The following is a 288,358-nucleotide window of genomic DNA, read 5'->3' as shown; positions in this document are numbered from 1 at the left end:
TTTTGCAGAATATTTTATAATAAAAAAATTATCTTCTAAGCATTCATTTTTTTATATTTTTGTGGTGATAACTTTCAACATTGTTTATTTAGCATTATTTACTCGTGAGGACAAAAATCACTACTAGCTTCCAAGATTTTGGCTTGAACCGCATCTGGCTGAGATGCAGATTCAGTTTCTTAACTGAAGTTGACCCTCCAGAACGAGGCATAAATATCTCAATTTCTGTTTGCAAGTTTTTTCAACAACTTGGCGTGAAACGTAAAATAAGACAGTCAATGAATAAACGATTATTTCTTGGATATTGCATGACTGGATGTTCTCTGCTATTTCATCTGCTGTTGAGTGTGTGAACAAATTTCATTCCGTGGTCAGTCCGCACCCTTTCTTGAGAATAAAATGTCCTATTATAGACTTGATATTTTGATTTTGTGTGAGGCTTCTATATAGACAACCCACAGCTCGATGATGGTCCATGTCTCTTCATGGGATTTGGCTGAGCGTTAGCGAACACTGCTAAATTGGCCCAATGGGCAACTATGATGGCAACGAAAAATCATAGAATAAACAAACATGAAAACAAACTAAGTATGGTCATTTGAAATTTTAACGTACGACATAGTAACACATGTAATCATCCGCAAGTTATCACGAGAAAGATTTTCATTTGTAGACTTTGAATCTTTCAGGCAACTTTATTTCTACATAGACAAGAATGAGTTCGAAAATGGTGCATGTCCATCCGTGGGATTTTGCTGAGCACCACTGAATCTTATCACTCAGTAGGGTGGTTAAATCACTCTTCTGTCTACCTAGGGACTGTAAAAATGATTTTATGTCTGTCCTCAGGTCATCTCGATAATGAAATGTGCTTTAGACTTAAACTTTAGTATGCCACTTCGGTGAAGCGTGTTACGCGATATGTAGTCTGGCGTACTCCTACCTTGTCATTGAAGGGTGGACAGGATTACTGGATCACTTTTACCACATTATAAACTACATTCTTGACTTTTCAAAATGAGATCAATTCCATTGACCGAATTGATACACAAACACAGTGGTACGATGTGAGTGGATGAAGTGGTCAGTCGCCGAGCTTTCACACTCTCGCCCGGTTACTACCGAGTACTCGTAACTATTGTTTCCTAGCCTAGATCGCTGGATTAGTCCAATTTATGGGCAAAGATGAAGCCGTAGTTTTACAGCCTCAGGTCGGATATACGAGCTAACTGAAAGATGCCGAGATTGTGGTAATAGTTCTTCTGCTGACCGGATTATTGTCACGGCCTGTATCTGAGAGTTCCGGGTTACATTTCTCCCTTCGACGTTTGGAAAGAAACTATTCATTTATTAAGTGGCGTAATTGGCATATCTTTCGAAATTACATTTGGATATTTCTCTCTGGCAAATACCTAAAACATGAGAACAGATCTATTGGATTTTTGGGAAATTTCAGATTCAAATAAAACTCGGTATGGGTTTAATACTTAAAAACGATTTTCTGTATCATTCAATAAAATATTTTTAAATAACGGCCATTTACACTTGTACAAGATGTTTGAGTCGGATGTGGTATAATACACATAAAAATGAACAGTTTTGAGAAATATTCAACAACGTATTGATAATAAAAGTAAACACAAACACCCGTGAGTGCTGGTTCAAGTATAATTTAATGAACTTGAACACATTAAACATGACACGTAAAAAGATAAGCAAGGCCTAAGGATATTTACATCTTGTTTGTACAAGAAAGCGGCCACTTCAGACTGGATATAATTCGTGCGTATGTGTTCAATTTGTCTTACATAAAAATGCACATGTCTAAAAGTTCCCTCATCATTAAAAAAAAAAACACTTATATTTTTTTCCGAATGCCACATAAATATCACTTTCACTTTTGCTCTTCCCAATCCTTGTATTTCTACTCACTCCATTTTATAGCCCATTACTCTGTATTATCACCTGCTCATGTTTCTATCCTCTCTATTATTCAGGATTCAAGGTTAAAGATCTTTATTGGCCATTAAATAACATTCTCAGTTACGACAGGATTCGTCATGAAAAAACATTTGACATAAAAACTAATTTATGGATATGCCAAATTAGTTATAGATTTATACAACAGTTGTAAATTAACCAGATGTTATTTTGTAACAGATCAAACATGGGCACTTCATATCCTCGTCAACAGAGTAAAGAGCTTTTGTCTTAATTCAAGCTCAACTCCTTAGTTTAAACTTATTAATTAGAAGTTCTCTTCGGTTAGTTATTTCCTTTTAGTAATATCCCTTTTTAATGCCCCTTTTTATCACTTTCTTCACTTATCACTCCTTTTTTATTTCCATGGCACATATGTGACAAACGTCTCCCTACAAAGCATACTGATCCTCAGAAAGGCCGGATTGGCCGAAGATCATATCAACTAAAATTGTAATTAACCTTTGCGCATTATTGACTATAGTATCTTCTACCACAAGCAACCGAATTATTATTTATCCTTCGTCCCTAGTATTGGCTAAACCCTTAATTCATATTTATGGCACAAGTAGTGAGATTTATGATCACTGAAGTCTAGACAGCTAGGACGAAAAGTTTGCAATTTCTTATATATTTTTACATACGAAAAAAGTCATATTTTGACGCCATAGGTACAAAACACAACAAGCGCAAGTCGCGAGAATGTCTCCCAAAGATGTACTTACTCAACTTTTTTTGGCTAAACATTCCTCATAACTTCAGGCAATGGTGCTGGTATTTCTGCAGAATTTCGTTTGTCTCATATATATTTTACCGTAATCTTTCAAATTAATGCCATTTGTCATTAAAGCTTAGAGGCTCGCTCTCAAGGAAATATTAAAGATTCGATGGTTGGCCCCTGAGGAACTCCATACACCCATTCTCTTCTAGCACTTGCACGTTGTTATACTTATGTTCGACGTGAACCTGACCTCTTCAGCACTGTCGGGTGTTGTGGGAGTGACGCCGGCGCTGAGACTGGGAGGGGCCGCCCACAGCGACGCTGGCTGATCCCCATCCGTCACCCGCAGTCGCCGAGCCATGCCGCACCGCGCCGGGGCCGTGGCCGGGGAAACAAGAGCTGCACTGTCGCAACATATGGCGCCATCTTGTACCACAACAGGAAGTACTGTTTACATTTACATATAATTGTCTCGTGATCATTTTACTTACGACTCAATCAAGCTGGCGCATTCCTCAGGGCCTCTCTATATTCCTAATTGGGATAGGGTAAGGCCAAGCTTAGATAAGCCAACTGCTATTGCCAGCTTTAATTAGGCTTTTATATAAGGAATTCCAATAACGAGAAAATAGATTGGTGAAGAAATAAGAATAACTTAATGTTGGGAAACCACGTTGGCTTGTAATGATTGTTTTTCTTAACACAAACATTCCCACCATAAGATATATCTTTAATGCTGCTTGAAGATGTATACTGCTTACGGAGCTAAACTAATAAAATCAACGGAAAAATCGGGAACTGAATATGAAGGAAAATTTTGTGAAATGAAAGAAAATTTTCACCGTGTAAGTATACTGGAGTTAGGTAGAATTACTAAAACAGGCAATAATTAAATGAACGGTTTCTGAAAATTTCAATTTTAAAAGAATTTACTGGACGTTAGTGAAATAAGTTGATTGACATTTTGATATGGATAATGTTTTGGGACATCTCTCACCGAACACTGAAAGGGAAAACTGTAGTACGACCGGGAAGGAAAGAGAAAGTTATGCCCACATTTAAATCCGAGCACGAACCACCACATAACTCCACTGCCCTGTTTCAGATGGCCGATACATTAAATTTATAACAACCTGTATAATTTGTTTTTTATCAATGAATAAATCTGGCCACCCCCGTACTACGGTGGACGTCGCGCCGTTTGCGCAATGGCGGGCAATTACTAGCGGCTTGTACGGATCGCGATTTATGAGGACTCGATTAAAGTTCAATTCGGCACACTCGATAAAATCGGGCGAGCCGTTAGGCCCGTGACTGGACGATTAGCGCCGATCTGCGGATTATGCCATCTGACTGTGATGAGACGAGGGCGAACAATCGCAGCCAGGATTGTGGTCGACAGTTCCGGTCAGCAGCGTTCAGCGGCCAGCTGTTGGTGGAGGATAAGTACAAGAATAACGAGTACAAAGAAATACTGAAATATCTCGTTTAAAATAAAACCATTATTTGAATAATATGGACAAGTGAAACCAATACAAGAAATAAGCTGATATGAATTTGGTTAGTTGATTTGAGAGTAAATGACTAAGCAATGCATGTGTTGAGTGACCAGCTGTTTTAATCTAAACTAAGTACTCCCATAAGATTAACATTGAAACTTTGGCGGGTCAGAGCCCTATTAGTTGGATACATTTCAAATCAACAAAGCCACAACACATAGACCGTAAAAGCTATGTATTCATGCCAAATATGTATATAAGATAATAGTCTATACTTAAGATCGCCGTATATAAATTAGGGAGGTCTTTTAGTACTCATTTACAAGCTGAAGTACTGGAATAGGTATCATTATTTTTGAAGATATCATTCAGCTAATCTATAATTAATATTACATACAACACAACAATTTAACTTTTTATAGGCCTATACAACAATAACAATAAAACACAATAAATCTTTTTATTGTAATATTGTGCTTAAACTCCCAGTAATGAAACCCTTCCCCTTTAAAAGTCATGTCCACCCCATTGTACATGGTATTCGCATTTCTGTTGAATTGCATGTCTTGAAGACTGCTTCATAACTTTGATCCAATATATGAGTTCATTTCCTTTTAGACAGTTCTGTTTTGGACAGAAAGTCACAACTCTGTTATTCGTATAATGTAACTATATCACAATGTCAGTTGATTTCTTGCTCATGAGCATGACGATTTTTATAGTACATTTCAAAATTAAAAAACTTCCTTCTATAAACGTTGGCTGGAGCCAATCATCTCTTAATTTTAAGCCTTCCTATGTCGAGATTTCCTATGTCTGAATCAGTAGAACATGCTGTAGATTGCTTGCATTTGATTTCCCCTAGACTAAGATCTCAAGCGAATTAGCGTTTCAAACGAAGCTATATGTTTTTTAAAAATATACATAAAAAACCGAAAAATGAGGATAAAAAAAGAAAGTATATGGATTGCAATTGCAATATTTATTAATTGCTTTACCGTTGCCAATATGAAATTTCATAAGATTTCCATTCTTGCTCTTTTACATAATACTGGATGGTTTGAACTACAGTTTTAGAATTTTTCGTACGGCATTGATGCTAATTTTAAATCCAGGATTTCATCTTATTCGGTCCTTGAAAGTGGTTGTCATGAGTATTTTTTCTATTTTCACTAGAAAATTTGTGATAAAATAAAATAAGTTCCTTCTTTGGGTTATTCCCTTATATTATGTAATGTACAATATTACGATATAAGATTAAGAAAGATTACGAATGGAGTATCACACTGCTGTATAAAAAAGTGTTGGTATTTTTAAGAGATGTTCTTCAGGAAGGCTCTCTGAGGGAATGCTCTGTTTTTTCTTATTTAAATTATTTATATATATAATATTATCAGATTTGTATTGTTTTCTGGGCATTTAAAACATATCTAGTGTATTTTTATTCCCTGTCATAAAATATATTACCTTTCTTTGTATATTAAATTAAATATTAAATTTTCTTACATGGTGAAATCCTTTTTAATTCGTTATTTATATTTCCATAATCAGCGTATAAAGTATATAATTTCCTGGTCCTGTATGTTGAACTATCTCAAAAATGCGTTTTACTTGTTTTAGATTTATTTGTTTTTACAGTTTATTATTTACTGCATTTATTTTTAAGCCAATAAACAATGTTTTGTTCATACAGAAAGCATTTTATGTATATAAGCCTCGCTCATATGTAATTTGGATTGTAATTTTAGGTTTTGGGAGCTATCCATGATCGAACTCAATGATTGTTGGGCTCGTCATCTTCGGTTGCTACAACTTTTAAATTGACTCCTCCTTCATGGATATATACGTAAAGTTTCATCAAGAAACCTGTCAGCAAAAAAGCACGCGTGGAAGAAAATGCTGACGCTAATTACTAAGACGGTTGACGTCACAGCGATGTAGACAACCCCCGGGATCGGCGACGATGTTCCCAGCACTGCGCTCTTGCGACATTTCAGCGAAACTAACCTCGGTCTGTCACGTCGCCCCGTGACAGTAAGTGTAGGCCGACACCGCCCCAGGCGGCGGACGAGCGTAGTTAGTCAAGAGAGGTTATTGAAAACTGCTAGAGATAGTAAACCAGAGTAACTATTGAGGGCTATAGGCGAGTCGTGCTGAGTGGTCGGCACGTAAACAAGGCTCGCTGACCGCTCGCTTCGCTCTCCGCAATCTTCGTCATACTCAAGGAACCGGGATGATGAGTTGGAGGAAGTTTTGAGCAAGGTGTTATTTTTCTTGAGCCGCCTCCAGAGCCACACTAAATACTATTTTTCTTTGTTCAGTCCGGACAGTATCTCCAGAATCTACGACTTTCTCTTCTCTCCTCTTTTCTCCTCACCTAGAGAGAGCGTAGCCGGATCCATATTGTTTTTGATACGTCGTAATCAATACAAATTATTATTTCCTCAGCGTAAAATCAATAGTCATCCCAGATATAAGGCTGTTTATATTCCTAGCAACAGCCGATTAAATCCTAAATGAATTACGCTTTGAAAGTTTTTAATCGCGCCTCTAATTTTTAGCTGGTGGAACAAGGACGTTTCAAATTACATGTATTATTTCATGCCATGAAAATATAAAAATTTCGATAGGTCTACTTTCTGCAGAGTTGAAAATTATACAATTATACCATCTTGTACTTTGAATTAATTAGAAACTCATCTTCACAATTTTTTCCCTAAAGTGAAACTAATCAGATGAATTTAAAATGCGTTGAATGTTGCTAACTGGAATCTTTTGTTTGTTTGATTGATGATTTAATTGTTTCTTCGATGTTTACATTACACTCGAAAAGCAATACTAGCGTAATTTGGTTAGCTCAACTTTTTATTTGCACTGTTATATCCTATTTCTGTTCGCTTTATAAAACAAGTGAGTTTTTTATGTGCTCTCAATAGGAAAATCATGATTTTAATCATCATTTTTTCTTATTTTTCAAATGTCCGAACCGTATGGAATCGATGTCACGATTCGTGACACCATAATTTTATTACTTTCAATATCATGTCTAAAGATGGTGTACTGTTAAATTAACCACTTATTTACTTACTTTGGCAATCAGTATGATTTGGTAATTTTTCAATTACCTTATGCTCTATAGAGTAATTCTACATCCTATATCATCAGCTGTAAAAATAGACATTCGAATTTTACACATGGACAGCGAACTTCAGATAAGATCAGACCAGAACTCATTAGCCCTGCAGATCTCAATCTGGACCGATAAGGGACAATCATTATCAAGTATGTCGACGATCGGCGATATGCAAACTACGGTGTCGATTTGTCAGGAGTGTTCCGATAACGATCTATCGATGGATAATTGAATCATCGAGCAAGTGCTCCAGATCACAGTCGTCCGGATAACAGGTGGTGTGGGCCTTCCCGCCATCCGCCACTGGATTACCATTCCCATTACATATCTGAAATGAAATCGACACCTTGTTTTAATTTGGGCCACTTCTAATGGGGCGGGATGAGCAAACATCGATGTTATCGAACGGATAAATCAAAGCGGGCCGGTCGCTCGACAATCGAATTTATTGCTGATTACCGGGCCGGTTTAATTTAAATTAATCGGGCCTTACACCGGTCGACCCGGCGCTCTAATGGATTTACGCGCCTGAGGCTGATGCTCTGGAGTGTATTATCAGGCTTGATCCGATCATTCTGTTAACACGATGTGATCTGTCAGGCCGCTGCTATACATTCTTGGCATATCGGATCTCTTGATCTCCTCTGAACATTCGGGAGACGGTCAATGTACCTAAGGGGTTGTTTCGGTTATCAATAAATAAATATAGCTTAACAAATAGCTTAATTAAACCAAATTGTATATTTTCTTTCTATTTAAGTTTTAACTCTACTTCTCATTTAGAAGAGAGCTCGATAAAAAATTTGCCTTGTGAGTTAATAAAGGAAATAGAGAATAACATTTTATTTTTTAAATGTCAAAGAAAAAAAATTTAAAAATTAAAATCACTTATCTACATAGTTTAGTTTAACATAAAAGTGCCTTCTGGATTGAATTTTAATTTTTATACTTTATATTGAAACCATATAGAAATGTGAACATTGTTAATCTATTTCACAATTCAATGGTATTTTCCATTTTAAAGACGAATGAAGAGCTCCTAAGAAAATGGAAGAATTTGTAACCTACGTTCAACTGGTATATACAGAGTGTGAAAAATATATTTATTAATCTCATTTTTCAAATTGCTAAAATTCTTCAAAATAGTCTCCTCCTGCATCATTATATCTGCAGAGACGATTCTGTCATGCCTGGAAAGCACCTTGGAACTCCTCGACTAGAGTGCCTCCCACGAACCTTCTCAGTGCTTCCCCTCCAACTCTCTCTTCAACCAGGGAAACAAGCAAAATTCACACGGACTGATTGTATTCATAAGGAAATAATTATATATATTAAAATTATATTATATGCGCTAAGAAATGTTTTATAAGTTTAAAAATTAGAGGTTAATATGAATTTAAATTATAATATTTCACCAAGCTTAACAAAATACTATAAATTTTTAAATTAATTACTTCTTATTCATGTTACGCACCAAAATATGCACTCTAATTTTAAAACTGAATCATATACTTTCTAAAATACATAGTTATACTAATAGGAGAGTCCTCAATTAGAAAACATCCATAATTTCCAAATTTCCTTATCCAGAATGAATTTTACGACCACTTCCAGAGCGTCCTAGCGTTAGGTTACCGACAAAATGGGGAGTATTTCCTCTCCTTGATCATGTAAGAGACCCGTGACTCAGCAATAAATTGTATTGTTGTAATCCGTAGTGAAATGTAGAATAGAATAGAATATGATTTATTTTTTGAAAATATTATAATAACACATTATATACATTGGTATACACAATGTAATACATCAATAAAGTAACCTAAACAACCAAATGTATACACAATGTACAAACCTAATGAGCAAACTTAAATAAAAATGTAACATTCTTGTAAATAAAATTAAACCAAAAACACTCGTAAATTAAAAGAAATATTTTCAAAAATAACTAGGGCCTCTAGAGGCAAGTGCCTGTGGAGAGGTTCCTTTTATAACAAAAATCTTTTTTAGCTCAAAGAAAATTTCAACAAAACTATGATTTTTTTTTATAAGCTCCTAAAAAAATGTGAGGAAACAATACTTTTATCGCTGGCCGATGAACGATTAAACAGTAAATAACCAGTACGGATTATTTTCCATTGCATCTACAAAAGTCCAGGCAGTACCTGTAAGAGGATCCTATCTAGCAGAATACTGAGTCGTACAGAACAAAGTTGATTCATAGAAGTTTGCAAAACACAAAATTTTATGTTTTAAATATTATAAATTAAAACGGAACTTCACATGAGAGAGAAACCTATACATCTAACTCTCAAAAGAAAACTTTGATTAGAATTAAAAATACCACAAAAATTTCAAAATCATTTAAAAATATGTTGATTGGGATGTCAGAATAGTCTCTTAAAATGCTAAGAAATATCAATAATGCATTGATCCCTTCAATTCCTCTTCCATACTCGTTGAAAAATATCATTAGATAAGTAGGTACATTTTATTCCTGAGACTTTGGTGTTAAAATGGCCAGATATCAGATATCACAATTTAGGCATAAGTGTATGGACCCAACGTATACACGTATAAGTAAGTACCACGTATATCAACAAGAATGAATTACACTGATTTGTTTGTTTTCTTATTACTTAATTTACTTGTTAATTGCTGTTGTTTCTGTTTGAGTCAAAGCACAGACAATGGAACGTATCCATTGTCTGTGGTCAAAGTCAAAGAGATAAATGATAAATTCTGTTGCAAAATTTCACTGTATCTTTACCGATTTAAATTTACGGTGAGATTTGTTCAAGGCATTGCCTCGAATTCATAAAAGATTGAACACTTTTTGAGTGTTTAAAAGGTTACAGTTTATAATTTTGAATAGCTTTATAAGTATTATAAATCCACAAGTATATTAATTCGTATCACCCTTTTTATTAATAGAGAAGCCACGACATTGTTTATTTGCGTACGACTTTTCTAATCAGAACAAATTCGCGAGCAAGAGCACCTTCGATTGTTTTGTTAGGCATTTTCAATACCAGATTGTGGCAGTTTTTGCATTGCACAAATCGCAGGCGTTCACACAATTACCAGTTGCTAGGTAGCGAGTGTTGTTGATTTTGTTCTACCTTTGATGACTTTCAATCTAACCTAACTTGTTATTGTTTTACTAAGTTCCATTTTCAGGAGTGCAAGACAGTTTATTTTGGACTATTATATAGTTTGTAAATAGTTTTCATTTTTTGGTAACTGGCCAATGTCGAAAACGAACAATGCAGTAGTGCAAAGCTACAACGTTTTGATTTGGATTTAATCGTATCGACCAAAACGATGGGCTGCACCAAATCAACAGAGGCAAGTTATTCTTTTACCTTTTAAAATGTGTAAAATATTTTTAAGTTAATTTGCCTATAGATTGACACATTGTCAAGTACAAGGAATATAATCACATAAATAGAGGAATAGTAATATTCCTTTATTTATACCATTATCGTAAGAACAGTAAATAATGAGACGAAAACGTATACAATAAAAATCTATAAATAAATGTGATAAAGGATAGGTAGGATGAGCACTGTACCTTTTCGATTTGGAATGTTTAATATATTTTTCAGCTTATTTCGTACAGACGTCACAGTGCATCTACATTCGTTCTGTACAAAATCTACTATCTACATGACTTAAATGTATGAGCGTTAAAAAGCCAAAAAACAACTGTATAAAAAAAGTATATGTTCCAATTCAGCCTAAACAATATTATTAGTTTATTTTACTCGCCAAATTATTTTATTTCTGGACCACTAGCGCCTGAAAACGGAACATATTTAATTATTCCATTTGAACAGTAGTATTAACATTGTCCGTTACCTTTATATAATAATGGAACTGCTAATCGTGACAATGAAAAGAAAAATGCACCAACTATTATAGATTTTTAGTGTAATCTGTCATTGAATGTACGGGAACGGTACTTTGGTATTATCCGAAGGCCACTACTTTTGAAGAGTATTTCTTACCAGGGATCTACAAAAACTACTTTATTGGAAAGGAGAGGCTTTATTTAATTTACTGTAAAAATTACTTGTCATGACAATCGGTTCTTATTTTCTGCCTCACAAGATTAAGCGATGTCGTTGATGAGTTCACTCTGTCCCTATCTAAAATTGATTACTAGGCTATATGTGTTTAGATTAGGTTATCATAAATATGTTACTAGTAGTACCAAAGTTAAAGATACCTTTACGATCGCTCACGTGATCTGACCTTGAATTTTAGTACTATTTTGAATGACATTCTTCTTTTTTCGCCAAAAGGGCGGGGTGACCACAAAACCCCGCACTGATGGCGAGGGTCATTTTCGATCGGCGCTTCCCCTTTTTTAAAGGAGACGTCGGAAAATTTGGACGATCTGGAACGTAACCTGAGATCGAGAAAGAACCGGTCAGAAAGTCCCTGGTCATCAATGCGGGCTTCCCTTCGGAGCCTTCCAGCACTTCTGGCGAAAAAAAGAGAAACATTTCTCGAGATAAATTAACGTTCAGATCACATGATCGCTCGTTAAATTTTTGTATTTATATAGCCTCCTCGCCGACATTGCTTCCTTTTGTGAGGCAGAAAACAAGAACCTATCGTCATAATGACATGTAATTTTCACAGTTAAGTCAAGTAAGGTTCTTTCTAATCCTAGTTCTCTAAGGTCCCTGGAAAGAAATACTCTTCCTAAAATAGTGGCCTCCGGATTATGCTAAAGTACCAGAGGAATCAACCTCATGTCCGAGATGGTACTTTATGGAATGGAACATTCCTCTTTTCAAAAGATTTGTTCTACAAAATAATATTTTGAAAGTTATACTGCCCTAGCAAAACTTAAATTACTGACAAATGATACTTATCAATTGCATTTAAATTGTTGTCATATTTCTTCTAGTTGTTGGTTCAATAAAAGTTTTGTAGGTCAAAGTGTGAACTAAAAGCAGGCCAGTTTGTATTGTTTTTTCTTCCTGCAAGGTTAAATAAATAGTTTGTTTGCCACAAAAAGGTAATGGTAGCGACATATATAGAATGTTACCAATAAGGATTTCCTAATGTTTTATTCTAAAAGCTATTCTAAAATCTTGTAAACTGATTTTCTTGCAATACACTTTCGCTTCTCTTTATGTTGTATTATGTAAAAGTTGCACGTCTTTACAAACCTTAAGGGGCAATATTTCGGTCAGCTTGACGCTATCGCAATGATATTTATACACTAAAAGAGATTCCACCACGTATTAATCAAAAGGGTTGTCGTACAAATATAGAAAGCAATAATCATTTTTTAGTCTCTTAGTTTTTTACTTTCTTGTTATATCATTATTATTGCTTCATCGACAAATTGAAAAGATACGTGCAAAATTATTTAAGCTGATGTTCAATAGTTCCCTAACTAGAGGACACCCCACCGTAGGAAGTGAAGAATTATTTACAGCAAAATTGACTCATGTTCTTATATTCACACGCTAATTTTATTTTTATGACTTGAACCGTTCACAGGCAGTCCACATACGTCACAAAAACTATTTGTAAAGGCCTGTTTTAAACCACTATTAATACTGAGGCAATTACATATCAAAACTGGTAACATATGTTATCAAACACATGCCCAATAACGCCCTCCTCCACCCTACTATGACCGATAACGCCGAGAGGAGTACAGTTACAGACGGTACAGTTAAGATAAGGTATCAGCTTACATACTGATAGGCCTACTCCTACTGCGCATGCGTCAGTTCTGATACTCAGTCAGCTGTCTATCAGTTGTCGTCATGACGCTAGCAAAGAGGTTTCTGTTGTTGCTACTTCTGCCGGCTTACGGAACTTGCGTAAGTGGCCCCAACTGATTAGTGCAGCTCTTAAGCATTTAACTCATGGCACAATTTAATCTGTTATGTTCCTACAAATGACATTTTAATATTTTCTATTCGATGTTAGTATTATGAAGGTTACCAATTAGGTTAGACTATAATCAGTACCGTGATGAAATGAATGATTTAGAATATTTACTAAAAGCTCAAGAGATATTTGCTTCCGGTCCGAATGGTGGTTCTAGGATAGGATTTAATTAATAAACTAATTATAGACAAACTAAAGGGATCTACTTCGAACTACAGAAATATTGAGTTAATTATAATGTGATATACTTTGTAATGTAACTAGACTTGTTTTTCACAACTAGATTTAATCAAATACTCCAAACAATCTAGAAAGGCCATGATGAACTGTATTTAATAGGCTGTCTGTATTTACAACTAAGTGAAACTAGTGCATTCTACCCCCATCAAAACACCGCCAAGCCTTTTTGGGTCAAACCTTATCGCTTCAAATCTCCCAAGTATGACTTGATTATCACTATAGCAAGATAATCAGAGTGTCGTTTTCAACGTAGATCAGATAATAGTAATGGAAACTAGTATTTTGGATAGTTTAGTCGATTACGTATGACTGATTACGTCGACAACGTATTCAAACTCAATCACATAATACATGGATACTAAAAGAGAAAGCCGGAAATTTGTGTCAATACAAGGCGGAAACTAAAATCAAGTGAACATGATTTAACATTTTTTAAAGTTTCTGAGATTGAATACTGTTGTACTTACATGTGAACAAACAAACATACATGTATTTTTTACTTTTATACTTATTTGTTGACAATTAATTTTGCTAATCCTTTTACAGAGGCCATATTTTATTATCAATAAAATAAATCCAGTTGACTGTTTACATCCCTTAGTAATGCTTATTACAATACACATCATCTACAAAATTTAAAATTGTATGCTTTTAAAATCTCAATTTTATAGTTAGCTGTGATTCAAATTTATCCAAACCCCAATATTGAGCCCAATTAACCAACAGAACTCAGGCACATTTAATAAATAGAAGTAAAACATGTTGTTCTTTTAATAAAAAATTAAATAGTAATATATACACTTATAACCAAGCAAAATCGTTACTTCTTTTTATGTCAATAACATTAAAAGTAGTTACACGTAATGCTTTTGATGGTTATTAATTAATTAGCAATTGCCAATACAGAAATATTGTCCATTTACTACAATAATACCAGAAAATAAAATCCATATGTCTATTTATACTGCAACTGGCTTTAGGTTGAACTTTTTTATTTTCACACAACATTAAGATGTTGACTGTTTTAACATAGTCTTCGAAAAATATAAACTCGGTTTTATTATTTGTGCAATAAGGAATTGTAGGCATTATAAGCAGAACTTAGAAACATCTTATAATCAGGCCAAAAGAAAAACTGTTGAAGAATATAAAACCTTTTCAATATGTCTCAAGAAAAAGATAACTGGAAGGAATGATGTGTTTTTTATTTGCTGAAAAGGTTCTATTCATTAAAAAATGTCAATAAAAAATTAAATTTTCTTAAATTATATTTAATTTAAAAATGTAATTTCTTTAAGTCATATATTATTAAAAAACACATCACACCCAGGAGTTAAACTTCTTGAACACACTGTCAAGAATAATTATAATTTTTATTTTCAGCATTTTTATTTGGTGTTGTTACATATTTGCATATATTTCCTTTTAAACACCTGTAATTAATTTGATTTGGAGATCAAACAAAATTGTTCTCGTTTTTTGGGTCAGAAACCATATCAGAGCTAAGCCTTGGTTATTTCAAATACACATTAAAAATTACTTCACAATCAAATTATTCTCAGACTAGTGAATTTCCCTTCCAGAAATGTAGGGTGCCTAACTAAGATTGTTATCTAACTATTTACTTATAGGAAGTTACCTGTTAAATAATTGTTTATCTTGCTCAGCAAGTGGAAAGTCTACACTTCGTTTATATGTAGTTTTATAAATTTATTTGTATGTATTAGTATAAGTTATATATATGAGTATATATATATATATATATATATATATATATATATACAGGGTGACAATTAAGTCTGGAACCTCTTTTTTAATTTTTGAACCACAATAGAAAGAAATACCAAAGTTCACACGTGCTTACTGGTGATAGTAACGCACACATCTACCCAATTACCGACCAGATAATCCCTTTGGGGGACGGTCCACAAGGAGTCAGACAAAATTCTTAAATAGCAGCAATTTTTAAGTACCTGTGATCAAAGTAAGTGTTCAAAATGTTCCCCTCCCATCGTCTGGCAATGTCCTAGGCGGTTGTAAAAGCCATCCACTGCATTTTGAAGGTAGTCACGAGGAATATCTTGAGGTTCTTGGACTATGAGATTTCTTAGGTGCGCCAAATCTCGAGGCTTAGTACGATAAACTTTATCTTTGAGGTATCCCCAAAGAAAAAAATCCATCGGAGATAAATCAGGGGAACGAGCAGGCCACTCTACTGCACCACGTCTTCCAATCCATCTGTGAAGGAATATTGTATCCAAGTATTCTCTAACAAGGAGAGCAAAGTGTGGTGGCGCGCCATCTTGTTGGAAATAAATTCTTTGAAATTGTCGACCAAGAGCAGCTTGTAGTGCAGGAATTATCTCATTTTGGAGCATTGCTAGATACGAGTCACCATTTAAATTACCATTGATAAATAATGGGCCCATAATTTGATTTCCTATAATACCTGCCCAAACGTTAAGTTTCTGTGGATGCTGTGTATGACTCAATCTGCCACTTTCACATTCTAACAGTAGTTGTGTTATTGGTAATAATTATTGATTCCTGGCTTCGATTACTACATTGTCAGATGATGGGAGGGGAACATTTTGAACACTTACTTTGATCACAGGTACTTAAAAATTGGTGTTTACTTGTAATACTTAATAATTTACATTGTTCAATTGTTTTAAAATTCAAATAGCTATAACTACTGAATGAATCCACCTTTTGAAGTCCGGTTTGCGTCATTGTACTCTGCTAAGTAAGACCTTTAATTTGATACCAAACTTGACCTATGCTGCTATTTAAGAATTTTGTCTGACTCCTTGTGGACCGTCCCCCAAAGGGATTATCCGGTCGGTAATTGGGCAGATGTGTGCGTTACTATCACCAGTAAGCACGTGTGAACTTTGGTATTTCTTTCTATTGTGGTTCAAAAATTAAAAAAGAGGTTCCAGACTTAATTATATATATATATATACATTAAATTGTATAAGTGGCAATAGCCTTATTTAATTTCAATAAACATTGAATCACAAAAAGTACTTGCTCCGCCGGGAGTAACTTCATATATATATGAAGTTTACACTTTCCACTGTCTGGGCAAGATAACCCATTTCTTACTAATTCACTAGTAACTTCCTATGAGACCAATGTAAGCATATCACTAATATAAACCATTTCTTTACTACAATTATTCCTCAAAGCCATTCATGTAATATTTTTATTTATTTTTTCAACATTGTAAAACTCTATTCTCATAATTTCTTTTCATTGTAAAACAAAGCCTTCTCAATAACCGGCTTTGGTCAAACAACATTGAGTTTCACCCAATAAGTGCAATGTAAAAAACCTCAAGCCGTGTTTAATTTATTTCATAGACATATGGGAGGCATCTCATTTTTAAGGTTAGGTTAATTCACACCTAATCGCTTTTTAATTTTTCATGTCAAGTAGATGATTTATGAATATTTAAACAATCAATGACAAAAAGTAAGTTTTTTAGGGGAATCAATTAAAGCATTGAAAAACTAAAAATCATTTTGTGTATTAGTCATCTCTTTAAAATAAAACCTCTTCCATCATTCTATGACAAAAAATAAAAACATAAAAGTGCTTTATGTCTTACATTGTTGTTATGAGGATGAAATCAAGAGAGAAGCCAATACAGCTCTTAATATGATCATTTGTAATTATAGGTTTACTTTCTAGTGATCATGTACAATCGATCATTTAGTTGTTTAAAGACTATGTTAATCTGTTAAACACTAATGAACGACTCGCTATCAACAAACTACTCTCTTTTAATATCAATCAACTTCAGACAATAAGTTTGTTGACAAATGTTGTTGTACCTTTAAACAAATATCAACTAAGTCATAATAAATTAGTTGAATATTGTCTCTGTTTAGTTAAAGCTCTCACTGTCCTTGTTTTCCAGTCGGAACAATACAAGGTAACAGACCAAGTGTTCTTTGACATCACAATTGGTGGCCAGGATGCTGGACGTATTGTCATCGGGCTCTTTGGGGACATTGTGCCCAAAACAGTGAAGAACTTCAAAATATTGGCAGCAGACGGAGTAAAGGCGAGGAAATATGGCAACAATACCCCCTTCCACAGAGTCATACGCAATTTTATGATTCAAGGTTAGATATCTCTTATGTTCCCTAATTAAATTAAATGTCTCATTTTGAATCTCATAACTTATTGTCATCTTTATGTATTGGGTTATGTATTACAAAAGCTGACTAGGATTAAAATCAGATTTCTTGCCCCCTAATACTAACTTATTCAAGATTTTATAGAAACTAAATTAAAATATCTAAATTTTGTTTGTGAAATCCTAATCAATTCAATTCAAACAAATCTTTATTTCGCCAAAGATATATTCAGTTTTACAGAAATATACAAAATTTTTACAAATTATATCAAAATTGTAACATAATATCAAAACAAAAACTACAAAAACTAAATAAAGTGGGACCCCATAGGCATTACCTGTGTTGGGGTTTCCTTCAAAAATGTATGTAAAATTTTTCTTGATTTAATTTTACATAAATGTTTTTACAACTAGGTAGCTTAAATATTAATTTAAGGCACTTTTCAATATTTTCTTTTGTAGTAAAAAACTGGCAATGAGTTCTTGTATAATTATTTTAATTAAACAGTTTTAAAAGTTCGTCATAGTTTTTAATAACATTTTTATAATGTTATTTTATACACTTTACTTTAGACAATATTCAGTTATACAGTATCAATTCTTTGTTGAATAAAGTTGTATTTCATTTCTTGTCTCATTATTAGCCAGTTATGGGTTTGATTCCAAATTATTCTTTTTTTAATATACGATAAAATCAGCTTGGATTCAGTTAAAGCAGGCAAACTTCTAGCAAATCAATAAAATATTTAATATGAGTCATCACTGACTGCTTCTGACTCATTCTTAAGAGTCAGAAAAAGTGAATGTTTTTGGACACTCGATGGATAACTTTTGTAATTTAATGTTCTGTAAATCTAGATAAAGTGCAATAGTTAAAAACCAATATGTAATGTTGATTAAGTAATGCTGAATTTCCATAAATAAAACCTTTATTAGGTTAGCTACAAGTAAACATTATAAATATACCGACAGAGCTCCCCCATTCCATAAAATATTGAATCTATATGGATATATGAGTGGACTAATAACAATGAATGTCAGCAGTGAAACAGTTTTATATGAACTTGACAAAATATTCCATACTAGACTTCCATGACCCTTGTTCTTATCTCTATGATAATGTACAACAGAATGTAAATAAAATATATATATATATATATATATATTTTATTTACATTCTGTTGTACATTATCATAGAGATAAGAACAAGGGTCATGGAAGTCTAGTATGGAATATTTTGTCAAGTTCATATAAAACTGTTTCACTGCTGACATTCATTGTTATTAGTCCACTCATAAAATTCTTTTAGTTGGTAAAACGGATGCTCCAGTAACCAGTTCTTCAGTCTTCGTACAAACTGCTGTTTTTCAGTCTTTCTTAGCTTAGATATTCTTAGCCTCCTAAAGATTAATGATTCAATACTTCCAAACATCCATTTAATCATAAAACTTGTTTGGCGCAATTGTACTGAGCTGAGTAACTCTATCAAAGTATGGATAGATAAGTGGTAATAGCAATTTTCAAAGGACTCCATCAACTACAAAGCACAGTATGACAGCCAGGACTCCATCAACTACAAAGCACAGTATGACAGCCAGGACTCCATCAACTACAAAGCACAGTATGACAGCCAGGTGAAAACTTTTATGTTGCACATAGTGAAAACTGATAATCAGTGCAACAGAAGTAAAAAAATAGTTTTAAAATCCCATTTTTTAGAACAGTACTCAGGAAACAAATTTTATTTGTATTAAGTTTATCGGCCATTATTATTTTCAGTTATAAAAATAGTTATTAATTTACTATACAAATTTATAAAAAAATATTGCAAAAGTAAAAAGTATGTATACAAAATCCCAAAACATATTAATTTTTAATTCAAATTTGTTATATAAGAACTTCAGGTTCTCAATAAGATGGTTTAGAAAAAATATTTCAAACTTAAAAATATGAGTATTGCCATAAAGTTTTTAATAGTCATCATAAAAGTATTAAAGTAGAATTTGATTCAGTAAAAGTTCAAGTTTGGACAAACATTTCGACCTTTCAATCAAATTAGATTATATGTTTTAATATTGTTTTCTTGTGGATTCTGTGCTGCCTTGAGTTTATAGTCCTCATGATAGATTTTAAAAGACCTGTAAAATATTTGCCATTGCAGGAGGAGACGTTGAGTCAGGAAATGGTCTCGGCACACTCAGCATATATGGCAAACATTTCAAGGATGAGAACTTCATCGTAAAACACACAGCCCCAGGATTTGTGAGCATGGCCAATTCTGGTAAGTGCACTGGAAACAAGTTCTAGCCAATACCCTTTCCATCCTCCTTCACTGATCTGAAGAATAACTAACAATGCACTAAATATATTACCAATAGAGTTACATTTCCGTGAGGTTCAAAGTTTATTGTTGTTTACTTTGTTTTTGTCAAAACTGTTATCATTATAATATTTCCTAATTTTGTTGCAACAAAGGATGCTGTTAATTATTTCATAAATAAACTGATCTACTCCAAAAGTATTTTGAAGAAAAACAAGAAATCAGTATGTATAAAAAAGTATAAGTATAATGATAGTACCTTCGAGCAGTCTAAAACGTCATATTTTAGATCTGAGTTAGAGACAGTGAAGGTTCAAATCCTGCCTGTGGCCATAGAACTTTTTATCTGTACTGGCCTTGTATCTTGTTGACTCTCTTCCTTATTCTGTTTGATAAGATTCTCCCACAGGCCAGTAACCCATAAAGACAGGCAAAATAAGGGTTAAAATGGCGTAGCCTGGCTTTAAAAAAACTATATGGATTAATTTAAAATAAGTTTACACTTAATGTATTAAGCATTATTTTTTAACAGTAGACAACTAATATAAATAAGTAATAATAAAATCTTTCTAGAGTTATAAATAGTGTTAGATTGGATTACTTTGGGGTAAATGGTACCCATTAGTTTTCAGACAAATTCAAAATTAAAAGGAATTTTTATCCTGATTTGATTCAAGCCATTTTTAATCAATAAGTGGGTAATAAAGTGGTGGACACATTGCTCACTGTGTGACATGCATTGAAATAGACACGTAATTACACGTAAAGTGGCAATTTCCACACTTAAGAGTTTTTTTGTGTGCTGTTAAAAATAAAGATTTTTTGAATAGTAAAATTAAATCTGCTTACTATTACAATATTATAGATTTTCATTAATATATTCAACACAACCATTGAAACAAATAACACTATTGAATTAAATAATTAACTTACCGTGTTATTTTCAGTTACGATAATTAACGTAACAACACGTGCAGGTGAGGACTCCCTCACTCCTTAATTATTGCTCAGTGTTAGAATCCTGCTCCAAAAACCAGTAAAACAATATAAGAATTCCCTAGCAAAAAAGTTACACTAAACAAGCACAGACAGAGAGAAACTCTAAACAATTGAATCACAATATATTGGCTCACAAGTGTTCACAAATGCACAAGGTCAACTGAAAATGCAACAGAGGTGCCTGGGAGGGATAGAGTGGATATGTCCAAGATTTTCATAACTACCAATTCTGGAACAGTACAAAAACACTTTTAAAGCTGAGAACCTGCGCCTCGCATGTCTCACAGTGTTAATAAAGTACATTTATTTCCATAATTAAATTAAATTACACTTCAATACCAATGTGATCATTTAAAAATACTGGGTGAGAATTTCTGAAGAGATGTAGTTATGCTATCCAGCATTCATGTAATTCGTTACATGGCATTTAGCCATTCTACTAAACATGCAATGAATAAAGAGTAGAAATAAAACAATCAATCAAGATTGCTATAATGGTTTAAACACAACACCATAACTAATGGGTATTGCTTTGTTTGTCTTTTTGTTTTATTATTGTTGGTTGACCGATGACAAGAACAAAAATGCAATTTTCAGACCATTGCTATACTTTTTAAATTCTAGGTATAGAAGAAAACATAATTTTAAACATCTATACTTTGAAGAATAATTGCATATAATATTTAAAACAACATTTTATTTTTTAATTCTAAATTTTAGAAGAAATGGGTGTTGAAAGCAATATTTAAAATGACATTTATTTATTTGTTTTTACTGTTTAGGGCCAAATACAAATGGATGCCAGTTTTTCATAATCACACAACCAACTCCATGGCTAGATGGTAAACATGTTGTCTTTGGAAGGGTAAGTATGTTTTCATTTTAAATTATTAGAAGCAAAAATAGAGATTTGTTGTACAAGATAACATAACACATGTAGATATTTGCTTAATAGTTTAAAACTGTAGTGCTTCAAGATAAACTTGTTATATTTCAAAGGTACAGTGTTCATTAAAATTTCCTAAATAGATACCAAAAATAATAGAATTTAAATCAACACATGGTGTTTTCTAAATTAAACATGTGATTTTGAAAAATTAAGTTGTGCTGGGGATATTTAAGACAAGAACATTTAAACATCCATAATTGATGGAATCAAGCTTTAACAAGTTGTCAGAGAGTTGGTGTGTAATAATAATATAACAAGAGTTCACACACCAATACGCAGTAGGAATGGTCAGCTAGGTTACATATATAATGCAGAACAGGCAGTAGATATTTTCCCTGCAGACACTTTGTGGGTTTCGTGCTGCTGCCTGCCTCCTATTGATTGACAGTTATAGTTATATAAGACCTGATGTTGACTTGATGCAAACATTCCTCAGCTTGCATCATATTTACTTCATAATCATCATATTTATAAAAGTTTCCAATAATAAAAAATTTGTCATGTAAAATATTGTATTATTCCATTACCATACCTTAAATTAAACTGGTAAATAATCAAACTTTGAAAAAAAGGTCTTCTATCAAAGTAGATTTAAAAGTATAACATCATTTTAACATTGTTTTAAATAAATATATTTGTTTTTAACTTTTTCTCTAACTTGCGTGAATTGAAACTGAAACTTTTTATATTTTGAAAGATAAAGTTGTATCGAATTTGTATAAAAGTATTTACATGGCAGTCACAAATTCTGTGACTGTCTTCTTACCAACTACACAATTTGAAAGATAACCCCACTTCCTCATGTGATTAAAAAATCAGGACAACCTTTTTCTAAATCACTGTACCCAAAGATTGTTAAAAAGTTGGTATCAATTTACAATAACGTGACCATGGAAAGGTATGTTCATTTTTTTTCCTGAAAACAATACGGTAGTGAAGAAAAAAATTCGTCGGCAACGAAAATCAAAGGAGTTATGATTTTTTGAAATCCTCTGAAAACTCTGTTTTTGACAGTACCTCTGGCAATACTATCCATATTTGACAGTTTGGTATTACTCCGCGGCTCTCTCAAATAAAGAAGGGACGCTATTTTGAACTATTTTGTTCCTCCGTGTCTATTCTTAACCTCCTAGTTCAGTAGTGGTAATGGCACACCTTTGTGTTGGATGTTCATTAAGGTAAGTGATAAGTTACTGAAATGATGCTGACTAGTACGTTCATCCTGTCAACGATGCCTGCCCGCTGCGCAGTGCTGCGCACTGCTTGCTCTTTTAGAAAAAAAATTAACTTGAGCTTGCAAAAGTCGAATCCCAGGTCACGTGATGCCCCTGCTCCTTAACGCAATAATGCCCGAAAGGCATCAATATAATACAATAATATACTTTCCCCCCAGTTTATATGCACCTGTGATAATAATACTTGGCTATAAATGCCCAACCCATGAAAAAAAGTCCATTTTCCATGGTCACGCTATTGTAAATAAATACCAAAAAGTTAACTATGTCAGAGTATTAATAGAGTTTAATAATCATATTGACTTCTTAATATATACTTATTCATGTATGCATTTTTATAAGTCACTAGCTTGAAAGATTTTGTCTAACAGCTCATTAACTTTCCTTGGCTATCTTTCACATTTGATGGTTAATGGCCAGTCAAATCAACATATCAATACAAAATTTTTATTCCAATATAATCATAGATCATTGACAAAGTCTCGTTACAGCTTTTATTGTTATTAAGTCTTGAAAATATAAACACAAGCTCTGATACATACAGAACACCGGCAATGATATTGGAAATTTCAAATAAAATGTTTTTCAATATGAAGGACTTGTCCATTGCATACAATGGGTTATCTAATAGCGATAAGTGTATTTATTTTAAAATATATTTTTATTGTACCTTCAGCACTAAAGGTAACAAGTGGTTGTATATTCTCAGAGCAATAACATAACGCCCATCTAGAAACTTACTTAACCTAAGTGGATAGATGCTGCATTCTTATTCTTGGTGTTGTGGTTTAATACCATTTGGCTTCACTAATTAATGATTTAGGAGGGTATATTTCCTACTACCATTAATAATGCTCCCACAAATGGGCTACTTCTGAAGTTTACTTTTTCAAAACAAAACCATAACCTACATACATCTTCATAAATGTGATTGTGGAATATTTTTAATGAATTAGTACTGATTGTAAAATCAATTTTTTTAACAAACAATATTTCAAAAGACACATTTGTTTCTGAAACGGTGAGAGATTCTCAAATCTGCCCTACACGGTGTACAAAATACCTAGGATAGTTATAACTGCCTTAAAGATATACATAAGATTTTTGTTACAAGCAGGCCTGTACTCAAACTGGTTTTTTTGTCAATTTTCCCGGGGCACACCGCACCATACTTCTGTTTTAATTTCTTAAAATAGAAATACTTAATTTAATTTACAGTTTATCTTTAAGGGACCGTGCTGCAAATAAACCTACAAATTCGCAATTTTGTTTAATTTTATAACAGCCGACTTAATTGGGAATAAACTTGCCATATCTGTTATCCACCATCTTATTTCCTATACATGTTCAAGGTGGTTTTGTTTACATGCCTGTGTTTTAACCAGAGAAAGATTGAAGGTAGTTTCACTGCAAGAGACAATGGAAAGAAGAAGAATACAGTGGATGGGGCATGTGAAGAGGATGGGAGATAATAGAATGCCTAGAATAGCACTGGAGAAGGAGGAAAGAGGAAGAAGACCAAGAGGAAGATGGGAGGACCAAGTGTGGAAAGACATAGAGAGAAGGGGACTACAGAAAATGCAGGTGGAGGAAGAGGAGACCTGGAATGACAGACAAAAGTGGAGGAGGCTGTGTACGACGACCCGTGATAATGGAAACGTCGGATGATGATGATGATGATGATGATGTTTTAACACCACAGCTTGTTTCTGAGCAACTGGCTGTGTGTATTAATTAATGTACCGATAAAGAACCTATTACGGTATATGGATTTGTGTATGAAGAGTTTAGAGTACCTGAGAATCTATGTAGAATACAATTAAATTCAAATACTCATCAGCTCTTCACATGTAACACAGCATGAAGTAACATAGAGTTGTCATACTTATTTATGCCCATTGAAAATCACTGACTACAGGATGAGAAGTTTTAATCATTTCAGCAAAGAAAGTAGTCCTATTAACTTTCAACTTCTCCATAAATTTCTCTAGTGTTCAATAAAGAATCCATATGATAGAGGGATACAATTAATAAGTGTTCAGATCAGTTTTATATCTTAGCAAATTAAGTATAGGACATTAATTTTACAACACGAATCTCACTGTGACAAATATAATTTTACACTTTCACTGCATCACACGTTACTTGTTAAGACGGTGTTAGTTACCGGTTACTCATACTGTATATCAATTCATATGTCAAGTGAAGAAATTATCATTCTTATTATGGTACTTTTCAAGTATTTCCTGAATTCGTTGTTTGATTTAAATTACAGTTTTGTTTCTAGAAAGCTGATGTGTCTAAAAGTTTGAAAAACATCTATTTTATCAAGAGTGAAAATGTTACTCTTGTTGCACTAGGGGAATGATTTTTTAAGCAGAACAAGTAACTGAGTATCCTTGCAGCTGTATTAGCAATAAGAATGTATGTAACATTTGTTACCGCAATCTAACCTATAGAGTGCTCCAAATCTGCCAGTTGCTGAAATGTGTTACACAAAAAGTTTGATGTGCAGCAAATAACTTGTTATTGTCTAGGATCCAAGAGCCAATTTGCTCTATATAAGCACACAAAGTGGTTCTTTTGTAATCGATAGAGGAGTTTTCCTAAGCAAGAAGTTGATTTTAAGTGCACTAATTTGAGTAAAGGTCAAAATGCGAGGATATCAAAATGGTTAATGACATTGAATCAATTTTTTTTCACAAATTACAATTCATTTTATCTTGATACACTTAAACCATCAGACTCATTAATAGTTAAATGACCGTCAGACAACTAGATAGAGACAATCAAAGTCACCACTTTAAGGGTTAGCTTTATATAGTTAGCTAATGCTGATTTGACATTTATATATTTGTGTCTGATGGTTGTTTTTTAGTGTGTAAAACTAAAAAAATATTATATGAGAAAAAAACTATCATTTCATGTTTTTAGCCATTTTGATACCTTCACATCATGTCCTTCACCAAAACTAGGGCGTCTGGCGGATCAATTTCTTTCTTAGGAGAAGTTTGTCTATAGATTTCAAGTACACCCAGGATGTGCTTTACAATGCTAATCGGCTCTCGACTCCTGGACTATTAATCATGTCACTTACATTATACATGTAAACAAATAATCAATTACTTATTATGTCCCAAATGATGTTCTCAATTTCCAGTAATACAATCAATGTGTTCAAGTCTATCATTTAAAAAATATCCTCCCAATATGTGTCAATAACACAAAGAGCATTTTGAATTAGACTACAATTATCAAAAGCGTTCTTATTGGCTGAGTGTTAGCAAAGCCTACTACTCGTCGGGCCGGAAAAATATCCTTTTTGTCTGTATGTCCGCACGATATCTGAAAAACAAACTGATCTATAGATTTAAATTTTGCATTAAGCTTTATCACTTAGTAGGGTGACACAATTTCTCTTTTGACTGCCAGGGTCCAGGGGCAAGAGGATGTAAAAATGTCTTTTCTGTAAGATGTCCATCTGTCTATCTGTCCTAGGAAGTCTTGAGAATGAAATGAACTTGTGGTATGACATTTTCATGCAACCTCTACCTTGTAGTATATTAAGGTAGTACATTACCTTCCACAGGAAGAAAAATATTGGAAAGCATTTAAAATCTTTGCTGATTGCCTGAAAAAAGTAAACTACAGTGTATAGAGGTCAGATATAGCACTCTTCCATTCTTTGATGTACCAATAGTTTCACATCTCTTCTTGTGGAAAAATCGAGGAAGTTCATGGTGTGTTTAAACTTGTAATAGTCAGTTCTTACTATATGGATTTGTCTCCTCTACCATAAGTTGTCACATTATCAATTATTACACTGTACCAAATCATGTGGAACAGTGAATTAGTGAAGAGGAATTTTAGGTTTAGGGCGGATTCACCATAAAATTTGGTTTGGGGTACTACTACTGGATATCTGAGGAGTATGGAACACCCACACAGAAGGGGGGAGCCCTCCCTTAGAACATTAAAAATGAAATACACATCTTAAAACACGTTTCTATGCACTTTGAAGTCTAAAAATTACTTTTTTACAAAACGAATACTAAAAAATATATACTTGGAAAATATCTGTGAAGAGATCTTGGCCCCTGTGATTTTTTACTAAATCCACCACTGATTTTATAGCAGTATTTAAGGGAAATATTCTGTTGTCTGCCATAACAAGTTTTAAATTTACTTATTCAATATATGAGTTTATATCTTAAATAGGAATTCATGTATTTCACTATACATATACTCGAAATAAGTTTCTTTCGCTTGATGTGCATGTGAGGCCCCAAGTAATAATCATATATCTTCAACATTAATTTTCACAATAAGCACATCAAATCATCAGTTCTAGTTGTTGAGCGTTTCAACAAGTACTAACGCTGTATCATTGATCACACAGTTGTAGTACACTTTGATGATCTGATCAACCATTGATAATTAAAGTACTCAAGTCTATTGTACTCTGTAAAAAAGCATAACTTTGTTGCATCCATTTATGTGGATGGCATTTTAATTATCAAAGTATGGTAATCAAGCTCAAGCAGGTTCTCAACCAATCCAGTATACCTGGCTTGCCATCATCAAATATTTGCATTGTAGACCATTTGGTGAGTAAAATTGTCCCTATCTGTTTCAGGTTATTGAAGGAATGGATATTGTCCATAAAATTGAAGGTCAGAAAACATACGAAGATGATCGCCCGATCGCGAATGTAAATATTGCCGCAAGTGGTTTGTTGCCTCTCAAGGAGCCATTTTATGTCAACGATGACGCAAATGAGTAAACAGATGATACTTGTTTCTGTGAAAACTGTTGATTAAATGTTGGGGAGTAGTTTAAATACCTGTTTGTAGTTAGTATTGAAATTAATTTTTGATCATTTAACAATAGTTTGAAACCAATATACATTTTAAGAAATTTAAATCATATCCTTATTTTCTTTTTAGTTATAATTCTTTGTGTTTGTTAATGATTTTGTAAAAGTAGGTTTATAAGTAGTTGTAGTACTTAAACTTTATGTAGAGTTATTTTCATACAGACATTCCATGAATGAATTTGTCGTTCAGCAATGTGTAAAAACTGTACAGGAGATTAGTTGAAGTTAGGTGATTAATATGAATTTAATTCATTCTAAAGTATAATTGTAAATAATGTATCTAGTAATAATAATGATCTTGTATTTATAAAGTGTTTAAATAAAATCACTTTTTATTGAAAAACGACTGTATTGGAATTATTAGTATAACATATGCTGTCTGTGGTGTATCCACTATTAAAGTTTGGGGGTCCATACATGTCAATTTATTTTTCAGAGGAAGGAATAGATTTACTTTTTTTTATATCATGTATAGGATGTTTGGAAAATGTAGACCAGTGATTTGATGTATGACATTCAACCCTTCTTGAGATAAAGCTCAAAGAGTGGAGGACCACTTACCTGTATATACGATAACACAAGGTCAGCTAGTATAAAACAATACATAAATGACTTATATATACTTAATTATTCACTTAAAATACTATTGTTATTATTAAATTTTTATTGTTTATTATCTGATATACTATACCTATAGATAGATATTAATCGTAAATTAAATATTCTCTAAATAATTTTTATTTTATTTTTACTAATCATACAATATTAAAGAAATACTTTGTTTATATTACTATGGATATTATATCTCTTGAATACAAATCTCTTGGATGTTTTTTGTTTATTGTATTCTACTAGCTGACCTCTCATTATCGTATATACAGGTAAACGGTTCCCCACTCTTTGCGCTCTATCTCCTAGATTTGAGGGTTGAATATACACAAAATTACTTGAGACAAAAGAAGAGAATTGTCCGTTCTACAATTTTTTTATCACCTTAAATTTCATACAAATGCAAGGGAAACGAAATATTTTTAAAAAAAATGGTTTTCGTGACCTTTGACTTTAAATATCTTAAGCTGCGCACATGTGATTATATGAGACTTTTGAGGTAAGTTTTATAACACCAAAATAAAGACGATTGCAAATTTTTAGCTTATTATCTTTCATTCTCAGGTTTTCCCCTTTTTTGCCTTATTTGACTGAGTTATTTACTTTTTTTTCTTTTCAATACAAAAATGTTTTAGTTCAGAGCTGTTGAAGTGAAAGGAGCTTTAGCTCTGTCTTCAAAGAAAAATTACAAACTTTTAATTCTTTATTTTTGTTTGTAGAATAATGAATGCGAGATATCTTATTTCAAAGTTATTATTAATGCATATCCAAACGCTTTTTAGTTTTTCTGGTAAAGTTTACATTTTTTTAATATTTCAACAACTTGTTTGTACTGAAACAATACACTACAATATTAAACAAAGTTTAAGGATATCATACGGTACTTAAAAAACTTAAATTGTGGGTCAGCTGACATTTCAGAACCCTGTTATAAGGCAACTAAAAACAATTATTACACAACGAATTGTAGTATAGTTCGTTGTTACTACATGGACCTACTTAATTATAAAAACCAGCTGTTATTTGTGCAGTATGATAGACAAACACTGTTAACCCTTTAAGGAGTGTGTGTAAACACTACATAATGAGTAAGGACGTCATATGACGTATATTCTTATAGTGGCCCAAAGAAGTACGGACGTCATATGACGTTTAGCCTCTGTACTTTTGCACTATCATAAATGCATTGCTATTACTGATTGCCTTTAGGTAGATTAGTCTGAAAAGTGATTCCATCTATCGGCAACATACTTAACTTCCATGTTTATCCAAATGGCAGACAATACTGATTGAGTCTGCCGTAGTGAGGAAATAAGACATTTGATTTTGAAAAAGTACTAAAATATTGACTTGTAGAACACGTAGTCCTTTTTTATTAAGCTTTCAAATGTAAATTAACATTTTTAAGAGATTTTAAAGAATTAAATTGTTTACTCCTTTTGGTATTTTTTTTATTTCATCCATTACTCATTTTAGACTATCAAAGGAAGACGTCATATGACGTCCATACTCCTTAAAGGGTTAAAGGCTGTCTGTACTTTAGGGGGTAATTTTACACCAGTTAAAATAATGTTAAATTATAAATATTTTTACTCCCTTAGTTTTTGTCATTTTAAAAACATGTCTAATGTGCATCCTAATGCTTTTTCATGTAAAGTGTATATTTCTTTAGCCTTTTCAAATAAAGTATTAAAAAATTTGATTTTTTTAATATAAAAAAATATTTCAAAATCTAAAATTTTTTATGTATATTAATTATATCTTAAAATAAGACATCTCTCGTAATTCTACAATCAAAAATAAGGGGGTAAAACTTATTGAGGTTTAACATTGTTCTTATGGGATTGTTTATTACAGCCGGCTCTTAATATCTTACTGTTGCTTTAGTAAAATGTAGTTTCGAACAAGTTTTTGTGTGTATTCCTGTATTTAGAACCTGTATATTCCTGTATCTAATAACATATGACCAGTATCTTATACAAGATATTTTCAAAATACTAAAGAAATATTTAAGGATTATGACATTTTCCAAAAGAAGAACTACATAAAAAGGAATATTTAAAATATTAAATCTGTTAACACGTCCATCAGTTTATGTGCTGAGATGTTTATTGTTTGTAAGGCAGAATGAGTTCTTTGCAAACCGCTATAACCATAATTATAATACAAGAAATAGAGATATGTTGCTCTTTCCAATTGTGATTTTGTTTGTTTGAGCGTCCATCACAATATCTCAGGAGAAAATTATACAATAAATTGTCTACTACATTTAAATCAATCTAAAAAGATATTGAATTTAAAATCTAAGTTTCAGATATGTTAATAAAAAATAATATTGTTCTATTGAAGAATATCTATATCATACAATAATTTAATAACATTATGAATATAAATGTATAAATTTTATTTGTATGACGATGTTTCATAATTTAATAACAATATACATATTTAATTCATACATTTATACACTTATATTACGTACTATTTTATACATTGACAATGTCACCTGTTCTTCCAGCAGTGCTGGATTAAAAGAATGTGTACTATGTAAATTGTGACACTAAATAAATTGAATTTGTATTGAGTTTTAATCTGTAAATTTAAAAAAATTACAAAGTAGTATAATACAAGTTAAGTTAGGATATTCCACCCAACCAATTTGTTTTATTTTTTTTTTTGTATTTTTTGCTGTAGGTTTTAGACAATAGACAAATATCTTTATTAACATGTTCATGGAGAATAGTTTTGGCCTCACATATAACATTTAGTTGAGAAAAAGAAAAATTACATTTATGTTCAGATAAGTCATTAGATATTTAAAATCACATCTCGACAGTATTTTGCATTTAACCTACATTTTCATAAACATTTGACATGAACTTAAATTTTCATAATTACCTATTTTTTATATAAGTAGGAACAATATTCCATTATTCCACTTTATGCTTGTACTATATACGTACAACTTTTATATGTCCATTCATTTAAAGCTAGACTTTCTGTTAACTTCACAACTACTTAGACTTGTAAGTTAACTAATTAAATACTAGTGCGTACTACTCGTACATCAAGATACACTTCAAATGTTTACTTATTAAAATGGGAGTTAAGGAAAAATTACTAATCTCTGAAATGAACAAAAACAAAATAGTACATTTTTAATGCTAAGATCAAAATATTGTTCTGTTTTGTTAATTCTCTGAACCCTTGTTTAACAGAGGGTTAAAACTCACTCTCTCTTCCCTATTTGGCTTACACCCCTAAAGTTAATTCACTAAATCCACCTATGGCCGAAATTACAGTAACTAACAGCTCTGTAGCCTCATTGATAATGAAAATGTTTTATTACATAAAAAAAACTTAAATAAGCACTGTAAAAGCTCAATTTTTACACAAATTTCTCAATATAAAGTGACAGGCAGGAGGAAACTGCTGAACACCTACTCTTTGACTGTGCTGCAACAGCAAGGAAGCGATACGCCAACATTGGTAGTCTAGACAAGGGTGGTGAATTTCCCCAGGTTTGGTTGTTTTCGGCAGTTTTTAGAACTGCTGAAATTTAAAACTGTGAGTTCATAGTATACTTCCGGGGACACATAATACTGGACTGTGAGAGACTGGGAGCAATGAGAAGGGCTCTTTTCGGTGATAAACAACCAGGCGACAACCAGATGCTAGTATCGGGGAAAAGCTTCTTAGCCTAATTAAGGGCACAAAGATAGGCTTACCTCTCTAACATCAAAGGGGCACACAATAAGCTCAGGTTGACGTGTGAGGATCTGTGAATCCACCCCAATACCCCAACGCAAAAAAAAAAAAATCCGGGGTGTACAAAATGCCCTTGAGGATTAAGTGAATAACAATAGACCACCCCTTAAAAGAATAAGAATTAATATAAAATTGTTGTATTTGTATAACCATTCTTATGTTATCTTTTACAGCATGACAGCATGGGCCAAAGCCTCCATATTCCCTCTCACCATGTCATTCACCATTCTCGCCATATTCCACTGGTTCTTCAAGAAACTTGATGTTGCGACTCAAGGCACTTAGCTTAGTGTACACAACATTTATCAAAAACACAATTGTTATACCATAAACTATTTGTTAGTTTATGATCAAAATTCAATTGCGCTATTCCTCATTTTGAAACATCCACGCAAAATGCTTTCCATTACTATTTTGGTAAATTTATACTAAAACTAGAATTTGAATCGTTTTTAAAATTCTGTCAGAATTAGAGCTTATACAGTAGACAAAGAAACTTTTTTTTAGTAATCACCATATCATCCAGTTAAATAAGGTTTGAGGAATACAGAGAAAAATGGTTACTAATAGATCATTCAAAATTTTCTTCCTAAAGACCATACGCCTATGTAGGATAATTATTGTTTTATATATATATTTATCAGAGACTACATCCCTAGAAGTGACTTAGCACCAGCTGTAGTGGCGGCCATCTTGATTTTAAACCCACAAGAACAATGAAGCTACAAACACTTTTACAATCTGATGTTGTCAGTCATAGAATTATGAGAGATATCTAATTTTAAAAATATGATTAACACATCTAAACACTTATCAATATTTTTATATTGATAAAAATTAGTTCAGAACAAGTCTCAAACTTATTTCATTGCTTAAATATTCTAAAAGTTAGAACTTTAATTTAATTGCTCTCAAATATAATTTTAATTCACCTCAAAAATCTGTTTTTATTAATCTATTTTCAAATTTGTATCTAAACTACTGTGTAATCAAATCCAGCATGCAGACACATTATCTTAGCCATCACTTTTATTTTCAGTCAAATTCTTTTAAATTTTCCTGAACCTTCACACAATGTTTATTATCATTCATAAATTATGTCATAACTGTCTTCAAGTAAGTCATTGCCTTGATTATGAAACCTTAATAAGGGCCCTTGTCAGATATGCCCTGTTCCTCTATGATTTAGCAAAACGATTTTAAAACAAATTTCAGTTCTTAAACAACAATCATAATGACATGAGTTAGGTAGATTCTAAAAAAATACTAAGACTGTGTTTATTTATGAACGTGTTTGTGTTTATCAATACATTTGTCTCTTCTGTAATCTATTTTAAAATTTGTAATACCCAACGTTTTGAGTGGATTATCACAAAAATCCTTTCTTTCACACTGATGGCTGTACTACTCATTTATATTTTATTCTTTCTTATACAATACATTATTTGCATTCTCATTTGTGAGCTCTACTTCAAATTTCATTGTGAACGAATGTTTTGTGCAAAAGAATGTTGCCATTTATTTTGTATGTTATTTTAATAAAATGGAATGAAACGACAACTGTTTATAATTTATTCTTGAAATTCCTGTACGTGATTTGTGTTACTAGGTTATTTGAGGGAAAATTAAATGAAAATACTTATTTTTTACAACCTATGCTACCTTGTAGAACAAACTCCATAATTTTGGAATATATTTCTTTTAGTGATAGTTTGTATAGTACTAGTTACGCAAGAAATAACTCATCCAATGCTATAAATTACGGCACGGAAAAAGTGACCACCAAGAGGCTTTCTGTAGCATGTTGATATCTCACGCCCTCTATAAGTGATGAGTTGATGTCTCTGTTCAGGTTCAGCTCGGTAGAACCACAACTGTGGTCCACTTTCCAAGTACAGTGCTGTGGACAGGGGGAGAGGAATGATTCCGACGCTACTGCTCTCACTCAGCACGATAGTTAACAGAGAGGCAGGTTGTTTTTATTGAAAGAAGACCAAACATGTACATGTGATGGCCGTGGTACAGTCCTAGCACACCTCGTCCATATGAATGATTTATTTTTTGCATAACTAATAAAATCCAAGGTTATATTCAGGTAACTCTCATCAGTACATCAGCCTGTCTCACACAACATATTGCGACTAAATTCGTACACTGAATTTGAAACGACTGGGTCCTAAATATTAAACGAGGTCGTGAAACGTTGATTGGAAGGTAGGGCCTACGATATTAACACCAAAACAATGTGCCGGTTCGTCGAGGGAGCGAGCAGCCAGCTTTGATCATAAGACTCCGACCACAGAAACTCTATGATGTCCTCGCCCTACGGAAGCTAGAAGAGAAGAGGGCAAGAAACCTAATTCCAGATATCTAGAAAACCTGAAAAACTAGAACCAATCAAACTGGCAGAATTCCACAGAAACATCTAGAAAGAGATAAACCATCTGGAAAAACAGACGACTCGACCAGCTGTAGGGAAACAGCTCCCGGCCCGTCCAACGGCCAACAAAATAAAGTGGCAAACGCCACAATATTACTGACTTTATACATTTTATTTACTTTTTTTTCAGACATTAGATATTTATTTTCTCATCGTAGGCAATTCAATTCTCTGTTTAGATTCACAACTAGGCAAACTGTTATGTACCCTTGGAGTTATCAGTTAAAATTGTATCAGTATTTTACTGTTTAAAGTGCAACAAAATTAGGATTTAATCTTCTTGCACATCTCATCTCCTTTGGTGAGGATGAACTAATTTTAGATTGATTGTTATAAATTTGCCTATTGCATCCTTTCTGACTCCTATGGAAACAGTTTCTATGAGTACTAATGAGATAGATCTAATTTATATGCAATATTCCATTGTGTATAGTTAATATCTTATATTCAATATGAATCCAAAATATCCTGTGTCAGAGTTTGGCAGAGAAGATGACATTACCAGTAGAGTACAAATACAGCAACTGAATCAACCTGACAATGATCATCTTACGCCTAAAAAATATTTTGAGTTCATGATGCTTCAGTTTTGTAATAATGGGAACTTCTGATGAAAAAAAACAAGCTTTAGAAAATACAAGATTTACTTAACTCAAAAGAAATGTCTAGTTGTTGGCCTGATTCACTCTGCAGGATGTTAGTTGTAGTGAACTCTCAGTGCCAAAGGAAAGACAAATACCTGGAGAAGTAGTTTTTCTGCCTCCTTTGATTGCTAAATGCTAGCCTATATGACCTTCATTCTTCCAGCATTGCACTAGATTTAACACTGGTCCTGCCCCTCAGGCCCCCAATAGCCTTCCAAGCCAATTGTATACAGCCACAATTTTGCGCCATCCACAAAAGTAATCTCATTGGTATAACACATAGTTATTGTGTCTGTATGGTAGGTGGGAAAAGACTGAGTCAGGGGTATTTGTATATCAGAGTAACAGAAAATTCCTGTGATCAGGGAGTCCTGCTCCAGCCACTATGGTGTTACATATTTGCTCCTACCATGGCAAATAAATATAATTCAAAAGATATAACTAACACATTGATTGTGTGTGCCCTAATACATACTGGACAGTTGACACTACTCAGCATAGAGCCATAGTGCATAGTGGCCATAGCCAATTCTTTGATAGCCAAAACTTTTTAAGTAATATTTTGACAGTAACAAAACTATTTACTGTCTCTATTTATTAAAAAGGAATATGCAAAAAAATACCACTGGTAAAATAACTGTTTTACAGACAGTTAAAAAAGTCATAACATTGGTAATTTAGCACAACTTTGTTTTTTACACTTAATTGTTCAGTAATAAACATACAGTACTTCATTGGAAATAATATTAGTATGCATAACATTTTATATATATACAGGGTGTATATTATGTCTGGAAACACCCAAATATATCCTTTAATAATTTAAATATAAAATTTGAAACCTCTTACAATCGTGATAGAGATTGGGCATCTACTTTTTGGAACAATGTTTTGTTATGTCACACCAACGGGGGGACGTCCTGCCGAGGGTATCGGGAATATTCTTAATGGAAGCCTATACCTTGTGATACATAATTTTAAAGGTAATAGCTTACTGAATTGAATGCCACAAACCGCATCTCAAAGGAATTATTCTATCAGAAAAATAGAGCATTTTTAGTATTGAAAAATTTACTGATGTTCAACAATGTAATTTTTAACATGGTTCTTGCCACAAAATGTGTTACACTAATTTTTTAGCATTTTTTAAATGTTCAATTAAAATAAAATAAACAATTTATTTTTAAAGCTGGTTTCATTAGTACAAATTTACCAGTTTTTATTACAATGAATAAAACTTATGAGTTCACTTTCTCTGATTACTTATGAATCTGTACTTGGTGTTTTCCAGTCAGCAGGAAGGTTTAAAGAGACAAAGGTCACTAGCCTATTGAGAAACATTATTGTGTATTAATCATCTGGTCTACAGGTTTCAGTTTGTTGAGCATGGAGCTTTCACTAGACAGGTCTAAGCTTGGGAATTACAAATGGACAAAGGTCATATCATTCCTGTCGAGTTAATCAGTGTCCTCTGAAGCATTGCTGTCAACAAGTTATCTAATTTACAGTAGTTTCAGTTTTTATTTGGCATTTTAATGGAATTGTCTGAAAGAGAACGAATTACTCTGTTGATGATGCGAGGATATGGCGATCGTCAAAGATCTCTTATCGGGAAGTTTGTAATTTGTTTAATGACACTTTCCCAGAAAGGAATCCCATAAGTGTTTCAACAATATCAAAAACTATTGAGCGTTTTGAAATGACAGGGAGTGTACGGAATCGGCCCAAAGTCGGGTAGGATACAATCTGCAACAGATGAAGAACATGCACTAGATGTTTTGCAAACATTTATTGAAGACCCACATACATCGCTCAGAAAAGCTGCACAGCAACATGATATGCCACCCTATGTCTGTGAGTAAGATTTTGAAAATTAAATAAATACAAACCATTTAAAGTTCATTTAGTCCAACAGTTAAGTGAGGATGATTACGACAGAAGAGTTGAGTTTTGTGAAACTTGTGATGCGCAAATGTGATGACAATAGAGATTTTCTGACCAACATACTATTTTCTGATGAAGGCAACTTTTTTCCTAAATGGCAATGTTAACAGGCACAATTGCCGTTACTGGGCTAGTGAAAACCCACATTGGATTACTGAGTCCCATTCACAGCAACCACAAAAACTGAACGTATGGTGTGGAATTTTAGGTAACAAAATTGTTGGACCCTTTTTTCATCAATGGAAATTTAAATGCCGAACTTTACTACAATATGCTCCAAAATGAAATAATCCCAGCTATTCAAATTGCATCAGGAGAATACTTTGATAATGTATGGTTTTTTCAGCAGGATTGGTGCTCCACCCCATTATGGGAGACAGGTAAGAGAGTATTTGGATTTAAGGTTTATCCTCATAAATGGATTGGCCGAAGAGGAGAAATCGAATGTCCTCCAAGATCTCCGGATTTGTCACCAATAGATTATTTCCTATGGGGTCATTTAAAATCCAATGTTTATAGAAGAAAGCCTCATAATTTGGAAGACCTAAGAAACAGGATTATAGAGGAGATTGCTTTGATAACTGAAGAAATGTTAGGCAACTCTGTCGAATCATTTTTACACAAGATTGGCTCATTGTCAAAACCGTAGAAGGAACACAGTTCGAACAATTGCTTTGACACCAAATGCAGGTAAAACGTTTTGTTGTAAGACTTTTCTAACAGCATATATACATTATTTTTTTATTTGTAATAAGAAATCAATAACATAAGTATTTCCATAATTGTACTGTAATAAAAACTGGCAAATTTGTGCTAATAGAACCAGCTTAAAATGAAATTTTTGTTTTTATTTAATTGAACATTTAAAAAAATGCTAAAAAATTAGTGTAACACATTTGTGGCAAGAACCATGTAAAATTACATTGTTGAACATCAGTAAATTTTCAATACTAAAAAAATGCTCTATTTTCTGATAGAATAATTCCTTTGAGAATGCGGTTTTGTGGCATTCAATTCAGTAAGCTATTACCTTTAAAATTATGTATCACAAGGTATAGGCTTCCATTAAGAATATTCACGATACCCTCGGGCAGGACGTCCCCCGTTGGTGTGACATAACAAAACATTGTTCCAAAAAGTAGATGGCCCAATCTCTATCACGATTGTAAGAGGTTTCAAATTTATATTTAAATTATTAAAGGATAGAGGTCCCGGAACGCTGTTCCGCCACGTTCCGTCTCAAATCGACGCCCTATATACAGGGTGGTATATTATGTCTGGAAACACATAATATACACCCTGTATATAGGGCTCGATTTGAGACGGAACGCGGCGGAACGGCGTTCCGGGACCTCTATCCTTCAAAAAATAATAATAATAATAATCTGTACCAAAAAGCCACTGAAACCAAAACTAAATTTTTGGTTGGTGAGTTAATTACCAAATTTATTATGAACATCAAATTCTTAAAATATATGATTACTATAGTTTACCTCGCAATCAATAATAAAACATTCAAATGTATCACGAAGCTATCTCGAAGTGCCTACAGTTTTTAAAATGCGCCAGAAGCCTCTTAACCTTTCCTCCTCCACATGCGTCCTCCCCTCCGTCAGTGGCATGTAGACTCGCCCGATTACTAACTTCCCCCCCCCACATGTTCCCTCTCCTCCATCAGCGACGTATAGACCCGCCCGTTTGGCTGTGTCGACGTGTCGTATTACGCATTCGCTCAGTTGCTCAGTAGTAGTGGTTTCAAATGCGTATGCGCCTCTCCATCGAAAACGTGGTTTTCTTGCATTTATTATGTTACTTCATTGAGGTTACATATTTTTCTGTGTTTGTATTTGTTAGTGAAGTGTTTATTGTGAAGTAAAATGAACAAAAAATTAACAGATTACTTTTCGTCTTCGGGTAACAGTAAAAGACTTAAACGAACTGTTGCATGTCCAGACAACCATGAACAACAGATTTCATCGACGTCACAACCATCTTCTAGCAGTGAAAAGGTAACCAGATTTGAAATTAATGTGAAACCACCTAAAGAAAAAGAACAGCAGATTGAATGCAACAATGACTTGCCAGATTGTTGGAATAACTCGCAAAAAACAGAATTTTGCAAAAGGTATGACTGGTTGTTTATTAAAAATGGAATGTTAGGATGTAGGACTTGTAAGGAAGTTGGGATCTTATCTGTAAAGAAAAAAACAGGCATAAAAATTTCAAAAGAATGGGCAAATGGTGAGATAGTCAGTTATGGAGACAAAAGAGAAAAAACAAACTTCATTAAGGAAAAAAATTCATGACCACAAAGAGAGTGCTGGCCATAAAGCAGCAGATGAAATTTTATCCGAAGCTAAAGATGGAGCATTGGAGAAAAATATCTTGAAACAGCGTTCCCAGGAAAAAGAAGTGACTGAAAAAATATTTCGAACGGCATACAAGGTTGTTAAAGAAAATCAATCCTTTAATTATTTTGAAACAGAAATAGATTTGCAAGAACTTAACGGGATTAACATGGGTCGCATTTTACATTCTGACAAAGCTTGTGCTAACATTGCTTTGCACATCAGTAAGGAAATGAAAAAAAAATTTGTAAGTGAAATTATTGAGAATGAGACAAAAATTGGTCTGATAATTGATGAATCCACTTCCTTAAGTAATAAGTCAAGTTTTATTGTATACGTCCGGTGTTCTTTGAAAAAAAAACTGGTATGTGTGGTTCCACTAACGTATTTCTGGATCTGGTAAAACTTGATGGCGTTACCGCTAAAGAAGTATTTGACTCTTTAATGAACTGCCTTCATTCCAATGGGTTATCTGAGCAGTTTTTAAGCGATAACTTGACAAGCTTAACTTGTGATGGTGCTGCTACCATGCTCGGAGAACACAAAGGAATTGGGGCATTATTTTGTCAGAAATTCCCTTCTATTATTGTCTGGCACTGTGCAAACCACAGACTTGAGCTGTCAGTTTCAGACGTTATGAAATCTATTTCAGGAGTAAGCAGATTCAAATCCTTTATTGATAAACTCTATGTTATCTATCACGCCTCACCAAAGAACAGTAGGGAACTCCAGAACTGTGCGAATCTATTAGAGGCAGAAATTTTAAAAATTGGAAGAGTTTTGAGCACCCGTTGGGTCGCATCTAGTTTCAGATCTGTCTCAGCTGTATTGGAGTCCTACGAGGCTTTAGTACAACACTTCAAAGAAGCTTCAAATGATACAACTAGAGACAACAAAGAAAGAAGTACTTTTCCTGGCCTCCTCAACAAAATCACAGATACAAATTTCATATTACACCTGGGTTTGATGGCTGACGCTTTACAAGAGCTTTCAGAACTAAGTGAAGCTTTACAGCATTGCAACGCAGATTTGAGCTATGCAAATAGAAAATTGCAAATCGTAGTTGCTTTATTCGAATAAAGGAAAACAACTCCTGGTCTATACTCTAAAATGGCCCAAGAAGCAGTTGACAACTTGTCTTTTTTCAGTGTTCCTCTCCAAACAAAAGCTGGTCGAGTAAACGACCAACCGATGAACCGGGAAATATTTTACAGAGTACTGACAAACGTCTATTGAAGCGAGACTGTTAAATGAAAAAGACACTAAGTTAGCAGAAACTTTCAAAGTTATGGACACTAGAAACTGGCCTGAAGACATCCCAATAACGTTCGGAGAAAACGAAATGAGGGAACTTGCTTCCAGGTTTAAGCTTAATGAAAGGCAGTTAATAACGGGTTTCAGAGAATATATCTACTCCAGAACGTTACCAGACAGCCTCTGTCGGCTCGAGCAATCGATCAACTCGGTTGCCATTTCATCAAGTGAATGTGAAAGAGGGTTTTCTCAAATGAATTTAATAATAACACCTCTGAGATCGTCACTCAAAATTACAACGGTGTCTGGCCTGTTGTTTGTAAAAATAAATGGACCTCCTCTCCGGCTGTTTCAACCAGAAAAGTACGTTGACACTTGGCTTGTTTCTGGACACCACTCAGCGCTAGCTGTCAAAAGTAAGGAGAGATCAAGAGAAAAGAAATACAATGAAAACAAGTTAAAGTTTTGGACTGTATTTTAAAAAGAATTCGAATACAAAAAGTAACGCTGTATTGCTCTACTGCTATTTATGTTAATAAAAGAAGTTTGAGTTATATAAAATCTTCTTGTTTCCTTTCAAGAACCTAATTCTTTACACAGGCAAACACTGTTTTGTGGTGATGGAATGATATATAATAGAAGGGGGTGGGGGATAAGTCTCGGCAGGTTGTAGTTCCGGTACCTCAATTTCTAGAAATCGAGCACTGTATATATACATATATACAGTATATATAAAATTTTTATGTAAACAAGAAAAGAAATAGTTAAAAAAATATAGCTTCAGGATTTTTAGAATGGAAACAAAAATAATTTAACTGTTTAAAATCAATTAATGTGGTTTTCAATTTTATTTTGAACAATACTTTAAATTTGTATCGAGTTAAACTCTAAAACCTTCTGGAGTTTCTTAAAATTACGGAATCCAAACTCAAAGTTTTAAATTCATATGAGAGTTTGTATAAAGTGAAGACCCCCATTACCGACAGTTCAATGGGCTGACGTATCGGCTAGTGATCTTTTCTGCAAAAACCATTGAGGCCGACAGATTGGCCCTCAGTCCTCAAAGTGCTAATTACATGTATGATAGCTAGAAAGTTAGTATGGTAGTTAACATGTTGTTTGTAGATGCCCTACTGGGTCCTGAACGATTAACAGTGCTCAGTATAGAGCTGCAGTGAAAGTGTTAACCCTCTAACATCTAAGTGTTAACCCATATAAACGGCCACTCATGTACTGGCACTGCCGTATATACGGCAGTAAGCAGATTTTTCGGAAATCGTTTATTATTTGCGTATTTTTATAAATTTTTTTTATAAGAAAATATTAATGAATATAATTTATTACTATTATTTTGAATATTCTGAAAACAATGATATATAATAAGTTGTATGGTGAATTTTAAGATGTATATAACAGTTTTATGTAATCTTAGAAACAGCTAAAAAAGGGTGCCAGTATAAGAGCAGACACCACCAGCTTGAGGTGCTTATATGCATCCAAATGTGTTTAGTTTCCTTTTAAAGTGAATATTCTTTAATACTTAAATAATGAAGAACAAAAAGGTTAAGGACTTTTTCTGAATAACCAAAAAGAAATATTGATAAAACTAAAAAACCTTTGGATGCTTGTTTGGATTCACTGTTTATTTTACTTTCGTTTGTACTGTTTTCTTTTATATTTTTATATTTTATACAATTTTTTGCACCTGAAGACGGTTTTCACCGAAATATAGTGCCAATGTTTTAAAAACACTTTGTTTTAATTGTAAAGTAATTTACTACAAATAATATATATATATATATATATATATATATATATATATATATATATATATATATATCACCTGTAAACTAAAGATAAGAAATTTAAAATGTTTGAGGTTTAACATTATTCTTATAGGGCTAAAATAAAAAAAAGCCACCAGTACAGCCATCTCTTAGTCCCTCAGTATTAAGCCTGAGGGACATGATATTGTACATATATTGTAAAGTGACAGATGATAAAGGGAGAAGAGGAGTAGATCATCCCCATCTAAATTTTTTCTTTGACCATACTGACCAATCACAATAAATATTAACATGAACCCTTAGAATAAAACAAATGTACAAAAATTGCAAAAATATACAGTAAGAAGCTCCATAACAACAACGCAATGTAAAGAAACAACTAATAATTTATTTCAATAATTTATTTTTCATAACAAAACTCACATATATCTGATAGAACTGACTCTAAATAAATTAAAACAACTGACAATATGTTTCACAAGTTCTGTATAATTATTTAGTAGGAACTAACTCACTGTTTTGCAGGTTAATGACTTGCTATTAAGAGTAAATCTTAAATAATTCTCCGTTAAACTGGAGAAAGCTCTGATGGTATTTATCAATAAACGAGTAGATTCCTTGGTATAATAGCGCGCTCACAAAAAACAAGCAAGCAGTTAACTACTTTTTTCATTTTTAATTTAGAATTAAAAGCTTTTAGTGATTGGATGTAAACAAACCTCTTTGCCAGATCCTACATAATAATTTTTAAAGCATTATAAACTAGAAACACTTGTCTCAAAGTGTTTTCAGACAAAATCTTGATATCAATTTATATTATATCTTAAAGTACTAATCATCCATCAATATATTTAATTTAGTTTTAACAGTCAAAAATATCTTACATTTTATATTGAAAAATTCATGCATATTAAGAATGTTCCAGAATTTTGCAGATAGAATATTTTAAACACATTTAACAAGTTAAGATTTAATTTTTAATGTATTCTTAAAGTACACTTTTAAATTAAACTTTCAGTTACATAAAAAGCAACACAAAACAGGCAAACATTAAAATCCTTACGATCATCTACAAAAACATCTTGGTCGAAAATAGTAATTCCCACTTTCTAATACTATGTGAAATTGCAAGAGTCAATGAGGATAAAATAGTTATTGGAATGTGATTTTTACACTAAAATCTGCCTAAACTTAGACATTTACGTTCCAAAATTTATTGGAGTGCTTACATGTGACACATTTAAAGTATCTATTTATTTAGTAAATTATTTAAAGATATTTATCACTCTTTGTTCACACTAAAGCGCAGTGTACAGAGAAAATAAACTTGTTCTGATATGGCACACAACATCTACATTTATAAATTACAACATTGAAATAATTTTCTCTGAAACTGTTTTATATGACAACTGTTTTCATAATCTTGAACGTTTAACTTTTTCTATTAATTAAAATTTAAAATAATATTCAGTTTTACATATTTATGTGTTTGTTCATACATTTACTTTCTTTGATAGTATAATGGTTCTCACATCTTTGGTTTAGGCAAGATTCCCAATGTCATACCCACGTCTATAGCTGATTCCCAATACAACTTGGGCTCACACCGCTTCAAAAATATACGTTTTATCCACTCTATTTACATATATTTAAGGCAATCCCCTCATCTCTAGAGACGAGCTGAATGTAACCATTACATTCGAGATCCTTACAAAGGAGAACAGAAGAGATAACAGCACTGGTTCCAACCAATGCTTCCGTGATACAAAAGTGCTGGCTCTAAGCTAGGGGCCTAACTAAGCATTAGGTGGCTGTCAAATCAGAAATGCTGGGGGGTCAATAAATACACATAATTTATTCTAACAATATAACAGTGAGATAGGATGATAGAAGATTAAAATCGCCGGAAAAGAAACATCAATATCAATACTGAGAGATGACTTAGGTGTATCACAATTAAGAATTTCTTGATAATATCGAGGTTGAATATGCGTGGGGGAAAGATCTGCTAAAACTCTGGAATCCCACTGGAATTGTTCGTAAAACTATGTATGTCGTCTAGTGTCTTCTTTGCGTTTGTTGAAAATTCGTCCATCGATTTCCGTGCTTGTGAGAGTGATTTCTTGAGTTCATCTGTGCCCTTGGCTGCAGTAATTTTGATATCAGCGACTTCTTTTTCGATAATGTCAATAACCCACTCGATTGCTTGCCTGCCCTGCAAAACAGATTTTTGTTACATGAATATCATTTGTATTATATACTTTCCATATCAATTGTATTATATAATTTCTAAATCCTTTAAACCATAACAAATGTATAATTTATTTTTATTCTAAACTTATATAATAACAGTAAAAAGACAAATAATGAAGCAAAGTTAGAACACTGTCAATTTATATTAGCCTACAAATTTATATTTTATACTTCTCCCATAAACTAAAAAAAGATATGAAAATGTCAGCTAGGAAATTTTTTAGAGTTATCCTTAGTATTTGAAAACTTGTTAGTTGAGCTTTAGCAAAGCTTATCACCAAGAGGCTGGAAAAATTTCATTTTTTTTACCTGTCTACTTGATATCTCGAAAACGAAATGATCTATAGATTTGTAATTTGAATGGAGCTTCATTTCTATATAAGCTACACTAATGAGATTTGGCTGAGCAATAGCGAATATTTTAACACTGATCTTATGGGTAACCATGATGGCAACGGGAAAATAGAAGGATAAATACATTTGTAAACAAACTGAGTACAATCACACTCTGATATATGTGGCAGTTTTTTTCACAGAGTTAAACAAAAAATAACAGAGGGAAAGTCAATGTTAAAAGTCGGTGAAAACATTTGATTGCAGCGCACTCTTGCGTTGCATTACCTGGCCTAGCTTAACAGACCTTTTTTTACATGAACACTGCTATAAAACCTAACTTAATCCATTGACTGCCACTGCAGAGACTTATCAGAAACAAAAATGTGAATGTATCATGTGGCAAGGTACTTCGAGAAAAGTTTCAACAGTAAACTTAAATTTTTGATGAACCTTCTTTGCTACATATAAAAAGTATGTGTTATATGATGGAGCATGCCTAACCATATAATTTGGCTAACATAATTTTTCTGTCAATTCTTTTTATTTATGACTGTATGTATGTCTGTCTATCTACACAGACATCTCAAAAAATTAATAGTTATATAATTAAAGTTATAGATCTAAAAGTTTGGATGTAACCTCAGCGAAGCCTGTTACGTGACAGTGGTGTGGCGTAACTCCAACCTTGTTAATATTAAAGTGAACATTTAAATTGCAAATTACACAGATTTCATAGAAATAGTTGTTCATGGGCAACTTTAGCCATAGATAGCTATAGATGAACCGCTAATAAAGAAACCTGCGCAGAAGCAAATATTTGAGCAGCACAGCGCAGGAGGGGCCCCCCTCCGGCGGGGGGGAGTGGCGAGTGGGCGGAGCATCTTCTTGTCAGCTGTTTAAAACTTGTCTTGCTCGCGCCATATTGTTTTATACTGCAGTTACTTACTTGGACCGTTCAATTCGAACGAGTCAGTCAGGTGAACGAGTGATCCGGGATCGGAGTGTTTCAAAAGACCCGTTTACTTTGAAAGTTTTGTTCAATTTGGCCTGGCAACTGAATAAATGTGATACTTTTTTTCCAAATCAGGTGAAATGAAAATGGTTTATTTTCTTAAAAATAGAACAATAAAACACATATACCACGTTTTGCAACAAACGTAAGCAAATATATACAATGTCTGAAATCATGTATCAGAGTGTAACAATACGGTACTTATAAGTAGTTAATTATTTCTTATTATAATAAAACATTGCATTAATTCTATTTAATTCAATTAAAATTTGAAATAAGAAAAGTAGTATAACCAGGATGAGCCTAGGGGACCTGTGCGTGGGCTCTGGTCGTGAATATTGGAACTCAAAACTAATAATAGAACAAATTATTAAATTTTATAAGTAAAAATAGTAGTTTAGTAATTTTTGATATTATTAATGGTTTTAGAATTTATTTTTTAATCCGGCTGGATGGCAATGACAACAGTGACCACGCAGGCAATTGATGAGTCACATTGATAATGATACGTAACCGAGTATAAATCTAGTTTTGGCTGCACTGTCGTATGAAGTATTAATTATGGTAATTATAGTGAAGGACAGACCGAATAACAATAAATAGCGAGGAAGGGTTAGAAGTTCAGCGATAACAAGGGACTATAAGTCTATATACTTCTTCGCCATCTAACAACAGTAACCCATCCTTCACACGTTTTTAATCCAGTAAAGATTAGGTAATTGCAACACAGAAGCGAAGTTGTAAACTCAAACACATGTTACGGTACAAAACTTGAGAAAATATAATACAAATTTTTTACACTGAATGTTTTTTTTTAATATAGAAAACTGTAATGACGACTTGTTGCGAGTACCGTGCGTTATGAGTATAAGTTCTCAACGCTTAAAATAGTATGAAAATTAATGTATAAGTAAATAAGAATGGTTTTGATTAACAAATTTCTTATAGTCATTAGTTCTTCCTCGAAGAAAATTAATTCTAAAGAATATGTTGTACTCTTAAAAGAACATTATTTTTAGTACCGTTTTTTGTTCAAAAAATTAATGGCTCAAGAATAGTTTTGAAAGCAGCACCATGGACTAAATAATACCAAATGAAAGTTGGGGTTTGAACGAAAGCAAAAATAGACCACTTTAATTTCCTTATCTGTGAGTACTTCTCGTAATTGTCTGAAGGCAAAAATGTACTTGCGGATTTTATTTGTCAAAAAAATGAATGTGTTGTGAATTTTTTTTAAAATATACTTGCAGGTATTGAATCGTGCCCAAGAGCGAAATTTCTTTCTCAAACTGGATACGTAACGTAATAAACCTCTTGTAACAGTGCGTAAGTTAAAGGTCGAATGAAGCCTATAAGATCTGTCTTCGAAAAAAATTGTTATATTTGAGCCATTAGAGTTCGCCAAGTTCTGACCCACATTAGTAAAGAATTTATTAAATTCGATAGCTACTTTCAAGCTTAATTTTGTCATTGAATAATTTGGTATTTGGCAAATATTTATTTAGGGAAGAAACTTTGTTAACCCCTCTACCACTCAATTTAATTAAAAACCCCCCAAAACCATATTTAAATCCCCATTAGCTTGGTCGAATTTATCACAAAAATAATATTTTTTTAGTTGCTTTAAATTTCTGCTTAAAATGTTCCTGCAAATTGACATAGCGGGTTTTAAGCTCCACATTAAATGGTTGCTTTTTCACTAATTTACGTAATTTATCTCTTTTTCTTATAGCATGGACTAAATCTGAAGTAATCCATGGTTTTAGCTTTTTTTTGACCTCGTTTTAAATTTATTCGATTGTCTATTGAAATTGTCATAATATTCTGAAGTTGTAATGTAAAAACATTAACATTAGTGCTGTTAAAAAATTGATTGCCAATTAGCATTTAAAAGGTTATCATGTGGTAACACATGGTCGATATAGGTGGGATGTTCAGGGTCGATCTGAGAGAGGAGGCGTTTCTGTGCAGTAGTATGCATAATATTATTTTAATGAATCGTTAAAACTTGTAGTCAGCCTGGGTATTATGAAAAGTGGTAGGAACTTAATCGGTTAAATGTATAAAATCGTGTCATTTATAAAAATAAATTATTTTCAAACGAGCAATATGTCTGTTGGATGTTTAGTAATTTATTGAAACATTTGTAGAGAAATAATCTTATTATAAATCAAAGGCATATCAATCAACCATGTCCCATTGTTCATAAGTATTAACATTTAAAATATTTAGTAATGTATATAGTAACATACATTTTTTTTTTTTCAATCAGTTTTAATAATATATATATTTACATTTACTAGATTCCTGAAACAATATATTTATTGTTATATATCTATCCATTCACTGTAAAATATGTTGTTCCTTCCTCTATCCGAACACATTTTTGCAAGCAGATCCTTTCGTTCACTTGGTCATTACATCCAGTCGTTCATTCGTTCATTTTGTTCAGTCAACACGATGACCGGTTAAAACACGCTCTAGCGGGGGAAGGCTTAGTAATTCTGTACTGACCGGTTCAACTGAACGGGTCGCAGCAGTGAACGATACCGACTGAGCCGGATTAGTCAGCTGATTTTATTAGATTGAAATAGAGTGAGCGCCGAGCAGTGGTGGGGATGCTTGGAGGGGCGGCGGAGGGATATTTACCCCACCCTGCGTGAACTCAAATCAACCAAGATTTTTTTTGTTAGCGGTTTACCTATAATCAGACAGCTTTTTGTCAAATAATATTTACATGTAGACAGTAAAAATAACAAATAAACAAAAAATACAATTTTATATGTCCAGTATATTTCTCATTGGGTATTCTAGCTAAGTGGCCATCTTCCAAACAACAGACGTCAGGTATTTAAGCAACACTAATATAGAAAGAATAAAATTATTTCTCCATTTCAATACCTTATGTGAAAATATTCATGATTTGTTCATTAAGGTGGCTTCACATTTGTTACTGAGATAAAAGTTAAATAGTAACTTTGTCTTTGCTTTACACTACTGATAAAGCACTGCATACTTAATATTTTCTAAAATTTTAATGTAAACATATGTTTCATCCTTCTTGACCAACTCCAGTGTCAACAACATGTTTAGTGTTAGTTAAGTTTGGAATTATTATTATAAATTATATTATTTTTCCAAATTATAACGTATTCCGGGAAACTTTTCCGATCTTACTCTTTATATAACTCTTCCTTGGAGTACAAGAAATATTAATAAAAAAAGTATTAGCTTAACTGGCCCAGCTGGTCTCAAGATTAGTACTTAGCAATATATTTAGAGATTTATTTTTATTTTTAAGGCCATTTTTAATTCACCAGTATCAAAAGTAGGATTTCTGGCTAACCAAAAAATCTAACTCGGATCCAAAAGGGTTAACACTTTTTATTGATATTTGCACTAATTTCTCTGAAACAATTTGACTTTTTGTAATAGAAGTAAATTAAATACCAGTATAAATTCTTGTTGATGGGAAAATAATAAAAAAAAAACAGAAACACTGAGTACATATACACTAATGCAGTTGAGAAGTTAACAAAGCTCATTGTCTGTGTGTCTGTGGCCTGACCTTGTTGGCGTTTAGCATGATGGTGTTAGTGAGGATGTCTTCCATGTAGCTGTTGAGTGGAATGCCTTGCACTGTAACCACAGCTTCCTGTTTGAGCAAAGTCTTGTCTCTGTCCTCAGGGTGCGGCTGATAACTCAGAGTCTCGTCTACAGCGATGAATCTGCCGAATGTCAGCTGCAATCACCAAACGTGATACAATCAGCACAGTAAGGATGATAATGTATTAGTTGTCCTGCACGTAATCAGGGCAACCAAATAAGTGCAGTGTAACAAAATTACAATGCATTGAACTTGTACAATATACCATAAAAACTTATTTTCGCAGTCACAGCAAATTTCTATACATGGCCAAAAACACAAGGTTTTACGAGAAAATGTATAAACAATTATTAATGAAGGTATCTGAAAACTTTTTCTCTTGTTTAACCCTTTCCGGACCAGGCGGCAATATATTGCCGCCATAGATCGCGTCTGAAATGTGCCAGGCGGCAATATATTGCCGTCGGTGACATACGCGAAAAGCGCCATGCGGCAATGTATTGCCGCCTTGATATTCGTCGTTTTCTTAAATAAATACGACGTCAAATGATTAAAGTTTTATGTTTTTTTTATTCCCTGGTATATTTGTAGATAATTAATATGAATATAATTTTTATTTTGGAGGTCTATGCGTTTTTATTTCGTAATTGTCACGTGACATTATCAGCTGACTCGATCTATTGTTGTTAATTCTTTATGCTTTAGTGTAATTGTATTATTGTATGCTGGATTCTTCTTCATTATTTTATTTTGTGGTTGTAAATATTAGTAGTGTTAGTAGTTACCTGCTTAGCTATTGTGTGTAGTAGTTACAATGACTGACAATTTGCGATCTCACGGGAGTGAAATTGTAAGTAGCATATTTGTAAATAGAAAAAGTGTAAATAAATTTCAAATAAAATTGTGTAAATATTTCTTGGTAAATAGTGTTTTTAACTGTATTGAAACTGTTTATGGATCCTACAATCATCTGTTTACCGGTACATCCATAATGTGAATATTTATTTTAAGTTCTTGCAGTGTAAGAGTCAGTTGCTTTATCATTTATAAAATGTTGCGAAGTACAATGATGCGTATTTATACAAAATGTGTCATAATAAATTTATTTATGAGAGAAATAACACAAAATTTTGTATGGTTGTTCCTTTCTAAATGTACAATATAATAACATAGCTTCCCACTGTAAAATTATTTTTTCTTTTTTAGTTATTTACAAAAAAAAAAAAAAAAATTTTTTTATGTAAATAACTACATTAAAGTAAATACATACATTAGAAAACATCATTTTTTCTAAATTTTAAATTACTTAAAACTACATCTATATATTTTTTTGTTGATAGTATATATCTATACGAGTAATTTGGTGCAACTTTTAGGTCATTCTCTAATTATTATGAAAAGTTATAAATTTTAATCTAAGAGACTGCAAAATCGCCAATTTTAGCCTGGCACTTTTGACTAGTCACAAGGGGATATGATATGTGAAAAAATTTTGCAACACCTCACATTTGGTCCTGGCCCTGAAAGGGTTAAAACATTAATAAATTATGCATTGCAAAATGTATAGAATCTAATAAAAAATCTTTTTACTATAAGACTTTTCATAATAAACAGCATTTTTTTTTTTTTTAATGAATTTGATCTGAATTCAGAATTTTTAAAAGTAGACTATGGAAGTTTTAAATTTTATTTCATTTCATCATTTTTATTTGCCAAAAAAATGTACAAAATTATTGACAAAGTCATAAATACAGCTCATTAATACAGCCACGTCAAAATCTTAAAACTAACAATAATTAAGCTTATACAGCACAACAGTGATTGTAACAGAATACAAAAACACAATAATCATTAAAAATCCATATTTTTAATTTTTTTAATTCATCTAATGCTTTCATGTTGTTAGAGCATTAAAAGATCCACCAAAAATCATATTCAATTCTCTATTCGAATAGGATTTTTAGTAATATATTATATCAACTTTACTTATTAAAATAAATAAATAGTGATTGGTTATTGTGATCTCCACAAGATTGTTACATGCAATTATAATAAGAATTAGAAGCAAATTCTAATTTGTTAGGAACATCCATTAATAAATGTATAATTTATTATATGAAAAACAAAAATTGTAGTTTCTACTGAAAAAACTATGAGTACAAGTAGTTTAGTTTCATTGTAAATGATTTCTTGTTGTAGAGCAGAATATTACAATAAAAATTAACACACTAAACATTATATGTACATATTTTATATATCAAATGAATTTTTAAAATATAATGTTGGAAAAAGTTTGAGAGACAATCTCAATAGCGTTTCACATTTTCTACTGACAGTTTAAGAGCAAACTATGAGGCTAATTCGAACCTTTGTAAAGCCATTTCCAACATCGCAGATATTAAAATTATCTAAAAAATATTATTGCAAAAGTCTTCATACGCAACTCCAGTACTACTCGCAAAAAAAGCGAGTCATGTATCACAATCTCCGGCACTCCAGGGCATTTTCACTGAGTTGCATTACAATACCCGCTGGCACTCAAAGAACTTAACAGATAACCTCTAAAACAAAGTAAACTCAACAATGTGACAGAAGACACTGTTTACACACACACAGTTGTGTGTGCACCAACCAGACACAAGTTGATCATTGCCAACTGTTGTTACAACTCATGTTCTGTGCTATCTCGACTATAGATAAGCAAATGTTAGAGGAACATAGAAAACAAATCTAAATATTGGAATCAGTCTTGAATTATTAAGATGCAAGTGTATAACTAAAAGACAGACTAAAATGGAATACATACATTTCTGGTCTTGAGTTCCATATGTCTGCTTGAGGGATTCACAAGTGACTGTTCACTGGCATAGCAAATGTTTGACGGGCCCACCAACTGAAACAATCAATATTTTAGCTATGCATAAAAATAAACAACAATCCTTTAGAGAGTTTTACATTTCTATTACTATGTAATGACAACAAAATAAGGCATGTCTAAATAAACTACTGTTGTGGCCCACACCTGGACAAGTGGTGGAAGTGTGACTAATGTACCCTTACGCCCGGCTTGCCAGCTGTGTTACAACCCTATGTTCGGTGCACACACTCATTTTAGTCTCATCATATTAAGTTTCCTCTAATCAAGTATTGGTATTGTAACATTGTAGTAATCATTAATTGATAGTAGTACTCATAACGTTAATCACCAATTGACCTTCATTGTAACCTAGTAAACGCATATTTGTTCAGCTCATCATAAACTCAGTTCACACACTGACGCAGTGTGTTATCATTTATAGCTTCATAATTTGCTTAATAGCGGTAACACATTCAGCACTGTCCTCAGCGAGTGCGGTTGTACAACAACTACCAACCATCACATTCACTTTTACAGCATATAAAAGTAGAATTCCCAGATTATTTATACCCATTATTGTAATGGCCATTTTTTTATTCTTCCTAGGAAGTCACAAGAGAAAGAACAATCATAGCGATGGGATAGAATAAAGTGTAGTGAATGCAAGACCACTGCACAATAATAATTATTGCCACTCTTGTAAGCAATATATCTGCAATATACTAATATGCATTCAATATATTATTTTTTGAGAATTATCAGTTAATATTTAGAATTTATAAATCCTTCAATAGTACAACCTCTACATTAATAGCTAAGAATGGGAAATATTTTTTCATCACACTGTACTCAAAATAAGAACAGTAGTAGTTAGTACAGAAAGTGGAATTTTACCAGTCTAGGTAAAAAAACTACTGTATATTTATGTATAATACAATATAAATAAACCTTTTAACACTTTTTTGTAAACTTTTATTTTTGTTACAATGTACATTTCGAAATCTGTGATTTCATCTTCAGGTACTAAGGTTAAGTTATGAAAATAATAATTAAAACCAATTTGTCATGTGTTTTTTCACTACCTTGGTGGCTAAATTTGTTGTATTTAATTTTATGTGTGATCAATGTATATTGTTTAAAAGTCTATCGAATAATACATTTTTTGTTAGAAAATCTTTGTCATTTAATAATATATTATGATTAATTTTGGCACTTTTGTAGATTTCAAAATGTTCTAAAGTAGATAATAAGCGACTTTTCTTGCTTGTGTGTAAAATTTCAAGATTGTTTTCGATGTTAGTGTATGTATGGCCGGTGTTTTTTAAATGGTCTGCATATTTTCATTAAATCTAATTTTGAAGGATCGGCCGGTTAGGATCCCACTATATTGGACAAACCGGCCGATCCTTCAAAATTAGATTTGAACACATAAAAGCATTGAAAACATCGTCAAATTCAAAATATGCAGACCATTTAAAAAACACCGGCTATACATACACTAACATCGAAAACAATCTTGAAATTTTACACACAAGCAAAAAAAGTCGCTTATTATCTACTTTAGAACATTTTGAAATCTACAAAAGTGCCAAAATTAATCATAATATATTATTAAATGACAAAGATTTTCTAACAAAAAATGTATTATTCGATAGACTTTTAAACAATATACATTGATCACACATAAAATTAAATACAACAAATTTAGCCACCAAGGTAGTGAAAAAACACATGACAAATTGGTTTTAATTATTTATTTTCATAACTTAACCTTAGTACCTGAAGATGAAATCACAGATTTCGAAATGTACATAGTAACAAAAATAAAAGTTTACAAAAAAGTGTTAAAAGGTTTATTTATATTGTATTATACATATTTATAAAACACTTTTCAAGGCTAAATCTCTAATACTGTATATTTTTCTCATACGGCTAGTGTGCATTCTAAAACCAACTGCATTAGTAGCCTGTTGTTTATGTCAATAGAGCAGCCCACACCAAAATAGTCTGATGACATTTGAGGCAGTGTTGCCATATCGCTGCTGACCAACAGCTGTTAACTTGGCTACGATCACAAGCTGTCTGCTTGAATTACATGTTGCTTGTAGAGCAGATGAATGAAATAAAATGTATGTATATTTGTCTAGGTATTAGCTGATAATGTTTGTTTATTGCAACAGATACTGAGACAGATCAGTAATTTCCCATACATGTAATACTGGCAACAGTGTAGGGAGCCGGGTGCAAAAGGGGGGGACTCAGACGCACCATCCACCATCAAACTATTTTCCCGCAGGCTGCTCTAGTAGTAATGTACTTGAAATCAATGAAGTCAGCTGTTCTTATTGATTCAGTTAGCAGTACATATTGTAAATATTATTGTTCTCATTATTTTGTGATACATATTACTGTGCAATTCTGATCAAATGTCTGACTAAATGTTACATTTCAATTATAAAATAGATTTTAAGTAAATTAACAAAAGTTTATCAAAAGTTTATAATCAACTATTTTCAGGCCTAAAGTGTTATATTCAGTAATTGATCATAATTCCATGTGAGACTGTTTAACTTGCACGGAAAACACAATTACATACCAAAAATACTGGTGGCAAACTAAAATTATTCTATGAAACTGTTTAAAATTTTAAAAATGTAAATATCACTTCACTTATAGTTACTTATAGTCAGTGCTTTTTAAATATATAAAGTACCGGTAATGTATTAATTTATTTATTGAAACATTTAAAAGTTTTTAAGGTAAAAAATAAACAGAATTTTGTTTAATGATCACTATAGCTTAAATATGAAACATCTGCACAACAATTATTTACAATAAGAAAATATTTCAAACCTTTTAAAATGATAAGTAATTCTAAATTAAATTCTGATAATAAATAACACATAACTTCTAAAAAAACATAACAATTATCATTATGTAACAGTAATTTTAAACTGATGTTTTGTTTTGTCATTAATAAAAGAATTTTTTGTTACTGAGGATTGTTGCTTAATATCTATAAAACTTGTAACTCCAACTGCTTCCATTATATTTTACAGTTCTATAGAGTGTGATGGTCATATTGATTTTAATTTCATAAATATAATACTGTATGTAAATTATTTTATTTTGTATTTTAAGCAAACTTTCTCATTTTAAGTTGTAATTTACAGGCATCCAACTGATACAAACACCTTAATGAATTTATCTAATACATTCAATTATGTGCAGATTATATTGAGTGCAGTCTAAAAACAACAGATATATGTTAACTGTATCTTTAAAATTTTTTTAAGGATTTAATTTTTTTATAGGACAAAATTTAAGGCCTGTACAGTGACTCTTGAACAATGGCTGAAAACAAATAAAAAAAACTGTGTACTAGAAAAATATAAGTGTCTGCCTCATTAAAGATTCAACGACATTCTCCGGTTTCTTCTAAAAAATTACATCATGATGAAATCAATATCCAGCTAAATGGCTTCACCAACGTTTGCCAATGTTATCTAAGCTCTGAAGCCAAGGCAAGCTGGATGTGGACGTCAGAACTGGCAATGGTGCCAATTCACACTTCTATTAACATTGCGCATGTCACTGAACTTGGACCACTTCCTCTGTGTGTCTAAGCTTTACAATTCACTTTGTTCTAGTATAAACACTCTTATCATTTCAAACACAAACCACTTGGACTCAGAACAAGCCATCCCTTACTTAAACAGTGCAATCCATTCTACACACAATCTCAAACTAAATCATTGTTATATATTAAACCACAAATCAGTCTTTCTTTGCCTGTGTTTATAATATCCAATGATACAAAAATAGCAATATAAAACAAACCTATATTATTACATTAATAAATAAATAAGAATTTTATTGTCCTTAAGCTTTACGTTTAAGCAATACACAAAGTCAAATCCACTATACTAAATTGTTATGTAGTGTTCCTCTGTTCCTCACATTGTTCTAAGAAATGCCATAAATTGTACCAGGGTTTGTTTCATAATAAATCTGCAAATTTGAATTACATATATAATGGCAACGATTTATACATCACTTAACCAATACAATCAAATCCTGTACTTGTGTGTTTATTTAATAAAACAAGAATAAACATTACTAAATCATAACATTGTAAGTGAGTAACCTGGTATCTGCCCCCAAAATTTTTGATACACTAAAAGTAGGTCTCAGTAACCTACCAAGATTTCCAAATTTTTATTTCAATGCGTAAAACCATCTAGAAATGACAGTAATGGCCACTGAATTTTAGATGACCCTGTATAATGTTACTACAAAATGTTAGTAATAAAAGATCTAGTTTGTAAGAAAAATGCAAGGTACATATATATATATATATATATATATATATATATATATATATATATATATATTTCTTGTGCACATGTGTATGTCACTGAACTCCTCCTAAACGACTGGATCGATTTTGACAACATTTTTTGTGTGTGTTGAAGGGGATTCAAGAATGATTTAGATTTACAACTGTGTATAATTTAAATTGTTTCGATTTTGACAACATTTTTTGTGTGTGTTGAAGGGGATTCAAGAATGATTTAGATTTACAACTGTGTATAATTTAAATTGTTTATTTATAAATTTTCGTTGATTTTGGAATGTTTTACCTTCGATCCAGCAGACTACGCTACGACACGTAATACAACTTGAACTAATACTAAACAGCTGTTAATTCTTTCAGCTGAAGTTCATCAAAGAGGCAGAAACATTTGCTTACACTTAAAATTTAGAAAATTATTATTGTAAAGTAATGAGTAGTGTAACGCAGATTGCATAATTTAAAATTTAGATTGCACTAATGATCAACAAACTATCTAATTCAATGAAAATACTATTAAACGCTATTATAAAAACCACCTCATTGTACAAAGCTGTGAATATTTGCACATAAGGTAAAAGAATTTTGTTAGATCAAAGGTAAATGAAAAGAGCCGAAAGAAGACGCTTTATGATCGAAATTGGTTTTCGCTGATACATTTTCTTGATCGGAGTACAAGGCAAACTCCACAATAATACTGGAAATATCTTAGACAGAAAATTAATTGTGAATTTGATACTTAACCTAATTAGTTTATTGAGATTAATCCATATAAATTAATTGTACTAAATAACTTATCAACACCTAGAAAAAGAATACGTGAATACAGTGGATTGTTTTTCAACAGGAAATTGCGTACGAAGCTGCAGGCAACTGCTAGTTTATATATATATATATATATATATATATGTATAAAGTTAATAAAACCTACTTTTTGGCATAAGAAAAACTGTCAGGTCTTTTAGAGTATAATCAAACTTACAATGATAACCTATATCATCCTTATGATTTTTAGACAACATACTCATAAATGATACCTCATTTGCTGGCCTAGGATGGATAAAAAAATCTCTTTTCTGTCCGCATAATATCTATTTTAAGGTATAGACTTTAAACTTTGCATGAAGCACCATTTCCATACAGGCAATATTGAGTTCGATGTTGGCATATGTCGCACAGTGGGATTTGTCTGAATGTTAGAGCAAAATCCAACCTTCCGTAGAATATTTCAAGAATGGATTGAGCTATACAGAATACAGAAAGCTTTATTCATAAACATCAAGTTTAGAACAGGTGTAAAATACAAAATAATATAAATGAAAATCAATACAATGTAATGGAAATAAATAATTGTCTTTAGTTCCTTGTAAGTTTTTAATAGTTGTTGCGGCTATTTGCATGTTCCAGGAATTCACTGATTGTGTAAAATTCTTCTTCTGTCTGTCCTTTGCAGAATATCTCAGGAATGAAGCTACAGACAAGTGTGTTTGCTGTTCATCCATGTGATTCGGCTGAGCAAAGATAGAAGGGACCATCACTGAGCATGATATCTCAAGAACAAATTGAGTTATAGACTTGGATTTTGCACAAAGCTTTATTTTTCCATATAAAAGATCAAGTTGTATGTTCTCAATGGGCCTTGACTGAGCATTATCAAAGCCTAACTTTTTGCAAAATACATCACGAATAAATTAAGCTATAGACTTGAAATTTTACATATTTCACATATTTTACTTATTAGCCATGGGACTAGCAAGATTCTTGTTATGTATGTCTATCTGTCTGTCTGTTTTTTTTGGCAGGATATCTTGAGAATGAATTGAGTTATGAACTTAAAATTCTGCATGAAGCATCTGTGAAGCCTGACTGAGGAAAAAGGTACTAGGTAAATGTATTGCAACTAGTACAGAAGCATAAAATTGAATAAAAATGTATTATTAAAGTGCCTGGAAGGTGAAAATAAATAGCTCTTTATGTTTAATCTATCAGAAATTCACAATTATGTTCTTTTTTCACTATTTAAAAAAAAAAAAAACATCTATTTTACAATCATTTATGTTAAAATTCATTTCTGAAACTTGATTTCAATGACATTGCTGACAGTGTAGTCTAAAATTGAGACAAAAATGTTGGCAGTGGGTTATGGGGCACTGCCAATACTCGTGTATGACAGGACTCTGAACCAAGAACTACCTGAGAATAGAATTAACTGCCTTGTAGTGGCCTTGACTCCCCCCACTGACCTTGCCTTCCTGTTTGGTGACTACTTCCTGTATGTACCTTTCCTGCTGCTTTCACTCTTAAACCACACACTGGGACAGCCTTACATTGTATCATTTTTCTCAAGACCAGATTGTTATTTTATTTGTAAAAACATTTTCACAACTGTTTACCCATTATTTTCACTGTTTTACACATACAGCGTGTGTATTTCTCTCAAATGTGTTTGTTGCGATCCAAACGTCATATATTAAAGTCTATTACATATTTCATTTTGCTTGAATCTCAACAGTGGAAATGTGAGAACATTTCTCTTATCAAATTGTATTATGTCCCTATCACTATACTACAAGGTCGTTGTTATTGAATGTTGTGTCTGCGTGATGATTCTCATTAGTGTACTTTGTATTGAACTATTTACTGCTCTTTTTATTAAATCACTGATTCGCAAATAATAATATTAAACTGAGGTTATATTAGTTTTAATTCACTTTAATAGATAACAAAAAAGGTTAGCATTAAATAATAGTGAACACGGCAATATTAATGGGGGCATAAAAACACTTTCAAATAAAAGTGTTTCTTTTTTCTAAACTTTATAAAAATCATTTTACAATTCCAGTAGCTATCAGAGTTTCTGTTTTCTAAATGCCTTTGCCTTAGTTCGCTAAAGTTTTCTCTTCTGAGAGATGTAAATAAAAAAATTACAATAAGATAAAAAATACTCATGAGATATATATATATATATATATATATATATATATATATATATATATATATATACAAATCAAACACTCTTATATATTGCTATATTAAGAAATTCAAAATCATATGTTAAAAAATTAAATTCTACAACTCAACAACAGTTGCCGATATTGTTAACACCAAAAACTATTGACACATTCAATGAAATTTGTACTAAGAATTCAAGGACAACACCAGAATAAATACCATAATTTACACGTTTTTTATATTACTTAAAAGTATTGCCTTGAACTGAAACTGGTGGAATGTGTCTTATATTAACCCAGACTCCACCAGATTTAAAAACAACAATATTGATTCTATCTCAAATGATATTCAATAGATAAGTGATTTAAAATTTTTAAAAAGCCATTCCAAATTTAAATAAATTAAATAACGCTTAAAATAACAGAAACAAATTTAAAATAGCAAGGATCCTATTTATAATTACTTATAATTTGCATAAATCACTATTATCTAAAGCCAGTAAGAAGGAGTACTTTACTACCAGATACCTGAGAGTGTAAAAGATAACAAAATTGAGTCATGCAGTCTTGGCCTTGAGTTACTTAACAAGGCACTAATCTGAGTTAGATAATTGTACACTTCACAACAGAGTGAACAGAGTGTGTTGTTGAACTTTGGCAATATCGCACCATCACTTGGTGACCAAATATCAGAACTGATCTGACCTCGGGCCGTAAAGTGGACCAAGTGCTAGCATAGATCCACCAAATAAAAACATTATTATTTATAAACTGTCTAAAAAATGTTAAGTAAGAGTAAAATGTTATTTTATTTATCTTTGGAAAAAAGATTTGAAATCAGTTATAATACGATTGTTTGGAAAATTATCTCAGCAAAATATGTTAAATAATACAATTTAGGACTAATATTTCATTAAATGTTACTATGTATTCTTATTCTAAGGTTCATTAGCATTTTATGAGACTGTTTAAATTCAAGAAAATATGTTTACCTTCACTATAAAAAATTTTTAACTAGAAAGTCTTGCAACTTACAATTTAATTATATTTTCTATTTTTTGGGGAGAGCCTATGAAGCCTCCAATAGTAACTTTACTCCACGGGATCTTGTTTTTATGCCCAAAAGTGAAATCCTAGATCTACCAATGCTCATTGCCAATCTAGTTGTTGCTTTACAATAATGCGCTCTATTTTGAAGCTGTTGTTTGTTGTACAAACTAATATGATACTTTAAACAATAATTACTATTATTAGATTTATATTTAAAACCATTAATGCTAAAACAAATAAATCATGAAAATTTGATCTGACTACTTCAAAAACTAAGTTGATTCTTTTGTGGAATAACAAAACAAACTAATAAACATAAATACCGATAATTATAAGCTAATAATACAGAAAATATATGTACTTATAATAAAACTAAAAAGATTGTTGAAATTTTGCAGTTGGATAAACCTTTACCCAAACATTACTGCATTGACCTTGAGACAAAGTGGACCAGCAGACCTCTCTTAGGGACAAGGGCACAAAATGGCCTTGAGGCTAAATCAAGCTTACTTGACATTAATAGAATAATAAATACAAAGTGATATTGAATTGAGAGCTTCATAGCACAATACTTTTTCACACACCACCTTCACTTGATTTGAGAACTTGCTAAAATTGTTGGCAGAGCAAGCACACAAATTTAATTTGTTTATGATACCAATACTTTTCAGATCATGTTATTACATATGCTAGTGTAAGTAGAGAGAAACTGCCCTCAAGAACTAAAATTACATGTTTTGGTGCCATAAGAGAAAAAAATCATTTTTTCAAAAAATGGAGAGTTACTTTTGAATGTAACCAATATGAAAGAAATGCCTATCAGCAATCACATAAGAAATTAGGAGAAAAATCATTAATCATTTACAAGGCCTAATACCATTTTTAAACTTTATTTTGAATATCCATTTTAATAACATAAGGTAACAAATATACTGCATGTTACATTAAAAAAACCATTAAATTGCCTTCTAAAAATATATGTCTATTTGTTTAGTAAACAGTATTACAAAATATAAATCATATAAGAAACATTTTTGGTGACCACTATAACATTTTTAACAACATTTATAACAAAATACTGTAACTTAAAATAAAATAACACAATCACTAAAAAAAATAATAAGAAGCTCAAGTAAACAAATAAAAGCTTGTAACACTCAAGCTGAAAGTAGCTTCTGATCAATGAATTTTATTTGTTATATCTAGGTATTTAAAAATGACAAACAAATGTTTCTCCATAACACCACGGTGCTCAGAGTTGAAACAAATCAAAATTAAATAAAATTAAAGATATTTACTACAGATGAGTTAAAAATCTTAAGAAAATGAACTAATCCTATAATATGTTAATTCAAGCACAAATACACAGTTCTATATAATGAAGTTGTATTAATTAAAGCTGCCAAATGGTTAATCAAAGAACAACACACACTCTTGTTACTCACGTTACAGAAGACCAGGAGTGAGTGATGAGAAAATTTTACTGATATTGAACCCAAAAAAATCTCCACCAATAAAAAAAAATCGTTTTGGGTTTACATAAAACTTGAAATAATAATCCATTTTACATAAATCCTTGATCATACTGATCCCGTAAACATTATTTTATTCTCTGTAAATGTACATTATATTATCAAACCAAAAATCTGACAAATCTTCAAAATTAGTGATATTAGAACAAAACTCTCTTTGATTTTACTTTACAGTACTTTTTTTTAACTTTCACTCTTTCCACACTACTACTAAATTTTAAAACTTTAAATTTCTGATTTTCTAAAAAGGCAGTGAACAACATCTTTTTAATTTGAGTCTAAATGTGCACTTTTGCAAAGGACCCAATTTTATTCCTTGGTTTACTTTTATTCACATACTCGTACCTTCAATTAACATAGCAACAGGCACTCAGTTAAATAAATTTTTTCTGGGATTTAATATGGTATGTATATGTACATAGAAACAATATAAAAAATGTTAACGCAATGTTCTCTCTATTTTGCAATTCTTTGATTCCTTTCAGATTTATTATACGTTTTTTATTGTTCTATCCAATATAATTAATTAAATACAATTTAAAATTGTGTATTATTATTAGTACTTAATAACAAACAAATAATACATACTGAAAAAATTATATTATTTTAAACTCAATTTTCAGCTAAATTAAAAAAGGAAAAAAAGACTTTGATATCAATTAGATTGCACATTTGTGTTGCTATTTTTAAAACTGGATGTCACGTACTAAAAGATCATGATGCTGTGGTTACTAACTGACTGCTATGATTATACTAGAACTATTTTTTATAACATTTATGATTAAAGGATGATAAGCTCTTATTTGAATATAAAAAATGAAACTGACACCATATAAAGAAACTTACGCTTTAAATATTTCTAGTGAAAGAGGTGAATTATTTACAAAATGAATATGGATTGCACTTTTATATGGTCTAGACTTCTAGAAGGACCTGTATTTTTTATGTAACTGAATAATATTGTCACAAAAACAAAGGAACAAACATTTCAATTTTGAAACTTAAATCACAAACATGTAACGAAGCTACGGTTGGAAGAGTTGATTCAATGTGAATGTTGAGTTTAAATCCAGCTCACCTTTCTCTTAGTGCAGCACCTGACATTTGATGCTGTCACAGACCTGACTCCTGGAAATTGGAGTCATATTTAGCTGAAGAGATCGAAAAAAAAAAAAATAGTGACCAAGAAGCTCAAAATCGTGAACCTGATGAGAAAATGAGAATACCTCTTCACCTAGATTACACTATATTTTGTAGTCTTGGTGTCTCTGATGTAGAAACGATACAAAGAGATTGTTTTGAGTTTTTTTATCACTGACTTTTATTGGATCTCCAGAGACTCCAGATTCCAGGAGTTAAGTCTTTGACAACATTAGATTTCAGGCACTGCACTAAGAGGAAAATGAACTGGAGCTAAACTTAACATTTACACAAACAAGTGTTGTTCTAATGCCACTAACTAATTATAAAACTTTAATAATTTCGTAATTATAAATTTCAGTCTAATTACTATACAGTCAATAAATCTTGACTAGCCGTGAGTCTCAGAAAACTTCCAAATTTATAGAAAACGTTTCAAGGAGGCCAATAAAATAACAGACAGTGCATTTCAGTTCAATGCAATATGATGATATTCCTATTACTGGTGGGTCCTACCAGCAGAAATTATTTAACGAGATTTAACAATTTTAACTAATGAGTATTTGTTTCTTTAACCCATTTAAAATTTGGTGGAATTTCAAAAACCTATTTATGCTTTTAGTGACAGTTCTTGTTCACTCACCAAACTCTGGCAAACAAAATAACAACATAAAATTAGTTACATAAATAATTAATTCTATTACAATACCTTACAAAAATGTGGTTACTTCTACAACAGGAAGTCATAATTAATTATGAAACTCTTAAATTAGACTAAATCAACAAATGCTTTTTCTGATTATAAATCGATTGTGTAACACTTTATGTTTTGACTAACATTTAAGTTTTGGTTTAACTTCTTTTTGACTGAAAATGGCTCTCCATTACTGAGGCCGAAATATTTCAAGAATGTAATTGTATAAGCAATGTTTCGATGTGGTGTAAACCGGAAAAATTAGATGTTTGTCATGAGACCAGCCGCATATGCCTAAGAAGTAAAATTTTATGCTTTTATAGTATTAGATAATATTTATAATTTTATCAAAAATAAACACAAGGCTTAAATTGTTTGCTTTTAAAAAGTCTATAGAATGTTTTGTCTTTTGGTGTAAATGGAACATGCTTCAAAAACATGTTAAATGATATCTTAATAACACATAATTTTTCATATTTTAATAAACAAAATTCAGAAAAGTACTCTTATACTATTTTCAATGCCTATGTACATACAATAAATCATTACAGTATTCTGAATCATTCAAAATTAATAATTGTATGGTTTTGGGTGGACATAATATAAAAGAATATTTACAATACTGCTCAAGAATTCACCCAGTTATTTACAGGGTAACCTCAGCCAATATTTTCAATGTTCAATAATGATTCAGACACAAAATTAGGTAGTTTTTCAATAAATGTTACATGCACTATTTACAAAAGTTATTTTCTAAAAGCCTAATATCAGTTGTAAAACAAAACCACAGTTATGTAAGATTTTTAAATCATTGCATACTCCATTACAGAACATTTCGAAATTTCAGAATACTTACTATTTAAGAATATATATATAAAATACTTTTTACATTATCTCATACTTTATGGGCTGTGTAGAAATCTCATATAAATTAACTAAATTTATGCATAAAACGCCAAAATTAATCTCTAGTGAAGTCAATAGTCAGAATGTATACGAACTGGATTCTTCTAGGATGGTTCTGAGGTATCCTCCAAAACAGGATTATAACGTATACTATAATTTTAATGGTACATATATATATATATATATATATATATATATAAATATGTGCTGAAAAGTGACATATTGTAAGTAAAAGTGACAATTGTAACATATTTTTAGAAAAAGTGCTTCTTTGGATAAAAAAGTATAACCTTGGATAAAAATCTGGATTTGCTCTTTAAATGAAGTAACAGTAAAAATACTATGAAACCGTAAAACTTTGCCTTTTTGGACCACTGTATACAAGAGCTGAAATAATTTTGTTTCAAATTGATCAGTGAATAGAGAGAACTTACAGTGAGTTAAAGCTCAACCTACTTTTACGTTTCAAAAATCTTTCAAATATTATTTCCCTCCCTTAAGTTCCATTTTAAGATATTTTTGGGTGTTAAAAATTATTTTCCTGAAATCTTTGGGATCGAAATACGGGGGTTTCATTAAAACGAAGAAGGTAGGTTTCTCGGTTCAACCGTTCATCTCGGATGGGTGGTCTACCTCATCATGTACAGGGTCCGGCAAAAAAACCTCCCTGATTTCAATAGGCATTTACAAAAAGAATAAGAAACATACAGAACAATTACTTATATTTGTGAATAGCCTATATGATGCCATTTTACATCACTTAGTACACTTTACTTGGTTTTGAAAATTATGTCCGATAAATGATGTCCCCCATTGTTAAGACATTCACAAAGTCTTTCCCTGAAGTTTTCCATAGTTCTTCGTGTAACTTCCCTTGGAATGGCTGCCACTTCCTGCCTAATGGCATCTTTTAGTTCTTGCAGAGTTCTGGGACGATGTTTGTACACTTCAGCCTTTAAGTAGCCCCACAGAAAGAAATCACAAGGTGATAAGTCGGGTGACCTTGGGGGCAAGGAAATGTCTCCTCTTAAAGAAACAAGATGTCCAGGGAACAACTCTCTTAACATTTCCATGGACCGCCAAGCAGTGTGATCTGTGGCTCCATCCTGTTGGAACCAAACTTCTTCTTCCTCATGGTCTAAAACAAACTGGTTAATCTTGGGTCGGAAAAATGTCTCTATCATGTGACGATAGCGATTGGCATTCACCGTTACTGTTTGTCCATCTTCTTCAAAAAAGTACAGTCCCCACACACCAAATTTCACAACGGCGCACCAAACTGTGACTTTTGGGCTGTGTAGTGGTTGTTGGTGGAGTTCCTTAGGATTTTCTGCAGCCCAGTAGCGGAAATTCTGTTTGTTAACAGTTCCACACAAGAGGAAGTGGGCTTCATCAGAAGAAATGAAGACAGCATCTGGGGGAATGTTTTGCAAAATGTCATCACATGCAGCCCTGCGAGTTTCATAATCTTCTTCAGACAACTTTTGGGCAACCATTATTTTGTAGGGATGCAGAGGAAGTTCCTTATGCAGAATTCTCCTTACACTCCTTTCTATAATAACCGCCGAACGCTTTGGAGACTGTTGGATTGATGTTCTCACTCGCGCCACATTCTCCGGTGTTATTGCAGTATGAGGTCGGCCAGTTGGTTTTTCTTTTTAGTGCTGGCCCTGTTTTTCTAAAGTTTGACACCCACAGTCTAATCGTTTTCGCATCAGGAACACTATCATGTCGGCCAAGTTCGAATCGAATCTGAAACGCTCGATGAGTAGAAATCACAGAACAGCCATTTTTAATAAACTTCTCGACAACAAATGCTCGATGCTCACCGGGGTTTTTTGCCGAACCCTGTATATATTTGTGTGAATAAGAAGTGTCAGTTGAAGTTTAAGTGTCAGTTAAAAATATTACGTTTAGAATAACTCAATAATTACTTAATATTACTCAATCTTTAGAAAAGTCAATAGGCAGAATGCCTACAAAAGATTTAGAACAATTATTTATCCATAATTGATAACCAAATTTTAAGTGACATAAACAAAATTATGTAGAAGGCATGTAATTATTAACAATGTAAATTATGTTTATACATCTATACAAGCTATCACATTTTAAAATCTTGTTTTCATTATTTTAGTAGAGAATCAAACAGAGATATCAAACAATTATAATCAATGAGGCTTTGTCACATGATTACTGCTAGAGACTTAACTGGTCCGACTTGAAACTTGGTACGTGAGTTCCTCTGGGACCAAAAAGAAACAATAGTCAGTTGAAGTTGATTTTGAAGCAAAGGCAAGTCCACCTATCTGTCGGTCTGTCTGTGCGATAACTCTTTTTAATATAAAAGTTCTAGAAACTTGGTTCATAAATTCCTGTAGGTCCAAGGAATAGCTCTACTGATTTTGGGGTTAAAAAATTATTGTGTAGTAATGAGTATGACTGGTGTATAAAAAGGAGGATAAAAAGGTTCTCAATTTGTTCTTCTTTTTACATTTTAAAAACAATTTCATTGCAAAAACTAAAACCTTATTTTATATTTGAAACTTATCATACATAATTTACCCAATCCTTGTTGAAACTAAATGTATTTAAAATTCTGAACCTTTCCTCAAATTATTATCTAAAAAAATGTATTACACTTGTAGGACATTTTTTTAAAGGAATGCTATTATTGTATTTTATTACAACAAAAAAGTAATGAAAGAAATGTATATTGTAGTGACAAAGTAACCATATAATAACAACAATTCTATGCCAACAATAATGTATAATAAGGTAATAATAATAATAAAAATCAAAGTACTTTCAACTTACTCTCTGAGCCCAGCCTGGAATACCCCACTTGGAGCTTACGAGTCTGTGAGTGTATAGGACCCCGTTGGCCACATGTCGGTCCACTACATCAGTCCCCAACACGGCCGGGTTCATGGGATTTGGGTACTTGCGCCAAGCTGCTTGCGCAACCGTCTCCCAGGGGTGGCTGTGACAACATATTCTATCAACACTGGGATCCTTTAAACTACAAAAATTTAATAAAAATAACATTCAAATGATTCATTTCAAATGACTTTTTATTCTCTAGCATCATAGTACATCATGATTTCATGAAAGATAATTTTTCTTTAACTTATAATACTTAAATAAATTGATGTGCTTTAAATAAACATCAACAATAAATATAATAAATAAAACAAGAATAAAATATATGATGTGTTTAGTCAAAAAGTGATAAATTATAAAAATTTATGACATTTAATATGTTGTAAATAACAAAATTTTTGCTATTGACATTGTAAAGGATGATAGAATGTCCTATTATTCTCTTAAACCTTCCATTGTTAATAACAAACTTTAAAGAAACTGTTATTATATTTTATTAAATAATAAAATATTAGAATAAATGAAAATGCCCTTTACTTGAACCAATACATTTAATTTAACAAGTATTGTAACCTATACATAACATAAATCTATATTGTAAATACAAATTTAAGTTAAACCCTCTAGAATTCAACTTTTAGATCTAATGATGTCAAGAAGAAGGGGCAACCTAGGTAGAAACATATTATAGTGGAGTCCCGCTAATCCGAACACGTGTAATCCGAACGTCGGTTAATCCGAACAGGTCCAGGAGGAATTATTTATAACGATAATGAACAGTTATAGGAACTAATTACATAAAAAATGAAAATGGGTGCATCATTTCGTACATAAACAAAGAAAACTTTAATTAAATAGACATACTGTACAGTATTTTATTAAGACAAATTGTGTACGGTACAGTACATAAATAATGAAGTTAAATACAGTATCAAATTGAAACTTATAGGTTAAGTATGAGTTAAATTACTGTATTAAGAAGTGAAATCAAACGAAAATTGGACGTACAATACTGATATTATTATTGAGTACAATATTAATTGTTAAAAGACATAAATTCAGTTATTGTCTTCTGTCGCATTGAAGAGAGTCTATTGGATGACGCGTAGTTTCGTACAACTATTGAACGCGTAGACCCGTACAATATCCAGTACGCTCACATTGTTTAACAATAGAACTCTCACACTAAATACGGTAAATGTGCTTAGTATTCGCAAACACTTTTATTTGTCAAGAAATACAATGCAACAGTCAGAAAACATGTTTTAATAAACAATGTTGATAATTCTATAACAAAATAGACCCATCTCAAGTTTAAAACCGTATTTTTCTGTAATTCTGGCTAATCCGAACAATCACATAATCCGAATAGGGCTCGGTCCCAATTAGGTCGGATTAACGGGACTCTACTGTACATTGGTTCTATTAAGGCACATTACATTAATGAGATATTATATTTTGGAGAATAACTGACAATCTCTACAAGGGTGTATCCATATATAGTTTATTTTGGTTCATAATAGTGGTGAAAAAATTATAAAAAAGTGTATTTGTCTTAATCCTATGAGATGTCAAGTTTGGAAACTATTCCATAGCCTAGTGCAGAGTTGAGGTACTGTGAATAAAAATGATTAGTATAGCTAACATTAAAACTCAAAATTGATCCCCACTGAATATGATCCATTATTTGGTTAGGGCATCAGTTGGATATAACATACTACCTACATTTATTAAGCCAAGCAAACCACATATTCCAATGAAAATACAGTTAAAACCCCCTTATTATCCGACCCTCTGATATTCTACATTTACCATATCCAGACAGAATTTCTCCAGAAACACTCATACTCAAATGTTAATTAAGTAATAGAAACATTTTGATTTGACAGTGCCAAACAATGCTTTTAGCATCATAAAATATTGTGTAAGAACTAGAAATATATGTGCAGTTGTAGGCAGTAGAGGAGTGTGAGAGGTTACTGACCTTGAACGTAAATTGTCTATTAAATTACATACGCAGTTCATAATTAAATATCATCAGCAGCTATCCTGTTGATCCTTCCAGCCTATTTTGTGCTTGAAATAGAAGCAACATGATATATGACGCTGTCATGCATTATCATTAATCATTTGAGTGCCAAAGCTATTTTGCTATGTTATCCCCTTAAATTTCCATCCTGATTTTTGTATATTTGCAAGCTTTTTAGAAAATAATTGTTGTTCAATAACCACTTTACAGATTTTCATATTTTTGTATTTGTTTTTTACAATAGAATATAAAAATAAAATATAATATATTTTAATAAATGTTAGCTCAAAATGTTTTGATACATTTTTATACATTTAAGTTCCAATAAAAATTGTCCAATTGCATTATTTTTTAAGATTTATTTTAGCTATATCACATAAAAGGCCATGAAATTATAAAGACCATAAAATTCTTGTATATTATATGTTACCGAATAAAAACACATTACTGCAATCACCGACTTACTACTAAGAAATGTAAAGCTAATACTCTCATCTAAAGCCTGTAAGAGACGGTTCTAATTGTCTGCACAGTTTTCTTCAATTATTGTTATAAATAAAAGATAACAGATACAATTAATTGTGATAGAGCACAGAATAACAATATTTTATACAATAAACTCAACAATAGATCATCAAATTAGTATGCATTTGACAGCATACAGTAAAAAATCAAACAAACAAAAGCTCATTGCTACGGAAACAACCAAATATCAATATTGGTATTATTACACTAATAAATAAAATTGTAGACTGCTTATTTGTTTTCATATCAAAACGCAATTATCAAAAGAAGTAAACAGTGTTACTAGCCAAATGCGTAATCCACATCTACATCTGATGAATTCATTGGCCAACAACATTATGGTTAATTAATATTATTCCAAAGACTGACTAGGAAGAAGGCAAAAAACATGGCCAATAATCAATACATCAAAACATATTGAATGCAGCTAGCTATATGGTTACTCGGATATTTCAACTGTGCACTCTATTAAATATTGCCTAAATACATATCATTGTGCCAATCGGTGCCATTAATTTACGAGATTTCTACTTCGTTTGATATGAAATGAAAATTCCTTTATTTAAACAGGCAAAGTTAGGGCCTCATGGCCCTTTCTTACACTTAACCTGTCTGATCAATAATTATTAACAAATATTAACCAAATTAATATTAACTAATCTACCTTACTAAATACATTAAATTAAACATTAATCTAAACACTAAAAAATTATAAATATGATACTTCTAAATAAAAATAAATAAAAATATAATTATACAATCATAACACAAAATAATATTACAACTTCCATTTTTAATAAGAACCAAAAACTATAATTAATACCTAATAACAATAATTTATAAATATATAATAAGAATATTTTTGAAATAAATAATATATATGCAGTTTTGACTCACTCACACTCCTCACACACAATGCCAGCACCACACCCACAGACCCCTAGGACGGACCCGCCCCGACTAACCGTTCATGGTACAAACGTCTCAGTGCCGCCACAAACCGCTGTGGCGGCTGATGTCACTGATATGCTGATGTCGCAGCACTCAAAGGGTTAACCATTTAATAAATGTATTGTTTTAAATTTACTCGCTGATACCCAGATTGTTTCCCAGTCGGATCTCCAGATATCAAAGGTTGTACTGCATTAACATACTGCTTCCACTATTATAATGCGTTTTCATACAGTGCATTTTAACACTTCAATTATTACAAGTTGCTATATAATAACTTTAATCAATTCTTCTTCTGTAGTCTTTCTGTTAACCTTCCTCTATGTCTTCCAGATAACTATTCAAAAAAAACATCTTCAACTGTTCATAGATGTTAAGGTCCATCAAAAAAACTCATAAAATTACAGGGCAGTTTTATACTCTTCCCAACCACCATCTCATGGAGCAGACATCTCTTGTTCATATGCTTTGCATGAATGAATTCCATGTAGTGGTTCATCTTCCAAGCAACACTCAAGACAGGCGCTCATATTTTTATTTCCAAACCTTAGCAAATAAAACCCAAATGCTCCATGACCATTAAATAGCTGTGTAAGATAATGATCAGTTTTACATGATTACGACTCGTCTGTCTTCAACTTTATAAACAAACCTTTATGTACACCTTCCAACCTCTACCAGTACCCATTCCTGTTGCTATTTTCCCATAACCCCTCTTCTCACCTCCTGCTTTGATCCTAAACTTTCTCCTTTTTATATTTTCCACTAGTTAATTCTTTCATTTACTTTAAGTTCCAGTTGAGAATTACTTGTCAGAGTACATATTGCTAACGTGGATGTTGTTCTATAAATCCCAGTCATTGCAACTGAATAGGTCTCTGCGCAAATCTAATTTTCTGTTGTAATCTGATTAATTTTATGCTCCCATATACTGACATACATAAGAGGTCATAACCAAGCTAACAATGGAATAGACATACTATTTAGGAAGATGACTTTCAGTAATCAGAAATTTGTGTTTTCATAATAAATATGTTACATGGACCAGTTTCAGACAAACGGCATCAATGTGCTGATTCCAAAGCAGCTTAGTGTTAATTGTGACATCTAATAGCTTCATTGTTTCTGCTCCTGGAGTGATGGTGTGACTGAGAGTGCAGATGGTGTGACTGAGAGTACAGGTGATGTCCTGAGCCTTATCTGAGTTAAGTTTTAGTCCATTTGCCGACAACCACTCACCAGTTCTTGCAAAGATGTCATTGACTCCTTTAAGCACCTCCACTGGTGTTTTACCACTTGGAAAGATAGGTGTCATCAGCAAATAATACAACACTTAGCATATGATTTAAACTTATTAGTTATAGTAATTTTAATGTAAACAATAAACAGCAAGAAGTAACTAATATTTGAGACTTTAAAAATGGCGATAAATATGAAGAAAATATGTGAGATATTTCTAATAAGTGACGAGATTCGTTTAAGTGGCTTCAACGTGTGAGTTTGGCTCCTTGTAACCCAAGGGGAGAATTCTTTCCTCCATTTCACAAAAGCGGATACTCATTGATATCAATCTGGGCAATTTATAAATATTGTAAGGTTTCTTTGATATCTAAGTCTAGACCATAGTTGGTTTTGTTGTTCTGTAGTGTTATTATTAAATTTACGTTTTTTCAATTATAATGTATGAGATTCTTCTTGTTATGGTATTTTATTATAACTCTTATTGTGTATGAATTTTACAAATGGTAGTTGGATAATATATTAAATTGTTCAATAATGGCAATCAAATAACGAGTGTATGTAGGCCACTTATTAAAGTCTCACCCTGCAGCCTCTGTTTTTCAACAACTATTCAATAACAACATCAAGAGAAGTAAAATTAGGTGTCACTATAAACAAAACATCCATACGAACTAAAAACATTTAAATTCTTGTTGTTTTTTTAATTAAACAGCTATTCATATTACTTTTGTAGGAGAGAAAAAAGGAATCCTTACCAGATAAATTTACTTCCATCATAGTATTTGACTAGCCACTCAGCTAAATTAAATAATATCATTGGTTGGTTTTGTTGTTGTTTTCTTCATATTATTAAGTAAAGGTGTTAAAAAATATAATGTTAATAAAATAAGTTATTATTTTCAACAGCAATTTCCAATAACTTAATTGTATTTGACAAATTAGTAGAATGTAAAAACATATGAAATTAAGAACATCTGATTTTATATAATAAAATAAAATCGGTTATTATGTTTTGTATTAATAATTTTATTTTGCTAGTTCGATAAGGAACTACAGCCCTCAATCTCAAAACAAATTTATACTGTTCCTGAAAATGTAAACTGTCATAAACAACAGTGAATTTCAGAGTGATATTTATTTAATGTTGTTAATGCATCCAGAACCAAACTATACATATTATCACTGTACTAAAATAACAGTTTTGTATAATTATTAGGGTAGACTTTAATAAGCGGCCTACACTCATTCAATTGCTATTATCAAATTGTTCGATTGTTTTTATCCCAAGGATAATTCGATATTACAATTTATTCAAATTAGCTATCATATGATTTCAGCTTATTAGTTATTTTAATAACGTAAACAAACAACAAGAGGTAACTAATATTTTGAGACTGAAAATGGCAATGAATATGAGGAAAATATTATGTAAGTTATTTCTCACAAGTGACGAGATTTGTTTAAGTAGCTTCAACGTGTGTGTTTGGCTCCTGGTAACACATGGGGAGAATTCTTTCCTCCATTTCACCAAAGGGGTTACTTACAGCTATATCAAGTCTATTTATTTAGTCATGTAGTACCAACTATTCAGCATCCTACGAGTTCAGATACATGTCAATTGAGATTAAGAGTTTGTATGTGCAATTTTATACATTGATGAATGATAATTTTTTGTTTTGCAAATTGTTTTTCGACAAATAAGGCATAATCTGACTACCTAATGCCTATTCTAGATACCTGTGTGGGTTAAGTTAAAAGCTTTTGAGTTAACAAGTCCAGAACTATCTAACTGTACCTGTGTAGGAACAAACTAAAATTTCTGAATTAAGGAGTCCAGAATTATCTAATTGTACCTGTATAGGGTTAAGTAAAATCTCTGAATTAACAAGTTCAAAATTAGTCTATTTTCTTATTTTTTTAAATTCTAAACTATGCTATATCGGTATACATACATTTATAGTATTAAACCTGGATATGTACTAAATTTATTTATTTTGGGAAGAATAAATTTGTGTATTATTTATTTTTTGGAAATGCTGAGTAAATCCCTAATATTTCATAATAATCGTAGAGTCTAGAAACACTCAACATACACTTCGTTTTAACTAATACTATGATAACTATTATAATATTCTTACTTGAAAGTATGTTCTGAAGTCCAGATTTTCATGTTTGATGCACTAACAAAATTGCCTAAAGTTCACAACTACAATAATAATTTATAAATTAAGACGACATGAATAACCTTCCGTCTGACGTACAAGGCAGACGATAATACAAAGAAAGATTATACTAACTTCCCAGAAGAAGAATAAATTAAACTATTTTTTTCAGAGCTGCCAATGGCATAGAAATAAATCCTTACTGACTATTTAGTACGGATAAACTCATACTATAAAAACGATAAACAATAATATTATAATCTATAATACAAATATTATAATAGCATAGTATTGTATAATTTATTAAAAACTAAGTGAAAATAAAGAATTAACTAAAGGACCAGTAGTTTCTAAACAATATTCTTCAACACTTTAACATTTTATTCTAATATAACATTTTTTATCTACTGCAAATTGCAGAATTTGACTAATCGGCTATAATCAAACCAGAAAAAATGTAATAGTACATCTTTAGGTGCAACATAAATTAAGTGTAAATTCTTGCAATCTGCAATTCTGCAGTAGTTAAAAAAATATAGAGCCGTCCGGATAATTTTGATACCTTATATTATCATGACTAATTAGTACTAGTTATTTTAAATTCCCTATGGCGTTTATCATGTATATTTTTAATTTTAATTAGTTGAGCGTTTAACGAAGCCTCTACGGTCAATTGTTGATCTAAATCCAATTTTATCTGTTTCTACACACGATAACTTTACTGTCGAACTAATTAACATAGAAGGTTGAAATTTGGTGAAAATTTTACCTGTACTACCTTTACATCGGTATTGAAAATAACACAAATCGATCCTTCGGAAGTCTCATTTTTTGCCTGTGCAAAAGCTACTGCGATCGCATCGGTCTTATAGTTAACCGTTTTGGTAACGAGAAAAAACTGAATAAACAAATTAGTAAACAGTGTTTACTATAAAGGTTAATCATGTGGCATTTTCCAGTAACTTATTAACACAGTGATAAAGTTACTTTGTTGGACTGGTTGTTTTATTACAAAGTTTAAATTTATTTACCTGCAATTTAATCTTCATATCTAGCTAAAAGGTAAAGGATTTTTTTATGTGTTCTGTTAAATTGGATTACTGACGAAAATGGGATGGATGGAGCATGGATCTCATATATGGAAGTTCAAAAAGTTCTGATGTATCACTTTCTTGTCTGTAGTTAAGTACAATGTCGATTTTTAAAATAACTTACAAAGGAAGATGGTGTTTGAAATTTATAACATGGATCGGAGCTAGAAAACAGGGTTATTTACTACTTAGCTAGTTAACACTCGTGTATGTAATCATACAAGTGTTTGCTATATCTAGATAGTAACATTGAACCAGAGGGAATACTTTCTGCCATCTTAAAGTCAACATATTTTCATCACTATAATGAAATTCTTAATTTGCATGATTTGTGAACACAAGTGAACTATGGTTGTGTCTATTTGTACAGAATGTTTATTAGCAATTTTTAATGGTAAAATCTATGTGCCCTTAAGACTTATTAGCATGAAATAAATAGTTACTTCAAAATTTATTTGACTGAATGTTTAGCAGAATCATGCTCACATGTCAAGGACGTAAACATATTCTATCTGTTATGTATCCGTCTGGATACACGATAAATTTCAAATGAGTAAACTTATTAGGTTGAAATTTGGCGTGAAACTTTATCTATACTAACTCTATCTCAACATTTAAAAATGTAAACATCGGTTTATTGAGTCACTTTTCGGGCCAGGATGTTTTTCGTTGTGGGACAAGGTCGAAGCCTCCTACTTAGACTCAAAATCTGATCTCTTAACCTTGTTATATCTTTACAAATAAATTGTTTGAATTGATAAATGTAAGGGTATTACTAATCAATTAAAATATTAACTATACAATTCTTATCTTACAATCTAAAAATGAGTGTGATCAATTATGTTATACATAAATGTACTTTATATAACGATGCATAAATAAGTATACACAAGTAGTAAAGCGGGGTAATTCTGTCAAAGGTAAATATAACCAACCAATGTAACACATGGTTTTGGTCGACCTGCTATTGCTTCAAGGCTTCTGCTAATCTGTTCTGTTGTTCCATGCCGTTGTGCCGACGAGTGATAGTGTCAGTCAGTGTCAAAAGATCAAAGTTCCAGTGATAAACATTATTCAAGCATGTTCAAACTTATTTATTTTCAGGAGGACAAAGTATTTTAGTATCGTGTCTTTTCAAATTGATAAAGGTAACAAAATGTGTTTTTGATTTTTGATTAAAGCTTTTACGTTCGTTTCAGTGTTTATGATTGGTTAAATCTAGAAAAACTTTAAAATGGCAACAAATGAAAGTGAAAGTTACAATCATATTAGAAGACGAGCAAAAAGCGTGACACGTGCTGAAGATATAAAAACTTTTGAGGCAAAAAAACGAAAATCACAACCAGACAAACCGTAAGTTAATATTTATAATTGGTATAGAAATAATGACACATTTAGTTTAATTAAATTAACCCTTTTACATCCAGTCATTTTATTGCATTATTCAAAAACTGTCAAGGTACTTTTTAAATAGCATAAGCTTTTATTTTAATAAATCATGAGCAGAAATTTTAAAGATCTTGAGTTGGTTTTTTAATTTCTTATTTCAGGCTCTGGGGTTATTGGAGCATTGGAAGTGGACTAACTCCTATTGCCTGGGGGTCATCAAATTGGATTTTTAATGAGAAAAAAAAAAAAAAAACATGTTTGAGTATAGAATTTTAATCAGTTTTTGCCAGTATATGAAAAAGAAATTTAAATAATATTTATACATTTTTCTTTGTATAGCCTGTATAGCTAAAATTATAAAAATATCTTATTTAATAAATCGTTACCTCTGATATTTACACTTATTTTTTAAATATAGGAAACTAACAAATTAGAGGCCTGAGCAAACGTTGGCAAGTACTCAATGTAACACACTTTTTATAAAATTACCAATTTTGGAACCACAGTTATTAAAAAAATATTTTTGCCTAATACTTTCATAAAGGAAAAACAATTTCTGTTTTTAGTACTATATATACAATATATATATATCAAATCAGTCAACTATTGAGTTGTCGCTTGTCACTAGCTAACTTGGTCAGTACCTAAAGATAAAAATAAAAAACACTTTTTACACAAAGTACACATCTGTGGCTAAAATCGTTATCATAAACACAAATACCATTATAAGTCAGTTTGTTCAAAAAGGTATTTTCAATAACAGATAACTTATTTTGAATTATTTTACTCGTATGTAAAACTAAACATTCATTCAAAAGAATAAATAACTCTTAGTAAACACAGCATAACCATTAAAGAACGAATGTAAATAAACATCAGCTGTCTGCTTATTTTTCAACTTCAGCCATAATCAACTAAAGAGTCCAGTGGCTTAGCAAATCTAAATTCATTCTAATGAATTTTTGAAGGTTTTGTACTGCCAGTACAGTAAAGAAATCCGAGCTTCCACACTATACAGACATTGGTGGTTTGTATAGTACGGATATTGGTGTTAAAAGGTGTAAAAATATTGTTTTGAAATTTGAATGTACTTAAGGCAAGATATTTCGAGAAGGATTTCATTTATAGACTTTAAATTTTGCTTAGAACTACATTTCTACATAGACAAGAGCGAGTTCTATGATGGTGCATGTACAAGCATGGAATTTGGCTGAGTGTCATTGAAGCATATTGTTCAACAGTCTGGTACAATATTTCAGGGTACATGGAAATATCTTTTCTGTATGATTGTCTATCTGTCCACTAGACATCTCGAGATTGAAATGAGGACTGCAGTATAATAAGTGGCCTCCATCAGTAATCAAATCGCAACAAATCATTAATATTTATCTAAACTCTACCAAAACCAAAATGTTGAACCGAATTACGATATAGATATTTAAAATTACAATCTAGTTTAGCTGTTCTTTATTTATAAAAGTAATAATTTAATGATGAACAAAAGCCTATCTAGGCTAGTTGAATTTATAAAATAAAATTAACAAAACAGTGTATTTAAATTATTTTGAAGGATAAATGTGCCTGACAGCTTGTTACGCAAATAACACATATTGTCATCATACTTAACGATCATACAAATGATTTTACTTTGTTTGAATTAGTTTGGAACAATGTTGTTACTCAAGACCCAGCAATAATTAATCGTAAATAACTATAATTGTAATGTTTTTTTTTTATTTGTTAGTTTAGGTGTTTCTAATTGATAATTTAGTGTACCCTGATTCGATTGTGGTGGTGGCCGCTTGCTCTACTACAGCTGAAATGGCTATAAACCTTATTTTACATGCAACCCCAGTGAAGGAGGCCTGTTACACAAAACATGGTGTGGTATAATCGGACCTTGTTGATACTACTGGTTAGAGTTTGATAAACAGCATCTAAATGTGTTTATTAATACTATGCAATATATGGCTATTATTATTATACACATTGGCATTTATTTACAACAGTATAACCATTATACGATCAAGAAATAATTCAGTAATCACAGTTTTTGTGTACATGGCTCGTACATAATATTTTATGTTGGTTTTTCAAATATAAAGTGCTCAAATATAATAGCAAATAGACTAGAGTAGCAATAATAATTAAATAAATGTGAGGCAAGGCCTTAAAAACACAAGAAATTCCATCTAAAGGGATAAAATGTGTGATATGGTTCAAATTTATTGATAAATTAATAATTGGTAAGCCCTCAGATAGGGTGGTTGGCTAATGAATAGCTCTTCATTAGGGTGGTAAACTCTTGGGTATGCAAGACAGTCAGCTAGTTGGGTTAGGTAAGCTTTTGCTTCAAGAAAAAAAGAACCCTTTTACTGTTATTCTCATATATTTTCAATAGATTTTTGGTTGAAATCTCAATATTTTTGAAGATTTATTCCTTCATGCAGAAATCATTCTTATTGTGTCTTTCCTAACTTTTCTTTAGTGTTGCTGTCACTTGAAACTTTTTAAGTGATTTCCACTAAAAAAGTTAACAAATTAAGTAAAGTGACTAGTAAACTATGACGTTTATGTGAGATAAACATAGTGTAAATGTTAATTTATAAGAACAACATGAAAGTAGACTAAGGCTATTAGTCGTTTTATAGCACGTAGCTTTTACTTTTACTCACCTCACTTGATGAAATTCTTCCCTGTTTGATCACCTAAATGGGGCATTTTTGTTCCCCTACCCAAGTAAAGCCACTTTTAGATCTTCATGACATTGTCAGTTCTATAATGAAACCTTTATGTAGTAAACGGCTAGGTGCGAGTTTACACTATTTTCTCCTGTGGCAAAAAATGGTCTCAAATCTTTTGAATGGCTTTTCAAAATGCATATTTTGTATAATGAAATAAATATCCAAATATATTATGTTCTATACTGAATGATGGTTGTCTTTGAAACTGTTTATAGTGACTCTGCCGTGAGTTTTAATCAGCCTTCTGTGATGTAAATGCCATAAGAGCCAATGAAGCTCAGGAGATTATTAATGACAGTCCTACAATAAAAGTTATTTTTAATATATTAACATCTATCTCATTACAGTATTTATAAATCCATTTTCAAAGTGTATATTTCAAAAATGAAATAAACGTTTCTATAAATGTTATTAAAACATGCTGAATAAGTGTTTCACTATATACTGTTCTGTGGTTTCATTTTAGTATTCAAAAATAAGAAGAAAAACTTAAATGTAATGAACACTATAGAGTGCTTTTGCGGATTTTGGCATTATGACTTTACAAATCGTATTTATATATCTCAAACTGTATTACATTTTAAGATGAAACAACGATCAAACAGAGAAATCAACACAGCACATCACTATAATATAAGGCTGGTTATAATATCTGATTATAATAGACAGGGTACTTAGTGAATTTTATGAAAAGGCAGACTTATGTTGGACAGTATTTTTTTATTCAAGTTACCAAGCAGCTACTATGAAATATGAAAGTAATTTAAACATTTTAAAGAAAATATTAAAAGATTATTTTGTTACAAGTCACCCTTTTTATATTATTGAGGAATTTATTTCAGTACATTAATTATGGAACAGTTGTCACAACAATTTATTTAGTTTTGGTTGTAAAAAATTGTGAAACTAAGCTATGTTATAGTTATAGTTTTGGTTTTTAAAACACTATTCCTGTACTGATGTAAAATATATAATGGAATAAAGATCAATTGAATTAATCCTATAGTGTTATATGGAGAATACAGCAACAAAAAAATAAAGTTGTTAGGACCATGATTACTATGGTACAAAATACTTGATTTCAATAGTAAGTTAAATTGCTCTCTTAAAATATTGTTCCTTACTCTTTTTTAACTCCTTTCACATTTTATAATTTAAAAGGTAACAATGTAATAGAATATGGTCAGAAAACTTATAGCTCCAAATTGGTTTAGAATATGTCGTCAGGAAGATTTTAGAGCTATTATATTATAGTCTCTCAAATAACAAAGTCTACAATTAATTGTAGTTATAGTTGTTTGATTAGAAGTGTATTTAAAACACTTAACGAAAATTAATTATAGGGAAATAGTCTTAAGATAAGGGAAAATATCAGTCCTACTTCATTCAAAACATATGCCAAAATAATATTCTTGAATAATATTGTCTATTGAATATCTTGATTACATTTAATATTAACCAACAATTATGGATTCATAATTATTTTGTAAAAAATGTCTACTATTATAAAAGGAAATGACTAAAGAAGGCTGTGGCTTATTACCAACTGCCTCTTTTAAAATCAATGTTTGTTGACCATAAACTTGAGGTGAGGATGTGATAAGATAGAATTATCAGAGGTCAATAAAAGATTACCACAATTACTACTGATGCTGGGTTATGTATAATTTCTCACCTTACAATTGTTTTCATTATTTTCCTAATTTTACAAATATAATAAATATTTGTTAATTACATTACATTAATTAATATAGTAGAATTATGTTTTATAACATTAATGTTAAAATAATATATCTAATGTAATTATAATTAATTATCTAAGGTGAGTGTACATGGAAAAATTGAATTTGTTTATAGTATATTCAGACAAGACACTGCTATTTTAATTTTAAATATAGAAAAACTAAATATGGACATGAATTAGATGATTCATAGTCTGTTTCAACTGAACCAATGATGATTTTTCATCTGGTGACCTCATGAACACTTCAGTATTATCTTGACAGGAAAATCAAATGTCCATGTTTTACAACAGCCACTTCATGCTGAACTTTGAGATAAGATTATTGTATCAATACGTCTATGGTGAAATAATAATTGTAAAAAATTAAAGGTTATACTTTTAGGAAAAACTTTGTTTGAAAATTGTTTCTGTAACGTATGTTTAGTTTATAAACTTACACAAACTACTTCAGTAGCTCGTTAAAATTTCATATAGAAGCTCCCAAGGTTATTGCTCTAGTTCAAGTTTTACAGCAACAAAATCTTTTATAGAATAAATAGTTTTTCTTGCTACTTTAGTAACAAAATACACATTTCTCACTTAGAGATTATCATCAGTGGTAGTATAGACTATTCCTAAAGATTTTATGTAAGGGCCAAATGTAAAACAATGTGTTGAAGTAACATAATTGGTGTGAACGAAGTCTTGTGGGGGAACTAATCTACGACAAGTGGACTGATTGCTTTATAAATGACTATTGACAGAACTGATTGGGGTGGTCAGTGTCAGTATGTTGGCTTCTACTGCAAAGCAAATCAGAGAGGAAGAGGTCCAAATCAGTTGTAACACTATTGTAATTTGTTGACGATATTTCACTTAAACCTCATCATATTTTCACAAATGCACACCTGTTAGTGTATGTTTTGCAGGCTTTCTTTGTAAAATGTATTTAACATTTAGTTAATTATTTACATTAATTAAATTTTTTTTTAAGTATAATATCAGACTGATAGTCTAGAAACCGATAACCAGTTTGCACTGTTATAAACACACAACCTGGTACTTTTCCTGAGAAAGAAAACAGTTGTCAGCTGCACTAGTTTTTTTGGGAGTTGAAATAAGAGGGTATCAAAGGGTTTAAAATATTGAATGATCATTTTTTTTCTCAGGGCATATTTTGATAGCGTGATATACATACTTAAAATCATCAGACACCTAAAGAATAGTTTATATATCGTCAGACAACTAAGTAAAGGGACTAATGGTTGCAGCTTTAACCCTCTCCCGGGCAAACGCCTCGAAACGCCTCGGCAGGGCGCCTGGCACTAAAGTCCAATCGCCTCCAACTGCTTTATCAACGCCCTCTGCTTTGTGCTGCTATCATACGATTGTTTGGGGGAAGTAATACTGGAAATATCTATTGGCAGTGTCATTGTTGCCTTGTTTATTCATAGCTTTATGACTAGGGACGCTATCTAGGATTAATAATTTGAAACGATTCATTGATTACTTCATTGACGGTGATCTAGTTGTTTAGTAGTACATATTCTTTCTGACTTGTGCTGCTATCTTACGTAATTTGATGAACTATTTGGGACTTTTTATAACCACTTATTTACTGAAATCATTTAGTTAGTTGTTTTCGCAGTCTTTACACTTGGTTCTGTACTTCATAGATGGCAGGTTCACTGTGTTTGCATGATAGCACCATTTTTGTTTGATTTTAATTTACCTCATAAGGTTAATATTTTTTTTTAATAAATACAACGTTATTATAGAGGATTTAATCATCTTTGTAACGATGTACAATACATAATAGTTTTATTAAAGTAAAATGTTCTTAACTTCGTTAAAATGAGAATAAGTGTCCCCTCGCGGCAGAGCGGCCGATTTAATTCAGCCCAGTAGCGCCAAAAGCGCGTCACGGTAATTCAACCGGGAGAGGATTAACGGCCTGTATTTATCCCAGGAAATATAAAACATAAAAATTGTAATAACTTTTTAAAATGTTACTTGATGTTATAAAGTTACAGGAATAATTATCCATTTAGTAGCTAAAATATTACATTAATTTAAAATTCTGAATAATAGTCTCAAATTTTTTAATGAACAAAGAAATATACGAGGGGTATTAGAAAAATAACGTTCCCTATGCCGCCGAGACAGAATGCGATATGTTGGGACAAATCTGGCAACACTGTCCTACTCATCAGCTGTCCCTCTCAATATCCATACCTTTCGCGCCTCGCTAACGTCCAACAGTGCCGGCCTAGCTGCTTTCGAAGATGGAGCTCCCTATCGTTGTTACCGCCAGATGCGAAATTCGTGCTGTGATACGTTTTTTAAATGCAAAACAGATTTCACCTGTTGAAATTCATCGTCAGTTAATCGAAGTTTATGGGGAAAACTGCATATCTGTTCAACACGTTCGGAAATGGTGTAGAGAATTCAGTGAAGGCCGCATGGAAATTCACGATGAAAACCGAAGTGGACGGCCTTCAGTTTCAGATGGAGTTGTTGAAAAAGTTCAGACAATATTGCTTGAAGATCGGAGAATCACCATTCACAGGAACCACAGTAAACAATATTGCGACACATTATAAAACTGAGACGCGCGATCCAGAACCGCCGGAGAGGAAAATTGTCCAGGGGTGTGAGGCTTCTTCATGACAACGCTCGACCTCATGTCTCACGTCAAACTCAAGAACTGCTGACAAATATTGGCTGGACTGTTGTGCCCCATCCCCCCTACAGCCCAGACCTAGCCCCAAGTGATTATCACTTATTCCCAAAATTAAAGGAACACTAGGGTGGCCAACGCTTCAGTACCGATGATGAAGTCAAGGAAGAGGTTACTCGATTCCTCAAAGGATTGGCGGCAGAATTCTACAACATGGGGATAGAAAAGTTGGAGCATCGTCTACAAAAGTGTTTGGACAGAAACGGTGATTATGTGGAAAAATAGCTTAACTTTTAAGTTTTAAATTGATGTATAACACTAAGTAGAAATATAGAGCTGTCTATTTGAAAAAAATCATGGGAACCTTATTTTCCTAATAACCCTCGTAATATTTCTTCATAAAAAAACCATGTGTTATGTTTTTTTTTTTTCATCATTGCAGATGCTTAGCATTACATAAAAACAATCCCTTCATGATTTTCATACAACAATGAGTTTTATTTATTCTTATGAAGTACGATATTATAAGTTATGAAAAGTTATAATAATGTAAACAAATATGCTCCAGTACAAATTTTAAACAGCAAAACACACACCTTTTTCACACATCATTAAACACTACAGACATGGTTTTGTATAAAATGACATCTGCTTTCAGACTATGACATATCCAAAGACAACTAAACATATAAACACACTCACAAGCTTTTGATTGATATTTAAGCCATTATGGTTTGTAATAACATTGGTAAAATTATTTTTACCAGCTTCTGGTTTATGGTTCAAATTCATTGGTAATGTTCCTTTTGAATTAAATTTACAATTATTTAGATATCCTTCTCTCCATCAAATTCATAAACAACCAGTGTGGTGTTGTAATAAGTTACACGTTTCGGATAGACATAAGACAGACTGCAATATAAAATTGAATTTATTTAAAAATGGCTTAATTTTTTTAGTTAATGCACATAACATAACAACAAAAAACACTCAGTTCACATAGACACAGTAAAACTTTGTAGGCCACAGGGCACAACAGCAGACCTTGACATGAAAAGAACCTTTATGTCATGTTTTAAAATTTCAATTCGTCTGTGTGAACTGAGTTTTTTTTTTTTTGTTGTGTTTAAGTGTGTTGTGCAGTTGGCTGATGATAGAGTGTTATATCTGAAACATGGAATTTGTGACAACATCTCACCAGTTGTTCTGTATTTGAAGAACATCAGGATACGTAATTAATTGATGTGTCTATTCTTGTAATATGCATTAATTGTACATAGTTAAACGGTGAGTCATTTCAGAGTGCTATGATGGCGGGTTAATAGAGATAAAATAATTATTCATGCACCTCCTGCCCTATGAGTATTTCATTCTGTCAGTGCTGTATGTAATTTATCTGTTATAATTTTCCAGATGTCACAAACCCAGAGATTCGTTGTTTACTTGGTCATCGAATTTCAACAACTTCACCGGTTTCATAAACTGGGGTTTCCTTCTTCTCTTCATGGGTGGAATTCGCCTTTTATTAGAAAATCTATTAAAGTAAGATATTTGTTGTTCAATAGGTTTGATTTTGAAGTATGATTAATTGGAATTGTACATATTATAATGGATTATTAATAAAAAGACTTTTCCTAATATAAATAAACCAGTATAGATAAACCATATGATATTATTTTACAAGAGGTGTTGTGTTTCAATATTATTTAGAGAATTTCAGAATTTGTTTAGTAAACACCATTGATGCTCTAACAAATAAAGTACAAAATAATCGTAATAAGTTCAGTTAACATAATGTTAAACATTTCCTTATTAAGAAATATTAAATATGAACTATTTTAACCCTATCAGTGCCACTTCCATTTCCCTAAGCCATATGCATGAATTGCCAGATCATTTATCACAGTTTTGCAAGCATCTGGGGGAAAATTATATAAAAATGCTAAACATCTAAGTTTGATCAACTATTTTTCAATTTTTGTAATGAAATGAGCACTGTGATATATGTAACAATTTTTTTCTATTCTTATTCATGTAAAAAATGTAATAAAAAATGAAAAAATGTTAATTACAAGTTTGAAGTAACTTTTTTTGTATGTACATTATTTTTATATTATATTTTTTTCAGTTATATCATTTGAAAGAGCACAGGTAAAACTAAATAAAGGTCATATACTTAGTACATTATTTTATTTTATAATATATGTAACATGGTGTCAAAATTCAAAACAATTATGACAAAAAGCCATTTTGTGCAAACCTATAAAAATTCAGAAATAATAGCACTGCTAGAAGATAGTGATAGAGAAAAAATCAATAACTATCAATAGTTCTGTGCTCGGAGAATGCTGTGAACTAAATAAACTAGTTAAAACAAAAATGTTATATATGAAACATTAATAAAATATTGATCATCTACTATGTAGACATTGTAGACAATGTTGATGCAGTACCACTGAAAATGTTAATATTCTAGATGAAATGTTAATTTTTGTTTTGCTTTTTCAGCATAAAACACTTCAAACAACTAATAATTTTATGTTTTTTTTTTTTTATTCAAGCTCAAAAAAACGCAATTAGAAAAATACCTTATATATGGATTTCATTTTTGTTATATACCTGGAGACATTATTGTAAAATTACAAAGCCATTTGATAAAAAAATGTTTTTACAATATTATTTGTGTTAAAATATGTCGTCAGCAATGCATTATTTATTTTAATTTAGCTGGTGAAACTCGTACTACGAGTTGTCAATATATGTAACAAACATAAATAATAAGTCAAAACCATTTTCCAATGTTTTGGAGGAGAAAATATAGAAAATGAATCTATGAATTCTCTTAGTAGGAATAATATACAAGGTTTTCAAAACCTGTGATAGATTGGGTTTTGGTTATTAATGTTACAATAATCAAACGTTGGCTCTCAAGGCTTTCAACTGATAAAATACAAATACTTTGCAAAACATAAAATAAAAACTTGTACATAATTCCAGTAATATAATTAGTGTTAGTAAAAATGATTAAATATAGTTAAATATTATTTAACAGATATGGAATCAGAGTGGACCCAATGCAGTGGTTCATTGTTCTCACAGGACGACAGGAGGGGGGGCCTGAACATCCATCCATTCTTCTCATCATTTGTAAGTGTTTTTAAACTGCTAGCTCACAATTTCCAAATACGGTTTGTTTGCCATTTCACATGCGTTCATGATTATGTTTGCTACACACAGCACCAGTTTATGCCTTTACACACTGTCAGTTCTTTTAAAATTTTTTAGTGCAGCATATAATTTATTGTCTGTTACCAATTCCTTACAGGACAGTGACAGTTCCAATTTTGGAAACTCAAAAACAAATCTCTGGTAAATATTTTGGAACCATTTTTCAATAAACCGATACAATGAAGTATTGAAGGATCTGACAGAATTTAACGAAAGAGTTAGCGCACAGAAGCATGGACAGTTTTTTGACATTTTGACCTTTAAATCGATAGAGTTCTTTCTTGGACCAAGTAGAAATAATATGACAACGTACAAGTTTGTGGTTACTTTTGTATCATTTAGTACAAATTTCATGTGCAATAAATAATTTGATTTGATTTAAAACTATACAATATTAATAACTTTTAAATAGTGTTTAAATAGTTTACACACATATACATAGTACAACAAAAACACACGTACACATATTACTTTAATATTGTAAATCAATTATAAAATACCATAGAGTTATTCACAAAATTTTATTTCACTAACAGTAAAATTTCATTGTAAAATGTGAGAATTTAGAAAACTTACTTTTAAATAAGCACTCCAATATGAATAATATATTATATAATTATTTTATAAATATTATAAGGTATATTTTAAATAAGCAAACTTGTGAAATTACCATTTTTGCATCAAATTATGTTTTTGTTGCAAGTATTTAAGTAAGCATATGTTCAGGCCTTACGTAGTAGCATTACTGTTGGTTTACTATAGTAATATTGATACCTCTGTGCAGGGGTTTTTTTTTTTAAGACATGGTTCCTAATAACAGTAGTTGGCTTAATTTTTCAACAATAAAATTATTCTATTCAGTATTAATAATAGAGGATAATGTTTTACTTCATAAATAAAAGCAACTCCATAAGTAAAAGTTAGAAAAGCACAAGGTGAAAACCAACTTTGTGATTGCTGTTTGACGAAAGTTGGACTGAAAATTAAATTCTCTTGGTGTTGTAGTAATTAAATATATTTCATTTAGAGTCAGCACCAATCAACAAGACTGCTAAATAGCAGTTGCTCCTTAGTTACACAACTATTTATTCAAATAAAGAACAGACTTTGAGTTTCGGACATTTACAGGTGTGACATTGAGAGCTTATCATAAAAAGATAAAATGAAACCTTAATGATGTCAAGGTGTTAAGATATTTTCACTACTAGAGTAGCCTGCACAAAAATAGTCCGGTGGTGGCTATTGCATCTGAATCCTCTCCACACCCTACATCCAACACTGTTGCCAGTTTTACATGTATGGAAAATTATGTGATGTCTCAACATCTGTTACAATAAACACACATCATCAGTTTTTACCATAAAGAAACATACATACATTTTATTTCATTCATCTGTTTTGCAGACAACATCTATATAAATAAAAGAAAGTCGTGTTAGTTACACTATTTATAACTCAAGAACGGCTGAACCGATTTGGCTGAAAATTGGTAGGGAGGTAGCTAAGGACTGGGAGAAAGACATAGGATACTTTTTATCCCGATTCAGGATTCTGCCCCACTGGTCTCTAAAAGTTACGGAAATACCCGTAAGAAATGCATTGCAGCAAACATATGTTATTAAGTGAAAGAGCCTGTTCAAATTTAATCAGCTGTTCTTTGTAAACATATATAATGCGACAAACAAATATGTTTATATAATTTAATTACGATTTTAAATTTCTTTACATTTATAGCTTGAAAGCATAAAGTAAGCTTAAGAGAATCAGCAAATTTTGTTTCAATAAAATAAAAACCATACGCAATTTCGTTTAACATCTGGAGCTCATAATCATTAGACTGTAATAATATTATGTACCTAATATATGCCTATTTTCGTTTCAAAATTACATTGAGCGCCATCATTTATTACATCGTATGTGTGCAAATGAATTCGACTTTTGACTCCTGTCCACGCTGGGCTAATATAGTTCAATTGTATACAAAAATCATAGAATATTAGAGAAAAATTCCAGTTATTTCACAAGTGCATATTGAGACTGTTTTAAAATTTAAATCTTAAATAGTTCATGAGCTTGGAGTATCTTTCAGTGACTATTTATCTCAGAAGGGTAATAAGGACGTTCAAAAGAAATATGCCTGCTATGTCCCAATTTTTCTGCAGGAAATCGCGTGCGAAGCCGTGGGTAACTGGGTATCTGGTTGTAATTGGTATTTTATTGAAAATCAAGAGTTTTTCGTTATAAAATACTATGAATGTATTGACGAACTAGCTGTTACCCCGCGGCTAATCGCGCATAATTGCTTTTACTAAGTAATATAAGGACTTTTCTAAAGATCGTGTGCGAAGCCGCGGGTAACAGCTAGTGTAAATTAAATAGACAGTATGACCTTAGCCACATCAAGCCACATTGTAGCGGGAACAGCTAGTGATCAGCAGCGATATGGCAACACTACCTCGAATGTCATCAGACTATTTTGGTGCGAACTGCTCCAGTGAATATGCTACACATACCTTGTTTGTTGTTGAAGATGGAACTTATATTGGCTACTGTTAACTTAATTACATTTAAACACTTAAACCAATATTTAATACTTTTATTTTTGTGATGTGTCTGATGAAGATAGCCTTGCTATCGAAAGGCTTCACAAAAATAAAAGTATTAAATATTGGTTTAAGTGTTAAATGTAATTAAGTTAACTTATTTGTTCTTAAAAATTGCATTTGTTATTATAATAAAATTTTTGCTCTAATCCTTTCAGCAAAACAAAACAAAAAGATGTTCCATTTTAACTATTTGTCTACATTTTTCAGACTCTGTTGTGCCTGTAATTTTGAGTTTACTGATTGAGAAGGGACTGGCCTCCGTAAGTAACACATTTAAATCTCCATCTTGTTGCATAATTTGTCGCAAATTTGTACAATACAAATGTATGCTTATTAATCAATATAAATAATTTTAGTAGTAACATACACTGATAAGTATTACTTGTAGACTACTAATATCAAATTTTAATTGAAGAATTATTCAGAAACAAGGAAGTTATTTGAAACATCACGCTAGTTTCTTCAAAGTTTATTAGTCAGTATTTCATGATTACTTAAGGAATTCGTTAATTAAAAATGTATTAAGTTTAAATAGTTAGTTTCGTGTTCAATTTATTTTTAATTGCCTGTGGATTGTAATGAATTTGTCTGTATAGCTATGTAGAAAGTACTGTCATATAATATATACATTTTGTTTATCTTGCAGTCTACAAATGAGGTATCCAAAAACATCAATCAAAGTACTGGCTAACAATTCTACAATTCCTACAACATATTTTATTTGTGTGAATTATTTTTCAAAAATATATAACAATTAAGATAAAAAAATAGAACAATTATAAATAACCACAGGTGAGTTAAATTGGAATATAATAATATTAACTAAATATGATGTGAAATCAGGAGAAATAACATGCACAACTTAAGTACAAATTCAGATTCTTTTTTTTCTTCAGGCAAAATTCAACTAAAACTGTTGTCATAGTTTTGCCCAAAGTAAGTCTCAAGGAGAAAAAGGTGGATGTTCCTAAATTTTTATCAAATACATTATTAGAGGAAACACAGTTTTAGACTGCATATGTACTGTATGTTAAATTTTATGTACTTTTCAGTTGATAGTGACTGGTGTTCATAGATATTCTAGTTGAGACTATCATATGTTTTTAGACAGACAGTATTTTATAATATCGGTATATATATAATAATAGGAGGAGATATAAATATAGATGTTCTACGTAGTGATAATAAGCATACATAAAAAAATTGCTAATGAGCCGTAATATGAGATATGTAATTGAATTTTGTTTTGTATTTCTAAACAGTATGTATATTGCATTACAAATGGAAATGAAAAGTCTTTATAAAGGTTTTTCAATTTTATGAAATTTTAATAACTCTGCTAAAAAGGATGTCTTATTTTACCAGGCGAAGTTATGGCAAAGAAGCCCTTTCTAACAGTTTACCTGCTAACCTAAAGCTTACCTGTTATAATACTATGGTTAAAACCCTGTGGCCAGTCAATTTCCACTATTTTGTAAATATGTAATTTTATATTTATAAAACATATTTTTATTCTCTAAATTTACTTGTATACAAACATTTTAACTTTAAAAAATGTCATTATAAATAATGAAACATTTTATTTTTCACAAAAATTTGTGAATTATTTCTTTTTGGTGGCTAAGGAAAAATATAAATAATTTCATTATTCCTGTAACTTAAATGTAAGAAAATTTCTAAATTTATAAACTTATAAAGAAATGTGCTGTATTTAAATAATGCTGGAATACTGGAAAAAGTATTGTATAAAACAAGCAATGAAACACTTTTCTAAGAGAGATTGTAAAACATACATAAGTCTAAAAGGTTTATTATAGATAAAGTACAAGTAAGTTTCTCTCTCTTGCAAGTGGTGTGTTTAGATTTACCTTTAGCACAGTATTTTATAGCAAAATGTTGATTTTTAAAATAGGCTGCACCAACAGCAATTAGATTGTTCTACAGCTTTTATATTGTTAAAATACATACAATTGTTGTGTTTTTTTAATATTAAATGTTTTCATTTTTTACCAAAAACATCTTTTTAACCCATTGGCCTAGTAGTTTTTCTGGTGCTGCATGGACCTGAACTAGCAATTAATTTTGCTGAAAGTGTAAAGGTTTCGTATAATTTTTATAGAAACCTAACTAATTAAGTTATTACCATGGTTATTTTACTATCATGTTTCTAAGAAACTAGGCTACATTTTACAACAACTATAAAATTAATTTTTATTTAGTTTTAAATCTTTAATAATGTTAATTATAACAAAAATGTTGGGTTTTTTATGTAAAAAAACTTTAGTTTTAATTTTTTTCAATATTAAAATTATTTATTATCTAAAAACTGAATATATATTATTGTTCAGTAACTCTTTGTCATGAAAAATAAATTATATTAAAATTTTTATTTGAACATTTTATTACCTATTTAAAAAAATTATATTTTTGGTACTCATCAAGTGCGGTTTTCCATCAGTTTGCACGGGTCACAGATTTTGTAGCATTCACACACAATTTGCATATAAAAACACAGACCTACACTAAAAAAATACACTGCAAAAGTAAAATAAATAAAATAAAAAAAAAAAAAAAAAAATAAAACTTCACAAACAAATGACAAACAACGTTGTTTCTATTTTGCAGGCTAGCCTTTAGCCTTGCAACAAAACAAAATTTTACCGAATATCACAAATAAATATTTAAATTGATTTTATAAAACTACTGTAATAAACTTTCAATAATATTGTCAGAAGTGCTAGCCGTAATTTTCGACGTAACATAATCCTAGTATCAACACAAAATAAGCACTGGTAATAGATTACAATTATTGAAAAAAGTAATATTTTTCTGCCATAGTTGGCACACCTGAACTCACTAACAACTCAAAAGGTCTGCAGAAAGCGTATTGGCATACCATCTAACGGGAAAAAAAACTATAAATACTTTAAATAGTACATCGCAACGTCACCAGATCGTGCTGCGCACTTGAGTCCAGGTTTGGTCCGTGCATCACTGCACGTGGTATATACGTGAGTCTAGGCCAATGGGTTAACTAATTATTTATAAATATTTTCAACATTTGAATAATTTATTTATCATCCTTACAGTATGTTGTTGAATATTAAATATTTAAAAAATTCTTTTATTTGTTAGCTTATTTATGGATATACTCATACCTTAATACCAATTGAAAAATTAATTCACACCGGGATAATATTCAAGATTTAAAAAAATTTGATTTCATGTTCTCATTGCATACTTTAAATTTAGTTCAGCGATATTAAAATTCCTAATAGTATTTTATTTCATTTCTTATTTATGGATATACCTTAATACCAATTGAACAAGTAACTCACATGAGAATAACATTCAAGATTTTTTAATAATTAGATTTTATGTTCTCATTGCATACTTTACATTCAGACCAACGTATTTGTGTACAGGATATCATAGGTGCTACACTAGGCATCGTAGCCCATGTAGTAAACCTGGCTGCCTTGGTACTCCTACCGATGGTGGTCATCCATGTCAATGCCAGTGGATTCAGTTTAGGTAAGGAGTTTCATCCTGTCTCTATAATTCTTGTAAGGGTTACAATACCATTTCAAGCTCTGGATAATTTATTTTTATGAAATTTTGTTTGATTTTCTATATAAATTATTAGGCATGTGAGTGTCAGATTTCATCTCTCTAGTACATTAGGGAGTTTTAAAAACGGAAATATTGAGCATAAGACGCATATGTGTAAAATTTCATCTTTGACACAGGGCACATTGAGAATTGAAATAAAGTTGTTATAGGGGTTTCAGTCCAATTTCTACCTCTGTGGATGTTTGATCTTTATAAAAATGCTTTAGTTTTTTTAAAGTTGTGATGTAAATGTGCGCCAAATATCAACTTTCTGAAATATCAGGAGTTTGTGAGGGAGGCCTTTGCCTTATATAAAGAGAGATTCTTTAATTCTAAAAATTGTATTAGATCATACAATTCCTCTGTGGATGTTTGATCTTTATAAAAATGCTTTAATTTTTTTAAAGTTGTGATGTAATGTGCGCCAAATATCAACTTTCTGAAGTATCAGGAGTTTGTGAGGGAGGCCTTTGCCTAATATAAAGAGAGATTCTTTAATTCTAAAAATTGTATTAGATCATACAATTCCTCTGTGGATGTTTGATCTTTATAAAAATGCTTTAATTTTTTTAAAGTTGTGATGTAAATGTGCGCCAAATATCAACTTTCTGAAATATCAGGAGTTTGTGAGGGAGGCCTTTGCCTTATATAAACAGAGATTCTTTAATTCTAAAAATTGTACTAGACAGTGTATATTTTATGGAAAGTTCTTTTGTATTAATTGGACCACTACTTTTGGGATCTACAATCCCATGTGATTCACTACAGTCAAATGGAAATAACTGTTACAGTGGGTGCTACAACAGTCTGCTCTCTCTACTCCATCCTGTTCCTCAAGCTGTGGTCCTACGTGCAGGTGAACCTCTGGTGTCGACTTGCTCTCCAGACCTCCAGCAAGGTACACCTCAGGCGACAAAGCCTCTCCGTCAAGTCTAACTTGAGTAAGTGACTCATATAACCTGTACAGTATAATCCTGCTTATGCGAGGCAAATGGGACCGAAATTACCTCGGATAAGGATAAACTCTGATAATCCAGAGACAATGTTATAATAGCCCATAAATAACAACAAACATGTTGGATTTTAAATACAGTATTATATATGTGTCAAATTCGTATTTACACTTAATTACAAACTGTTACTATACTGTAATATAGAAAATGTCCAAAAAATCTTTAAGTTGTAAAATGTGTGATTGATTTTTACACTAATTTTTTTGCCGTTTTGGTCGCCACGATGTCGCGCCACCACTACAGTGTTAGTAGGTCAAATGGTGTGGAGTCCTCTTGCTGTTTGATGTAGGCAATGACAGCATGATCGCCTTCAGTCCATCGGAATGAGACACTTTACGGGTGATATTGTCTGCGTCAGGTTCTTCTGGTTCTTGCAAATTGTTCACAGTGTGTACAATTGCGTCATCACTAAGTTCCATTTGAACATCTTCATTGCACCACACACAGATATCTTCATTTTCTATCTGCTGATCACAAGGAAGCTGATTAGCTAGTTGCGCTAATTCAGATAGGATTTCATTGTCCACTGCTGATAGATTTTCTTTATGCATTGGCAAGTTAAAAGTGCTGAATTGTTAACTTCGTCCCAAGCTGTTGCGATCCAAAGACCTGCACCTTTGATTGTTATTTTTTCAGAGATTGTGTAACACTCATCGCATCGTCTGGACATGAAATAAGCATGTGAATAAGTCTAGGTCTTTAGTTTTTGTATGGTCTCAAGAACTAATTGATTTAGGGACTGTAGTTTTGACCAAGGCTTTTGACACGGTAGACCACACACTACTTTTGAGAAAATTGCTTGATCAAGGATTTGGAAGCACGGAAATTAAGTGGCTGACAAGCTACCTCTCAAACCGGCGTTCATTCATCAAGTTTGCTTCGGCCACTTCATCAGAATTCATTTCATACTCTGGAGTTCCCCAAGGATCGCTGTTGGGACCGTATCTCTTTTCACTCTTCATAAATGACCTTCCTGAAGCTCTACAATGCGACTCACTTCTGTTTGCTGATGATGTGAAACTGTTTTCCATCGTATCCACTGAAGAGGACTGCCTACGAATCCAGGAAGATCTTTGTGCGATCGACCGCTGGTGCGAAGAGAACAAAATGAAACTCAACACTAAGAAATGCCAAGTGATGACCTTCCATCGGAATCTCTCCCCCGTTGTCTATGAGTACAATATACGCAGTGAGCCCTTAACTCGTGTACTGCAGGTAAAAGATCTTGGTATTACATTAGTACCTTCACTGAATCCTGAGTTGCATGTGCAAAACATTTACAGCAGAGCAAACAAAATGCTTGGATTTGTCTCCCGCTTCTCAAAAGGCTTAAGTGACACTTCTTTAAAAACTTTGTATTGTGCTTTGGTACGCCAAATCCTTGAATATGGCTCTCCAATGTGGAACCCCCACCAGAAGTTTCTCATAGATAAACTAGAGACTATTCAAAGAACATTTATTCGAATGGTGGGTGTCAGGAGTGGTCTTCTCTATCGTCAGGTTCCCATCGGGGAAGTGTCTCATGATCTAGGACTCCTGTCTCTTGCGGATCGCAGATTCTCCGCTGACGTTGTACTGCTGTCAAAGATCCTTAACAGCAAGATCGACTGTCCCGATATGCTGAGCCAGATCCTCTTCAGGACCCCTTCAGCCACTTGCTCCAGAGACCTGTTCGCTAGGCAGCAACATCGCACCAACCACGCAGCAAACAATACGATGTACCGACTTCAGAGTTCTGGTAATAGCATCGCCGACATCGTTGACTTTTTTGTGGATAGTATACCAGTGCTCAAGAGGAGGATCGCCGGTCTGCATGAGTTATCTGCCTAGTAGTTGCACAATGAGGGAAGACACTCGTTCTTATACTTTACCTGTACGTCTCTCATTGCTGTTATTTATATATTGTGTCTTGTTAATTCTTGTCTATTCTTGTTTATTCATGGTTTTATTCTCATTGTTTTGTGCTAATTTATTGCTGTTATTGTTCGTTGTTTTCCATAGTTCAAATCACGGTACACTAATAATTAATTACATTATTGTCATTCATAGTTTATATCCGTTTCGTCACTTAAATAGTTTATTAATCGTTATTGCTCTATTTGTCACTGTAGTTGTTTACTTTCATTGTTTAATTATTGTTCAAAACTGTAAAAATGGAGATGTTCGTTGAAATGTAAAATTATATAAAAGAAAAAGTAGCAAGGTCACATTAGGGGGAAAACATGTCTTTAATATCACCACTTCAAAGCTCGCCCTTATCGGGGTGTGAAGGTGCATTGTCCATCAATAGGATTGCTTTTAAGGGAAGCTTTCTGTTTTTTAAAAATGCCTTGACAACAGGGACAAACTTTAAAAAAAAACCCATTCCTTAAAAATCTGGCTGTTCATCCATGCACTTTTTGGTTTCATCTTGGGCAAACAGTTAACGTTGATGTGTTTAAAGGCACTGGGTTTGTGGGCCTTTCCAATCAGTAGAGGTCTCAGTTTATATGTTCCTGATAAATTGGAGCATGCTAAGATTGTAACACGCTCTTTGCTCTTCTTAAGTCCTGGAGTGGATTTTTCAGATTTAGCCACTAAAATTTTAATTGGTAGCAAATGAAAATAGAGACTAGTCTCATTGCAGTTAAATATTTCGTCAGATGTTAGACCAGACTTAAAAACAACTTCTGCCATTTTATTTTGAAATTCTGTATCTTCTGAAGAATATGCTGATATTTTTTTACTAACAGTATTCTGCTGTCTTATACTGTGCCGTTTTTCCACATGAGATCTTGAGTTTGTTTTTCCGCATTTGAACGGATATTGTCATTCACCAAGTCATGTTTCTCAATAGTTTCATTCAATAAAAATATCAGATGTCAAAAGGAGCACTTTTTAAAACTCCTAATAACAAATAAATTGTGAAATATCTTTTCATTTTTACTTTATTATTCACTTTCTGCACCAAATCATTGGTGATCATTGAGGGCCGTCCACTCTGTTTCCCATTGTGATAGACAATAGACAATATTCTTTATTAACCATCATCATTCATCCATTAATCATTCTTTCAGCTATTTTTTAAAGCTCTTGACCATTTCAATTCCATTTCATCACTCGTAATCTTTTGTCCATACAATTCACAATCATGGTATTGAATTTTAAATGCTTTCTTGCCTTTAGTGCCAAGAAAACAAATACGAGTATGTACTTCACATTTTACAGGATTCTAAATTTACGGGGGCATTTTAAATATGCATTAACAGAGTGATGTAAAAACGATCAATTTTTCTGTGATTGTGTCTGTGGCTTGCTAACAGAAGAATGTAGATAGTGTGCAAGCAAGAGGCACTGACAGCAGTGCTGCAGTAGTGGAATTTCCAAATGGTACTTATTTTTAAAAAACTCACCTCATATGTTAGGACTAATCACAGTATAAAGTGTCACCACTAAGAAAGGAAAATATAATATGCTTCCCCATCACAACGAAAATTAACTGTTAGTGAGTTGTATAAAACCATTGAGAACATAGACTATATATACAGTTTGACTATACAGTAGAGTCCCGATAGTTCGAGTCTCGATAGTCCGAGGTTCCGTTAAATCCGAGCCAACACATGTAAAAAAATAAAATGTGATATTGACATATTTGTACAACACACTCGAGCGCATGTCCTGTAAAACTGAGTGCTAGGCTACTTGGAGAAGCCGGCAGCCTGACTCATCAGTGCCACTTCATTTGCACCGCCCCACCCGCACCCTATTGTCAAGGCCACGGAAACATCGCGCCCCGTATTGTCTAAAAATAAATCAGTTCGTTGCTCATGACGTTCGACTGCGGTACGGTTGTTCTAGATTACGATCGCAGTGCGCTTACCCGTCTGTTATTTACAACGTACAGTACTAGTTGTCTAAATATTAAGTTTTAGTAAAAAAAGTATTTTCTGAAGTGTTTATGTGTTCATTGTACAGTGAACTATGAGTTCAAAAAGTAAAAGAAAGTTTGTACCGATAAAAACAAAACTAGAAGCTCTTAAAAGACTTGATAAAGGTGAAACGTTAAAAAAATTAGCTGCCGAGTACGGAGTTGGTGAAGTGACAGTTGGTGACTGGCGAAGGAATCGCGATAAAATTGAAAAAATTTGCATCAGAAAAGTGCTCGGAAAAGTGTACTAATGAGCGGAAGTCTATGAAGAAAGCAGAGTATGAAAAAACTAGCGAGCGAGGCCCTATTTTTATGGTTTTGTTCAACAAAGAAACAAAGGTTGTCCTATTTCCGGACCTATTTTACAGGAAAAGGCATTGTACTTTCGCAATGAAATCATAATGAAGGTGAGGAAGATTTTACGGCAAGTGTAGGATGGCTTGACCGTTGGGAAAAAAACGTTATGGCGTGAGGCAGTTAGAAATTTGTGGGGAGAAACTTTCGGCGGATTCCGAGGCAGTTGTTCAGTTCTGTGAAAAGTTAAAAAAATCTTATTAAAAGTGAAAATTTAACACCTGATCAGATTTACAACTGTGATGAAACTGGTTTGAATTTTAAAACTTTGCCATCAAAAACTCTAGCTTCACGGGAGGAAAAAGCTGCTCCGGGTCACAAAAAAAGCAAAGAGAGACTGACTGTGCTAGCCGCTTCAAAACGCGTCGGGAAGCCATATAAATTAAAACTAACTGTCATTGGCAAGTCTGCTAAGCCTCGTGCGTTTAAAAACATGTCTATTTCAACGCTTCCAGCAACTTATACAAACCAAAAAAAAAACGCATGGATGGACAAACAAATTTTTAAAAACTGGTTTTTTAGTGAGTTTGTTTCCTGAAACCAAAAAGTTTTTGAAGAAAAGCAACCTACCCACTAAAGCCATCTTAACACTTGAATAACGCAGGATCACACCCAGATGAAGGGGAACTGCAATGCGATGGCATACGTACGATGTTTTTGCCACCGAACGTGACCAGCCTCATTCAGCCTATGGACCAAGGCGTACTTGAAACTTTGAAAAAAAAGTACAGACGCCGTCTGTTGCAATCAATGTTTCAAACAATTGAAGGAGAGGCAACCATAAAAGATTTCCTGAAAAAAGTCACAATCAAGGATGTTATTTATTGGATCGCTGAAGCTTGGAGCGAAATTAAACCAGAAAACAATCCAGAAATCATGGAAGAAAATCGGAGTGTGTGTAAAATTGAAAATGATGATGAAGATGACGATCTATCTACCGTTAATAAATTTAATAAACAGACTTCCTGGTTGCAATGGGACAAATCAAACTGATATTGGAGAGTGGATGAGTAGGGACGAACAGTTAGAGACAACAGGACGACACCATAGTTGAGATGGTCACAGACATGACAGCTGACGGGAGTGACGAAGAAGAAAGTGTGCAGGAGACAGACCCGGCAATGACTCACAGCGACGGCTACGCGGCACTGGATGCGGCCTGCGCTACGTAGAGCAGCAAGCAGAGGCGACAGCGGCAGACACGTTATTGCTTCGGCGGTGGAGAGACATGACTTGGCTGCCGCAAACGCTGCAGTGTGGTGAAACAAAAAACTCCTAGACAGTTTTTTTAAGTAAACATTGCATCTTTGGACCTGTGTAAGTAATTTCTTAATGCTGGTATTTGTAATAAAAGCATATTTCTTTTGTTTGCCTTCAGTTCTAATTATAACCCAATTTTTCTCAAAGTGTTCCGTATAATTCGAGTTCTTCACAATTCGAGGTACATTCGGTCCCATTCACCTCGGATTACCGGGACTCTACTGTATATGACATAATTTTGTAACTCACGTATGAATATGTGTGTGTTATAATGTGTTTGTGTTTAATGTTTACTTATTTATTAAAATTAAAATAAACATTTACAAGTATATATGAGTCTTTGTAAGAAAACAAAATTAAGGGTGTATTGTAAAATTAAAAATATGATTTTTTGTTCAATATAATGTTTGTAAAAGTGCAGTTCATTTAAATTAAAGCTCTTCAAAGTTGAAACAATTGAATTAAATGTTCTATTCACATTTTTTATATTTCAACTGTACTACTAAAAAATAATTATAAATTGGTGTTCCCAAGATTTCAGTTGTACAAAAACATATTTTTGACCATACCAAAAATTGTTTAAAGGGTTTAAAGGATTTGAGGATTTGTGTGAAACCCTCATGAAAATTCTAGTGATAAAAAATGCTGACGTAACTGCCCAGGCTAGAATATAACGTTCATCCCATCCTTCTACATATTCTATAAATAAGAAATAATGGTGCAGTGTGTTGTGGTGCTGCAACATTGTAGCTTTATCTAAAAGGCACAAAAGAACCTCTAATTAGTTATCATTTTTGTCAGATAGCATAGTAACTATGAAAGAAAACACATTACAATTCAATTAATTACAATACACTACAGTAGCTGTTAATTTAACAAACATTTGTGAGGTTCTAAGTCTTAACGAGTGTACTTTGGAAGATAAATTTATAGAACAATTCAGTAATTTTTTACCCCTGTAATATATCTTACAATATTGTCATAAGATGTGCAAACACCCTTTGTAAGTGAAAAAATTGTTTGACAATAACAATAATAATGGTTTATTGGAAAGATATAAAACATTAAGTAAATGGTTAAAATTCATTTCTGGAAAAAACAAAACAAGTAAAAAATCACCTAAGAAAAATAATAACTTGAAAGAAAGGGTTTACCTATGTATATTTTATTTGAAACAAAAAATTATGTGCGTTTAACCCTGGCAAACACTAATTTTCACACTGTGATGACAATGTGCCATCAAGAAAACTATGTAAAAATGCCAAACCTTCAAACTTGGGAGTGGGCGAGGCATAAAAACTAACTAATAACTGACATGCATATTCCAGAAAATACACATATCGTTGTAAATAAATTGAAGTAAACCTAAAATATAAGATAGTAAAATACAATTTTAATGTTATATGGTGATTAATTTTTTTAATTAACGCTAAATACCCACATAATGATTGCCATTTAAAAATGAAAAATTGATTACGTACTGAGGGTAAAAATATTTGAAATTTAACTGTTACTCAATTGATCAACCTAGATTATAGATGATATTAATTAGGTTAGTTATCCACCTGAGAAAGAGATCAGATTGCAGATCTTGAAACGTACCGGTACTGATCACTGAATGGTGACAAATCTGAAGCAAATCTCCTTTTTTCTTCACAATCCTTCCATCATAAAAAATAAATATGACTCAAATAAATAGTTGGAAGTATTTCTCATGTGAAGTATTAACAATTCTCCCAATACAAATGACTATTAAATTAAGGCAGCTGCATTGTATTATTTAAATTCTGAAGACAAATCAAAAAAGAGCAAATTCCTTCTAACCAGGGTACCATCCACTGTGTTCTAGAATTAATTCGCCCTACTTAATATAGATATCTTTTTGTGTATGTTGTGTCTATTCATATAAAATAGATAAATTTACTAAGTTTAGAGGTGATGATTTATTACTTTTTAACCGTTAAACAAAACATGTATAAACTGGCAGATAATATTTTTTTACAAATATGATGTTTCTTTTCCTCACTCCAGACACATTCAACCCCAACAGTGAGGAGGTGGACTTGGGCGTGCCCCTGGTGCAGTACCCAGATAACCTCAACCTGCGTGACCTGTTTCTACTTCATCGCTGCTCCAACACTCTGCTACGAGCTCAATTTCCCCAGAACTGGCCGCATCAGGAAGAGGTAAATTATTAAGGTCCTCCAAATTGGTGACATGAACCATAGGTAGAATAGTGTGTATAAGACCAGAGTGTGAATGCAGTAAAATGGTTTATCATTTAAACACCTAATAAGTTATAAAAATCAAATCAAACTGCTACATATAGTTTTTAATTATATTTGTAAAATTTTATAGCAAAAATTGCTGCTCAAGATATATTTATTTATTTTTAACACATGATTTTACATAATCATGGCCACACCAAGTCAACATGACTTATCGGTGAGGTTCATAATGAAACTTAAAAAACCAAGATACAAAACTCAAGGTTCTCATAGAGAGACTAAAATCATTCCAGCTGCTGGAGACAGCACCAGTACCAGATGAGAAATATATCTAATTAATTTAAAAAATAACAATCATCCTTTTATATACTACGTTTCGACACATCGAACTTTAACGAAATTGCAATTTGGAAGGCTGAGTTCATGAAAGAAGTGATAGGAGATCTTTCTTCGGAATGGCTTGCAAGTAAGCAAATCCCGCAAAATCTCCGGGGTGGTGGTGATGGTCCATCAGTTGGTTTCGGACTCAGGAAATTACCTGAGAAGAAGCAAAAACTGTGCCGAACCTGTTCAGGTGACAATCGTCCTGAAGGAAAGAAGCAGAGGTCTCGGACAGTGTCTGTAAGGTGTGGTCTTGGTGTACATGCTGAATGCCTCGGCAAGCATGTTTGCCACTGAAATTATAAAAACTAAAAAAACTGTAAATATTGTAAATAATAACTTTTTTATTAGTGTTGTATTTTGACAATAAAGTGTATTTTTAAGACAGGATTCACAAACAAATTTAATTAATATAGAACATTCAATGTGTTTGACTCCAGATTTCCAAACAGATTGCCTCAAATTCACGTACTAAATTTTTATTATTTTACCAATAAGTCATGCACTTTTTTAACTTATATGCTTCAAATTTTCTGGATTTGATGACAATAATACGTACTTTTAGAATAAATTACTGTCAATAAGAAATTTTAAAAAATTATTTTAGTTTACTACTGACAAAGTAAGAAAAAAAAATTTTTTTATATAAATAAAAACAAAAAATAAAAAAAATATTTTTAAGTAATTGTTTTGGCTTTTTTATATTTTTTATTAATAGGCCATTTAAATGTCTAAAGAACAAAACTACTTTCAAGTTTCTATTATATTACATAATAAAGCTACAAATTATCTAGTAAAACACTACAAAAAAGCTAATTTTAGCCTATCAATTAAGGGATAACCCTGTTAAAAATCATATCAATTTTGGAAAAAAAATAAAAAATTGTTGATCAGTCAAAGGGTTAACAGATGCCGTTTACCCCGCTGCTAGGCAAGTGTAAAAGGAGCCTTACATGGAATAGGTGGACTATTCATCTTGTTAATAAATAACATCATCCAACGTCTAAGATGAATATGAAGAACTGTAGTCTAAATTTCAAACATAATCATAAAGAGCTTAAATATTCAAATGAAAATGAATCCTAAATAGGTATTTGTCTTACTAACATATGACTTGTATGTGTAAGGATTGTTCTGATCCCTTTATAGGTTTTTGCTGAAGAGGTTGTTCGAGGTGGTGATGCTCTGTCAGGTGATGATGTCATTATTTCAGCAGTGGATCGTTCCTTCCGTCAAACATTCGCTCATCCCATTCTCTGTAAGTATGCTGTTACATCACAGAAATTTAGTTGTTACTAAGATTTTCTCTATTTTCACCATCCTACATATCAAATTTAGTTTTTTCTGTTTACCTGCTATTACAGTTACAATCTTCCATGTTAACTCTCCTAGGCGTAACTCTTTAACTTATTCAAACCTGTCCAGCATGAGTTAATTTTAATCTTGGCTGGGTATGAGTATTTACTATACAGTCAACTCCCGATTATCCGCGGAATATGGTGGCTTGGCGGCCGCGGATAACGTGATTCGCGGATAATCCGCAAAATGTAAAAGAAAGGCAAAGAAAAACTCGAAAATAAGCAAAGTAGGACATTTAATGACTTATAACTAAGTTTTTTTATTACATTTAAAAGGCTGGAATAAGTTCAAAGTTAACATTACGTACCGGTATTGTATACCGTTACGTAAGCCTACAGTTAATACAGTATCGAGTACAAACAATTTAAAAAGTTAGTAGTACTGTACTGTACATCATAGCTAACTAAAAATATACATAGACGGGAATGAAAATTCAGTACTGTTCTGTAAATACCCTACTCTAAATAATTAAAACAATTTAAATTACATTAACTGCAAATTAATTTGCTTTAAAAAAATCAGTAAGTTTCTTCTGTTTTGTTTTGTTATGGCACTTAACCCTAATTTGTGATCTAAGTTTACGTAATGTAAGATTGTCTGCAACTGTCCCGAAGTCTTCGCCCTCTAAATATTCAATAAGTCGTTTCAACGTGTTGTAGAGCTGATTCATGTGAAACACGCGATTGAGGAGGCATCTCTTCTTCTTCATTGTTGTAAATTTCTTCCTCGACTCCCTGAGCTTTGTTAATGATGTCTTCATCACTCAGGAGTTAGTACCCGGGATCGTCAGCATCACAGTTCATCCATTCATTGATGTTTTCGTCATTAACTTGCTCACCCCCTTCGACGGTTCTTGCCAATTGTGCTAAAGCTAATGCACAATCTACATCAGATTGATCTTGAAGGGCTTCTTCTTCTACATTAATATTGCTGTTTTCTTCACTCGCCATTAGTTTCTTCCATGATTTGTGCAAGGTTGACGATTTTACTGACTTCCAAGCTGCTGCAATGTCGTAAATGCTGTCAAGAATAGAAAAATCTTTCCAGAACGATTTCAGGTCAATAACCTTAATTTATTCTTCTTTCTAGTAAATGGGACCTATAATTCTTTTTTGTGGCTGCAATAACTCCTTGATCCATTGGTTGGATCAAGGAGTTACATTTGGCGGTTAAAAACTTTAAAACAATGTTCCCATCAACAGATTTCATCACATTTTCAGCGGGATGTGAAGGGGCGTTATCTACTAATAAAACTGCTTTCAGGGGCAAGTTTTTGGACATAAAGATGGTTTTCAACTTGTGGGACAAAGTGTTTTTCAAACCATTCTTTGAAGATTCTTTGGTCCATCCATCCTTTTTTTTGAGAAAAGTACTGAACAGGGAGGTTTTACAGCTCTAGAACCTTTAAAGGACCGTGGTTTTTTGGAACTTACAAATAACAACTAAATCTAATTTATGCTCCCCTGAAGCATTGCCACAACAAAGAATTGTGTATCTTTCCTTACTAGATTTGTGCCCTGAAACTTGACGTTCTCTTTCAAAAGCAAGTGTACGTGTCGGCAAACATTTCCAGAACAAACCAGATTCGTCTGCATTATAAATCTGGTCTGGAGTCAGATTTTCAGCAGCAACATACTCCTCAAACTCTGCTTTAAAATAGTTCAGCAGCTTCAGTGTCACTGCTGAGTTTGTCACCTTGCAGTGAAATTTCCCTGATGCCATGGCGTTGCTTAAACCTAGTTAACCAACCAGAAGAAGCATTAAACATACCTTCGAGGCCAAGCAGTTTGTGAAAATGTTCAGCTTTTGCTGCTAGGATCGGACCTGAGATTGGCGTACCTTCACTCCTTAACTGAGCAATCCACTCAAGTAGTGCAGCGCCTAGGTGTTCATAGGTAGAAAGCTTCATTGCCTTTCTCTTTTTTCATTGCAGACGACGTTTCAGCACTAGCAGCAATCGACAATAACTTATCTTTTTGTTTAAAGATGTCACGTACGGTCGTTTCTCCAATGCCATATTCTGCACACAGGTGTTTTTTCAAAAACACCGTTTTGTAGTTTTTTTTTATTATTTCAAGTTTTTGGTTGACTGTTTTTAAAACAACTCTCTTTCGTTTTTCTGGACATAGCGAATTAATATAGGCCTACAGTATACTGATAAAACAAAGTATGTAAAGGCACACCTAGATAAACAGTCAATAACACGCAAGAAAAGACAGTCAATAAGAAATGGCAGAATAGTCAATAACACACGAAAGACACTTCAAAAAGAAACAGCAGAACAGTTGACACACGGAAGGCCAGTCACTAAGAAAAGGTTGAACAGTCAATACACTAACTAATCAACAAAAATACAGATGTTTAGAATAACGCAACAAATGTAAAGTAAACAGTGTAGTGTAGACAATAGGCAGTGACAGACTGATGAGTCATGGCAGATGAGTGACAGTAATGGCTGATGCGCGATACAGGGCGCAGTGACACAAGGGAGTGGAGGTGGCAGTGGTGGAAATGCTTGGGAAGTGAGACGGGAGGCAAATAAGTGGAGGGGAGCAGACTGAGCTGGGTGCCTGCCCGCCTGCCAGACGAGTCACACCGCCACTCTCACTGCTACACATCACGCAGTCGTCAACACAAGTTACGTCTTCAAATAACTGTCTATACAGTAACATTATGTAGTTATTATTCCACCATATTACTTATTACTTAGTTATTAATTCATTTATCACTAATATGCATACATTAAGTACAGTACATAGGCTATCGTTCGCGGATCGCGGATAATGCGCAAAGCGGATAACCCGCCCGCGGATAATCGGGAGTTGACTGTAATTTATTACTAATACCGTACTTACATAAATTGTATGACTTCTGATTATTACATTTTTTTTAAATTTGTATAGGTAAAAACACGTTTTTGGTTATTAAGTGTATTTACAAATAGCATGCAAGTTTACAAATGGTCTACATATTGCAAGAATAATTCTCTGCATACTCTCTCTGAACTCTTCAAATCACATCTAGTTGCATATTAGATTTCAAACTACTGTTTCTGCTACATTCAAACAAAATACAAGAGCATGTAGCTCAATAGCTTATAATACTGTATGTTGGAGTATTTACCCTAATCGTGTCATCACCTTAGAAGCTGTGAAACATTATTTATACCAAAATGGACGTAAAAAGCTTAGTCTCTACAACCCTTGAGTATTTTATAAAAAAAGAAAAACTAATAGGTAAATCCAGGTGCTTATAAAAACAACACTTTTCTAATATTGTTTATTTTGTGGAATCGCCTGAAGATGAAACCTTTGGTTTTGAAAGGCCTCATTCAAAATAAGCAATATTGGAAAATTGTTTTAATAACTACTAGTTTTAAATTTTTCCAACTCAAGATTAATAATAGTCTACCATGCAAAGGACATAGAAGAAAAAATACAATTTTCAAAAAATACTCCTAAACTCAATAGACTCTACATGTCCATTAATCAGGTATAAAATTAAAAAACCCAAATACACATTGACTGACCAAATTGCAAATACACATGAAAAGACAGTTTCTCGAAGCACAAAGAAAGGTACAATATATCAGGAAGTGAAAATAACAAATTGATAATGTCACGGCTCAAAAAAGACTATGCCTTGAGGCTGAAACTTCCTTAGGAAACAAGGACCATGCAGAAACAGTGTCAAGGTCAGATAACAAATCAAAAACTCTTTGGCAAATTATAAATTCTGAAAGGAAATCAAAAGATGAGAAGTCCCTACCTTTAGCACTGGATATCCACGGAAAACATGTACAGGAACCAAAACTGATTGCCGATCACCTTAACACGTTCTTTACCAATATAGCCCACGAAACCATTTCAACTGAATGGACACACTAATTTACAGAAAATAACACCAGCAGAAAATTTCATTGTCCCAACTTTGATACTTCAACCAACAAACAGAGAGGGAAATGACTAAACTCATTCAATAATTGAAGGTAAAAAACCTCTACCGGTTACGGGCAATGTCTCTACAAGACTCCTGAAAATCTGCAAAGAGGAGCTTGTCGATCCCTTAACAGAAATTTATCAATAGTTCATTTAGCCAAGGAATATTCCCATCTGCATTAAAAATAGCTAAAGTCTACCCCAAATACAAACAAGGACCCACCACACAACCTTCAAACTACCGCCCTATATCATTGATACCAAACCTTCTCTAAAGTAATTGAAAAGCTTGTTCTTAATAGGATTTTAGAACATTTATCAATGAATCAACTTTTGACTCCACATCAACACGGTTTCTTACCAGGTAGATCAACTACAACTGCTTTGATAAGTCTTGTAGAGTTTTTAGCTGATCAACTCGAAGATGGAAACACTTCCACAGCCATATTCCTTGACTACAGCAAAAGCCTTCGACTGCCTTAGCCACGACCACCTGCTATCAAAAACTAGCTACGCTTGGAATACAAGGACAATCCCTGGAATGGTTCCGAAGCTATCTCACAGGACGAAGCCAGATGACAGAAGTGAAATACACAGCCAAAGGAGTTACACGGCCAAATATGCTCAGGACTACAAGCCATCACTCGAGGAGTGCCGCAAGGCTCTGTTCTTGGACCAGTCCTCTTTATCCTCTACACAAACGATTTTTCTCCGTACATGGAGGATTTCAGCAGTACACTGATGTATGCTGATGATACTGTGCTACTGCTCGGGGAAAAACAAATCAAGAAGAGCTAGAGATAGCTGCTTACACGGCTGTTAATATGGCAGTGCAATACTGCCATGGCAATGACCTTGTTGTAAACGAGACAAAAACAAAAACAGCTATTCTTTGGAAGACACAAAGACACTGTAGGAGGACTGCCTGAACTGGAGGAAATCAGCACTTCAAAGTATCTTGGAGAGTGACAATAGATGACTCTCTGACGTGGACACACCACATTGACAACCTCTGTAAAAGGCTTAGCGCAGGACTGTACGTGATCCGTAGGGATGAAACATATCAGCGACCTAAGAACAGCTAAAACTGCATACTATGCTCTTACGAATCACATCTTCGATACGGTATTGCAGTCTGGGGAGGGTACCACACTAGGCAACCTGCAACGGGTCCTAATACACCAAAAGAGAGCAATTCGGATCCTTGCAAGCCTACGCACAAGAGAATCATGCAGGCAAGCCTTTCAGGAATTGAAGATTTCTCACTGTGGTTAACCTATACATCCTAGATGCTGTGACCTACGTACACCTGAAAATCACCGATGAAGTGATGACTGGAGCACAGCAACATGACTACAACACTCGGCATGCTGCAAAACTACCATCTTCCAGCTCACAGCCTAGCGCCCACGGAGAAGAAGCCAACATATGTCGGAGCAAAGCTGTGGAAACGCCCTCCCACTAGAACTGAAGAGGAGAGGACCGGCTGCAGTTTGGACACAAACTAAAAACTCTGGCTTTCAAGACCATCCATTTTACACGATAAATGAATTTTTTAATTGTACTGTTCTCTAAGAATATGTTCAATAAAGAATTCACACAAATAGGTATGTGTTTATTATATTAATTATACAATTAAGACAAACAATGCTCTATGTTATGTTTGTGTGGGTTTACACAAACTATGCCTTAACAGTTTGAGCAAACCAATTCAGATTTTGTAAAGAATAGTTCTATGGTGGCAATAAATAGTTTGCCCTGTATATAATAGATGGCAATAAACTCTTCTCAAACTATATTTTAAGTGTGCTTTTTTATTGTACTTAATGATAAACACACTAGTACGCTTTTGGGAATAGCACTGATTAATAATGTAGTGTTACTTTATAATCCAACAGTGTCGGGTACCTTTTCTTGATACAATAAGCATATTCTTTTTTTTCTATAAACATAAATTTGTTTTTATTTAGAACTAGATAAATAAAACCAATCCATCCCTAGGAAGCATGACTTAAGGTCAGTTGCATTACTTAACATCCTTATAAAAGAAGCTGAAATTTCATCCTAGATTATATTTTATAATTAAGCTAAAATCAAGGATTGTCTAGATGATAACCTTTTTTTGGTATAGCATAGGAAGTACTGGGAAGAACAGAACAGAATGTTCACTGTATTGATGCATGCAGTGGGTTAGTAAGCCTTGAGCTGCAGTGGTTAAAAAGTGTTACCGATTGTTATTTATTTACTTTAACCTATCAAAATGGGTAATAATATTTTGAAAATTCCATTAAATGTGGTAATATGATAAACCTAAAGCTGCTTACATTCATCAGTAAATTTGTGTTGTGTATGGACCACATATGGAGAGTGATCATTGTATAATTTATGTATGAATAGAAAATCTCATTAAATGTGGTAATAAGACAAATCTAAAGCTGCTTATGTTCATCAGTAAATTTGTGTTGTGTATGGACCACATATGGAGAGTGATCATTGTATAATTTATGTATGAATAGAAAATCTCATTAAATGTGGTAATAAGACAAATCTAAAGCTGCTTATGTTCATCAGTAAATTTGTGTTGTGTATGGACCACATATGGAGAGTGATCATTGTATAATTTATGTATGAATAGAAAGAAATGTGTAGGTGATGCCTGTCTGTCCGTAGTAAATAATGAACTTGTTCCGAAACGTTTTGAGCTATATATTGTCTTTTGATAGGCATCAGCTGTTTTACATAGATTATAACAATTTTACAAGATATCAACTTTTCAATTTTTTAGCCCTTTAAGGACCAACCGTCTGGTTTATCGCCAGCGGCGTACTATGCGAAAAAGACCAACCGTCTGATTTATCGCCGGCGGCGTACTATACGAAAAGGACCAGCCGTCTGATTTATCGCCGGCGGAATTTTCGTATTTTTTAAGAGATATTTTAATCTTCTATATGGAATAAATATACTATTTTTCTATTCCCTGTATATTTCTTACTATGATATCAAATTTTAAACGTCTTTGGAATCATCAGCTTGGTCAAAAAAAAATATTTTACGGCCATGTTGCATCGTAATGTTGTCAGGGTACTTTGGGATTATACCGACCACACCCAGACATGAATCGTTATTTGACATTTTGCTTCTACTGATTACTAGATTAGCGTAGAACAAATTTCGTCAATATAAAACAGGAATTGTCTTATCGCAAACCCCTCCCCATCCTCAGACAGAGGTCAAAGTCGAACGGTCTAGTAGACAACGTGATTGCAGAGTCTCGCCGCCCGTTCAGCTGGTGCGTCGCTTTGTTGTACTTCCGTGTTTTACCCCTACATTTCTACAAACACAAAAACTAAACTCTTTATTGAAAAAAACACACACAACTTGTTTTTATGTACCGCGCAAAAAACTTAAATAATCATGTGATGTGATGCCGCGCGGCCTGCCGTAATCGGGATTCTCGAGAAAGATAAGATAACAGCGACAACAATACCGATCACAATACCTGGAAACGCTTGTTGATTGATGGAATGTTAGTTCTGTTACTCAACTACATCATTTTATAACGTTCTAAGTCATTGAAAAAATTTTAAGCGTTGGGGGCATATAACGGAATCTGACCCCATTAACAATTATTGATAATCGTTGTAATTTTGTAATTAAAGAGTTGTTTTTTCGTTCTATCATGTTTGTTTCTATAAATGTATATTTTTGTGTTCTTCATACTGGTGTGATCGGTATAATCCCAAAGTACCGAATAATATCCTTAGTAGCCTATAAGGTTTTGTACGTTAGGCTAATGCTGAAAAGTGTGTTTTAACCAGTGTTACAGAAAAATTTAATTCATTTACAAACTTTTTATTTTTTATTCCAGGGCTTTCAAATTTTGTGCAGTTATAGAGAATTATATGTAGAACTAATAAATACCATTTCCCACATATAGTTTATTCTTATTTTTGGTAGTTATTGAAGATCAAACTCAATTTTTTTAATTTTTTTCTTTTTTTTATTTGATAAACAGATAAATCAAATTGTTTTTTGCTATATAATGACTTAAATTTATTTTTTCACAATGAGCAATTTAATTATAAACATTTTAAGCCTAAAAACAAATCTGTACAGTAATTAGTTCTGAAGATATGATTTTTCTCTCAAACGCTTGAAAAATCGCACAGTTCTTGGAGCATGGCCAGAAAAACACAAAAATATTCTTTGCACATGTCAAATTTTGGTCTGGTCCTAAAAGGGTTAAATTCCAATGGTACTTTATCTAACAAAATCCGTCAACGCGTAAGCGAGCACAAGCAACGCATAAGCACTAATACCTGTCAACTGTGACATGTTTGTTGCTCCCAGCTTGTGCTAGCATATTTTTCCAGTGGTCATTTTCGCTTATGTACTGATAATTTCGTTAAAACAAATACCGTTGGAATTTTAATGAAGTTGCTCAAAAAACTATACAGGCTTTTTTGTTATTTGACTTAAAAAATTTTCAACATATGCCATTTTGTTAATATTAAAGAAAATAACACAATTATTATTTTTTCCTCTTATCTACTCAAATCTATGTGCCAAATTTGGTTTCCTCAGATTTAATCGTTCTAGAGAAATTAATTTTTTTAAAAAAATACAAAATTGCGGCTAGTGAACATTTTTAATCTATACTTATAGGACATTTTTTGCTTGAAAATGATTAATACTATCACCACAGAAGTTTGTCACACCCTTTTGTGAATACCCTATATATATATATATATATATATATATATATATATATATATATATATAACAGTTTGTGGAAACAATAACTGCCCAAGACAATGTTTTTTATTTCTCAAACAAATTGAAACTTGGTACAAAAATTTATTTTGTAAATATATCAGCTAAGTTCGTTGCTTGGTACACCACTTCATTTTGATATGGAAGCTATTATATCTTCAAAAAAATGTACAATTTCATTATTTATAAAGCTAAGGGGGGAAAGAAAAAGTGCTCTAGAATCATTGTAACATTTCCTAAACGTTTGTTGTGAAAAATGTTGTTGTATCTTAGATGGTTTTTTAGATATTGAGTACCTACATGTAAATCCATGAGAATAAATTAATATTTCAATTATTACAAAACTTATCTTCTCTCAACTGAGCATGAAGAAATATTTTTATATTCCAAGTGTTAATTAATTTGTTTCTATCTGTGTCCTCCTATTTATATGAGTTTTGTTTTACAGAATATGGATATTGTTAAAGCTACAGAGAGACTACTGAAACTTGCTGTAAGTATTTTTTTCATCATTCATGATAATATTAGTTGTTATAATACTTTGTTTTTATTTTTATCAGAACTAGTAACTAAAGTTTACTATTTAATAAATTGTATTTTCAGATCCCAAATCATCTTCTCTGGCTAATATTTTTCTACCTCTTGTTCCATTCTTTCTTGAACTTGGTTGGTGAGCTCCTACATTTTGCTGACCGCAATTTTTACAGCGATTGGTGGAACGCAAAGAACATTGATGTGTTCTGGCGTAGTTGGAACACTCCAGTTCACCTTTGGGCTGTGCGGTATGTTCTGTGCATTATCTTATTTAGACAGTTTTTATTATTTTGTCATAAAATTAATGGGAAACATTTTCATAGCCCATATACAGGGTGAATAAAAATACAGGACCCTCTTCTTTTTTTTTTGTTTTTTAAGTTTTATACGGGTAAAGTTTATATACACTTTGGGTAGTAGTGCAATGTGGAAAGAAAGTTACATTTGCTGATTTTTAACATTCTTTGTGTCCCTCAAAAATGCATGATCGTTTGTGTTCTGAATCAGTTAGGAATAAAATGAATGAAGGATCCAATGAAGATTATAAAGTAAACTGATAAAAAGTTTATTCACAATGAGTGTCTGGGTTTCCCGGTTCAAACTACAGTTTAGTACAAAAAAGTCCCTTCTTTGTTTTAATCTCGTCAGAACAGGTCATACTATTTGAGTGGTTATTATCCAGTGGATAATTATTGTGTGGTTACTGTTTTGAGAAATTTGTTGTGTTTTAGTGCTATTACAGTTATTGATTTTCTATTGCTTTGTCATTCTTACTTTGAAATAATATTCTCTAATTACTGCCTATGAGTAATAATGCTCTGTAGTCACGATGATAAAAAAAATTATATTTATTTTAGGGCTTTGAATGAAAATTATCATGAGACAGGAAGGCGATTTAATGTTGTATATCCTGGTAGACTTGTGACAACGAAATACTTAAGAAAATAAGTTTTTAGTATCTGGATCCATTTTTAAACATAGATGAATAAGGCTCTCTCACTTCTTTTCTCCTACCTCTCTGAAAGGAATCAAGCAGTTTAATTTCAAGTGGGTTGAATGAGAGTCAGTTCAGGAATACCCCAAGGCTTCATACTTTTCCTTTTCTATTTTCTATATACATAAATGACCTTCCTTTCAATATGAACAACTGCTCTGTCTTCTTGTTGTGATGTTATCATGAATCAGTCATATTGTGACTTTAATGGATGGTTTAAGTAACTTGGTCTTCACTTAAATGAAGAGAAAACTAAGATTATGATTTTCTCACCTTATTTCTGTGATTGAGTTTCAGCGTAAATGGTACCAGCCCATCAAGGTCTGCTCCTCTTCTTGGTGTAATTTTAGATGATAAACTCAACTGGTCTAAACATATTGATACCCTATGCACAACGGTGTCTTAAATTATTTTCGCTTTTTAAGTATTAATGCCTGTAATTGGTAAAGATACTATCCTTCAAATATATTATGATTCCGTGTACAGTAGATTAAAATATGCTGTTGGATTCGGAGGGTCATCTAGTGAAATTTTAACAGTATTTAGACTCCTAAAGAGGATTATTTGCATTATGTAAGGATCTGGTCATCGTGCTCGCTGTAAGCCTTTTTCAGCAACTGAATCTCCTCACTCTTCTAAGTATCTTTGTACTTGAAGTTTTAACTTTCTGTACTAAACCCCATTTTTTGCAGAAACTTCATTTAACCATCAGTACAATACCCCCCACAAGGGTAACATAGTCTACCCGATCCATAGATTGACACTTGTTGAAAAGGGCATGAACAATTCAGCTCTGTGGCTCTATAACGCACTACCTCAGCACCTGAAAAACCTATCCAACTCGAAACATTTTTGAAAAAAAGATAAAATAATTTTGTGGGAGAGGTGTCCATGTATTGTACAAGAATTTCTGTCAGATTGTACCAATATGTAAATTATATTAAGCGACCTTATTTGATTGTTATTATTTTTAATATGTGAGTTATTTCAAATAAAAGTTTTTTATTACTGAAAATAAATTATTTCTGTTTCTGATTCTGGGGTCACTTGTGAAGGGTATACATTTGAAATTTTTGAGTTGCCCCCAAAATCCTGCATTTTTTGGAGACACAAACAAAATGTTCAAAATCATCAAATGAAACTTCCTTTTCACATTGGACCACTACCCAAAGGATATTTCCATATATAAACTTAAAAAACAAAAAAAGAAGAGGGTTCTGACTTTTTATTCACCCACGTACATATATAAGTAAATATAGAAAAGTATTTATATACATATACATCTACAGTACAACCTCATTTATCTGAATCTCCAGATTATCTGGATCGGCTTTACGGAGTGGAGGAAGTCCAATTTTTTAAAGAATTAACCATTTTTGAACATTTTTGGTGTAATTTGTTATTTTTGTTGATACATGTTTGGTGTTCAGAATACTGTGCATAAACAAATTATTAATGTTGTAGTAGACCTACAAAAGCTTTGATCATTGTAAACTAGAGTGATGTAAATGATTGGCTTTAGACGACAACAGCATCAATGCGAAATCAATTTTGACAATAAAGGAACAGGAAAATGTCATGGCAAATCATTTTGATGCCACGGCTCAGCTAGACCAGCTGGTGTTTTATTTTGAGCAACACTCCGACACTTTGTCAGCAAAAAGTATGGTCTTGAAACACCAGTAGGTGTGAAAATATTTCCTGAAACCAGTGTTTAAAAATTCAACAAAATAGACAACAAATAATTTATTTGCTATCTCTATAATTTATCTCTGTAAAACAAAATAATGAACTGGTTCTCTTATACTGCTTTATTTAACCAAAAAATTTGTTATTATCTCTTATCTATTATTTTTCCTGTATTTCCAGATTTTTATTTGCATGGATCACATCAATACAATTAACACAGATAAACGAGGTTGTACTCTAAGTATCTCTTCTTTTGTATGAAAACAATTACAATTTTCAAATAGAACTGGATTAGATGCACAATATGAACAAATTTATTTCCATGAGAAGTAAAGAAAGCAAATAATGGAAGTCCTGTGTAGGGCACTTCTGTAAAGAATGCTCTATAAATCATAACACTAGTCTCCAAATAAAACTAATTGAGTTTTAAATATATGGCAATAGCATTTAGTGGTTAAATATTTACATGTAACCAAAGGCTTTTATTATGCAGATGGAACAAATCCCATATTCCCTGTTTTCTGTCTGTGAGAATAGATCAATCTAAAATTAATGGTATGTTCATGTTTAACGTAAATACACAATTTTTATTTACTAAGCAATATTACTTAAAATTTCATAGAAATCATAGTGTTCCAATTAATTAGAAAACAGTTTTAACTATTTTATATAAGTTGAAAAGAAAATTACTGTGTATTATTTAATTTCAGACATCTGTATCTGCCAATGGTTGGCCTGGGATATAGCAAAAACATGGCAAGCATCATGGTATTCTTCACCAGTGCCTTTTTCCACGAGTACCTTGTCAGTGTGCCTCTTAGAACCTTCAAAATTTGGGCATTTTTAGGAATGATGGCTCAGGTATGGTCAGGCTCATATTTGGCCTTTTAAAATTATATAAATGAGTTTTAAGTTCTTTATACCAGAATAAATGGATCTAGGATATATATATATATATATATATATATATATATATATATATATATATATATATATATATATTCACTTTGTTGTATGATGCAGAATTGCTCTATTATAACAAATTAGACTTCTTAGTTTAAATTTCCTTTAATATTTCGGCTTTGCCGTTTTCAAAAAGGTATAATAAAAGGTATAAAACAAAAATAACACAGCAACAAAATTTACACAAGTAAATAAATAAACATTTGCATAAATAAATAAATAAACAGGAATTTTTGAACATGTGATTAACACCAAAGAGAAATATCATGAACAGAGGAAAGAATTTAGAAAAATAATTTAGAAAAAGAATAATAATAACAAAAACAATTGATTATTTCATCTTTTATTCAGACCAAAGGGTACTTTTGATTTTAATATTAACTGATGTGCCTGTTCTAAATTTTCTAAGTAAATTTTGTTTCCATCTTCTGGTACTTTGCAAATACCTCTCAATGAATAACATTGTTCAAAATTTTGTTGGTGGCCTAATGCGTGTTGTGAAACCAATTTTTCAAATATATATATACATTAAATTGTATAAATGGCAATAGCCTTATTTAATTTCAATAAACATAAAAATTTAAAATAAAAGTAAGCGCTCTGTGGTGTAATGGTAGCACATTCACCAGGCAAGTGAGAGATCCGGGTTCGACTCCCAGCGGAGCAAGTACTTTTTGCGATTCAATGTTTATTGAAATTAAATAAGGCTATTGCCATTTATACAATTTAATGTAAATAAAAGTCGTTTGACAGGTATTTGGTCTTCCAATCATATGTTAGTTTGCTTATTTAACCTGTTGACGAGTGCAGCAAAACATACCCAAATGAGTGCGCACGGCATTTGCCGTTTGGTCCCGTATGAGGAGGCACGGCATTTTCCGTTGCAGACTAAAGACTGTCAATTCGTTCTCACTGACTTACTGTGACGTCTAGCGGAGATTTTTGGAACTTTTCAGTTGTTCCTAATAGTGTCTCTGTACAGTGTTGCTAGTGCTGTATCGTGGTGGCACCTGGTGATAACTTAAAAAACTATTTTGCGGAGGCGGGACACAAGACCAGCTACGCCTCCAAGGTCGCCATTTTATAAGGCCACTCCCCAAGAATAACGCGAAGAAGCGAAAACTACTCAGGCAGTGCTACGTGTTCATGCAAACACACTACTCAAACTGGACAAAGAATAAAAGAAACCAGCTATGAATGTTCAACATGTGAGGTCGCCCTTTGTATATATCCTTGTTTTGAGCAGTATCACATATTAGCAAAGTTTTAAAACGAGGATATTGCTTTTAACAATCTACAATGTATTTTTATATACATTTAAACTATAATAAACAAGTTTATTAACATTTAAAAGTTTTTTTTTGTTTTACTCCCTAACAGTCTGTCACTGGTCAATGAGTCACTCAGTATGGACCGTCATAGGGGCACGGCAAATGCCGTGCGCACTCGTCAACAGGTTAAACGCATATGTGACAGATACGGCCAAATACAAAATAATTGAATCGGAAAAAGTAAGCTCTCTGTGGTGTAATGGTAGCACATTCACCAGGCAAGTGAGAGATCCGGGTTCGACTCCCGGCGGAGCAAGTACTTTTTGCGATTCAATGTTTATTGAAATTATATATATATATTTCAATTTAATTACCATTATCAAGCAGTCTCATACCATCTAAGGATTAAAATGGCTGAAGAAAATAGACTAGTTTATCAAGCTGATAACAGGTCTATTTGGAGTAAAGATTTATGTTGGTGGTAGAATTTGTTGAAGTAGGTATTTCTAAGTTAGTTTGAAGATATAATAAGTGCTTAAATATTAGCAGCAATTAGAAGTAAAAATAGAGGAAATATGTAGTTTTCAATAAAATATATTTATCTGATTAGGTGTATTTTTAATAACCAAATGACGGTTACTTTTAGAATAGCCCTCCTAAATGACAAAACCAAGCAAAATAGCAAACTCTTTTTTTACCCTACAACACTAGAGATGAGATAATACATTTGTTGGAGTAGTACACCTATACAATATAGTGGGAACGAAATTAATGAATGATTATGACAATACAAAAATCAGAATAAATGATGAATGATTTTTCATTTGGAAAATGAGATTTACTAAAGAAAGTCAGCTTTGCTAAGAAAATAATAAGATATTTGATTGAAGTACCTGAGATGTTAAGATAATGTGTAGCATTGGAAAATTAAAATTAAAAGATGATAATGCAAATCATCAATTCCAAATAAATAATGACAAATACTACTATGCCCTAATCCAGGTGTTCAAAATGTACAGCCCGAAAAGAGGTAAATAGACTAATAAATCACTGAAAATTAAGTCTTCAGCTGGATATTGTCTCTACGAAAATACTAATATTCTGTAAAGAAATAACTGGTCACCTAATTCATGATATAAATGATTCATTCACTTCTAGAATGTTTTCTATCTGCTTTAATAGTATACTGATCAAATTTAACACTTTGTGACGTAATGCCTTCACTACAAGTTTGAATTGAGTGATCTTGACTACTCTCACAATAAAGCATGTACTATGGTGTCTGCCACAGTCAACATTATAACTAACTGCTTACATCCAGCAGCTTGATTTCAGTCTCGTAGATCAACAATAGATCTCATCGGCCTGGTTGAGTAAAAAACAGATCAAGAAAACTTGTTATTCTTAGGGTAAACAGAAAAATCGTCGAAACAGAGTGGATCAAAGGTTAACAAGAAGATGAAGCCAAATAATTGAAATAAGCCATGTAAGTAATAGTATAACAAACCAAATAAAGTCACTACCACCTGCCATTTAATCATGGTGTACCACAAGGATCTGTACTGAGTCTAGTCCTGTTCATTTTACACAGAAATAAATTTCCTAGATAAATGCAAAACTACAGCGACACACTGTTGTACACTGATGGTACATGCTTGTGCTAGTTAAAAGAAAACCAGTAAAAACTTGAAATAGCTATACTATAGTGAATATGGCAACACAGTACTGCCAAGAAAACAAGCTTGTTAAATAAAACTCAGCTGAGTGATTTATGTAATCCACAGTGTTAAAAGCACTAGTAACACAGAAAATGTATAGACCAAAGTTGTCTTATATGACCCCAGTAAATGAATCACACCTGCGATTTAGAATTACTGTCTAAGGAGGCACTACAAGGGGCAAATCACAGCGGTTCCTTATCCACCAAAATATAGCAATCAGAATTCTTATGAATCACTGGCCAAGAGAATCTTGTTGACCATCCTTCAGAAGGTTGAAAATATTCATTGTAGTAAACCTCTAAATTCTGGAAATGATCTCTTTATTCCATCTTAAATGACCTGAAGTAGCAACAACAACAGGTGCTTGTACAAAAACTAAGCATGCCTGTATCTGCCACGAGTTCCCTGTTATAGACTAATCAGCCACAGAACAAATCTAAGTTATGAATGTTACGAAGTTTACAGCATGATATGAAAATAGATAAACATATATTAGGATAACTATTAAACCCCTGCAGTTCCTATCCAGGAGTCTGAATCTTAGAACTGAAAATTAGCATTAAAGAATCTCACTCTACCTAGCAAATATAATTTTTTATATTTAATGTATTGGCAATGCTTACTAATCATCCTCTTTCTGATCTAAATTTGATTTATAACATCAGATTATACACACACTTATCAGTTCTTCATTGATCAAGGATTACAGCCGATATCAGTTTAAAACATTTTATACACATGAAAATTTTTCCATTTTATACAGTTGTCTAAATTTTGTAAATTTATTTATTGTACTTTCAGATTCCATTGGCCATCATTTGTCGTAAGATAGAAACCAAATATGGCAGTCGTTGGGGCAACATCATCGTCTGGTCTTCTCTGATCGTCGGACAGCCCCTCTGCATCATGATGTACTACCACGACTATGTCATCACACACTTTGGCAAGGCCTTGCTGGAGGCATATGCCCAGGTCTAACCTCTAAAAATTAGTAGTCATCTTAACTAGATTTGTTATTAGTTAACCGAGTAGCATTCCAAAGTACTTCTGCTTCAAGTGTACTTAGTCCATGAGAAAAAGCGGCTGTATAACAAGCTGGTCATATGAGACTGATAAACATTCCATGTTTTGCAATTTTTGTAATTTACAGAATTTTATAATTGTTCTTATATTGAATAGTTTATTATATTTTTATATTCTAGCATGTAGGGTTTGTCGTCTCGTTGAAGAGATGGTGCTTGCTTATATTGTATTTTACCTTATCAGCCTTGAAATAGTAGAGATTGTGAAATCTGTTAGTGTAGAATTTATAATCAAAATAATGTTTAATAAACATTTTTGAAATCTGTGATCTACTTAAGCAGAGCCTCCATGACTGTGGTGGAAAACTGAAACCACACATTCCATGACTTTCTTCTTTGCCAGAGTTTTAAAGGCATGGGCATTCAAGTTTCAATCTTAAAAAACCGTTAAAAATGTATTTTAAATTAACATTTCTCTTTCGCTACAAGTGAATAAGAAGTTTCGAAATGCAATTAATAATTACTATATTAATTTCCAATATGATAGTTGACAATTTAGTTTTTTCCATGTAGGCTATAATAAACTGAACTCAAAAATAGTCTAACATTTTTTTAATTAAACTAAACTTTTAAGAAAGTCATTAGGGTAGTACTGATTTTACCAGTAAGCAAAACTAGCTTTTACAGAATAATATGAATAGTAATAGGAGGTGTTGGACTAATATGGAGCAACAGAGTTTCCAATTTGATTGATAAATTGTAAAATTTATTAAAGAGCATATAGTGGAAATTATTGAATAGTATATATTATTTTAATATAGTAGTTAATAGAAATGTTCAAAACATATTTATAATTGCCAGTTGTTGTTATCATAATATTATTTTTATTTATATATTATATTACAGTTTCATAAAACATATTATATTTTTTTAAGTTTTTTAATTGATTGTTTATCGTTTTGTATTGTTTTTTTTTATTAGTTTTGTAATTATACTTATATAGATCAAACAGTAAAACATAATACTGCTACCATTACATATTGCATGTAAACCATGGAACTCCATGTTTATGTTTCTGGAGTTCCAAAGTGTTGATTGTGTGGAAGCTGAAGCTTTTCACCATTTTACTAAATTATTGTACAATCTAACACTTATAGAGTATACAGTGATAATAAATTGAAATATCATATTTAATTTTTATGTGCTTAACACATTTCTTCCCAGAGTTTCCATAAGTCTAACTGCACACTCCCTAAAACTAGTTAAAGTACTGCTTGGGGATCAAAGTGTTAACCCTTTCAGGACCAGAGGAGCAATTTTATGATGGCAGAAAAATATATTGGAAAGACCAGTTGGGTAATTTCTTAATGGTTGTTATTTATACAAACAGACAATTTTGATATAGCACAGCATTTATCAATATATTATATGGAGTATTAAATCATTATAAATTTCTATATTAATTTAATAGCAATTTCATACAAAATGTGTTATTATTTGGTATATTATAATTTGTAATAAAAAATTATGATATTTAGTTGCCTTTGCAGCTAAAGTAAGCAGCTGTGTTTGTTATTGTGGGAATATGGAACCAATGTATAATCACATCATAGTCCTCCTCCGTAGACTAATGGTTATAGTCTCGGCTCTCTAACCAAGAGATCACGGGTTCAAATCCCGGGGAGGTCCAAAAATGTAATAATAATAACAAAAACCAGTGCACTCTGTGCTGACGCTGAGGCTTAAATGAGAAAAAATAATCACATCATAATAAAATTGTTTTTATTTTCAAGCATGTATAGTTTGCAAATACTATGTATAAGTGAAATGTTATCAAATTTCACAAAAGTTTGGACATTAAATTTATGAATCAAATACAATGACTTTTGTTCTCTTACTAATAATAATTGTGTTGAAAATAAAATAATAATGTTTATCAAATAACAAAATTTGGTTTTATTTTATATAAAAAAATAAAACAATTTAAAAATTATTTTTATATAAATTTTTTATTTAAAAAAATAATTACAGTGCTTGTCTAAACATGACAGTACAAAAACTCTAACCATTATTGGAAAGAACTTGAGATATAGTCATGACCAACAAACACACTCATGAGCTCATTATTTAATACCATACAATTTAGTTCAAGTTACATTTCTGGCTCACATACAATTTTATCTGGTCCTCAAAAGGTTAACCCTCTGACTGCCTGTATAAACGCCAAGCCGTTTTCCCAGTTTTGCAAGATATTTTTCTAAAATCTGTAAAAAGTACTGTTCATACAATGATTGCAACTGTGGTAAATATTTTCATTTAAAATTTGTACGGTGAGTGAGGAATTTTTTTTTTTATGTAAAAGAGAGGGGATGTACCTGTAAAATATGGTTCAGTATATAAATTTCAAATTCCAAAATAGCCGTAAAGGTCACAAATTTAGTCTAGTTTCAGAAAATGTAAAGTTCTTTATGACTTTTTTGGGTAAATAAATTAGTTTTAGTGCAAAAACTAAAAGTAGTACAATGTTTTAGAACAATAAAAAACCAGTGCTGTGTTCGGCAACTCTTTACCTTTCCAATGGTATATGAATCACATCAATCCTCGATTGTTTACGTACTATAACATATGAGATTAAGTGGGTAGTCCAAATCAACGAATATCAGTTGATTGACGTTTAGGGGACGAAAACAAACAACGGATATCCGTTGCATGGCAGTCGGAGGGTAAATACGATATTAACTACATTTACTGCAATAAACAATAAATTTTTATTTTACAGTTGAGTTTTGTTTTTTATGATATATATTTGTGAAAATTAAATGCAAACCTAGATCTTAATATTCAGTACAATCTTATTTATATGAAATATGTGTAATTTACTTAAAAAAGAAACTTACAATTTAATTACTTATTAATGGCAGTGTAAATAAATTAATTTTTTTTAATATAAATATGGAAGAAGCTAACACACTTTAATTCTTCATCAATGAACAATATTTTTAAGTACTATATCCTCTTCATTTCATAGATTCAATTGTTGAAAAGAAGATTTTGTATTTTAGGCAGAGGCCAAAGTCTATAAATGAGATAAAAAAGCTAGATTAAGTTGAGTTGAGAATAAACAAACATATATCTAGGAGAAATATCTATTGATATTAACAAAATACCACACTGTCAATAGGAAAATTAATAAATTACAAGATACAAAAACAATGATACTGCTAGTTTACAATAACGTTGAAAAACCTTAGTGACTGAAGTGTAAAAACTGAAATTAAAGTTCTTGGATTAAATTGGAGTAATGCAATAATGATGGAATTGAACATGATCTAATATTTCTGATTTTATTTGTAAAGTTAACAGTTTTACAGGGAGTTATGCCAATTGAATAATTAGAGCAATGTAATTGTTTATACAAATTTTGGACCTCTTGCAATTATCCTAACAACAAATTCAAATTGGTCTGAATCGTTAAAAACTAAAATTCTCTTAGTAATGCAAACATAAATATACAATTTTAAAATGTATAAAAGTAACATCGGTATGGGGCTTTCCTAAAACAATTAGTGCATCATGGGAATAATGATTACTTACCTATTTACTAGTTAAATCTTTGTTAGATTAGTTTTAGTGTGTGAAGGCCTTGATAATGGAATGGGATAGTTACAAAAGTCATTCCAGTTTTCATATTTTTGAACATGTGTTTTCCATGCTCTTAGTGACATGATGAATGAGAATTCTTGAGTCTTGTCTGAGCTGCTGGTGGTCAGGATACGGATGTGGAAGTTGAGTATATAATGTGGAAGTCAGTTGTTGCAACTGAAGGAAATGTTTTTTTGTTTGTGCCTTCACTCAGGACAGCTGTCAATGTTTTGTAACCCTAATGTAAAAGTTTTCTTAGGATTGAAGAAAATCAGATGTGCTCAATATTTTTGGTGCATGTTAAATTTGAAAAATTATTGCACCATGTAATTTGTGACATAATTCTTCATTACCAGTAAATAATGTTTTTTAATGCTTCCATTATAAATTTAAGTGCTTTATTAGCAAAAACTGTTCTGTCCAATACAACCTATAGTGTTTACCACATTAACCCATTGCGGATCGTATTGTTTTGGGGCGCGGGCACGAATTAATTTACGGTCAGCGGCCGAACGAACAGCAATGGTGCGCCACATCGTATCGCTCGCTGTTGTGTGCTCACTTCATATGTACGTTGAACTGGATTCCGGTTTATAAAAATATCTCCATCTATATTCTTAAAAACAAAATAATTAAATACAATACATTGTTTATAAACTATTGTAATAAATATTGATCAAGTTCAGACGATCGTAAGTTTTCCATTTCGATCAGCTCATATTATGACACGAAAATTATACCATAAAATGCAATACTAGTTACTATTATAATAACAGCTGAGGAAAACAACCAATCAGAAGCGCTAAAAAGCAGAGAGTAAACACATATGAATGATTTTTCAACTTCGACATACAACTGCAATCTGTAGGATATTTATAAAACTTTTGAAAACTCTGAAAGTAGACCGTTGTTAAACACTCTTAGTTGACAAGTGAAGACGATCGCCCAATCTATCAGACATTGATAGAACTATTTGGAGGGAAACTTAAAAGCAGACCGCTTTTGCGACCTGAGCTCGTCATCGTTAGGCCCGGCCGCTGCGTGACGAGCACAGCTCGTCAGTGATCCGCAATGGGTTAAGCATAGGTTGTTGGGCAATTGCATTTGCCTTGAATACAGGTGACAATTTCATTATGTTAGTAATGTCCTCAATTTGTCTGTAAACCACTAGTGTTGTGAATATCCTGTGATATCTCTGTGTAAATTGTTATTAATTCTGTTAAATTTTCTGGATTTTAATAAATGTTTAATTGGTGTTTGTGAGAGTAACCAATTAATCAGATATAATTATACCTATAAACTAATGTTGTATAATTTTACACAAATATAAAAATAGATGAGTCTGTCACTAACAAGACAAATGTCAATGAGATAAAAAGGTCAGATGATTGGCCAATTTATTTAGAAATTAATCCCTCACAAATATACAAATAATATCTAAAAAGTCAGTTCCTCTCATTTCAGTTTCATAAATGTGCAGATAAAAGAGGTTTTCTAATTGCATCGTTTTTACTTTTCTTTATTAGGATTGTGGCATCATTTGTCAGTGTTTGTCGAGACTTAAGCACACCAAAGTTACTAGTTAGAATAGCTTTATTTCTATGTACCACAATTTTTTTACATTATTGACTTTGGAAAAGAAATTGGTCATGAAAATATTCAGCAATTGTGTAATCTTTTTGTGAAAACCATGCTTTTTTGCCTCTCTAAAGATTTTTTAAAAAACTTTGTTTTTAGAACGATAAGAAAACTTCTAAGATAAAGTAGCCAACCTGTAGTATTAAAAAACATTTATGAAGAGGTACTGCTTATCAAGAAAGTTTTTAAATAATATATTAATTGTGAAAACTTACTACTTATGACAAGTGCTCATGGCACCATAAAATAAAAAAAAACCTCATGGTAGCAGATTTATTTTTCACAATCAACAAACAAGTAAAAGTGCAGATAATTCACAATATATAGAAGAATTTAGTGGAGGTCTTTCACTGCTCAATTATTGATTAATGTAAGGCAGCCAAACTGGTAGAAAATGTTACCACAAGATCCAAAAATAAAATTCCTTGCACACAGAAACATACTGTCAAATCTTTTTGAATAGAAAATGGGGAAAATTACTTTAATTTACTTGGTATTTACTTCTTGTATTTTAGATAAAAAAATAGAGAACGAACTGGTTGGATGATATAAACATATGTGGATACTAAACAAGTTTGTAATAGCCGTAAATGTATGTTATACAGAAGTGTAATATTTAGCAGTCAATATAAAACTTTTTTATGTTAAATTTAGACATAGTTCAAAAATTAGGATACACTCTACAGATAAAAATAATCATTGTATCTTCCAGTTTACTTTAGTTTATTTCTTTAAAACCAAATATTGTGCTGTATATACCATTTTATCTGTGATCTACTTGTAGTTCTACTTAAGCCTTTGTTATGATCAAATAATATAAAATCTACAGTAATGTCATTGTATACTTTGTTGTTATTGCACTACACTTATGTGACAATGTAAATGTACACATTGTAGACATAGTGAATATGTTAGAAACTAATACTAATAAACATTTATGAACAAAACAAAGTTGGTCACGAGGAAGCTGGATTCCTGTCATGTACTAGATGTCTACTTTTTCTGGATCAAATACTTTTTAAAAAAAATTAAATTTTATGGTTGGTTTTTTACAACATATAATGAATATAGAAACTATAAACATGTAACTTAATATAAATTATATTTAGTAAATTTGTATACATTTTTCATTAGCACTTAAAAATTATTTTTTTTACAAGAAGCCATCATTTATCTCATTAATTAGTGAATTTTAATGTGAAATTAGTATTGTATATTGGTTGTTTTAACACATTCGCGACAACGGCTTATATTCCGAATTTCTTATTTGCCGTCAAATTTTTCAATAATAATGGCAAAAATCTGTAATCATTTTTTTACTTTAAACGCCTAAGTATAAGGAGAAAAGTATACTCATTTAACACTCAACAAATTATTTTGATATGTGTAACACAATATAAATAAACCTTTTAACACTTTTTTTGTAAACTTTTATTTTTTTTACAATGTACATTTCAAAGTCTGTGAAATAATGAAATAACTTAACCTTAGTTAGTACCTGAAGATGAAATCACAGATTTCAAAATGTACATTGTAACAAAAATAAAAGTTTACAAAAAAAGTGTTAAAAGGTTTATTTATATTGTGTTATACATATTTATAAAACACTTTTCAAGGCTACATCTCTAATATTTTGATATGTTTTTTCAATGTTTCAATAGTACCTAAAAATTAATTTATCTTCAAAATTAAGCAATTGTGCACCTGAGGGGGTACACTATAGTCTGAGATATTTATTTAAGCACAAGATCAAATTTAACAAACCACAAAGACAAGTAAACATTAAAAACACAATAAGGAAATGCAAAGCAACGTGTACCCTATCAGGCGCACAACATGCTTCACGAAAGCCCAGTGTGTAACTGCAGCTGTTGTGAAATATTACGTGTACCCAATGGGGTACACGTCATCGTGAACATGTTAACTGTTATTTATGAGATATATTTTAAATATAATAGTATACTATAGTTTGTGCATTCTGAATTTAGGATGGACCTTTGCACTCCGAGGAGCACATAGTGGAAGTCCTCTTTTCCTCATCCCAAAATTAAGGGAGGCAGGTTTTAGTCAGCTGTTGTTGTACATGTATGTATCATAAAACCAAACAAACATGCATGGTTTATACTCTGCAACACTAAAAGTTTTATATGTTTGCCTCCATGCGCATAAATATAAAATTTAACACCATTTTCTGTCTATATTTGAATATGCTTTACAGTACATGCCTTTACACTTTGATGACTATGCCTGTAGTTTCCACGGAGGCCATGTTTTCTCCTCTGGCATTTTGTGTGTATCATCTCTCACCAGACTATGGCTATCGGCAGGTTTTTTCTCGTCTGAAGGATTTCTGCACAGCCTCTATCTGGAGACTATGCCCTTATGGACTTATGTTCTAAAGATTTATTTCAATATTAAATTAACAACCTGAAATATAGGGGTATAAACTTTACAGGTTTAAATAGAAGTGATACTAGGGAATTTTTTTTCTTTAGGGCTGGCAACATATACATAATGGACATTTGCCATGCTACTGGTGTATCACGCCAAAACAATCTATAGAGATTAACTTTTAGAACTTATCTACTAATAAGGCAGTTTTATTTTTGTAATAATATTTTTTAACAATTTTTTTACTAATAAATTTTATTAAATATGTACTTTTAAAAACCCATTGTTTGTAAAAATAAAAATATAATTTTTATGTAATTTATTGAATTTTATTTTTTTAAACTTAAATTAATCTAGTGTTACATTTGTATTTTCCTAAAACTGTAGTTGTTTTTTTTTTACATATTATATGATATATCCTTTCAAATAATCTGATTATGAAATATTTATTTTTATTCAGGGTGTCTAGTGACCAGGAAAACCGGGAATACCGGTTGCTGATAGGCAGTATACTGATTGCTAAAACATTTTGTTTTGGTATGTGTATAAAAAAGCATAGCTATATTACTAAATAAAGAAGTTATAATTTTTTTGTCAGTAATATTTCGATTTTAGTTTGTATTTATCTTGGGATTTCGCCAGTTAAAATTACCTTTGACTTTTTACGAGTATCAAAATGTTATGTATTAAAATTGCTTGGGCTGTTGGACACAACAAACACAGTAAGGTAAGATTATTGTTGTAAAAGGATTATTGTTTCTTCAATTTATGCATATATTTCCCAGTTTCGTTAGTGAAATATGTCCTATAATATCGCTTTGTAAAGATGTTGCTTTTTTTAATGAGTGTCAAGAAAAGGTTACTAATTTCTTTTTGCTTCAAAGGTCACTGAAAGTCAGTCCTCAGCATTAGCCACCCTCTCCTGTATTCATCAAATTTTATTATTTCTTTGAGTATTCAGTTGTAAGATAAGTTTTGTGGACCTTCTGGAACTTTCTGAGGTCTCGTTGCAAATTCTTAAAACCCCAATATAACTGAATATACAGGACTATCATTATTTTAACTTTAACCGATCTACTTGTAACTTTGTCCTAGTAAATATAAGCTTTTTTACTAACTTTTTAAACTCACTATTGTATTTTTATCAGTATTTGTAACCATATTTCTACACTCAATTATTTATAAATAAAACGAACTTTTTTTAAACCGTTGATTTTATTGGAAATAAGATATGGAAAATTATCTTTTTGGTATGGAAGTCAGAGAACTTATTCAAGCCACTTTGCTGGATATCCTCTTATATTATCTTAAAAACTGTTTAAAACCCTCAGTCCACAGAGGTAAACATTTTTATTCGTAGCAGCTATGGCCATAGTCGGGAGAGAGACTACATGTGTAAAATTGTCTATGTACCGGAGAAAAAGTAGATTCTGGGTGTAGTCTACAGAGAGACACGCTCCAAAAACTGTAGTCATCAAAGTGTTAAAATTATGTATTAATAACTAACAAAATGGATGCATTTGCTTTGTATTCCGTTGATGCTGTAAAACAGTTGGCGACATTGTCATCTCCGGAAGAGCTCTACTGAATGGTGTGCCTTGATTAATCCTAAAGCTATAATAACAGCTCATACAGTAGTATCCTAATACAGTACATAATATTATTAATTTGTTATTAAAGATTGTACTTTTAGGTATTATGGTTCTATTCTCTCTAGTAATTTGAAATGATCTATTATTGTACAAGTGTACTAACATTTATTGATTAATAATATTGTTTTGTTACTTACACTCAACATTCTTCTTTCCTGTGACCTAAAATCAATTCTATTTATAAGATTAATTAAAATAAGGTTTATTCATGCATGCCATTATTTCTAAAGACTGATCATCAAAGAAATTGAGTATGTTTTCGCTTAAGACCTACATTCTTTATTTTGTAACCATAAGATGATAATTATTTAACTTGTCATCACTAATCATTTGAATTTTATTAAAATTGTATAAAAGTGTCCAGATAATTAAATTAGCAAAAAATTAATGAAGTAGTCCTAAGCGGAAACTGTTCTTTATTCCGTTCTTGTTTTTTGGACACTTCAAAACTAATGCTATTATAAATAACACAAATGCAACCAAATAAAAATTAATAGATTCCAATATAAGCTTAATATGAAATAAATGCCATTCGACAGAGATCTAGGCTAATCTCTCTTTCTGCTCTTTTTTTCTCACTTGCTAGAGTCATTAATAATGGGTCATCAATAGTAAATGTTTTTCTATGAATGTCATCACTAGTGGTCAATTAAAGAGGTGCAGTAATTTTTGATGGGTTTTAAGTTTTGAACCAAAAAATGATTAACCGTCATAACCCATACTCTGAAGACAGAATAGGTGTTTAATTTTTTGACCATCCTATCAGGAACTGTAGGGATTTAAGGAATAGTATTTGGAGGTATTGTATGCGTATGTGTTATTTAAACACATATGTAATAGAAACAAATACAAAATAATTGAATCGTAAAAAGTGAGGGCTCTGTGTTAGTAACATGCTTCTCCGGCAAGTGAGGGACCCAGATTCGAGTCCCGGAGCAAGTACTTTTAGCGATTTAATGTTTATTGAAAATTAAATTAGGCTATTGCTAATTATATAAATTTAATAAATATATATAAATTTAATAAATATATATAAATTTATAAAATAGGAGGTTGGTTTTAGGCTCTGGGGATCATGTTTGGTGAAGTTATGGAGAAATGTTTTATAAGTGCTATCACAAGAACAATATTGCAATAGGCTGATTTTGTAATACAGAATCTACCAAAAACATCTCTAAACATTATTTGCTATGGTATGTGCTGCAAATAGTGGAATATGTATTTGATTTATTTGGCTGTGAGATTGTAGCACTTTCCAGCCATACCTGGATAAGGATTGGATTTTATAACTGTGCAGTAAAATGGGCCATACGTAGTGGCCTGACCAGCTGAGGGACAGGATATAGTCATAACTCTCTGAGCCGTAACCACTAATGAGGGCCCCACGAGCTGAGAGGACAACCAATAATTTCATCCTCTCAACAAAAAAATGTGTTATCTGTTGATAGTTTAGTAAAAAATGGAATTACTAATATTGAGACATATTAATTTAAAATGGCAACATGCATTTAGTCATAGGTGTTTATAGTTCTAAGGAAATAAAGAAAAACAATTGTTTTCAACAAATTTTATTTACAAAACCAATATAAATACATATAAGTTTTCTGATGCTATTCACAGCCGATTATCGATATAGTAGGCTATATGTGTAACTGAAGAACTGATTAATAAGAATGGATAATCTAGGAAATAGAAAAGTTGTATTAATCAGTGTTCCAAAATTAAAAATTATCTGTTGGTTTAACAATATAAAATATGTGGTTACACAATCATGACAATATTTTAAAAGTAAGGTTCTACTGTATAATATTGCTTTGCATAATACTAAAACTAAAATTAAAAGAAAACCGTTGCAACTCTTCATAGTTTGTAAAGTAGAGTTTACAGGTCGTCGCTTTTTTGTAATTTTAAAATTCAGTGATATAGTATGATTGATACTTTCATGATTAACCCCTTTACATGGTCTGACATTGTATAGTGCAATGCAATCTATACAATGTCAAGACCTCGACATACTCTTTGATGTCCATATACACGTGCCTGCAGTCTATCATGTGCGGTTTTCTTGTGATATAATCAAAAACTATTCCAACCAAGTTTTTGTCTACTACCAATAAAATTTTGTTATCTAGAAAAAACAAATTGCTATATCTATTTTCTTTTTTTGGCCAAAAATATACCATATTAAATAGATTTTTAACAGCTGATAGTAGGTATGCTTGTGTGAATACAGTGAAAAGAATTGAGTAGTGTTGTTATTCTTTGTTTGAAGTTTGTTATTGATGATGGAAGGTTTGAAAAGATAACAGGATTTCAGAACGGTTCCTTCATACAGTATAGGCAAGGTGTTTCCATGAGAAGATAAGGTAGAAGGAGAAGTTCAGCAGAGTATCTGGCTGATCTCAAAGCTGGCCGCTGCCATGTTCCCACAGACTCTGACTGGCTCAGCACTCCCCAGTATCGCAACTCGCCACATCTCGAGTCTTCCTATCCAGCGGAGACACAGTTCCTGCCTACCAGTATCATCAGAGAGTAAGATATCAAAGGAAGAGATGGTAATGATAAGCTTTTACTGTCAAAGAAGTAGCGCCGCAAAGACAGGCCACAAACTCTGACAACTACCTCCAGAAATGTCCTAAGGGAATTAAATGACTTACAGTAAAAAACCAGGCACACCAAGCCGAGTGTTTAAAAAAATTTTCACTACCAAAAAAGAGATAAGGATACACCAACTACTCAAACCAAGGGAGATTAAGTTTTTTCAAAAAACAATTTGGTAACATGAAGAAAGTAACAAAATTCAGACTGATGTGTCCATCTAAAGATTCAAACTCCGTACCTTCAGACATGATAGTGAAGGTCTGTGTTAGTTCCACGGGTGGCTGAGGCAAAGTGATGGTTGTACAGGCCAGGCCCTCAACCGTCTTCCCCGCTGCACTCGGGTTTAGATCAAGAGCAAGGAATAGCGGTAAAGTGTTTTTAGGAAGTGACAATTCTTATACAGGATTTAGTTAAAAATTCTCATAAGTGCAATATTCTATAAAAAATTATTACCCTATGTTTCGAGGATTGAATAGTGTTGTATCATTCAATCCTGGAAATGTAGTGTTGTACTTTTTTTTTTAAATATAACAATGGCAAATGTCCGAAATTCTATTACCCTTTCAATCCTTCCATCGTCAATAACAAACTTTTAACAAAGAATGCAATATTCTGTTTGTATCAGAGATGTACAAGGCTCTGAGAGACTTCATGAATGACAAAATAAAATATTTTATATAGCTACATACAAACTTATACTACAGCCTACCATGTACTCCGTAAGCAGATAAGGTGATCTCAAGCCATCATTGCTCAGAGTGGGAATGGGGTGAAACATATTATTAAAAAAGGTCAAAGGAAGCTACATTGTTTACCATAATTTAGTGGAAACAAACATTTAAATTTGCAACGTGTCAAGTCTGTTTGCAATAGACCATTTTTACAACAAACGTGTAAAATGTTCTTCATTACGTTGCAAACTTGTTGCACAAACCTTATAATTGCAGCCTATGTACTGGCTGTTGAAATTTTGAATTTCTGGACTGATAATATTATCAGAATTTATATAATTATTAAATTACAATTTAATTCAAAGTAATTTTTTCATTTATAGATTTTTGTTCCTCTACTACTACTACCTTAGATAACTTTTAGCTAACTCTTAACATTCCGAGAAATATAACTATTGTTTCCCAAAAGCCCAACTGGATTTGAATTTCAGAACACAATACACTCATCGTTGTACCTTGCACGAACTTGTTCTCTATCAATTCATGTTTTTTAGCTTTATACTTTATCTGTATACAGTATATACAGTAATCAGATGTGAAGTTTAGTGTAGTGATGTATAAATATTAACAAATCCGTTTAAAGTTAAAGAAATCAACAAAATACAATGTGTTGCTCATGATGAAAATTACAATTAAGCATGAAAGAGCGTAAACGTTGTATCATTCCTGTAGTAATTTCACATAAATGCCTTATGGGTGAATTTTGTCTGAAATGGGAGGTAAAAGATACCACACTTTTCCTGTTCTTGTCTCACAAAACACTATAATATTTACAATACCTAATTATATACAACATATCTATATGCTTGACTTATTTACAGGAGAATAATAGTAAGCAGTACCGCAGACTGAGTTATCAAATAAAGGTGGAGTCCGGTGGAGGTTATTCATCATCTTAAATTAAAACAGTGGAAGAGAGTTGAAGAAAAACTCTTGAGCTAGTAGGAGATTCTTTCTGGTAGGACAGGTGAAGTGAAGATGTTGAATACTTAATAGTGTGGTTGTTGCAGTGCTTCTCATGACTCTGTGGGGACGACAGTGGAAGGTGGCGACTCCTCATGGTTCCCCAGGGAGATAACGGGAGTTGGCATCCCGGTGGAATCGTTGTGAAATGTGCTCGTACTCATGCTGGAGTACTTGGATTGTGGTCGCATGACTCTGAACGACAGCTTCACTAAGTATTGAACTATACTGTTGATAAAACCTGAAATCAATCATGCATATTGCTGAGTATGTTGTTGACGTGACTTACCGTGCATACCACTATCACTTGCAAACTCTCTTCACCACCCCTGTCGGCCGGTTCAGTCCTTTTATTCCCTTGACAATCGGTTTTAGACTAAATATATTTATGTTTTCTTGTTTTCATAAATAAGTCTGTGTGTTTAATTTTCATGTTTATATAATAAGTTTTCAGCCATTTCAATATATTTGGTTACTTTATTCACATTGTACAGTACTTTGGTACTTTTACATTTGTTTTCATCATACACTAGCACTTACCTGCAACTTCGCACACAGTTTTTAAACTCGAACGTCATAGTCTTCTTAGTTACATCATTTATGATGTAATACGCTAGAGCCATACAATATTTTTCGAACAGAAGTAGTCATATATCAGGTATATACTATTTCAGTATCCATATTTAAGAGATTCAAAGGTTATATAAAATTTGAACTGATTGTTATGTCAGATTGTGCGTGTGTAAGAACATGCTTTTCTCATTTGAATCAATTACATTTCCAACACAATAGTCCAGTTTGCCTGCCCTGAAGTTCCGATAAAAATGTGTATGTATAAAAGGTCTCAGAAAACAACTTCAATCATCAACTTGAGGACATTTTCATTGCCATATATGAGTTTGCCTTGTTGGCCCTATAAAGAAAATACATATACAAATTAGGATTAAAAATGGGTCATCTGACAATTTCAATATGTTTTCCAAATTTCTTAGTTAACTGAAACTTAGTGGATGAAAGCACTTCCAGTTTAATCATCTTGACAGTAGGCAGTGTTATTAGTTGGTGGTCAAAGGTGAGTTGCGTGTTCACATACATAAAAAAATCTCCAGCCTGGTTAAGTCTTGGTTGTATTAACATGTTGTAACCTGAAATAACATACTGCTGCTCTTCTAAAGTCTTAATCCATATTTCAGTCCAGATTATCAAAATATAATTCCCGTTCATAGACTGTATAAATACTAGAATTTCATTATAGTGTTTATGAATACGAGGTCTGTCCAAAAAGTATCCGACCGCCGACCAGTAGGCGGCCGCGGTGTAACCGAATAGCTCGAACCGGTTATTGGAGGGGAGGGGCGATCCTACTCCTTCCCATATTAGGCATTGAATACGATCCGGTCACTCAGTGAGTCACAGCGCTCTGTTCTGTACAGTACTGCCGTGTGTGTGCGTCGCATTTCAATATGACTGAACGTGTTGAGCAGCGCATTTGCATTAAATTTTGCCAAAAACTTGGCCATTCAGCATCAGAGACGATTACTATGATACGGAAAGTTTATGTTGACGTGTCTAAGGGCGATACACAAATAAAAGAGTGGTTTAGGCGGTTTAAAAATGGCCGCATATCAGTGGAGAGTGATGACCGATCTGGCAGGCCTTCAACGGCCAGAAACACTGAAAATGTTGAACATGTTCGTGCAGCAGTTAATGAAAACCGGTGATTGACTGTCCGAGAGCTGGAAGAAGATTTAGGAATACCAAAATCGTCAGTTTGTAACATTTTACACGAAGATTTAAAAATTAACCGTGTTTCGGCAAAATTTGTTCGACTTGAAATCGCAGAGAACAATCTGGATTTCTGGATTTGATAAAAAGTGACCCAGGGCTATTTAAAAAAGTTATTACTGGTGATGAGTTATGGGTTTATGGCTACGACCCTGAAACAAAGGCTCAATCTTCACAGTGGAAAACTCGCGAAGAGCAACGGCCGAAAAAAGCAAGACAAAGTCGAAGCAATGTCAAAACAATGCTGACAGTTTTTTTTTTACCAGGATGGCGTTGTTCATCACGAATATGCTCCAAAACGCCAGACAGTGAAGAAGGAGTATTATCTTGAGGTCCTAAGGTGGCTACGAGATGCAGTGCGAAGGAAACGACCTGAACTGTGGACAAGCCGTGACTAAATCCTGCACCACTAAATCTTATTCAGCCTTTTTGGTCAAACACGACATCAACCAACTACGACAGCCTCCCTACAGTCCTGACATAGCTCCTTATGACTTCTGGCTATTTCCGAAATTGAAAATTCCTTTGAAAGGAAAAAGATTTGACGATATTGAACAAATAAAACAAAATGCGACGAAGGACCTGTTAGCCATTCCGCAAAATGAATTTAAGGAGTGTTTCTGAAAGTGGGAGGAGCGTTGGAATAAGGTAGGGGCTTGTGGAGGGGAGTACTTTGAAGGGGACCAGATTGCCGTTGCTGCCGAGTAACGTCAGTTCATGCCAGACGTCAAGGTCGGATACTTTTTGGACACACCTCGTACTTCTTATATTGATGTGAAATACTTTTATGTCATCCCCAAAATTTAATGTAGACATTAATCATCTTAAGTTCACATCAGTTTCAGTTCACACCATGTTCAAAACAATGTGAACAAAATTTGTAACTAAATACAGTATTTCGGCCTTGCTGCGCAGAACCATCATCAATCAACAGATATTTAAAAACTTGTGGAACTGTAGTGACATACCTGCGGTAACAAAGATTCCTCCTACTGTCGCACATAACCTGACCAAGAACTGATCCAAGGGTTCTCGTTCCTCGGAAACCATGATCTTGAGGGCACTTGTGTCGTACTTGAAGAATATACCGGGGATCCCATGTGACCCTGATAACATACAGTTGATTAGTACCAGGTAAGACATAAGACTTCACAGATATAATCACAAGTTTAGATTAATTACAGCAGCTATTATAAACTAAACTTACGAAGCAGTAAATGTACCTTTGGATAGCAATATGGATAGCAATGAACCAAACAATGTTACGTTATCTGTACTGTAAAATTGCATCAGTAGTAAAAAAATTACGTACAGGTTTCTGTGACTACTTTAACCCTTTCTGGACTCATTAAAAAGTGCTAATTACTCTATCTGGTTGTATTCAAATGTTTAGTTAAAGTACAGTGTTCTATTTTTTAAACTAACACTTTTTATTTTGAAAAAATAGGGTAATGCATGATTTTTTATGATTAGACTTAAAAGTAGAGTAAAACAAGGTATAAAACAATGGTTTTGTTACACCATTACACTTTTACTTTATAATTTAATGCTTAATACATATTTGTTTGATTAGATCTGTGTATTGTTAGAGCTGTCTAGGCCTAGATCAGATGGAGGAGGCAAATCGATCTCTTCATCACTGGATTTTAAATCGTCATCTAGTATATCACTAATGTCATTAATTTGTAATCCACTTGTACTTGCAGCCAACAGAAAAATAAAAAGTAGTAAATTAATAATTCTTAAATTTTTTCTATAGCCTAGCAACTCAATCCAAAGTAGTAAAAGTTACGTATTTTCACGTGACAATGAGACGTTAAACCGATTACATTATTTCATTCCCACTTTATTCTCATATTTAAATAAATAGATTAAAAACTAGAAAAAATTTGTATTACAACGGAAACAACAATTTAAGTACAAAGAACCCAATTCACAGTGGCTCAACTAGTTTGTTCACATCGGCAGACAATTCACCCAGCTGGAACTTTTATCAACAAACCAGTAAATGTACTGTGAAAAAAACGGCTGTAATATTGTTTCAAATAGTTCAAAACTATTCCCGAGAGGTAGCAGCACAAAGCAGAGCCAGTAGAACTCAACAAACTAATCTCATACATCAGTGAAATGAGACTTAGTACGCCAGGCGTGCAGCGCCTGTGATTCGTCCGCTAGCAAAACTACAGCACATCATCAGGCATTGCTAAGTGTTTCATCCGGAGAGGGATAATGTTTTCTCATGATTATTACCATATCAAGCTTAAAGCTCAAACATTGGCTGTCTATTTAGCACCTTATCATTTTTTACAGTTAAATTAGGTACATGTGCAGAATGCTCTAACACATCTAAAAAGTGAACATTGAGATTAGTTCCATTTCACCTTCCACTTAGTGCAGTGTCTGAAATCTGACACGCTCACAGACTTGACTCTTGGAATCTGGAGTCCATGTCTGTCTCAAGAGATACAAAAATTTCAATGACAAAGAGGTTCAAAAGAAACTCTTTGCATTGTTTTGACATCAGAGACAACTAGACTATAAAAGAGTTCTGTCTGGTTACCCAGTGTAAACTAGATAAAGAGGTGTTCTCATTTTCTCATCAGGTGCACAATTGAGTGCACTACAATGTTTAGATACGATCCCAAAGCATGATGGAGCATTCAAGTTTTCGGTGGGAAGGGTTGATTCACTGCAAATGTTGAGTTAGCTCCATTTCACCTTCCTCTTAGTCCAGTGTCTCAAAATGTTAAAAACTTGATTCCTGGAATCTGGAGTTCACATCCGTCTGAAGAGATCCAAAAAAAGTCAATGACGAAGATGTTAAAAACTAACTCTTTACATTGTTTCATCATCAGAGACACCTAGACTCTCTTTTCAGATGGATGTGAACCCAGATTCCAGGAGTCAAGTCTGTGACAGTGTCAGATTACGATGCTGCACTAAGCATAAGGTGAAGTGAAGCTAAACTCAATACTCACATTGAATCAACCCTTTCCCCATAGCTACGTTACATCTAAAAGGTTACTAATAGCAAAAATTTAGAATACTGAAAAACATAGAGGACACAACCATTGCTGGCCAAGCTGCAGACAACGGCCCAATAGCTAGGACACCTTCTATTACTCCTCAGGCTCAGGCTCATTATAAAAGTAAAGTAGTTGTTTCTCTGCTAACAAGTACGAAAAAGAGTGAGTGATATAAAAGTAGTGGGTCTTTTTCTGATAGAATAACACTTATTTTGTATGGAACGAAGCAGTAGCCAGCTGTTCCTAATAAAAACTATTACCAGTTTTTAGCCTTCAATGATTGAGAATTCTCTGTCCTGTTCATTGTAAATAGAAGCCAGCACAAAACATTCTCTGCAGTCTCAGTCGTATTTATTTATTGTATTAGAAACAGTCACTTTGTGCAGAAGTCAAGTTTTAGTTACTTACAGAGCTCGAGTTTTCATAATTATCATGTAAAACCACCTTCTTTACTGTTTGGTTATGAATACATCAAGTAATTTGGGAGTTCCAATGGCCGAGCGGTCTAAGACATTGGACTTTGAGTCTTTAACTCAGAGATAGCGCAGATTCGAATCCAATCTGCGACGTTTGCACTTTTTATCAGTGCCATTGACCTTATGGTGTATCGACACTCCCCCTTATTCTATTTGATAAGATCCTCACACAGGCCAGTGGCCCTTAAGGACGGGCACAATAAGGCTAAAAAGGGGATCGGCTTCTTAAAAAAAATTAAATACCTGAATATCCCCAATACTTAATCAAAGTAAAATCTTAAATACTTTACAATCAAATTAAATTAGCGTACACATCTTTTCCTAATCACATCTTTGACTAAGGTGGTGGATGTTTCAGGGGAAATCAAATGGGAGGAGAAAGAGGTTTTGAAGACGTGGAAAGAGTATTTTAAGGAACTACTGGAAGGAACAGAAAATGAAGAGGAAAGAAGAGATATGACAGAGGAGACAGAAGATGAAGAGGATTTTAGTATGTGCGAATTGGAAAAAGCGGTTAAAGAGATGAAAGAGGGGAAATCTGCGGGAATAGACGAGCTGACGGCTGAGATGATAAAGGCGGCGGGCCCATTGGGAATTCAATGGTTGTACAGAGTGATGAGAGTGATTTGGAAGGAAAAGAAGATACCAGAAGACTGGAAAATGGGAATAATAGTGCCGATTTTTTAAGAAAGGCAATAAGCAAAAATGCGAGAATTACAGGGGAATAACTTTGTTGTGCCATACACAAAAAATTTATGAAAAAATATTGTTGCAGAAAATTAGACCAGTACTGGAAGAAACAGGAAGAGAGGAGCAATGTGGTTTTAGGAAAGGTAGGTCAACGGTGGATGCTATTTTTGTGATGAGACAAGTGTTAGAAAAGAGGTGGGAATACGGAAAAGATACAATGGTAGCGTTTATAGACCTACAGAAGGCATATGATAAGGTACTGAGAGAAAGGATATGGGAGAGTATGAGAAAGAGAGGATTGCGTGAGGGAATAGTAGAAAGAATAAAGAACCTGTACGGCATATGTAAAAACAGGGTGAGAATTGAAGAAAAATATACAGAAACTTTTAAAACAGAGAGAGGAGTAAGGCAGGGAAGCATATTGTCACCTTTCCTTTTCAATATTATAATGGATGAAATTATTCTAGAAGTACAAGGAAACAGAGGAGCAGAAGAACTTAAGGCAATAGCATATGCGGATGACATAATGATATGGGAAAATAGGGAAGAAGAGTTAGAACGAGAGTTAAACAAATGGGCAAAAGTGGCGAAGAAATATGGTTTAGAGATGAACATACAAAAATGTAAAGTAATGAAAGTAGAGAGAAGGGATGGAAATAACAAAGACGTGTTAGTTGAAGGAAAAAGACTTGAAAAGGTGAAGGAATTCTGTTATTTAGGAAGTATCATAACAGATAGGGGCACGATAAGAGAAGAGATAGGAAACAGAATATAGAAGAGTGGAAAGTTTTTCAATATGGTGAAGAAGATTGTGTGGAGTTGGAACATTGGGAAAGAATCAAAAGTATTGATGTATAAATCTTATTTCCAACCAATTTTATTATATGGAGCAGAGACGTGGACGTGGACTAAAAATGATTTAAGCAGATTGCAAGCTGCAGAAATGAGATTTTTAAGAGGGATAGAGAAGACTACAAGAAGAGATAGAATAAGGAACGAAATAACCAGAGAAAGATTGAAGGTAGTTTCACTGCAAGAGACAATGGAAGGAAGAAGAATACAGTGGATGGGGCATGTGAAGAGGATGGGAGATAATAGAATGCCTAGAATAGCACTGGAGAAGGAGAAAGAAGACCAAGAGGAAGACCGAGAGGAAGATGGGAGGACCAAGTGTGGAAAGACATAGAGAGAAGGGGACTACCGAAAATACAGGTGGATGAAGAGGAGACCTGGAAGGATAGACTAAAGTGGAGGAGGCTGTGTACGACGACCCGTGAGAACGGAAACGTCTGACGATGACGACGACGACGACGACGACACATCTTTTCCATTATTTAATAAAATTGTAGTACATGTATACAAACTAGTTCTTATCTGACTTACAAAGTCTGTTCCATCTTATTAAATATTCCATGTTATGTTTAGAGTTGCTCATTAGTTATGGAATAAAAGACAAACCTCGATGGTGGTCGATAACTCTCATATAATCCTTGACAGAGTACTGGTATGTGTACGACTTTGACATGAACGTGGACACTTCTGTGGGCACCGCTTCGATGAAATATTGATACAGGACCATGTCTGTAGACATAAATTTTAAAGAATTATGATTTCAACAATGATTCAAGGTGGAAATATTGTTTATTATCTCTTATAATGGAGAAATAAATACACGTTATCTTCCTTAATAACTTACAGCTCATCCATAGCCAGACAACTGACCATATAGTGGAGATAAAAAATTAAAGTAGACCCATTTCAGCAAGCATAATATCTCACCTACTATAGCTTTGTTACACTTATGTATCTATTTCTACAGTAATATCATTTTTTAAATATAAGTGTTACTGAAACCTAAAATAAATAATAATACGAACTATAATGAAGATAAATAAAAAATAACAAATAATAAATAGGAAAAAGCAAACAATACTAAGGATAAAATCTCTGTGACACAAGAATAACAAAAGATAAACTGTAAATTAAAGCAGGAACAATAACTGGCATGTGAACAGACAAAATTGAAATAACAAAATTAAACAAAACAGCAAAAGATAAAGCTTTAGAAGCAGTTTTCTTACACCGAGGCTGTTGGTAAAGAAGTCGCCTGTTGGACAGATGTCATTGCCGAAACAAAGAAATCTCAGGATAGACCTGTTATAGCTGCAACCCAGTGTTTGTACGGGGACTCCAGAACGTGATTAGTTTCCATCATTTAACTGTATTGTTGAGCAGCTTGTGTAAGAAAAGCAGATCAGACTGAAGACAATCTTTCATTGTTCTAGTTTGTTCACAGGTACTACTAAAGAAGTCATAGTAGCCCATGTTGATGTTGAGAGACTTCTAGCATGTAGCGTATTTTTGAGTAACACTAACTCGCAGTTCAATATTAAACAATGTGGGGAAAAACCGGGAGTCCAGATCTTATGAAAGTTGAATGAGAAAATAGTGAATTTGAATAATCACACATGTTCCACTAGAGAGACCATCTTGATTTTGGCAAGATTACCTCCCATTAAGTTATGAAGGTACTTGCACTTTACTGTAGAAGACGTTATTATGTTTTTCAAGTGATGATTATAAAGAGTAAAAATCCTCTAATGGCATTAGCAGGAGCAGAGCAGCAAAACCAGTAAATTGTAAATTGATCACTTGGCATCTTTGTCACTTAAGACATTATACACATTTGTAAGAGTTGATACTAACTATCACATGTACAGGTCTCTCTAAAGCACATGAATGGATAACTTGATGTGGTGATTCCATGAGTGATAATTTAATTAAAATAAAAGCATAAAAATTTAATATTTTTAACAAATCTGCAAGTGATTTGCTGGAAGAGTCTTTACTCTTTGTTCATAGATCAATTCAAACATATATAATAATTATATTACTAATTAGTACATAACTATTATTTACATGTCTAAAAGTAGTGTTATGTTAAGACAAAAATAAAGATCACTTAAAAAGGAATCATCTTTTTTATTTTTTAACCCTTTTGCTACCATTTCTTTTTTGACCTGAACAAAATTAGGCCAGTGTTATGTTACGCCACTATCGTCACAACATTTGGACGTGGCAACTGAATTTAATTTTAAAACGCTCACTATTAAAGTAAATGGAATTGATCAGGTATAGTGTTCGGTGACAGCAACATTGAATGGGACTAGCAGTGATACCCAGTCACTGTGACAAATACATTCACCATGTTAATTTATGGAAATTGTCACATTAAGCATTTTTGTTGCTACAAATCAACCCCCCAGACCTACCCCCACCATCATTCAACTGATTAGTCTCAGTAAGCTGCTATTCTTTTATTGAACTGTTTGTTTATATGAGCCAGTTTTTATTTTTGTTGTATTATAGTGCTTTTTCAACGTTCAACAGAGGGTCATTATTAAATAATATGCATAATATTTTATTTTTGCTAACAGTAAAATTATAATTTTATGATCTTTAGTTATAAGTTACAAGTCTACTACTTAATAACGGAAAACTACAACCATATATTTTATGCAATAATAACATTTAGATTTTTTTAAACACTAAAGTACAAACCAGTTGGAGATTTTATTCTGAATAATCAGTAAAAATTTCAAAAAAAAAGTGTTTGGATGTGTATTACGTATATATTTAAATTAAGACACCTTCCCCATTCCTCTACAGCCTCAAATAAGAGAGTTAAGGTGTTTTAAGTTTAACATTTTTTCTTATGAGGATAAAATCAAGATGGCCACTAATACAGCAGAGTCTTAAGATTACTGCCAGTCGGTCCTCTGATAGAAAATATATTGTAACTTAGTATCATATGTTACAAATTTAATTTCGCACACAAGATATTCAATTTATGAAACGGTGGAGTTCTAAAGTGAAAATAAGAAAAACTTATCCTTCCGTCTAACCTAAACGAATTTATTACAGTGTCTAAAGTACTGCCCTTTATTAAGACACAGTATTTATTAGGTGAACACCAAAATCATCTCTTTTTTAAATAAGATCTCACAGAAATAGCTATCAGCAAATCTGGTTCACTGAAGGAGGACATTTTCCCTATTGATGAAGATGTGTACAGAGCTAGAAAAGAATGCGTTTGTGTTGCTCAACATGACACCTCCAAAGTTAGCATGTTAGGCAACTACAAATATCTATAATCTACTGATACCTTTCTTAGATGATATTGCTCTTTTGATTTCACAAAAACTAGTCATATAATGTGCAAGTTGGCTCTGACTTCCAGGATATCAAGTATTGCATACTTGGCCCTTAAAAAGTAAAAGTAAAAAGTAAAGAATGTCTTATTTTACCAGGCGAAGATAGGGCTAAGAAGCCCTCTCTAACACTTAACCTGGGGACCAACGGCTTAAAGGTGACTTCCGAACCACCACCAATGGCCGGGCAGGCGGGCCACTTGCAAGGACAGGATCGCTCAACGGTCATCTATCCAAGCAGCGGTCACGCTCGACGTTGCTTGATCTGGTTATCTTGCGATAACCGCCGTACCTACTACACTGCGCCATTGGCCCATTGGTATTGCATACTTGGCCCTTAGGGCTGTGGATGGATTTTTCTTAAATTGTACTGTTCATCACAGCCCAGATGGAGGATTAGTGCGATGTTGGACTGACATATATTCCGATGTATGTGTTTGTCACACTAAAAAAAAACTTTTCATTCGAAAAATTTGCAATTATCTTATCCACTTGCAAAAACTTTCAAGTGGATAAGATATAACTTAAAAGTATAATAATCTTTTTATGGTTTTTTAAGAACTCATTGTTTTTAAATTTAAAGAAAAAAATGCATAAATTGAAAATTTTCTATTTTGATCAACATTTTGTGCGACAGGCATTACTAAGGAGATTTAAAGAGAAACACAGTAAAATTTCAAAAGTATTATGATGTTGAGAAATTATTCCTGTTTAGGTTCTACACAATAGGCCTACTTATTAGTTGAGCCAACTCACTGTCTGGGGCAATTTTCTCATCACCCTCCAGCGGATGGATGATGCCAGGACTCGGGTCACCGAAGGAGAACCGGTGGATCCTGTGGGTGAAGTTGTAGTCCCTGTCGGACATGAAGGCTGACATGTGAATGTGACCTTGCGGGAGGGCGAGGGCCTGACCAGCAGTGATGTGAAAGTTGCCTGCCACCTTGTTCAGAGTGATTGTGCCGTTCAGGCGACAGGCATCTGGTGGCGTTATCGGGTTGTATTTCCTTGGACAAATTGAAAATAATATAAGAAACAGCAAGACAAAACAAACACCATATGATAAGAATAAGAATAAGAATAATTTATTCCATTGATCTGTTTACAGAAATAGGACAAGTCATTTTAAAATTACATACATTGTTAGAGCTAAAAAATTACATTAACACAAAAGTGTTGTAAAAAAGTTCACATGAAATTTAAGTAAAGTAGCAATAAATAAAAGTAATTATAGTTAGTTATAAACTAAAACTTAACATTAATATGGCAATTCATGAATTCCTCAATGCTGTAAAAAGGATTTTTCACTAGCCAATCATATAACTTTTTTTTTTAAATATTTTAAAGGAAACAAGTCTTGCATCATCAGGCAGCTTATTAAAAAAATTTATAAAATTTAATTTAAACGAGCTTTTAGTTTTAGCTAGTCTGTGAGGCAATATATCAATCTTATTCCTTCCCCTAGTGTTGTATTGATGGATCTCCTGTCTTGTATGAAAAAGATTCAAATTAGATTTTGTATACAATAAAACTTGAAAAATATAAAGATTTACTATTGTGGGAATTTGAAATTGTACAAAAAGAGGTTTGCAGTGTTCAAGTGGGTTGGCTCCTCCAATATTACGAACACAGCCTTTTTCTGTAGCACAAGAATGTCAATGACATGTGAAGAATGACCCCATACAAGTAGACCATACAATATGTGCGACTGAAAAAGCCCAAAATATGCCAATCTTATATACTCTGGACTAACAAAACTTTTGAGTTTCCAAAGTAAGTAATTTACTCTAGAGATTTTGTTACAGACAGTATCTATATGAGTTGACCAGTTTAATTTTGAGTCTACATTAATTCCTAGGAGCTTGACCGATACCAAATTGATTTCCTGTTTGAGGCTTAAAGTAATACACTGTGTTTTATCCAAATTGCAATGCTAGCTTATTTGCTGCAAACCATTCATAAGCCCTTTTCTCAGATTGTTGGGTAATTTGTGCCAAACAGTCTAAATTATGATGACTAGAAAGTAAGGTGGTATCATCCGCGTAAATCACTGAATGAGTATTGAGGTTTTTAGGAAGATCATTAATATAAACAATAAAGAAAAAAGGCCCAAGAATAGAACCCTGTGGAACACCAGTTTCCACGGTTTTCATTTGAGAGCATTTATTCCTGACACATACATATTGCAATCTATTGGAAAGATATGACTTAATAAGTCTCAAAGCACAATCACTAATACCGTAAAATGCAAGCTTATCAAGAAGAACATCAACAAGGACACTGTCAAATGCTTTACTGAGGTCACATAAAACTAATGAAGAGGAATCCTTTTTTTCAAAAGCCTCTAGGGTATGATCAATTATGTTTTAATACAGCCGAAGTTGTAGATCTTCCCTGGCGGAAGACATATTGACTATTTGAAATTAAATTATGAAACTCAAAATAGCCATCAGCTGGTTGTACATAATTGATTCAAAAATTTTAGAAAATATAGGGACAATTGAGATTGGACGATAGTTATGTACACAATTTTTGTCACCTTTCTTAAACACTGGAGTAACTTTTGACACCTTTAGTAAAGGTGAAAAAAAACCCTCATTCATGCAGTTATTTAAAATTATCGCTAGGGGTTCACTTATAAATTCAATAGTACTTTTAATAATGAAATTCGACAACCAATAATAGTCCATAGCTTTTGAATTTGAGAATTTTGACACAGCCTTTATAACATCCTCGCTGTAAAACTGTTAGCCAAACAAATGAATTTTGATCAATCATTCGTTCTCCCAGAAAGTAATCAGGACTATGGTGACTGGGGGGAATTCCTTCACTAGCTCTTTAATTGAGTTTATGAAATACTGGTTGAATTCCTCAGGATCCAAATTTACATCTTGACTGTGTGTAGGTGAGTGTTTCATTACTAATCACCTTCCAAGCAGCCCTGCATTGGTTAGGAGCTTTACTAATATACTGCTCAACCTGCAACTTTTTTTGCTAGTGTTAATTCATTCCTATACCTTTTTTTTATGTTGAATATATACATTATAAGCTGCCTGAGTTTGCTCTGACCCCCTTAAATTCAAACTTTTGTAAATTGTGAATAATGCAAGCATTTCATTTCTTGTTTTGGGCTAGTTCCGGTGTATACCACTTGACAAGTTTAGTGTTATTAGACCGTGATTTATTTGAGGTTTTTACTAAGGGTTTTTACATATGGGACTATGGAACAATAGTGCCATAAGTCAACAAATTTTTTAAAAAAACTATTAAAAAGTGTTTTTAATGTCAATTTTATTTTGTTTAAAATCATCTATCATGTCCCAATTTTCTTTCTTTAAATAATAAATAAACTGATCCAGACTTTCATCACTGTGCCTTCTAATAAAAAACCATTACTAGCTTGCAACATGTTTTGATTGTTCTGTAAGTGCTTTTGTGGAAAACAATTTTAAAAAAAAGGGGTACATGGTCTGCAAGACAATGTTCACCAAGTGTAGTAGTAAAATAGCTTTTTATTAAAATTAACAATAATATTGTCAATGCAGGAATTAAAACGTGTAGGTTGATTATTTGTAATAAAAAGATTAAATGATCTGAGAATGTTACTAAATTTAGAAAAATCCAAATTACCATTATCACTATTACCCATTTCAATATTAAAATCCCCAGCTATGAGTACCCTCTGGTTATTAATTAGTAACCTTTTGACAGCATGCTCAAAACAGTTTAAAAAATTTGTTAATATCTCCATTTGGAGATCTACGAGGGCTGTTTTTTTTTTTTCAAGTTCCGTTTGTTTCTCCAAATAACCAGCGTAGTGGCGGGAGGCGGGGGCTGCGTGTTGTGTAATTGCGCCGCTCCCCCACTACAACCAACGCCGTTGCCGCTCCAATCCATCAGTCGTAGCCGAGCTACGGGCGAGTAAAGATGGCCGCTACGATCAATTCTCCCGCCAGTTGTGAGTTGCGAAGTGTGATTCGTTTCCTTCAAGCTGAAGGATGTAGTGCTGCTGAAATCCATCGCAGAATGAGTGTTGTGTATGGTGAACACTGTATGAGTGATAGCGCGATAAGAAAATGGTGTAGGCTATTTGCTGAAGGTCGAACAGACGTCCATGACGAAGGCGGTCAAGGACGCAAGTCGGTCGCTACTGCAAGTTTGGTTGAACGAGTTGACCAAGCGATCCGGGAGAAACGGAGGTTTACAATTGATGAACTTTCTACCGAATTTCCAGCCATTTCAAGGTCTTCCTTGTACAAGATTGTGACCACCGAGCTAGGGTACCGAAAATTGTGGGCCCCGTTGGGTACCCAAAATGTTGAGTGAGGATCACAAAACGAAAGCGAATGGCGTCAGCCCTAACTTTTCTGACGCGATATGACAACGAGAAAGACAGTTTTTTAATGTCTATTGTCTAAAGTCTATTGTCTAAAGTCTAAGTGGGTCCTGTATGAAAATCCAGAAACCAAGGAACAATCAAAGCAATGGATGCACACTCACTTCCCTAGCAAGCCCAAAAAATTCAAGCAGACTTTGACCAAAAGGAAAACAATGGCTACAGTGTTTTGGGACCAAAAAGGTGTGCTTCTGGTTGAGTTCATGCAACAGGGAACAACGATAACAAAGGAATCATACTGTGAGACTCTACATCGCCTCCGGAGAGCAATACAAAAACAAACGGAGAGGAATGCTGTCATCCGGCGTGGTCCTGATCCACGATAATGCACGACCGCATAGTGCCAATGTCACAAAACAACTTCTGCAAAGTTCAAATGGGAAGTTTTCGACCATCCATCCGCCGTATAGTCCTGACTTGGCGCCCAGTGACTATCACCTCTTTCGAGAAATGAAGGCGTGGTTAGGTGGACGACGCTTCGCTGACAACGAAGAGCTTTCAAGCAACTGTAAGGGTCTAACCTGAGCTCACTGGCGGCAGACTTCTTCGAGGAGGGTATAGGAAAGCTTGTCTCTCGCTACGACAAGTGCCTCAACATTTTTGGTGACTACGTAGAAAAATAAGTAAGAAATTACGAATCTTTTTGGTAATAAAATCATCTTTTTATCTCAATGTGTTTATTATTTATGGCCTATCGGAACTTGAAAAAAAAACAGCCCTCGTATAAATGCTCACAATCAAAATATTTTCTTGTATTAATTTTATACAACATATTTCAAAATCTAACTCAAAATTAAATTTAGATACATCAACAACAGAAAATTGTATTGTATTTTTAACATAAATACCAACTCCAACCATTTTTTCCTAGTTTTTCTACAGACTACGCTGGCTGGAGTAAAATTCTCTGGTACAAATAGATCTACTTGATTTTGTTTCAGCCAGTGTTCTGATATACAAATTAAGTTTATATTCTTTTCTTTACATATACTTTCTAACTGCAATATTTGTTTCTTAAACAACATACATTTACTTGCATTAGTCTAAAAAAAATTGTTGAACCTTTGTTACAATTTTCTGAGACACTCGTAACTTTTTCACTAGCTACATCAAACTGGGAGGAGCATATAGGTAATTGTGGATTTTGTTTGCAGAGGGGAACAACATTATGATTAATCAAAGCTGGTGGTGGAAGAGGGGGAAAATCTTCAAGAGATGTCAAAGAGGCCGACAGTGTTTGATTATGAATTAAAATATCAGCTGAGAGATCATCCGTTGCCGCAAACAGAACTTTTGGCTCACCCCCAATGTCTGTTGTTTGGTCTAGACTTTGATGAGTAGTACTGCTGGCATTCTGACTTGCACTAATAGGATCTATAAATGTCTGTTCATCTGACGTTTTTTTAATATCAGTCTTTTTCAGATGTTCGGTTATTATATGTGCAAGATGGTGTTTTCCTGATAAATTAAAATGGAGTCCATGTTTCGTATGATGAATGTCTCTGCATTGATCTCAAATCAATAAAAGAACCTGCATTTAAACCGTCTGAAATAAGTTTAAGGTTATTGTTTAATTTCCTGATTGTATCGTTCAGAAATGGTTTATCAAACCTAAAAGGGATGCTTATTAAACTTAAATTTGTAATCTGTGTAACTTTACTGAAGATTTCATAATCAAAACTATTGGGTTTGTTGGATGAATTACCAATGTCATCAATGTTGTTAGTTCCAGCCAAAAATATAGCCTGGTCATTGAAAGTGAAATCTTCTGTCAGTTCTAGGAGATTTTTTGCAACATAATTAAATGGTGCTCCAGAACTACTCACTACTGTTACCTTGTATTCACAACCAAGTTTATTTTGTAAAATATGTCCCAAAAATCTTCCATGACTGTCCGCCACCAACATTACTCTTTTCTCCATTTTATTTTGATCAACTTTTTGTGTCTTCATCACCTTGTTATTTTGAATTTTACTTTTAGTTCTGTGTCGAGTTTTTAGAAGGTCCAGTAAGTGATATTGAAATGGGGGCTTTTAAATTGTCGATAGAGTGGATATTTTCAACACACTCCAGAGGTTGGAAGCTATTATTACGGGGAATTGAAAAACTAGGTGGCAGAATTTTTTTTTTAGTTGTCTTTTTCTGTGTTTTGGAAGATTCTTTAACTGATGGGGAAGATGTCTTAAAATATTCCATAGATTTATGTTCACTTTTTTTGCAATTTTATTATCTCTTCTTCTCTTTGGAGTATTAGTGATTGAAGATATGAATTTTCATTTAATAACCTTTTTATTTCAACATTAGCGTCAACTAAATCCTTATTTATTGTATTTATTACTAAATTAAGACTTTCTATTGATTCTGTTAGAGTTTTATTAATTTCATTATTTATTTTAAGGTCATCTTCTTCTAGGGATGCAATAGTACTAAAACCGTGTTGTCCATTTTGAATATTTGAGTTAGACGAGCAAACTTCACAAATCCATTCTGATTTGTGTTCACTTATTTTATTGAGTTCATAATTATTCACACCAATACATTTTATGTGATGCCACAATGAACAGCTACCACGACAAAGAATAGATGGAGACGTTTTTTGTAATGTTTTTCATACATATTCCACAGGGATGTTTTACTATTTTTTCTTTTCATTGTGTTGATAAAAAAATAAAAACTCTCTAGTTGTGTATAAGTGGCAAATGACAAGTCTATAGGAATAATGTATTTAGTTAAACAAATATTAGTATGAATAAAGTCACAATAAATATAAAAATAATAACAATAATAAAATTTAAACAATATAATAATAGTTTTAAAAATTTTAATATTATTTACTCATGAAAACACACTTATTATTAGTCTGCTTATTTACAATCAAGCAACAGAGAGCTTGACAGTTGAGAGATAAGGATGATCTAGTTGTCCCATAACTCAACAGCAGTACAAAGGTCAAGATTCCTGCCAGCCAGGCCCTCCTTATCAATATCGCTGATAAAGATCCCCCTTATCTCTAAGCAATAATCTTGTTCTTATTGAAAATTAAAATAGTTTTCTATGATAAACTTCTCCACTGTTATTATTTTTGTTAAAAATGTCACCTGAATACCAAACCAAGCCGACTTTCTTCACAGATTGGTGTAAAAAACTTATATACTTTCTTAAAAAAACCACATAAATTTTTAACTAAAACACACAGGAGCAAACTTTAAAGTGTAATCACTGTGGGTCTATCCCCCACTCACCATTCCACTAATACAGACTAAGATGAGTCATAACTAATGGTTAATTAATGCCAGGCTGCATTGTAAAGAAAAAAATAAGTATGAAATAAGGTTCTTTAATACTATATAGGTTTACATTTTTATTGGCAAATACAATATTTCACTACAATTTACATGTACTTCCAATATTAATCTGTTTATAAAGCTATAACCAACAATATATAAATTTTATTTTTCAAACATAATTTCTGTATAATTTTAGTCCATTTAATGTTGACTGTTTTAATTTTAATTTTAACTGTTTTAATTGTAACCTTTTAGCAACTGTAATAATTGCATTTTAAACTTTTTCTATTTCCTGTTGATAAATCTCGTATTTTCTGTTATATATTCTTGTTTTTTTTCTCTAATTTGGTAAGAATATGAATTAAATCTTTACACTACTCTTGTATATATGTGTATATGCCAAGTGAATAAAGCTGTTTTGAATTGAATTGACTACTGAGATACATAACAGCCTAACGTATTTAGTTAGTTCTGTATTATAACATATAATACCTTTTCGGCAACCTTCCGTACATGTTGGTCTCCCCAGACTTCCACAGAAGGTCCTGGATCGCATGAAACTCCTCCCGGAGGTATGAGTTCATGTATCTCATACTATCAAAATATTTTCTCTGGTCTGAGGACAGTTCAAAACCAGGTATCCTCCTCTTCTAAACTGCCAAAAGACGACACCGACTGGCCCGTAGAGTCCATTATATCAGCTCCTACATCTGTGAGACAATTCTAAATTTTAAATAACAATTCCTAGAACATGTCTTCAACAGAGATACATTAAGAAAAGCGAATTACAATTTTAGTAATTATTATCAAAAAGTAATGCACTATGCTGATTTTAAATTGGTTTTCATACAATAATTATGAAAATGTTTAAACAGATAAGAATACTTTTAAGTAGATTTTTTATGCTAATCAGTCTATTGCAATTGTCCTCATGGTAGAACTTACCAAAAATCTCTGCATAACTTCACTGAACATAACTCCTTTAGCCCAAAAGCACCCTTCGTTCCAAAGTTTATAAATATCTATATCTATATTATATATAACACAGCTTGTGGAAATAATAACTGTCCCAAAAAAAACCCAAAAAAGTTTAAGCCTGGTACAAAATTTGAGCATATATATCTCGGCTTAGGTCATTGGCCAGCTTGGTACACCAATTTACATCAATATGGGGGCCATTAAGACTTTAAAATAATTCACAATTCCATTTTTTATGAACCTAGAAAAACAAAAATTAAAAGTGTTCTGAAATGATTGTAAGATTACTATGCAAGTTGTAATTAACAATTTTGTTGCACTTCGGAATGGTTTATCAAGATTCTGAGTACATGTAAATTCCATGAGAATAAGTTAATCATATTTCAGTTGTCAAAAAATTTACCTACTTCTTCTGGATGATCCGAAGGAACTATTTTACGATTGAGACTCTTATATTACATAAAACATACCAACAACATTCAGTCAGATAATCTGTTTGTAATTTTTTTATTTATTTATTTTTATTTTATTTTATTTATAAACAATTGTTTTACATAGTCTTGGCCTCACCAAGTTCAACAAAACTTGTCGGTGAGGACCACTTGAAAAAGTATATAGAATACATTGATACAAATATTCAACTTTTAACTTTCTTTTAATTTACTAAACTATAAACTCAAATTCGGCGGTTTAGGGCAAGCACTAGCTTAGATATCTTGGTATGTGTGGTAAATTGATTGATCGAAACAGTACATTTTTTTAAAATAAAACTTAATAGTAATAGTTAAAATCAAACGCATATTTGAGTCCCTAAAAATCCTAATTAATTTTTCCCTCAGCAACGACGAATGGCAACCCTGTCATCAGGAAATCTGACTTTTCAATAAAATAAGAGACATTTGGAAAGAAGTTTCTTTGGTAAATAAGAAAATATTCAATCTCTTTTCAGCTAAGTTAATATAAAAATTTCAAAAATTAACTTACAAGTTATTTTTGTACATACTTACCACTACAATTATCTTGTTACCCTACCATAGTTTGAATAATAATATTACAATTATCCTACTACTTATCACAGCTGGTTACAATCTAAAGTCTCCATTGTTTGCTGTTGCACTATCAATCATAATGTTATATTCACATACAGAAAACGGTGCACGATCAATCCCCATGAATTGCATATTAAAATGAATCAAACAGTACCATGGACTACACAGTTGGTGGATGAGTTGATTGAGTTGTTTAAAGTCTAGTTACTAGCACAAAAATTGTGCAATCATTTTCACAACATATACTGGATGCAGCTATAGTGCCACTAAGATTGTGTTTACACCCCTACTTATTTAACAACCACATGTCAAGGAATTTAATTTCTTTAACCACCCTAATATTACTATATTAAAAATTGAAATTACAGTATCACAAAATTATTCTCCTATTTTTTTCCAAGAACTTCGAGAAATGTAATTGTAATTGCTACTGCTATGGCTTGCCTGTCAGCTACATATTTTTTTACGTTGCTTATTATAATTGGCATTTTATTAAATACCACATACCACAAATACCAGCAGCATCATAAAACTTTTACAACAAAAATGTATGTATACTAATTGAATTAATAATCGGCCAACTAGATATACAAGGACTATCCAGAAAGTATATTACGTTTTGATATAAACAAAAAACAAAGTACAAAAAAAATATTTTATTATATACATTAGAAAGTAACACTAGAATACTATTTTTCAACATAATCACCATACACATTTAGGGACTTATAGTGGTGGACTAGTTTTAAAATTCCATTGTTATAAAATTCTGTCGTCTGAGACTTCAACCCGGTAATTCCACCATCTCGCGGTTCCACACTGCGTTACAAGCCAGGTCTTCATGCGGGAAACAGGTAGTAGTCACTGGGAGCAATGTCTGGCAGCGGATGTGGAAACACCTCTCACTTAAAAGCATCCAGGACTTCTTGAATCCGATTACCTGTGTGTGATCGGGCGTTGTAATGGAAAAACAAAATGTACGGTAACCTAACTTCTGCGTAACAATTTCATGAAACAAACTCCTTGAAATTTGAGGAAAACTAAGTGATAGTCTTGTTATTGTGAATCGGAGGGGCTTCTTTAATCTTCTCATCGACTTTGAAAACATTATCATAGTTCACAATGCTTGGCCGTCCACTTCGTTCGTCATCACAAACATTAGTTCGGCCATCTTTAAACCTAATACGCCACTGACGCACTCCACCTCCAGTAGTCACATCGTTCCCATAAACTTCACAGAGTTGGCGATAAATCTCAATTGGTTTATTGTGCTTAGCCAACAAAAACCACATTACAAACCACACTTCACAACTTATGGGATTTTCAATTGTGTCACACATTTTAAACTGCTATTGTAAAACAACAAGGAGCAACAGTAACCTCTCACTAGCACATCTGAATAGCCACTGAACAGAGAAACGCCCTGACAATAAAAGTTCTTATACTTTCTGTATAGCCTTCATACAATGAACTATATTATACACCCAGTCTTTTGCTATATCATCATCATCATCATCATCATCGTCAGACGTTTCCGTTCTCATCACGGGTCGTCGTACACAGCCTCCTCCACTTTAGTCTATCGTTCCAGGTCTCCTCTTCATCCACCTGTATTTTCTGTAGTCCCCTTCTCTCTATGTCTTTCCACACTTGGTCCTCCCATCTTCCTCTCGGTCTTCCTCTTGGTCTTCTTCCTCCTTCTCCAGTGCTATTCTAGGCATTCTATTATCTCCCATCCTCTTCACATGCCCCATCCACTGTATTCTTCTTCCTTCCATTGTCTCTTGCAGTGAAACTACCTTCAATCTTTCTCTAGTTATTTCGTTCCTTATTCTATCTCTTCTTGTAGTCTTCTCTATCCCTCTTAAAAATCTCATTTCTGCAGCTTGCAATCTGCTTAAATCATTTTTTAGTCCACGTCCACGTCTCTGCTCCATATAATAAAATTGGTTGGAAATAAGATTTATACATCAATACTTTTGATTCTTTCCTAATGTTCCAACTCCACACAATCTTCTTTACCATATTGAAAAACTTTCCACTCTTCCATATTCTGTTTCCTATCTCTTCTCTTATTGTGCCCCTATCTGTTATGATACTTCCTAAATAACAGAATTCCTTCACCTTTTCAAGTCTTTTTCCTTCAACTAACACGTCTTTGTTATTTCCATCCCTTCTCTCTACTTTCATTACTTTACATTTTTTGTATGTTCATCTCTAAACCATATTTCTTCGCCACTTTTGCCCATTTGTTTAACTCTCGTTCTAACTCTTCTTCCCTATTTTCCCATATCATTATGTCATCCGCATATGCTATTGTCTTAAGTTCTTCTGCTCCTCTGTTTCCTTGTACTTCTAGAATAATTTCATCCATTATAATATTGAAAAGGAAAGGTGACAATATGCTTCCCTGCCTTACTCCTCTCTCTGTTTTAAAAGTATCTGTATATTTTTCTTCAATTCTTACCCTGTTTTTTACATATGCCGTACAGGTTCTTTATTCTTTCTACTATTCCCTCACGCAATCCTCTCTTTCTCATACTCTCCCATATCCTTTCTCTCAGTACCTATCATATGCCTTCTGTAGGTCTATAAACGCTACCATTGTATCTTTTCCGTATTCCCACCTCTTTTCTAACACTTTTGCTATATAGTTTTCATAAATTGATACCAAAATACTGCTGGATCACTATTGGTTAGTAAATATTCTATTTTAAATTTTCAGCTTCCATCTGAAATTACAATTACTCAATTATATCTGTTGCTTTCAAAATAGTTAGATATTTTTTAGTTAGATACTGTTTTTATTGTTAATTTCTTGGAGGAATGGTAAAATTAGGAATGCTTTATGGAATGATATCAAATAGGACTGATACTGTTTAAAAGAGAATAAGAGTCAGATGTTTGAAAGATATGAAGTACAGAAAACAATAGTGAGTAGCGAGTAATTTGTAAAGCGATTAGTAACGTTGAAACATTATAATTCACTATTATCATCACAACGTTCACTTGGTAATACAGAAGATATACCGTTTTATTGAGGAAGCTACTGATAAAAGTAACAGCCACATTACAATGGAGCATACAATGTGTTTCGAGCAATAAATATAGCTCTCAAACATTATACAACTGGATAACATTAGTAATACTGCTATAAAACAAATCAAATTTAGCACGACTACAGACAAAAAAATGTTGTTATAAAAGACATTTAAGTTGCATCCATTCAAGATAAATTACATTGCTGAGGCACAGGAAAAAATGTAGTTCTAAGTGCTGAACTCGGTATGGGCCAAGTTAATAAAACTGATAGACCTATCTACAATTTCACAAGCATCTAAGCAATTCACCAACATTTTACACAAAACCTTTACATTTTTCACTCAATTTCATTGAGAAACATTCATAATATTTATTTATAAACAATAAAAATTATAAGTCAAAGATATGCTAATAATTAGCAAAAAATACACTAGAACTGACAATAGCATAATAAAAACCGAGAATCAACATGGAACCAGACAAAACATTATTTTCCAATACTAGCTGAATCAGTAATTTTTTCAACAGGACACAAAATTAAATATTCATTTATCATACCTAAAAACTATACTGTTAGTTAGAGCAGTAGTTCTTATTTGTTTCAATTTTATTGTTACCACTTTCAGACATTGATAAAGTAAAACAATAAAAGTTAATGAAGGTATTTTCAACCTATTAGGCATTTTGGTATTTTAAAAAGCATCGAATTTTAAAACTATTATTGTATAAATACTTATTTGCTTACTGCCTTTAGGGGCAATGATTCTGAAAGCCAAGAATGCTTTCTCCCAGTAATAACACTGTGGTGTATCTTATTTATTTTTAGGATTTTGGGTGTGTTAGGTGGAATCCCCTGATCCCCAATCATGCTAAAAACCTGTCCCTACATAATTTAATTTAAAAAACCAATTCTCCCCCCCCCCATAATTTTCCGGCTGCTATTCCCTGTCTACTAATTAACTTATTCCATAACAATGATCAAATCTATTATCCAAAAATTAAGTGAAGATTTGCAGTATTCCTCGCCTCCGGAACGGTACACCTCACCAGTCAGTCACTCACTCCCTCAGCACATACTATGTCCAGTCAATAATAATATGTTCCAAATTAATAAATTATGGAAGTTGAAGCAATTTTTAATTGAATAAGCGATTTACTCTTTGAGTAAGTTTTTTGCAGCAAACTGTAGAAAATAAGTTAAACTTAATGACCTAAATAGGAAATCTTACAAGGTATTTAGTATATACCATGTAAACACTAAATTAATTAAATTAATATAAGAATTTTAATGTATTGCTTATACTTGTGGCACTATTCAATTGTACTACAAGCACAGATTATGAATAGAGATTTTTTAAATTGAACTGAGAAGATCACTTAAAGCCAGTTGCAGGGTTAAAATTAAAACTTATCCTGAGTAAATATTTTATACAGATTTAAATTAATCTTTTGTAAGCAATGATTTAAAGTGTTTATTTAAATAAAGTACATATGATGTAGAATGTGGTTACTTATCAGTAAAATATAAATAGTATTTTAAATAAAATTAGTCCTTGAATACTGCACGAGAGTTCGTGCAGAGAGGCGAAAATGGTGATGATTTTAGAGACAATTGGGCAAGAGAAGAAGGTGTCAAGGAACCCACAAGTGGTCGCTTCAGCTGCCTGCATTTTGGCAGCCAAATACTGGTTTTGGTGGCAGTTTATGTCATCGGCACCTCAGCAAGACCTCAAGAGCCAATCATAACCCCAGAAAAACAGTACGAGGCTGCTCAGAAAGCGAAGTACGATTTCTCAGCTATTGTCGATGGTGAAGTGAATGATTTGACACAGTATCGTCAAGAAACACGAAATGGACTCGGTGTGCTAGGTTCCTACGGTTATAGTGATGGTTATCTGAAACGAAAAGTGACTTATCAAGCTGATGAGAACGGTTTCAGAATTTTTAGTGACGAGTTGGAGCCGTTGTCTGGTCCCAATGCCAAGCCCAAGGGAATTGTCTCAGTCAACACTCAATACGACGGAATTGGGATTGAATACAAAGTCAAACATATCCTGCCAGAGACAGTGCCCACTCAGGATATCTGCGTCCCCGGCCATGATAGTCTCGGGAATCACTATCATTTTGAGACAAACTGAACATTTTATTTTGCTTGTGAACATTTTTTAATTATAAAATGGCTTCAATGATAAACTTTTTGAAATATCCCCTCAGAACTTTTAACAAGTCTGGTGTTGTTATTGAAAAGCACATAAGAAGGTTCTCCGTAAATTCCTCTCAGCTGGCAGCCTACGAAGCGGACGGGAAAACTACAGTTAATATTCTGAATAGTGAGGAGGGTGCTTCTATGATGATCAATAGTTACAGTCTACTACGGTTTCGTCTCAACAACGGTATTTTCGTAGTGGGTCCGGTAGCCATGTTCCCTCGTACGGTGCTCAGTTGGAATGTGAAAGATGACTACGATGTAAACGAAAAGAGCTTGTCTTTGTTTCTCCATCTGGCACCGAAGTTGGATGTGCTGGTCATCGGCCTCAGTGACGCGAGGAATCAACAACTCCTAATGCTTACACTTCAATGTATGTACATATTTTCTGAATGTAGAATTTCTTTGTTACGAAAGCTATTTTTAATCCATAAAAATACACAACTCTAGTCATATATTATAACATGTTTTTATTTGTATTACAGATTTGAAAATTCAAATACCAATTTTCTTTCAATTATGTTTATACATTTTAAACAAGTAACGGTATCAGAATTGAACTGACTATGACAACACTTACGGACACAAGGCATGGCGACTGTGAGATCAACATTGATTTTCACTTTAGCATCATAGTCCGTGTCAGGAGCAAACTTGAAGATAAATCTACTCTGCAGATAGTACGAGACCTCCGAGTATATCAGCCATGAAATCAGCCCACATGTAAGTATAGAAACTGAAAAAAACACATGTTTTTTTATAGAACTACACAACTATAACTTCATTTTAAAGTTTTGCACCCACAACCCGCAGAAGCCTCTCTTACAATTACTAGACCAGACATAGGTTGAATAACCTAAAGTCGATTAAATCGAAAATTGTAAAAAAAAAAAAAAAAAAAAAAAAAACAATAAAAACGGTTAAAATTCATTGTAGTAATTTAATTTATTATATACAATTACAATATCAATTATTATAAGCAAATGTAGTATAATAATAATCATTTACTCCCAAACATCATGTCATTCATTGCTCCTAGCACTGCAAGTTGTAAAAAACACTAACATGTTTAAAATCAGAGACATGGGTGAATTGTCTGTTTTTTATGATGGTCTGTTGTTACTGTGGTGGAAGTTAAACAAAATATAAGAGCCAAACAACAATATCATTAGTAAAACAAATGTGTATTATAATTTGTTAAACTGAACCCTTAGATCAATTTATCTCCTGGATATACTAAGCCACCTGACCACCTGATGAAGTATTCGGAAGAAAATGCATTGTACAATCAGTTCATTGATTAATTCTACATAAATTAGCAACCATATAGATTTTTTTTACATTTGCTATAACATCACAGATAGCCCGCAAAATTTAAATAGAGTGAGTGGCCTTTCCTGGCACATAACAGTGGTGTATGAGGACAAGCAGAATAAGGCTTAAAAGTGGGCAGTATATCCTTAAAAGAAAAAAAAGAAGAGCAATAATATTTTTATCCCTATTTTTTACTTTGGACTTTGATCAATGTAACCCTCAGTAGATAATTTTTTGTTTAACCCTCTCCTGTACAAGAGGCCCAAATCTACTCGCTGGCCAAATGCCGCCTCCCGTATAAGTGATCCGAATCAGCCCACTATTCATAAATACATAATAAATTAGTTCCTTGACAAGTGCTGCACTCTAGGTGTGATGCTGGGAACTATTTCGATTAGTTGGCAGATAAAAGAACATTTCCCTGTTCTTTTTTAAATTTTTCTCTTGCTTGTTTACGTTTTTACCGTGGTTATTTACCATTATATTTTACTATCGTCATGAACATGGTGAGTTCAAGTCGTAAAATTGGTTGCAGAGAAATAGATCATGAATTAGACAGCTTTGACATGAGTCAATATTATAAATATGCTGTTTTAAAATGATCTTACTAAGTTGTATTCTTGCAACTTTAACATTAAAAATAAAAGGGTTATTTCACAATTGGAGACGAAAAAACTAAAACTATTTTATTTATCACCTTAATAAATGCTTTTAAAAACGTATCGTGGTACTTTAGTCAGCGTTAGTTTTGAAGATATGTTTCTAAGCTTTAAAACAGTATTAAAAACATAATTTTAGCTTAAAACACAACTTTTGTATGAAGTAAAAAAGTTAATCACTATGTTTTTTGGTTTAGCGGCTGGATGAATACTTACTTACTTATAATAGGTCTCCTTATGGGCTCATCGCACTACTTAATGCGTACGGAAGAGAGTTAAAGTTTGTTTTCAGTATGGTATGTTTGTCAAGATTTAACAAGACTTTTTCCAATAATTTAAAAAGAAACAAAATTAGTAACACTACGTTTTGAGATCTAATCTCTCTTCAGGTGGCTAACAAACATAACATATAGGCCACAAACAAGGTAGACAATAGACAATATTCTTTATTAACATATTCTTCAAGAACAGTTTTGCGTCAAATATAACATGTGGAATAAATTCATAAAAATGTACATTGTCAAGTGATTAAACATGATTTGAATCAAGAACAAAAAACTCATCAAGAGAATAAAATGGATGTTTTTTTAGCCAGTTGCCAAGCCGTTGTCTCAGGTGCTGGTCATCTGTCCCCTTCACTGCTGCTGGAAGATGGTTCCAAAGCTTGGATCCCATGTAGCTTGGCTTCTCTTCATATTTAGTCAGGCGGTGTACAGGGAGGCAGTAGTTTGTTGCATGTCGGGTGTTGTATGTGTGCAGTTGTGATCCAGTCTTGAGTGGGTTCAGAGTCTTTGTTCTAGCATATGTTATGGTCTCAAGTATGTACAAATTCACTATAGTTAGGATTTTGAGCTCCTTGAACTTTTCCCTACAGGATTCTCTGGGTGATAGATCACAAAGTGTCCTTATAGCTCTCTTTTGTTGAATAAGTACACGTTGCACATTTGTCTTGGATGAGTTTCCCCAGACCAATAGCCCATATCGAAGATGCGTCTCAAAAAGAGAGTAGTAGGCTATTTTGGCAGTGTTGAGATCACTAATGGTCTTAATTCTTCTTATGACGTAGATTCCTGTGCTTAATTTCCTACAGAGGTTATCCACATGAGATGTCCAATTTAGATGTTCGTCGAGTGTGATGCCAAGGTAGGTGGTGCTGTCAGTAGTTTCCAGGTATGGCAGTCTTGTCACTGTTTGTTTTTTGTTTCCAAAAATTAATTGTTTTGTCTTTGATTGGTTTACAACTAAGCTGTTCTGTTTACAATAGTTAATTGCTGTGTTTAAAGCTGTGGTGGCAGTGGTTGCTATAATATTTGGGATTTTATTACCTAGCAGTAACACCGTGTCATCAGCATACAAAAGTGGTGTACAATGGCTTTGTACACATGAAGAGAAGTCATTCGTGAATAAAATGAACAAGACTGGTCCCAGTACAGAACCTTGTGGCACACCTCTTGTTGTAGTCTGGGTTTTTGATTTCACAGACTGAATTGTTCCTTTATCCATGTGTTTAATCTCTACTATTAGTTTTCTGTTGAGAAGGTAGCTCTCAAACCAGTCAGCTGCTTTCCCCTCAATACCCAGGTTCTTAAGCTTTCCCAGAAGTTGATTATGGTCCAGACAGTCGAAGGCTTTAGAGTAGTCAAGGAGTATTGCCATAGGAATGTTGTCAGATTCTAAGTGGTCAATAATAGTTTCGACTAAGTCAACTATGGCTGTAGATGTTGACTTTCCTGCCATAAAGCCATGCTGTTTGTTGTTTAACAGGTTATGTTGATACAAATGTTGTAATAATCTGGCTAGGACAAGTTTCTCTATCACCTAGGTTAAAATGAACAAATCATACCCAAGCATTTATTGCTAATTCATAGCATATCTCTAACAGAAATTAACTTGCCTAAACATCTCATCATTAGATATATTTAAGTTGTCTGATAAAACAAATGTTTCTAAAAACTGTGTAGCTCTTAAAATTGACTTTTCTTAAGAATTTTTAAAGATAATTACATTAATATTTATTAGTCTACTCATAAAATTATTAGGAAATATTATTTATTTCTAGAAGTGATAAACTGTTGTTACATCTGTAGCCAACCCCTTGTAATGTAACTACAGTATTTTAAAAGGGCATGTCTTGACAACTAAGTATGATTTTCAAGATCAACTTTCCTGTTTTTCCTGTTATGGACTTTCCCTTTTCACTCGACTTTATAAGCAGCTTCACAGCCAGATGAGGACAAGGGCCTACCTCCTTCTTTACATCTTCCATCCTCAGATACTTCCACATCCAACACTCAAAATCTACAATGAATCTTCCATTACATCTACTAGATATGGGAAAACTGGGCTAAATCCAAAGTCACATTTTTGCCAACAATCTCACTCCTGTCACTCCTAATCCTAAAAAAATTAGATCTTGATTTCAATACTTTTCCATTCACTCTAATAGTTGAACACTTTAGATTGTTGAATCTTATTTTATTCACTTAAATAGAACAAGTGATAATGCCCAGACCTATAAATTGGTTTACTTACATGTTCCACCGACCCTTGAAGTTTCAACAAAGGTTTCTGGTAGTTTAGGAAATGAGTCAAGCTCTCGAACAGTATCCAAGGATATCTTTTTCCTTTGGCGGACCATCAGGACAGATGCACTTATTCTGCAAACATTAAATTTAACAATAAGATTAAATTGTATTTATCCATAATTTAACACAATATATTGGATACCTCTACATTGAGATGGTAAGAAAATACAAATTCTGTTCTAATGACATTTGCCAAATAATGACGTTTGCCATCATTTACAAAGTTACAACGGAGGTTTTCTGGCAAGTTTAAGACCTTAACCGCTGTGAGACCATGTGCGCCATCGAAGAGGATATGTGTACTATTGTAGTTGAAATCAAACAATTCAAATTAATGAATGTACTTTTGACGGCATCAGTACCTGTAGAAATACCAATTCAGATTCGCTAAAGTAATCGTTAGTACTACGCTGCTCAAACGTCTTTTAAATTAAGTTTTGTTATTTTATGTAATCTAGAACAAATACATTTATTTTACATAGAAAAGTATAGCTTCACCTATAATACGATTATAAAAGCATAAAACTTAATTCAGTTCGACACTATCGCTCAAAATTAATTCAAAGTAAAACCGTGTTTAGAAATAAATTCAAAATTAAAATCATGTGTTTCGTTACTGACTAATGGAGGCAAGGACAGTGACTTACATGTCTTCTTTGTTTCACAGTCACGTTTATTCTTGAATATATATAAGGTAAGTAAATGTTATTGTTTTGTTGTAATTATATATTATTTTAATTTGGGATAAAATACGATAAGCGGACCTGGTTTTTTTTATATCGAAATTTTCAAACGATATTTAATTAATATACCCATCAATATACCCTACCAATAGTCATTAATATAAACAATAACTAAATCATCTGCCAACTGTACACACATTTTCATTTTATAAACACGATTTGTCTTACAAGTAACTTATTTACATAAAAAAATAGTTTTCCTTTAAAAAAATATACAAAATAACACTGAAGGATGATTTACTGTAACTTTCTCAGTTTTAAGATGTTCGTTTTGTTGTTACGTTTTCTTTATCATTTAAATTTCATTTTTCTTATAACCCGTCTTAATTTTATCGTTTGATTAATGGTTATGGTATAAAGGGTATGACTAAACTATTTCTATTAATTTGAAACACATGACTTTAATTTAGTATTTTATATACATTGTTATTGATTGATAATTCTGTTATTCGATTTTGACATATCAATAATTGTAATATCCAATATAAAAACATGGTCCGCTTACCATGCTCTGCCCTTAATTTGTAAATTACCTATATTAATGTTAATACATTAATTTCGAAGATTAAAATCTAGCAAAACTATATTCATTTTCAAATATCTATTATGTTATTTGGTCAGACATTTGGGTAGGGTACGATAAGCGGACCCGGTTTTTTATATCGAAGAATGTAGTCTTCGATACCTAATATTCACATCTCAAATCCTAGACTATAAATTGATATAAAAGTATCTATAGTCCTCTATAACAATCATATGTTTTAAATTAAAATATGAATTTAATATTTACAGTGATCAAACAAGTTATTATAACAAAAATTAGGAAAACTGAAGATGACCATATTTGCTCCTCTAACAGTTAGGCTACAGTTGTTTCTTTCCCACAAATTTCACATAATGGGGTTTTCTGTACGAGTCCAACATGTTGAAGCCACAAAAACAATATATTTGATTTATGTCTTATCATCTTTACGCTGAAAAATAATGTTATTTTGACGAAGCCTATTGTAATCTTTGGAATACTTAATGGCCAATAAACTTCTGATTTCTGATTCTTTCAAAGCAATGTCGTGTAGTTTTCTAAAATTGACTGCCATTTATAATAATTAAAATTACTTATGTAAAATTGAAATATTACCCTATGTGTATTATTTTAAAGTGTTTACAGCTGTTGACATAGACAGCTTTAACAATTAATTATATTTAAGTTAATAATTCAAAATAATTAATCAGTATCGATTGATTATATCGATGGTTATGATTAAGTAATATCGTTTTGCCAATTTCGATATAAAAAAACCGGTCCGCTTATCGTACCCTACCCCAGACATTTCGCTTTCAGTTCTTTGGATGGTCATGAATATCAATGATTTGAATCATTTTAAAATGTTGGTGGCCCCTTATTATACTGCAGCCGAATAAACCCTTTTTACTTCATTATAATCAAAGTCTGTTCATCTAACAAAACTATACTGAACTTATTTGGTTTTAACCCTAGAACTGTTAATCGACATAATTATGTCGGTTAATGCCGCTTCTTTACTGTTAACCGTCAAAATTTTGTCGGTCAAACATTCTCTCGTATAATTACTTTTTACAATATACTCCGGTAATGTATCGATATAATTCATGCACCATTGGATTTGGGAAGAAAAATGCTAGGGAACAGATGAGTTTTATTCCTCTTTGTATTATGGTTATGACGTAGCAAGCTTGTCATTTTGAACGTAAAAGAAAACGACGCAGTTTGTTGTGACCGCCATATTGCCGCTGCCGTTGTGGATTGTTTCGGTCGGAGCTGTGGATATTTGTAAGTTTTAATAGTTTTACGCGTGTTTTAGTGTCGTATTTAATGTGTAGTGTGTTGTTTGATGTCGTAGTAGTGTAAATATATATATTTTAGAATAAATCAATTTCTATTTACTGAAATATGTTTGAGAAATTACCGGCTTTGTGTAGGCTATGGCAAAATGACTTGGCTAAAATTCATTTCAAATAGTTTGTTATTGTTTTCACTTACTAAATGTTATTTATAGCACTCTTTTAGCTCTGAAGTAACTATTTATTTTTGGTAAATAGATAGTTTTCACAATAAAATATATATATTTCCTGTGATTTCTTTGGTTATATATAATAACTGTTTGGGTTATTCTATATTTTTTCAATATATTTAGTTATATTTATAGTTTTCTAACTACATAATATTTCCTATTACTTATAAACCATAAATTTATAAATTTTGATATAGTACAAGCTTTAGAAACAATTTTATATTTTGCCGAATGAAAATTTTTCGCAAAATTTTTGAATAATGGCAAAATGTAACTATTTTTTACTTTTCAAAAAATAATTTATGGAAATTATTTCATTAGTACTGTACAGGTTATTTCATTCTGAGTAAGAATTATGCAATATAACAATGTATTCATGGACAATTGTATTAGCAAAACTTGTTTTACCAAAGTCTTACATATACAACCGATTTTCAGAATTTATGCGCATTGCTGCTTTTTGTTCTATAGCTTTATGATGCTTTCATAAAAGTGTATAATGTTTATGTTTTTCTGAAACTAGATAAAATTTGACACAGAATGGCTATCTCACTTATAAATATTTCTCACTATAACTTCATTTCCTAGGTATGGTCCCCCCCAAATTTAAGAAATATTTTTCGTAAATTTTATATTTGAATAAAAAAAGTGTTTATTAGAAAATTTTTTATGGTTAATTTTACAATATAGTGCAATTCTACGTTTAATTCTGAACACAAAAATATATACTCTTATTTATATTGCTTTTATTTTATATTTTTAATGATTTTTTTAAAAAAACCTTGCGCGAAGCTCCAAAACAGCCCGACACTACAGGATGAAATGACCGCCAGTTCTAGGGTTAAGAACCAAAATAAAATGTAATTTCAAGACTTTTAATTCTCAACATTGGACGGGGCTATAGCCTCTGAATGCAGTTACAAATATTGCCCGGTTTTATTCACAAAAATATGTAGAAAAGAACAAAGAACTGTACTGTAGATAGAATTGTTTATAAGTTATGAAATTAATATTTAAATTGTAGATTTTTACATCTCACCTGTTAAATTGGCAAACAATATTTGTGCTAGGCTGAATAAATCCAATTGTATACTATTTTTGCAGTCTTAAAGTCTAGTTTTAGGTTATGGTTAAAACAAACTCTGTCTGCAGCGTTACGTTTTGACAACATTGACACAACGACAACACAACACAAATACATTGGACACGTCATAAAGGGTCACAGCCAACTGATATTAAACAAAGAATAGAGATACAAAAGTACGCTGTTCTTTAATATGTTTTATGCTCACCAGGAAAATTTGTAATGATGATATAAAGAGATATTTTAGTGGTGGAACTTATAATATTCAGTTTTTTTGTTTAAATACTTCCTGTAGGGAAGGGAATTCTTCCTCGCATGTTTCATCTTGTCTCTGTTTCATCATGTTTCATAATTGTACTATTTTAGATAATTTTTGAGAGGTTCAAACGTTCTTATAAACTTAAGGAATAAGGATATGAGATTGCTTTGGTTCGTGTGTCTTTGGAGTTGTCACTTAGTTACAACATTTTTTTTAGTTACTTAAAATTTTAGTTAAACATTTCCCATAAATAATAACCTATAAATAGTAAGCTCCTTTCGACATTATTTGAAAAGGGAAACTTGCATGGACGTTTTGGATGCTGTAAGTTTAGGAGCGAAATTCAATAATTTTCTATAAACATTAAATTATTACTCTGAAATATTATTACCTGTAGTTAGAATCAAAATAAGTACACATTCAACTAAGCCAGTTCTTAGACTAGAAATAACCTCTTTAAAAATCGGTACAAAAATCTTCAGTTAGTTGGTGCACACAACTAGTAAGAATCTTGATTCTCATCCTCCCTCACAATTAGTCTACAAAAAATCTAAATGGGAGTATAGGAAAATAATTAGAAAATCAAAAGCGGATAAAATACTAACAATAACATCTTCCTCTTCATCTAACCGATCAACAGCCATGTAGGAAGTTGTGAATTCTTCAAAAATACAAGAATCTGCTAGACATGACATTAACTGAAACTAGTGGTAACATCATTACAGATTCCTTCAAAGTTGGAAATTCAATTTCTGTTGGCTCATGACACACGCCATACCAGTTTGGTGCAGTAACTTCAACCTCATTGGGGAATTCACATTTTTTCAATCAGCTTACTGAGGAGGAGGGATGCAAAATAATTCTTTCCTTGAAACCAAAACCTTCACGTAGTTCTGACGGAATTTCCCCCCAAACTAATAAAGCAGGTACACGATGCCTTTTCTTATCCCTTAGCGTTCCTTATTAACACATCATTTCAGGAGGATGTGTTTTCATATTCACTTAAAAATGCGATTGTAACACCATTGAACAAAAAAAAGGAAAATTAGATGTTCGCTGAAATTTTCTGCCTACAAACTGTACTGTCGACTTTCTCCAAGGTCTTAGAAAAGATTTTCTCCAATAGATTTTTGTCTTTTCTAGATAAAAACCCATGTACTTCGCCCTAACCAATTCGGATTCATTAAAAGAATGTTGACGATTGAGCCTATTAAAAATGCAATTTTACTCTTTTTGCAAGCTCTTTAAATTGGAGAATTGGCTATGGAAGTTTTTTATGTCAACATTGCCCTTGATATGATCGATCACAAGCTGATCATACAAAAACTTCACTATTAACAAAACTACGGAGTTTCCCATTCTTGGATATCTTCATGTCTCAAGAGAAGGAATCAGGCTGTTCGAGTTCCCTTCAGGGATTATACAGTTTGAAAAGAACGGTTTTATCAAATTCAAAGGAGATAAAGTATTCCCCAAGGATCAGCCCTAGGTTCTCTACTTATCCTCCTATCTATTAACGACCGGCTATTTTGCGTTACTGGCATCAATGCTAAAATTCCTCTGTTGGTGGATGCCATCTCTATCTTCATAAAGGCTGAGAGACGAATCAACTTTGAGATTTTTATTTCTAGAGAAAGCAGTACCAAAATGCATGGTTTCCAAACAAAAACTCCCAACTAATGCCGTATTAAGCAAAGACTCAAGTACTAGATTTCTGTATCACCAATAGATACAAACGATCGGAGCAGCCAAAATTGGTTTTAGGAGAGACGGTACCACTATATGATATCTTAAAATTTCTTGGGGTGTCAGTTGACAACTAACTAAAATTCCAAAATCACTTTGATTTTGTCTGCAGAAATTTAGTTCGGGTATATTTGTAATTTGTACCTTATCCAAGTTTGCGGACACTAGTTAACTTTGTCCGCATGCTATATCCATCCCTGTATTATGCTGTAACCGTTTGGTGATTTGAATGTGAACGCACTAGATTATGTCCAAACTTTAAAAAAAGGCGTTGAGAACAGTATTCGGAAAACCTCGCAGACCTTCATGTAGACCCGTGGTTGCAAAACTTGTAATCGACTGAGCACCTAACTGTAAGGTGCCCCACAAAGTAAGAAATAATAAACATATTATTGAAATAACCCAGAGTTGTTTACTATTGTTAGGTACACATAATAAACTAGCAGTTACCCGTTGCTTCGCACGCTATTTAATGGGGTCTTCATGTCTATGAGCACTTCTGATTGAAGTAAATTGTATTTCCGACGTCAATGTTGAGTTTGCCTTTTTGCCATTATAAAAAAAAATATGCCAAAAAGTATACACTGGCCTTTGTAATTTACTCCGGTCTTACACATTTTTGTTCCTTAGTTGATTTTGCCTTGTTTCAAGAACGTAGCCAGAAGAAATTTGATGGGGGGTCCAGAAAACTGATATTTTCTCGTAATGGACAGAGAGTAAGGCTCAATTTTGTTCCTTAAACAGTTCTTAGCCCGTTTCTTTCAGCAGTACATGTCAGTAATATTGAATTATTTAAATAATAATAATCAAAAATAATATATTGAAAAAAATTGAAAATTCAGCGACCCTTGCTGGCTACGGTGAAATAAAAGGAAGGTGAACTGGAGCTATTTCAATTCAAACTTCAAGCCTACTTCTGTCAAAAGAAAACTAAGATTGGTTTTATAACACTCTTTAAACGTATAGTAAAAGTTTGACAGTTACTTTGTCTTTTATATCTAAATACTTAATTTTTGCAAAAAATGTATAGTTAAAGGTACAATAATATTGACACTATTTAAGTGCTCTTTTCTTTACAAACTTAATCATAATTTAGTAATTTAGAGCTGGAATTAGCACATTAGTTCGAAAGCACAGTTCAGGGAACTGTCATCTAGCATAGTTCTTGCCAACTGTTTCAAAGAGAGTCTTCGGAGTTAAATTCTGACTATCATAATATGTTTTAGGATATTTTCTAAAGTACACTTACCTAATCGCTGAAATCTAAAAAAAATGGCGTTGAAAACTAATTGTTTGTCCTCCTCCGTAGACTAGTGGATACAGTCACGGCTCTCTAACTGAGAGATCACGGGTTCAAATCCCGGGGAGGTCCAATCATGAGAGAAATAATAGCCACAGTGACCAAAACCAAGCCAGCATAGCCTAAGAGCTGAGGCTTAAAAGAGAATAAAAAAACTAATTGTTCTCCTTATAGAATTTAGACACTATAAATGTAAACAAATTTAAAAATGTGATTAAATTAATTAAATATAAGGTTGTGCGGTTATAAAATAATATTAACTCAGAACAGTTGATTAAAACTGACATGCTCTTTCAATTAATATTTTACAACTTCAGAGACAAAGATGGAATATTTCGCTACTTTTAAGGCCAGTGGGAAAAAAAATCGAAATAAGAATAAGCCTATATTCATACCAGGAACCGTAAGAATGTCCGTGTACAATTTAAGTACAATTGGTTGAATAATTTACGTGTGAAAGCAAAACAAACAAACAAAGGCACTTAGCATTTATAATATTATTGGGATATACTTAAAGCATACAAATGTAAATAGCAAAATATTTTCTTTATAACAACACAATTTAATGTAAGAGGTGGTACTTTTATAACTTTTTTAACGGCAGGCCCAGTCATACAATGTAACGACCAATATAGATGTAGTACTTTCAGGTCTAAATTTTCCGCATTTAACCGGTTCCTGTACTTGTTTTTAACGAATAATTTTGTACTGGAAAATGAAATCACACAACATATATGTTGAGCTGAAAAATATCTTCAAACCAATCGAAACCAAAATTAAATATTTTTGGTTAGGAATAAATGGCAAATTAGTATTGTTTGGAGTGAGTGATTTTAATGATAGGACACTTCGAAAATCTACCAGTTCCATCTCCAATGCAGCATGATCTTCTTCAAAATATTGAATAACACAATTAGAGAATTCTTCACCGTAAACCTCTACAAAAGGATTTGTGACAAACTCTGCTACAATTTAATGTTTTCAGGTCTTGATTTTGAAAGTTGTTCTTTTTTGTTGTAAGAATGTTGTGAAGGGTCTTCCTTGTCATAAGTTTCCTCCAAACAGCTAAAGGGTTTGTTTAGAAAACATATTTTTAGGAATGAAACTAAAATTTACCCTTATCATTGCCTAAAAGCTGCAAGTTAATGGTCTTTCAGTTATTTCTACAAGAAAATCAAAATATCGCAGCTAAACCGGATCACCTAGCTAAGCGAATGAGTAATCTTTTTCTTTCAAAATTTTACCAAATAAGGAAGTAACTCTCTGAAACGCTGTAAAACTCTGGCTTTGCCATCGAACTTATTTATACAGGGATGCGAGTAAATCACCATACTGGGATTCTCATTAGTCAAACTCCAGAATAAATGTGTCTGGGGTGCATGAGTTATCACTTTACTACTTTAACGAGTTTTTTTTTTAAATTATTTTACTCATACTTAAAGCTTATCACATAAATGACTCTTTATTTACTTAATGACTATTATCTTTATTACAAAGGCAATGTATCTTTTCTTGCCAAAGAAAATAGCAAGAGCTCTATCGACTGCCAAGCTCAACAATTTTTGTACAGGAATATTTTCAGAATCTATGAACTTTCTGAGAGTTGAATATATGTCCTTTCCCGTATAGTATGTCCTTGAAGTGGTGCAAATTCCACAAGCTCTTATTTTAGTTAGATATCATCCTAAATAAACATTACACAACTGGCCAACTGAACTTTATCATTATATTGGTTAATTCGTTAAGTTGCAGGAAAATAACTGCTGCGACTTAAGTCAATTTAAAGTTGTGAAGCTACATCAGGACTCACAAATTCAACTCTACTCATAACTGGATTTGAATAATAAAAAAAAAAAACACGAAATTATGCCTCTCCAAACCAACCCAAGCACAGTGTCTGAAATTTCCTCGCGAGATACCAAAATTATCTCTGTTAGCTACCAATAACTTGCGATCGCGCGACGGTTTGTCTGCTGTTGACAAATCTTTAAGGATTTCAATATTCTTACTTTTGCTTTTATTTTGAGTAGTTTAACCTTTGTGCGAAAACATTTTTAATTGTTTTACGAAACAAACATCCCTATTCATTACAATCTTAGGCAGTCCAACAATATCAAAATTCCTAAACATGGCACAAGTTTTGTTGATCTGCATCTCTTTATCAGTAGCACTAAGCTTTTTAATGTATTGCCTGACTCCACAAGACCGAAAGTGCTCTAGAAGCTTGTGAAAAACGTGTGGAAACTTCTTTTGAACAGTTGCCACTACAGCTTTCAGAAATATTTAAAACGTACTATTACGGCCACCTGAATATAGAATATTTTAGCACATGCAAATTTTCAAATAGTAATAGTTATTACTTTGTAATCTATTGGTGGAAACTGAAAATAATACAATTCAATACTATGTATGATAAAGAATTATTGTTCTGAGTTCTGTCAACAAATTTTGGAGATGCATCACTATAGATAGAAGTCAGCAATATATATCAATAGCCTTTGGAATGACTGAATTGTTTTGATATATCTATGGCACCAAATTCATGTTAATACTTATTTCGAAAATGTGTGCATGCATACACGCTTTATACGTTCGCCTGAACAGTCTTGACCACACATTTTTGTTTTTATTCTTTACTCTATGCATAAAAGGCGTAACTTGTCCTTTCTAGTTCAATTCTATACACAGCTGTGTAGCAGAAGAAAATAAGTAAATTACATTCTCTTACGAGTTTCAATTTCACTCACTCTTCTTCCTCCTCCGTCCGCTGTTTCTTCATCATGGCTTCGGGAGGAGCAGTAGTTGTCTTATTGTGACAGATATGTAGGAAAATGTATTTTTCAGTCATTAACAATCTACTGCAGTGTCAGTAATTGTTCTCACACTTAATTGTGATATTTCCTCAAAGTTCGTGGAGTTACTTTCTAGATATTTAAATTTTTACAACAATGTGTTACGTAAACATTAACCTTTAACCTTGTTCACATTGGCTCTCAGTAACTGATTAGAATATTTTCTTTCGTTTTGCTGAGTTATCACTTCAAAAAGAAATGAACAACCAAGAGAAAACCATAAAAGTGGGCTCAAGAAAAAGTGAGGTATGTTATAATTAATTGTCTTCTTACATTTCAATATAAATTAAGTAGTTTGAATGACCTACATTTGAAAGTGAAAGCAAGGTTAGCTGAAATAATATTCATATTTAGCAGGGAGCAGTAACTTTTCAAGACAAAATTTCTAGTGACCATCAGTCTTTGAAGTTTAAAAAAAATATTTTAACGTGTTTCGCCATGGCCAAAATATCCAATATGTTATAGGATACTTGAGTAGCAGTCTCTGCCTCACAAATTTCCTAAAATGTATCCAATTTTTATAAAATAAAAATGTCAAAAATTGTTAGGTTATTTTTTTATCTTTGCGCAGAGTTTTTTTTTTAACTAATTAAAATTACAAATAAGGAGCAATATATTTGATGTTATGTATTTTGTTAGAGGATGAATTGGAAAATAATATATGAATTTAAAACAGGCCATAAAATTAATCAATACTGTTTTTATTATGTATGCACATTTATTTTAATTTTTTTACCCTAGAAGTGGTATGGAAATCAGTAGACTTCAACAGCAACGGAGATTTCAATAATACTTATCAAAAACAGTCTGAAGTTATAGAATAATATTATGAGCCTGCAGAACCAATATTTACATTAACAAATATATTGCTGTTAAAATATTTAGAACCTCAATAATGTAAAGACTTTTGTGAAGTGATTTGATTAAAATCCGTTTTAAGACTTTTTACTTAAAAAATAAAATTGTAAATATCTATAAATTGAAAATAAAAAAGATAACAATTAAGAATGTTTACAAATTTCTAAAACAATGTCAATTTATCAAATAATTTCAACATATTACCACTGTCAGACAACTATCTATGAATAAATATCGGAAACAGCTGGTAACATATCAACATAACCATTCCCAAACTCGTTTACGATACTAAGCACGTGACATCCAAATAGTTTGCCACAAGATAGCACCACCAACTGGGCAGCTATCTTCTAGACATTTCTAACACAATAGAACATCAAGTAACACAATATAATAAAACTGATACAACAAAAATAAAACAGCTGATACATGAAGACGAGTGTACTTGGATGTGGCAGTTGTTCACAAAACTATAGTTGCATGGCATATATCGAGCATGGGAGTTGTTCATAAAACTAGAGCTGCTCGATATATTTCGGACGTGGCGGTTTAAAGGTCTGTTTAAAAACATTTAGGGAAACCTATGTTTGTGAAATAGAAGTTAAAAATTACAAATGTGAGAACTTATGTGTACATATATGTACTAATGCTATAAATCAAAAGCCAGTTATTCACATAAATGATGAAAAATAGGTGTATACGTAAGAGTTTTAATACAATTGTACATGAATATTTTTTAAATTACATATAACTTTCGGTAGATCAATTCTTTCCCAATTATGTGCTGCCTCAATAATATCAATACAGTGGAGTCCCGCTAATCTGAACACGAGTAATCCGAACGTCGGTTAATCCGAACAGGTCCAGGAGGAATTATTTATAACGATAATGAACAGTTATAGGAACTAATTACATACAAAATGAAAATGGGTGCATCATTTCGTACATAAACAAAGAAAACTTTAATTAAATAGACATACACAGTATTTTATTAAGACAAATTGTGTACGATACAGTACATAAATAATGAAATTAAATACAGTACCAAATTGAAACTTATAGGTTAAGTATGAGTTAAATTACTGTATTAAGAAGTGAAATCAAACAAAAATTGGACGTACAGTACTGATATTATTATTGAGTACAATATTAAATGTTAAAAGACATAAATTCAGTTATTCTCTTCTGTCGCATTGAAGAGAGTCTATTGGATGACGCGTAGTTTCGTACAACTATTGAACGCGTGGACCCGTACAATATCCAGTACGCTCACATTGCTTAACAATAGAACTCTCACACTAAATACGGTAAATGTGCTTAGTATTCGCAAACACGTTTATTTGTCAAGAAATACAATGCAACAGTCAGAAAACATGTTTTAATAAACAATATTGATAATTCTATAACAAAATAGACCCATTCTCAAGTTTAAAACCGTATTTTTCTGTAATTCTGGCTAATCCGAACAATCACATAATCCGAATAGGGCTCGGTCCCAATTAGGTCGGATTAACGGGACTCTACTGTACATTGATAGACTTTTTTATAAGAAATTGTGCACCAGATAGACATGATTTGTGCAGAATTTATAAGACATGATTGTTTACCAGAAATAGGTCAGCTAACACTACAGAAATGTTATTAACAGTCAGAGAAGTCAGTTAACACTAGTAGGATTAACTATAAAACGGCACAATACCATAATAATAGTGTTATAAATTATATATGTATTTAAATTCACTTGAGGCTAATTTAAGAGGGTAAATGATTTTTTAACATATTGTTTAAAATTTGACTTTAGGTACTTTAGGAATGCAATGATCCATTCCTACCAAAGAAATTATTATCCTAGGGTATAGGAAAAATAATTCTATAGTGAAATATTAGTCAGTTGCAATTCATTAGAACATGAGGGAGTCGATAATTTATTAGTCAGAAGTCAGCATGCTTTATTCATGAACTTTAAGTACAGAATTTGCGTCATAAATTAATAAAAAACAACATATACTATCAATAACAATAGTAAATAGAATGGTGAAAAATGTTTCTTCTAGAGGATCAAAATTCCTGTGATTGTCGCCATTCGTAAAACTCAGTCATGGAGTAAAATGGGTGGTGAAGATTATTACTAAAGATTGGAAACAGTAGAGTAACTAAATATAGCATATTTTTGAGCAGGTAACTTTGTAAATGAGTAGGAGTGATTTGATGTAATTTCTTGTGAATCAATGGATGTAAATTTTTCAAAATTTGTTGATAAGCTGGTATTTTATAATAATCTCGTAATTCCTATAAAAGACAACAAAAAAAGTTAAAGTTACATCTTTATTTATGGGTGATTGGTGTGGTTAGGGCAAGTGCTCTCCTGTCAAGAGAGCTGTTTGCCAGAGCCAAGTCAATAAACAGAGGAAAAATCTGTAAATAATATAAAACTGGTCTTAAACATCATACGTAAATAGTCCTAGTCCCTAAAAAGAAATTCCTGGTAAATAAAATACTATCCTCTAAAAATATTTCAAAAACAGCCTGGAATATAATTAATTCAGAGACAAAACCACTTTAAAAAATATTAAATAAATCCAAATATAAATCGATGTTGTTAACTAATACAATGGGTGTCACAATAGAATTTAATAGCCACTTCACAAGTCTACCTCGTATTATTTCTAACCAGCTTGACGCTAAGGTATTATATTATTGACTTGTATTATATTATTGAGTGTAAATATCCCTTTACACTTTTTGTGAAATTTGTTTGTAGAGTATTTACTTTATTTTTATCCAGGTTGTGAAAAAGAGATAAATATTGAAGTTGTAAATTGCAAAGAATGGAAGGCAGAGTTTGAAAGTCAGCGGTATTTTGAAACCTTGTTTACTTGGAAGCCAAGACATTATAATGTCACTGAATAATGTATGTATATGATAACATTAATAAATATTAAACGTTCACTGTGTGCTAAGGGGTTTGACTATCACAGTGTTTTGACCTACTTCACCAAAATAGCATATTTAATAAATATCACTTTGTTAGCAAAATATTTACCGAAACTTTAATTTTTAGTATTTTCTAAAATTACAATATGCTTTCTAAATACTAGTTGTTAACCTTTTAAAGATGGATGCTCACTCCATCAGCATTATTATAACATTGACATTTAAAATCAATAAAACAAGGTTTTGAATAAATTATGGTGTATTATTGTACAAATATTTCAATTGTACATTCATTTAATTTCTATAAAGTTAAAGTAACAGATATAAACAATCTTTATACTATGTACTCTCAGACAGTTGACTGAGTTCTGACTAGTCCTGTGAATTATATTGAGTCTTATTAAGTTACATGTTAGGTTATTTTTCTAATTTATGAGATTGTAAGGAAAAAAATCATTTAATTAATTGATAATAAAATAATCCTTTTGAAAGGGATAATCAAGACTAAAATCGTATTAGGCACATTTACTATTTTATACTATTTTCCATTTAGTAAATACTTAAAATATTCTTTAATGAAAACAAAATGTTAAAGCATAAGTATAGATTAGAAGGAAATAATTACAATGTATTTTAAGTTTGTTAAAGGTGGTTATTTTGTGTGCTTTTTGCATAAATTGATATAAATTTCATTTTATTGCATTTTGGGAAAGAATCTATTTATTTAGTTGATGGACTTGAGGTTTGGAAAATATATAGCCATAGATATTAGTGAAGATAAAGTAGCCATACTTTCCTGACTTTTTTGAGTATTTTATGACTAGGCTACAATAAAAATATTGTGTAATGGAGAATTGTATAACAAGACAATTGGGTTTTTTTTGTAAATAAGTAACTTATTTATTATAATATAATCTATATACGAGGTGTGATCAAAAAGTTCCAGGACTGAATTTTTATACATTTATTCATACAACATACAGGTTATTCGAATTTGTCTCCTTCAAAGTACTCCCCTTGGGAAGCTACACACTTTTCCCACTGGTGTTTCCACTGATCAAAGGTCCCAGAAAACTCTTCTTTCATAAAGGTGTTTAGCAGCTCCGTCGTATTTCATTTAATTTCGTCAACTGTTTGAAATCTTCGTCCTTTCAGGGGTCTCTTGAGCTTCGGGAAGAGAAAAAAGTCTGCTGGAGCTGAAGTCAGGTGAATAGGGGGGCTGAGGAATGACAGTCATTACGTTTTTTAAACAAAAGTCACGGATAACTAATGCAGAGTGAACAGGAGCATTGTCATGGTGAAGGACCCAATCACCACATTGCCACAGCTCAGGTCTCTTTCTTCTCACAGCATTACGCAATTTTATGAGGGTTTCAAGATAAACAAAAACGATTAATTGTTTGACCTTATGGAAGGAATTCATAGTAGACGACACCTTTACAGTCAAAGAAAACCTTAAGCATGACCTTCACATTTGATTTGACGACGTGCTTTCTTGGGTCTTGGAGAGCCTTTTGATGTTCATTGTGATGATTGGGCTTTTGTTTCCACATCGTAACCAAAAACCCATGTCTCGTCTCCCGTAATGACATGATCCAAGAAGCTTTCGTCGTCATTTGCCTTTTGAAGAAGTTCCTCAGAAACATGAATTCGGTGTTGTTTTTGGTCTTCAATCAACAGTTTTGGCACAAACTTTGCTGCAACACGACGCATTTGAAGTTTTTCAGTTAAAATTTCCTGACATGACCCAAATTAAATGTTACACTCTTCTGCCATTTCACGGATTGTTACATAGTCGACGGTCTGATCGTACGAGAGCGTTCACTTTACCAACATTGTCATCATTGATTGACGTTGAAGGGCGTCCGGAATGAGCATCGTCGTCTGTGGATGTTCGGCCATCTTTAAACCTCTTGAACCACTGATGGCAGCATGATCGGCTTAGACATTCTTCACCAAAAGCCTCTTGTAACATTAAAAAGGTTTCAGGAAACGTTTTGTTCAGTTTCACACAAAACTTCACACAAACACGTTGCTCTTCTTTCACATTCATTTTCATTAAACAAAAAAATAGCCAAACTCTATAAAACTAATCTCAAACAAACTGTGCTAATGTTATTTTCAGTGATGTTATGATTGATCTGCAAACACAGCTGTGTTACTGTTGAGTCAGGGAATACAATGCTGCCAACCGCATCGCTGTGAGACATTGCATTCCCATAGTATATAAAAAGTTCTGGAACTTTTTGATCACACCTCGTATTATCTAATCAAATCAAAGTTTGTATTGATTTGTTTCAAATTTTTATCATTATCTAGTGCTTTCTACTGTAAATTGGACATTAAATGAATCAAAAGATTGGTTTTGTGCAAGTCTAGTTTTGTTACTAGTGTGTATTATTCGCTTATAATTGTTTCAGCTTGCTTTAATTCAGACCCGATTCATAATAAGAAAATTGGAAGAGGTCTATCCAGAAAAAAAATTTGAAATAGGTAAGATTATTATGTTTTTGATTTTATTATCTAGATATTATGTACCGGTAGTATAATAAGCTCAATGTATTATGTGGCTTATGTTTTCTCTCTCAAAGTCTTAGCTAATAGTCTAGGAACTGTTAACAAATTTGCACAGTATAAGCACAAAATTTGGTTTTTCTTGAAATCGATAGAGGATTTGTCCTTAAGAAAGAAATTTATCGTCAGCTGTGTTAATTTTGGTGGTAGTATCAAAAGAGTTATGAATATATATATATATATATATCGTATGGGGGACAAAGGCTATCCATAAATAAATAAATTAAAAATTACAATTATTAAAAAGTACGTAAGAACAAAGTTCTTGAGTCATAAATTAAGAATAATATTAAGATCTCCCGTCACAATGCTAAATCCAAATTACTGAGCCAGTTTAGAGACCCATCCTCTAAACCACTTAGACCAGCCAGACCACCAGAAAATAATCGCAAAGGGCAGTCGTTTACAATGTGCTCCATTGTCTGAGAGTTGAATATAAAACAATACTCTTTTATCAGAGAACATTTTTACACTTAAAACTGACTGCCAGACACATGAATTTAGTTATGTCATTATCAGACAACTAGATAAAGATACTGAAAGTCGCCACTTTAACACGTTGGCAACTGTTATCAAGCCAGAGTAACAACAGTCAGCTATTAATAGTTAAAGAGGCTTCATACTATGGCATAGAGCCGGAGTAAGAATAGTACTCAAGATCACTCAGTATAGAGTTGCAGTAAAGAGTAAAGGTGATGATCTTTAAATATGGTTAGCTGACACTGAGTTAACATTTATTTACTTGTCTTGTAGTTGGTTTTAAGTGTGTCAAGCTAAAGAAAATATAGTCCTCCCTCTCTCACTTACCCGTTCCATGCCGGCCGACAAGGGGAGAAAGTTATAGAGCTTGTCCGTGTTGCATTCCTTGCTCACAAAACTTACAGTTTCATAACGTTTTATTGTTTGTCACCAGACTGGATATCGGAGGTGCCTGATATTACCTCCAATATTGAAATATAATATGAGTCTTGTTAAATTTTTCCTTCAGCGTACCACTTCTTGAATATAGCGAATGATTCCGAGGACCTTTTCAATTTACCTTGTAAATTGTTGGGTTTATAAATGTAATTATTACCATAAATAATCTATTACTGCCAGGACACAAAAAAAGATTCTTACAATTAGATTTTTGCAGTGGGCACATTACTTGATGTTGCCATTTTAGCCATTGATTTTATTATTCCAACAAAGAGTTGTACGTAAGAATAAAACTTACATATGTCTTAAATAAGCCTGTATCATGTAATTAATACTTTAAAAGCTTTATTCCTACTTATTTATTTATATATCTTAAGGTTTCAAGATGGGGATTGTTCAAAGTTTCAAAATGCAACAGTTATATCTCAGTTAATAAACATTGTAGAGCAAAACTGAAAAGAGTTTTAGAATTCTTTGGTTAGTTACTGTAATTTGATCTCAAACATTTGTTGTTGTAAGTTTTCAAGATAACAATAATACAAAGTTTTGAGAAATAAACAGTGATAAAAGTAAATAAATTATTCTTTGTTTGAAGGTTATTTTTAAGAAGTTCATGGTTTTAAGAAGTTCATCTCGCATGAACCAATAATAACGAAAGGGCCCATTCCTGTTCCCCTTCCCTTGTATTTCCGCCATCTTGTTTTAGCCAGCCGTCACGATTACCATTGGCTAGTCCCTCTGGTCAGTCGTAGGTGGTTAGTAGACGAGTGAAGACGTATTGTGACCTGTATTTCATAGTTTAGTTTTAATGATTAGTGTTTTGTATAGTTTTGTATTAAGTGCATGTCTTTAGTGTTAGTGAAGTTGACAAACAACATGTAGGTTGTGATTCCTGACTTAGGCGTGCCACAACGCTTTAGTAAGATTTGTTTATTTTAACCTAGTTTGTAATTATGTATTAGGTTAGTTCTTTACCTGAAGAAGAGATCAGATTGCAGATCTCGAAACGTAGTGTTACTGTTTTCTTGTTTCACTGAACGATGGCAAATGTCCGGAAAAATCCTGTTTCCTAAATAAATTAGTTTCAAACTATTCAAATATTTCATAGATTTTCAATAAAATAGGCTTCTATATTTTAAAAAATAATGTATTAATTTGTTATTTATTGAATAGTTGTAAAAGCAGCAGTGTTATCTCAATGAAACTACGAAGTAATAGTGCATCTTCAATCTGATGTCTCAAGATGAGAGCCGCAAATGAAATCTACCTTTCTTCTCAAAGAATATTTCATTTCAATGTGAATTGTGAGTTTTAATTTCATTATGTCCTTTTTTCAGTTACAATGTCAACGTTGGGTGACCAGATATTGGACAAACCTCTACCGAAAATAGGTGAAAAAAGTTTATTTACAAAAGAACTAGAAACTGCCTTAGAACAAAGCCACGTTGATTTTGTGGTGCATTCCTTGAAAGACCTCCCAACAATTCTTCCAGAGGGAATGGCAATTGGTGCCATATGCAAGTAAGTGTAGATTTCATTATTTAACCATTGTAATTTTAAAAGAAAAGTTTCAAAAGCAAATATCTTAATAATTCTAGAATTGCAATGTGTTTCAAAGTGGTAATCTTTAAATATAATTATCGTAAACTAATTAAACTTATACAAATATTTTTAACTTTCCAACTGCTTTTAAAAATGTTAGTGCTTTCTTTATTTCCACTACTTCTATTTCATTTTAAATGACTCCTCGTAGATGATTGTTTTCCCTTATAATCACTGAACTTGACCATTTTCCTCATTTCCCTTCCTTTTTCATACAGTACTCTATCAGTTAAAATTTATTATAACTTATGGTTTTAAAATGTAATGTTGAAAATAAATACTAATAATGAGTTTTCTACCAGTTTTAACAGAGTGAGGTTTATAAATTACACTGATTCTATTATTACATTATTTTTAAATGTTATGTAATTTCATAATACAATAAATCTATCGAGTGCAACAGAAAAGTCTGTTGAGCAATTACTAATGGTAGATTAGCACATTGTCATTTCGAACAGCGGTTACATTTTAGAATCTGTTCAAAACTGTTCATTCGGACACAGAATAAGAATAAGAATACATTTATTGTCATAAAGCTTACACAAGTATCGACACAAGTCATGTATAAAATATGAAAAACTAGCATAAGTCCAGATGTGCCAATAGCCAATAGATCGAAATGCTCTACTACAAACATAGCTTATGTAGGTTTTTGATAGTACACACCGCAATATGAATTCTCCAGAATGATGTGATTTTCATATTTTAATCTTAATCGGTATCAGTAGATTTCTCATTTGAATTTATATAACTAAACGTTGTCTTATTAATGGTTATATTGAACGAAGGTAAGTAGCATAGCCAATGCTTATTAACTAGACTTTCACACTCTATTACAATATTTAAATTATATCATGAGATCATTAATAATATTATTATATTATAGAATATTGCTTTTATAGAGATTCGTTATTTTACTACTGATTTAAATTGAGTGTCTGTTTGCTATCTACAAAAGTAGCCAGTGTGATCCATTGGGTGAAGTGAATAAACAACTGCTATCTGTAGGTAATTACTACTACGAGTCATCCAGAACAGATGGTAGTTCTGGAATAATAAATATCCTGACTCTCTCCAAGCCCCATGATGAGATAAGCATGTAAGGCTCAATTGTCCCGTGGGACGCAATGCTTACTAAATCATCTTTTAACATTTTGTGTGATTTGTTCTTAAATCAGCCAATATGCACCATGCACTGTTGCCAAGTTGTTTCCTAGCTTGATGGCACTCAGCAAATACCATCTGGAACATATGACCTTAGTGCTTGGGTAAAATACAATGTGATCATAAATTACTCTATAAAAATTAACCATTTGATTTGTCAGATATAAATAAGTAAGAAATGTCATGAAGGATGGTCCTTCTCTTGCTTAGTTTACTGTCTGTCGGTTTGTGTTTTTTTAGGAAAAGATACAAGTTCAAACTTTGCAAAATGTTTAGTCCAATTAAGACATGTTTTCGAAACAAATGTCAATAGAATATTATATCGGTTTAAAAAATGGCGGGTATACAAATTGAACACGCTGCATTTTACCAAAGCACTAAGGTCCTATGTTCCAGATGGTATTTGCTAAGTGCCATCAAGCTAAGAAACAACTTGGCAACAGTGCATGGTGTACATAGGCTGATTTAAGAACACATAACCTGCAGTGGACTTCTTTATTCTCTGATTAACCTATAACTGCCATCTGACCAATTATTAGTCTATCTAAAAATCTAGGGGATCAGGCAAATGGCCTCTTACATACAGGTTGAGTCCGAAAAAAATTGTTGTACTCACTAAAAATTAATTAAATAAAAAAATACTTATACATATCTAATGTTCAGATTCTAGCTTTAATTTTTTTTTTATATTAATATTTGAGATTGTGCAAAATTATGTAATATACATTTGGAGAAATATAAAAGTTGGCTAAGAGTAGTAATTAATGGGTGCCTGAGAACAGTTTTCAACATTTATTTTCTACAGTACATTTTTGTTACAAAACATGCAGTTTGGTAGCATCGGAAATAGTGACTTCTGCTTTTTCAATTTAATATATTGTTTGAGTTGTAAGTATTTAGAAATAATTGAGTTCTAATTAAATTATTTAACATTGTTTTTAACTAAAAATATAGTAATTTGTAAATGCTTCAGTTATTTCCTATATTTTAATGTGTGTTTTATGAATTTGAGTGATTTTAAACACTATTTAATATATATATATATACATCTCTGAATTTAGAGTACTAGAAACAAGACGTTTTATTTCTCAATGAAACTGCTTGGAGTTGATGCAAAATTACAGAAGATAATACCACCCCATAGAGTTTGTTAACATTTTAATACTGAAATGTTTGTCAGTGAAGTCAATTGGAAATGAATATTACATTAATGTTACTTTATTCCTATAAGTATTGCTTATTTTTGTTCAGAATCCAATATAGCGATACACAACAAATAATTAGCCATTTGCATTAAGTTTTTTACTCCAAAATACAGGAGTTCCAGTGTAACTTTTCTTCTCATCTCATTAAAACATGTTCTTATTAAAATAAAGAAAGATTTATGTTATAATGTTGGAGCCGAGAACCAATTTGTTTTTCTTGAAATCGATAGCTAAACTTTCACCCAGGAAAGAAATTCATCATCAGATGCACTATTTGAATAGAGGTCAAAGTGAGAGGTTATCAAAAGGTTTAAAAATGTGAAGTGATAATTTTTTCTCAAATCATATTTTTCTTAGTTCGATACTCTTAAAACCAACCATCAGACATGTAAACAAAATGTTAAATCAGCGTCAGACAACCATGTCGTCCCTTACAGTGGTGACTTCAGACCCTTTATCTAGTTCACTGATCATCAGACAACAGTTATTTATATCTGATGATTGGTTTTAAGTGTATCTAGCTAGGAAACATATAATCTGAACAAAATATTGTTTCATAATTTAACACCTTTCAGTATCATCCCATTTCTACCTCCACTGAAATTAGGGTGGCTGACGATTAACTTCTTTCTAAGGAAAAATTTCTCTATTAATTTCAAGAAAATCCAGATCAAATTGGCTCTCGGCTCCAAGACCGGATGTTATGAAAAAATCTCTTATGCTAATGTTGAATTCACCTCCATTTTGAGTCCAGAACTCAACATTTGCATTGAATCAACTCTTCTTACCCATAACTATATTATGTGTAGGAATCTCTTATGTGAGCACAAAATGCTATTTTGTTTTAAGGTTTTAACTTCAGCGGGCATTTAACTTTTTCAGGGCCAGGAGCAAATATAGGATGTTGCAACATTTTTTCACATCTCATATCCCCTTGTGACTAGTCAAAAGTGCCAGGCTAAAATTGGCGATTTTGCAGTCTCTTAGATTAAAATTTATAAGTTTTCATAAAAATTAGACAATGACCTAAAAGTTGCACCAAATTACTCTTATAGATATATACTATCAACAAAAAAATATGTAGATGTAGTTTTAAGTAATTAAAAAAAAATGTTTTAATAGATTACGTAAAAAAAATTTATTTTTAAATTTCTTTTTGCAAATAACTAAAAAAGGAAAAATAATTTTACCGTGGCAAGCTATTTTATTATATTATACATAAGTGTATGGTATACATTTATAAAAGGAACAACCCATACAAAATTTTGTGTTATTTCTTTCATAAATAAATGTTTTTATGACACATTTTGTATAAATGCGCATAATTGTACTTCGCAACATTTTATAAGTGTTAAAGCAACTGACTCTTACATTGCAAGAAACTTAAAATAAATACTCACATTATGGATGTACCAGTAAACAGATGATTGTAGGATCCATAAACAGTTTCAATACAGTTAAAAAACACTATTTACCAAGAAATATTTACACAATTTTATTTGAAATTTATTTAGACTTTTTCTATTTACAATTTCACTCCCGTGAGATCGCAAATTGTCAATCATTGTAACAACTACACACAATAGCTAAGCACGTAACAACTAAAACTACTAATATTTACAACTACAAAGTAAAATAATGAAGAAGAATCCAGCATACAATAATACAATTACACTGAAGCGTAAAGAATAAACAACGAAAGATCGAGTCAGCTGATAATGTCACGTGACAATCAATCACGAAATAAAAATGCGTAGACCTCCAAAATAAAAATGATATTCATATTAATTATCTACAATTATACCAGGGAATAAAAAAAAAACTAAAACTTTAATCATTTGACGTCGTATTTTTTTAAGAAAACGAATATCAAGGAGACAATATATTGCCTCCTGGCCCGGAAAGGGTTAAAGTTGATTGGCATACAACGTAGGAAATCATACGTTCAGTCACAAGTGGAAGTGTCAAAAGATAGAGTTATACAATTATTAGACATTGTTTTACTAGTATAGAGTTTATATCTAATCTCAATGAAAACTTTTAACCTTGTGTACACTTTTATCTCCTTTTCTGTTCTCATCATAAAATTGCTAAAAAATTAGCATTTGTTTCTATTTATTTGGTTATTATATTTGCGTATAATGCAATAAATTCTTATTTTAAATGGACATGTACTTAGTATGTAGCAGAAAATGAAGGCACTTCACAGTACAGTGATTATGAAAACTATTTAATTTTAAGGCCAGTTTCAAGGACAAAACTAGAAAATCAAGCATCACACAGTTTGACAATAATTTTATAACTCTGAATCTCTGCATAAACAAAATAAATTGTGCTAATCATAATTTGGTTGCACTAACATTTCACAATTAGATGCAAATTTAACATGTACTCATAAATAGAATTAGGACCTTAATTAATTGAATATATATCACCACACATGTTTTACATTTTACTTAATTTTTAACCTAGAGAATGTTCAAAGAATTAATAAAAGTTCATGTTTGAGAAATTAAAAAAACAGCAAGGTTAGCTTCATCAAGGTTTATTCAGTGGGACTTCAGATTATTTTATTTAAGTCACAGGTCTTCTTCAATCTTTATAGTCTTCTCAAATTTAATATATTTTGATGGTTAGGTTTTTAGCAAATAACCAATTACAGTGTTTTTATTTTCTGAACAAACTGAGTAATATTGATTGAACAACAACAGTCAGTTTGGATTTACAACTCCTTGTGATGTGGTTTGATAATTAACAGTTACCCAATGCACTCAGAGTACAGAACCATTCATTATCAGGACGACCCCGAACCAGTGCAAACTTTTTTTGTTGATTTGAACCTACAAATTAAGTTACGTGCTGACCTCTTTTTGATAATTATTTAGTTTTTGTTACAAAAAACACTTATTTTGTATTGTTTTCAACTGATTAATGTACTGCTTAACCTGAGTGAACAGCAACACGTGTTTGACCTGTATACACGTGTTTTGAGAATTGACAAAGATAAATTAATACGTTTTTAACGTTGACATTTTTACATTATCACCCTGTGGATGATTCTACTGTATATACTTGGTCCCATAAATTAAGTAATTGGTTTATAAATAAATCGTATTTTATTACATAAAATTGACATTTTGCATATTCAAATATCAACTTAAATCAAATCAATCAACTCAGATTAAATGCTGCAGTCTCACCTAAGTTTCGTGGGGTACCTATACGTAAAACCATGAGCAGAAGAGCTCATATCAAAAATCTTTTAAATAGACTGAGTACTTATGAATCAGAATTTAAGGTTTTAATTAATTCTATCTTAATGTAAACATGTAAATTTGTCTATTGCGAACACCTACAATCTATTTTAAAGTAGGATATAGCTGTGTATTGTTCACCTACTGAACTTTGATTGACTGACTTTGTGAGTCTTCAGAAGTCCATGTTTACCTCCAGTCACTAGCAGAGTCATAACGGCTTCTGGGTTGTTTGCGAAGAAGTCGCACAGTTATTGTAATAAAGAACATTATGATTTCAAAGAACTTAACTGACTTACAAAATGCCGAGGATACCATTAATAATATAATAAATACATTTGCCATAGCATACATTGTTTTACAGTTATTGTATAGAACTTTATTCACTTATTGTCCATGATGAGGACTTTTGTACAATTTCCTATTATTATCTAGGTCAGTTGTGGTTGAGGGTCTACCTGACCTTGGGTCTATTTTCGTGGTTTCACACTCACGCTTCAACTTACAGTATCATGAGTTGTCATTTGCAAGACTACTGTACTACTCTCAATACAGTTTTACAATTCATAAATTGTCATTTTGGAAATGTCTACTTTGGACATAAATTGAATTGAATTACTCTACATTTTTTACCTTGTAACTCACTTAAGCCTGACACATTTATTAAGTAGCTACAAAATTCAGACTGAACCAAATGATTTGAATGTGGATGGCAGATTCTTATGAAGAGTTAATAATCAATCAATCAATCAATAATACTTTAATCATAATCATAAAGAACAGAAATAAGCGTCAAGTTACAGTAAGAAAGACAGGTAGAATAGAAAACCAGAATAAGATGGTTTACAAAGTGTTTCTTCCGGTATTTTGTAGTCAATGCTGAGGAGTCCCTCCAGCATGTGTCATGAACTCGTCCATTGTGTAAATTGATTTATTGATTAGCCACTCTCGAAGTTGTCTTCTCATTGTAGCTGAATCTTGAGTCTTCAACTCGTCAGGTAGAACATTAAATAGTTTTGCCCCTGCATATGAAGGTTTTTTTTCAAACAAGGCAGTCCGGTGGGATTGAAGGATGAAATCGTCGGCATGGCGAGTTTGTCGCCCATGTATGTCTTTGTTTTTTGGTAACTTGAATCTGCAGGCAAATAAAACAACTTCTAAAATATACAGGGATGTCACAGTTAAAATATTAAAGTTCTTAAAAAAATAATAAAGGAGATCATGCTAAGATATACGCCAGAGAGCATCTTTATTTGTACATTGTTTTCAAAATCTCTTATCTCCCCTTGTTTTAAGGAGGGACATTAAAAAATTATTACCTCTTCTGTCAAGTTAGTCAACCAGTAAAGTAGTAATGTTTAATTCATAAACATCAAAATATTATATTTTTAAGTGTATGTTTCTGCAGGGTCCCCATAATTAGTATTGGGAGACTATCATCTGATTGCCATCCATACAATCAACCATGACAGTAAAAAACAGTGCAGTAAAGGATCAGAAGAGTTTACATTTGAAGGGTACAATTTACATGACTTGCACATTATATGTTTTCTTATTCTGCATGTATGGTACTTTATATTTTGTAATTTTGTGTGCTGTTATTAAAAGAATTTAAAAGAATACAAAAGTTGTTCCAATTGAAAAGCAGGCATGTCTTTGGTAAATATTATATTTTGGGGGAATAAAAGATTCTGAAGACAGTTAATCTCATCTCCTGTACACTCAGTGACCAATTTGAAAACCAGAGCAACTTTATTATATATGGGAATTTGGGATCCAAATTTCATGTGAATGGGGGAGGCAGGGATATTGAATATAAATACCAAAAAAGCAATGGGAGGACATCACATTTCTTAAAACTTTTCAAAATTCCACTGTGAGGCACTTTAAACTCATTTAATTTTGGAAAAACATGTAATCCAAACTTAATTTCATCATGGGAAATACAAAAATCACATTTTACTATAATTATAATGATTTTACACTATCGTTTTATTATGCACTTAAAGACATTGGCAATCTTCAGTGCACTTTCAACACTTGCAATTGCAATATTCTATTATAGAGTATACATACTATGTTTTTTCCAAGAGTTATTGTATGTACACATTACTGTCATAAAAATTAGTGCTAAAACATTTGCAGGAAAATTATTTCAACTAATTGGAAATTTAAATTTAAAATTTTTTAGAATTTTAGAATATTTTTATTGTTATTTGGTACTTTGGGACATAACCCTTATACTGGGAGGACAGTACCTATAGAATATATAGAGTATTTATTGGCAAGTCAATTTCTAACTGATGCAAAGGTCTAATGATGTTTTCTCCAACATCATAGTTTGTTTGTTTCGTTTGTTTGTGTCCTTTGTTTGTTGCAAGCCTCAGTCATACAAATCAGAGTGACATGTATCTCCTATAAAACAGGACATATACCTTTGCAATGGGTTCATTCTGAAGAGAGCCAAGATGTAGTGGATGTTGTTAATTTAGATCAGTGTTTTTATCAACTTGATTATACCGAATGCATATCACCTGAACAGCCTATTGGGTAGAATTAATCAGGCAGCTTAAGCAACAGATTTTACTTTCATGATCCATTTCTTATTTAAGCAAATTTTCTTTATTGCAGTAACAGTGTTCTAGTCCTCAAACCAAGAAATTTTGGTAGTATTTAATGCTTATTTCATCACTTGCAACTGCAGTATCCCTTTATACTGTTGCTCACAATTGTCGTCTAACATTAACATTTAACTCCCAGTTCACACATCAGCTCCAGACAATTGAATAATAGAATATGATTGCACACGTTTATAGTTGGATGACTGGGTGGCCTTCCAGCCCAAGGTCAAACTGCTGCAACTGTGGTTGCCTTTGTTGATCTAGAATCTGCAAATACAAGTCACTCTGCCTTCGGATTTTATTAATTTCATACAATTACACACAATTAACTTGAATAAAATATATTTTTTACTTTGAAATGTTCTATGTGTTATTTTTATTTAGTAATTTTGAACTGATTAATAAAAATGCCATATGGCAATTAAATTTGTAAAAGTTGTACCTACAAAAATATTAAAATCTAAAGTGTAAAAATAATTTAAAAGTGTTCAAGGATTAAAATTGAGTTCTAATTAAAAACTTTATTTTGAGTAATTGTATATGGTCCTTTACATCCATTTTTGTACACAAAAATATGATTGAAAGGAAATGCAATTAACTGTAAAGAAGGAAGAAAAGATGTCATCTGATTGCTATCTATCTATACAATGTAGTACGATGCTATCTATCTATACAATGAAGCATGACTGTGCAGTAAAGGTCGGATGAGTTTATCTCAATAGGTTCCATTTACATGACTTGCACATTACTAGTGCACTTAGCAACACGTGTGGTACTTCAGTTTATGTTTGGTTTTCAGATCCGTTACATTATTGGATTTTAAAAGTCATCATTACATTTTTATGCCTATTTATGCTAGAGAAATACTTTCTGCTCAATTTTTAAACATCAATTTATTGCAAATTTTATAACTTGATATAAAATAATTTGTTTTTTTCCCTAAATTCAGTTTTAATTTATTTATTTTTAATTTACCATAGAATAAAGATTTATATGTTCATATTAACAATGAATTTTCCAAGCATTCGTAGTGTTCCCTACACATTCTAAAAGCAAAATGGTAGTAAATTGAATTGAAATAATTTGTATTAATTTAATTACGTTTAATTTCATAAGTGTAGATAAGCATTCATAAACTTGTATATTTATTTCAGGAAAGGTTTTATATAGAAGGAAAAAAACGAACACTTTTTTTCCCCCCCCTTGGGGCCAAAAACACTAAAGTAACACTATGTGTTTTGCTTAGTTGTACTTGGGTACTGCCATGCACTTAAGCCTCAAGGGCTTTTTTGCGCACCCCGGAAACACCATGAGGCCTACCAGTCTACAACATCAGCAGTTCAACAAACCGCCGAAAACAACCTCCTCCTGGGAAAATTCACCACCCCTGTCCAAGCTACCAAAGATGGCATACCGCTCTCTTGCTATTGCAGGGCAATCAAAGAGCAGGTGCTCAGCAGTCTCCTCCTGCTCATTACACCTTCCACAGAGCGGATCCTCCTGAAGGATGCCAACTCTGTGTAGATGCTTCTTCAGGTGACCATGCCCCGTAATGAGACCAATGACCTTAGAAGACATTGATCTGTTTAATGAGAGAAGGTCCGAAGCCACCTTGGAGGAAGGTGACTGTACATCACACATCACTGACGAACACTTACATCAAACAATATTTACACAGTTTAAAAAAAATTTTACATATGTCCTGGTTAGGTTCACTCTTCCACTGGGATAGATACCAAAAACATAAAATCCCAAAACATCTTCATCGTGCTTTTATAATTTTGACCTTACAACCATTTATATACAAACTTACAGTCAACTTTAAATTCAAATTGATTCGGTGTGGTGCCTTTTTCAATCAGATTCATTCCCCCCAAAGCTAAGTCCTAGGTACACTACTGAACATATTTATTTTTTTATTCTCCTGATTTTGTTTTGGATATTAAACTACCTGAAATACATATAAACTAGAGACAATATCTTTAGTTTAAACAAATTTTCTCTACTTGATAAAAGAATTCTTATTGGTTATTTTGCATTATTAAAATTTCAGTAGACTGAAATGAGAAGTACTCTCAGATTTTTTGGATTTGCAATCCGTATTGAATGTGGATCTGCATGTGTTAAAAGAATTTTTGTATCACAGTACATTGTTCTTAATTAAAACATCAGCGGCATCTGCCTGACTGAAAATTTAATTTAATTTAGTGAAAATACTAATTAGCTTGATCCTGTACCACAGACAGAACCTCATAACCATAATCCGTAATGGCTGTGACTTTTGTCTGAAAGACTGGGATGAGAATTTAGAATTTTAAACTTATAATATGTAGATTTAACATTGGAGTTTTGAGGATATTGTCTGAATATGTCATCCTGATAAAATTGTATATCATTCTTTACCTGTATTAAAGTTAATAGATTGATTTTGTTTTATGTTTAGACGAGAAGATCCGAGAGATGCTGTAATTTTCAATCCAAAATTCAAAGGCAAAACTTTAGAAACGTTACCAGAAAATAGTATAATTGGTAAGTACATTTTGGAATTTCTAAAATAAAAGAGATCCTATATCATACAGCACCTACATGAATTTTGTGATTCTTCTTTTCCACTCTCATCATCATCATCATCTTTATTCATACATGCAATAGATGTTGTCAAAAATATATAATATTTAAATAATACACTGATTTATGTGCTATGTCATAATCAATTACAATGTAAAATTTGAGAACATCTTAATAAAACCTTACGGAATACCCTTACCAACAATAACAATTTATAATGACTTAAGCCTTAAACAGATAAAAATAGTCAAACAACAAAAATGCAAAAACTTATAATAAACATAAAAACGGCATAACAATCTGACCATAATATAACATTAAAATAAATAATAAGATACATAACAGGATAAAATAACGTGAAAGGTTAAAACTAAATAAGATAGGTACATTAAAACTTAGTTAAAATCAACAATTGCATAACTTAATTTGTAAGAGAGATTAAATAGGTGATAGATAACAAGTACCGTACTAAATTAAATAAATCAACACAACAAGAATGCTTAATACTAACAAAGAAACAAGTCTGACACAGGTTCATTTAAAATTTTGTGTGTATACTGTAAAAAGGATTTAAAACCAACCACTTGTAAATTTTACTCTTAAAGCTCACTTAGTAATGTATTAGTACATGTCATAGTTTTGCTCTGTGCAATTTAGATGTATTATTTTTTTAAAGGTATTTAGTTTGTGGTTTGTTCAAACCAATGCAAGGTTGTGTAAGCATAATGAGTACAACTTTTATTTATTAGCTAATTTTATTTCTTTAGCATCCACATTTTATGCTGAATCAACCCTCAAGATGGGTTTTCAGAATCCAAAAATATCACATAATACAACACTTTATTACTTAACCCTTTGGCTGCCATGCTATATTTGTATTTTATGTTTAAAGTCTGTCAGGCAGTTTAAGTTACCTGTATCTGAAGACTGCCAAGCCAAACTACCATATGCCTACCTGTACTGCCAGGCTTAAAATGAGCATTTCGCATAGGTAAACCAAAAACGATAATAACTTTCTTTTTTAACTAGCTAGGATCATGATTTTTGTTTTGTTTTGAACGTAATGAAATTTACTATAACTTATATAACTTTTAAAACCACTTCAAATTAATTAAACTATTTAAATAAATAAATTAATTAATTAAATTTAAAAAATGTTCAAAAAAGTTTTTTTTGTATTGCAAAACACCTTATAAATACTATAATGGGAGAAAATAAATGTTTGTTTTATGTTTACAATGTCATTGAGAGCCAATGTTCAAAAAATTACAAAAAAATATTGGAAAATAAAGTTATAATGATTATAACACTGAATCACCGCGGCAACGCAAATTTTTTTATATTTTCATAGTTTTATCAATGTGGTTCCAAATACTTGCTTGAATTAGTAAACACTAGCGGGCCCGGCGTGCTTTGCTGCGCATTTCAATAATTTTTTGCAAAAGTTGCCCGCGGCTTCGCACGCAATTTCCCGTTGAAAACAGTACACTATATTCACTTATTCTTTTTCTATCACATTCTAAACATTGCTGAGATAATTGATAGTCGTTCCATCGTGAGCCTCTTGGGCGTATTATGAAGGTATGTACCATATTCCTGCCTCTATCTAGCTGTTACCCACGGCTTCGCACGCAAATCTTAAGAACCGAAGTCCTTATATTACTTAGTAAATTTTTTTTTTTACTATAATAAATTTTAGATTAAATTAGTTATATCTCCGATGCCACGATTGAGCTTGCTTTGTTGTCTCGATCGAGAGAATATGTACACACGGAGTTTTGAGAACCATACTTCTGTCAAAAAAAACAACTAAGGTTGATTTTATAACATTCTTTATATTTGTAGCCAACGTAAGATAGTAATTATGATATCTGCATTACTCTTCTGATCAAGCATGAGCATGGTTTATATTAAATAAATATTGCAGTTAAAGGTGAATTTTTACGTCAAATTTGAATTGTATTATCTGGATAGTAAAGTCTATGTTTAACAGTGATTGCAAAAACAGTTTAAACAAAATTTGTCGTTTCTCTTAAGCTTACTCTATGCTTTAAAACTATAAGTGTAATATATGTTTACAAAGAACAGCTGATTAAAAATTTGAAAAGACGTTAACATATGTTTGCTGCAATGCATTTCTTATGGGTATTTCTGTAACCAGTGGGGCGGAATCCTGAATCGGGAAAGGGATGGGCATAGCTTATAAACCTTCTCCGTGGAAAAAATACATATACGTACAAATTTTCATCATGATCGGTCCAATAGTTCACGATTCCATAAAGGACAAACATACAAACATTCATTTTTATATATATAGATTACTAGTCTTACACTAAATTCTCTTTTTGATGTTGTTATTGGAAGAAAATTAAACTAATAAATAGGTTTTATAGTTACAAAGAGCCTTTAAAGTTAGAAAATAAATTATAATATTATACTTACAAATGAAGTTGGATACAGAAGATTGAAGAGAAACAATGGCAATAAAAATTGCTTTTTCCGAGTAAAAACACTATGAACTATGAAACTACAAATTATTTTACATGATATTAGGTTGATGTTGTTGATATGATATTGTTGTCAACGGCATCGGCAGCCGGCAGTTTCACGACAGACCAACAGCCACACAATTACGTCGTTCTTCTACATGGCGTACTATATAAAGTAAGATTTTCGTAATAACTGATATTTTATGAAATAAAAACACTCTTTAGCTATTATTTTTATGTTATAAGAATTACATTGGTGGTTAAATAGCTGCGCTATAAGCCAAAAGGAAGAGGCCGATAAATTCGGCCGCTGGCAGTTTTCAAATAGTTTTTACTCGGCCGAAAATATCGGCCAGTCTTAACCGGCCGAAAATATCGGCCGCTGGCAGTTTTCAACTAGTCTTACCCGGCCGAAAATATCGGCCGCTGGCAGCCAAAGGGTTAATTAACACAGACTATTTCATAGGGACCAGTTCGTTGCGTCGCACAGCCCAACTAAGCCGCTACTTCCCCCACCTCCGTGTGGAGGACATCCGTGGCAATCTCAACACGCGGCTACGCAAGTTGGAAGCTGAGGAATCTAAGTACGCAGCAATTGTTCTGGCACTCGCTGGTATTACACGTATGGACTGGGAAGACAGGGTTGGACAGGTCTGTTCTCATTGAGATTATTTGGTATCAGTGTAAAACATTTGAAACGAGTTTCTCATCATAAAAATAATTTTTTCTTATGTAGTTTAGTTAAGAAAACTATACTCATTAAATAACTAGAAAATAAAACTTGATCGAAAATTCTTTTTTAAATACCAAGAGATAATTCAGATCTACAAAAGAAAATAATCTTTAATTATTTTTGAAACAGTAAATATAAAGTAAACCTAAAATTTAACATTTTTACAATTTTTTAACATGCTAATTCTTTTACTTCTGTCATATTGTTCACTGTTAAATTTGGACATTGAAAAATAACTTAATACGGAATTAAATTAAATGTAAAATGACACCATTTCACATTTTAATGTTTGTACTTGCCCAGGACGTATTAATGCATGCAACTTGTCATTATGTTAGTTAAGATTATTTAGTTAGTGAAATATAACACAAAAATATGTATCTGATATCAAATTTTTTTTTAGAACTTTACACAAATGTTGCATTATACATGAGTTTTGGTATCAGATATATGTTCCGCTGTCTATTGTTTTCAGTGTGCCAAAATCTATACAAATGTGGATCTGGTCAAAAAATAAAAATTTTCATTTACACTGGTGTAATTTTTAATGTTCTGGGTAATTATTCGTACTCTTAAGGACCTGTTGGGTCCTTCTTAAAATCGTGTGGTTGTCTGTTTGTTTATCTGCCTGTGCGATAACAGTAAGGTCACAAAGACTTGAACCTTAGCATGTATGTCCCTCCTCATGGTTGAAGGAAGAATTCTTTTGATTTTGGGGTCAAAACATCAAAGGGCAGCAAAGTTATGTAATGTTTTTGTCTCAAGTGAAAAATACAAAAATTAATATCTTTTCATGATTGCAGCTTTAAAGTAGGTTGTAAAAAATACATGTTCTATTTTAAAATTTTTTACAAATATGTTTTTTTTTTTTCATTGGGGTATATTGGGGTGGATTCACAGATCCTCACACGTCAACCTGAGCTTATTGTGTGCCCCTTTGATGTTAGAGGGGTAAGCCTATCTTTGTGCCCTTAATTAGGCTAAGAAGCTTTTCCCCGATACTAACATCTGGTTCGTCGCCTGGTTGTTTATCACCGAAAAGAGTCCCTTCTCCTTGCTCCCAGACTCTCACAGTCCAGTATTATGTGTTTTGCAGTCTCTTCAGACTTATTGCAGAGTATACACTCCGAGTCCTCATTTCGTAAACCTAGAGTGTTTAGGTGCTTCCTGAAGTGGCCAAATATGTTTACAATAAATTTCTTGACTAATCAATTATAAAATTCAAAAATATACAGAAAGTATATGTGTTACTTAAAACAATCTTATCTCTTAAAGTTATGTATAATTTTTAACCTAGAAACACAAAAAAGTAATTGTCAGACTATCATGAGAAATAGTTCAAAATAGCTCGCTATGTGTTTATGGTTTGGATGTAAGATTTGAGTATGGTAGTAAATACAAGTATGATGCATATTATAGAGTATTGTTCATGTAAAACTAATATTTTAGTAGTCATTTGTAATATTTATTACATTATACTACACTGATACTTTTCATCCTTGAAAAGCATTCTTTAGTTTTTAGGCTGAGCAAGTACAGTTTTATTTTTTCTGTAATTTTCACTAGAAATAAAAGGAAATGAGTTTACGTTTGAAAAGTATGGGTACGGCTTAATATTTTAAAAACCATAGGAGATAACATCTATAAACTTTGCACAATGTCATATGGCTATGTAAACTATTTTTCCTTGCTATTACCATGACATGCCAACCATGGGGGGACGGCCCACAGAGGAAAAACATGGAAATACCGATGTTTTTTAGTTTTATTTATTGTGTTATAAATTTATGTCATAATTTGCTAATTAATAAAAGTCAGTGAAAACACATTGGATAGTAGAGTGAAACGCCGCCTACCGCATCAGAATACGACGATCCAGTCAGAAATGGCAGCGCATAATGTACTTCACAATGTGTACCTAAAACAACCCGCCATTTCTGATTGGATAAACCTTTTGAGATGCGGTTTGCGGCATTCAACTCTACTAAGTGAGCTCTTTCAAATGAGGTATCACTCGACCCAAGCTTCAATTTAAGATTTCCATGTTTTCCTCTGTGGGCCGTCCCCCCATGGTTGGCATGTCATGGTAATAGCAAGGAAAAATAGTTTACATAGCCATATGACACTGTGCAAAGTTTATAGATGTTATCTCCTATGGTTTTTAAAATATTAAGCCGTACCCATACTTTTCAAACACCCTGTATAAACATACATTCAGTACAGTGGATCAACAGAAACCATTAAACCTAGCATCTGAGAAAAACCAATAGCTTATTTGCATATTATACTAATCAAATTAGGTGTTATTAAGACCAGTAAACAAGGCAACTAAATTGTGCACAGAATACTAATCTATATAGTGTTTTAAGTTATTTTTAGCTGTTAAGCAAGCACTATGCACTATACATAAACTGCTCGAAAAATATAAAATCGGTTTTTTGTATTTAGCCCTTTCACATGGTTTGATATATTGATTTACAACCTCATTATATGGTTTGACGTCTATATATCATGCTGCGACAGTCAGTCATGTGGATCTATCTTGTGGCTAATTCTTGAATTATTCTGATGAAGTATATATTAAGGAATGTTATAGACAAAACAAGGAACATGTTTTCGTTTTATTTTTATTCGGGCCGGTTGTTTTATTTGCTCAATATCGTCAATATCCAACAGGCTTCTCTAAGCTGATTGCAGTTATGGTTGCATGAGTAAACAAATCAGTGATTTTTTTCCTATCAGGGTATATTTTGTGGGTTTTTTTATGTCACTAAAGTTGATTTTTGTGTAGAAAAGGCTTATTGTGATATGATATCTCAAACCTACGATAAGTTGTCAAACTGACAACTCAGTGTAGTGAAATTGAGGGTTGGAGACATTTATTTCTTTGTTTTACAGTAATAAATGAATTTAAGTATACAAAAATAAATAAATTGCAAAGTTATATTAAATTTCTTGTGATTTTCATTAACATTTGAGTGAAAAATTACAAAGATCTGGCCAAAATTTTTTAAAATATTGAGGCTTTCCTACATTTAAACATTAAACATTTTAAACATTTAATATATTTATAGTTTGTTCAAGAAAGTCCAAACAACTGTGCCAAAAGGGTTCATAAAATGGCAAATAACTTTGAAAATATGTCATCATATGGTATTACTATACAGAATACCATTTAACAAAATGTAATGGAGACAATTTTTTTATTAATTAATATCTTTGCCAGTTAATCTCTTTTCTCCTTAAATATTTTATGATTTTAAAAAAGTACTTAACTACTTATAGCAGATGTGAATTTTTGGACATCCAGGTACTAGAAAGTGAGGAAATGTTGTACGCCGTGGGGCAAGGTGCGCTCGCTGTTGAATGTCGGGAGAACGATCTAGCCACAATGGCACTCCTCGAGCCTTTACACCACCGAGCAACGACTGCACGAGTGGTGGCTGAGCGCAGCTTCCTCTGTACACTAGGCGGTGGCTGCTCAGCTCCTGTTGCGGTTCAGTCAACTCTGCGAGAGCGTACTCTGGCACTCACCGGTGCAGTGTGGAGTCTGGATGGTAGCCAAACATTGCGCCAAGCATCGACTTGCAGACTGCGTTCTGACCCCGTCAACGATGATTACGAACCTCCTAGGTATGTCATCTTCATCTTCTTGAATCTTTGCTATACTCTCTCAGTTCCTCTTTACCCTTGATGGATTGTCATTTATTGACCTAATTGTCTTTAATATCTAACTATAGGTATTTGTACTGCCTTTGTTGTAGAAGTAGAACCTCATAGGCCTATTAATGTGTATAATACTTTTGAACATCATCACATGTATTAAAAGGTTGTCAATGAAATTAAAAACTGAAACAAATTGAAATTTCAATTACATTTCATCAAGTATATATATAATATGAATTGAGATAAATTATTAACCTTTTCGACTTGAGAGAAAATCTTCAGTTTATTATTGATGAAACAAATATATTATCTCTGAACAGTTTATAATAAATTCAAAACATTTCAAATCACCAATTTTAAATGTTTTAACTATAACACTCTTTCTCTCAGTAATAATTGACTTTAGGTAGCATTGCATAATTTTACAACTAATCCAATATAATTAAACACTGCTATTTATTTACAGAGGAGGATGTACATTTTACTGAATCAGTTAAAAAGTAAAATGTACATCCTCCTCTGTAAATAAATAGCGGTGTTTAATTGTATTGGATTAGTTGTAAAATTATGCAATGCTACCTAAAGTCAATTATTACTGAGAGAAAGTGTTATAAATAATTACATTAGCATGCTAACCTAGTTGGTGAATAAAATGTAATTATATTTAAGTTTTGGGTAAAAAAATTAGGTTTTTTTTTTCAAAACTTTATTAAATTGTTAAATATAACTTCTCCTATATTTTTCCCATCTGATAAGAAAAAAACATACATACATATAAAGGTCTTAGAAGCTTACTTTTGTCAAAATACAACTAAAGTAAGCATTATAACAGTCTTTAAATTTATAGTAAATGTTAGGTAGTGACTTAGTCTTCGATATCTGATATATAAAATCGATATAAAATTAACAGAATCCAAAAATAATGCCTATTTCTCAAAGAGTTTATATGTACAGTATTGTTTCAAATTGTAATCATCACAGAATCAATTCTTTCCTCTTCTTGTTCTTCTTGAGTCATCATCATCATCATCATCATCATCGTCAGACGTTTCCGTTCTCACGGGTCGTCGTCGTACACAGCCTCCTCCACTTTAGTCTATCCTTCCAGGTCTCCTCTTCATCCACCTGTATTTTCTGTAGTCCCCTTCTCTCTATGTCTTTCCACACTTGGTCCTCCCATCTTCCTCTCGGTCTTCCTCTTGGTCTTCTTCCTCCTTCCTCCTTCTCCAGTGCTATTCTAGGCATTCTATTATCTCCCATCCTCTTCACATGCCCCATCCACTGTATTCTTCTTCCTTCCATTGTCTCTTGCAGTGAAACTACCTTCAATCTTTCTCTGGTTATTTCGTTCCTTATTCTATCTCTTGAGTTCTTCCTCTGTTCTTCTTGAGTATCATACCTATTTCACATAGACCTAACCACTATTTGTTACCTTAAGTAGCTTATTTCAATTCTCAAACACTTTCCTTGGATATTTACTTTACTCAATAAATGTTGTCACTTGCAGAAAGTGTCCGTATCGGGAGCCACGGTTGTTTGTGGGAGTCGCCCAAGGCTTGCTCAGTCCTCGTGATCTGGAAGCTGCAGAGAAGTTGGGAGCCGATCTTGCTGCAGAGCTTATTCGGGACGGAGCCCTAGAAATCATGTGCGCCGCCAAGAAACTTGTTACCGCATCTATTAGCTGAATTAGGCCTGTAATTTTTTGATCCATTTTAGGATTTCTTGTACCAGGTGGAGGTGGTTTGTACATTACAAATCATTAATTACTAGGTTATGTTTAGGTGTAAGTACTGTTGTGATTTACCTTTTTTGATATTTTTTTCAACTGTTGCATCGTTCACTAAGTTATACTGTGTACAAGTTTGTTGGATTTTTTAAATTTATTTTTACTGGAATAAATGTACATAATATAGATAAATATATGATGTTTTAATAACATTATCTTTTTATTCAGTTCCTGAAAATATAATAACAATTATAAATAACCCTCTGACAAAGAGTGTACCTGTGGAAAATGTTCAAATATAGGTGTAAAAGTCAAATGTTTACATTATTAATTTTTTTTTTTCTTAACTCAGTCGTAATTAATTCAGTCATAATTCTTAGTCTATTGAGAAAGTATTTATTAAGGCCTCTGCAGGACCGGTAGCAGCAATTAAATTGAGCAAAAATGATAAGACTTTGGTTAAATCTATCTAAAACAAAATCTATAAAAGTAGAGCAATAATTTTTCTATCACTGTCTTTACAGGAAAATTTTAATTTAAATAATAAATGCTGTATTTGTAATAAGATTGTTGTAATATGTTATAATTTTTTTAATGTTTGAAAAATGTTATTATTCTTTAGTTATTTTAAGCTGAATTTAACATACTTTACCCAAATTATGACAGTGTTTTTTACATAAATAAAAATGTTCATGCACCTATCAAAAAATAACCTCAAAACTAAATTAACCCTTTGAGTGCCACAGCGTCGCTAATTTTGACGGTACGAAAAGTGCATAAAGTGCCAGCGTCGCCAATTTTGACGTTTCGTATTTCGATAATATTTTATATAGTACAAGATTATATTGGCCAAATAATCAGATGGCTGTATTCAATAGGTTCCAAACTATCAATAAATACGAGTTTTATGTTGTTTCTCTACTATTTTATCTGTGAAACTTATGTTGTTTGGGTACTTATCAAGAAGCCACTATTTTTGGACGAGTTTTCCTTATCAGGGACAAAATAAATTACAGTATTAAAAACAACTGACTTTATTTAACCTATTTTGGAATTTACAAGTTATTACGACAATCAATTAAATCAAAAAATATAAGAACAACGTTTCATTATTCGAAAATGTCAGGTCATTCGAGTCAGGTGTGCTAATTTGGAGACGATTTGGAGATAGGAAGTATGACTCATCGAGTATTTTTCGATTCATTATGGAAGAAGGAAGGTATAATGAAGTTTATTTTGATCTCTGATAAGGAAAACTCGTCCAAAAATAGTGGGCTGTGATAAGTACCTGTACGATGATTCTGTCTTCTAGTCACACGACGTAGCGGACGAGTACCGTGTTGCGTAACGGCCTTTCTTGTTGTTTATGTGCCGATAACCAAGCATTTGAGTAAATACAAAATAAAATAGCAACTTATACAGTATTTTACTGTATTTCTTTACAAAAGTAATGTATGATCTGAGTTGTGTTCAAGCGAAAAACGTGAATTTTCAGTGTAAATATTATTAGGGTTATTATTTAGTAAATGTAAACTTTTATGTAAATATGTTAGCAAGTATTTGTTTCTAAATGTACTAATCATATTTAGTTGTGTTGTATTAATGTTTTCTTAGATTTATTGGGAAAACTACATCATTACTAAGTAATTTCTAAACTCTGACAAATGAAGTACAGTTTATAAAATGTCGGTACCGGGCAGCAGCATTTTGTTAATACATATAATGCCATGTTTTTAAAATTCTAGAATAAGATATAACACATGGGTTTTATTTAGAATCATATGGCCTTTATCATGGTATAAAGAAAACAAATTTTAAAAATACCATATACACACAAATCAGGTCGAAACTTAACTTTTTATACAAAAGTAAAAAACTTTTTTTATAAATACTGAAATTTTTACATTTTTATAAATCAAATTTTATTTGTAATGATATGTATCATATTCTGCATTTAATAAGAAAAAAAACAACAACAAAATTATGGAAATCTGTTTAGTAGTTATTTTACAACAGCCTTTTTCCCAAAAGCTTACAAATATGCGAAAAACAGCATAGCACTTTATGCATAGCCTTCGGAAATTACCCGTGGCACTCAAAGGGTTAAAGGAAAATAATATGAGTAAGGGTCTATATGATTTTGCGGGCATTTACTCTGCACTTCTCTTTTCCTAGGGAATTTAGATTTTTTTCTATTCACTGTACACAAAATTACTTTATAAATAACAAAACGTACTGTACAATTGGTGTAAAATAATCCAAATAACCTTCATCTTTTTCAAGTTCTTCATCCTTGTACAAACCTTAAATCGGCAAACTGTTTTAGAGCAAGGAAAATAATTGTCTTCAACAATTTAATCACTATCACCTATATCAGAATTACACTTGTAATTACTGCCTAATAACGAGGCAACAACAGATTCCACAGTTTTTACAACATTACGATCGATCTCACAACTAAACAAAAAGAAACAACACTCCTAACCTCACATTTAACAGCTGACAAATGAAAACAATGACTAAACGCTCCAACATTCCAATTCAGTTCTGCTAGTAACAAAACAAAATGAAATGTGTTATTTTCTTAGTAAAGGAACCAGAAGACCATGACAACAATATATGTTGAATATTTTCATAACTGGAACAGCCCATAACAATGAAGAGTGACTAATCATATCTACGTAACCAGTATAAGCATATGTCTTTCCCAAAGGGTTAAGGATGTACAACCTAAGAAATATTTTTGCAAATATTATTCCCTTCAAAGGTAATATTTCCAAGTGATGTAATTAGAGAAATGCATTATATTTCAAAATTCATTGTTATGCCTTTTGGATCTGATAAATAAAATACAATTTAAAACTTAATGGTTTTTAAATTTATAATTATATTTTAATTTCATATATTTTTAAATTTTTATTACAAATCTATTAAATACACTAGCTTTTACCCGCGGTTTCACACACACTTTTCAAAATTGAAATCTTACTACTACTTAGTAAAAGCACTTATGATATAATATTATGGAGTCCTATTACATTTTTCAAATGTAAGTAGGCATATATCAGGTAGATATTTTTAAGTGTTCATGGTTAACTCTTGAGAACTCGTACACAGAAGTTACCTCCAGGTTATAGCATAAATGCTTTAAAATTACTTCATTGCCTACATAAGTTGTTATACAAACTAATGTATTAACGTAATTCTTCTTTAATTACAATTGTTATTCATAACATTGAAGAGTGTCTCATTAACTAAGAAAATTAAAAGGTCCACTTTTTGTGATTCAATGTTTATTGAAATTAAAATAAGGCTATTGCCATTTATACAATTTAACGTATATATATATATATATATTCCATACACATGTCCTTTTTAATTATTTTGTTCTAAAAAGAGTACAGTAACTAAACATATATACAAAGATAAAGTCAAAGTCAAATCATCTTTATTTACATAAACTTTAAGTTTTAGTAATTGCGTCAACAAATAAAGGTTTAGGTCTAGTTGTCTTGTTGGTCTTAGTTCCTCCATCCGTAGAATTCGTTTAGCGAGTAAAATGGTCGATCCAGTAGCCAGTTCTTGAGGGTTTGTCTGAAGTGTTTCCGGTCCGTCATTTTCAAGTCTTCAGGAAGTGCGTTCCACATCTTGGCGCCAGCATAGCTTGGACTCTTTTCAGTTGCTGTGAGCCTATGGCGAGGCAGGCAGTAATCAGATGCATGTCTTGTGTTATATTGTTATGTTATTGTTATATATTATTGTTATAACAATATTATTGTTATATTGATGCATTTGTGCATAGGTCCTTGCTGCCTCTGGTGCTTTGGTGTGAATAATAAATAAACGTTATTTTACTTTTGGCAAATACTAACTTTTTACATTTTGAATAAAACATGAAAAAAAAAAACCCATCCAAGATGGCGGACACTCATCAGTAACTGTGAAAGTGCTCCCATCAAAAGTGAAGTTTTTTTAGTGGTTTAAACCAACAAATAGCCTACTAACTACTCACCATTACAACATCAAGTAAACTGTAAGTCTCTTCTAATTATAGACTTATAAGCTACACAACCAAAAGTAAAGAAACACTAGAAACACAATCAACACTACAAGCTAACCTACTTTCAAAGGCAGCAATATTTTACACATCACCATTACTACACAGAAGAAAGAACTTGTATCTAACTCCAGAGTAAAATTTTCTATTTGGTGAAATATATGTCTTAAATTGAACCTTTATTATATCAAAGAGATAGACACTGACCACCTGAAAGGCAATACAAGCTGTGACGTCACACTCACTGCCAGCTCACAGCTACTCAATACATTGCTTCCAACGAAACATTCCAGCTCACAGACAGACGGCCTGATGTATGTCACAATGGTGAAGCGTTGACCTTCCATATGCTGACTGCTGACTCGCCACCCTGACCTCACACACTGGCTACTGCTTACAGTAATATTATAAAAGCTGTCAATATCTGTTAATCCTGATACTAGTAACAATAGTAAAATAATTCTTTTGCCTACATTTTATTTTTTTGCATTCATAGAATAATCCCCTTGAGAATAAAAATGTCATTAACTAAAAACCCTTGTGGTGTCTGTAGTATTGGGGTCAGATACTCAGGAATTAAATGCACAGGCCTCTGCCAGCTTTGGTACCATGAGAAATGTAATTAGTTTACCAAATAAACTTAATAAAATGTCTAGGTCGGATGTCAAGTCATGGATGTGTGAAAATTGCAAAACATCTAAAAATCCATCCATCAAAGAAAACTCTTTTTTATCCGAAAATAGCAATAAAATCTCAGACCTAGAGGGATAAAGTCAAAATTACAGGTCCATGAAACTTTAGATGAATCTGACCTGGAAATCTCCTTAACTTTAGCAGCAGAAGCAGGAAATGCTCTACTACACGAGAATACTAAATTAGTTCAAGAAGTTCAAGATTTACGTACGTGTAACTCCAAACATGAAGCCAACCTAGCTAGTATGGAAAGCTAAAGTAGAGGATCTTCTAGCTAATGAAGAACAGTACTTAAATAGAATCGAAGCTCTCCAAGGAAAATTGCAAGAGACACTTCTCCAATTGGAGAAAAGTAAAACAACAGCAAGTTGAGCTGCAAACAAATTTTCGAGGATCATGACCAAGCTCAGGGCCAACTGCTTAGGCAATATCTAAATAAAATAAGCAATTATTGGAAAAAGAAATGTCTAGATTAAGCAATGAAGCTCATCATAATCTACATGTCACATTGCTGATGAGACAAAAAAACAAAAAAAGTCTACTGAGACCCAGACCTATGACGGGACTTTTTTGCACTTTGACAAAACACATCAATCGTCCCATTGAATTAGCTCGGTTATGTAGAAGGCAAGATGAAGTGGAACTCAAGATTGACGGACTGTCAGCTCAACTCAATAATCTTAATCTTGAACCCAACAAAGACACAATAACATCATTTTCTAACCTTGCTAACTACTACAATCAGAAACACAAACCAAAGAGACATAACATGAACACTAGCTTACAGAAAAAAACCTAAAAATAGTGGCAAGGGGGGACAATGTTTTTAGTGTCTCTTTGCAAGTAGCAAAAAGTAAATCATCAATTACTTCAGGGGATTCTAGCCAGTCAACAACCCCACAGGCTTCGATATTGATGGAGGGAGGTCAGTCAAACCCTGACCAAAAAACTGTCCACAATATCTTTGACAGAGGACCCCAGCCAATCGATAACCCCACAGGCTTCGGTATTGACGGAGGGAGTCAGTCAAACCCTGGCCAAAAAACTGTCCACAATATCTTTGACAGAGGACCCCAGCCAATCGACAACCCCACAGGCTTCGGTATTGACGGAGGGAGTCAGTCAAAACCCTGACCAAAAAAACTGTCCACAATATCTTCGACAAAGGACCCAGCCAGTTGACAACACCACAGGCTTCGGTATTGACGGAGGGAGTCAGTCAAACCCTGACCAAAAAACTGTCCACAACATCTTTTTGACAGAGGAAACCCAGCCAGTCGACAACCCCACAGGCTTCGGTATTGACGGAGGGAGTCAGTCAAACCCTGACCAAAAAACTGTCCACAACCATCTTTGACAGAGGAACCCAGCCAGTCGACAACCCACACAGGCTACACCTACTGCATTTGCTCCAAGTAATGAGAAAGACGCCAGCATCATTGTAGGTGAGACAGATGTTCATTTTTTCAACTCTATAATTAAAACAAACAGTACAAAATGATCATATTATCACATATCCTTTCAGCTGCAAACCACCCTTAAATTCAAAGAAAAGAAATTTTCAGAGGGCCAAACTGTAGAGTGACTTTTTCAATAAAAAAATATAACTTTTTTACAAAGAACACATGGCCAAAAAACTACAACAAGATACCAGCCCAAAATGTTCAAAAGAATTTTTTAGAAACAGTGTCCAGGAAAAAATCCAAATTGAAACAATTTCAAAAAACAAAAACCTTCATAAATTCTTTCCGGAAAACAAAGCAAAGCAACTGGTTTAAAAAAACCAACAAAGTGAACGTCCTCACAGTAAGAATCCCAAGAAAAAATCAAAATAGAACACATGGAGGAAAAAATTGTCAAATGACAATTCTTCACCAGAATGTAGATTCATTAGCAAACAAGGTAAATAGATTGAGTCACATGCTTGAGAACACAAATCCTGGTCTGTAATTCTTACTGAACACGGATTAAAAAATGAACATCTTGAAAATACCAGAATCCCAAATTATGATCTCATAGCAGGTTTTTCCAGGGACACACCATAAGAAAGGAGGAGTTGCCATTTATAAGAACAATACATTTGGATATATAAAATAGAACCAATCATTGCAAAACCATCAATAGAAATGGTGTGTGAAACGCAACTAGTTGCTATCTCAGAGGGACAGAAATGCACTTATGTCTTGGGCATCTACAAGGCCACCTGGAGGAGATCTTGGACATAGCCCTTGACCATGTATCTGACATTTTGGACACTGTACCTGTATGGAAGTCACGTATTATAATCATGGGGGATATAAATATCGATTGTCTAAAACAAGATAGGGACAACGCAAAGCTAACTAATACTTTGGCAGCATACAATATTCACCGTTTACAACTCCCACCTACCAGAGAGACAAATACTACATCTTCATCCATAGACTGTGTATGTAGTAATATCACTCCTCAAGAAATCAATGTCTCTACATTCACTACTTGGGATTTCTGATCAATAAAGCACAGCTAAGCTCAATCTACAAGTGTTCAGCTCCTCTGCCCATTGTAAATTCAGAAAGAAGGCACTTAACAAGAAAAATTTTGGACCACCTAAAAGAAATTCTCCGCGATCAGGAATGGGATGAAATCATAAATACAGAAAATGTGTAAACACAGCGTACAAAAAACTTAGTGGCATCCTCACCTCAGCAATGAACACAGCCTGCCCTTACAAAAAATCTAGATCCAAACAAAGGCATAAACTTTAGAAGCATGTCAGACCCTGTTGCTAACAGACTTCAAAAAGACTTTCTTGAGGCTCTTGAGCAAGAAAAAATTAAGACCTGGGGTTGAGGCAAAAAAGATTAACAGCAGAAAGGAAAAAAGCATATGATTTGAGATTGAAATTTTTTGTAGAAGACAAGCAACTGCCGACTTTTATTAACAATGCTGATAACAAGCCTAAAGCGATCTGGGACACCATAAACAGTGAACGACAAAAAAAAATGCACGGGAATCAGCAATTGAACTGGAAGTTGACGGAAAGAAAACTCAGAATCCACTCCAAATAGCAGAACACCTAAATACTTATTTCACAACTGTAGCGGAGAAAACACTGAAAGAAGCCGGTCAAAAATCTTGACCTCACTGACAACCAAATGGACATAATCAACAATGTTTCTGATTTTAAGTTCGAAATGACAAATCTAAACCGAGGTATTGAAAAACAATTCTTTCACTGAAATCAAAACCCTCAGCTGGAATTGACGATATATCATCCACTGTATTGAAATATATAGTCGAAGAAATCAGGCTTCCATTGACAAACATAATTAACAAGTCTCTCTTACAAGGCATTTTTCCAGACGATCTTAAAGTAGCTAAGGTTATCCCGATAAATAAACAAAAGACATGCAAAGTTGCAAGTGATTATAGACCGATATCTCTTATTCCTACGATTTCTAAAATAATTGAAAAAATTGTTTTAACAAGATTGATGAGACACCTCTCTTCTAACAAACTCTTATCTGAACACCAACACGGCTTTCCTACCTGGAAGATCCACCACTACAGCCATCATAAGTTTTGTTGAAGGTGTAATAGACCAGTTTGGAAGAAGGAAACTTGACCACAGCTTTGTTCTTAGATTTTTCTAAAGCATTTGACAGTCTGGGACATAACTTGCTCATTAAAAAGCTTTAAAACATTGGGAATTCACAATACAGAAGAAAGGTGGTTTTCAAGCTACTTGAAAAATAGAACTCAAATGGTTGAGATCAATATACAGTGAACAACACAACTTACCACGCAAGATCTGATCAACCTTCCCTATCAGTAGAGGGTTCCTCAAGGATCCGTCCTTGGGACCAGTACTCTATATACTGTTCACTAATGACTTATACCCAATCATCTCAGTGAGTATGCCCTCTTCTACAATGTATGCAGACGATACTGCTTTGATGTTGGCAGAAAAGCAACCTGATAATTTAGACTGTAAGGCCTTCATTGCTTTAAATGTAGCCAAACAATACTGTCATGTTAACAACTTGGCACTAAACGAAGGAAAAACAAAGCAAGTACTGTTTTAGTAGAGCACAAAATGAAAATGCTGACTCCCGATGTTAGAGGTGGAGGAAGAAACTAAGTACTTGGGAATTATTGTAGACAGTGCTCTATCTTGGACACCTCATGTTGGATTTGGTCTGCAACAAATTGAGTACTGCCCTGTATGTGCTCAAAAGAGTTAGAGCTGTCACAGACCTCGCAACAGCTAAAAGTTGCTTATTTCTCACTATTTGAATCCCACATAAGATATGGACTGCTTGTTTGGGGTGGATCAACTGCAGGAAATCTGAATAGAGTCCTATAAATGCAGAAAAAGGCTGTGAGAGTGCTAGCAAGCTTGGGACCAAGAGACACTTGTAGAAGTGCCTTTAAAGACCTTGGTAATCCAAACTGTTACAGCCTTGTTTTATCTTTCAGTCCATCAATCACATTCTCACAAGCAATGCTGAAAGATTCATTGACATCCATACCCACAACACCAGAAAACGCAGTAAATTTCAACCTTCAATCTCACAGACTTGCAATGTTTGCCAAAAAACCTTCCTATGCAGGCAGCAAAAATTTTTCAATCTACTGCCAATGGACATCTCAAAGAAGAGAAGAGACTATTCCCATTCAGGACACATCTCACCACCTGGCTGGCCGCCGACAAGACATTCTACTCCGTTGAAGAATTTTCAAATTGGAGAGATTTGTCAACCTAATTTTATAATTACTTTTATCTATTGACACATATTCTGTACTCTATGTTCACGAATAAAGTTTGCTTTGACTTTTGACTTGACTTTGACTTTACAGTACAATTGATAAAAATTTGAGTTAAGGTAATAATTAGAACTAAATATGACATTTAACACACAGTCAATAGAATACATTACAACAATACAGGTTTCAGGTAGTTTTTCACTTTAAACCTTAAGTCACTATCGCTTACTTCTATTAATTCTTCATTGCCCGGAACACAACAGGAAGGAGGAAATGTTCTCAGCAAATGAAATATCTGCATTCTTGACATCTGGTCTTCGGCAGGCGGTTCTTCTTCCAGTCGCAACAATAGCAACGACCAGAAATTATGTGTTTAGGAGGTGAGGCTAGATTGCTTTTGACATTCAACATTGAGAGCATACACTGCTTGCACAATAAAGATTGTACCTAAAATTATTTTTCAACATAGTTTCCCGCATTTTTAAGGCAATTGTAATAGGTAGCTTTTATCTAAACATTCTACAAAACATTTCACCAGTTAAGACAGCCATATCTGTACTACAAGTTTAACCCTTTATAGACCAGTCTATATTATAAAGAGTAAATCAGAAATACAGGGATGTTTTTATGGGATTTGCATAATTTCGGGGAAATGGCTATATTTTAGGAACCACAAATCAAATCCTTTATCTGTTTTTTTTATATTATATATTATAAAATAAGCTACCAGAGTATATTTCTTTACTTGTAAAAAGCATATTAGTATGAATTTTTAATACTTAGAATAAGTATTGTAAATTTATCACTCTTGGCCAGTGATAAAAATGTTGAGACATAAAGCCAGCCATAGGTATTCTAACAGTGAGTATGTCTATATACAACTACAAACTCCCCTCTTAAGTATAACAAACTCTAAGTATAACTCTTTAGAAAATTCTCAGTTGGGAATATTTGTATACATTTTGTACAAAATCCTAAATACCGCGTTTTCAAACAATGGATGGATACTAATGTACTCATAAGAACTCAACAAATGTTTTCCAGATAGGACTACTCTAATTCAATACTCTGAATCATTGTTCTTCATGTAAATCAAACAAAATACAGAAATAAATAACACGACGTAAATAAAGTTGTTTACAACGTAATACATCTTAGCAAACTGTGTAGCACATCTGAGTACATTGGTATTATCCGGAGGCCACTATTTTTGGACGAGTTTTTCTTAATGGGGACTAGCCAGTGACCCATGAGGACGGGCAGAATAAGGCTTAAGAGGAGACCAGCCTCTCCTGTATAAATCAAAAATATTTTACCAGGAAAGGAATTTTAAGAAACTTGTAAGAAAGATGTACATGCTGTTGGTAATCAGAGAGGTGCAACAGTCGTTGTTTCTCTCAAGAGGAACCAGTGCCCTTGGGTCTGAGGGTAACTAGCCCAAGGAAGAGCTTCACCAATCTGGAGCTTCTCCAGCGACAGATTGATAACACCAATCTGGACGATGGGAAACACCTAAACCTGATTGTTAAAAAGACTGAAGAATTACGTGTGGTCTGTCATGCTAACTACTGAGTGCTGTCAGTTCTGAAGAAAGAGTGGACCATATCACAGGGTGGATAAGATGGATCCAGGGATATCAGTCCACCATACAGAAGACAATGGAATAGGGAAGAGAGGTGGTAAATCAGAACCTCCTCGCTGTGGAGTCAGGGTCGCGGAAAAAGAGTTTGCCCAATTACCCTCCACACATTCCACAAGTTTAAAATCCTACTGAATAAAAGAGAACGGTTACAGACAAGAGCACAGCCATAACACTAGTCTTGCTCAAGATGAAGATGGGATCTGAAGGAGTTTAGCAATCCCTACAGGAGCTGTGATAACCTTATTTTTAAATTACTCTATTGACGCTACAAAATAGAAGACATACGAGACATAGAAGCCAATGTGTTAAGGAGGATACCAAGTTTTTTATTTGACTTCTAAAGAGGGTTTTAACACAATGTGACACGTTTAAAGACCCTTCAAATTGTGTGTCCTATGGAGTTGTAAATTCTTAAAAAACATTGTACACTTGAATATAAAAATTTTGTAGAATGGATGAATATTTTACTTTTATATAATGTTTACTCATTTTTACCTACACAGTAAAAATCAGGTAGAGCACTCAATCAAAAGTTTTAAATAGTCTGAAAATGCTTAAAACCAATAATTTACACCAATCTTCATAAGATTTTCGCAGGAGTGCACAAGATCTCGCTTTCATTCTGTTTCATATCTCAGCAATTTGTGGGCTGCATATATTCCACAAATTTCCTTTATCCTTCTTATGATGGAGATTCTCTTAATCCAATATTCTTGAACAACACTTTCAGTTTTTTGTTAGATAAATTTGATGATAATTATTGCTTGAATACAGGACGAATAGTCAACCAAATAAGGGAAATAATCATTTCCACTCTTAAATAGCAAATCTTGAAATTTTAATATTCTCCTTGATATTTGGCAACATAAGATTTGCCTCTTAGTTCTGATGACAAATGAAAATCATCCCTAAGATAGATATCAGGTAATACAGCGTGTATCAAAATGAATGACCTGATTTTAAAACTCAATATCTATTGCTAAAAATGTACTACAAAAATAATATTTATTACAAAATACTCACAAAATCTTAAAGTTTTAGGTATGTTATTACAAATGTTCTATATGTCCACCAGCAGCAGCACGAACAACATCCAGACGATAGCTAAATTCCTCATAAACATTACACAACGTATCTGCGTTCACAGACTTATTGCGACAGTTATTCTGTTCTTTAGTTCTTCAATGTCATGAGTTAGAGGGGGAACAAACACTTTTTCCTTCACATATCCCCACAAGAAAAAGTCGCATGGGGTCGTCTGGTGATCTTGGAGGCCAAGAATGAAGGGCATTGTCTCGAGGTCCCATGCGCCCTATCCAGCGGTGGGGCAGAGTGTTGTTGAGAGCTGCCGAACATTGTTGTGCCAGTGAGGCGGAGCTCCATCCTGTTGGATAATGAAGTCACCAGAGTCTGCCTGAAGTTGTGGGAAAAGCCAATTCTGCAGCATTTGAAGATAGCTCATTCCATTCACATTGTCTCCCTCAAAAAAAGAAGGGACCATACACTTTTTTACGAGAGACTGCACAAAAAACGTTCACTTTCGGTGAGTCTCGTTCATGCTGAATAACGTCGTGAGGTTATTCGAGTCCCCATATGCGCACGTTATGTTGGTTTACTTTACCACTAGTATGAAATGTTGCTTCATCACTGAAAAATTAATTGTGATAAAAATGTTTCCATGTCCTCAAGTAGAGCATTACTAAATTCAACACGTTTCCTTTTATCACCAACCCGGAGAGCGTGTACTAATTGTAGTCTGTATGGTTTGTACAGCAAACGACGTCTTAACACTCGCCAGACAGTCATGTGAGGTATACCCAGTTGTCTGCTTGCACGGCGAGTTCGTGGACTGCGCTCATACGTTTGCCGAAACTGTTTCCACCATTTCGTCAGAAGTGCGAGGTCGGCCTGAACTTTTACCTTTGCACAAGCACCCTTTCTCTTCAAATTGGCCATACCATCGACGAATGTTTTTAGGTGAAGGCGGATCAATGCCGAAACGACGATGAAAAGCACGCTGGACCGAAACAACTCATCCTTATCAAACTGCAACACACGAAACGCCTTTTGTTGAGCGGACGCCAATTTACTTCAGACTGACTGGAAACGAAGCAGCCGCACTGACCGACATCTACCGGCGATTTTATGAAACTTTAGGCCACGCCCATTCCAAATACACAGCTTTCCTTGCCCGCACGCCTTATGTTTCGTAATAAATTATTACCGTACAAAATCAGGTCATTCTTTTTGATACACCCGGTATATCGAAACTCTAGAGGTTTAATCGGGAATAATTAAGGTATGTAAAATTGTAATTTAAATGGCAAACATTTAAAGGATGACAAATAAAAGTTAAAAATATACTAACACTGAAAATTAAAAACGTGTTTTTTTTATTTTTTCATGTGAAAATGTGTTTTTTCTTCTTGTACAGCAATCTCTTCCTTGTTCTTAAGATTTATCACTTGCTGTTTGTTTTTATATGTTCGGCCTGTGAAGTTACACAAACATTTCTTACCATGGTATAGCTCTACAAATGTAAATGTTTTCCCTTCCGTCCACTTTATGTTCAATTGAAATAATGTAATAGAATTTAACTGAAATAATAAGAACACACCGCCATATTCATTGAACAGACTTATCTGGAGATTCTTTTTCTGACTAAATACTATAGCTTTATCCAGAATCAGGTTACAAAACTACATAACTATACAGTTTGTTCTATATTCTGACAAATTAATTATTAAAAAGATTTTACATCTGTATAATTTTATGATCTACTAGCTGGCTCAGCAGACTTCATACTGCCTCAATCAATAAATAACAAAGCTAAACTTTTGTATAAAATAAACTTCAAAGAAACTAAAGGAATTCATAATTATTTTAAAAAAAGCTCAATATGAATAAGGTTTTATTATTATTTTCAATTAATTACACATGATGTTGCTTGAAACATTTACATGTCACAATATTGGTAGCTTACAAAGTAAAGTTTGAAGTGTAACAGTTATAATCTGAAACTTGCTTATATTACAATGAATATAACATCTTTATTTAGCTACATTAAAAACAACACTCAATCAAATTTTATGTTTTCAATTACAGAGGAATCATGAGGTTGCATAATAAATTGTCCTGTCACACCGATTAAGTCCTTACAAAATATAGTTCCCAAAAACCATTTAGTATAAACTGGCTATACCATAACTTTCATTTGAAACATTGTTTAAAATACAAATTAATATATCTTCATCTACATTAAATACAACACAGATAAAATATAGGTGGTCAATTTTTATTATTATGATGTTGCTTATAATAGTTTACAAATATTTTAAAAGCTACAAAATAGTGTACATTTGATGTTGCTCAAAAACAGTCGTCACAACAATTAGATACTTAAAAAGCAAAGTTTGCCTAAAATACTGGCTATTTATAAGGTTTCAATTTGATATTGAAAGACACATACAGTAACGATACACTTTGTTAATGAATTTAAAGCTTTCTGATAAACCATACTTTTGTTTTGTTTTGTGGTGCGTAAATAAACAAAGACGACGGTTTCCCGACGCGCGAACACGCGACGTATAATTGTCCATGCGCGAAACAGGAAAACTCCAAGTTGATTCCGCAAACTTCCAACGACTGGCCTTGCGATTTATTTATGGTCATTGCAAAGGCCAGACGCATGGGAAATTGTAGAAGTTTAAAATTGAATGGTAAATCCGTTGTAATCATCGGTATGCGCGGGATCAAGACATCCTCTCCTTTGTATTTCCCCTTTATGATTGTTGCCCTAAATGGCATTATTCATTATCTTTTTCACAGCCAGTCTTGTTCCATTGCACAGTCGAGGTTGATTAATGTTACGCAGCATGATGACAACTGACCCTACTTTTAACTGCAAATTGTGAGGTGGTAGTCCAGGCAATTCTACTGAATTTATAAACTCTGTGGGATAGTTGACTACGTCATCCTGGTTTATAACGGTTTCGACTGATTTGAGGGAAACCAACAGGCCCGGAAGAAAATTCTGAATGGACGCATTGAGATCATCGACATCTGTATTATTTTTTTGCTGCCAATACTGATCATTCACCCAGCCAATTACGGTTATAGAACTGTTGCGCTATATCTAAAGAAACACGATGAATAAGCTCCTCTTTTGAGTCTATGATGTGACAGAAATATGTGGGTAATGTGATGAATCCGGTCGAGGTGTCCGCTGCGACTTTACCATTTCCAATGTCTAACAAGTGCTTCGAAAACACATTTGCAGTTTCATCTTGTTGCAGAAATACTAGTATGTTATTTGTTAATTGGATTGTCTACATGCCACCACAAATTTGATGATTTTAGGCATGCGTTTAGTTCATTAGCAATAGTTGACCTGGGAATAACTGGAAGAGTGACAAAAATCACCTGACAACAGAATCATGGCCCTACCAAAAATATTTTGTTTGTCACGAAGATCTTTCAACATTCTGTCCAATGCCTCCAGTGACCTATTATGGGCCATTGCGCATTCGTCCCATACAATCAATGTGTATACCTGTAGGATCTTGGCTCTTGTTTCTGTTGTTAAGTTTTAATAATTGGTGTTGTGTTTAGTTTTTTTTTTTTTATTAAGTGCATGTTTTAGAGTTATAGTGAAGTTGACACAAAACATGGTGGTTGTTATTCCTGACTTAGGCGTGTCACAATGCTCTGGTATGATTAGTTTATTTTAACAGTTTGCACTACTGATCAAGCACTTTACAATAATCATTTTCTAAATATTAAATGTAAACAAAAATGTTTCTGCCTCTTCGATGAATTTTAGCTGAAAGTATTAACAGCTGTTAAGTATCAGTTAATTTTGTATTACGTGTCGCAGCGCAGTCTGCCGGTTCAAAGGTAAAACCTTCCAAAATCAAAAACTACTTATAAATTAAAATTTAATTAAAAAAACATTTTCCAGTGGATCAAATTGTGAATCTAATTTATTCTCGAAATCCCTTCAACACACACACAAAATTTCGTCAAAATCGGTCCAGTCGTTTAGGAGGAATTCAGTGACATACACACGCACACAAGAAATATACCGAGTGAGTTTTTTTAAAGTGGTCCAATAGCTAACTTTTTAATTACACGACTTAGCACCACACTTTAAATTTGGAACTTGCTCAATTTTAAGTTTCACTCAGGAATACACTTTCAAATTTTTTTAAGATGGCCGCCATTTTCCAATACTGTAAACGTCTTTGTTTTTGTGTATTGAACTATATTTTTTCCTATCTGTAATCAAGGTCAGCATAGCATTCATGCTTGTACTGTTTTCTGCTTGTACAAATCAGAATTCGTTTAGCACTTTTTAATCAACAAGATATTGCCCTTTTCAATATTAAAATAAAACCTGAATGTCCAGATTACAATATGTACACACAGTACAAACCTTTGTGACTATCGAAGGTTTAGAGCATAAGTATCAGGCAGTCAAACATTTTTGATAACTATATGCTACTACTACTGTTATATCAAGGACTATCAGTCACTCGACGAGGGAATGAAAAAACCGGTTCACCCACCCTGTCCTCCAACTTTCTTAAAAGCCTAAAGAGAACATCATGACGGGGATTTTCTTGGATACCATCCCCTGCAATTATGAGCACAACTCATTTGTTCTTCGTTTACAAAGCAGCTATGAGTGTAATGCTACACATTTTTCCATTCACATTTTTTCTACAATGTGGTCAAGCTCTTCACTGGATGGTTTCGTCATGGTGCCATGAAGAGGGCATCGTCTGCATAAAGAGCAGTGTAGATCCTTGACGAGAGAAGCATGTCATCGATATACCACAGAGAGAGGATCGCCCAAAAAACCAACCCCTGTGGCCCACCAGTTGTCACTGGTCGCACAAAGGATTGGACGTCCTAACAGAGGTATAGAAATGACGTCCATTCAAGAAAGAGCAAAGTATATGGAAGATCTGACGTGGCAGGGAATTGCGCCCTGTCCAAACCCTTACTATAATATTCTAGCTAACTTCAGTAGTGAACAGGCGGTCATTAAATTTGTCGAAAAGGGTAATAACAACTCTTTTCGAGCTGGAGGGTGACAAAGTTCCAACAAAAACTGTACTGATCATTATGTATCTAATGGTGGAAGTGCTCAGGAAAACCTGGTCAGTATAAACGCTCAAAAACCTTAGAGAATGGTGGGAGTTGGGAAATCGGCTTTTAGTTCTCAGGTGGAACCACTGCTCGCCAGGTTTGGTAATAAGTGTGAGCATATCAAGCTTCTAAGGTGTTAGAAAGTGTCCAAGAGCGAGGCAGAAGTCCATGATCGCAGTGACCCAATGCAACACCCATTCCGGGAGCAGTTTAAGGCCGTAGAACCAACATTATCGGGACTAGCTGCTTTCTGAGGACACAGCCGAGAGGGAAGGCGGCAACTTTACCATTATACAGGTCCGATCGGTTCGCTCATCAGAAACTCTTGATCGAAAGCCTCCAGCCACAGGTAAACGTGGTCACTGTGGGCTGGGTCTTCAACGCCAGATTCGGCGAAAATTGCTGTTACATTAGTGTCCTCAAAATGCTACAGCTAAACCCTGGGAGAGCTAAACCAGATTTGTTTACCAACAAAATGGGTGGTTTACCGGCTTCTCGGGCTGCAGGATTCTCGCCCAGACGTCATTGTCAATGGGAATTGTAAACAGCGTCGAGGGTATCCTGGAAGACATTATTTCCATCGTCCTGCACAATAGTTCTGTAGTAACTTTTTGAATTTTATCAAACTGGCGTTTAAACGCAGCTCTGTCTGCTGGAATCCTAGAACGTTGCCCACCGCCTCCCGAGCCGACGGCGGAGCCGCACTTCTCTTGGAAGAATTCAGGTAATCGCCGAATATGATCGGGAACAGCGCCACCAGGTGACTTGGAATGAGCAACAGTAGCCTACAGCGAAGACACGCAATTGTCAAGGTCGTCAATAGACGCAACGTCAGGAACGGGAAGTAAACAGTCTGCTAGATAATCATGAAACTAGTCCAATTCGTCTTAGGGCGACCCCCAGGGGATAGGCGGTAGTGGACGGGACATTCCAGGTTAAGAATCACGCTATGTGGTCTGAAGAAAGATAAACGATGAAATCGACAGCACGTGAGTTCAGTATGCAGGACAAATCCAACATTCCCAGAATTGAGGAACGAATTTTGTGGGAAATTAGTTAGTGAAGCAGGCGCACCATCATAAACATGCGAACACGTTGAAACATAGGAGTGGAAACGACGACCTTCAGTGTTTGACAAGTTTGCAGCCCCAATCAATATGTTTGTTATTAAATTCATTAGTTAAGATAGCTTAGTGGCCAGGAGAAAAACGCTGATCAAGTTCAACGGGAGTAATCCGTGAACGAGAAGAGTTATACATTAAAGATAGCAGGATTTCAGGTCCGCCAAAAGAAGAAGCAACCATATTGATTTCGCTAACAAAGTTTAAGCGAGAGATGTAACCGTGCGAAACTCAACGATGAACGAGAATAGTAGTTCCACCAGATAGAAGAACACCAGGTTGAATTGGTCGATCGGTATGATAAAGAAGACAATTTGGAATGATAAGGAATTTTGTACAGAGAGATGAGATTTCTGAACAAAGATAAAGTCAACGTCATAGTAATAAAGGAAATGAGTTAATGACGCCTATTTCTGATAGATCTGCAGTTCCACGTAATGAGACGAAACTGTCTAGACATGGCGAGTGGGCATGAGACAGTTGAGGAGATTCTAGAGCAGAACAGTAATTTTGGATAGTTCCCAATACTTCCCTGAGGGGTTCAGCAGCGGGTGTGTGTTGAATAGAGTCAGAAACGTTGTTGTGGCCTTTAAAAAGGCAATTTTCATCAACGACAGTGAACTTCGCCGGGCGAGCCGTAGTAGGTCTATGCAGTTGTTCACAATAATATTGGGGCAGTTTCGAAGGTCGATCCCGCGGATGAGATGAATAAAACCCGAGGAGTCACAGGAGAAGCACAGCGTGATCGAGGTAGAGATTTGACGGTTGTGCTGGTGATGCAAGGGGTCGTGAGATCATCGGCCTCTCTAAAAAAGCATCAGAACAAAACCCGGCAGCGGTCCTCCCATTTGTCGGGTTTCAGGGCTGTCGATGGTTACGCCGACGAACAGTCTCGAGGACATCACTCAATAAGGATGAGGCTTCACCCGAGCTGTTGTCACTGTTGACGAGGTGGTTATCATCCAACTGCTAGCAGACTCGTTGGACGTGATTATTCATCGAGTCTGGCTGTGAAAGACCTCGTAGCGGAACCAATGAGCTCAATATGATCATGGCCTTTAATAAGGCAATCAGTTGCTGTAACGATATATCACCGGTTTGGGCCAAAATTCCTGGATCTTTTGTGCTGATAAAAAACCGGCACCCGCCATAATTAGCATTGTGCGCTTCCCCACAATTGCAACAATTGCCTAATTTGTCAGTCGGAGCTCCACAAGACCGGGACAAAGCGATCGTCCACATCGCACCACAACATCTGTCAGGCCGACCGCAATTATCTGATCCATGTCCGAACTGTTGACATTGGTGGCAATGGATGGGGACCAGGCGGTTTTATAAAGAGGCGGACAGCAACACGTACGTAGAATACTTTGTCTATATTGTAAATGTCTTTGATCAGTCGGGTATTATCACAGAGTCGCAGTGAAGGGAGACCAACCAAAGATTTTTCCCCTTCTAGTGCGGAGTTGCAGAAGCCATCGCCTACAGAAATACTATGTTCCGACAACGCGCCTGAAGCTCTTCTGCGGTAGCAAAAGGGGAGTCCAAAAAACAAAACTTAGTGGGCCGGGTGCTGGGCAGAGAAAGCTTTGATCTAATAGTACCTAAATAACTTATACTGTGAGCTCTTTAGATCTCTTGACAGTTACAATTTACTAACTTACAATTATTTGAATGGTACTTGAGAGATATTGGCAAATTGAATCTCATTGCACCAAAATTTATAAATGTAGTCTTATCAACATTTCATTGCATTTTATCAAATCTACACCATTTATTAAAGGATTTAAATTTTTTTAAATCATTTCACCTAAAATAATTTTATTAGAGTGTGAATAGAAAAATTCTACACTATCTGCAAAAGCTGATATTTTATCACAAAATTTTAATCGCAATACATCTTTAAAGAAATAATGAATAGTGTTGCAGACAGTACAGACACTTGCGGTGCTTGGGATTTCACTGATAAAGGACTGTAACAACTAGTAATTTTACCTTTTTTTACAACAAGAACACGTTTTAAATTTAATTTTTTTAGAGATTAGAGAAGAGAAGACAAGATGCAATAATTTATTTTACTAATTTTTTACTCTTCTGAATTGTTGAAGATAAAAGAGTTTGGATAGATTTTTAATAGAGCAAAAAGATGTGTCGAGAGAAGTTTTCACAGGGTGCACCTAAATCTCTGGTTGGCAAGCAATGGAACAAACCCAGTCGGGTTCAAAGTGAGCAGAGTCTCTTCAAAAATAGAGCAGAAATCTGTATATTCTCTGATTGGTTTTTTAGGTGGAACATAAACAACACTGAGAAATAGGGAATGGGTATTCAATTTAATTATTGTAAACACTCATTTAGTAGGACGATAGTTTGGAATAATGTATATTTAAAAAGAGTTTTAAAGTATCTTATTACATACGAAAGAACGAAAAACAAATACAGTTACTAATGTAGGCGAGTCACGAGACGAACCCTGACCCATTACACGGTGCAGCTGTGTATTACAGTGTTATCACATTATTTTACAGGTATTTAAATTAAGTCAGTAACTACTTCTACAACATTGTTGCACACGATTATAGTAATTAATTAGAGTCTTAAGAGAGGTGATTAACACCAAGCTCACCAGCTGATCATGAATCAGTTAGAAGTCATAGACTGATGCTTAGTTTGTAAAGTCAGAGCAGATGGAACTGCAGTAGAATTTTTGAAGTGAAAACTTCTTTAGGCGCGTTGAGCGTTTTGGTTAGAGGGTAAAATCCTCGGTTCGCGTCACCGACATGCTAATGATACTAATCCTGCATGAAAAAGTCAGTCTCGCTGTGTTTTGACGTGACAACGTCTTAAATTAGGTTGCGGCTCGGAGTCACTCATGAAAAAGTGTAACGCCCGGTAACGTTACGATGCCCGTCCAGTGGGTCCGGCGCACGGGATAAAGCAGAGAGCTATGTTTATTCGTGAAAATGTGGAGTGCTTAGATTTCGTCATTTACAACAATAAAGGTAAATAATTGTACACTGATATTTCATTATCGTAAAACTATGATTGATTGATTAATTGTTAGATTGACACAAAAGTTGAGAAACTGAGTTTATAGGTTTATGTCATACTAATGACAAATGTTGATAGTGTTAAGTAAATAATATTAGTTTAAATCACTCTGCAATCAATCGTAATTCAGTCGATTGAGAAGAAACAGCGCGTATTGCTAGTCAAACATTTAAAATAACAAATTATAACTCTAACCTGTCATAACAGTGCGACCAAACAAACGAACTAAACCGACCAATCACCACGCGCGGAGTTAGAATTTAACTGTGTTTTAGCAAGAATTTCAAATTCCAATTTTAGTAAATGTTTTATTCAACTTTACCATTTACAATAACAAATTTTAATTATTTTCAAATTATGTACAATGTTTTTAGTAAACAAAAATATATTTCTATAGTTAAAATTTGTGCAATTCTTATTTTTATTCAATTTCCTTGTTCCTATTGTGCAATTTAATAATATTCATATCAATAAATATTCTACCGAGGAAAAAGACGTTGTCACGTAAAATCTTCGCCCGTTAAAACCGACTTTACAGGCAACCATAATTTTTTTAACCGTACACTTGGCCGCGGGACTACTAACCTGCATGAAAAAAGTCAGTCTCGCTGTGTTAAAACTGTCCCGGCGGAGTATGAAAAACAGACTGCGAAAATCAGTGACCTTTTACGGCTTCCTCTCGCGATTTAAAAGTGAAGCCAATGTCGTACAATTCTGTAAGGTGCGTCAAATTAAAAGCTCTTAATATTGACAAATCTATTGGTTACATTTTTAAATATTAAAAAAAACAGTAGCAGTCGTGGGACTGCCGATAGAAGTGAAAACGGAACTATTAAGTTGAGAGTAATTAACAATACGCTATAGTAGCAGTACATCTGTAATTGTAAATGTGACGCGTTTTTAATTTTTCCAATTTTAAAATCCACGAAAAAATATTATCAAATAACTAGAAATCTATTTTACCACGCTAGTAAGATAAATCTTATACCGTAATAATACTCATTTCATGATGAAGAGGTTAAATATAAAAAACATAATTAAAATGAATAATGCTAAATTTTAAATACAAAATATTCGTACAAATATTAAAAATGTTTAAAAATATATTCTTGTTTTCATTATCATTTATAAGTGAGTAAACACCGAGTGAACAACAGTGAGTTGAACACCGTTGTAAATAATACAGTTATTGCTACGGATAAAGTATATAATTGCAATAACAATTAAACCCACAATATTTTTAAAACTAATAAATTAGTTAAATTAACTTGGTTCTTTCGTAAAGGTATTTTTATTGCACAATAAACTAATTTATTGAGTTAATACGGTATCAGTGAGCCAATGCGCCAACTAACAGTTCCGGCAGAAGAAACGTTCACTCATCACTTCATACGCCTACTACAGGCTAAACTAAACTTCCAATAAAAAAATGATAAATTAAAAAAAAAAATATTCTTCTATTTTCACACAACTTTCTCGCTGACAAAATTTTGTCTGACCAAAAAATAAAAAAAATCCTCGCTTACTACTTTTTCCTTGTCATTGTAAACGCTATGTAAAATGTAAACAATAATCAAAATTATTTCGAAATTTTTTTTATATTTAAAAATGTAACCATAGATTGCCAATATTAAGAGATTTAATTTGACGCATCTTACAGAATTGTACGACATTGGCTTCACTTTTAAATCGCGAGAGGAAGCCGTAAAAGGTCACTGATTTTCGCAGTCTGTTTTCATACTCCGCCGGGACAGTTTTAACACAGCGAGACTGACTTTTTCATGCAGGTTAGTAGTCCGCGGCCAAGTCTACGGTTAAAAAAACACAGCGAGACTGACCTTTTTCATGCAGGTTAGTATCATTAGCATGTCGGTGACGCGAACCGAGGATTTTACCCTCTACCAAAACGCTCAACGCGCCTAAAGAAGTTTTCACTTCAAAAAAATTTCGAAATAATTTTGATTATTGTTTACATTTTACATAGCGTTTACAATGACAAGAAAAAAGTAGTAAGCGAGGATTTTTTTTATTTTTTGGTCAGACAAAATTTGTCAGCGAGAAAGTTGTGTGTGAAAATAAATGAATATTTTTTTTTAATTTATCATTTTTTTATTGGAAGTTTAGTTAGTTTAGCTTGTAGTAGCGTATGAAGTGATGAGTGAACGTTTCTGCCGGAACTGTAGTTGCGCATTGGCTCACTGATACCGTATTAACTCAATAAATTAGTTTATTGTGCAATAAAAATACCTTTACGAAAGAACCAAGTTAATTTAAAACTAATTTATTAGTTTTAAAAATATTGTGGGTTTTAATTGTTATTGCAATTATATACTTTATCCGTAGCAATAACTGTATTATTTACAACGGTGTTCAACTCACTGTTGTTCACTCGGTGTTTACTCACTTATAAATGGATTAATGAAAACAACGAATATATTTTTAAACATTTTTAATAATATTTGTACGAATATTTGTATTTAAAATTTAGCATTATTCATTTTAATTATGTTTTTAATATTTAACCTCTTCATCATGAAATGAGTATTATTACGGTATAAGATTTATCTTACTAGCGTGGTAAAATAGATTTCTAGTTATTTGATAATATTTTTTTCGTGGATTTTAAAATTGGAAAACTAAAAACGCGTCACATTTACAATTACAGATGTACTGCTACTATAACGTATTGTTAATTACTCTCAACTCTTAATTTAATATTTAACCTCTTCATCATGAAATGAATATTATTTACGGTATAAAGATTTATCTTACTAGCGTGGTAAAATAGATTTCTAGTTATTTGATAATATTTTTTCGTGGATTTTAAAATTGGAAAATTAAAAAACGTGTCACATTTACAATTACAGATTTACTGCTACTATAACGTATTGTTAATTACTCTCAACTTAATAGTTTCCGTTTTCACTTCTATCGCAGTCCCACGACTGCTACTGTTTTTTTTTTTTTTTTTTTTTTTTTTTTTTTAATTTATACATTCAGTCGTCTATGAATATTTTTCAGTCAGTTTTCGACGTTTCTCAAACGTATTTTCTTCTTTGCAATTGCTTGAGTGAGTCAGTGTTTGTGCCGTGGTCAAAAGCCAATGTAGACGGTAGACTCCATTTTCGTCAATCATCTTGACTAAAGAAAAGGAGTTTAAGTGAGGATTTTAATTCTTTCTTTTATTATTGTTTTTTACATTTAAGTTTTTCCGATTTTATAATATCTTATATTGCAAGTGAATTCAATTTCGACGAAATGCCTGGCTGTCTTCAAATGAATTATGGGAAAGTAAGTAGGCCTATTTATTCTCCTATTCAGGTCCACCAATTCAGAATAGTTATATAAATGTATCAATTTAATTTCTCACTAAATACAACCAATTTTATAATGGATAGAATTTAGTAGGCATAATGCCAAGACTTTGCTGAAACTATCAGTTTGCTGGTGTTTAATAGACCTAGGTACTTTTAAGTTAAATATACCTAGTTGACCTATTATTATAAGTTTCGTTCAATCTATCATAAATCAGTTAGATATTCTAGAAAGAAGGCAGCAAAATAATAAGCAGCCACCACCACAATCAAATCATGATTATCAATTGGAAATATAAAAACTATTGAATAAAGCATTGATCTTTAGATATTGATAATTAATCATGTTAGACCGTTTTGGGGAGACTTTAATAAGCGGGCTACACTTGTTATTGGGTTATTTTGTATTGAACAATTTGAGGGGAGACTGTAATAAGTGGCCTACACTCTTTATTCTATTGAGGTTATCGAACAATTCAATTATACTATCCCACTTCGATGTGTAAAAAATCACATACAATAAGAGTTATAAATAACAGTAACAAGGGTAGGGTACGATAAGCGGATCCGGTTTTTTATATCAAAATTGCAAACAATATTACTTAATCATAACCATCGATATAATCAATCAATACTGATTAATTATTTTGGGTAGAGTACGATAAGCGGACCCGGTTTTTTTTATATCGAAGAATGTAGTCATCGATACCTAATATTCGCATCTCAAATCCTAGACTAGCTATCAATCAATATAAAAAGTATTTATAGTCCTCAATAACAATTCATATGTTTTAAATTAAAATATGAATTTAATATTTACAGTGATCAAACAATTTATTATAACCAAAATTAGGAAAACCGAAGACAATCATATTTGCTGCTCTCACAGTTACAGTTAAGTTTTCTTTCCCACAAGTTTTCACATACGTTTTTCGGTACGAGTCCAACATGTTGAAGAACATGTCTTATCATCTTTCAAAGCATTGTCGAATGTAGTTTTCCTAAAATTTTACTGCCATTTTTAATAATAAAATGTTAGGCTAGTTATATAAAGTTGAAATATTACATTACGAGTATTATTTGAAAGTGTTTACAACTGTTGATAAAGATTATTTAAGTTAATTTTGTGTTAAAGTTATTAATCAGTATCGATTGATTATATCGATGGTTATGATTAAGTAATATCGTTTGCCAATTTCGATATAAAAAACCGGGTCCGCTTATCGTACCCTACCCATTATTTTTAATGATTAATTAAATAATTATATCAATAGCTGTAAACACTTTCTAATAATAGTCTTAATGTAATATTTCAATTTTATATATATAAGTAACATTTGATTATTAAAAATGACAGTCAATGTTATAAAACTACACGACATTGCTTTGAAAGATGATAAGACATGTTTTTCATGACTTCAACATGTTGGACTCGTGCGGAAAAACCCATTATGTGAAATCTGTGGGAAAGAAACAACTGTAAACTGTGAGAGGAGCAAATATGGTCCGTCTTCAGTTTTCCTAATTTTGGTTATAATAATTTGTTTTTGAGCACTGTCAATGTTAAGATTTCATAATTTAATTTAAAAAACATATGATTGTTACTGAGAATAGATACTTTATATCGATTGATAGTCTAGGATTTGAGATTCGAATGATTAGGTATCGATGATTACATTCTTAAACCTAACAATATTTATAAATTTGCCCAGCTTGATATCAATAAGCAACCGCTTTTATGAAATGAAGGAAAGAATTCTCCCCATGGGTTACCAGGTACCAAACCCACATGTTGAAGCCACTTGAAACAAATCTCTGCACTTTTGAGAAATATCTCACATATATTTTCCTCATATTCGTTGCCATTTTCCAAAGTCTCAAAATATTAGTTAATTCAGGTAGACTTTAATAAGCTTGGGGGGGGGGGGGGGTGGGGGGGGGGGGGGGTGGGGGGGGGGGGGGGTGGGGGGGGGGGGGGGTGGGGGGGGGGGGGGGTGGGGGGGGGGGGGGGTGGAAACCAATTCAAAATTAAATTGCTGACAATGCAATTCATATTCTATTTTTTTCTTTAGTGGTTGAAAAGTAACTATCACGTTGCGAATATTTGAACTTGCTGTTCAGTTGTCGTTTTTTTATTGTCTTTAAGGTAATTTTCACGTTTTAAAGGAGAATAGGAGTAGGGCGAATCTCCCTATGCATTACGATATTTTTTGGAACAACAGAGAAACCCATAGAATCATAACAGGCTTTTGTCTTTGACTTCTAGTACAGGAGAATTTTATTCCATAGGATTTAAGACTTATCCTGCATGTGTTTTAAGCGTAAATTAATATGATAGATATGTACAACCTCTACTAGTAAAACTTTTTTCATTAGGTTCTCTCCTTGATGTAAAATGCTTCGACCTGTATATCCGTCCATTCTGCCCGCCTGATCGAGAACTACTCATAAAATATCGTAAAGATTTTAATCTTTCAAAGTGTACCTTCGTAGTTTTAAATTTATCTATTCATACTTTTTTTGTAAAAAAACAAAGTAATATTTAAATAAACTGATGAAACGGGCTGTCGAAATATTCCGACAGAACGTGATGAGATAAGTAGCGCACATTATGGAAAAGACAGATGGGCGGACTACAATTTTAATTATTGACCTCTTCTATTATTTAATTGTTGCTGTCTTCTATTAAGATCAGAATAGAAGAAGGCCTTTCAGTGACCACGAGAAAACCTATTTACCAAGTTTTCAAGATCTTTAAATCACTAGTTACCACAAAGACGTACAGACCTTTCGACACACAAAAATCGATATGTTTCTTCCTGTGTTCCAAGTATTAAACCCTCAGGGATTTTCCTCTAGGAATCATGGCACGTACAAGAAAAAGGGACATACAGTCAAACAGGATTGCTCTTTCATCTTTTGAACTTAACATATATAAGTTTCGACCTTAGACCACGTGTAACTTGTGTTTCTAAGAGGAATCAAGTCACTATTATCCACAGACTGTCAGGACAAGACCACGTGGGTTATCCAGGTCAGGAGGACCTGTTAGGATCTTTAATAATGTACTAGAAATATTATATCCAACAAAATAAAGCGTATGTATCTTACAAAACTATATTGGGAATTGTGAAACCGATCGCACAAAAGAAATATTCCGACGTCAAAGCCTTTGTTGGTTGCTCACTTTGATTAGCCATGTGATGCAGCATAACGGTTGCTGTCAACGATAAAAGCTTCATTTAAGGTATTTTATTCATGTTTTACATTCATTACTGTTAATATGCCAATAAATTGTTGTATATAAAATATAAAATATCACAAAATCATTTTGAGACAATTACCCAAATTGATTTGAGAATACTATTGTTGGATTAGAGACAGAAGTACTAATTGATGAGTTCCAAGTTTGTAATAATATGTGTGATAAAACAACTAAAAAGTTAAGTAATAGAAAAAGTCCTTGAGACTCTGATATTAAACGTCTCAATTAATTGAAATGCTTTGAAAAAATTCAACACAATCGCCCTCTTACAATGCAAATCACGTTTTCGAGAGGAATTTCAAAATCTACTTCCATTCATAACCCCTCCTCAAATAATAAGCGGGCATTAAAATTGATAATGGATGCTGTCTGTTCAGGGAATATAAAACACTTTGACGGAAGGGTGTGGGGGGGAGGGTGGGAATGTTTAGTGTACAGTGACAAGTGGTATAATTAGGGATTATCAATAGAATGGAAGCGACAGAATTGGGTAGGGGAAAAGGTGTGACTTCATTATTTTATAGACGGTCTTAATTATTTAGTCGTAAACTTCACAATCAGTTATTTGAAGCTTTATTAGACCTTTTATATGCTTAATATGAATTATTTTCGATAACGGGTCGTAAAAGAGCGATAATGATAATATAAAATATAACAAATTTTTACTGCTTTTGTAAATTTATTACTTAACAATCAAAATTAAAGTTTACGAAATGTTTCTGCTGATAAAAAAAAGATATTTCGAGTCCAAGATAACATTTATAATGTTACATAAACAATAAAAATATTGGGAAAATGTAAAGATTAAAACATTAAGTTTTAGGGGCTCTTAGGAATACTGTTAGAAACAATATACTTAGAAACAATGATATGGTTCCGTATTCTATATGGCTCTGTATTCTAACTTGTTTTAATACCGAAGATAATTTATACAATTCAGCTACAACATTTTAAAATAAAGTATGCCATAAATATTATTTACAAGTTAGTGGATTACTTTGGTGAAGTACCAACCTAGAATAGAACTAGACCTAGTAGATTTTTTAAATATATATATATATATTTATATTTATCAGAAGAAAAACATAGTCAGGTGGTATTTTTTGTTTGTTAAGTACAGAGTTCAGTAACTGAAATTTATATTTATTGGTCAGAAAGCATTAAATGAGAAAGCGATAGAAGAAATAAATCATTCTTGCTTTTAAGTTCGTTATTGACGATGGAATATTGGAAAAGAATCAAAGTCTGATATTTTCCATCATTATATATTACAAAAAAGAACACTGCGTTTCAAAGAATGAAATCTGCCCTCTTCCTCAAGGGTCAAAACTGTTATAGGGGTATTAATACACATCTACTAATAAATACTAAATAATTTGACGTACCGTCAAAGGGTAAGGATTATTATTACAAAGTATTTAGTTTCATCTAAGACTTAACTAAATCCATTTTTATTTCCATAAATTACATAATTATATTTACAAAATGCATGAGAATGGGCTCCGCAGTCTTGTCATAATCGTAACATTGTTTATCCACATTTTCAGCAAATACATGCAACACTTCAGATTAGTAAAATCTTACTTAGCAGAAAGATACGTCGTCCAACATACTGACACAAAGCACAATGTGTCACTGTGAGACGGATGAAGTACGTAGATGGTTGCCTACCCCGGTACAGTAAAGTTAAGATCCTCCCCAAAGGTGTCCCAGTGTTTACGGCCATACAGGTATAAAGAGCATCAGGGGAGTTGTCTGTACTCAGAGAAGCCTTGTCAGTCTACCGCAGCTGTAAATAAAACAAGGATTCATATTCCGTTTCACTTTCAACTTTTAAGTATTTTCACATGAATATAATAATCGCAATCGGTGTATTATATGTAATGGGTTATATAGACCTTATACCTCATTATATAATCCTTAAACACCGTTATAACGCTATATATAATGTTGCTCTTGGGGCGCTAGTACGTGTTTTCAATATCATTCCTTTTAAAAGTAAAATATAACCAGCCCTGCTGTAACAAAACGGGTTTAGGAGTTTTTAATGGATTTTACAGCTGACTTCAGACATTACTGACCAGTACATCATCATCCAGGTAAGATTTCTTATTGAATCTGTTCAGGACTAAGTTGCAAAATTAGAAATTTATGACAGTTAGCATCATCCAATATATTTAGGTTGGCTTAAGAGGAGAAATTTATTAAAATTTAACTTTAAAGCCTTTTAATATAACTTCTCTAGATATAGATAGGTTTTTTATAACCCTTCCAAGAATTACAGACATTAAAAAAGGAATTTATGGAATGTTTTGTTCAGCCCAAACAAAAAGGGCTGTAGATAAATTTGTGAAATTTGTACTGTAAATACAGGAGTACCTTCATTGAGGGAGTAGCATGTTTCCTATTTATTTCAGACTTAAGGAAATTATATTTTCAATCTAATATAATTGAACATACTTGCATAGCTTTTATAAGGTTTTATTAAGGAGATACAATTTTTATACATATAAAATATGTCATTCCATCTAATTTTTTCATGTTCATATCTTTCACCCGATCGTAATCAATTATATGCTCTTAGAATTATGAGCAAAATCTGTTCCATTTTCCTCTCTTCTAAAATGGAATCAGGCAGAGTTATCACTAAAATTGTTTTAAACGTTAAAACCAGTTATTCCAACCAAAATCCGTTTGCTCCACCTTTAAACCCCTGATAACTCCATTAAATATGTACGACGAACTATAAAATTGGCAAAGAAATGAGTGTAACCTTATCTTTAATGAAGAATCCTGCAATAATTAATTAATACTCTATTATGGGAAACTCATCGCACTGTGGAAAAAAGTTTTTTCTTAACTAAAAGTGTACGATACTGCTATCAGTGAAAGGTTTTCTTGTAAATATAAAAACTTCAGTAGGTGGGAATATATGCATACTGAAACTAGATAAAAATAGAACCCATACTTACTCATACAACGGAAATAAATATTATTCAAAATACGATTTTGAAAATATGATACTATTTATAAAAATAAGTAGTGCGTTTTAAAAATTCGCATATTTGGTAAAAGTTGTAATTTTAATCGTACTGTAACATTTTTGCCTAAGAACACAAGTTTTATAAAGTCAAAAGATACAAATATATACTATTTATTATTGGGTAAAAAAGAATGAAGCCACGTAAATGTACATATCGTTCAGCCGATCGTTACCAGTTATGTACTCTTGAATTGTTAACAAAATCTGATCTATTTTCCAAAGTCTTCAAGAAATGGAATCGGACAGAGCTATTACCAAACTTTTTTTAAAGTTAAAACCAGTTATTAATAATAGAATGTTTTTAATCTTGCTTATTTACGTGAGTAGCTAGAAGAGATACCGCTGTGATTAAAAATCACGGAGATGGACAAGAGACATACGGAGAGGAATATTATGAATATATTATAATATTCATAATATTATGAATATTATGACATACGGAGACATAATATTCAACCAGTACTAATTCTCAAGAGATATATCCAGACACAAATATGTGATGTGGTAAAATATGACTTGAGCTTAACGCTTCGTCAGATTCTGTGTAAATTAGTTTACTCCCACTCGAGTGTTTTCCAGAAATATATTGCGGGTTTTATTTGACAACAGATATGACGTTATTTGTCTTTTTGTTAAAAATCATTTGATTCATTTATAGTCTGAGTCAAATATATCCCTGGGTTATTGTTTATCTGTATTATAAACTGTGAGGTGTACACCAAAACCGTACACAACAATATACTGTAAATAATATTTTGTAAACCTGTTATTTTTTTTTTTTTTTTAGGAGAATCATGTAACCCAGAATTCTGGGTGAAACAAATCGAGAGCCCAAAACAAATACATACCATTATGGTTGAAAGAAGAAAGAGCAGTTTTCCACATTATAAGCCTACGTTATGTCGTAGTTAAAAAAATTTTGCTTCACGCATTAGGTTTTCTTTAAGATCTTTTGACGATTGTTATGTAAATCTACATCAAATCCAATAATCCTAACGAAAGGTTTCATAACTTTTTTGTTATTTTTCATACATTTGTATACATTTAAATATTTTTGGCTAGAGATAAATAGCATTAAATAGACAGAGTCCTTTTAATTTTGGTTGTGCAGTACAATTTAAATAATGAAAATACTAAAAACTAGGAAGACAGTAACTTTACATGTCATTGGCCCAGCCGAATCCAACTCAAGAACAATAGCCTTGTCAGATCTAGCGTAACTTCAGAACATGACGAGTTCTGATAAATTCAAGGCGGTGAACCGCCTTCCTAATAATTTAAAATTACCAGCAGTAACTTGCTAAAGGATTACATATTCGTTTTTATCCTAACTGCTCACAGTCTAATTTAAAATTAAATCCCAATATTTCTTTTCCAAAATTTTTATTTTATTTAAGTTTTAATTAAAAACATAAACCAATGTAGCTTTAAAAACGCTACAACACTCTACACATTTTTCTTAAAATTTAAAAACAAACTTGAGTAGAATTGAAATAAATGCATCATAATATAGAAATCAGTGTCTTTAAGAGGAAAACCAGTATTTGTCTATTGAATGTTGATAATAATACATTCCAAGCTAATACCCCTCAATACCTTCATTGCAGGATGTGTACCGAACATTCGTATGAAGACTGTCTACGTATGTCTACGTATGCCTAGGTAAGTCTGGTATGTCGAGGGCACACTTTACACACACAGTAGCAACATTCCTCGAAGTCTTCTCTCAGAGCGGATTTCAGCCTACTTTATTTTGTTTAATAATCCAGTGTGTACGTCTTACATGTTAGTAAGAATTACAGTATGGCGTCGTAAGCCCAGCCCCATGAAATATCCGATGTTATATTGATGTTCAGATCCATTGATGCATTGAGTAACTCGTATACCGCAAAGATCAGAACATAAAGAATAAAATCAGCAAATCTTGCGCTGTTACAAAAGTATAATTTTTGTGAGAAACGACATATCTCTCTTGTCATGCAAGATAATTTTAATTGTATCGCTATAAAATAAATGGAAACTAAAAGGGAAATATACGTTTTGGAGCGAGTCTGACGACCACGTGAAATCCAACTACAAGTATCCAGTACATGAAGTTTAAATTATTGCCGGAGACATTATTTAATATTCGTCAATCGTCAGAATTACTTATGCCAATATTCCTCATTTTAAAGCCGTTCGTCAGTCTTTTGATTATGCGATCACCTACTCGTATATGATAATCTCGTTAGCCTTATAAAATTCTTGGAACGTTAAAAGGCATTTCAAACGAGTTTCTAATGCAATGGTTTTAGAAGCATTCGTTATTGAATTTAGTAACTTATTTATAAAACGAACCCCTGCCTATGAGGGTAAGTGTTAGAAACCCCCTCTATGTATCACCCAGATTGGTGGGTGTATCTGTCTCTTGTCACATATCCATTTGTGTAGGTTTTTGCCTAAGCAAATTTATAGGGAATAAAAGGGAACATTTTCAGGGAGTTCTGAAACTAGGCCCAAATAATAACAGTTATAGATGAAGCTGTTAATTTTTCATAATACGTATATGAGAATACTTTCACTGATGACGAATTTTGTGATTATCATAGGAAATAGTATTTTTAATAAAATATAATAAAAACACATCTTTATTTTTCTTCCGTGTGATTCCGGACACCCCTAAACTCTTATTTAAATGCGGAATAAACTCCTCGCGTAATTATTAAGAACTTTTTTGTCACTTCCTTACAACCCTTCAGAATAATGTAATTCAAGGGGCTGTGATTAAAATTGTGTTAAATATTTTTGAACTTGTTCCAACCCGATTGAACCTGTTTAAAGTACACAACTACTGGTCGGGAAGCCTGCTTGTAAGCACAAAATCGTGAGCGGTTGTCCATCCAGGTAACAACCACTTTCGGCGTTGTTTGTCTAGGTTATCTTGCTGTAACCACTGTACCCACTAGACTGCACCATTGAATACTCACTGCTTACATATTTCATTCATTCGACTATGAAACTTGCGGTGGAATTTTTCATCCCTTCGAGCCTATTAATTACCTTATTCCAACTAATGAAATTCATATGGCTACCCGGAAGAAGCCTAAAGTGACATTGAATAAAAACCAAAATAGATAATACGCACAATGTATCTAAATTTTGTCTGCCTTTTCCTTTTTGAGTCTAAGATTTTCAAATTTCATAGTGATAGTTTGCTTTTTTTATCTCGATAAATAAAATATATAACTTATGTACAACCGAAAAGTTATTAAGGTCCAACAGTCAGATACGACCGATTAAATTCACTTCCGCTCTTAAATTTTAAAGCGTTTATTTGCAGTCTGCTTTGTTTATAATGCTATAAACAGCTTCTTTGATGCTAATAAATGTGAACTTTAAAAGAGAAAAGTGGTTTATGTAGGTCATTTCTTGGACAGATATAGACTACAGTGGACGTTTGTGTAGGACTTTTTGAAATGTACAATTCCGTAGTACATTATATTGTTATAAGTCGTAAGGTTTAGTCAGAATTGGCAATGAAAGCGGTCAAAAGATATAGATTTTCGGATTATAGAAACTTTTTCGATTTTCCACGATTAAAATACTGAAGTATTATAAATAAAAATCTGTCCTAGTCTATAACAAAGCTAACAATGAGAAACGTATCAAAATCCATTGTGGTTTAGAAAATATTGATCCACAATCAGGTGTTGGTAAAAAAAGCGACTTTAATTTATACAATATACTAATGATTAGATCCATATCCTTATAATAACTAAGAGGAAATTATCCAGCCCTGTTTTCAGATACAAACCGTGGAAGAGGTATTCTGAATATTTTTCTTTTGCTTTCATAAAAATTATGTGTTTCAAACGGATTTTTTTACGTTGTGAGATTTTGAATAGGTAGCCCCTCATATTTTCCCTAACTGCTAACAATGATTGATAGAAATAGTAGATGGAATAAGACACATGCTTTAGGTAGTATTTCAGCACCGACAGTAAACAAGTAATTCATACATGAATATGAATTCACAAATCCATTCATGGTGATTCAGTACATTTTATGTCATTGTATTCCACTTATGGGTATTACGTTTTGAAATTATTGATGTATACATACATCAATGTTACATAGTAAACTATATGTAACAACATATAGTTTAACATTATGAAATCTAATATACAATACCAATGAATTTATTTAAAATATTCTCGTTTTAAATTCGTGATAACAATAAAAAATTTGTTTAAGGTTAAAAACCCCATTGTTTCAATTCAAAGCTAAATTTTTTTGAAATTATTAATTGGCTTTCACTGCAAACTGTACTTTTATAAATATATTTTAACTTATTTTTTATATTTTATAAATGATTTAACGTATACACAAATAATCAACCATGATATATACAACTGAAAGATGATACTTCCTTGGAGAAGGTAATAGAAACTAGGGACAAAACAGGACTCACACAAGTGAAGTGGTTTAATAAGCCTCCAGCTCAACGGATTGCTAGCTTGTGAAAAAATTACTTAATTCCCTCTTGAATTACTTTCCTGGAATATCCTATTTTTCCAATGCTTATAGGCTGGCGTTTAATCGACTGTACTTATCAGAGTTCACTGACAAAGCCTTTGACCTGTTTCAGAATCGGTAACTTATATAAAATAAAATATCACTGACAATTGAATATTCCGTTCACAGATATGTAAAACTCCGTGTGCAACGAGTGAAAATCATTGGAATTTTATAACTACAAATATTCTTTATACAAGACTTGATAACGGATTAAAACAAATAAAAAAATTTCAATTTTTGCCAGGGAAACCCTTAATCAAATTAAGATTGTAATATATTTGTCTAATAGGCTATATATTTTAATACAATTTGCAATACTTGGAAACACTTTTTTGTTGCGTAAATGTTGGATAGTTGATTCATCAATCAATTATTCAGTGAAATCCCTTGGAAAAGAAACATTTTTATCTTGACCAGTGTAACCAACGTGTATATATTGTATATTTTTAACCAGTTATTTAAATAATTGACAATTACTGAATATGAATTCATATACACAATAATTAATTCTTTTAATACTACTTCGTTTTACCATTACGTAATGGAGTAGAAAGGAGTAATTTACTTTGTAGGTCAATATGTTAAAAAAAGTTATAAGAGTAAAAAACCAACGACCAAAAGTGAGCAATTTAAATAATGGATGTTTCGATTGGCGTATTAAATAATCAATTCTTCTATACTGTAACAAGGAAGCAAAATGCATAGAGCAATTTGGATTGAACTTTAGGTTTTGAATGTTGAGGGTCTGTACTCCAGGACTAATACGAATAAAGATCTTAAAATGGAATCCTTGCCTAAAGAAGTGCTAATTGTTAGCCAAATATTCGGTGGTTTCTGTATGCAATCAAATTTTGATTCAAGAGAGGAAAGAAAGAAACTTACATTTTCATTTCCAATTTTTCTGTGGGGGTTAATTTTAGTTACGCTACAGACGACGATGATGGTGATATGCCTTTACACGGACTACAGCAATAAACTTGCTGGTGAACCTATACGAATGTTCGATAGCACTTCAATCCTAGTGGTAGTTCTGGACTTGGTACCTCTTAACCTTGTGTCAGTTGTTATGTTATTGAGCTGTGCCAGAAAACACCAGAACTTCAACAATGTCCTCGAGATCCTGGAGATTGTAGATCAAAAACTTCAGCAGAAAGTACCAGAAGTGAAGGCCAAATCAAAAGTAGTATTCATGTTCATTGTAACAATAACATTGATTATGTGGGATGGTATATTGGATTGTAAAAAGATCTTTCAGTTTAGGCTATAAAGATCACTTTAGGTCACTTTGCTATGTTCCTCCACTTTCAATGCATTTTGCGCAAGTGGCAATGTTCCTCCACTTCACCCACGTCACTCAAAGTGTTGCTACACGGTTTAGTATTGTCAATCTCAGGGTGAAACAGGAAATGATGAGAAGTAGGAGGGTACAGCCAATGAACATTCAGCGTCTCTCGTACGTCAATGTTCCTCAAAGTGACAGAGTGACAGGGTGTATCCTCCACCCGCGAGGTCGAGTCCCTCATGAGCGCCTACTGGTTGCTATGTGACGCTGTACACCAGACCAACGCCTTCTACGGAGATCAGCTGTTGGCCGTCTTATTTAGCACGTTTCTTAGCGTTACGACCGCTCTGTTCTATTTACCCTTCACTTTAATACCCGGAGACATAATAACTGCCGCTGCCACAGGAGCTTGGGTTATCACCTACGTTTCCTACCTGGTTCTGTTGATCCGTTCAGGTACACTGTTAGCTGAACTGGCCGACGAGACGGGACCTATGATCTGCAAGTTGATCAACACGGACTTGGACCCAACTCTGGTGAAATGCCTCGAAGAGTTTTTACTGCAGTTAGGCAAAAACAAACCAAGATTATCTGGACTTGGATTTGTTGATGTTCACAACTCTACCCTGACAGGGATGGCAGCTGCAGTGACTACCTACCTAGTTGTCCTGATCCAGTTTGAATTGCAAACATCTCCACTGGAATCGTATTCATTTAACTAAACATTACGTAACTTTTAAATTGTTATGTTAAGCCACATATTAAAACTTTGACTGTAATGTCTTTGTAGTAATTAAGCTGCTAGAATAATGTACATGGATAGTAATTTCAATATTAGGTGACTTGTAAATCAAGAAACGTAAAATAACAAATATAAAATAGTAAAGTCTTATTTATTAATTTTTTTATGTAGTTTCCTTGGCAGAGTGAGGTCCTTTATTTCAATAAGTTAATTTGACAGTTTATCTAAAATTATATTAAGGAATAGTCTAGTTTAGCTAAAGCGTAACAAAAACCTATATTTTCCTAAATTGTCCTCCATATTTTTAATTGCATTTAAACATAAACATGTATACAATTAAGATTGTATTTATCAAATAAATAGAGATTTCGATAAGAGTCATATAATTTGTTGCTTAATTTCATAAATAAGCTATTCATTTTAACAATTTTATAACAGTACGAAAAATAAAAATTCTTTGACAAAATCAACCTGAGATTCCAAGCAACATACAGATTTTTATTTTAGCTGGTAATACAAAATATTTTAAACAGTTGCTAGTATTCAAGTGTTATTCATACAGGTATCTTAGAACAACATATATAATTTCATCAGACAAAAGTACCATATAGCCCCTTACATTTTTTTACCTGTTAAAATTTAGAATCCATTATATTATAATTTTCAAGTATTTCAACTAGTATAGTAAATGCTTGTGTAATTTTATTAATTTTCAATGGAAAATACATAATAAAAATTGATTTTAAGCTACATGAGTGGTTCTGGTTAAACTTTGACGTTTAGAAATGAATAATGTTTTTAAGAGGACATCAATATAGGTCTACTACCCTCAAGAAGTAATGGAACATCTGGGAAACAAAATGTCAACATCGTTAACATTCGCAACATCATGAATGCATGAATGTGCATTCGATGTTGCGTTGGCGGGAAGTATTGAACATGGTCGGAGCAGTGTTGGCAATCTGGTGAAATGAGAACAGTGTTGCTATGATGGCTACAATATTGCACTTAACTGCATACAATTTGTACTGCCACCTTATATCCGTTTCATAGGCAGCAGAGAAAAACTATATCGAACGTAGGAAAAAAGTCACCCAAACGTGAAACCACCCACAGGCCTTTACCGTCCTGATGATAAACACTATCAGTTTTTCATCACCTTATCTAGAACGCTTCAGTTACGTGTCTGCTTTTGGATTCTTAGTTGTGTTAGCATAACAACGCGGTGGCGCTCAAGTAAAGATGGCGATACCTGCGTGGTCCGCGGCCTGTTGCGGTCGCCTTATCATACCACACTGAACCCATCTTTGATAGATTTCTTTCACAGACTAACGAGAAACACGTAAATAAGATAGAAAACTCTTACATACCACGTTGCCCCGAGATGGCTGTTGGCAGCAAGGGGCACGATGGCGGTGGGACAATTTAACTTGAACTATTTGGATCAGTAGAACTCCATAGTAGGCGCCCAGATGTAAATTAATTGTCGTCTAAAGTACAATAATTTACGAGGAACCACCATCAGCCACTGACACAGCACTTTACCTTTACAAACGTAGGAGCCACTTTGATGTAATTACAAGAATAGATGGGGTTTTGTTTCATCTTACTTTTGTTTTTAAAATGGTCACATTTCCCTGCACGAACGAAAAGAGATCATATATAATGTAAAACTCCTACAGTATGTAAAATATTCACGAGACTAAAAACACAGCATCGAAATATATCAGAACGATATAAAACACTTGATTATTTGTTGCACTTGTTCCATACCTATCATTAATGGGGACATCAATAACATGAAATGAAGAAATCAGAGAGGGGAATGATGCAGTAGAAACTACAGTTACTATAACGGTGAGCTCATCCATTAAAAGAAGCTGCAGCAATAATAAAATAATAATAGAGCTCGTATGTGCACGACAAATATCTGTTTAACTACCAAGAAATTCCGGGATCTTTCAATCTGGCCTAATTAAAAAAATGGATTCTTTCCACTGCATCTTTAAAACTGCCAGGGAGAATCAAACCGATATGGGATGCATACCAAACCTCTACTAAGATGTTGATAATATGAATACGGCCGTTCATCAACAATTATCACAGTACTATATCCCAACGTACTTCTTCACTGCAGGCGTTTGGAGATATTTAATAGTAATAGCCATAGGTATGCAATATATCACAAATGCCAGCGTGTTGACAACGTGTACCGAATGAAATATCTATCGGCAAGTAAAATTGCTGCCCAAAAGCCTCTCAAATCGCTGCCAAAACTTCGTACCAAGAAGTCCATCGCCTGGTTGGAAGCACTACTGGACAAGGCTGGCATTTAGAAGCACTGAGCGGCGACCGAGGAGTAGAGTAGACGGTGACCACGCGGACACCACCACGAAGACAGTTTACTAGTTCCGTGGTTGTTCCTGGCACAGGTTTGTGAGGTACTACGAAATTGACAGGATCAATCCACGTTCACAACAGAGAATGGGCGACCTCTAACAACATGGCCTGCTATAGAAAGAGAACTCTGCGAGAGGTGACGATGTAATGTAGATGTGGAAGTGCCGAAGGCTTTGTAAACTGACTGCTACTAAACTGATGATTTAGGACCGAATCCGAGAGACGCACTCACCACCGGCAAAGCTATCGCCTGTAAGCAGCGTGTCACCAGCCAAGGCGGAGGGAAATGCTCTACATCGAAGTGCTTGGTCTCGGTGATTTTCTATCTTGTTAAAATTAGAACACTATCAAGATAAGATTTCAGCCCGTTGTTTGATTTCATCAAATGCAGATACCTGCCAGCAGAAGATATGTATCATCCCTTGTTACCAATGACAATGAAATTTAAACTGATGTTTCCTTGCGCCCGATTGTGGCGAGGACAAGTGACAGTAGCGGTTACTGACCAACACTTAGACCAGTAAGTCAGTAAGCTATGACTGTAGACATTGTGATACTGAGCTTGCGCAAAATTCACATGAATGACGTGTTGTAAGAGATACTGTTCATGGTAATAACATGTAGACGTAGGGCTGTGGTTGTGACTGACAAACGAAACCAGTCACATGTAGCCTTCAGTAGCCAGTCAGAATGTAGGCTAGTATGTTGGCCTTGTAGAATCTTAGCAAAATACTTCAATCCTGTATAGGTCAAACTACGTTTAGATTTCAATTAATAATTTATTATGCGTTTATCCAGTGTGCAATTTTTTTAAAGCAGGATCATACAAAGGATACTGGGTACTTAAAATGATTTTAAACTGATGCCTGGATCAAAGCACCTGCACACGGCTCTCGTTATATAAGAGGCATTTTTGGAGAGCACACAAAAGTGCAATAACATTTTTTATTACTTTACGATAGTATCATCTGTACAATTCCAAATTTATCTGCATACATTTCTTACACAGACAGAAATGCAGAAAATGTATGTAAGACAGTAATAGGAAATGGATATTCTTGAAAGTCAAAGATTGTAATTACGAGTAGAATTCAATAACTGAGATAATTTGTAAAGAGCGTGATTAAAAAAGAACGCTATTAATTAATTATAAAACAGTCTTAACATATAGTCATTTATATGTTTAGCTGCGGACGCACCCACATACAGAAATCCACATTTACATTATTCATTGTAAGTTCAAAGCTTAGCGGCGGGGATATAGCCCTATAAATATTTAGACTGTAAAAGAACTATGGTTTAGGTTATTTATATTGAAAAGTGACGCCAAAAACTAAATTTAACTGTAACCAAAAAAATGTATTCTTAGGTCAGTAGATGGTTAAAAATATATCACTAGTATTAATGAGGATTTCTGCTCCTAAGGCGAGATTCAGAGTTGAATAGAACATATATTTACAAATCATATTATACGTTAAACAAAAATATTATGTGTTTTCAAAAACTGTAATCTTTGAGGTTCAACTATTAGGATGCAATATTTCAACAATTTCACTGTTATGAAGAGTTGTATGTATTTTATTTCTAAATTATGAATTGAAATACTTAAATTGATCTTTAAAACGCTAATTTTTTATCCAATGGAAATATAGGCTTTTACGCAGACCTACACTTTCTGATCTTACTCCTCTTAGAAAACTGTTTCTTTTTGCTGTCATTGTAGCAACCCTAATACAAATTTGCTTACTATAAAATTTGTTATGAAACAATTATATACGGCTCATGGTTAGAGTGGTTAAAACACATAACTTCAAGGAAGTCAGTACTTTTGGTAAGTATGAATGTCGTATACAGTTGGATTTCATCAATTAAAAAATAAAATAGATTTATTTTTGAACAAGATAACATTTTGTAAAGAAGTTGTGTATGCAGTTTAGTAAACACACATTTATCACAAGTATTCCAAATATAAAAGTACAACATCATTATTTATTGCAAAAATTAACAAAGTTATAAACACATTCATTGGACAAATTTCGTTTACCAAGTTGCTTTTCTTAAGTATTGTGGCTTGAACATTTTAACTGTACTAATAGCAATGTTTTAATAGGTACTATAAAAACCTAGACCCTGACTACATACAGTTGACAGTTTTATCGAAGCACGCAATATGTAACGAAGATGTTGGTACATTTAATGTAAGCCGATTACACAGTGTCGCCCGAGGCGAGAGTGTCGGACACTTGTGAAGGGTCCATGAATGGGGGGATTGTCCCTTCACTCTACACTTCAAGTGAGAGAAGAAACATATAAAACGCCGTACATCACAAGTTGTTGTGGCATTTTAAAATGTGCTAAATTTGTGTACATTTTGAGTGGGGATGAGCTATACCTTTTTATGTCAGTGGCATTGTAATTAATTACACTATATTAGTTTAAGGAAAACTGTCCAAACCATGCGGAAAGTTTTACTGAATTCTCGGAAAATGAACCATTGACCTTTCAATAAGAAGTAAATATTAAGATCATTTTTCAAATGTTCTAAAAAATAAGGTTTTATATTAGTTAGCCAACATTATTAGATCGTACATTTGTAACATAATTAGTTACAAACTATAATTGGCCTGGATTTTTAAACTTCGTCACATTAATTTTGTTCCACTATAGGCCTACATTTGGTAACATGGTTTCAGATAATTAATGAGTTTGACTAAACTCTACTAATAGAACCTTTATGAATACAAGATTATGAGTAGGGTCAATTAACGTCCGCCGCTCATTTAAGAAGATTATATATTGTTTAGCCATTAAAAGTCGCCTAAATCATGATGTCCCATGTCTGTGAAATGAAGAGTGCTGGCAATTCATACAATCTTTTAGGGTAGGATTTTATCCTCATTTTTATCTTCCATATAAACATGTTGAAAGATAGAAGCGATGTTTTAGACAGTATTTGAATTGGTTTTACTAACTCGTAATAAAAAATGCAAATTTCCTTAATTTAAAAAACGATAGTTTTATTTGGAAGTAATATTCGTTTCAGAAATCAAGAATCAAGACGTCTAAAACAAGTGATTGCATCGACAAATGTCAATAAATACTAAAAAATAGCAAAACACAGTCTCACAAAATTCCATAACAGTGTTAAATCAGTCGTCGTTAGCTAAACATTATTTGGTGTCAATTGTTTATAAGGAAAGTTCTTTATGTAAAGACGACCAAAAGTAAGAAGCAAGGATGAACATCTTTCCACATTACTGCGGAAGCTGGAATGCCATACGTTATAATGACAGCTCCGGTCAATTAGGTAGGTTTTATTCATAGTTTCATACTTGTGCATACCAGCATTTACAAGTTTGGATTTATTTAACTTATAATATAATAAAGCTGAGAAAACATACAATGACGGGAAATATAATTTGCCTAGCTTAATGAACAGTGATTTACAGTGAGTTTTAAAAGGAACGTCACATAAGGCGAATCTATTCTCAAAAATAAATACCCTGGCAGCGTAATTTGAATGTCTCCTCAGAGCAGTTCTGGCTAGATAACATGTATACATGTGCATAATATATAGTATGGAGAATGTCAGGGTCTACACCATTGTTAAGGATCTTAACATAAAATGAAGATGGAGATCGAGTGTGACTTTGCACAGACACTCTTTCATCCTTACTTTGTTTCAGTTTATCAGGAAAAATTATCCTGCTGTGCACAGGAATTAAAAAATTAGGTAAAGATCTCACGAGTGTTACGTGAATCATAAGCAACTGTGCCGTGGCCTTTCCATATTAGTATTGCGTTTTAGTTCAAAATATTTTAGTATATTCCTTAGGTATTTGGAATGCAACTATCTATGATGTAATCTTATCATCTACTTTCTTGGTATAAACTTTTTGAAGCTAGAATAATTTATGAACACAGAATTCAACTTATCGTCAGTTTTGATTACGTTGGGTGTCTTATTTAATGTCTTTACTGTGGTTCTATATTGAGTGAGATCGAGCACGCTCACCTCGTCTCTGCGCCGTGAGGCGTCTGCCGAAGTCAACGTGTTGAATTATTGTACGTGAACAACTGTACGATAACTGTCAAGCTATAACACATGCACGTGATAAGTTTTCGAGGCTCAAGGCTCTGCTAGTGTTATTTTACTTGACCTATGAAACATTAATAGTTGTTTGGTACAGTTGAGCTACGATTTCCTAACTTTTGTGTAATTGATGCAAAAGCATATTAAGTACAAGCGAATGTTAAAGTTTCTCCGAGAATATTAAAACACAAATCAAACGGGCTGAAATCTGCTTTGAGAGAGAACGTAAAGGAATGTCGCCACTGTGTATGCAAAGCGTGGCCTTCCCATACCAGAGCAGACAGCTAGGAATGTTACAGTACACGGTAATGGTGATATTCCTAAATACAGAGTTTGAAGTAATGAATGTTTTTGTTAAAGTTCGCTGTACAATACTGATTGTACAGTGTACAAGTTAAAGAAGTTATGAGTATAAGAAACTCAGAAAGTAGCGCATTAATATGAAAGGCACTTTTCTGAAGTCTTTTCGACTGAGCAAGTCAATGTTACTTGCTCAGGTAATTCTTCATCATGATATTAAAAACATATGGAAAAATGGCAATAATTTATAATACTTAAATTCCATTATATTTCCAGCTTAACCCTGGATGTCTTGATGTTCTAGAACGTAATATAGATTCTATACTTAGAAAACATCTTGAATATTCAGGACGAAATGTGATTTCATTACTTACTCTTATTACTTATAGCTATTATATTTAAAGAAAAACTTCCAAGACTAAACACTAAAGACCATACCTTATTGTAGGTTAATGCCACTTAAAATCCACGAAGACGAAATGCCTCAACTGAAAACGTGAATCTGTATCGAGTAAAAAAGTTGTTAATTAAAAAGTGCATTTACTGCTGTCTTTAGTAATATAAGTAACATGTAAACTCCCTTCATACATTCATCTGTAAACGATAAACATAACATAGAGTTTCCAGTAAAATTGTGTTTTGCATCTGTAAAACATGTTTTCATTAAACTCCTTTTCTCAAATAATAAAAGTACATACATAAACACTAAAAGAGAGGCGTCTAGGAGAGGAGGATGTTTTAGCATACATTGATAGAAGGATATAGTGAGTGAGTCTATACTTTTATAAACTAAAAAATACATGATCATAAATCATAATAGTATAGTACTTCAATAAAAAGAAAAATTTTAAAAAATATACTAACGTATCAATGTTTTCTAATTTAGAAAATCTTTATTATGTTTCTTTATATTAGTTTCCTACTACTTTTAAGCATTGTGAACTCCTCTATTAAGTCTTCACCTTTTATTTGATCACCGATCAAAAGCTCTGCCTCAATGTGTACAAGAGCCAACGAGCTGAGTTAACTTTGAAATACCTGTGCAAAAACACGTACAAAGAGCTATATCTATGTTGGGAAATGTTATTATTATTTAATTATTCAGTATTGCTGACATGTACTGCTGAAAGGTCGTCCTCAACACAGATACGGGTCAAGAACTTTTCAAGGAGCAAAATACGGCCTTACTCTCTGTCCAATACGGGATAATATCAGTTGTCTGAACCCCCTCCCTCCCAAAATTATTTCCTGGTTTTACGAGGAATCAAGATTCGGTTACCACTTAGACGATCCGACAAGGATACGACTCTAAAGAGGACCTGTCAGTTCCTTATAATGTACTGAAAATATTATATTCATAGTAATACAGCGTATAAATTTTGCAAAAATTATATTGAACTGTAAAACCGATCGCACAGAAGAAATATTCCGACGTCAAATCCTTTGTTGGTCGCTCACTTTGATCAGCCATGTGATGTAACATTACGGTGCTGTCAACGACAAAGCTTCATTGAAGGTATTATATTCATGTTTCACATTACTTATGGTTCATATGTACATTGTTATATATAAAATAGCAATATCACTTTTGTGGTGTATTGTGGCAATGGCCAAACTGAATTGAGAGTAAGACTGTTGGATTTAAGAAAAATATCGATTGATTAAGTACCACGTTTGTAGTTACATAATGTGATATAAAAACCTTAAAATTTTCACTAATCGACAAATTTCTTGGATTTTTTTTAGTCATATTCGTGGTCTTTTCGGTAGTAAAAGTATGTATTAGGTTGTATAATTTCACAGCATCACACTCTTGTTAGTAATTGGAAAATACAATTTTTTAATAATTTTAATTTAAATTAATTCAAAACAAATTGTGTAGTTTTTTGGAGTTAAATGAGCAATGTTGGTACTATCTTGTCTGTTCTTTCAACATGTTCAACATTAGAAATACGGTTAACTTCGTAGCACATTTTACGGAATGTCTTATGATTAAGTTAGTCCTCCCAATTTTAGGTACTTAGATATAAATACAGAGCTAATGGATAAATATTATATGCTCGTTTGGCAGAACTATACATTGCAGTAAAATTTATCCGAGGCCGAAAAAATCGTGATTAGCTCAGAATTAATTAATATTTACTTGACTAAAGTCGATACTAAAAATGATATCTTTTTCTTTACGGCCATCAGGCGCGCTGGTGTCGATTACAGCTCTCACCAGAGAGCATGCATAGTCTTAATTTTTTATACGACCACCAAGTCTGGACTGGTATCTCTTACAACAGGTCCTTGTGTGGGTATGTGCGTGCGGGCGCGGTTCGGCTTGAAAGAAAAACAGGCACAACGAAATGTGCTCCTCAATAAATAGTTCAAAGTCTAATTTCACTTCGTCCCTTTGAAATTAAATTTTTTGTATATGCTTCTTATTTCACATTGCATAGCAATTTTAAACATCATTGATATTACTTTTTTACTTTAGTTTTATAGTAGTAATATTTAGTATTATAATTTTTTATTATTTAGTATATTAATATTTTATTTTAGAGTTAGACCAATATTCAAATTGAAAGAGATGCGTGAGAGCTGAGGCGTTTCTTAACTAATTGTATTGATCTAGCCATTATCATGAATCACTAGTACAAGCGGCTTACCACTCATTGTTTGCCGATCGTTAAAGAGTAGTTCTCCAGAAGCTTCTAGATGGATCTAGAACTTTGGTCACATTAGATGATGTAATTTAGACATTGTAATGATGGGTAATGATTGCCCCAACCTTAAAACCCCTCAGAGGATCTCACGTGGTATCAGTGTCAGCAGACTGCAACACGCGATCAGTCTCTGCAGACTGCAAAACGCGATCACTCTCAGCAGACTGCAACACGCGATCAGTCTCAGCAGACTGCAACACGCGATCAGTCTCTGCAGACTGCAAAACGCGATCAGTCTCAGCAGACTGCAACACGCGATCAGTCTCAGCAGACTGCAACACGCGATCAGTCTCTGCAGACTGCAACACGCGATCAGTCTCTGCAGACTGCAAAACGCGATCAGTCTCAGCAGACTGCAACACGCGATCAGTCTCAGCAGACTGCAACACGCGATCAGTCTCTGCAGACTGCAAAACGCGATCAGTCTCTGCAGACTGCAAAACGCGATCAGTCTCAGCAGACTGCAACACGCGATCAGTCTCAGCAGACTGCAACACGCGATCAGTCTCTGCAGACTGCAAAACGCGATCAGTCTCTGCAGACTGCAAAACGCGATCAGTCTCTGCAGACTGCAACACGCGATCAGTCTCTGCAGACTGCAACACGCGATCAGTCTCTGCAGACTGCAAAACGCGATCAGTCTCAGCAGACTGCAACACGCGATCAGTCTCAGCAGACTGCAACACGCGATCAGTCTCTGCAGACTGCAAAACGCGATCAGTCTCTGCAGACTGCAAAACGCGATCAGTCTCTGTAGACTGCAACACGCGATCAGTCTCTGCAGACTGCAAAACGCGATCAGTCTCTGCAGACTGCAAAACGCGATCAGTCTCAGCAGACTGCAACACGCGATCAGTCTCTGCAGACTGCAAAACGCGATCAGTCTCAGCAGACTGCAAAACGCGATCAGTCTCTGCAGACTGCAAAACGCGATCAGTCTCTGCAGACTGCAAAACGCGATCAGTCTCTGCAGACTGCAAAACGCGACCAGTCCGAGCACACTACGGTACACGTGACAGTTCTCTCTCTCTCTCTCTCTCTCTCTCTCTCTCTCTCTCCTCTCTCTCTCTCTCTCTCTCTCTCTCTCTCTCCTCTCTCTCTCCTCTCTCTCTCTCTCTCTCTCTCTCTCTCTCTCTCTCTCTCTCTCTCTCACTCTCCCTTTCTCTAGCTATCTTATAGTTTGATACTTGATACTTAGAATAATTTCTGTGTGATACCAGTAGAGAACTTTAATTGTGAATGTGTTAAAGAACTTTTGATTTGTAAACTATATCAGTGAAGTAACAATAAATCCCAGTTGAACCGGTTGTGCCGCGTTGTCTCTGTGAGTTCCTACTCTTTAGGTGTCAAGACCCTACCTGGTTACATTACCACTCGGGTAATCAGCGTGGTCCCGCAACACTTTTATCTAAACGAATACTCATCCGAAACGTTTAGATAATCGGAGTTTGAAGTGCTATGTTGTTTCATAGTATAGTTAATACAAGCAATACAAACTTTTAAGAATTTATAGGACATTCCTTTAAGTATGAGATGATCCTTTTACGCCTTCAAAAGGGTGTAGCTCAATCACAAGTGGGGAAAGTAATTAGATTTTATAGCAAAGCTAACTAACTTTTAATTTCAATGATAACATGAGCTAAATAAATATGAAAAAATAGTTGTGTTTTGATTAGCAATTGATTAATAAAAAGCCTAAAAATCTATATGTATAACTAGATTCTACCTACAACATTAAATACAACTATTTTCAGTACTAATTTTTTGTTAAGTTTAATTTAGTCGTAATGCTCTACTTTAAGTCATATTTCCAAACTTGACAAGTGTGTATGCAATTATATCGCTAAAATTGCTTAAAATATGATTAATTCAATATTTATGATTTGTTTTAAAGAGCCGGGTCCTTCATTATTTTAATCGTAACGTTTACCACTAAAGATAAAAGACTGAAAGAGGAGATTTTTTTGAAATGACCAGTTTTAATTTAGAAAATTAGTAGAAATAAAAGTAAATTCAAATTCCTTTAAACTGATAATTTAAGAACCATTCAAATTTAATTTTACACCTAATTTGAATCTAACCTCTATAAACAGGTCTCTAAAATCGTTTACGAGGTTCTCACTTATTAATGTTACACTACTAAACGGGCTTGGAGACATAATAAATACCGTAGTTGTTTCGATTACAGCTCTCACCAGAGAGCATGCATACTCTTAATTTTTTATACGACCACCAAATCTGGACTGGTATCTCTTACAACAGGAGTTAATAGTTATCAAAACATATACTTACACATTCCGTATTTAAAGCACTTTGTATCCTAGTTCGTTTATAATTTTAACAATTTCCTCTTATTCAAGGTTTAAAAATGGCCTCCCTACAAATGTTTGAGAACATTTATAATATTGCTGTAAATAATTAAAACAATAAGAGCAAAATTGCATTTTGTATTAAACACCAGCAGTTATTAAAACATCCGGCACTATTGTATGTAATATGTTCTGAATGAGTTTGTACACTATCCTCAGTCAATATTGTATTTAAATTCAATCACATTAACTAATTTATTCAAATTAACTATTTAAAATGTTCATATTTTACGTTTATAAAGAATTATTAAATGGTAATAGCATTCAGAGTAAATATATTGCAATTAAAAGATTCTTAGAAACCCCTCAATGAATTTAAGTACTTAAATTTAAAATGTGAAAAACTCAACACAATCAAATGCAATGAGTACTTATAATGCAAATCACGTTTCCGAGAGAGATTTCAAAAGCCACGTCCATTCATATCCTATCCTCAAATAATAACAGGACATTAAGATGGATAAACTGTTGTCTGCCGAGGGGATATAAAACATTTTGATGGAGGGGTGAGTGAGGGGGAGGGTAGGTATGTTTAGCATACAGTGGTATAATAGGGGTTATCAATAGAATGGAAGCGACAGGATGAGATAGAGGAAGAGGTGTCACTTCATAGACAAAACTTGTTAAGAGTTATGACTTTATATAAACACATTGGAGATCTTGACCCTTTAGTAGTAAAGACGTGTTACTTCATAGACACAATTTGGTAAGAGTTGTGGCTTTATATAAACAACTTGGAGATCTTGACCCTTTAATAGTAAAGACGTGTCACTTCATAGGCACAATTTGGTAAGAGTTGTGACTTTATATAAACAACTTGGAGATCTTGACCCTTTAGAGGAATGTATCTTTATTGGTCAGAGAGAATTAAAATGAGAAATCTATGCAATTAAATCAATTTTAGATTTAAATTTCGTTATTAACAATGGGTGATAAAAAGTTCCTAAATATAGTGCTTCAATATATTAGTAAATACAGTCATATAGATATTTTTGCGTAGGCCCTACAATATTAATATTGTTAAAAGTCTTTTCTCAACAGACCTGTGATGGACTCAAAAATATATATTAGAAGAAAAACATATTCAGGTGTTATTTTTTAGTTATATACTGAGTTCAGTAAATGAAGTGTATCTTTATTGGTCAGAGAACATTAAAATGAGAAATCGATGAAAATAAATAAATTTTGGATTTCAAGTTCGTTATAAGCGATGGGTGATTTTCAAGAAAAGTAGGATTTCTGGCAATTATGTTACAAAAATAGACCTTTGTGCCTTTTGTCTGGTGTTCCTTTTGTCAGACAATTCCAGACAATTCCTTGTAACACACGTTACAAGGATTGAGCTCTTCCTCAGTTGTTTATAGCCTATAACCTCTAATGTTATAGTACTAGATAATATCTACTAATATAAATAATTTGACATACCGTTAAAGTATAAAGTACAAGGTATAGGGTCAAGTTTAATTAATGAGCATAGTTACTTAATTAAATCTGTTTTAATTTCAATAAAGTTCATAATTTTAATTAAAAAAAGGCATACGAATAAGCTTGTAGTTTCGTCTCGACTTTAACATTGTTTTTCAACATTCTCAGCAAAGACATGAACACTGCAGATTAGTAAAATCTACTTTGGTAGGAAAATAACGGCTTGTAACATACTGACACCGTGTGTCAAAGCACAAATGTGTCACTGTGACACGGATGACGCACATATGTGATTGCCTACCCCGGTACACTAAAGGTCGGACCCTCCCCCAAGGAGTCCCAGTGTTAACGGTTATACAAAGAGCATCAGGGGAGTTGTCTGTACTCAGAGAACCCCATACAATCTGTCGCAGCTGTAAATAAAACAAGGATTATATTCCTTTTCAATTTCAACTTTTAATATATACTCATATCAATACGGAATCGCAATCAGCGTAGTGTATGTAACATAGATTAGTAGCCGCATTGCACAATCCTTAAATACCATGACATAATAACGTTGCTCCTGGAGACCTAGTAAATGTTTTTGATGTCACTCCTTTTGAAAGTAAAGTTTTATCGGCTGAGTTGTAACAAAACGGGATGAGGAGTGTTTAATAACTCATGGTATCTACATATATATCTGACTTGAGAAATTGTTGGAAACTTTTTCCAAGAATTACATTTAAAATATGTATTTAGGGAATTTTTGACGAGCCCTAATAGAAAAGACTAGGCAAATGTGTGAATTTGTACTGTAAATGTACGAGTACCTTCGGAGAATAGCATATTTCTTATTAATTTATGACTTAATAAAATTATATTTTCAATCTAATATAATTGAAGAAAATTCCATAACTTTAATAAGGGTTTCTTTAGATAATACAATTTTATACGTAAACAAATGTTACTCAATCTATTAATTTTTCATGATCATAATGTATAATGTTTATACCCCTACCTTGAATCATTGGTAACGAGATATAGAATTCTTAGAATTCTAAACAAAATCTCTTCCATTTTTTGCCTTCAGAAATGGTATCAGTTAAAGCTATTACCAAAATTTATTTAAACGTAAAAACCAGTTATCCCGACTAATAACTGGTTGCTTCACCTTTAAACCTCCAATAATTTCATTAAGCGAGTAAGACGACCTATAATTGTTGTAAGCAATGACTGTGACCTTTTCTATAATGAAGAATCCTGTAATAAATAATTACACATTACAATAATTAAATACTTTATTATGGACAACTCCTTGCGGTGTGAATGAAAGTTTTTGTCTGAACAAAAAGTATACGGTACTGTTATTAGGGCTGTTTCTTATGAATATAAAACCATAATATGTGCGAATATATACATACTGAAATTATACTAAAAAAGAACCTGTACCCACTCATGCAATACAAATATATATTCATTTAAGTTTGAAAATAGTTTATTATTTATAAATAATAAGCAACGAATTTTCAACAAACGTATTGAAAGCTTCCATTGAAAATAAGTCTTATGAGGTCAAAAGAACAAATATATATATATATATATATATATATATATATATATATATATATATATATATATATATATATATATATAAATTATTTATTATTGGATCAAATAGAATGAAGCTGCGTATAGCTGTAATTAATAATAGGTCTTTTTATTCAATGTTGAATATTTACGAGAGTAACTAAAAGAGAAACAGCTGTGATAAAAAATAACGCAGTAGGACAAGAAGACGTAAGGAGGGGAAGATAAATTCAACCAACATTAATTCTCAAGAGATAACACAGGCACCAACGAGTGAAGTGGTTTAATATGACTTTAGCTTAACGCTTCACCAAATTCTGAGTAAATTAGTTTACTTCCACACGGGTTATTTCCAGAAATATCTTGCGAGTTTCATATAACAACAGATACGCCGTGATTGAACATTTCATTAACAATTAGTAGACTAATATCCAATTTTAGTCAAATATTTTAATAGAAATTTGTTTGTTATAAAGTTTGATATTTACACCTAGACTTCTATACAAACAATCTACTGAAAATGAGATTATATAAAACATGTTATATGTTGAGAGGAGTATTTGTTATCATGTTGTATTTGAAACCGAGAATTCTGGATGAAACCTAGTGAGAGCCTAAGCTAAATGCTTAAAATTTGTTGAAAAAATAAGAGTCGTCTTCCTCAATATATGCATATATTATGACTTACCTAAAAAAATGCCAAGTATTAATTTTACTTCAAAATCTCTCCACTATTATTTTGTAAATATAACTAATGTCCTTATAAAATTTGTCTTAAAGTTTTTTTTTATTTATTGAAAAACATTTTAAATACCCATGACTAAAAAGCTAAGTAAAGTTAAAAAGAAAAACAGAGTCATTTTTATTTTGATTATGCACTATAATTTTAAAATACTGCTTGTTTATGAATAAGATAAAGTAAATACGTAACGTGAAATTCAAGCTAGAAAAACAGTGACTTTTTTTAATTGAGTTTACCTTATGTGTAGTTAAATCAATATTGCACAATACCTTCCAGGATGCTGTAGTTAAGTCCTACTTGAGATTAAGACGTACATAACATTACTTTCATAATACAAATGTAAGTATTTACATTATTAGTATAAGTTTATAGTGTAAATATATATAATATATTATTATTATTTACATATTAAGTATTTTCATAACAAGTATTTAATAAACAAATACTAAACAGAGTGTTGCATTCGATTAGATATGTTCTTCAAAACCTGCTCACTGTTATTTTGTAAATCTAAACCATATGCAATGTTCCTAATGGAAATTTTTAATATTTCTTTGTTTTGTGCCAAATATTTTAAATATTTATGGCTAATGGTGAATAAATTTGAACACAGTTATTTTTAATTTTTATGCATTACAATTTAAAGCACTGTTTGTATGTAAATTTATAATGAAGTAATGAAAATACAATAATGACTTTCAAGCTAGGACTTGTACTAACTGATTTCACCTTATTTACAGGATGCTCTAGATAAGTACTTGAGATTGAGACGGACGTACCATTACTTTCCTACATCTTAGTCCAAACGTTTACAATAAAAGTTCAATGTCATGAACACGTTGTTTCATAAAATTTACCATAGCGTAAGACTAGTTATATAGGCTAGCCTTTTTACATAATATTTATTTACAGGAGCTTTGTAAAAATTGTAAAAATTAATACAATAATTATTAGAACTACATTTATTAAGAAGTATTTTGACCCATTGCATTAATTTGATTTAATTAAGGCAAAGTTACAAATAACTCTGGTTACATTATTTAGCAATATGTGTGTTTGAAAAGACTTGGAAACGCATTAATATTCTTTAAACATTAAATTTGTGATTTAATCTGAACTTTGCAGTTTTATAAAATCTATAAACTTTGCAGTTTTACACTGCTACTTAACCACTATAAGCAATAACTGTTACATGTCGATATAGCTAATTCCTTCATCCTATTTTAATATGATCTTCTATATATATAAATGCGAATGTTTGTTTGTATGTTCCGTTACAACTCTGGAACCAATGCACGAAACATCGTGAAATTTTGTACAGTGATTCTACACGTTCCTGGAAGTAACATAGGCATACTTTTAGAGAGGTATTTGGTCCAATTATTTCAATAGTTTATTTCATTAATTTTTTAATAATTAAAAAATTTCTATAAATTGTTGTTGATGTTGGTGTGTTTTATATTGGATCCGACAGACTGCGCTACGACACGTAATACAAAGCGAACTGATACTTAACAGCTGATAATACTTTCAGCTGAAGTTCATCAAAGAGGCAGAAACATTTGTTTACATTTAAAATTTAAAACATTTTTATTGTAAAGTGCTTGATCAGTAGTGTTTTTAAATTCAGATTGCATCAATGATCAATAAACTATTTAATTCAAAGAAAATACTATTAAACGCTATTATGAAAACAACCTCATTATACAAATCCGTGAATGTGTGCACATAAGGTAATCGAATTTGGTTACATCGAAGGTAAATGAAAAGAGCCGAAAGAAGACACTTTATGATCGAAACTTGGTTTCTTTGATACATTTTCTTGAAGGCACACTCCTAAAATAATACTGGAAATATCTTAGACAGAAAATTAATTTTAACAGACCGAATGTGATTCTTTATAACCTAATTAGTTTACCGAGATTCATCCGTATACAGTAACTGTTCTGAATAACTTATCAACACCTAGCAAACACCACGAAAGATAGAGGCAGGGATATGATACATACCTCCATAATGCGCCCAAGAGGCTCACGAAGGAACGACTGTCAATTATCTCAGCAATGTTTAGAATGTGATAGAAAAAGAATAAGTGAATATAGTGTACTGTTTTCAACGGGAAATTGCGTGCGAAGCCGCGGGAAACTGCTAGTGTATTATAAATAACGGATCTTTTTCAAAATAGCTTTTTGATAGTTGTTTTCTTCTGCACACCGCTATTTCTGATTAGACCAACCTTTTAATATGCGGTTTACAGCACTTCACTCTAATTAATGACACTTTTTATTCAAGGTATGGCTTCTATCTATACTTACATTTAAGATTTCTATTGTGCATAGTTTCCAGAATTTTCAAACTCACCCTAAACATTTTTCTTATAATTTATAAACAAACTTCGGTATTAAAGAATTGAAATAAATGTATCATCATAGACCAATCAGAGTATTTTAGAAGAAAAGAAGCAGTATTTATCTAATAATTGTTGACAATAATAGTGTGGTCTACGTTCCGAGCAAATAGGCCCCTCAATATCTTCATTGGAGGAATTGTAGCGTACATTCCTATCCGTGAAGACTGTCTACTCTGGTATGTCGGGGTACGCTTTACATTCACAGTACGAACACCTTCTCTCAGAGTGGGTTTCGGCCTCCTTGATTCTGTTTTAATATTCTGGTGCGTACTTCAACATCTTAGTAAGGATCACAGGACTGGGGGGGACATTCATTTGGTATTGATGATAGTCGTCGTAAACCCAACCGCATGAGATGACGTATGTTGCATTGAAGTTCAGACCCATGCGCTGATCGGTTTGTATACTGCAAAGAACAGAAAATACAGAATCAAATCAACAAATCATTCGTTATTACAGAAGTACCATTTTTTTTAGAAACAACATATCACAATTATCATGCAAGATCATTTTTATTGTTTTTCCCATACAATAAATGGAAACTAAAAAGGAAAATATAAGATTATGAAATATGTTATAGAATTGGCTCTGCTACCCACAATGAAGGAGGTTGTCTTATTTTACCAGGTTAAGTTAAGGCCATTCCGCCCTCCACTTGGCCCTCCACCTAGATGTATGTTAGGTATGTAAACTATAGCTTCCTGCTTATCTAATGGGATTGATTAGGCCAGATGCCATGCAAGGGTACCATCGAGCGATCCAACCCACGTGCAACCCCAGCCACAAGTACCTAGAACTTCAAATTCAAGTTAAAAACTTTAATTGCTTTATTTTGCTTAAAATTGGCATGTACTATATAATGTCTCATGCTGTTACAATACGTATATGAGTGTAGCGTTAGGATGACGTATTTAGTGATTTATCATATCACATAATATTTTTAATAAAAATAGTGAAGCCAACAAGTTTTTTAATAACCACGTTGGGAAATTGTATGTCAATAAAAATACATCATTCAATCCAGTCATCTTTCATGTACACACGATAAAAAACTTCCGTCCCTGGTTTACGACGAATGTACGACCAAGACGATCGGACAAGGACACGATTCTAAAGAGGAGCTGGCGGGTCCTTAATAATGTACTGCAATTATTATATCCATTGTAATACAGCTTCTGCATCTTACAAAATATAACACTGAACTGTGAAACCGATCGCACAAAAGAAATATTCCGACGTCAAATCCTTTGATCGTTGCTCACTTTGATCAGCCATGTGATGTAGCATAACAGTGTTGTCAACGACAAAGCTTCATTGAAGTTATTATATTCATGTTTCATATTACCAGTGGAACATATATCAATATATACGTTTATATATATCAATATATTGTTATGTACAAAAAAGTAATATAACAAAACAGTTTTTTATCACACGATAATTCTTCCGAGTTATGCCTGACACTCCTAAACTCTAAATGCTTAATAAACTCCTCGTGTAATTATTAACATGTTTTCAATTTTTCCTTATAATTCTTCAGAATAATTTATTGTAAGGGGCTGTGATCAAAATGTTGTTGAACATTTGTTAAACCTGTTCCAACTGAAACCCCATTGCACAACCTTAATGCATACTTCCAAACCATAACTACTAGTCGGGGAGCTAGTCTTTAAGAACAGGATCGTTCAGCGGTCACCCACCCAGGTAACAACCATGCTCGGCGTTGGTTGTCTCGGTTACCTTGCAATGACCAACTAGACTGCGCCATTGAATACTCACTGCTTAATTCTCTCGACTAAGAGATCAGTTCATGTTATTTTGGGATGGTCCTCCAATGTCAATGCATTTTGCCCAACTAACAATGTTCCTCCACTTCAATCCTTAGCACGTTTGTCCACATCACGACCAGTCTATACTATTTACCCTTCACTGCAATATCCGGAGATACATTCACCTCCACTGCCATCGGAGCTTGGCTTATCGCCCTCATTGCTTACCTGGTTCTGTTGATCCTTCCTGGCACACTAGTGGCTGAACTGGCCGACGAGACGGCACCTATGATGTGCAAGTTGATTAACACGGATTTTGAAACTCCGGTGAAACTGTGGTGAAATACCTTGAGGTGTTTTTGCTTCAGTTTGGTAAACACAAACCAAGATTATCTGCTCTTAGATTTGTTGATGTTCACAACTCTACCCTGACAGGGATGACAGCTGCAGTTACTACTTATCCTATTGTCATGACCCAGTTTTGAATTGCAAACCCTTATACTGAAATCATATTTATACAATAACTAAACTGTACCTGAATTCAAAAACCCGCCAATCTATAGATCATAAATCTGAATGTAATCACTTTGTAATAATTAAACTGCTATAGTAATAGTAACATTTATATTTATTTCACTACTAGGTTGCTTTTAAATCCATAAAATTCGAAGAAATAATATAGAAATATATTTTTTCCTATATGTACCTATATAGTTTTCTTAGCTGAGCGAGCACCTTTATGTTATTAAGTTAGATTGACAGTTAGTTCACAAAACTGGTAAAGAAAATTCTATTTTGTTTAGACAGTAACTAAAAACTTTGTCCTCCACATTTCTAATCACATTTCAACATAAAAACTTTACAAAATCAAGATTATATTTTTCAAAGTAATAAGAATTTTTATGAGGGTAGTTTCACTTGTTGCATGACAATAAGCTTTCTATTTTGATAATGTAGTCGGAATTATGAAAACACATTGATTTTTGACCAAAACACACTGAATCTTAGAATAACATAGTGGTTTCGAACTAAATAGAGCGGTACCATCGTATTTTTACTCCGGCACCGGTATTTTTGCGGAGGCAGTCTAGTAGTTCCGTAGTTATTTCTGCCACAGATTTACGACACTCTACGAGGCCGACAAGATCAACCCACGTTCACATAGGCGATCTCACCGCATGGCCTGCTATGAAAAGAGAATACTGCGTAAGGTTGATGACTAGGTGCGGTGGATGTGGGAGTGTCTGTCAATGTAGTACGTACCTATGACTTGGTAAACTTCCACTACCAAGTATTATTAGTGAACCTGAAAGACGCGTTCTCCGACTGCCGAAAGATCACATGTAAGCTGCGTACATTAGAAAACTTCAAGAGTCCGGTCCGTGGTTTGGTTTCATTTAATACTACCAGCGTAAGATCTGTGCCATCCTGCGTTAGCTCATGATAAGAAACTACGGTCTTGGCCAGATCAATTTTAAATGTTCTAATCTAAATTAGAAGTTTTTTTTCGCATCATGTAGGTTTTCACGTTGGATGGCATGCTATTTGATGGTTGATGATACGATGCCATTGTTTGGTGGTCAGTATTCGTTTCAGTCAGGATTAATAAGAAGATGGTTCTGCGGATCTCTAGAACTTAGTAAATGAAGTTAGCTGCAGCCAGTATTCCTGTTGGCTGGATGGAGTATATGAGGATCAGCATAGAAAGAATGTCAGTGTGGACTTAAGAACGTTATAGTGTGAAGTATTATAAGGAAGTAATACTCATCTTCAATAATGCGAATAATATTAAAGGGTCTAATGATAAAGAATCGTGCGAATAAAGAAGTATAGTTAGGCAACGCTTTTAGACTCATAGAGGACAAGGATAAAGATCCTTGATAAGCTCAATGAGGATAGGCAGCCTGTTCCAGATGTAATTAAAGTTCATGTGACTTGTGAGGTGGAAGAGTGGAGAGTATTAATAATGTTTAGAACAGTGTAGTTTCTCGTAGTCTAATGTTAAAAGCGTGACTTATAATTTTATGATTGTACTTAGCAGTGAAAATATTATAGGTCTTTATGGGCGTTCTCCCTAAGTTATGAGATCATCAAATCGAGGGGTCTAGATTATAAACCATAACTGTTACATATGGTTAGCTGGATCTATAAATTATTAAAATAAGCTGACTGTATTTGAAAATAAATGGTTGTTTAAATCGCTTGTATTGGGAACACATGAATTTGTCGACTACTTCCATCACTGACAATCAGCAACACAATTACGGATTTATCAGTAAGCAAAGAAATGTGTACATAGAAGTATTTAATTACGTATAACAATGATATCGTTGAAAATCATTCACTATCCTTTGCTTTTCTATGAAATACGATTGTGGTATTAATTACATTAGTTTATCATATGTTAGTACTTATGGGTAGGGTACGATAAGCGGACCCGGTTTTTTATATCGAAGAATGTAATAATCGATACCTAATACTCGCATCTTAAATCCTAGACTATCAATCGATATAAAGTATCTATAGTCCTCAATAACGATCATATGTTTAAATTTAAAATATGAATCTAATATTTACAGTGATCAAACAAATTTATTATAACCAAAATTAGGAAAACTGAAGACGACCATATTTACTCCTCTCACAGTTACAGTTGTTTCTTTCCCACAAGTTTCACATAATGGGTTTTTTTCGCACGAGTCCAACATGTTGAAGTCATGAAAAACATGTCTTATCATTTTCCAAAGCAATGTCGTGAAGTTTTCTAAAATTGACTGTCATTTTTAATAATCAAATGTTACTTATATAAAATTGAAATATTACATTAAAAGTATTATTTGAAAGTGTTTACAGCTATTGATATAGATTATTTAATTAATCATTAAAAATAATTAATCAGTATCGATTGATTATATCGATGGTTATGATTAAGTAATATCGTTAGCCAATTTCGATATAAAAAACCGGTTCCGCTTATCGTACCCTACCCGTACTTATTGCTAGATATTATTGGTAATTATACATGGAATCATTGCAGAAGAACATTAAGGCATTTACAATAAACAAGTGAATTAAAGAACGACAAATATTGCGAGGGTGAGCCCAAAATGTTTTTTTTTTTTTAAACTAAAAAAAAGTATATTTTGGACTGATTTGTGCTGGAGTAATTAAAACACGAGGACCAGCAATTATGGTCCTTTCAGTCGGAACAGGAGAGGTTCGAATCCTCTCAACGGTTTATTTATATTCACACAAACCTTATTTCTAAAGAATCTTTATTTAAAAACACATACAGCAATAAAATAAATTTGTAAACAAACTGATTACAATCTAATGAGATTTTAATATGTGACATTTTTATTCATAGAGTAAAATAAAACATAATTTAAGTCATGAGGGTAAGTGAACTAATATCGTGTGTACAATGAGTATAGGTACCCTGCGGAGTCTTGTTAATTTCTAAGCTTGATTGATAGTTATTAGGTAATAACTTAGTTAATATGCTATTACCATGGAAGCTGAGGGACTACAGCAGTTTACCATGGGGTCCTACCAATTTGTTAGGGATATAATTGTATTGACTAAATAAATTAGTGATTTGCATTATACGTTGCACAATAATTAATTTTACCAGAATAAATAATTTTTTACATGTATTGGCTGTGTTATATTTATTTTTAAAACAATAGATAGATAATTAATTTTTTATACTGTAATCGCTTAAAAACCATCATTATTATTATTATTTTAAAAATAATTTGTTTGGTTAAAATTAATCTCTTTACATATGTACTTATTACGTGCTTCTTCAATTTAATTGTAAAGTATTAAAAATAAGTTAAGTCCTTTGAATCTTTTCCTGACATTTCATTAAACGACTAGCTGTTTCCCGCGGCTTCGCACGCTTTTCGTAAGTTTTGCCCGCGTATGAGCATTTCTGGTTGAAGTAAATTATATTTCCAACCCCGATGTAGATTTTACCTTGATGTCACGATCAAGAAAATATGTCAAAAATGTATTGTACATGCATAATGTATTTTATTACAAAGTGGTCTACCACTCAACCTTTAAGTTCAACCAAACATTTAGTTTAGACAATTATACATCATAACTTAGCGCCTTCAAATAGTGTTTCACTGTTTAATATACGTATCTATCTCGTAATTGCAGGTTATAATGTGCAGGCGCTTTGAAAACTTTTCTTCATTTTATTCGTTTATATTCACGACATAAGCGAATAATTCAGATAATAACTATCCTATCTTCTAAGTTAGACTAAATTACGGATACATGTGAAATTTGATTGAAATTGGTTCAGTCGTTTTGGAGTTTATTGGCAACATACATCGTGACTCAAGATTTTTATATATATAAGATATGTGTTCATAGCAGGTATTCAATTTCCTAATACTTTCATACTTGTTTGAGCTTTCTTTAAAAGTTTTATGAAATAAATTAACTGATTTTAATCGTTACTTGGCTTAGAATATGATGTTTACTAACCCATGAACAATAATAGTTTGTGGAAATATTCCAGACTCACAAAAGAGAAGTAAAATAATTTTATGAATTAACACCCGTATTTTCTTTTACTTAAACTCGTTCAAAATTCACAAGAATACGTTTCAATACAAGTCATATTGAAATATGTTAACAAGAATATGTTACTGTTATATTGATTCTATCTGTATTAGCAATTCCTTAGACAACGATAGTTGGGTGTAATATATGGTGACATGCAAAAGAAAAATTCAATAATTTTAGGAATTCGCATTCGTATTTTCTTTTACTCAAATTCGTTCAAAATTCACAGGAATACATTTCAATAAAAGTCGTATGTTACTGTTATATTGATTCTATCTGTATTAGCAATTCCTTAGACAAAGATAGTTGGGTGTAATATATGGTGACATACAAAAGAAAAATTCAATAATTTTAGGAATTCGTATTTTCTTTTACTCAAATTCGTTCAAAATTTACAGGAATACATTTCAATAAAGTCATATGTTACTGTTGTATTGCTCCTATCTTCATTAAAAATTTCTTAGATAAATATAGTTGGGTATAATAATAAGACGACGTTGATTAATAATAAATTTTGATTTAAATTTACTGTATATTTGACGGGTTATTGATTTGTGACTCTACTGTTTATACATAATATTATATAAAGCTTAGTATATTAATTGTTTACCAGCAGATCTAATGTTTTAAATAAAATTGCGCAGATTCCAAACGACTATTATATTCTATTCTATTTAATTAAAGGAAAGAAGGACGATCCATAAGTTTATCTTCATTAAAAAGTAAGTGTATTTTGGCTTGTTGAGTGGAACCAACTTTACGCGACGGAGTAATTAAAACTCTAAAAAACCAATTAAGTCCCTTTCAGTAAGAGCGGTGGGTTTCGAATCTACGATAACCTGTATTTCTGCCCGAATTAATTTTAAAATGGTTTTTAAATCCATTTTTATCCGAGAGAGACAGGTTCACCACCCACACAAGTGCTTTCGAACCCGTAAGCTACTTCGGCCCCATATACACTATTCGTATTCTTTTATTGGTCAGGTACGTTCTCGCTCAGGAAACGGTCAAGTTTACATCTGTAAATTCCTTAATGAAACTTACCAGAACTTTATTATTTTACATTAACTTGTACGCACGTAAAATAAACTTTCCACTGAATTCATAAAAAGAAAAATATCTTTTAGGAATTGGAAGGTTTTACGTTTTGTAATACCTTAATATGAATATTATAACGAACTAAAATGGTCATTTGTAATGCAATAGTACAATTGAACTTAATAAACTTTAAGTAGGTAAGTTAAATTATTTAAAGAATGTTAAGGAAACGTCTAGAGCCTATTTAAAAATGCTACTGACTTATTACTAACGTATAATTTTAATTTGCGTCATAAAATAAAGTACATGTATAATATACCTATCAGTGCTTATGTGAGTGCAAAAATAATCTAGTTTCATACGCTGATTTAATTCACACCTTTTGTGAAAGTTTAGCTAGGAACTTTAAAAAGTGTTAAACACTTGTAGTAAAAAATGTTTTCTTTGTTTTATTGCAGTTGTAAAGTGCAGTTTATACAAAGTGGCAATGTTATGAAATAGTACTTTGTATTTGGTTTTACAGTAGCAGGGCTATTGTTTTTGGCATAGAAATAATTTGTGACTTAGTTATAAGATTTGTCTCGTCGTATGTATTCTGTATTAACAATAATTGATGGTAATTTTTATACCTGTGTAGTATAATTTATTATGTGTGTATGATATACAGAAGATTTAAAAAATAAAAAATTCATTACAAAATGTTTTTAAATTAATTCCAAGAAAAAAAAACTGGAAATTTAAATAATCTACTACCAAAATATCGGTAGTCTAAAAAGTAAAAATATTATTTTAGTTTTAAAGAAATGCCGATGATTTTAAACCTTTAAAATACAAGTCTTTAAGTCTAGCAAAAATTATTGTAAGCAGCTACTTTATAAAACAAGGATTCTGCAGTTACCTTGACTAGGTACAAAGATTTTAAGATTGTTATGTTATTAATTTCGATTGCAAAATTAAAATCCATATAACCACCCCCATTTACCCAAGGCTTCACACGCAATTCCTGCCAAATAATAGAGACAGTTATTCATTGTCATAATTTCTTTATTAGTACACAAGCACAGACGCTAAAGTAGGGCCACATGGCTCTTTCTTACATTTTACCTCATATAATAATGATGTTAAAGGTAACTATGTAGGGGTGTGATATAATTTTATATTTCAGTCAAAAAGCGCCTACTTCCGCTCTTTTAACCGTCTTCGGGTGGAGTGAAAAATGTACCTTCCTGCTGTATCGACGCGACGTTGGTATGTAAAAAAAAAAAAAAAAAAAAAAAAAAAAAAAAAAAAAAAAAAAACTGTGTGTCAAAACTGTTTTGAAGATAATGTTTCAACAAACCCACGCGGACTGAGGCATAAACAAAAAAAGATATTAACTTATCAAACTGTCCCGATTTGATAGTAATTGTTAAGATTATTTCCCTTAATCCCGGGATACCCGGCTCACTCCCTTCGTTTCTAATCTCGGTAATCTGTAATCCTGGTACATATTATAATCTCGCTCCCTGTTCACTACTTGGTTTAGTCTAGACGCACATTGCTTTATTTTATGACGCACATCAAAATTATACGTTAGTAATAAGTCAGTAGCATTTTTAAATAGGCTCTAGACGTTTCCTTAACATTCTTTAAATAATGTAACTTACCTACTTAAAGTTGATATAGTTTTTAGAAACTATATCAATGTTGGTATACCTTATTAGTATAGTATCCTCAATTCATCAGTGAAATAAGGGCGCAATTTCCACTCGTCGATTTTCCGCCATACAAATTTTCGTAATGTTAGACGTACTGCTCTGTGGTTCCATTTACTATGTATGATTACGGGCTCACTCTGCTCACTTGCTTACTTAAATTGTAATCACTGAGCGAATAGGTCGTTCAATCACGTTAATGCCCGATCCTTCCGTTTTTGTTCCATTAGCTACGGTAAATATGGCGTCCCGCAATGATAATAGTTACAGTAAATATATTTCCTTTAACTTACTTTCGAGAGTAAATATGGGTAGTTAATCGGAATAAAGATAAAGCTTTTTTCATTATCATGCCTAATAATGTGCATGCCAAATTTCACAAAAAACTTTCCTTCATGTTTTTCATGATTTATTAACACCTAAACATCTTCACAAACCTACTCATTTAGAATGCATGTAGGCAAATACACACACACACACACACACACACACACACACACACACACACACACACACACACACACACACACACACACACACACACACACACACACACACACACACACACACACACACACACACACACACACACTCACTCACTCACTCACTCACTCACTCACTCACTCACACACACACTCACAGTGGAAAGAATAATACATCAGAGGATTGAAAAGGAGGTGGACCAGCTCTTGGCTGACAACCAATATGGCTTTCGGAAAGGGCGGTCAACCTTGGATGCGATCAACCTTGTTGTCACCACTGGCACAAAATGCGATCGCGGGGATCCGATGGAAGCGTGGTACGAAGAAGTACTGCTTAGTGGCTGCTTTGGACATCCAAAATGCCTTTAATTCTGCCATCTGGGATATCATCATGCGAGCCCTCGAAGAGAAACGTGTACCAGGATACCTGTGTAGAATCGTAGCCAGCTACTTCATGGACAGGTTCCTGAGATACGACACAAACACTGGTCCGAGAGAATACCAAATAACTGGAGGAGTACCGCAGGGCTCAGTTTTAGGCCCGCTTATGTGGAATATTATGTATGATAGCTTACTGAGAATAAAACTACCAGTGGGCGTCAAACTGGCGGCATACGCAGACGACGTGGCCGCGGTGATTGTCGCAAAACATTTCGACGAGATAAAGCTTGCGTTTGACATCACCTACGAGAAAGTCAGTAAGTGGATGAATACGGTAGGACTGCGGTATAAGAGCATAAGACCGAAGCAGTGCTTATCACAAGCAGAAAGCAGCTAGAAACCGTCACGTTGGACGTTGGAGAGCACATAATCACATCGCAGCCGCTTATTCGGTATTTGGGTGTGATGCTGGATGCCCGGCTTAATTTCAAGCAGCAAGTTGAACATGTGAGTACTAAAGCGTCGGCAGTGAGGGCAAGCCTATCACGACTGATGCCAAATGTTGGAGGCCCAAAGCATAGCAGGAGGAAGCTATTATCATCGGTAGTCACTTCTTATGGTATTTCAATCTGGGCTGATGCGCTTGAAGTACAAGAGACAAGAAGAAAGGTCGCATCAATATATCGGCTAAGTTCCCTGAGAGTGACGAGTGCCTTCTGAACAGTATCTAAAGAGGCGACGTGCGTTATTGCTGGAATTCTGCCGGTTCGAGTGCTAGCCGAAGAAAGGCGGGCCCTCTATCAACGACGGAAAACATCTACGTCAAGTCCTAAGGAACTTAGAACTGAAGAACGGCAGAACAGCATACAACGATGGCAAGCGCAATAGGATGCCGCAGAAAAGGGTAGGTGGACGTATCGCCTAATACCATAACTGGATGTTTGGCTGAACAGAAGCTACGGAGAAGTCAATTACTATCTGACGCAGATGCTGTCAGGGCACGGCTGCTTCCGAGCATATTTTTATCGCTTTAAACACGACAATTCGCTGGAGTGCCCGTCCTGTCTTGGAGTCTCTGAAGATGCAGAAAACGTATTCTTTATTTGCCCTAGATTCAGTATACAGCGTGACAACCTGGAAACTATTCTTAACCGGACGCTGCAGCCAGAGGTACTAGTGGAAGTGATGGGTACTGTCATCGAAAGGTACATGGGACGCCACCAGCACTTTCACCATGGAAGTGCTGAAAGAATTAAGGTCAATTGAAAGACAGAGAAATAGACTCCGCAATAACTAGACGAGAAGAAATGACATCAACCACCTGATAAAAGAGCAGAAATGCTAGATCCTCTCTCTGCGAAGTAATGCCTAACGGCGGTTTCCACAGGGACTCAGAGGCAGAAGAAATGGGTTTTATGGTTCAGACCTGACAGTTGGCAACCAAATGAGGGGGGTTTTAGTCGGTAGGCGCATCTTGCGAGTCTTTTATGTATGAAAATGTTTGACCCAACCCCCAAAAAGATGGGACAGTTTGAGTTTAAATAAGCATTTAAGTAGGTACTCCTGGCAAGTGACACATATAATTTTACAAGTATTAGAAGAAGAAATAAAGTGACAAAAAGTAGAGGTCTTTAATGTTACTTTGTCAGATTTTGTGGTTAATTGAGGTGTGAACTGTTTTATAAAATCCCATTACTTTTGAACAGTTTTGTAACAAATTAATTAGTAAGCATTTTGAAATATCACATAAATTTTAACCAGATGTGATGTTTGAAATGGCTACCATGTACTTCTTTATACAAATAAAGCAATTATTCAAAACCGCGTAAGATTTTCACTATTTGATTTCGTTACAAAATTATTCACAAGTCATGGGGTTTTATAAAACAATTCAAACTTTAAATAGCCACAAAATATGATGAAGCAAGTCTACATGTCAGTTTTTTCCGATGTAACGTTAGTAGAAATAACTTAGTGGACATAGTTCCTAATAACTTAATTAATATGATATTACCATCGAAGCTAAGGGATTATCGGAATTTACCATGCGAATCGCAATAAGAATCTTGTTAAAAACAATTTACTTACTCTACGTAGATCAATAGTTAATAAAGGACACGAGCAAAATTGAACTTCCAAAAGCAGGCAATTTAAATATTATATTTTTTGGTCGGACATCCATCTTATATTAAATAACCAAATCATATATTCAGTCATAATGTGGCAGAGCAATTTGGAATGAACTTTCCAATGTACATACAATTTTATAAAATCAGTGTTAATGTAATTGTGACATTTTTACAGTGATACATTGTTACTTTTGCATCAAATTTCAGAGAGTGTTTTATTATTTCAGGACTAGTTAGTATAAAGAGTTGAAAATGGAATCCTTGCCTAAAGAAGTTCTTATTGTTAGCCAAATATTCGGTGGTTTCTGTATGAAATCAAATTTTGATCCAAGAGAGAAAAGAAAGAAACTTCAATTTTCATTTCCGATTTTTCTGTGGGGTTTAATTTTAGTTTCACTACAAACGATGATGATATTCATAGGACTGTACATTGACCACAGCAAAAAACTTGCTGGTGAACTTCTACGAATGTTTGATGACTTTGGAATCCTAGTGGTAGTTCTGGACTTGGTATCTCTTAACCTTATGGCGGTCGTTGTATTCCTCAGCTGTGCCAGGAAACACGAGCGCTTCAACAACATCCTTAACATCCTGAATGCCATTGATCAAAAAGTTCATCATAACGTACCAGAAATGAAGGCCAAAGCAAAAATAGTATTCATGTTGATTATCACTTTAATACTGATTGTGTGGAATGGTATATCGGATTACATAAGATCTTTCAGATCCGGCTCTAAAGATAAATATCACTTTATGTCACTTTGCTATATTCCTCCACTGTCAATGCATTTTGCGCAAGTGGCAATGTTCCTCCACTTCACCCACGTCACTCAAAGTGTTGCTACAAGGTTTAGTATTGTCAATCTCAGGGTGAAACAGGAAGTGATGAGAAACAGGCAGGTACAGCCAATGAACATTCAGCGTCCATCGAACGTCAATGTTCCTCAAAGTGACAGAGGTGTTTCCTCCACCCGCGAGGTCGAGTCTCTCATGAGCGCCTACTGGTTACTATGTGACGCCGTTCACCAGATCAACGTCTTCTACGGAGATCAGTTATTGGCCGTATTATTTACCGCGTTTGTGCACATCACGATCTGTCTTTTCTATTTACATCTCGCTCTTATAACTGAAGAAACAATCACCACCACTAGCCTTGCAGCTTGGGTTATCACCTACGAGTACATTGCTTACGTGCTTCTATTGTTCCGTGCAAGCACACTGGTGCATGATCTGGCCGACGAGACAGCACCTATGATCTGCAAGTTGATCAACACGGATTTGGACCCAACTCTGGTAAAATGCCTTGAAGAGTTTTTGCTTCAGTTAGGCAAACACAAACCAAGATTGTCTGCCCTTGGATTTTTTGATGTTCAGTACTCTACCCTGACAGGGATGGCAGCTGCAGTGACTACTTATCTAGTTATCATGATCCAGTTTGAATTTCCAACATTTTCACTGGCATCATATCCATATAAGAATTAAACGTAACGTGACTTTTAAATTATTACGTCAAATCCATCAATTAAAAATCCGAATGTTATCACTTTATAATAGTTAAGCTTCTAGAGTACAACATGTACATGGATAGTACTTTCACTATTATATGTCTTTTAAATCAAGAAACGTATAAAAAATATAAAAGAGTATATAGAATATAATATAATATAAAATATAAAAGTATTTTTCATGCATTACCTATATAGTTCCTTGGTAGAGTGTAGACATTTATTTTATTAACTAAGTTTAACATTTAATATCAAATTCTACTAAGTAAAAAGTTTTAATTTTTTATATTAAATTTAGAAATATTCTATTTGCTAGAAAGTGACGAAACACAATTTCAATCACATTTCTACGTAAACGTGTACCAATTCAGTAATATGATTTTCAAAATAATAGAAGTTTCGAAGATGATTTTATCATTTCTTCCGTAATATAATGAATAAGCTATTTATTTTGAATATTTTAATCACAATTATGGAAAAAGCATACACTTTCCATTAAATCAAACTAGTTTCAAAAGAAGATAATGATTTTATTTGATTTCTAGACTCGTTCATAGCCCTTGGATTTGGCTATGTTCATAGTAAAATACCAACATATCTAATTTCATCAGAACAAACTACCACATGGTCTGTACGTTGGTACTAAAATTTAAATCCATCATTTAATAATTTTCTTGTAATTGAACTATTTGGAGAAGTATTTGTGTCATTTTATAAATATATAATGGCGAACAAATTTTGAAATTTCGTTTAAAACTCTATGACTTGGACTTATCAAATGTTAAAGTTTGGATATAAATGAATTTTTAAGGGGAACGTCAACATAGGCCTACTACTGTCAAGTAGTAATAGAATAGAATAAAAAACTCTCTTTATTGCAGAAATATACAAACTAATTTTCTTTCAAATGAAATTAAACAAATAATACAAGATTAAAACAGTTCACACAAATTATATATATATATATATATATATATATATATATATATATATATATATATATATATATATATATACAATAATTACTACTAAAATAGGTACTATAAATCTGTAAATTCCCGCAAAAGGTAGCCCTTACAGGCAAGAAGCCCAATTATAAGGGAATCGTATGATAAGGTTTATTCCCCGGTAAAACAACAATTAAATTAAATTCTTGAAAGAACAACGACTTTTAAAAGAAATTTAATATCTATGTAAAAGAGTCTGCCAAACTAAAAATAATAATGGTAAAATTAACATAAACTTATTACTTTTATCATAAAAAATATATACATATATTACAATATAGTACTTAATTTTATAATAACAATGTATATAAATATACCATTATATTGAATTTTAAATATACTAGAGCTAAAAAATAAAAAATATTACTATATTTATAAGGTTTTCGAAATAATTTAAAACATTTTCTCTTCAAATCCAGAGTTTTTAAAGATATATCTAAACTATCGGCAACATGTTTTTAGGAAATTAAATGCAGCCAACATTGGCGAAGTGGCGTGCCCCACCGTTCTAGCATACTCCACGTATAGCAACCTACTTGCTCGGCCTCCTCGTCTCGGCACGTGCCACGGCACACCCGCCAGCAGCTCGGGGTCGTCCACGGACCTAGACATGACACCCCTAAGAAAAACAAGGCTTGCGACCTTTCTCCTTACATCCAAACGATGGAACTTAAACATCTGTAAGAGCTCTACATATCTGACTGTAGATATCTGTAAATAGGACAAATACGGAATCCAAATACCTTAAAATACAAAGTAATGGGATATCTAGGAGTCAAAAGGGTCTTTAAAATTCGGTGGGGTGTTGGAAAAAAGTGTTAACTGAACTCGACCACCTGTGTTACACAACAATCTGATGTCAGAGCAGTGTTTACAGTCTGCGAAAACTATAAAAGTGATGCTATGATGGCTAAAATACTCCACATAACCTTCATAAAACGTTTATAGCAGCCTTACAATCGTTTCATAGGCCGCAGAGAAAAACTTGGTATGTGGGAAAAAAAATTTGCCCAAATGTGAAACCTCTTTCAGGTCTATTTTCATCCTGTTGAAAAACACGAACAAAGTTTACCTTTATATCAGTTAAGTGTCTGATGACTCTTAGTTGTGCTAGCACAACAATGCGGTGGTGGTATCTGCGTGGTCCGTGACTGCAGCAGTGGCCTTGTCATACTACACGAACCCCATCCTCAACAGATTTCTTTCACAGACTAACGTAAAACACGCTTATAAAAATGTTGCCAATAATAGTATACGATGGCGGCGAGGACAATTTTATCAGGCAATATGCTTCAGTGAACGCCACATTAAGCGTCCAGATGAACAATTGTCGACTCAAAAGTATTATAATTTACGAGGGACCACCATTAACCATTGACACAGAACTTTACCTTTACAAAAGTAGGAACCACTTTTATGTAATTACAAGAAATAAAGGGGGTTTTGATTCCTGTTTAATTTTTGTAATAATATAACATTTACCTTACAAGAAAAAGAAAAGACACCTCATATTGAAAATTCGAATGTACTTGTATATATCGCAATGACACGGACCATTGCCTGGTCGAACATCACACGCTTACATACGCACCAACTGTAATGCATTACTGCAACTATCCTTGCATAAAGAACGTGGCAAAACGCGTGATTACTTGTTGTACCGGTTCCGTAACTTTCTTTAAATGGTGAACACTCGTAACCATTGTACCACGTTGCGAAGAGAGCAGAGAGGAGAACGTTGCGGTAGAAACTACAGTTAGTACCGCGGCGAGCTCACTCATAAACAGAAGTCGAAGCAGTAGTGACAATCGAAAAAGGGTCTTCTAATATTTCTCAACTGTCCAGAGAACGGTTACGTTTCATCATCCTGGACAGTTATGCACGCGATCCAACGATGCTGGCGATGCGACTAGAATTCATCAGAATTCCTGTAAACAAGTGGAACTCAAGGTATAACAGAAGAATTTGTGGAGTAAGTTAGGAAAACACCAGAATTCACACCGGATGACGAAATTGATGTGACTGTTTGGGTGTAACTGATGATGATCACTGGATCAGAACGGGTCCTGAGAGTATACGAAACTGCCAAAGAAGTCCAGTCGGAGTTCGAAGTTTACTTCGACTGATGTGTGAAACTCGATCCTACGGTGGAGTAATTAAAATACGGGAACGAGCAATTATGGTTCTTTCAGTCGGAGTAGTGGAGTCCGAATCCTCTTGACGTTTTATTTATGTCCGCATAAATCTTATTTTATAAGGACCTTCTTTTCAAGGGAACTTTTTTAGAAGTTCAATGAAAGTCCATCAACACTTCCCGACCTAGAGGCCAACCTTGACCCTCATGTAACACTGATTTTTTCTTTCCACTATATTCTCGTTAAGCACACGTGCACGGAACTGTTTATTGTTTTAGCTTTGTAAACAATACCGGTATTAAAAAAGTTCACAAATTGTACATAATATAAATAAATAATTAGTTGTACTTTAAAATGTTTTAATTCGCTATATATTTATTGTATAATATCGATTCGATATAGTAAAAAGACATGTATCGTTAAAATTGGTTGAAAGAGGACTGGGCGGTAACAATCGTAGTCCAAGGATATGAAACGTAATGAAGGATTCTATAGACGAGGATAAATAAGTTAACAAAAGATTGTGTTAGTAAAAACCGTTTAAAAGTTGTTCATATACAGTATATTAAATACAATTTATTTCCGAATGGCCTCCAATGAAAAAATGTATTTGTACAATTATTATATTAAGAATTATACTAATCCCATACCATAGCTGGGTTCACTAAATTATCATACTCTTTTAATAAGAAATGTCTTCTTGACTCTATTATATTTATCATATTAGTTTTTACACTATATCAGTACATTTAATGTGTTTTGTACATTATAACGTGTTTAATACGAAAACTATCAATTCACATATACATTATTTTCGATAAAGATTTCTAAACCGAGTGAACTTCGATGAACTCATATTCATCCATCGGTATATTCAATGTCCGGTATATTCAATGTCCGGTATATTCAATGTCCGGTATATTCAATGTCCGGTATATTCAATGTCCGGTATATTCAATGTCCGGTATATTCAATGAGATGGAAAACATGTCAATAAATTGCCGTTTCATTGTTAAGCGTTATCCATTTATATCACGCATGATAATTAATTGTGATAATCGGATTTAATTAACTTGCCAGAGTGTGTCTAGACTAGGAGAGACCACAGAAACCACCATAAATGATTCGCTAGTCAAATCCGTTTTGAACACTGCTATCACACAAGTTATAGACACCAAATTTGGAATGTAACATCATTTCTAAATATTCAAGAATGAGTTCTGTGTATATATATGTAAAACCAGGACATTTAAGTGGCCGACATTAAAGCCAACACTATTCTTTCATTTTTATTTGCGGTAGGGATTTAAAAAGTTTCTTTTCTATACGAATTGACACGTCCTTTCAATATGTATTAAGTTAACTACCGGATTTGTAAATCGTATGGTCACGACAAGTACAGTCTCATCGCGCAAAAAATTATTATTATAAGTGGGAATATTTCACATTTTACTCGTAATTAATATTAATTCGTACGTATTAAAAATTACGTATGCACCTATCTATTGTGAATTAAATACCTATCGTATAATAGAAAAATGTGAATGCTCCACTATAGTCGTCGCAAGCATTTAAATGCCATGCTTGAAGTGGCTAAGGCTAATTTTAATGGGGTTTTAGTAATTCAATTGAGTAGGTGAGATCTTACCTGAGTGAGGAAATGCAGGATATAAAGCTTTTCTTAAGCCTTCACAAACAAATACTTGATTTTATCAGCTATGTAAGTAGATGCAAATCAGGTTGTACTTGTAAAAAGTTTTGACTGGATTGATGTTTCTGTCGTTCAAATAAATCCGAACCTTTGTGAGCATCATCATATGGTCACTTAATACAGGTAATGGACTGCATAATATTCTGCTGGCACTTACCACGTATTCACACCAAGTTAGCCAGAGTTCTCCAGTGAGAGTTCCCACACAAGAAATACATTCCTTCATTTAATATAATTAGCTTCACTTTCCAAATGTCAGCAGGGAAAAGATTTTTCCCTATTTTAATTCTATATTACAAAATTACATCTGAAAACTGACCAGCAGTGTAAAATTTTTACCTATATCATTATATTTAGCCAGACAATATTCATTAATATATAGACATATATAGACATATAGATATATATAGACAATATATAGACATATTCATTAATTGACAAATCTATCTCTATTAGTTTAAAAGTAATTACTAAACTTTACAAAGTATCTTTTTTTGAATATTAGGATTATATTTGTTTAGTTAGGAATAAACTAATGGCACATGCCTGAGTTGTCCTGTATTCAATTGATGCAACGTTTGACATATAAAAGTATTTGTATCAGTTATTTTGTTTAATACTTTTGTAATTATTCCAATCTAAAAAGGCAACACTGGGACCAAGTTATGGAACACCAATAAATATATTTTAAAAACCGTATGGATGGTGTTGATCATATGTTTAAAATTAGACATCTACCACTACTTTACGACTAAAATAAGGTATTTAAAGTGTTGAAACACAAAATTGTTCTTAAGGGACTGAAATCATCACCGTCAGTCGGATTTTAAGAGAGTACAATTCGTTTTAATTGTAAGTTAACAGCTTTTTAGAATGCCTTACCTAAATACATTATTTAGAGGATTATAAGGCATTTAAATTAATAGAAATATTGACATCAGAACTGACAACTCACTGAATGTAAGAATACAAATTTTTCTTTCTATCTGTACAAATACGGCTTCAAATTATGTTTATTTACGTAAAAATAATCTGTTATTAAGTACTAATAATTTAATAGAGAGTGAGTTATTTTTATATGGCTTATTTTTTAATCTTATTATGGTTTAATGATCAATTATTAACATCAGACCCACCTTCCTTTGAATTTTGCATCATTTGTGAGAATGCCAATGGCCCAGCGATCGGATTTTAAATCTGGGTTATTGAGCGCAGGTCTCCTGTGTGTGACGTTTGGACTTTTTATCATACCATTTATCTTGAACTGTATTGACTTTTTTCTATTATTCTGGTTGATAAGATCATTGTACAAGCCAGTGACCCATAAGGTCGGGCAAATAAGTTTTAAAGGAGATTTTGATAAAGTGCATGTTTCAGATACAGAGTGCATGAAAGGTGGCACACAAATTGTTTGTTGTGGTTCCTGGCTTTTGCGATTCACAACGCTCTGGTTTGATTTGATCATTTTAACTTAGAGTGTAGTTACGTTTTATGTTACTTATTTATCTAAGGAAGAGATCAGATAGTTATCCCAAAAGTTGTGTTATTGATTTCTTACTTCAAAAAAGATGGACATGTCCAGAAACCCCTGTTTCTTTCACAATCGTTCCATTGTCAAATAACAATAACTGCCTGAAATTACTCACGATCATTTCATCCCAGAGTCTGGAAAATGACTGATTGTTGCCGCAGCAGATAACTTAAATCCTATTTATTTTCGTTCTGACAGGTGACATTTTAAACTCGTTATCGGGTAAAAATTGGCAACGTGCCGAGTGGACAGCTGTCCAGTATTTATACCCATCTGACGTTACATTCTTCAACGAATAATGCGAATTAAAAAAAAATATTTCACTCAATGTTTTGCGACGTACAAGTTGGATTTAGTTAACAGAAATGTGTTTCTTATACCGATTAGTACCAGTTGAACGTGTGTTAAAAGCCAGACTCGCAGTCGAATCAATTTTTCGTACGGTGGAATGATTTTAAAAGAAACACTGTTTTTTCCGGAAATTTACCATATTCCAGTGAAACAAGAAATCGTTAACACTAATTTTCGAGATAAACTATACAATCGATTCTTCAGGTAAATAACTAACCTAACACATAACTATACTCTAGATTAAATTAAGCAAATAATGCCAGAGCGTTGTGAAAGGCATAAGCCAGGAATCACAACAAACAAGTTTCGTCTTACCTCCATGCACACTGTATCTTAAACATGCAATTTATAAAAAAAACTTTAATGACTGAAACCGATTTAAAAATACAGGTCACAAAAATTGGTATGCAAAAACTGACCAACCACTAAAAACTGACTAGAGGATTTGGCGATCGCCACGTTAGAAACAAAATTATGAAAAAAAGGAAACAAAATTTAATTATTTCAATTCCAAAGGCATAACGCCAATTTACATGCAAGTATAAGTTTGCGATGGCTAGAGTGCAAAGGCAATGTGGCTAAAGAAGAAGTAGTGACTATGGATCAAAGCTTTGTAACAAAACAAAACATGCAAGAACATCTAACAGAACAATACAGAATACTATGATAACCAGAGAATAAACATTTAAGATATTGATTGATATAATAAAACTAATAACATAGGAAGAATAGGTTTGGTGTAACTAACATTATTAACTAAAATTAACAATGACAGTAAAATTGTATAAACAGTAGTATTTGTAAGACAGTGTTATCTATGTTTAGAATTGAGCCCTTTTTTATTTTTGGTTCATTTTAGATGACTCAAAACTTCTCAAAACTATATTGAACGTAGCTTCAGTTCATTAGAAATACCTAATCTGCTTGACAAAGTTTACTTGTTAACTAATTTTTCAGAATTGGTCATCAAATCGGCATATTTTCGTCCGATGACTGACGGACCCTGTTGGTCGCCTAATTTAATTTGTGACGCCTCGATTAATTTCCTTTTAAATAATTAAGGATCCCGATTTATCCTAATTCATACTATGATATTCGAACCAACGATGACGTGCAATTTATGAGTTTTCGGTTAGTCCTCACTCCAGTTTTCTTTGCATTCTTTATCCCAACATGTAATTGTTCTTTTGTTACGCCTATGTATTTCCTGTTAAAACTAAATGTTCTACTGTAAACTCATTTTTAGTTATCACGTGTTAATTTTTTTGTTTTGTTTGGTTGTTTCGATAGTATGCTAGATAGTTTAAATATTTTTAAGTTTACAACGAAATGAAAGTTCACTTTATTAGAGGCAAAGTTAGAACTATGAAGTCCTCTCTTCCACTTAAACCTCAGTACCATTCCCACTGAAATCAATATCATTTGACTTGCACGTTCTATAGCTAAAAATTAGTTGTAGAGATTCTCCTTAGTACATATGGTACTCAGTCCACAAAGATATCTGTGATACTAACTACTTGGTATCATTCCCTGCAATGACAGTAGAGGCGGCTGAAACTTTGTGTAAAACCTCTTTGGAACACTCCTCTCGATACAGTACTTTTCATACTCATGGAGGTTCAAAGGCTTTTACTCGCAAACAATACCTAAAGGTTGACAGAGGGGATCGTGTTATAACTACGAAGAAATTGGTAATCACGAATTAAAGTGTCTCGGGACTGTTCTGAGAAAAGTTGTTAAATATTATAAGGTAAAAAAAAACATCACTTTACGTCAAAGTTCCTACGACAGTCTAAAAGAAGTATCAATATTAAATGACCAAGCACGGTATGTACAAAAATAGTACTCTAAGAAAACAATATGTAACAGATGAAATCTGACTTATTGGAAGATCACATATGTCTTTACTTTACTGTTCGTTTTCCTAAAGTTTTATTTTTTCGTGTTTTGAACCATGGGAACCTTACCGCTATTTCTATATAAGATAGAGACTTATTTTCTTGAATAGAAGATTGAATCTATAGTTAAAAATTTAGTTTACATAAAAACTGATAGCCTAACTGTTTTTTTTTTTTCAGTTCTTTATAGAAAAAATCAGATTTAAAAAACAAAATTTAAAAAAATGCCTTTTACAATAGTTTAATGCCCATACTAGATGTTATATATATGTAAATCTACCAGATAATAAAAATTGAGGTGTCTGTCTACAATTATAACTGAGTTCTGATTGTTCCCGTAAATGTTTTTTTTTTACAATAGCAGCCCCTGCCTCTTTAAAGGGGGGGGGGAGAAGTGACTACAAAAGATAAATATTTTTCTATGCTTAATAAAAAACAAAATATTTAAAAAATACATAATGTTTTCTTCAGGGTGGGTGGAGTGCCATAGTAATAGTGTATGATTGTGTATGAGTAATAGTGAATGATTGACGAAAACATTAGTGTAATAACTATTTACATTTTGAAATGTGTAGATTTAAAGTTAGATTGACAAAAGAAAAACGCCGACCAATGTGACCAATTTGAGTTGTCTGCTTCCTGTGATTTTATTCATGTATTACACAAATATATTATTTTTAGATAAATAAGATGGTATTTGATTCACATGTAGATAGGTACCGAATGTTTATTAAGTAAAATTGTTATTTATTACTAGTTAAATAATAAATATCTATAATTTAAAACGACTATTTCATTGCGTCGTAAACCTTTACTTGTAACGCCTATAAGCATTACAAATTAGTAGTTGACTTGGCTGTTGTTCTATATTGTAAGTATTTCTCACTCGTGAAGTAATGCTGCATGTTATGCTTAAAACAGTATTTTCTTATACAATTCTAATAAATACAGTAGTATCTTTATTTTTTAACTGGATACAGAATCTCAGCTTCCTTCATATGCCACTGTTTACTATTACTTTTAGAATTTTGAGCTAAAGGTTTATTCGTAATAATGTTACTAACCAAGAAAATTAAACATTTTATTTTGTAAAAGATCATTTTATTTGTATACTGAGAGTTTAGGTCTTACAAATTAATTTTCTTCTTATAATATAAAATCACAATTTTAGGCAATGTTGCTATAGTGTAAAAAACTACATAATGTAAGTACAGTAAAACTAAGAATGCCTTTCTTATTACAGGAGTTTTTATCTTACTAATAATAAAAAAACATTTTACCATTAGATTAATCTTTAAAGTAAATTTTATTTAAGTTAAAAGACAATCCTATCCATGCATAGTATATTTTTTACGTTTTACCGACGTAATCTTATATTATTTTACTTATTCATGTTAGCGCAATCAAAGTTTCAAAGTTTTTCACATACGAGTGCTTAGATTACCATTTTTACAATACAGTCCCCATTCAAATCTAAAGTCATTGATACATCTCGCTTTACTACATAAAACTTTGATGTGGGTCAAGGATTTTCCTCCTGGTTGATAAAGTGTATGGGTGATAAACTCACATTTCCCATCTAAAAAGGCTCCATGTAAAGAAGGTCCTTTTAAAATAAGATTAAGGCGAATATAACTAAACTGTCGAGAGGATTCGGACCGCACCCATTCTCACTGAAAGGAACATAATTACTGGTTTCCCGTGTTTAATTACTCCACCTCGAGTTTCACATATCAGTACAAAATACCCTTTTTTAATTAAAGTAAATATTTACATCGACTTACCAGGATTCGTCATTCTTTAATTCGCTGAGTTGTTGCACGTACCTTAGTGTTTTTTCCAGTGACTATGAAAAATCACCACTAATATCCAGAATAAAGACTAAAACATGATAACCTAATCTAATTAATATCGCAATCCTATTTCACAGAATTAAAAAGTAATAGTGAATGATTGACGAAAACATTAGTGTAATAACTATTTACATTTTGAAATGTGCAGGTTTAAAGTTAGATTGACAAAAGAAAAACGCCGACCAATGTGACCAATTGAGTTGTCTGCTTCCTGTGATTTTATTCATGTATTACACAATTCATGCTTATATTTTAAAGTTCCCGGTACGTTTGAATAGCCAGTTATTGAAATCTAGTAAGCAACATATGTGGCTTAAACCTATACTCCTCGAATTTCAAGCTCTCGCTTAGTGAGGCAATCCATAACTAGTCAAAGTAACGTGTTCACTGCGACTCCCATCATAAAACTTCAAGTCATCATAGAACATGGGAGATGATACTGATACCAACATCAGTAATGCTCTCCACCCTCCCTACTTACAAGTCATATCAACGTTAATTAAATCTGGAACAGGCTGCCTGCCCTCATTGAGCTCATCAAGTATTAACAGATGTATATCCCTATCCTCAATGAGTCAATATACTGTCTAACAAAAATACTCAAAGTTTGTTCTTACTCAAAGTGTTGAAGGCGCATTCTTACTAGTTCAAAACTACCCCCACCATGTTCTTCTGATCGAAATTTCTCTTCCAACCTATGCTTGCATTTTTCTTAAATGCTGACAGATTCCATCACTACAAATATATATATATATACTCTATATATATATATAGTGGGGAGGTAATAATATATATACCTCCCCTTCTCTTATCTCTCTTCTCTTCTCTTTTCTCTTCTTGTTCTTATTATCCTTTTCTTTTTGATGCGTGAATATGAGCATAGATATCTTTCCTCCAAACGAAGTGTTCTATTTTTGTTACATTAACTATGACAAATGTTCTAAAACTTGTTATTATCTAATAATAATTCCTGCTGTTGAATTCAGAGCTGTCATAAAACTCTTTAATTCTTGCAGAAACAAAACCAATGCTTTGTTATCCATATTTAAAAAAAAACAAATACTTACACAATCTAAAAGTTAATTATTACGGGATTTCGTAAATACTTGAGAAGTGACTAAAATGAAGTGATATTGAACCGATAAACCACCCACGTGGTAATCGCGCGACAACGGAGACTGTTGAGCGTACTCAAGACACTTCCGAGTTTCTGAAGGGGATGGGTGCTGTGACTATGGCTGATGGTGGTGCCTCGTAAATGATTATACTTTAAACCGAAAGTTTTCATCCGGACACCATCTGAGGCGTTCCACTGATCTAAATCTTCTAAACAAATTGTCCTCGCCGTCATCGTGTTCGCTTGTTGCCAGCAGTCATCCCGGGCCAAAGTGATACGTGAGTTTGCACTAATAAAAGCGTATTTCACGTTAGTGTGTGAAATAAATCCATGGAAAGGCGACCGCAACAACTCACGGACCGCGCAGGTATCGCCTTCTTGACTCGAGCGCCACCGCATTTTTATAGTCACACAACCGAGAGTCAAAAACAGACACATAACCGATGCGTTCTACGTATGACCGTAAAACTTTATCATGTTTTTCAGTAGGGCGTTAAAAAGAAAGAGGCAGGTTTCGTATTTGAGTGAATTTATTTCCAAATATGATGAAGTTTTTCTCCGCTGCTTCTGAAACGTATGTGACGCGACGAAACAAATTGTATGGTATGACAGTTGAGTGAAGTGTTACAACTATATTAGAAACTCTGTTTTTTTTATTTTTACAGACGGCCAACACTGCTTGGACAGCAGTTTCTAGTAGAAACAGGGGTTATATTCCCAGTTCATTATAACGCTTCCCACCAACCCACCACCAAGTGTGAAAGACCTCGTCCTTTTAAATCCTCTGATATCCAAGTACTACCTTAGGGTATTACTTTAACGTTCCTCTTATCAATCTATTTATTTCTACCCTCATAGTTTTATTAGAACAATTTTTAGAGTTTTAAATTAATTTTCAATGTTTATTCTTGGTTATATTTTGATCACTATGACACAACTATTTCAATAAATAGTTAAACTACATGAAAATTATTAAATAATGGATGTTAATTTTGGGTATTAACAAATGTAAGAGGCAACGTGGAAATTTGGTATTATGAAATTAGAGATGTTGGTCTATGATAAGAATAACACTAGAATACTACCATTCGTTCCAAATATGTTTTATTTCTAGCTCCAATAGAAATCACTATGTACTATTAAAAGTAAATGATTTAGTGTAAAAATCTATGTTTGTATCTAGTATAAGTGTGATTAAAATTTCAAAACTAATTGCTTATTTATTAGATTACGCAATAAATGAAATGACCCTCGTCAAATTTTCTATTTATAAAAAACTTTATTGTTTAAATGCAATGGAAACTGTGGAGGACACAGTTCTTAGTCAAAACTTAGTACAAAACTAGATTTCTCATTAACAGAATTGTAGACTAACTACCCAAATAAATTCATAAAATAAAATTCCTCGTTCTCGTAAGGAAACTACAAAGGCAATAAATAAATAAATCTCCTTTTTTATACTTTTTTAACAGTTAGTGATTTAAATAGACACCCAATATTGAAATTACTATTGAAATACAATTTTCTAGCAACTTAATTAATAAAAAATTATTAAATTGAGATGCTTAGTCTGCGGATTAATATAATAATCTTCAAGTCACGTAACATTTAGGTTTTGTAAGAATATGATTCCACCGGAAATGTTTACAATTCAAACTGTATCAGAACAACTAGGTAGGTGGTCACTGCAGCTGCCATCCTCGGTAGTGTAGAGTTGTGAACATCAACAAATCCAAGCCCAGATAATCTTGGTTTGTTTTTTCCTAACTGCAGTAAAAACTCTTCAAGGCATTTCACCAGAATTGGGTCCAAATCCGTGTTGACCAACTTGCAGATCGTAGGTGCTGTTTCGTCGGCCAGATCATGCACCAGTGTGCTTGCACGGAATAATAGAACCACGTAAGTAAAGTGGACGATAGCCCGAGCTCCGATGCTAGTGGCCGTGATTATGTCTCCGAACATTAGAGCGAGGGGAAAATAGAAAAGACAGATCGTGATGTTAAAAAACGTGCTAAATAAGACGGCCAACAGCTGATCTCCGTAGAAGGCGTTGATCTGGTGTACAGCATCACATAGCAACCGGTAGGCGCTCATGAGGGACTCGACCTCGCGGGTGGAGGAAACACCTCTGTCACTTTGAGGAACATTGAGGTTCGAGGGACGCTGAATGTTCGTTGGCTGTACCCTCCTACTTCTTATCACTTCCTGTTTCACCCTGAGATTGACAATATAAAACCTTGTAGCAACACTTTGAGTGACGTGGGTGAAGTGGAGGAACGTTGCCACCTGCGCAAAATGCATTGACAGTGTAGGAACATAGCAAAGTGACCCAAAGTGATCTTTATGGCCTAAACTGATAGATCTTCTGTATTCCGATATACTATCCAACATAATCAATATTACAACGATAATGAACATGAATGCTATTTTTGCCATGGCCTTCATTTCTGGTACGTTCTGCTGAAGCTTTTGATCAACGTCATTCAGGATGCCGAGGACATTATTGAAGCGCTGGTGTTTCCTGGCACAGCTGAACAATATATAGCAACTGACATAAGGTACTGAGGTACCAATCCCAGAACTACCGCAAGGGTTGCAGTGTCGTCAAACATTCGTATTGGTTCACCAGCAAGTTTCTTGTTGTAGTCTGTGTAAAGGCATATTACCATCATCATCGTCTGTAGTGTAACGAAAATTAAACCCCACAGTAAAATCGGAAATGAAAATTTAAGTTTCTTCCTTTTCTCTCTTGGATCAAAATTTGATTTCATACAGAAACCACCGAATATTTGGCTAACAATAAGTACTTCTTTAGGCAAGGATTCCATTTTAAGATCTTTATACGAACAAGTCCTGAAATACTAAAACATCCTTTGACATTTAGTGTCAAAGTGACAACGTATAACTTTGCAAATGTCAAAATTACATTGAGATTGATGTTTGAAAATGTAATGAATGCAATTTATAGTACATTACAAATTGCTTTATATATTCCATTACCTTATTACTTATTATGCGTTGAAGGTACGATCGAATAATCTAATATTGAAATTAACTATTTTAGTAAGTTAAATAATGCTATTGTACCTTTGCATAACCTATTGATCCACAAAGTGTATTTCACAAAGTACCTTTCAACAAGATTGCTATTGTGTAATAATAACTAACTGTTGTATTTATATATAAATTCACATTCCTTAAGTAATTACCAATAATTTAAATGCATTCTTGAAAATTTACAATATAAATAGGGGTTTTCAGGACACTGGTCAGGATAAAGGTGCTTTACAACCGATCTCCTGAATGGTTGATAGTTGTTCATGTATCAATTAACCATAATTTGTGTATAAAATCAGTCGATGGGTTAGAGAGTGATTGAATGTGTCTTTTTCAACATTTTTAATTATATATATATATATATATATATATATATATATATATATTATTCACTGTTTATTTACTTTCGTTTGTACTGTTTTCTTTTATATTTTATACAATTTATGCACCTGAAGACGGTTTTCACCGAAATATAGTGCCAATGTATTAAAAATATTTTATTTGTACAGTAATTTACTAAAAATTATATATAATATATATAATTATAATATATATATATATATATATATATATATATATATATATATATATATATATATATATAAGGAACAAGGAACGCCTGATGGGAGGGGGTATTTATTCTTGTCTCATACCGATTGGAATTGGGTAAGGACATCGACTGCTTCTGAATATAAATCATACAATCCAATCACACTATATGACCAGTGCAAATTTGTTAGTTAGGAACATGAACTTAATTTTAAGAGTTAAGAGACCGGTTTTATCAGTGTTAATAATTTGAAATGTAAAGATAAAATAAAACAAACTTGTATGCTGTTTATCTTGCTTGTAAACTTTAACAAAGTAATGAATGCCAATTTTGATATATAATTTAATAAATACAATGTATGGTTTAGTTAAGACAGTTTAATTTGGACCCCGCTAATAAGTATTGTACTTAGCGGGGCCATTGAAATGTAAGCTTT

The 288,358-nt window shown here is 32.9% G+C and overlaps 7 protein-coding genes across 8 annotated transcripts; 3 read left to right on the top strand and 4 right to left on the bottom strand.

Moving 5' to 3' along the window:
* Window positions 1–13,031: 13,031 nt before the first annotated feature.
* Window positions 13,032–33,054, top strand: LOC124364984 (peptidyl-prolyl cis-trans isomerase-like). Its single transcript, XM_046820848.1, has 6 exons — window positions 13,032–13,182; window positions 17,418–17,625; window positions 19,801–19,920; window positions 21,741–21,823; window positions 27,779–27,921; window positions 32,569–33,054. Exons 1-6 carry the CDS (start codon window positions 13,126–13,128, stop codon window positions 32,678–32,680), a joined length of 723 nt encoding a protein of 240 aa, XP_046676804.1. The 5' UTR covers window positions 13,032–13,125; the 3' UTR covers window positions 32,681–33,054.
* A 10,144-nt stretch (window positions 33,055–43,198) lies between these two features.
* On the bottom strand, window positions 43,199–75,420 carry LOC124364983 (protein slowmo). Of its 2 annotated transcripts, XM_046820846.1 has the most exons (6): window positions 75,273–75,420; window positions 68,322–68,487; window positions 64,548–64,553; window positions 52,827–52,913; window positions 49,982–50,155; window positions 43,199–45,027 (listed from the first exon to the last, which is right to left on the bottom strand). In XM_046820846.1, exons 1-6 carry the CDS (start codon window positions 75,302–75,304, stop codon window positions 44,821–44,823), a joined length of 672 nt encoding a protein of 223 aa, XP_046676802.1. In that variant the 5' UTR covers window positions 75,305–75,420; the 3' UTR covers window positions 43,199–44,820. The 2 variants fall into 2 exon arrangements, with proteins under 2 accessions (XP_046676802.1, XP_046676803.1); XM_046820847.1 differs by lacking the exon at window positions 64,548–64,553.
* Window positions 75,421–77,394: 1,974 nt separating this feature from the next.
* On the top strand, window positions 77,395–122,970 carry LOC124364982 (diacylglycerol O-acyltransferase 1-like). Its single transcript, XM_046820845.1, is given in 13 exon segments — window positions 77,395–77,740; window positions 86,337–86,465; window positions 87,976–88,070; window positions 90,965–91,017; window positions 94,183–94,291; window positions 95,161–95,310; window positions 102,935–103,017; window positions 103,019–103,089; window positions 104,662–104,770; window positions 114,031–114,075; window positions 114,186–114,364; window positions 117,510–117,660; window positions 121,556–122,970. Coding segments are annotated over 13 exon segments (1,470 nt in total). The 5' UTR covers window positions 77,395–77,621; the 3' UTR covers window positions 121,733–122,970.
* Window positions 122,971–132,651: 9,681 nt separating this feature from the next.
* On the bottom strand, window positions 132,652–169,076 carry LOC124364981 (endoplasmic reticulum-Golgi intermediate compartment protein 2). The gene is given in 9 exon segments (XM_046820843.1): window positions 132,652–135,635; window positions 138,148–138,285; window positions 142,830–142,952; window positions 146,339–146,589; window positions 153,758–153,897; window positions 153,899–153,975; window positions 161,121–161,276; window positions 165,046–165,170; window positions 168,932–169,076. Coding segments are annotated over 8 exon segments (1,179 nt in total). The 5' UTR covers window positions 165,152–165,170; window positions 168,932–169,076; the 3' UTR covers window positions 132,652–135,447.
* Window positions 169,077–175,018: 5,942 nt separating this feature from the next.
* Window positions 175,019–203,655, top strand: LOC124364980 (porphobilinogen deaminase). The gene is made up of 7 exons (XM_046820842.1): window positions 175,019–175,379; window positions 181,346–181,418; window positions 183,755–183,938; window positions 194,707–194,792; window positions 197,787–197,971; window positions 201,364–201,686; window positions 203,227–203,655. The coding sequence occupies exons 1-7, from the start codon at window positions 175,332–175,334 to the stop codon at window positions 203,402–203,404; spliced, it is 1,077 nt and encodes a 358-aa protein (XP_046676798.1). The 5' UTR covers window positions 175,019–175,331; the 3' UTR covers window positions 203,405–203,655.
* A 47,046-nt stretch (window positions 203,656–250,701) lies between these two features.
* Window positions 250,702–258,735, bottom strand: LOC124365588. The gene is made up of 2 exons (XM_046821581.1): window positions 258,730–258,735; window positions 250,702–251,589 (listed from the first exon to the last, which is right to left on the bottom strand). Exons 1-2 carry the CDS (start codon window positions 258,733–258,735, stop codon window positions 250,702–250,704), a joined length of 894 nt encoding a protein of 297 aa, XP_046677537.1.
* Window positions 258,736–285,959: 27,224 nt separating this feature from the next.
* Window positions 285,960–286,616, bottom strand: LOC124365587 (putative gustatory receptor 28b). Its single transcript, XM_046821580.1, has one exon. It carries the CDS (start codon window positions 286,614–286,616, stop codon window positions 285,960–285,962), a length of 657 nt encoding a protein of 218 aa, XP_046677536.1.
* Window positions 286,617–288,358: the final 1,742 nt, after the last annotated feature.

Source organism: Homalodisca vitripennis, chromosome 6, assembly GCF_021130785.1.
Source record: "Homalodisca vitripennis isolate AUS2020 chromosome 6, UT_GWSS_2.1, whole genome shotgun sequence".
Taxonomy (NCBI): domain Eukaryota; kingdom Metazoa; phylum Arthropoda; class Insecta; order Hemiptera; family Cicadellidae; genus Homalodisca; species Homalodisca vitripennis.
This window is presented reverse-complemented; position numbering and strand designations above follow the sequence as displayed.

Coding starts and splice junctions, on each gene's coding strand:
- LOC124364984 (XM_046820848.1), top strand. CDS start 13,126: ATGACGCTAGCAAAGAGGTTTCTGTTGTTGCTACTTCTGCCGGCTTAC. Junction 21,824..27,778: donor AACATGTTGTCTTTGGAAGG/GTAAGTATGTTT, acceptor TATCTGTTTCAG/GTTATTGAAGGAATGGATAT. Junction 27,922..32,568: donor GTCAACGATGACGCAAATGA/GTAAACAGATGA, acceptor TATCTTTTACAG/CATGACAGCATGGGCCAAAG.
- LOC124364983 (XM_046820846.1), bottom strand. CDS start 75,304: ATGAAAATCTGGACTTCAGAACATACTTTCAA. Junction 50,156..52,826: donor TGGAACTCAAGACCAGAAAT/GTATGTATTCCA, acceptor TGGTGATTGCAG/CTGACATTCGGCAGATTCAT. Junction 45,028..49,981: donor TCATGCTAAACGCCAACAAG/GTCAGGCCACAG, acceptor TCTGTTTTGCAG/GGCAGGCAAGCAATCGAGTG.
- LOC124364980 (XM_046820842.1), top strand. CDS start 175,332: ATGAACAACCAAGAGAAAACCATAAAAGTGGGCTCAAGAAAAAGTGAG. Junction 194,793..197,786: donor ACCAGAAAATAGTATAATTG/GTAAGTACATTT, acceptor ACTATTTCATAG/GGACCAGTTCGTTGCGTCGC. Junction 197,972..201,363: donor GGGAAGACAGGGTTGGACAG/GTCTGTTCTCAT, acceptor TTGGACATCCAG/GTACTAGAAAGTGAGGAAAT.
- LOC124365587 (XM_046821580.1), bottom strand. CDS start 286,616: ATGCATTTTGCGCAGGTGGCAACGTTCCTCCACTTCACCCACGTCACT.